The 272,457-nt window shown below is 34.2% G+C and overlaps 2 protein-coding genes and 2 pseudogenes across 3 annotated transcripts; 2 read left to right on the plus strand and 2 right to left on the minus strand.

Annotated features, from left to right (window-relative positions):
• The first annotated feature begins 51,804 nt into the window (after positions 1–51,804).
• LOC101974497 (small ribosomal subunit protein eS7 pseudogene) lies at positions 51,805–57,881 on the plus strand (annotated as a pseudogene).
• Positions 57,882–77,676: 19,795 nt separating this feature from the next.
• LOC101970183 (14-3-3 protein beta/alpha pseudogene) lies at positions 77,677–78,390 on the plus strand (annotated as a pseudogene).
• A 23,935-nt stretch (positions 78,391–102,325) lies between these two features.
• Zbbx (zinc finger B-box domain containing) lies at positions 102,326–233,898 on the minus strand. Of its 2 annotated transcripts, XM_005332523.3 has the most exons (20): positions 233,791–233,898; positions 225,330–225,433; positions 222,235–222,348; positions 219,865–219,955; positions 209,850–209,898; positions 208,789–208,898; positions 200,237–200,332; positions 175,704–175,862; positions 170,696–170,867; positions 162,969–163,089; positions 156,798–156,907; positions 156,332–156,432; positions 154,869–154,948; positions 152,913–153,055; positions 141,472–141,779; positions 133,285–133,438; positions 128,567–128,683; positions 122,167–122,424; positions 105,014–105,155; positions 102,326–103,278 (listed from the first exon to the last, which is right to left on the minus strand). In XM_005332523.3, exons 2-20 carry the CDS (start codon positions 225,395–225,397, stop codon positions 103,155–103,157), a joined length of 2,517 nt encoding a protein of 838 aa, XP_005332580.2. In that variant the 5' UTR covers positions 225,398–225,433; positions 233,791–233,898; the 3' UTR covers positions 102,326–103,154. The 2 variants fall into 2 exon arrangements, with proteins under 2 accessions (XP_005332580.2, XP_040125970.2); XM_040270036.2 differs by lacking the exons at positions 133,285–133,438; positions 141,472–141,779.
• Positions 233,899–236,038: 2,140 nt separating this feature from the next.
• LOC101973580 (pantothenate kinase 3) lies at positions 236,039–243,381 on the minus strand. Its single transcript, XM_078043602.1, has one exon. It carries the CDS (start codon positions 243,322–243,324, stop codon positions 242,212–242,214), a length of 1,113 nt encoding a protein of 370 aa, XP_077899728.1. The 5' UTR covers positions 243,325–243,381; the 3' UTR covers positions 236,039–242,211.
• Positions 243,382–272,457: the final 29,076 nt, after the last annotated feature.

A 272,457-nucleotide genomic window follows, 5' to 3' on the forward strand; every position in this document is an offset into this window, starting at 1 on the left:
ACTTAAATGAAAGAACCTAGAGTTGTCTCATAAGGATCCCTGACTCTTTCTCTATACCTCTCATTAGCAGCAACTAAAGTTTAACCACACTTAACTATAACAATGTGTTAAAAAGTCAATTTAAATTTAATTAAATTAATTTATTTTTAAGTTAAACATAGCCAAATAATTGAATTCACAACTGAATTAAATTTTCTGGAAGAATAGCCAATTTTATTCACCCATGGTATTAAAGACATTCTCACAATGTCTACCCAGAGCATCATTTTACAATTTACAAAAGCACCTTGAATTGGTTTCATTTTCAAATGCAAACAGAGGAAGTTTTCTTATTCCCCAAACTCTTTTTAACTTCAGCACACCAAATAGAAAATTAGTCTCACCTGTAGGAAAGACAAAATGAGCAGTAGAAAGTTCATTAAATTTTTCCTTTTGAAGTTCTTCTTGGTAAAGATTATATAAGGCTGCCTGAAAATGGAATGGCTTAGCTTAAGGTTGAAAATGCATTTAATATAATGAACAATTATAAAAATCCCTCTGCCATCTACTTAGAGTTTATATTAGATATTGTTACTTCTTTTCGTTCTCTCTGAAAAAAAAAAAACAGGCTTTCAGTATGCCAATCTCTGATGCGTTTCAGAGTTTCCTGTCGTAAGTAAACATTATATTAGTGGATGGTCACTTAACCCTCTGCTCTCTCTCCTTCAGGGTCTTCTCAGACTAATAAATAACTAATCTAAACAACACTAATATTCACCCCCTTAGGTCCCTAATCAAATACATCTTAGCATTTCCCTACTTTTAACAGAGGGCTTTATTTTTAAATAATTCTAATATATTACCTATTACCTAATGCCATCGAAACAACAATTATGCTATTATCAATCTAGCCTGGGAGGGTATATATTAATGAGGGCAGAATATACTTTCCAAATAGAGCTGAAGTCTTGAGATTGTTGAAAATATTGGGATTAACAACCAGGAGTTCAATCTTTTATTTTAATCTCAAGTTTGCCATTATTGTTTCTCTAAGCTTCTATAATTCATTCATCTCTGTAGGACTCAGTTTTCCTGACATATAAAATAAGGATGCTGAACTGAAATTTCTTTCATATCTGAAAAACTAGCAGTTAAGAAACAATGAAATAGAAATAAATGATCTGTCTAAGGAGTAAACTTAACCAAAGAATTCTACTTAATATGACAGTCGAATGTGAGCACCACCTATTCACATTCAACAATGTGTCCTTCAGAAAAATCTTCCTATGGATATTTTTCATTCACTTACCAACAGTCACCCTCACATTTAGTGGAAAGGCTCAATTGTCAAAGAAATCACACACACCACAGGAAAATGTTGCATATATTAATCAGCCATCTTCATCATAATCTAAATAGGATGAACAAATAAAAGTACCTGGATATTTAAAGAAAATCAGTAACATGTTAGAAAAAGACCAAGATAAATAAGCAGCAAAATTTATGACACTAATGGAAGAAATGCTTATTTAGGAAGCATAAGAAAATTTTATAAATTTGAATTTAATGATCTCAATGATACTAGAGATAATAGTCTATTCATAAAACAAAGAAGATTAAAATAATATCATATAAAAGAAGCAATTAGTTAAAGATAGTTTTTCCCTCCCCTCTACCTCCCTAACCATAAAAATAATTATGTTTAATAATTGGTAAATATATCGCTGTCTCAAATGGAGTAGAAATTTTATGTTGGTATGGCTTTTTAAGCATCTTTTTGCTTCATTTACTATCTATAATCCTAGAACTTCACAAAATTTTAATTTATAGTAGGAAACAAATGAATATTTAATGAACAGTAATTAAATAATTTAGGAAAAGATTGTAGAGCCAAAAATTAAGACAAAAGTGTTTAGATTGATTTAGCACACCCCGCACTAAGCAAAATAGGGGCTAAAACAACAAAAGCACAAAATTATACCAGTAATATTCTGCTAAGTTTTATAAATCATAATTTAAAGTATGAAAAATTAAAATTATCAACTTAAATAACTCATCACTAATATCCAAAATAATAAATAAAATTAATTTGTCACTAGAACTTGTGCTAGGAGAACTGTCAGACATATGTGAAGGCATTTTCTGACATGCAAAATAATTCTAAAATGCACTATAACAGCAAAATAATCATGTATATGTTGTAGAACAAAGAACAAATAGTCCAAGTATAGAAATGACATGAAACACAAGAACTGTGAAAGTTTCATTGTTTTGGAGCTTTCTTCTGATGAATAGGTTCTGTTATGAACATACATAACATAGTAGTTTAATGAAAAATAATTAGTAGCATAGAAATTAATTTTAATCTATGTGCAATTGCTCAAATAGAGTAAATGATACTTACATATTCATGGCAATTAGTGGTATATAGAATCTACTTAGAAGGACAGAATAATATATCAAAATTACAGAACAGAATGTAATGACTTCAACTTTGACAAACTAAAAATAATATTATAACAACAATCAAAACAAGAAATAGAGGAAATGAAAACAAAGGTAGATTGCTAATTTCCTGTTTCACAATTGGAGTCAACATGAACTATCTAAATAAGAATTAGAAAATGTTAATTAAACAAAGAAAAACTAAAACTATAAATATCAAGGATCATGTTTTGAAGAAGAGTACAAGATTAATAGAAAGATGTTAAAATTCTTTTATTTCATGGTGAAAAGCCTTAGATATTATCAAAGCTGATCAAAGTATAGGTATAATTTATTAGCAGTGGTTGCCTTTGGGGTAATAATTGGGTCCCCACTTATTTTGAAAGAACAACTTTGAAAAATTGGGAGTAAGATCATTATAGTTTACCATTTTTTTAATTCCATTTTATGTTTTTTTGAATATGTCTTATTTCATAGTGTTTTTAGAGTAGTTTTACAGTAAATGAATCTAGAATGTTGCTAATAATATTATAGCTTCTCTTTGTGACTTATAGTCAATGAATTGAATTATTAATGCCTAACCACCCTAAGAAAGATTTTATTATCTTTATTTACAATTAAAGAAAAAAATGAATAGGAGAAAAAAAATAAAAAAGATTTGCCCAAAGTGAGACATCTATTAAATAACGATGCTAAGGCATAAACTTCAGTTTATCCCATTATCATTTTTTTTTCTTATTTTGCCATAGATCGATGCAAAAATTCTCTCAAGACCTTCATGGTCTGTAGTAAACTAGCATCTGGGTATCAATGACATACACAACATTTTTTTTCACTAGGTGACAGAATACATACAAAACTTTCTCTTTTGATAAAAAAAAAAAGTTTTTTGTTTTGTTTTTTTGTTTGTTTTTTTTGTTTGTTTGCTTTTATCAAAACTGTATGTTTAACCAGTCATGGATTTTGAATGCTTGGTTATTCACAATTTTGTGAATTATGATGTATCTATTTAATGCCAGCCCCATATAAGATGGTAGAAACAAATACTAAAATATGAATTCTGTTCACAGGAGTGAATGTTTACATAAGGGTTTGTAGCCAATTCTGTCCCACCTATGTTCTTGGCACTACCTTTTCTGAACAGACAATCTCAATTTCTAGCTGAAACCACCAAAGCCTGCCTTGTCAACCAGGCCTGATAAAAATGCCAAGAAATGAATATACTGAACCCAACCTACTCCACCAATAGCAGCAAACCAAAGAATGATGGGATTTCATGGATAAATACAACAAATTCTTTGCTCCTTAGGTGGAAACACGTTCACATGAGCATTTTCACTCTTTCTGGAACTCCTAAGGTATCCACTCCAGTTTTCTACAGGAATAACTCATTTGATAGCATACCTTCTACTTTCTTACTTTATTTCCCTGTCTTGTTTCTGCTGTTTTCAGGAGTCTCCTCCCCAAGAAAGAACTGACCCTGGAATGCTTGTTTGTCAGTATTTGATTTTGAGGAAACTCAAATAAGACAGTTGCTGTGAATTACATTGTAAATTTGAAACTAAAACAACTAAAATAAAACAACTCATTTGATATTACTTAGTCTGGTAACTTCCATACCATGAAACATTTCTCTCTCTCTCTCTCTCTCTGATTTATACAGTAAACATAGTAAACAGACATTCTTCTGAGCCAAAATAATCTTTGTTATATAGTCTTATTTAAAATTCTAGCATTCTAGTGCTTTTAAGATTAAAATTAAAATCACCATATTCAATGTGCATGAATATGTTTCTGAGATCATGTCTTCTGACTTCTTCATATGCTAAACTTTATGGCCAAAAACATAGTTTTGGCCACATTTATCAGTCTTCTGTATGTAGTTGAATGCCTTTCTACTTAGTTTTATTCATGGAATAATGTATAAGATTTAAATAATTTTGTTGAAGTGTTTTTTAAAATAATTTACAATATCTGCTGGATGTTCGAGAATCTAGCAGATTCCTCAGAGCCAACTCTAAGGTGTAACACCAGTGACATCCACAGATAAAGTTAGATCACACTGTGAGGATGTAGCCAAACACATGTAGGTTGAATCAGATTAAGAGTAAGAAAGAAACAAAGAAAACTTTCAACTATCAAGAAAGTTGCCTTTGAGTAATGCTTTGGAAATATCTTTAAAAAAAAAAAGTAAGTAAAAGGTAGCTCAGTTTTGTAAAGGACATACTCAGATTTTCCTTTCTATGTCTGGTTGATATTCTTGATTCACTTCTTACAGAGTTCATGTTTTCTCATCTTTTAGCAGTTGTGTTTTGGAACTTTCAGATATACCTTTATTCAACACTTCTTCAATAACTTAACTGACTCACGTGGTGGTAAATAAAAATGTTTATCAGGTAAAGTTTTAAGGGAATATGACTTGGCATCACCTCTGTTTGTGTTTCCCTGATATCTGGCATTTCTGTAATTTACAGCTAGTTATTTTATAGAATCTCACAATAAAACATCAATTAACTGTGTCTGTAAGTGTCCATTTAATAATGTGAACATATAAATTCATGTATGGCCTTGTACAGGGGATATAGAAACTTCTATTATTAGTGCTCCTACATTAATAGGTAAAGCCATCAAAAAATTTAATTATCTTCCTAATGCATAGCTTATTGTAAATATTAAGAATTTAGAGTCCATTTGGTTGTAAAATAATAGATTTTTAAATCCACAAAAAGGTACTTGAATAGATATTTCTTATGAATATTTTAATAAGAAATTATGCTAATAGCAATTGCTAAAGTTAAAAATGGTTGAGGAGATTAATTACTTATAATATGCTATGAGCAACATGAGACAAAAATAAATGATTCCTCAATCTTTAATGCTCAACTATTTTATTGATATATTCTTGATGAGAAAGAAAATAAAAAATTAACCTTCTGAGGTTTAGAAGATTATTTTGAAAAGAAGCAATTAAAGAATTTTTTTAGTATGCATGTAAATATTCTGGTTTATTTTTAACAAGTGCTATATGATCTATGAGGGGCTTTCCTAGAAAATAGTAATTTGATTTAAGCCATTAACAATAAGAAGAAACAGAAGGATTATTCTACCAGACACCAAGATTTATTATAAAGCTGAAGTAGTATTTATGGTATCATTGCAAAGGTAGGTAAATAGATCAATATAATAAAAAAAAGAGGGTCCAGAATCGATTCACACATATATGGACACATGATGGATGACAAAGGTAATGCTTGTTTGAAAAGGCAATAGCAAAGAATAATTTTGTCTAAATGTTTGGGCCAAATTTATGTATACATGTATATACAAGTTAAAAAACTTGAGTCTTTCTGTTAAATATGCATGAAAATTAATTCCAGGTGGATTGTCATTCTAAATGTAACGTATAAATGTTCTGAGATGTATCATATAAAAACATTATCATGAACTTGTGGTAGGCAAGATTCTCTTTTGTCACTATACTAAACATTAAATTGATAATTTCATGACGTTACACTTTTTTTCATCTAAAAACCCCACTTAGAAACTGAAAAATGTAAGCCATGGAGTGGAAAAAAATATTAGCCTCATCTCTGTTAAAGGATTTGCAGCTAGTGCATATATACACACACATATACACACAGATTTATATATAAGTTCTATTAGTCAATAAGAAAACGCAGATATTCTGATAAAATGGGCTAGAGAACAGAATAGGCATTTCACAAAAGAAGACATGCAAATGGCCAATAAGCATATAAAATGTGATCAACATTACCTCTTATCAAGAACATGCAAATCAAAATCACAACTAAATACCACTATGTGTATACCAGAATGACTAAATTTAAAACTAACCATAACATTTAATGGTTGAAGTTTTCATACACAGCTTATGAAAGTACAAAGATGAAAGAGAATTCTTCAAACCACTACATAAAATTACTCAGTAACATCAACTAAAATTTAATGTATATAAAATCAGGAAGAAACAATTCTATTTCATACTAAATATCCAAAATTTGTATGTGTGTACTCATATGTGTGAGTGTGCTTGTGTAGACAAGATCACATATCAAAATATTCGAAGCATCATTATTTGTAATGGCCAAAAACTGAAAACAATCCAAATGTCATATGATTAAAATTAAATTATTGAATATTCAGAGAGTAAAATATGGCAGTGAAAATACATAAACAGCTATGTATAATCACATGGGTGAATATTGTAGATATAATGCTTAACAAAGAAGGCTGACTCACAAAAATACATATGTGTATATACATTATTTATTTCATAATTATATTCTATTATATTTTAGTTTATGGTTACAAGTTTGAGTATTTTTGTTGTTTTTTCTTGTTTAGAGAGGAGTATGAAGGAGGTCTGTTAGGTACTGGTAATGCGCTTTGTTTTAACCTCAATTGTGATTATGCAATAACTCATTGAGCTTTACATTTAGCATTATGCATTTTCCTGAATATATTCAATATTCTAACACCATTTCTTAAAACAAACTTTTGGCTCTTGTCTCAAAATACAGCAACATGAATGATATTTACTCTTCCACATGAAATGAACAAAGAGAGACAAAATACAAGAAGCCACACATTTCAAGACACTCCACATTAGCAATAAAGGAGAGTGATTCCCAAAAGATAGAAAACAAATGAAGTGGGCTTTAACATTTCCTTAGCTTTCTGACTAAAGAGAGCTCCCCAGAGGTGGATATAGTAGATGCTCTGAGTTAAAGAGACAAAGCTGAAAGTATGGGGAAATCAAGATGACTAGAGCTTACATCCAGGAGTACCAGAGAGTAGAGAACAATTTTGAAACACAATAGAAATGAGTCAAGGATTCCACTAGCATATTCAAGAGAGTATGATGCAGTATGTTTTTATGAGGAAACAAGCCTAGACCAGGAAAAGAATCACTTGTAAGTCTAAGAGTTAACAGTGCCTGGTGATTGCTACGTTATGGGAATAATGCCATTACCACCAAACAGAAGGGAAAATCCCATAACTCATGAGATTTTGTAGAAAATTCAAAAGGTTCTTGCATAAGTATTCTTAAAGTAAATGATATTTGCTCCTGTATAAAAAATATTCAAAATAACATCCAAAATAATCAAACTGTTTCTAAGTAACAATTACTTCAAAGAACAAATCCCAAGAGCATTTATAGGAGTTTGATAACATCCAATAACCACCAAGGTAAAATTCAGAAAGTATAACATCCAATTAAAGATTAGCAAAAATACTGAGAAACAGTAATGCAACACATAATGGAGACTAGTGTTAGAATTAGCAGACAAAGACCTTAAAGCAGTATTGTATTCCATATGTTTAAACAGAAAACTTCATATTATGTGATTAAGACATACTAGACATGGGAGAAGAAAGTGTTAGTGAACTTGAAAACATATGAAAGAAATTATACAAAACAGAGATAATATATGAATATAATATTAATATATATACTATGATAAAAGTAAGGAACATCAGGGCCCTACAGGACAACCTTATAACTCCTTAGATATGTGTAATTGGAGTAGCCAAAAGAAGCAAGGGTACAAAAACAAAATATGTACAGTAATGAAGATCACTGTTTTTCAAATTTTATGAAATCTATAAAATCCCAGATGCAAACAGTTTATTGATTCTCTAGAACAAGAAATAGGGAAAAAAATTGAAAAGTCATGTCATATTCCAATTGTTCAAAACCAGGGATAAAGATCATTTTTCAAAAACGGTTATAAAACTATCTTAGTTCAATTATAAAACTAAAACTCTATTTTTTATCTTAATTAATTTATTTATTTTAATCAGGTATATTTGACAGCATGATGCATTTTGATTAATTGTACACAATTGCAGCACAACTTTTCATTTCTTTAATTATACACAATGTAGCATTGCCCCATATGTGCAGTCATACATGCATCCAGGGTAACGATATCCATCTCTTTCCACCATCATTCCGGCCCCATTCCCTTCCTCTCTCCTCCCCTCTCCTCCCTCCCCTTTGCCCAATCAAAGTTCCTCCATTTTTTCTCATGCCCCCCCGACCCCATTATGAATCAGCAACCACTTATCAGGGAGAAAATTTGGCCTTTGGTTTTGGGGATTGGCTTACTTAGCATGATATTCTCAAACTCCATCCATTTACCTGCAAATGTCATAATTTTATTGTCTTTTAATGCTGAGTAATATCCCATTGTGTTTATATACTACATTTCCTTCTTCCATTTATTTATTGAAGGACATCTAGGTTAGTTCCACAGTTTAGATATTGTGTACTGAGCTGCTATTAACATTGATGAGGCTGTGTTACTATGGTATGTTGATTTTAAGTCTTTGGGGTATAGATTGAGGAGTGGGATAGTTGGTCAAATAGTGGTTCCATTCTAAGTTTTTGGAGGAATCTTCATACTGCTTTCCAGATTGGTTGCACCAACATACAGTCCCCACCAGCAATGTATGAATGTGCCTTTTCCTCCACATCCTCATCAACACTTATTATTGTTTGTATTCTTGATACCAGCCATTCTGACTGGCATAAAATGAAATCTTAGAATCATTTTGATTTGCATTTCTCTAGTTGCTAAAAATGTTGAACATTTTTTTTTCATATATTTGTTGATCAATTGTATATCTTCTTCTGAGAAGTGACTGTTGAGCTCCTTAACCCACTTATGGATTGGGTTATTTGTTTATTTTGGTGATAAGTTTTTTGAGTTCTTTATATATCCTGGAAATTAGTGCTCTATCTAGTGTGCATGTGGCAAAAATTTGCTCCCAAAATGTAAGCTCTCTCTTGATGGTTTCTTTCATAGAGAAGAAGCTTTTTAGTTGGAACCCATCCCATTTATTAATTCTTGATTTTATTTCTTGTGCTTTAGGAATCTTGTTAAGGAAATTGAGGCCTAATCCGATGTGATGAAATTGGGTCTACTTTTTTCTCTGTTAGGCACAGGGTCTCTGGTCTAATTCCTAGGTCCTTGGTCCACTTTGAGTTTTGTGCATGGTGAGAGACAGAGGTTTAATTTCATTTTGTTACATGTGGATTTCCTTCCCCAGAACCATTTATTGAGGTAAAACTCCATTTTTGAGTATGTATTCAAAGGATTTAAAGTAAGTATGTCCAAAAAAGGTCTGTATGCCCATGTTAATTGCAACATGAGCACAGAAGCCAAGTTATATAATCAAACTATGTCTCCATTGTGGATGAATTAATGTGGCATATACGCACAATGGGATAGTATTCTGCCTTATAAATAAATAAAATAAAATGAGTGAAATTGGAGAATATAATGCAGGCACAGAAATATAAATTGTGTATGTTCTCATTTATGTATATATGGAATCTAAAACAACCAAACTAACAGCAGCAAAGGGAAGAAAAGTTTTTATAGTCTAATGGTGGGGGAAATGGGAAGATGATAGTCAAAGTGAACAAAATTTTAATTAGGTAGAAAAAGTTTTTTCTTTGACTATATTATACAACATAGCATATTTAGTAAATAATAATGTATTTTACAATTCAAAATTGCAAAAAGAGCAGATTTAAAATGTTCTCACCATAAAATATTTTAACTGACAGATACACTAATTAGTTTAATTGTTTATTCCACATTGTATTCATGTGGTAACCTCACATTGTACCTCATGAATATGAACAACTTTAACCTGTCATTTAACAATAGGATACAGTTTTAAAGACAGAAATAAGAATAGCAGTTTAATTATTTTTAGGTGAAATGCAAGCAAAAAGGTAATGAAGCAGCATTTTTATAATACCAAAAGAAAACAAGTATAGAACAAATTATATAACAATAAAAATAGTTTTCAAAAAAATAGGGCAAAATTGACAAATGGTTTCTTCCTGGGTGATTAAAATGTTTTAAGTTAGCTATTGTTAATATTTGTACAATTGTGTGCCTGTAACTATGCTAAAATCCACTGAATTATACACTTTAAAAGGATGAATTTTATGGCATCTGAGTTATGTCTAGTACTCTTACATGAGAAAATAGAGGAAGATATGAGAAGGAAAGTTTCTTAATTTAATAAAGAGCACGCATGATACAGTGTCTGCTTACATTATCCTTGTTAATGATGGAAAGCATTTCCTCTAAAACCAGAGTCAAAAATCACTTCTAAAAATCACTGCTAAAATCTCTTCTTTTCAACATTGTACTAGAGAATTTTTCCAGTGCAATAGGTCATGAAAACGAAATAAAAGACCATATTTTTGATAAAGAAAGAATTTTAAAGTCTTTACTCATAGATATTATAATATATGTAGAAAAAATAATATAAACTATAATCAAAATCTACTAAAACTAAAACATGAGTTTAACCATACTTATTTAGCAAAGTTGACTGAGCTTCTGGCTTGCAGATGAAAAATGAAGATTAAAAGATTAAATGCATTTCTATATGCTAAAAGTGAACAATTGGAAACTAAATTTAAAGAAACCAATAACCATTTGAAACAGCACTAAAAATATAAAATAGAGAGAAATCTGATAAAATATGCAAAAGATCTGTACTTAAAACTACAAATGATTGCTGAGAAAATTTTTTTTAAATACACCTCTTGAGGGGTATATTTCAATATTAACTTCATAAATATATTCAATAAAAAAACAATTATTTCCACATTGACTAGCATATATCATTACTATCATTATAATAACAATTGAAACCACAACAGACTTTTAATAGAAACTGATAACCTAATAATAAAGTTCATGTAAAAATTAAAGACTGAGAATTAGCCAAAGCAACTTTGATTTTAAAAAAGTAAAGAAGAAGAAAAAACATGCAGGGTGATAATTGTCTGATTTGGGGGGTTATCAAAAACTATAGGCATTGAGAAGTGTCACATATAAGCATTACATAAAACAGCATGGAGTTTCCTCAAGATATTAAAATATTTCTATCATGATTCAGAAATCCTACTCCTGGATATATACCCAAAGGAAATGAAATCAGTATCTTGAAGAAATAGCTGTATCTCTACATTCACTGCAGCATTATTCAATTTAAGGTATAAAAATAACCTAAACATCTGTTTATAAATGAATAGATAAATCAAAGGTGATGTAAATATGTGTCTCTGTTGTGTCTGTGTAATAACACATACATATACACATAATGGAATTTTTTCAGCCAGAAAAGAAGAAGATCTTGCCACTGCTACAGTATAGATGAATCTGAGCACCATTATGTTAAGTAAAATAAGTGGGCAGAAAGACAAATACTGTAGGATCTCACTTACATATGAAAACTGAAAAAAAAAAAAATCAAACACATAGAAGCAGACAATAGACTAGTGTTTTCCAGGGCCTGGAGACATGTTGATTCAAAGGTACAAAGCATCTAGAGAGACAGTGTATATAGTAAGATGATTATAGTTAACATCGTATTATATATTTCACATTTGCTGAGAGTACATATTAATTGTTCTCATCACACACACACACACACACACGTACACACACAAAAAAAATGGTAGTTATGTGAACAGATAGATGTGTTGATGAACTTGATTTTGGTAGTCATCTCACAATGTCTATTTAGATCACAGAATCTTGTAGACCTTAAATATATTTGATTTTTTTGGTTTTCACTTGTCACCTGTGCTCAAAAAACATTGGGGATGGTGAGGAAATTTTTAAAAATAGAAGAGCTGTATTGATATCAGTCTAGATGTTTGGTATCAAATTGGTCAAAGGAACAATATTGAATGTTATAAAAACAGGCCCACATAATTGGGAAGATGGCAGAATAGAGGCACCCAGCACTTGTCTGATTTTGAGAAACAAAGAAATCAACATTTCACTCTTTGAGGATGTGAGGGGCAGTGGGGGTCCACTGGAAACTGACAACAAAGAAAACAAATCTTGGTGAAATCCAGAGACTAGGGAGAAAAATAAGACAAGAGAAGCAGAATATCCCAGCACCTTCCACTAAGCACGTCAGTTGAAAGAAGAGGGATCTCCTCTCCAAGGAATAAATTTGAAAGAGAAAGAATCTGTTATAGTTTGGATGTGAGTTGTCCCCAAAAAATTTATGTGTGAGATAATGCAAGAAGGTTAAGAAGAGGGCTGGGGATGTGGCTCAAGCAGTAATGCGCTCGCCTGGCAGGCACAGGGTGCTGAGTTCCATCCTCAGCACCACATAAAAAATAAAATAAAGATGTTGTGTCCACTGAAAACTGAAAAAAAAATATTTAAAAATTCTAATTCTCTTTCTCTCTCTCTCGCTCTCTCTCTCTCTCTCTCTCACCTCTCTCTTCTCTCTCTTCTCTCTCTATTTAAAAAAAAAAAAAAAGAAGGTTAAGAGGAGAAATAATTGAGTTGTAAGAATCTTAATACGATTAGTGAATTAATCCCCTGACAGGGATTCATTGAGTTGAATTGAAGTGGTAAGGTGTGGCTGGAAGATGGAAATTAGGACATGGTTTGGGGGGTATATATTGTATCTGGCCAGTGGAGATTTTCTCTCTCTGCCTCCTGATCACCATGTGAGCTGCTTTCTTTATCCTGCCTTATATCCTGCCTTACCTTGAGCCCCAAGGAATGAATCTGGCTGTCCATGGACTGAGACCTCTGAAACCGTGAGCCCACAAATAAACTTTTCCTCTCTATACAATTGTACTGGTTGGGTCTTATAGTCACAGCAGCAAAAAGAAAAGTTGACTAAAACAGTGTCACAGCATGGTACAAAAGGCTATGAACCTGCAGGAAAACTGCTTAAATAAGTAAGTGACCTGGAGTCTGCAATGCAAGCTACTTTTGGAGAAGAAACTTTACTGCGTCTCTCAAAGAACTAGAGTGCTACAGCCAGGAGCCATCATGATAAGGGTTTTATCAGATTATACTGTTTTAGGGGTCATAAAATCAGGCAAAAACATATCCCAAGGTCCCTGTTCATTCTCCACTGTCTTGACTGGGCAGGGTTAAGGTTAGGGTTACAGTTATGGTTAGAAACACAGAGACACGTTGCATTCTTGGCATGAAACATTGTCTTTCACTCAATCTCACTGAGGATTTTATGCTGCAGAAAGCACAGATTGGGAAGTAGAGGGGCAATACCCTCTGAAATCAGTGGCTTCAGTGAACCTACCCTATGTGATTGGCAAGAACATCAATTGTATGCAGTTTCTCTGGGGAACCAGATTCAAAGTCACTAAAGTTTAGGGTAGCAAATCAGATAGTTTCCACAACTCCCCTTCCAGCACAGAACTTGGTGGTTCAAATGTTCTTGTGTCTCCAGAGGGTTTGGCATTTGCTATTCCTCAACTCCACAGATTAAAAACCTCCAGAGCAAATACAGGCCTGGAGCCAGTTGCATTCCACCCAAACTTAAAAAATATCACATACTGTGACCTACACATTTACCATGTCTCCAGGTGTGCAGACTAAAAATTTCCAGAAAGAATATGCCACTGGGGAGCTGGGGTTGTGACAAACTGCTTGCTTAGGATGCAAGAGGCACTGGGTTCAATTCCCAGCACCACATAAAAATAAACAAATAAAATAAAGGTATTGTGTCCATCTATAATTAAAAAAAAATTAAAATAGAATATACCTCTGGTGCAGACACTGTCCCACCTTAACCTACCGCGCAAGAAATGACTGGCACAACCTCCATTCTACCCCAAACAGTTTCACTAGAATGGAGAGAAATATCAACAAGCTGTAGCTGTGATCTACTACCCAACAGACAGCTTTTCCTGACCTCAGAAAATATGGGGAGAATATGAGATTCTCACAGCCCACAACCAGCCACCCTCACTTGCATTTCTGAGTATCTTAGCTAAGAAGAATTTTGTACTCATTCTTTTCTTCCAACTTTCAATATTTTAAAAAATTGTATATGTTTCTCTTTCTTATTTTTATTTTATTATATTTTATATATTCTAATTTGATTTCTTCTCTTATTTGTTCCTTTTCTTTTCTACCTTTACTATTTTCATGTTTATTCTTCTTACTTCTAAAATTATTTTTAATGTTGTAATATAGTATCTTTAATTTTTTCCAGTGCTTGGGATCAAGCCTAGAGCATTATTCACACTGACAGGGTGCTCAGCCTCCAGGTTACAGTCCTACCTTAGCTAATAAATATTAAGCCCAACTCTGGTCACAATCCAATCCTGCTTAAAACCTGGTGAACACTTCCACTTAAAGAAAAAGGAGACATAAACCACCAGATCTTTACCCATCCCTATGCAGGCACATAGAGGGTTATGCTGAAGCCAAGCTCCTATTACTACACACTATAAAAATTGAAGACAGATAAAACACAATGGGTTTTGACAGCACATCTGCACGTATCCTCTGCATCAGTTTAGCTGCACCTGATCTAATTGCACAGACCTCATAAGACTGAAGTTGACGTTCAGAAAGGAGGAGCTGTGATTCTAGACCCTGGCCCTCTCAATGAAGTATCCAGATATTCACTAATCTCCAATTAGAGCACAAGAGCAGAGGACCTTTCAAAACAACTAGGGCAATCAGCATCAGAATGACTTTCAAGTGAAAGAGCCACCATCATCAGTGTCTGTGGAAATCCCTTATTCCTGATAAAGGCTACCACTTGCATAATTAGAGTGACCACAGAAGACATCCTCCATATATTCTGCTGCCAACATCATATCTGCCTGAAGTACCAGAGTATCCTCAGTCTTATAAAACTTGCAGAGAGAGTGATTTCTGATTCTAATATAGTACACTCTGTACTCAAACCCATGAATAACAAAAAGAAGTTTCAGGGAGGTTACAGAGTCCAGTTGGACATAAATTCAACATTACACAAGAAACCAGTACTCAAAGTCATATTGTCATAAGATAGCCATGCACTGACAAGGATACCACAAAAATGTGGAAAAGATATCCCTCCCTACATATCAGTCAATCTCAATACAGGAAGATATATTAAAAACCAAAGTAATGTCCCCTCCAAAAGTTTATAACTTCATAGTAACAGATTCCAAAGTGATAGAAATGAATAACTTTCTGAACAAAGAACTAAAAAAAGAAAGCTCAATGAAATTCAAGAGAATATACATAAACAGTTTAATGAATTAAGAAAGACAAGCAGGATGTAAATGAGCAATTAGAGATTTTAAAAAAGAAGACAATACAACAGATGCCACTGAAATCCAAGAATCATTAGGGAATATTTTGAAAAATAATGCTAGTCATTTGGAAACTATAGAAGAAATGAACAAATTTCTAGACGCAGAAGACCTACCAAATTGAACCAAGAGAATATTCTTTTAAAGTCTAAATATGTCAATAAAGAAAAATGAAAATGAAGCAGAACAAAATGCCATCCAAAAAAGAAGAACCTCAGGATCAGATGAATCTATTGCTGAATTTTAAGGAATAATTAACACCAATGCATCTCACTCTACTCCATTAAATTCAAAGGGAAGGTACACTCCCAAATTCAGTCTAGAAAACCAGTGTTACACTGGTTCCAAAATCTGATAATGACAAAGGATTAAACAAAAAAGGAAAGAAGAAAAAAATTGTAGAACAATATCCCTGATATGCAAAAATTCTCAACAAAATGCTTGCAAATTGAGCTCATTAACACACTAAAACTATCATACATCATGATAAATGGGTTTCATTCCAGGGATGGAAGAATGGTTCCACATACACATATCAATAAATTTTTAAAAAGCCATAAATAGAATCAAGGATTTAAAAATTACATTTTAACATAGATACAAAAAAGCATTTGATAATTTCCACATCCTTTCATGATAAAAGCCCTGAATAAATTAGTTGCAGAAGGATCATACTTCAACATTATAAAGGTTACATATTACAGACAAACTCACAGCCAACATCATAATGAATGGGGAAAAAAACTGAAGATTATTTCCTTTAAGATCAAGAACAAAGCATATATATCCACTTTCATCACTCGTATTCAATATAGTGCTAGAGAATTTTAGCCAGAGCAACCACATAGGAGAAATAAATAAAAGGCTTACAAATAGGAAAAGAAAAAGTAAAATTATCTGTTTATTGGACTCCACACATAGAAAATTCAAAAGACTCCACCAAAGACTTTCAGAACTGATAAATTTGGTAGAGGATACAAAATCAACATACAAAAACAGTAACCTATCCATACATAAATAATAATCTTGACAAGAAACCAGAAAAATAATCCCATTTATAATAGCCACAAAATATGATACATAGGAATAAAATTAAGAATGTGAAAACCCTATAAATAAAAACTACATATCACTGAAGAAAATAATTAAAGACACTACACGGTGAAAAGACCTCCCACATTAATAAATTGAACCAACCACCCAAGACTATCTACAGAGTTAATGCAATGCCCATCTAAATAACAATGACATTTGTCACAGACCTAGAGAAAAATAATATTAAAATTCAAATGACAACACAAATGACCCTGAATATCGAAATAATTCTGAACAATAAGAGAAATGCTGGAATCATCACAGTACCTGACTTCAAAACATACTTCAGAGCTATAAGAAGCATATGGAATTGGCATTAAAAGACACAAAGAACAATGAAACAGAATAGAGGATCCAAAAATAAATCCACATGTCTAGTCAAGCAATTTTTGACAAAAGTGTCAAAATCACACTTTGGAGGAAAAACAGTCTTATTTATGCCCCCCAATAAATGATGTGGGGAACACTGGATGTTCCTAGAAAATGAATAGAACTCCAATAGCCCATGAAAGAAAAGCAATAATTCACAAATGGAATTACATCAAATTAAAAAGCTTCTGCACAGCAAAGGAAAGAATCAAAATAATGAAGATACAACCTACATAATGATAGAAAATCAATGCCAATTATTTATCTGAAGGAGAATTAAAACCAGGAATATATGAAGAAAAAAATTCTAATTAATAAGTGAGCAAATTTTCTGAATAGACTCTTCACAAAAGAGGAAGGACAGACAATAAATATATGAAAAAAAATTCTTTGTATCTGTAGCCATCAGGAAAATATAAATCAACACTATGGCATGTTTCCATTTTACCCTATTTAGAATGGCTATTACCAAAAAAAAAAAAAAAAACCGTGGTGGTGATATGGTGGAGAAAAATGAACACATATACACTGTTGGTAGATATGTAAAAGAGCATAGCCATTATGCTATAGATCTGAATAAATGATCCCAACACTGACTACTCCTGAACGTTTATCAAAAGAAATGAAGTCAGCATGTAACAATGCACACCCGTTGTTACTGGGGCAACTATTCACAATAGGCAAGATCTGGTATCAGCCTATGTGGCCAACAACATGTAAATGGATACATTATTCAGTCATAAGGAAGAATGATATTCTGTTACTTGCTGGAAAATATATGGTACTGGAAGACATGCTAACCAATATATGCCAAACACCTAAAGACAGATATAACATTTTTCCTCTTATGTGAAAAAACTAACTAAATAAACAAACAAAAATAAAAACCTGAAAGTAAGGCTTTTAATAGACTGGGAAGGGAGGAAAGAGAAGGAAGTCAGAGGAAAGAATGGGAAAGAGATAGGAGAGTGGGCATGAATGAACTCTGCATATGCATCAATGTAATGTCCCATAAATACGTTAATTTGTGAAATTAATATGTGTTAATAAGTATAATAATAATAAGAAAGAGACCTATATATATACATACCAATTGATTTTTTAAAAAGAGACAATTCAATGGAGAAAAGATAATTTTATTCCAACAAATAATTCTAGAGAAATTTTATGTATAAATGCATGTACCTTACATCAAATAAACATTAGCTTAATATGATCCTAACTCTAAGTGTGAAAATAAAATCTAGAAATTTTAATAGAAAACCATGAACTTGGGTTAGATTCCATAAGTCTTAATAGCCATTCTAAATAGGGTAAAAAGGAAATATAATGTAATGTTGATTTATATTTCCCTGATGGCTAAAGATCCTAAGGATTTTTTCATATATTTATTGTCTGTCCTTCCTCTTTTGTGAAGTGTCTATTCAGAAAATTTTCCCATTTATTTTTTCCCTAAAAAAAATAATAATTTTGATGAAATGTGAAACATCTCTTAGAAAGACACTTTAATTGTCTAAAATGACAAGCCATAAGGGAAACAATCTTCAAAGCATACATTTAGCAAATGACTTGTTTCTAGACATATATAGGACTTTTAAAATTTCAATCTGAAGAAAAGTCATTTTTTTTTAAATTAAAGATACTTAGGAAAGAAAATATAATATTTGCAAATGTGCACATGAAAAAATGTTGAAAATCATAAGTGATTAGGGTAATGCAAATTCAAACTATGAGCTGCCACTACATACCTCCTAGAATGACTAACATTAAAAGCATTGGTGTGTGTGTGTGTGTGTGTGTGTGTGTGTGTGTGTGTATGTGTGTGTGTAACTACTGGAACTCTCATACATTGCTCAGAGAATGGACATTGCTACAACTGCTTTGGAAGAATTCAACACTTTCTCAGAAAGTTAAAAATATACTTACCTCATGAGTCAATCATTCCTCTCCCAGGCATTTACTTGCCAAAGGAAAACAAAACCATATATATGAAACTTATATGCAAATGTTCACAGCAGTTTTACTTGTAGAAACATGAAACTACAAACCAAATATCCATAAACAGGAGAAGAATTAAACTATTACATCCAATTCACAACATGGAATGTAACTCACTGATTAAAAAATGAACTATAAATATATACAACATAAATGATCTCAAATAGTTATGCTCTGTAAAAATTAAAGACAAAAAGATAACCTATTCCAATATACAATTTATGATATTCTAGGAAATAGAAACATGACAAAAAAGCAGATAAGCCTTTGCCTATTTGCAGAGAGAATGAAGAAGGAAAAACTTTGGTGATGAACAATCTTTTTATTGTCCTTGTGATGGTAATGGTTTTATGGATGTATGCACATGCCAAACATTAAATTGTATAATTTGAACATGCACAGTTTTGCATATACCAATTATGCCTCAATTAAAACAGATTTTGCAACTGAGTTATATTTATGTAACATATGCATCTACATTCTCTAGGGTTGATTTGTTTATCTGGGAAAAATGTCTACTTCTTTATACATATCTGCTAAGACTATATGTTCAGTTACCAAAAAAAAAATAATGTTCCTATTTTTTAGTTGTACTCTTCTTCAAATAGTTTTGAGTAGCTTCCCTTCTCATTTAGAGCTATACTAAGTCAAAATATTGTCTTACTACCCACTGTCTGTACATTAAATATTTGGACTGAGAATATCATTACTGGTCCCTTCAGTCTCTTTTCTCAACATTTATACCAACCGTCTACTCTTTCTTATAGTGGGAATTAATTATTCTCTCTGAGAAACAGGTCGGGTTAACAGAATGAACACACCGTATCAGGCAACCAGGAGTCTTTGTTTCCTCACCTCTGTTTATTAAATAAGCAAACATGGACAGCCCTTTAACCTCTTCTGAGCATCAGTTGCATACTAGACAATAAGGACATTAATTCTTGTCAGAAGGATTGCTAAAGCAAATGATTTGTTAGGGATATTTTCAAGCAGCTGCAACACTATGTATGTTACTAAAATTCGAAATTGTGTTTTTAATATTCGAGATCATAAAAATCAAACAGCCATGATGCTAGACATATTACTAAAATTTAAAATCGTACATTTCATCAGTCAAGATTATACATTGATTTTTATAATAACTTAGAACAATCCTCATAATTACTTAGGGTCCATAGGAAATTCTATTTAGGAAAACACTTTCATCTAAAAACTACATGTTCTCTTATTGTTTATTTCTATGATTTCTTCAGAAGCATATGACATATGAGCATTTTTTAAATACTTAGAAATTCTTTCTGGCAACATTTCTAAGAATGATTGTGCTAACCAGAAAACACACACTTTCATATACATACCTATTTGGCAAATCTTGCTTTTGGTGTCTATAGATTACCTAAAAATTTGGACAACTATGTTCCTTAAGGAGTATGATGTTTAAACTTTCTCATCTTAAAGTAAAAAAAAAAAAACTGAATCCCAGAGAAGTTAAATGAAAAGTCAGAGACATTCTGCTAAACGAAAGAATTCAGTGTGATGTTCTAATCTAGTGAGAATTCACACAGCAATGAAAAACCCTATCTGTCCTGAGGAAATGTTCAGATAAAGATGTTCAATTCTCACTGCCTCAAAATAAAGAATTGTCTTCCTGAAATGATCAAAATAGACTTACTCCTGTGGCTAAATTTCAACCATTCAATAGAAACTCACAATTAAAATGCATGATTCAGTATTATATCTGACTAAACAAAGCAGTTATGGTCCTAATGGTATCTTTTTGCTTTTGTCATTGTAAATAGTTTGTTATCTATGAGAACAGAGAGATATTACCTATATTGATCCTAAGCAGGCGGATAATTTTTTAAATGAATATCCTACCTTTATTTCCAAAACTGTTTCATCTGTTTCCTGGAAGCTATTAGTAATTATAGTATTTTATTCTGTCACATGGGAAAAGCTTTTAATACAAACACTAAATATGTTAATGTGCAGTAAACCACTAGAATTGATAGTAAGTTTGATTTTTCAAAGAACATACTCATATTTCTGATTAATGACTCTAAGCTGATTAGTATTTAATGCCTTAGTGGGATGAGCAGAGATAAAATAATCATGTATAATTATTAATTACTCTTGTTTCTAAAGAAGTAGAAAATTCAGGTTACTTGAATCACTTCTCTAAATATAGTTCTAGTACAAATTCAGTACATAATTTAAGGTCGATTTTTAATGTTACTTATTTTCTAATACTTCAGATATATTGTTACCTATAAAATATAGGATAATCCAGAAGAGATTGACTTTTTATTGTCATGTGCAAATATAATTCCTATAAATATCTCAATATGTGCCTGAAAAGCGGAGTTCTGTTTCTTTCTGCCCAAGTTCCACAACAGGAAAATTTCTGATTTAGTGAGAAGAAAAAAGTCTGCTCAAGAGCTTTAAAGATCATCTTCCCCTTGAGATATGTTGTAATTTCATTTGTTGATCATAGTCCATTGCAATGAAGCAAGGTGCACTAACCCTTCTTGCATTAGTAGGTAAAGGTGTCACATGATCACTATAATCTGAGTCTAAAGAAAGCATGGGTGGTAAAATCAAATCAAACTCAAATATAATTAACATATATTGACATTTTGAAAAAGAGTAAATAGATTTTATATTGACATAGTTTTACCAGTGTACAAAAGGAAATTCTTGTACATGTGGGCAGATTTATTTATTCCATTATTATTTTCTGAAAATACTCTCTCTCATTCTGAATTAGCATAAAAGCGAAACTCAAATTATAATTTTTTATCATTTCTTAGATTATTCTCTAATATTGTTACACTGCATCAAGATCAACAGATTTCACTAAGGCAAGGTTATATTTAATCCTCCATTCTTTACAAAGATACATGAACAAATTCATAGGTGTAAAAAATTAGTGTGCTGTTATTCCTAAGGACTTTGATTGCCTATCACGATCAGTTTCCTCAGACTTTCATCACATTTTTCTTTCTGTTTTTTGTTGGTTCATAATTATAATGTCTTTGGTAAATATATTCATCTCTTTCCTGCTCCCCTATTTCTTTGTGAACAAACCAATCAGTTTCCTTGGAATCTGTCTATGGTTGGGTAACTATGGAGGGGTGGGAAGGAAAGAGATAATTTGGAGGAAGGAAAAAATAACTACCCAAAGACATTGGTTTGAAAGGCAAAAGAACATCCTACCATTTAGGGAAAGATAAGCATGTATCCACTAAGAAGACTTTTGCTTCCTTATGTTTCATCTACTGGGACCTTGAATCAGTGATTCCCCACATGACTTCTCACTAGAAAACCTCCATCCTTTCAGACAAGAATACATAATCTTGCCAGAAAATCATAGATTGTATGAGAGAAACAAGGATAAAAAGTAAAAAATAGATTACCAGGATAACAAGTAAAAAATACTGTTTTTAGATTTAGTGATATCATGAGTTTCTTAACCAAGACCATAAATATTCAAAGTAGTCCATTTAATGGAATAGAAGTTTCTATTAAATTAAATAGAACTTCACAAGGTGCCATTTTTAATGTGTTCTATTTAAATCTTTCATGGTTCAATTACTAATTTTTAATAAAATATGCATCCCGTGGATTTGGTCATGTTCAAATTCTTTTGTTTTGTATATTCCCTAAATCCATGACATTATTGCTATGAGTAAATAACAGGACTGACTGCATGCTACTTCAAAATGTAGGATCTGCCATTCAAAGGAAGCAAAGAGAAGAAAATAGTATCCTGCATATACCCCCAAAGAAGCAAGCAAACAAAAAATCTGCAAATTATATTTAAAGGAATTTTTATTATTTCCATTCTTGTGCTGGGATAGAACCCAGGGCCTGGAACATGATAAGCAAGCCATCTATCACTGAACTACATGCCTATCCCCAAAGGACTTTTTTAATTTGTGAATTCTGCAAAAATAATTTCTGAAAAGTCACCAACTAATTGTACCAAAAACTACCTTAATTATTCAAAGGGTCACTGACTTGTAGAATGGTACAAGAAATGTCAATAAGAAAATTTATGTTTACAAGCAAGTGAACCACTTGCATGAAAATCTCTCAATGTGCAGAGTCTGAGACCTCATCCCCAGAAAGTTAGTTTACCCAGGGTTGGGAATGTAGTTTAGTGACAGAGCCCTTGCCTATCATGTGCAAGGCCCTGAATCCAATTCCCAGCACTGAAAAAATAAAATAAGGTTTACCAAGGAAGAAACCTAGGAGCCTGCTATGTTAACCAGACTATCAGATGATTTTTTGTTACCTTTTAGCTAATAAATTAGTATTTACCCAGTCCATGGATCTACCTATGAAAATAGAGAAACTACACTCTGTTTTAGGACAGTACAATTTTAATAGCACCTCTTTTTAATGAACTATGTAAACTAAACACCCAACTTGATCTCCACACCTGGCTCTCTAACCCAGTATTCTGTTTTTCTTCCGGTATAGCAGTTATTCTTAACAAGTCTTTTTTTTTTTTTTTTTTTTTAATCCTGGGGATTAAAATCAGAGTTGCTTATATCATTGCACTACATGACCAGCACTTTTTATTTTATTCTATTTTTTTGAAACAGGGCCTTACTAAGTTGCTGGGGCTGGCTTCAGATTTGCAGAAGTTACAATCCTCCTGCTTCACATCATCCCAAAACACTGAGATTACAGGCAAGAACCATAGCACCCAGCATCAAGTCTTTTCTAACTAAAAGCTAGAGGTTTATAGAATCTTTCCATAGAGTCTCAGCACTGCATGAAACGCCATTACACTTGCTTTCTATTGTACCAAGATGACAATCACTTCCTTCCTGCCACATATTGTTAATTAACATACACGATGTTCTCCACAAGTAAACTGTAAGCTGCTTCAGGGAGAAGCAGTGAATTTTTCTTACTGAAGTGTTCCTTTCTCAACCCACCAGAGAAAAAAACAATGGTAAGTTAGCTTTCAAGAAATATTTGAACATATAAATTAATAAAGTATACTTTAGTGGATTAGGTTTGGCCAGAAGAAGAACTTTTTAAAATGGTATAAATTTGTATTTGCTTGATATTAAGTTATTCAAATAAATCAAGCAAGTTAATTTTAATAAGACAAAAAAAAACCCTCCATCTATTACGAACAATATTTTACCCTGTGTTATAGTTTTTCTGTGTCAACACTATGTCACTAAAACTCCTACTTCTGGACTGCAGCAAATTTATAGTGAAAACATGTAACATGCCTCGTATTCAAGGACCTTGATCATGGTGATAATGAATGCTCTTCTCATTTCTGAAATTCATAATTGTGCCATATTCACAGAAATCACATTTATACAAATTATCTTAAGAGCTAAACTGGTTTGTCTTAAGTAAAAAACCCTAAAGTTTTAGGCACAAACTCAACTCTATTTTCTGTAAAAGAACAAGACATGTTGATATCTGTACATTTTAGCACATTAGGATAATTTCATACATTAAAATCCAAGTGCATATGAGACCAGTGAATATTTCTTCACCAAACCCTCTGAATTACTGAATTTTACTGAAAAGCACTGGGTCTCAATTTTTTGTAGTCATAAGCGCCTTTAAGAATCTACAAAGAGCTGAGTGTGACAGTGCTCACCTGTATTCCCAGCTACCTAGGAGGCTGAGGTGGGAGAATCACTTGAATCCAGCATTTTGACACCAGTCTGAACAACATAACTAGACCCCATCTCAAAAGAAAAATCTTAAAAATTATAGACTGACTCCATAGCAAAATACGCCTATAAACACAAGTTTTGATGTAATTCAGAGGCATTTTCTGATCTCTCGGACACTCAGGTTAAGATCCCTCATTCATCCTTAGCAAAGCCATTCACTTATAATAGCTGAATAACCATGGTTCTAACATGTTCCTGCCTGTAGTCCTTTTCTGGAGATTTTCTTTGTTTCCCTGTTCTTATTGAACTGCCCTACTTTACCTTTGCTTCAAGGTTGCCTTCTCATCTTTGAACTACACCTCATTCGTTATATTTATCTGAATGTCTCAGTTCTCACTCACCAAAATCATTTCTTCCTTCCAACATCACTCATGATACCACACTGACCCAGGGGCAGAAATATTTGTATTCTCTATGACAAATTAATTGTCTCTCTTAGAAATGCCCATCTCTTAACCTTCATGTTTTATAACTAAGACTATGTGACATTTACTGGTGAATGCACAAATGCCAACAAACAAGTTTCCTTGAGTGTGAAGTACTATCAATTCCATGTAGTATAGCCAGAGGACATTTCTACTTCAATTGATGAAATTATCCCCACTGAGCAGCCAAAATATTCTAAAGGGATGCACATTGAGTAACAAGGGAGTTAGCAGGCCTTTGCCTAACCACATGCACACACAAAAACAAAACAAAACATTAGAAAACCTAGAGCTTGGGCAATGAATCAGTCAACAGGAAATTATTTTCAGCTCAAGAACTTTTCACTTTTAAAATGGCAACTTTCCTTTAAGACACTGAGAACAATATTCATGTTTTTAAATTGCTAGTTTTTCCCTGCCAGCAAAATGAATCATCAAGGAAAATTAATTTCTGCACCATCAGTGTCTAATCCCATCTGTTTTATTATATGTATGTTATTTGCCACTACAAAGCTCATTTTTTAAAAAACATACTCGCATTTAAATATAACAATGAACTTTTGGTATTAAAATATTCCTGCCTTTGCTATCAAATAGTTTGTGATTACTCTGAGATTAATTTGTGCATTTTTCATAAACCTCCCTGAGATAAAGGAAAACTATAGACTTGAATTTCAAAATCATTGTATTTCAATTTTCTTCAATGTCAATTTTATTGATGAATAATTGATGGAAAGTTTTATGATGAGGAAAGAATCTTAATCCACTCACTTACACAGAGAATGGTAAATTCAAGAAGCAGAAAACCTGCACCATCCATCCCTTCATAGACCTGCAGAGGAAAACAAATATTCTTTCTTGTTTTGGAACACTGAGATTCTAGATAATGTAATAAACCAATAAAAAATATTTGGTATGCTCATTCAGCACTCTAGAATTCAAATTTTTCACCTGCAAAACAGAAATGTTCTTCAGCTTGCCACAGAAAGTACAATCTCCAGATAAGCACCAGGGATAACATCTTACAGCTGGTAGAAATAGGGTATTTGAGGCCCCACTGCCTCACTGAACTACAGAATCAGAAAATACCCTGAAATGGGATCCACAAGATGTGATTTGTATCTACATTCAAGTTTTTTTTAAAATTGGTTCTTTTTAATTGTACATAACAGGAGAATCTATTTTGACATAATTATATGAACATGGAATATATCTTGCTCTAATTCAGACCCCAGTACCTCTCCTTCCCCTTCCCTCTCCTTAACCCCTCTCCATTCCCTCAATTGATCTTTTTTGCCATTTACCCATAGTTATTTTTTCAAATTAATTTCTTGTGAATGTCCATGATGGTGAGATTCTTTGTGGTATATTCACATATGTATAAAAGAAAGTTATGTCAGATATTTCACTGTCTTCTCTTTTCCCATCCTTCCTTCCTTCCCTGACAAGTACTGTTCAAAATGATTTCACCAGAACCTCAGGAAAATAGATCCCTTAGGTACTAAAGGAAATAATTGAAAAACAAACAAAGCAAAATAAAAAGGAAGAAATTCTTGCATTTGCAAATCTCCCGACTATTTTTCCAAAACAATTACATATCGAATTTTCTGTTTACAGGAGAGCACATCCTGCTCACTTGTGAGTTGAATTAAAAAAAAAAATTGAAGGCTTGGTTTTACAGAGAAAGTTTTTCTATGAAATATTAAAAGAAAATATAAAGGCAAGACAGACTAACATTCTTTGAAAATTTGTCCATTTGTTTCCTATGACAAGGGAAGATGAAAATAGATTGACTTCTCTGGAAAGATAATAGAGAAAATTTGCCTAAGAGAATGCTGTTGAAAATAAGATACAGAAGCGATGAAGTAGAGCATCGACAGGTAACAAGAAAACAAGTACAGTGTAGGAAAGATGTTTACTGTGATGCTGAGGAATAGGTAGCAATGTCGTGAATCTCAAAACTGATTTTCCTTCCTTCTGAAACAATGGTGACCTGAAAATAAATAAATAAATAAATAAAATAAAAAGGAAAAAAATACTCATAAACTAAAGTACTAGAGTGGTACTAAAGCCCAGAAGCAATACCACTTGGAATTATGTTGCAAGCATAATATTAGGACAATGGCATTTGAAGCAAAAAGTATTTGCCTTTCACTTGCTGAGGTGCCTATAGGGATAGAAGAGATGTTGATTTTAATGCAGATGCATCTGAATAAGTTAGAGAAAATAGCCTGGAAAATTATAACTACTTTTTATACACTACTGCAAACAGGAAAATGCAGTTGAATTTAGTAATTCTTAGTAATTCTTCAACATGCCTTCCCCGTCCCCCCCACCCCCATTCTTTGGCTATGTTTAGCGTATAGTGGACCTCTGTAAAATAAACAAGTAAATAAACTTCTAGATACAACCAAAGTGAGAGGGAAAAGTGTCCTTGGGAAAACAAAGGAAAAGGGGGCACAAGCCGCTTACATTAAGTGGAAGATTCCAAGCACTTTGTCTAATAGCTTTCTGTGGGCAGTGATTTTTTTCCATTGACAATTATATCTATGGGGGATGGATATAAAATATTTTGTCCCAGGACTGTACATAGATTATTGTTTCTTTTGCCTAAATTGAGAAGTTTGTTACATTGTATAGAATCAGCAGTCTGAGCAAATCATATTTTTCATATCATCAGGAAAAAGCATGAAGAAAATTTGAATAAATAGAGGGGAAAATACCAAAAAGCTCTGTTACATTCGGGTCAGAGATACATCAGCAGCACCTCAAAAATAGCAATAGGAATGTTAAAACTATGCAAGGATATTTGGGGAATATGGACTGTGAATGTCTAACAAGTCTCTTACATCCCTAGGGCAATAGCATAAAAAATAAATGCTTTCTTTTCTGATATGTTCAGTAACTTTTTAGGAACTGGCACAAGCTGCTTACATTAAGTAGAAGATTCCAAGTACTTTGTCTAATAGAATGAGCACAGGGTCTGTAAGGAGGTCATTTTGAAGAGTGTTTAAAGGGCAGAGCAGTGAGAGCTACATATGTTAGCCTCTTTGATGAGTAAAATTGGAACAACTCTATGCAAATCATTGGTATAGACCTTGGAAACCAATTATTGAAAATATATAAACATAAAACAACAATGCTTCCTTGTAAGCAGCAAATCTTCATTAAGTCTTTTGGCATTGATTATATTCACATGATTCATTTTGAACTCTTCTTAGTAATGTGAATTTAATGCATAATTTCTGCATAATGACTTTTTTTAATTACCACATAATCATGGGTGGAAAAAAAGTGTCTTCCATTTGGTCCATTTTACGAGGCTAAGCAAATAAATCTATAAAATAATTTATTCTGCTAGTTGCTTGGAAACCTTATTGTTGATATGACAACCCTGGCATAATAAATCAACCCACCACCTTCTTTCATCTGCATATAGAAGTCATATATTTCCAGAGGAAAAGAAGTCTTCTTTCTTTTCCCTATGCTACAGTGACATCTACAGAAAGGAGAGAAGAAAAATTGAGAGGAAAAAAAAATCATTTTCTTCATTTTAAAACAACTCTCAAATATAAAGTGCACTCAAACTCCTGGCTTTACAAAATAGTTGAAAATACTTTTCCTACAGAATTTTTTTAAAATAAATATCCTAAAAATCTCCGAGGACCTAATTTATAGGATCTTCTACCTTGTGCTTCCTGAAATCTAGTAATTTTCCAAGCAAGTTAGTCATGATAGTGAAGCAGAATTAGGCAGTCAGAATAGATAGGTAAATCAAGTCAGGTCAGAATGGAGTCAGGCCAATTTTGAGTGAGCCCCAAGAAGTTGGAGACTGTCCCCTGAGGGAATGAAATGTAAATTCCTTCAGAGCCCTTCTGCCACACTTATCAAATCTGTTGCTAAGGTAACCTGTCCCAGGAATTGCCCCTCTCTACAGAGAGCTATAAAGTTGTTAATTAATGTGTCCTGGGCTGCACCATCCTGCCCTTCCCCCTTCAGCCCACCTGTTTCCCATCTTTTGCCATCCCACTGAGTATTCCTGGGCCTAGTCACATTCACAGGATGGAGAAAGATAAGGGTAGGAAGGCAGGAAAACAAAGGAAGCCTAAAATATAGGAAAAGGCACAACACCTTGCTTCTAGGGATACCAGGCTTCCAGCTATGGCCCCCTTCTTCCTCCTGGGAGAAGACTATGTTACCCCTTTTAAATAAACCCTCCTTTATATGCTTGCCTCAGCGTGCTTCTCTAATGTTCAAACTTCAGCATTTGAGGGAGCAGAACTCACCGGTAACTGGAGGTGTCAATAGTTCCAAAAAGAAGTCATTATTTCCTTCATGATGATTAGTATATACTTGTATTTTTAAAGAATCAGTACTTGTGCTTAAGTATGAATAATTACATATCTTCATAGCTTCTTTTATTTTAAAGGGTTTAATAAGACATTTTGCAACTCATTCCTATAAATTTCTATAGAGTTTTTTTTTTTTTTAAACTAGGCTATGTTGTATTGCATTAGGGAAACAATACAAATTTCAAAATACATCTGCCAATCTTTGTATCAAATAAATTAAAACTGAAAACTTTCATTTCTAATTCATCAATTAATATCTTCTCTCTGATTATAAAGATTGATCAAGGGAAAAGATATTAACTCCTATGTTGTAGCATCCTTAAGCTATTCCATTTCTACCCCATTAAAAAAAAAACCAAGAACTGTGCTGCACAACTGTAATTCCAGCAACTTGAAGCGGAAGGGTCTCAGTGTGACACCAAACTCAGCAATTTAGCAAGACCCTAAAGATTTAGCAATGAGAGAGAGAGAGAGAGAGAGAGAGAGAAAGAGAGAGAGAGAGAGAGAAAGGACTGGCGATATGGCTCAGTGGTTAAATAACCCCTGGGTTCCATCTGGTTCCAAAAAGAAAAGAACAAAAATGAAAATAATCCTCTTTTTTTCTATCAAGGTCGCTACTACTATGGAGACTTTTAAGAGAAAAATGAGACGTTGAATAAAACTTATTGAAGCATTTCACTTTCCTTCCTCTTCCTACAAGCCTTCAACCTGTACCACACTGACAGATCTCCACAGGACTTCTAAGTTATGCAAAGTTATGCAAAGCAGTATGACAGAGTCTTTGTATTAGTGGAAAGGAATCTTTCTCAGAGAATTCACTGCATGGGTAAATTCCCATTGACAGTGTTTTATTTACAAACCAAATGGAAAGGGAAGAGGATAATGCCAGGAAAGCAGCAGCAGCAGCATTATGGTATTCCCTATGGTCAGGAATATAACCACAGTTAAGGTAGTGATTTATTCCTCTAAAAGTAGAATAGGGTAGTAAGGAAACTGGTAAGTGTTCAGAGAACTAGTTGAGAAAGGAATTTCGGTTCAAAAAACAAATTAAATTAATTCAACAGACATTAATGAAACACCTGTTATGTGCTAAGCACTATGTACACTGGCAAAAGTACAAACTAAAGCGGAAATGTGATATTTGGAAGCATGAAATGTGTCCTAGGACACGGTGATGTACTTCAGGACTCAATACAGATTGTCTTACAGATAGATGATAGATGGGCAGATAGATAGATGATAGAGCATTTTTTCCTCCGCCAAAATGTGATTTATATTTTGTGTTTAGCATTCAGGAATGGATTTAACTCTTAGAAACAGGAATGTTTCATATTGTTTTATTTTAAATGCACAGAACTGGTATTTCTTGGAGAAGATATTGTTTTACCAAAGCAATCCTTGCTTTTTTGCCCCTGGCATCACACATTTCAAAAGGACACGATTCCAAATGTCAGAGCCTTTTTTCTTTTGAAGAAAATCCCTTAATCCTGCCTTCATCTAAGAGGCTATGTGCTCATTCCTATAAACCCCTCTGGAAAATTCTGCACAACACAGAAAGAAGTTCCACATTCAGAGCGCTTCTCCACTGCACATTTAGCATTGGTCATAGCAAAGAACCCAGTGTGCAAAGAAAAATACTAATAAAAATAGGAAATGAGGCAAGAATGGCAAGATAAGTACTAAAATATATACATATTATTACATTATACTATTAAATTTTTAAAGGAATATTAACTTCACAAAAAAATTCCAGCTACTTGACAGTTGACCCACTTCACTATCTATTAGCAAATTATAAATCTGCCTATTGGGCACCCCAGTTGTTCAATTTTTCTTAATCTTGAACCTCCTATTTTATGTCGAATATGTTGGTCTGACCCTGCATCTTTGCCTAAAACTTAGATTTGTACTTCTTCAGGGATCCCTGGGGCCTCCTTTTCTGAATATCCTCCTTTGGCATTTCTCTGGTACAGAGCCTTATATTCTGATTGGCTCCCAATCTCAGCTCAAGATACAGTGGTAAGGTTGTGACAAATGATCTCCCTGATGAAGGTTGCATAAATCACAAATGAGAACTGGGAGGTCTTCACAAAGTGTGCATTTATCTGTAGCTCGAAAACCCCTCTGAATATCAGCTCTTCACTTGCAACCCCACAAACCCATTACATACATATTTAAAGTATAAGAGAAGAGCTTTGAAAGACACAGAAAGAAAACACAAATTACCAAGTATTGTGTAGAAAGCCACAATTGAACTCCTAGAGAGTTTCTGATTTGATTTGTGGAACAATTATGGCCTCTGTCTTCACTTGTTATTGCTCAGTTTGAGATTTAAAATGCTTGATATAATGTGGCAGTGTAGTTATAACACTAGCATATTAAGATATGCAGAAATCATTGTAGTGTGTATTCTGGAACTCATTCATATAGTTATATAACAGATACTTATTTAACACCAACGATCTGCCAGACCCCATGTCAGGAGTCCTGGATAACCAAGTGAGCAGGACAGACTTGAACCCTGCCCCACGCAGTTTTCCATCTCACACTGAGGAATGCAAAATAGATTCTGATAAAATAATCATCAGACAGATAATTTAAGAAAGGATAATCATTATGAAGGAAGATTATATGGAGCCCTATACCCAGCATAAGGGGACCTGACCTTGTCTGAGGTCATCTGAAAAGGCTATTGAGGGAAAGTGACATTTTTTGCTGAGATTGAAAAGGTAGGATTCTCTTAGGTAGGATTTAATTAGGTAGGGAAAATAATTGTAGGCAGGAGATTTTTTCCTGGCAGGGGAGATTAGTCTGTGTAAAGACAAAGGCATTGACGGAAAATAGGCTTTGAGAAACTGAAAGACCACTGTGAATGGAACAGCAAAGGCAGAGAGAATGTTTCATGATGGCTACAAAGTCCCAGTCAGAACATCTACAAAAATGATTAAGTGATCAAAAAAAAAAAAAAAAAAACCCATTTGTGAATCACTGGTGACCATCTGAATGGTTACTGTATCTCTTATCACTTCTTTTCTAAAACTTAGCTATTCACCAGATCAGACAGATTGTATCACCTAATTTAACTTGTTTGTAAGCAAAATAAATTTCTTTTCTCATTCTATTACTGATTTTCAAAATCACCTTGAAGAGATTGTAGAATAATTCATCTGTTTAGTACTTGATAATACAATCCACATAAGTCCACTTATTCCCCATGGACTCTTTGGTTTATTGGCAAGACTTTCAGCATTTTAATCACTGAAGCAAAGTCTGTCGTTTTACAGTCACATAAAGTGACCCAATTATAATGGGCCAGAGATTATCCATTGCTTAACTTGGTGTCAGGACTGTGATTAGTATATTATCTTAGTGTCTGTCCCAAATCCACAATAGAAATCCAAGTTTTGTACAGTTTATCCAGTAATTTTTTTGGTACACTTTGCTCCTCTCTCTGCCAATAACCACTGTGAGATACGCACATGTATGTTGTAGAGCAGGAACATGTACTAGACCTAGCAATTTCTTTAGTACCTTCTGAGGGAATGTCAGATATAAAGCAGAGTGTCACAAAAACAAGACTTCCTGATAAGGAAGATTCCCTGGGATAGGGCTACTGGTCATTGGATGCTATGGTTAGGACTAGTGAAGATACTCTAGGACAAAAAATAAGGAAGGCATCCTTTGAAAAATAAAATTGAACTGTTCAATTTCTCTCAGAATCCCAAGCCTTTCAAACAATATATATTCCTTTTGGAAAGGGAAGAAAAAAAAATCTTTATTCAGGACTAAATATTTATTCAATAAACCTAACAATGTACACATGCTTCAGAGTAAGTTGTTTTAAGAGTTTAGGAGAACTTCAGCTAAGGTGGTTGATTCCTCCAAATAATTCTTCTCTCTTCAAGGACACCAGAATTCTGTTACTACTGGCTATTTTTTAAAACTTTTATTAAATTTTTATTGTGAATTCACAAATAATATTTATATATATTTATGGGGTAGAATGTGACATTTTGATATATGACTATACTGAAAAAAAATGAAGTCAAGCTAAATAACACACATATTTTGCGGTGACTTTCTTTGTTTGTTTGCTTGCTTGTAATCTAAGATGGATATAGAAAGGATATCAGTGTCATCTGATCTCTAACCAAGGTAAGTCACATTGCATTTGATGACCTAGCAAGAAAACATATCTTCTGTTGAATAAAAATATTTCAAATGTATTACACAATTAAGCACTTCAATTGTCATGTGCATTTGAGATATATTCAGCAATAGAGTTCCACACACTGCAGAGAAGAACAACTTGGGCTATAATCTTGTCATGACACCTACATGAAACACTGGAAGAAAAGAAGGTTTTGCTTTTTAAAATAAATAAATAAGAAAAAAATTTTTTAAAAGGCAGGTAATGTTCCCTGCCACTATCTGTAGATTTTAGCTGATAAGTAAACAATTTAGCTTCCTCTTATGGGCCAGCTAATTAGCCACACAGAAAGTAAAAAATAGCTTTTTTTTTTTTTTTTTAAAGAGAGAGTGAGAGACAGAGAGAGAGAACTTTTTTAATATTTATTTTTTAGTTTTCGGCAGGCACAACATCTCTGTTTTGTATGTGGTGCTGAGGATCGAACCTGGGCCGCACGCATGCCAGGCGAGCGTGCTACCCCTTGAGCCACATCCCCAGCCCTGAAAATAGCTATTTTTAAAGAGGTTCTTCCCAAATCTTATGCTCACTGAATCACTTCTATAATTACTATTCTATGATCCCGTTAGCATTTTGCAAACATGCCTTACGACATTTGGTTCTATCTATTCATTTGTTTTCCAGCTAATATATTTGAGTAACATCGAGTAGACAACAGACAGTTGTTATAGAGCTTAGAATCTAGAGGAGGATTAGAGATGATAAGTTAACGGAGTAATTATGCAAGTAGATATCAAACCACAAACATGACGAGCATTTCCAAGCATTAGGATAAGGAATTTTGAGAGAGGGGATTGTCTTTCTTGAGAAGGACAGGGAAGGGTGGTTGCAGTTCCTGCTGGGCAAGGGCAGAGGAGAAAATGCTTTTGGTGGAGGAAATGGCCAGTCTGAACACCCTGCAGAAGAAAAGCAAAGGGAGATTATCAAAGACGAAAGAAATCAGAGTGGTTGGAAAAGAAAAGGAAAAAGAAAGAGGAAGAGGTGGGATGGCCTTGTGACAGATGAGCACGTGGGAGGATACTAGGTAGAGCTGTAATTTAGGTTAACAGAATTAAACCTGGCCTGTCGGAAACACAGGAATGACCAGCAGATCTTCATTTTTCCAAATTTAATGTACTGCATGTGGAATATAAATTAGATGCAGGACAGAACATATGTAAGAAGAACAGAAATAGCAGATATGATTCTTCCTGAGGTGAAAGAATGAAATTAACAGTATTAGATTTTGGTAATTTAAGAATTTCTCTATCATGTTACTGTCAACTAGTAAATTGTGTGATCTCTCAGGAACTCTTGAGTGTTTTCCTCAGCCACCCCACCTTCCCATGTCCACAGCAGCATGCTTTGGAACTTTCAGTCCAAAAAAGGTAGCTGCTCTGATGACAAATTTTCTCCAGCTGTTCCCCTTAGACAATCTCAGCTGGAATTGTGCATTTCAAACTGTGGGCACAATTACTATTTCAGTCTACTCTGTGATTTCACTATCAAAGCTCCTCAGCCTTTGCCCATTAAGCAGTCATAATTCTTCAAGTAAACTGAAATTAATTCCATGTCACATACAACAAAACGGGAAGGTGCTTTTTAAAATAATCACTAAATCTGCTTATTACTAATGTACAAAATCTGCTGTGCATACTAATATGCATTACTGGGAAAGTTCCAGCCAACACAAAGAAAAATGTGAAAAATAAAGATAATAAAAAATGTCATAAAAATAAGATGCTAAAAGCAGTGGTTGGTTTGTTGTGGGATATTATAAAGGATTCCTTTATGACAAAATAAAATACAGTCAACTTTTTGACAGCCCCCTATTATTTTAATATGTGTTTTCCTCTGAAGTTCAAATGCATAAGAATTTCTGTTCTAGCCCAATTAGTTGTCTCCTGACTTAAACTATATGCTTAAAAATACTCAAGCCTCAATGATATTTCCCAATCCTAATTTTCTTTTTAAATTGTTAGTGGTATAAAAAAATGAAAAGAGAAGAGAATAGTATTATTTACTGAAATCAGTCAGGGTTTCTTTGCAGAGCTTCTTGGCCCTGGAACATCTATAACAGTCCATCCCACGTTCTCAGCCTTTGCTTCTCTCTTAGGCTTTGTGGCTTTAGGAAGGCACAGATCACTTGTGTCACCACGGGGAATGCTGATCACTGTGTAGCCAAGGAACAATCATACAAAATAAAGAGTCTCCAATGTGCCACCCAGAAAACCAGCATGTTTCTTGAATCAGGCAAAAAATCATCTTGAAATGCATGAGATTTGAATTTCTAATACCATCAATAATTTTCCTCTAATTCCATTTACTAGACATTTTAGTATTTCCAAAAATAGATATTGAAAAAAAAAATGAGAGTAGCTAATTTTTGGTGCTACATGCTAAGACTTTTCCACAAATTGTGTTTATTCTTGTCATCTCTGTGATATGAAGTTTCAAAAATCTCCTACATACAGTTTTGTCTAAGTTTTACTTGCTTCTTCTTTTTTTAATCTCATCAGGAAATATATTTCCATTTAACCATTTATATTACATAATTCATTTTTAAGTGTTAAATTTTTATTTTATTTATAGATATATATTAACACATGCCAAACATCTCCCTTAGGCAATTTCTAGTAGCTCAAACTATGCCCCTTCACAAAAAGTAAATGATAAAATCGGAAGCTATGGTGTACATCTCAATTCCAGAAACTCAGGATGTTGTGGGGAAAGGATCTCAAAGTTTCAAGGCCAACCTCCACAATTTTGTGATACTCTATCTAAAAATAAAAAATAAAAAGAACTGGGGATGTAACTCAGTGGTAAATTGCCCCTGGGTTCAATTTCTAGTACAAAAGGTGTGTGTATGGGGGAATGATAACATTATTTGTGTTACCAGGGAGTTCAACAAACAAAATAATTTCATTTTTATGTGTTCAATTGACATTAAGGTAAACCATTGCCACATAGAATTGACAATCTCCATTTCTGTTTTTTTTTTTCTTTTTAAATGTGGGACAAGAATCTGTCTTGCCAAGGTATTTCAAATGAATACATTCTTGAACAATGTTTTGTAATTCATTTACTTAGGAAATCACAGCTCAGATGCAGCATCTGGTTTTCAGTGAGTTCTGGCTTTTTCCCCATTTTTCCATCTGGATTGACTGAGGTACAAGTCAATCAAGTGTGGAGCCAAAGGTCTCACAGCAAGATGGAGTTTGGTCCAGGAATAAAATCCAAGAGTTGTCCTTCTAAGCACCTTACTATAAGCCATCTTTATATATCTATATTATTTTATTGATTCCACTTTAAGGCATGGATTATTTCAGCACTGCCATTGTTAAAATTGTACATTTGACTAAAGATTGTGGTCATAATAGCCATCATTTTAGAGCATCTGTCACATCATGTATCCAAGTTAGCAGTTTTAATATTCAGCAGCATGTTTTTCTTTGTTAAGCATACATCCTGCTTGGAAGACCTCACTATGTAATCTACCACTGAAAAAATTGGCAGAATGTTCCCTTCACAAAGCAGAAAGCACAGGATTTTGAGGAAGAAGGCCTAAATTAAAACCCATCTCTGCCATTACCTGGCTCTATTATCTGATCAGGATCTTGAACCCCTACAGGGTTGTTCAACATCTATAAAACTAGCAAAAATAGTACTATGTAATTTGAAGTAGTGTTGCCAGAGAAGAAAATTTAAATGATAATGTGTTAATTGATATGAAAATACTTTGCCATATGCTGATGATAAGTTCTTAAACTAGATTAACTTTTTGGTGTTGCTAAAAATAGAGAAGCTAAAAAATAATAATAATTGGCTAAGGATTATATCAGTTCCTATTTAGATGGTTGCATGTGGAGTTGGTTTTGGTCCCAGAATGTACTCATTGACGAAGTTGTCTTATAGGTCATGCCATAGAAAGCCTCAGTTCCTAGCTGGTCCTTAGCTAGAGACCTACATCAGTCCCTTGCTACATGGATCTCAACATGGCTTCATCAAAGTCCAAAACAGTGACCCCTGAGACAAAAGTCACAACTTTGAGAACCCAATAACAAATGCAGCTTGCTTTCAGTGTTGTGTAGATTGCTTAGAGTCAAGTTAATCAAGGGGAAAGAATTATACAAGGCTGTAAATACCAGATAACAGGACCCCTATTGGACAAGCTGTCTGCCACACCTACCGAAAAGTTTTGTCTACAAAACAAAACAGCCACTGTCAGCTCAGCTCTTGAAGACTCCTGGAGGCTATGTGGAGCACAGCCTCGGCTAAGGAGTGCTAGTTGTGGACATGTAACCCTGAGATTTCAGGTTTATCTTCTGATTTCTGACTATGACCTCAGTTTGATCCTTATAGCAAGAATCTTGAAATTAGGCAAGAAATAATTATAAAATATATTGAGAGAATAGACTCATAGACATTAATTTGATTTAGATAGCAGGTATTAACTATTATTTCTTACAAAGTAATGAAACAAATTACATCAAAGCCTTATGTACATTTTAGATATTTGATCCCAAATGGATGTTTTTTTCCTTTTCTCTACTAATGTGTTTGCTAGAATCCCTCGCTCATCACCATACTATTATGGTTAATGTAAATTTTTTTTTTAAATGGCAAAAACTCTCCTGGCTCTGCTCACCTAATGAAAGAAGCAGAAATTCATAGAATGGCACAAATTTAATTGTTTTATAGTTCTGTTTCTATCTGTCCAAGCAAAGTTACTTGGTGTGTTCACTGCATGTTTCCAAAGTCTTTTGTTCATAATTCTGTTTTAGTACTTGGTATACTGAAGTGGATTTTTATTTAATCTGTCTCTCATCAAGAGCATAAGACCCTTTTCAGAGAACCTGACTGTTTGCATTCTTAGAGAAAAACAGGTGATCAATTTGGAAAACAGCATTTATCTAATCAATATAAGGTAAGAAATACAATAACTTATGTATTGGGGAAATTATCTATGAAATTCAAATATCAGAATGAAGCTTTTTCAAAATTTGAAAAAAAGCAACATGTACTATTAGGTCATCCATGGAGGATGAAGGAACTGACTGAGAAATGAATAGGGATCAAAATAACTTTTTCACACTGAAAGATCCCATTGAAATGTCCAGATACTAAGTATATTTCACATTGTTGAAGAGTTTAGAGATTTTATTTTTTTAAATTATTATTTTTTTTGTATGTGTGTGTGGTACTGGGGATTGAACTCATAGCCTTTTGCATGTGAGGCAAGCACTCTACCAACTGAGCTGTATCCTCAGCCCCAGATTTCTTTTCTAGACAGATAATCCCCTAGTAAATCCTTATCACAGATAATAATAATGACAATCTAACATTTGTTCATTACTTACAACATGCTGTATATTGTTTTAAATATGTAAAATATATTATCTCACTTAATCCCTACTAAAATTATGAAGTGCTATTATTTGCTGTACTTTATGTCTGTAGCTTAGAAAAATGAATAAAATTTCCCAAGGTCAGACTTGTAGTAAGAGGCTCAGCAGCACCCAAGTCCAGGGAGTATGACACTAAGCACAAGGTTCTTAACTCTAATCTGTATGTTCATCACAGCCACATACTGACCCATACACCTTACCCCATGAATGCTCTTTCCTCATGACTCAGCTCCTGCACTGAATCAGCAACTCTACTTAGCTGCACTGAACTTTCCAGGTTGAAATCACATGTGGTGGAATATGAAATTATGATTCCTTAGGATAATCCAAGGCAGAAGTTTTTAAGTCATAAAGCCTTTAACCTAAGCAAGCTCTGTGTCTTTGTCCATTTGTGCTATGATAACAGAATTCCATAAGCCTGGCAATTTTCAAAGAACAAAATGTCACTTCTCTCAGTCCTTAAGGCCAGAAGTTCAAGATCAAGGCACCAGTATCTGCGTAGACTTCTCTTTGCTTCAAGGTGGCACTTTGAATACTGCAATTTATTGAGGTAAGGAAAGCTTTGCCCTCTCATGGAAAAAGCCAGAGGACATAAAAGGCCAACCTCCTACTACCAGTATATTTTATAAGGGCATTAATTCATGAGACATCACATCCCAATAATCTCTTAAAAGGCCCCCTCCTTCCAACACTATTTCATTGAGGATTAAGTTTCCAACACATAAATTATGAGGGATGCTTTTAAATCAAAACACTCTATAAGAAGAAAAATGGTCTCTAGCTTTTCTCCTAGGTCTTACTTTTATCCCTTTGTACATTAGTAAACTTTCAAACTTAGTCTCAAAAGAAAATACAGTCATAGTTCTCCAAATGAGGATCCCACAAATCGCTGTTCTCAATCAAAAGAGCTCAGAAGAACTCAAGAAAATAATTCTAAAATTAAAAATTAAAAAATGCTTGGTTTTCTCTGGTAACTTACTTCTGAATACATGTACTTTTTGCTAGTAGCATGCACTAAATCTAAGGAGCACTGCTTATCCTCCTTGTACTACAAGAAAAACATTGCTTCTATGCCTTCTATCAGTTTATAGATTGGAATAACAATAATGTCGTCAAGTTTTCTGGATGGTTCAAGACTTTTAAAATTTTTGCATGAGTTAATCAGATAGACATATTTCTAACTATTATCTTGCTTAGAAAACAGAATTGAATCTAAATCTTATTTCTCCCAAATATTATCAGGCTGATAGGGATCCTAAACTCTCATATGTTAAAGCCATTGCTATGGTCTGAAAGTGTGTTTTCCCTGAAACTTCTTATGTTGGAATATCAGATCCTGATATTAAGAATTGATATCTTGGAAGATCAATTTGGAAGATCATGAGATCACAGGACAATGTTCTCATTAATTAAATGAGTGCACTTATAAAAGAAGCCTAAAAGAGACCCCTTCTTCTTCCACCACTCAAGGACACATTTAGAAGGCTCCTTCTGTAAACAAGAGAGTAGGCCCTTTCTGTCTGCATCTGTCAGTGTTGATCTCGGTTTGTCCAGCCTCCAGGACTATGAGAAATTTACATTCTGTATTTGTAAGTTACCCCAGTTTTTGCTATGCTCTTATAGCAGCCCAAATGAACAAAGACAACCATGTTAATAAATATAAAAACATTTCCCACCTAACCCTGAGTTTAATTATCCATATTATGGCCAGGCAAAGTGCCAAATGAATAGAAGTGATCGACAGTGGCAATGGATTCAGATTCTCACCCATTTCTCAGTGAGAAGTAAAACTGCTTTGCAAAGTTAATCTTTTATAGTGGTCTGTTTTCAAGAAGAATGAGAGCATTAAGAATGTTAAAGGGCTACCACCTGACAGGTCAGAATCTATTCTGCTTTTAAAACTTCCAGCCAAAGGGATTCCTTTGTGTCTCATTTATACCCTCTGATACAAAAATGCAGTCCTTATATAACTGGTTAAAATTAAGGTCTGTGATTTCAATAATCAGCAATTTATAAAAGATGTAATATGCTTGTAATGCCAAAATAACATTGTATCATAAATTATTATATAAAAAAGTAATAATAAAGGTACCTAACAATGAAAAATAGCCAACATTTAAAGAGTGCTTGTTGTTTGTCAGGCTCTACACAAAGAACTTTGCATGCTTCATCTCATTTAATTGTCATATTGTATACTGGAGTTAGATTGCTGCTTACTCAGTTTTTCAGATAGAAGAATCCAGAATGAGGAAATTTAGGTAACTTGCCCAAGATCAAATATATGGGTCCTAGGTGAAATTATGATTCAAGCGCTGGCTCTCACATTGTATATCCCAAGCAGTAAGTTGCTATTCTGTATCCCCTTTTCAAATAAAATGCACATTTAAATTTTGTGACATTTACAAAAATATTAGAATGAAACTAATTTCTCAACTTCAGATCCCACTAGAGAGAGAGAATAGAAATTCTCCTAGGTGTTCCCCTTAATTTCTCAATTGCAAACCTATAGATATTTTCAACTCAACTACCAGATGCAAGTTTGATCATGTCATTCCTCTGGCTCAAATACTTCCAATGTCATCTTTAGAAAAAAAGCTTTACAATATCCTAAAGTGCTCTGTGCAGACTACTCCCTGCCTCCTATCACTCTCCTTGATCTCATTCTCAACATGCTTCCTTCACTCCACTCAGACACACTGGCCTCCTTGTTGTCCTTGAACACATTCTCCTTCCTCATTGTCTCTGAATTTGTTTGATCTTTCAAATCCTTGATGTTTTGATCACAAATTATTTTTTTTCCCAATGAGAGCATCTCCGGCTTCCTGTTTAAATTACAACATACCTCTGACTCTTTTGATGATTGTTTGTTTTTGGTACTGGGGATTGAATTCAGGGGTGCTTTACCACTGAATTACATCTCTACCTTTTTTATTGTTTTTTGAGACAGGGTCTTGGAGGTTGTTGAGGGTCTCAGTAACTTGCTGAGGCTGGCCTCCAATTTGTAATTCTCCTCCCTCAGCCTCTTGAGTCACTGGGATTACAGGCGTGTGCCACCATACCTAGAACTCACTCTGACTTGTCTTGGTCTTCTTCCATAACCCCTACAAACATCTAAGATTATATTCCATTTACTATTTGTCTCCATTTAGAACTGAGATCTATGAGAGAGTTTATTGTTGAATCCCTAGTGCCTAGAATAGTATATAGCCTTATGGTAGGTGCTAAATGAATACTTAAATAGGAGAGACTAATAGCAGACTGGTGCTCAAAAGACCAAAATACACATTGTAATACCAATACTGAGTATATTCTATCAATAAACTGAAATATATATGTATATTTATTTATTTATTTATTTATTTATTTATATGCTTTAAATTGGAAGTGTGATCTACAGATCTGTGCAAAAATGAAGACCAGCTTCAAGGCAATTTTGAATAAAAAGCACAGGAAGAACTCACAAGCACATGTTTTGTTTTTTTTTTTAAATATTTATTTTTAGTTTTCGATGGACACAAGATGTTTTATTTTTATTTTATTTTTATGTGGTGCTGAGGATCCAACCCGTGTCCCGCCCGTGCTAGGCGAGCGCTCTACTGCTAAGCCACAATCCCAACTCCAAGAAGCACATTTTTAAAATTATTAACAAAAAGGCTCATTGAAAGTTTACAAAAAAGCAGATATTAGATCAACCAACCAGACACCTGAAATACAAAGTGCTGCAAATAAAGTAATTAATAAAGTTACCAACACAAAATTATATATACTGGTTATAAAATAAAAATGTCATATTCAGAAAAATCAAGGTTACTGTTCCATGGTTTCATGGGTCCTGTTGACTAAGAAGTGTAGGAACTGAAGTAAAACGTAACCAGTGACACCCCTGAACAGAGTGACAAGAAGACAGGGGAACAATAGCTTCACAGGAGTGAGTCATACACATTTTAATCCATGCTTGCTCTTCACCCATTTCACACGAAAATCTGATAGAGAAAGATAAGAGTGAAATTAAGTCACACAGACCTGTATGATCTTTCAATATGAACATCAGAGAAATCAGAAGTCAGAAAGAAGAATGACACATAATTCTGAATGGTCATTAATTCTTCCCACTGCCATAAATGGAAAAAAAAAAAAAAGGCAAACAAAAAGTGAACTGGGGTGAAAAAAGGCTTTTGAATAAGCTTTATATTCCCAAGTACTCATATGCTTGTTTTTAACCACCTTTCCTTGGCATCCAAATCAGCCCAACTTTGTGAACTTGGCTCTCTCACCTGATGGAGTGTTCTCAAGTTCCTCTCTACTATCTTCTCCAAGTATGGTTTTAAAAGAAAAAAAAAAAAAGAGAGAGAGAGAGAGAGATAAAAAAAAAAAATTCCAAATGCTGGGCACAGAGAACTATTCTTTTATTTTGGCAGTGATGCACAGCTCCTTGGCAGGCAGCACTGTTAGTTAACATTGTTAGCACTTTGGAATTGTCTATGACTTTTGTCATGTGTTTAAGCTGATTAGCCCCTTGGGTGACTTTGGCTTTGAAAGCAGCATTTCTTTTGACAGCTTGCTGAGGGTACAGATGTCTGGACAACAGATAAAGTTCTTAACCCTTATTTCTCATTTGGTTACTGCTGAACTATTTTAATAGTGCCTTGCAGACGTATAAACAGAAGGCAATGGCTTATATGTTTAAAGATGTTCGCTTATAGCTGCCCGTACTTGGTGGGCTACATCAGCAGCTGCACGTGTGCCGATCCTCCTTTGCTCCCACTCCTTTTCCAAGCTAAACTTTGTAGATTCCATCTCTGAGATCTTAAGTCAGCTCCAGCCTCTTCATTGCCATTGCTACTATCCTTTCTCCAGCCTGAAAATGAAAGTAGCCTTCCTCATCCTTCATGATATGAGTTCATCTTCAGCTTGATATTGTGTATTTCCCTTTTCAGGGTCAATGTTCCATTCAATCTGACATGCTTTTTGCTTCCTGGTTATTCTCATTGAATTCCAGGCTCTGTGCCACTTTGCTCATGATCTCTGCATCCTTCATATCTTCACATGATTCTTTGTCCAAAATCAATATTTGCACTATTCACCTTTGTGGTAAGTGTGATTTACCCTCATAATTTCACTAATTTTAACATATCAACTCCTCGTTCTGTTTTTCAAACACCTTGAATTATTTCCCATTTATATTCTCCATCAAATAAACTCAGTACTCTGCTAAAATATAATTATCATCCTGACTGGCTATAAAATAAAAATACCAGCTTACATTCACATAGGCTTTAATCACTATAATAAGTTTTTTCTTTCCATAATGTTTGAGGTAGCTTTGTTTTTCCAGGACTGATAAGACATTCACAGTTTAAAAACACATATCATTTAACTAAATTATTTCCTTTTTATTTATCTACTTTAAAAAATGCATCCAAGAAAATAAATGCCATTGCTCAATATTACAATATTGTAATTACAAAAATCAGAAAACACCGAACATCAATCAATAACGCAGTGACGAATATATTTTAAAATATTCTTATACCATGGGATACTATGTAGTAATCAAAAGTATGTCTAACGCTGTCAAAGGTAGTCATTGATATTGAAATTTTGTCAATATATGTTGTAAATGAAATATAGCAAGTTGCAAAAATACACAAAATGTAATATGAGATTTTTTAAATATTTATTTTTTAGTTTTAGGTGGACACAATATCTTTATTTTATATTTATGTGGTGCTAAGAATTGAACCCAGTGCCTTGTGCATGCTAGAAAAGCACTCTTCCACTGAGCCACAACCCCAATCCCTAATATGAGATTTAATAGAAACAAATACATTGAAAATTTTTGCCATAGCGTATTATTTCTTGTTTGCACAAAGGGGATAATAAATTCTCCTTTTTTTGTACTCATTTTATCTTTGTGTTGTTTGAATTCCTTCATAAAGAATGGTCACATGCTATCTACTTATTTAAAACAACCTCAGCCTCACAGTGTGGATTGTATAATTGGAGACCTGATGTGTCCTGGTTTATGTTTGTTTATTCTTTTTATTTCACAAATACATTGGAGTAAATAACTTGAAAACCCTTGCTAGAATGCTGTTGTAATTTTATAGCACTGACAAGAATCCTATCAGACGGTGCTGGTCAGGATTTTGTATAGGGAAAATGTTCGATTTCAGGGTGTTATATTTCATGAGGGAAATTAATCAGTCTGACTCAAGAGTAAGATAATCAAGAGTAAACACTTCAAAGACAGAAAATTCGCAATGAATGCGAAAAGGCTATATCATTTAGGAGGATGTTAGCTTGAAAACAGCAGACCCACTTGCTTAAACAAACTTCTGATATAACAAATAGCAATAGCAGGCACTTTCGGGATAGGGGAATTCAGCTGGCTTTGTATGATTATTTTGTTTTTCACCCATAATTGCAAAATGACCCCAAGAATCCTACACTTTCATGGAATTGTTAAAGGCCAGGATGAAGAGAAGGAGGGGTCATTTTCAGGCATCACTGGTTGCGCTTCATCAAGAATAACTTCCACCTGTTTGCTGTCAGCCAATGTGTAAGGGAGACAGCCACAAGTGACACTATAGGAACTAAACACATGTAAAAGCCATTTCAAGGGTAAGATACTGTATTCACCAAGTACCTGCACAAATAACTCTAATTTACTCAGGAGAAGCAATCACTCAGTATTATCAGAGAAGCAAAATACAGCCTTATGTTTCAGTAACCAGATTTCAAAATGTGAAGTCAGTTTATCCATCTAGAAAAAAAATAAAATAAAACAGGTTATGTGTCATCATCGAACCAAAATACTATATCTGTCTACCAATCCGACTATATTAGTTAGTGGTGTTAAACTCAAGATAAAGAAAAATTATTTTGAGGGCTGGGGATGTGGCTCAAGCGGTAGCGGCGCTCACCTGGCATGCATGCGGCCTGGGTTCGATCCTCAGCACCACATACAAACAAAGATGTTGTGTCCGCCGAGAACTAAAAAATAAATATTAAAAATTCTCTCTCTCTCTCTCTCTCTCTCTCTCTTTGAAAAAAAAAAAGAAAAATTATTTTGAATACTTACAAAGTCGTTTGGAAATTTAAAAAAATCACTACAGACTTCCTATGTAATTTTTTAAATACTCACTTAAATATGCTGTTATTATACTCTGAGCAATAAAACATAATCTCATCGAAAGAAATTACTGTGATAAGAACACTTGACATGAGATCTACCCTTTTACCAAAATTTTAAGTGCAAAATACAGTATTGTTAACTAGAGGTACAACATTGTACAACAGATCTCTAGAACTTTTTTGTCTTGCTATTATTTTAGATTTTCATCTTTACAATTCAGTACAATATTCCCAGACTCTGCTGTTTCTCTATGTGCTCTGAAAATTCCTTTTTGTCACCATTATCTACTAAGGCTTCTAAGAATAAGGAGCTCATTATTATGTCCAATTTATGTCTACTGAGAAGAAGGATTTAGGAGCTAGTGATTATACCACTGCAATTTATAAAGGCCTTCTTAGAATTGGTCCATTTTACCTGTGCTAATGATCGGCCCACTGACTTTTACATTACCTACTATTACCAAACCTGTAGAGATGGTTTCCAGAGCTTCAATATTGATGACAAAGCAGAAGCAGATTGAAACACCTATTTATAAAACCTCAATATCCAATTTATTTACAAAGCAGTAAATACCAACTATTATGTTGTCTCACTGCCCTTCACTTTTCTAAGCTACAAAAGCTATTGAACAGTTTCTTCATTATTGGCTTATTAATTTAAAATCCAACCATTAGATTTATTCTGTACTATGGCCATCTTTCAAATCTAAAATGCTATGTTTGTTTCTTTTTATTCTCCCTGTTGATGTATTCATTATATATCAGCTATAAATTGTCATGCAAATCCGAATATATTCCTTATGAAGTTTGACCAGCTTTCTGCTAAAAAAAAAAAAAAAAGGAAGAGAAAAGAAAAAACAAATGAAAGCTATGTTTGTTCCTCAGACATTAACAGTAATCAACAGCTAGATTAGGATAGTGGACTTGACTTCAATCAAGGGTCTAAATGGTAAGTAGATGAGAATATGTCAGGAAGACAACCATTTATTTCATACGTAATTTAAAGTCCTGCTGACAAATTATGACTTGTGTCACAATTCAATTTTATTTTTAAAAATAAAAAGAAACTTATTCAATTTTACAGACTTTTTCCAAAACTGTTCAATGGTGAATGTATCTTTGCTTTAGAGTCTTATCAATTATGTTCAGGGCATACAATGACTTCTGATATCCATCACCCAAAATTAAGCTAAACTTCACAGGTTAAAGGTCAAATCCTACATAGGATTGCCATTATTTCACACACCAGATGCAAGTTTGTGGTTCCCCAGGACTTCCTCACTTTTGACCTTCTAACTACAAATTTCTGGGTTTCCACTGCTACCTCAGTTTCCAAATTTACTAGAATAACTCACAGAACTTAGCAAAACACTGTGTTTAATGATTGCACTTTTATTATTGAAAAAGAATAGAAATCAGAAGCAACTATTAGGAGAGATGTACAGAATAAGGGCTAAGGAGCTTTTAACCATGAATCTTTCATTGTCTCCAGAGACACATTACCTTCCTGGTACATGGATACATGACAATATGCAAAATATTGCGAGCTACAAAGGTTTACCTGCATTTGTTATCCACACTTTTTATCAGGTTTTCATTATGCAGGAATAATTGATTGAACCACTAACCACTTGGTTGAACTCAATCATCTGTTCCACAGAGATGTTGCGCTGACAGAGCCTCAAAGTCTATGCTGATAGAACATAATTTAAACTATCGATTCTCTAATCACATGATTGGTCCTTTTGGCTTAGACAGATCTGTTCTCTTGAGCCATCTCACTAGCGTAAACTTTCAAAGGGGGGTCACCATGAATCACTTCATTTAGACCAAGCTTTTAAATATGGTTCAAAAAGCCGACCAGGACCTACGCTCTGAGGTGCATACCTATAATTCCAGCAACTTGAGAGGCTGAGGCAAGAGGATGATAAGTTCAAGGCCAGCTTCAGAAACTTAGGGAGACCCTATCTCAAAAAGTAAAAAGGGCTGGGTTGTAATAGTGGTAAAGCCTTTTCATTCAAGACGGAGAAGGAAAAGAAGAGGAGGAGGAGGAGGAAGAAGAGAAGGAGGAGGAGGAGGAGGAAGAAGAGAAGGAGGAGGAGGAGGAGGAGGAGGAGGAAGAGGAGGAGGAGGAGGAGGAGGAAGAGGAGGAGGGAGGGAGGGAGAAGAAAAGAAAGAAGAAGAACAGGGAGAAAGGGTGTGTGTGGGAGAGAGAGAGAGAGAGAGAGAGAGAGAGAGAGAGAGAGAATGAATGAGAATCCTATCAGTAATCTGTGATAACAAAGATATTCCTACCGGTCAGGCTACTCCAAGGTTGTAGTTCTCATGAGGACAAAGTCTAGAAAAACTTTTTATTCCAAGGAATTATAAGTGACTTCTCAGAAACTAGAAACAAAAGTCAGACAAGTTCCAAGTACAGAATTTTTTTAAAAGAAAGATTTTGTCATGCACATATTTCTCTATTTCATACCAAAATTAAAAGAGGAAACTGTTAACATAGTGTGCTGAAATTACTAAAACAGACTGGCAATTCAACACTGATCACTTTTTTTTTTAATCACCAATTTCCTAATAGCGAATAACTCAGTTGGAAAAGAAGCATAAAAATAAAGAAAGCTGCATCCAGTTGTCATCCATTAGTAGGAAGACCAGCAGGGAAAAGTATCATTCCAACATTTGCACCCTCCATGGAGTTTCTCTATTACTCACCTAGTTAATCCTAGTTTATGCTTTGATAAACTATGTAGGTTTTTCTTCCCGCAGTGATAGGCCTCTTTCCTTATTTTTGGCTTCTACTTAGTATATTTTTCTTTTTGATTTTGTGAACGTTTGAAGCATGCCTATCATCATAACAGTCCCTTTCTCCTGACAAATAGTCCCAAGAAAATACCATGATATTAAATAGAACAAGATACCTGTCAATAGAATATATACAGTTTTATGAAAATATACTTACCTCCATTGTTTTAAGAAATGTTATGGAGCTGTGTTTTTTTGCATGTGGAGTGTTGTTCTCTAAGAGTGTACCCTACATTATAGAGAGAGTTTTCATAGGGCTGTGACCTAGATACTGAAAACCCTAGAGGTTAACTTATTTTGACAAGTGTTCTTGAAAGCTAAACTAAGTAAATTAACAAGCATGGTATTCTATATAATTTCAGAGATAGGGAAGACAAGGAGTCAACAACTAATTTATTTGCTTTTCATTGGAATATAAATATTTTTCAAATCAACCAAAGAACTCAAAGGATTTATATATCTTCCATGCTAACCTGCCTATAAAAAGCATTGCGTGAAATAAAGTATGTTAAACTGACATTTCTACTGAAATTCAGCCAAATTGAAGGAAGTAAATTTCAAATTTACATTTTGTTCTAAAAATCATGGAACCCACTTCTTAGAAGAGTCAGCAAAACAAAGATTCCTATGTGAGTTACTCTGAAACACACACCCCGGCTCCATCAGGCAAATGGAAATATGGTCCATAAGTTGTTGTCTTAAAATTTTTAGTAATTACCATTTATAATGATACTTTTATCTATAAAGTAATCTTCTTAATTTAATTATTTGAATAATGTTAATTTTAAATAAGGTCTTTATGTACTAAAATATCTGAAGCAGGATCAGTCTCCCACCCACTTTTTTTTTTTTATAAAGAGAGAGAGAGAGAGAGAATTTTAATAATTTTTTTTTTTCAGTTTTTGGCGGACACAACATCTTTGTTTGTATGTGGTGCTGAGGATCGAACCCGGGCCACACACATGCCAGGCGAGCGCGCTACCACTTGAGCCTCATCCCCAGCCCTCCCACCCACTTTTGAGGGTGACTATTTTTATCTATTACAGACAAACCTATCAGAGGCCTATAATAAGAGTAGTAATATATGTTTAAATTCAGGAATGTTTTTGCTTCATGGAATATCTATTTCACTTTTTTGCTATTTAGTCTCAAAGTCTAGTGACTGTTGCAACGATTTATACATAAAAATGCACAGAATAATATAGTTGTTTAATAAATCATATGATTTGATCAAAGGAAGAATAATACTCTAAATATTATCAAAATCTTTGATGTTAAAGAATGAAATATGTTCCAGGTGGAGAAGATCATCTATCAAACTACATAGCAACTCAGTGATTCTGACTTCCAGACAGATACATGCCATTAAGCACATGAAATTTAAGTTGGTAATTCTAACACAGTTAAAAGAATTTTTTAATTTACATTCAAAAATGAATTGCAACTTTCAAATAATTGTATATTCAAGTCTTGTAAATCATAACTGTCTTTTTTTAAAAAGAATTTCTTTTTAGTTGCAGATGAACACAATACCTTTATTTTATTTATTTATTTTTATGTGGTGCTAAGGATCAAACCGAGTGCTTCCCACATGCTAGGCAAGTGCTCTACCACTGAGCCACAACCCCAGCCCATAACTGCCTTATAAATGGTCAGAAAAGTCCTTCTTGGCAATTACCTATAGTAATGAGCAACAATTACTGTTATATCAGTTTTTGATCAATAGTACAGCATATTTTCCCATGATAATCAGTTGTAAAGAAAAATTTTGAGCAAACATGAAACTTAAAAATAGTCTACTGCATTCACATTTAGTCAGAGATATGCAAAGTAGCTCATTCCACAATATACAAATTGTTTTCTTGACTTTATTTCTATGTTGTCACTAAAACAATACACTTGAATGTTTCTTGATGGTTTATGTAATTTCAGCAGCACAAATTTTCAATAGTAAGTAAAAATAGGTAATTAAAAGATACGTTTTCATTTGTTTGCCCAAAGTCATCTTTTAGAAATACTTTGTGGTTGCAAATGAGTCTTTTGAAATACTATTTTCTTTTGATTTTATGATAAGCATAAGTAAAATAAAACTGTATCTCAAATTTTTCTTAGTCAAACTGTTAGCAAAATATCTAAAACATTTAAAGAATAAAAATAGTGATTAGGACAAAGAAAGTAATAATGTGCAGCCTAAAATTTATCTAATTTAGGGAGATGAAGCTTTCATGACATTGCAAATACAATATTAGGCAAAAACAGGAGTCAGTGAAGGACCCTGAAGTTTAATATGCTTTAGCTTTATGGTAAATTCACTCTCAATGTCCAAGCATATTTGTGTATTTGTTTTAGAGAAGATAAAATGACCAAATCATAAAAAATGTTCTACCTCGACAGCTTGAAAACAGAGAATTAAAGTCAGTTCCAAGATGGAATAGGCTAAGTACTACCAAGGTGGTGCTGAAAACATAAAGTTTTATCATAAGTAAAAAATTAAGTATTAATTTAAACCTGAGTGAGAGTCACGAACATTAAGATAAACCTGATTACCATACAACCATCACCTCCTCCCTTCATAATCATTAGGTAAGTGCAGACCAAGTGCGACATTTTCTTCATTTTTATTTTATTTTATTTTTTAAATTTTGCTTTAAATTCAGCTGAGGAAATTTTAATTCCACTGCCATTCTGAGTGTCAATAAATCCACAACCAGCTCTTTCTAAGGGGGCTTTCCTCAAAAGACTGTACCATGTTCAGCTTGAGTACCAAGATGGTGAAGCCCAGTGGCCAGAAGCCGGACGAGTTTGTGTCAAACATATCACAGGTGCTTTTGAAGCTGGAGATGAACTTGTACCTCAATGCCCAGCTGCGGGAGCTCAACATCACAGAGACAAGAAAATTGAAGTTGGTGGTGGTCAGAAAGCTCCAGTTCCTCAGCTGAAATCTCTCCAGAAAATCCAACTCTGACTTGTGCATGAGTTGGAGAAGTTCAGTGGGAAACGTGTTTTTTATTGTTTAGAGGAGAATTCTGCCTAAACCAACTCAAAAAAGCCAAGCCACCACAAAAACCTAAGCAAAAACTTTCCAGAAGCTGCAGTCTGACAGCTCTGCATGATGTGATCCTGAGGACTTGTTCTTCCCTAGTGAAATTGTGGGCAAGATGATTCCTGCAAAGCTGGATGGCAATGGACTCATAAAAGTTCACTTGGACAAAGCACAGCAGAACAACGTGGAACACAAGGTTCCTTTTCTGGTGTCTATAAGAAGCTCAGGGCTGGGGATGTGGCTCAAGCGGTAGCGTGCTCGCCTGGCATGCGTGCAGCCCGGGTTCGATCCTCAGCACCACATACCAACAAAGATGTTGTGTCCACCGAGAACTAAAAAATAAATATTAAAAATTCTCTCTTTGTCCTCTCTCACTCTCTCTTTAAAAAAAAAAAAAAAAAAAGAAGCTTAAAGGGCAAGGATGTTAATTTTGAATTCCCAGAGTTTCACTTGTAAACAAAATGACTAAAGTATCATTTACAGTAAAAAATAAATTAATTGGGGCTCAGTGGTAGAGCACTTGCTTAACATGTGTGAGGCACTGGGTTCAATTCTTAGTACCATATATATAAATAAATACAATAAAGGTCCATTGACAACTAAAAAATTTAAAAATTAATTAATTAATTAAAAATAAATCTATAACCATACAGTATTATGGTTATAGATTAAAATTGTACAGAAAATAAAGAAATTGTTTTTATACTAATTAAGCTTAAACATTTAAATCACGATTCTGCCTTATACTGCCTTCCTTACCTGGAGATACAATTTTGTCTTTGTAGGATTAAGTTTGTTCATCAATAGAAGGTGGATCTACTTGAAAGTAGTGTTGTAAAAAATGAGAGATGATGTGTGTAAGATTTTTGCCATGTGGGAGATTAAGTAAACCTTAGTTTCTGAATTCTAGCAGTCAATAGAAGTGATGCTAACTATAGCCTGTGGATAGTTTGACTTCAACTGCATATTTGTGACCAAAGCTTCCGAAAACACTAGATAGGACTCAAGTTACCTTGAGTATTATACAAATATAGTGTGAGTGTTTATGACTTTATCCATGATTCAAATCAGTTTGGTCTAGACAGGTTAAACCAAAACTCAATTCTAGTGAAAGTTACCTCACATTACCCTCACATTTTGCCATATTGTAGAAGAAACCAGAGAAACTTGCGATTTCTGCTTAAAGAAACAGAAAGCTTGAAAATGCATTACTCTGTTATAACAGCAACAAATCACAAATTTTCTTGAACCCATTAGAGAGCTGAGGACTCTGAGAAAGCAATCTAAAATCTGAGAAAAGTCACCTCTAAGAGGAAAAAGGATATGATTACCTGCATACCTTGAGGGTAATCTTATTATAGACAAAAATGGTATGAACAATTCAGGTACAATTTTTAACTCAGGTGTGAGCAGGAATGAGAATATAGAGTCCCTGAGAACCACTGATACAAGGTGAATTCACACCTACTATCGGACTTTTCTCCAAAGACTCAAATGATATTTACAAGAAAGACTGGGTAAGGACCATTTGTTCTGAGTAAGCCTCCCTGGTTGTATAAGTGTGGAAGGGAGAAAAACAACAATGCTATCAAAAGTTCACAAAGTACTACTCCAACTTTTGTTACTTCTCTCCCCTGTGAAAGAGTTAGGGAAGATAAACATCTGAGTTGGGGCAGCAAAAATCATATTCTCTTTAGGGTTTTGGTGAATAATGACTGTAATTAGGGAGAGGGAATGGAAAAATAATTTCTTGGGACTCTGTCCTTGTGTGATCTCATTTGGTATCTCAGCAAATTGTTTACTTTTTTTGTGAAAACTAACAAGGTATTTTAAAATTTATATATAAAGACAAACTAAATTAGCCTAATTTGAAAAAAGAAAAATAAAGTCTGAAACATCATGCTAATTGATTCCTAGATTTATCATTAGTCTTCAGTAATTAAGACAGTTCTGTGTTGGAAAAAGAATTTTGCCTGTAGACCATTAGAACTAATTGATGAGCTCAGAACTATGTTTTCAATTGATTATCAATAGACATATGAGAAAATTCACTGGAGAAGCAATAATCTCTTCAGCATAAGATACCAAAAAATTGCATAGTCATAGAAAAAGCAATAAAGAATTTTTATTCATGCATTTTATCATATATAAAAATCAAACTAATTTGACTTCATCAATATTTAAAGCATATATAAGCAAAATGTATTCAGAACTCCTGAAGTAAAAAAATAATTGAACAAAATGGATCAAATACTAAAAAAAATTCACTGAAGAAGAAATAAGGAAGATAAATGCACAATTTACATGATACTTAAAACAATTATTAAGTAGAAAAATGCAAATTTTACCAGAAGTGAGATAGCATGACAATATTACTATAACAACTAAATTTAAATGTATACAAAGTGCTGGTGAAGATGTAGAACCACTGGACTCTCAGATATTTCTGATAAAAATGAAAAACTGTACATCTGCTATGGTTTTGATGTTCCTCCAAAAGCCGTGCATTAAAGGCTTGATTCTCAGCACATGCCACTATTGGGTGATGGTAGAACCTTTAAGGGGTGGGGGCTAATGGAAGTCTTCCAGCCCTAGAAGGAAACCTCAGGTATCTTGTTACAGTAACGAAAAGTTGACTAACCCAACATGACTTTGGAAAACATTTTGGTAGTTTCTTATAAAATTAAACATACTTTGCCATATGACTAAGCAATCTATCCCTTGATATTTACTCAAAAAGAATGAGAAACATTTTTTATCCACATGAAAACCAGTACACAATGGGGTGGGAGGGAAGAATAATCAAGAGACAAGAATGTGCAGGAGGCCTTGTAATCTCTCTCTTTAATCCAGAGACACCTGGTGACATAGGGTGGGAAAACCTCTTTCACTTCAAGAACCAGCACTATCAGGAACTCCTGGGAACCCCACTGGGCAGACCCACAGAAAAGACTCTAAAAATTAAATGTTACAGCCCACAAAACTAGGCCAGAACATCCTGCTAAACATAAACAGAATGACTGCCTACTAAATTAAAAGATTTAAACAGCACCCAGAATCACTGTCAGTATTACTGGTTGCAGTGTCATACTATGTTTTTTTTAAATGCTACCCTTGGGGAAGCTAGGTAAATGCTGTACATGAATTGTATACATGATCTCTCTGTGTTGTTTCTTACAAATGGATGTGAATTGAAAATTAATCCAATGTCCACTAAAAGGCAAAAATACTTCTATACATAAACATTTATGTAGAAACTTTAGTAGTTAATGCCCCAAAATAGAACAAACCAAATATTCTGTCACTGCAGAATGGATAAATAAATTGTGGTACCTTTTTTATAATGGGAAATCAATCAAAAGTAAAAAGGAAAACTCTGATACATGGAGTAGCATTTTTAAATCTCACATGTATAATTTTAAGTGAAAGTAGTCAGGCCCCAAAAGCAATGCTATATTACATTTTTTATATTATACTCTTTTAATTATATTATATTGAGCAATGCCATATTACATATTTTCAAAGGCAAAACTGTGGCAAAAGAAAAAAACAAGGCTGGAAGGAGGGCATTAATTAATTGACTATTAGAGCCACCACAGAATTTGGGTTAGGGAATTTTTACTATATTTTGTTCTACATTTTGGTTGGTTGTGATTGTATAGCCTTGTGTTCTTTTCAAAGATTTCATAACTATACAATAAAACGTGTGGATTTCATTATATGTAAAATTTACCTTAACTAAAGAAAGTAGAAAAAAGAAAATAAATCATATTGGTTTTCTCCCTGAATACGTAAGATGCTTATGATCATAAAAAGTAGATTATATCTCTCCTTTTCTACAGCCCATAAAAACATTAAAACTGCAATTGTAAGCATTCTTTAATATCACCTACAACCCTACCATCCCCTAATTCTATGTTCTTTCACATTCCCATGTTCTACCTATATAAAAACTATATATACTATAGTTATATATATATATATATACTATAATTATATAACTTATGTCTACATACACTAATAAATATTTTAATAGCAAAATATTTATGATTACTATCTTCCATATGGATTTTTTATATCTAGTTAAGATATAATTTGCTTAACCTTTACTCATTAGTGGATATTTAGTCTATAATATATTATTATTGTTGACAAAACTCTATTGATAATCTTGATGGCATGAAGCCAATATTTTGATTTTTTCCCTTTGGGGTAATGCCAATACATCGAACTATGGAAAAGGGATAAGCATTAATCTTCCTTTATAAATATTTCTCATGTTTTCCCTGAAAGACTTTTGTTTGTGTCTGTCCACAGTGGAACTTTTAATAATTCCAGGATCTCATATATTCACTGGTATAAGTAAATATTACATGGCACATGGTATTTTAATTTAATATTTGAGAAATAGAGTATTTAGCTTTAATTCCATTTTTTTGTGTATCACTAATCATATTATTTCAAAATTTGTTTGCCCATTTCATTTGTACTTGAAGTGTGATCTATCCATGTCCTTTTCCCCAATTTTAATGTATAATGCAACAAAAGTTTCATGCATAATTATTCTTTTACTAAATGTTCCCCACTAGATTTATGACAAATTAGGCTGGGAAATATTGTTAAGTAAAATACAGGTAGGACCTGTGTATCATTCATCAGAACCAGCATCATGGCCACCACATAGCAGTAACTGGTGCTCAAAAAAATATTTGTTGGAGAAAGAAAATATAGAAGAAAGAAAGGGAGGGAAAGGAGAGATAGGTAGAGGAGAAAGGGATAGAAGCAGTCTCCATGGGAAAGGCAGTTATAGACAAAGAGTTACAATTTTAATAGGCATCCCAACATTCATAGTGGTTTTGTTTGTTTCTTTCTTTCTTTGTTGGGTACCAGGAGTTGAACTCAGGGGCACTCGACCACTGAACCACATTCCCAGTCCTATTTTGTATTTTATTTAGAGACAGGGTCTAACTGAGTTGCTAAGCACTTCACCAATGATGAGGCTTTGAACTCATGATCCTCCTGTCCCAGCCTCCTGAGCCACTGGTATTATAGGTGTGTGCCACCATGCCCAACACATTCATAATTCTGTGGTCTTAATTCTCTCTTGGGTCTCATTGGTTTGAACCAGATAATGCAGCTGCAACTACATCCTCCCTCCTTTTGCCTCAGAAGGACAGTTTAAAAATGAACAGGGATTCAAAATAAATTTGCATTCTAACAGTCAAGTACTGTTGAACAGTATCAATTTCAGTGAACAGTATCAATTAGATGAAACAGATAATTTTGAGCTGGAGAATCAAAAACAAGCACCCATCTTCAAATATATTGCTGAGAAGATAGAGGAGTGAAGTCATATTTAATAAGTTGCCACTATCACAAAATATCCTCTAGCATGTCATATTCTGTTGAGTTTTGGTACAAGTATTAGGATGCTTACCATATTTCGTCTTTAAAATTTTTCCAACTTAACTTTGAAAGGTACTTTTATTTCTAATGTGAAGATGAATTGAGCAAAAAGTGACATGTCTGAAGGTATTTGGTGTGGGGGATTGTGATTGTTTATTTTGCAGAGAGAAAAAAGTACAAAGGAAAGTTTTGCTATTAAAGACTCAAACTTCTCAGCTTTGTTTTATTTAGTTTTTTACTCCCCCTCTCCTGTCATACCGCATCAGACACCAACCTTATTCAGATGAGAAGTTTTTGTTTGTCAAGTTAAATGGCAAAAGTAGCAAGTACATTTCTGGCAGCATTAGTGAGAAATCCATCTCTGACAAGGAGTAGCAAAAATCACAGATTGGTGATTTTATGTGAAAATTTTACTACACAAAATCTTCCCTACCTGACCCCGGAAATAATAGCTCATGGGATGTTGGTGGCCCATCTGGAGTGCTCAGAGCCAATTTTGCTCATGCCAGATGATGGTGTGTGCACCAGTGCAGAGCTGGAATAATTCTAACAAGTTGGGAAGTGGTAAGCTGGTTACTGATATTGAAGGTTTTCAGAGAGACCAGAATCAAACAACATTTTTCTTTTTACTGTGAATGACAGAGCTCAGCATTCCATTGTCACACTAAATTTCCTTGTGCAGTGGCTTAGTAAAATGAAAGCAAACATCATTTGGAACATTAGCCATAAGTCATGCAAAATTCAGCAGCAGCAATTAACATTTCAATACTAAATTGAAAGGAGCCCAATAAATATCATGTCTGAAGCAGGCAACTAGTGAAAATATATACTTAAGGATATTACTATCCATGGTGGAAGGGATACAAATGCATGATGAAGTTGAACCTAAAACTGTTTAGTATTTGATTCATCAAAATTTATGAAAATTTACAAATGATTTATGATTTGCATTTCCTGAATTGAGTAACACAACAGGAATTTAACAGAAAAAGCTTATTTAATATTGTCAATACATTCTCTGGTTATAATATTGGGTATAATGGCTCAAAAGGCAAAACTTGAAATACTTGGAATCCCCAGAAAAACATATTTTTCAAAGTCTACATCAAAGACAAGACAATTTGGGATTGTAGGAAATAAGTCATAATGGAGGAAAATATCTGGCTAAGAATAAAAGCAAAGTATTTGAACTCTGTGGGAATGGTCATTAAAACAATTATTTGGAGGGAAAATATAGGGAGGAGACTAAGAATTTTTTGATATAAGAAAGTAGCAGATGTTGAAAGGAGATTTCGTTTATTCATGCATTAACAAATTCAATTATCAAACCCTCATTCAGTAACTACTGCTTCTTCTATCTCTTGCTTCTGAGCCCTTTGGAAAGATACTGAGATTAAAAATAAACATAAAACAAGCACTTTTAAAGGATCTCACAGGTCTGGGCTGGAGATATAGCTCAGTTGGTAGAGTGCTTGCCTTGCATACACAAGGCCCTAGGTTCAATCCCCAGCACCACAAAAAATACAAAAAGGATCTCATAAATCTGTGGGGAAGGCAACATGTAGTGAGATTGGGAAGGTATAAAACAATGTGAAGGTCCAGTAACAGAATTATACACAGAGGAACATTTAGAACACTCTAAGAGCATCACTAAACTTTTCTGGTATACTGTGAGGTCTCAACTAAATCATAAAGGAAGAACCAATGTTATGACTGTGATGAGTTTGTGATCAGCATAAGAAAAAATTCATCAATGCAATTTGAAGACTTCATTCTTGTGATGGAGAGAGTCAGAAACACAACTAATATTGATGATAGGAGGCTTTAGCATATAAACACTTTCACTTCCTCATTGTTTGGGGACTCTGAACTGCTGATGGCATTAACTAACTTTTCATTTGCTTATAATTGCCGCAGTCTGGCTGGGCTGAGTGATGAGCAACTTGTGAAGGCTGATACAGCGGGAGCCGTTTATTGTAGGACAGCAGAGGTATATATACTTAAGTAATTACACACAGTTTATTTTAATTAACATAAACTAGATACAGCAGTCAACCAATAAGGAATCCTCATCATCTTAATGCTTACACACAGCTTAACTTAATTGACATAATCTAGACACAGCAGTCATTAAGGAATTTCTATCATCTTACTGGCTCGCTGGCTTTACTTCACAAACCACTCCCTCTGGCAAAATGCCAGACGCCATCTTAACTTGTTTACGGACCCTAACATATAATGGCTTTCTTTTGTTCATTTACAGACAGTTACTAATGTTAGAATGGCCCAATAAATAAGTCTGATTCTAGACCCAGGTCTATGTTAAAGCACCCAGGAACACAGGACCAGAAGGAAAAGGTGAAAATATAGCCTTTACCTGTGTCTTCATGGTCTAGCCCAGAATGTAAAGGCTGTTGAGTTGTGACAAAAGACTTCAAAGGATATTATTGAGGAACCCTTAAGATCTTCAAAATCAAAATAAAAAATCTACCAGACCAAGGCTATAGGTCATTTTCACACTTTCCCAATCTAATGAGGGTAATTTGGTTACTTTTGCTGACTGACAGATATATCAAATAAGTGTGAGTGAATTTGGAAAGTTAACACAATTTGGGAAACAATAAAATATGTGGGAATGACTCTTTCCCAGAGTTTTTTTGTCCAAGAAATCATCTGATTTGGAAGTCATATTGTCAGCCCAATTAAATTGCCAAAAATTCTGTCAGAACAAAGTCTCTGCCTCTTATAATTTCAAAGTATCATGTTCCAGTAACTGAAAGACATATAAAGTCCTCAGGTTTTAAAAAGGAAAATAGATTTTTGTTACTCAAGCACTAAAACCACTTTAGAATATTTCTTTCTCCATTTCAGCATCTAGAGTGTCTTATACTTGCCCTAGTTAATATGAAAATATATAACGATCAGGGATGTTAACAAGCCCAGGAGGAAAGTCACCCATTACCCCAAAGTTTGAAGTTTGAAGTATGCTAATAAGTGAATGCCAGGCACACACACACACACACACACACACACACGTGTGCGTGAGCACGCGCATGCGCGCGCGCACAGACACACACATATTCACCAGATCAGCCTGAATTCCAGACTACAAAATAATAACTATCAATACAATGTTCTTTGACTTACAATGGAGTTACATACCAACAAATTCATCCTAAGTTGAAAAAATGTCAAAAATATATTTAGTATACCTAATCTACTAAATGTCACAGATTTGCCACATAATATGGTAGTCTCCCTTTATTTGTGGATTTTACATTACAGTATTCCCAGCATATGCCTGAAACTTCAAATAGTATCAAACCCTATACATACTGTTTTTTTTCCTATACAGTCCAAAAGCATTGCCACAAAGTACCAGCATTAACTGGTCTTTTCTTGTTTTATGCCCTGTAGTATCACTTTTGCATAACAACTCTTGTTTTTGGGAGAATCCTAAAGTAAAATAAGGTTTACTTGAACATTAGCATTCTGATGCTGTGATAGTCAATATGATAACTGAGAAGGAGAAATAAATGACTCAGATTGGGCAGTTTATTCAGTGTGGGTACACTAGACAAAGATTTGGGTCTTGGGTGGGATGGAGTGGGATGGTAGAAGATTTTATCACTACTCAGAATGGCACTCAATTTAAAATGTATTAATTTTTTTTATTTCTGGAATTTTCCATTTAATATTTTTGGAGCATGGTTGACCAAGGGTAATTGAAACCACAGAAAGTGAAATTGAGATAAGATGAGACTACTATACATCACAAAATATGGGTTGTTCACCCTCATGATCACATGGCCAATTGGGAACCGTGGTTCACTGCTACTGCCCAGGATCAAAATAGAGTATTTTACTGCACAGAGGTAGTTTGAGAAAACAAAATTCAAAGTAAGGTTTCTACTGAATGCATATTGCTTTTTGATGATTGAAAGGTTGAAAACTTGCAAGTAAAACCATTCTAAGTCAAGGATTTATAGTTAAGTGCAAATCATTTCAAAATATTGTCCACTTCATACATGCAAACATGTTTTCAAAAATAGACTTTACGTTTTAGAGAAGTTTTATGCTTACAACAAAATGGAAAGGAAAATACAGAATTTTCCATTTATCCCTTACTCCTACATATGAATAGACAACCACATCAACAACATTCTGCACAGGAACTATACATTTGTTACAATTGATGAACCTCATTGACATCTTATCACTCCAAGTCTAGAGTTTGCAATAGTTTTAATCTCAATGTTGTGAATTCCATGGATTTCAGACAAGTGTAAGTTGACATATATCCATCAGAATAGAAAGCACACACTTCAATAAATATTTACATTTTTCACTAAATATCTTATGGTTCAGATCTTATGGATCTGAACCAACTTTAATTTTTTTAAATTTATTTTTTAGTTACAGATGGACACAATATCTTCGTTTATTTTTATGTGGTGCTGAGGATCGAACCCAGATCCTCACACTTATAAGGCAAGCACTATACCGCTGAGCTATAGCCCCAACCCTGCCAACTTCAATTTTGATAATGTAATAGGGTTTCACAAACATATGCTTATTTTCATTCATTTATTTATTTTTGAGACAGGGTCTATGTTTCCAGGCTGTTCTCAAATTTGTGGGCTTAAGTGATCCTCCTACTTCAGCCTTCCAAGTAGCTAGGTCTACATGAATACACCGAACTTAATTAATTTAGAAACACATCATTGATAAACATTTAGCTATCTGTTTTACTTTTTAAATCATTGTAAACAAGGATCCAGTAAACATTTTTGTTCATATATCTTGTAGATATATATTGTAGATATATTTTATAGATCACATCTATAAAATCTGAACAATATAGGAGAAAGTTTTTGGAATCATAAAAAAAATATTCAATTATAATTACATTGTACGCGATTTAAGCAGCTTTGGGAAAGTGGAACCATAGTTTCATCATCAATAAGTCAATTCCTTCACATAATTGCAAAGACGTAATAAAACAAAACATATACAATTATTTTGAAAAACCTAAAATTTGTGTCAATGTTTTTATTGCTAGAGATTTTGAGCAATCGACAGATTATCCTTTTGGTCAGCAGTTATCACTACTCTGAATCAGGACCATTCATTGATATTCACATCAAAAAGGATTGCTGTGGAGGCACAGAGCATGGAAAGGAGATTGCTAGAATGAGGGACAGCCTTCAAAGTGAGCTTCAGAACATGCTAGTACAAAGGCCATTGGGGTTGTTAAATTGGATACATGACTTAGGGTTTGTGCCTCTCTTCATGAAGGAATTACATGATCCTAGCCTGAAAGCACAGTAAGCCACAGGAAGCATTTGGACAGCTGCCAGCATTTTCCCGGAAGCAATATCTATCAAGGTGGACATAGACTACTTTGGCTCCATGATGAAAGGGCAGGAGACTAGTAGAAACTTTCATTTCTTTTCAATTTCAAGCAATTTATTAAAGCAGAAAAACTCATTCTGGGAATCTAGCAGGGTATCTCCTTAAAACAAGTCTCATCCATCCAGTCTGTGAAAAATCAAGAGAAACGGAATACTTCTGCTGACAGGAGCACACACAAACTAATTCAGGAAATGTGTACATCATTGCCAAAGAGACAGAGTTCGTAAATTAAGACCCTCCCTAGGCTTCACCCTCTCCATTGCCACTGTTTGGCATCTTCCTTCATCTCTGGAGAATTAGCAAAAGATCTTATGATCCTATTGTGAAGTAGTACCTCATTTACCTCTCTCTAAGACAGAAGGGTGTTGATGATGTTGTTGATTGGTGGAACTGGTGCATGGAGCAGGGAGACATCAGAAGGACACCTAAGCTTCCCCTGGGATTCTGGTTCTTCACATGAAAAGTAGACTGTGCCAGGGTGGGAAGGGAGACCTGCCTGGGAACTTTCTGCCTGTAACTGGGGAAGTGAATCAACTCATGCAGAAGGAAAAAGAACACATTTTGATCTCAAGTCCAAAGTTCATTCCCCGAACCATTTGGCTGGCTCTAAGTGTTTTTTTGGTCTTGGACTCTTACGTACATTTTGAAAGTGAAATGTATGTGAAACTGAGCAGATATAAAGTAGGTGGCAATGACCAACTAAAGAGCTGTCAATGACTAAACAGTTTAAGGCTAAAACTGAAAAATGACTTAATCAGATTTGCCTGGTTTCCACTCTAGCTGCTAGCTTAGGCTCCTTAGAAAAATGCTAGTCATTTTTTTTTTTTTTTTTTTTTTTTATGATTCCAACTTCTACCTTGGGCTTCTTAGAGCCACCAGATCTCCTCTCAGGTAGGAAGACTTCAAAGGAACCTGAGTCTAACACACAGCGCCAGAGGACAGTTCATCAAGGAGCTAATGAAGCTCAAACTTCATTTCACTGGAATTGTGGTAGAGTATTATTTATTTACCTTTTAAAAATTATAGAATCAAATGTTGAGGGATGTGGCTAGAAATGTAATTTGGAAAAGGTAAAATAAAGATTTTATAGCTTATTAAAAATAAAATCTTAACAAATAAAAATTGTAGTTTGCTTTGATTTCTTATCTTATTCTAATACATTTTCATTTTCCAACCAAACTTTATATTCACAAATTTTCATTTTTGAAAAGCTACTCCAAGAAGTTAGTAAAACCTTTGACTCTAAAATCTGCTTCCCAAGAATTCTCCATTATGGTCTCAGATAGTACTTGTTATATAAAGTCACTAGTATTTGATTTACTGTTTTTTAGCTTTCATACATTTGTCTGAGTTCTGCCTGAAACTGCATGATCTATCTTGAGATGGATTAACTCATAGCATATTTCCTTGTTTGTATTTTTTTAGTACTGGGGATTGAACCCTGAAGCACTTTACCACCAAGTCATGTCCATAGCCCTTTTAAATTTTTTATTTTGAGATAGCTTTAAGTTGCTTGGGGCCTTGCTTAATTGCTGAGACTTATTTTAAACTTATGATCCTCCTGATTCAGCCTGAGTCATTGGGATTATAGGGGAGTGCCACCACATCCAGCCAGATTTCCTTGTTCTAAAGAACAACTTGATGAATGGTTAATTTCCTAACATTCATGTCGACTGTGCAATTCTGCATTTTTCCCTAATAAGAAATAGCTTCAAAATAAAGACAATCACATCATCGAGCATCAATTCATTATTAACTCTTAGGTTAACCATTCAAATTAGTCTTCAACTCTGGCAATGAGAAGTTGATATAATTTTTGTGTAATTATGAATTGAGAGGCTTTCTTCCTATCTAGAATAAAATAAGAAAAAAGTCAGAAAAAAGCAACATATAATATTCTTAATAACCAGGGAAAAAAAACATATGCCAAACTAACACTATTCAAAAAATTTTTACATAGAAATTTAAGATTTGTGGCTCTGTTGAAAGCAGACTTTAATCAGCATCAGCCCTCATCACACTAAAATTTAATAAAACAATTTTTCTTCCTGGTAGATGTGGTAATTCTTATATTGCAGAGTCACACCATCTGTTGCCACATAAACATTTTCGGAATTTCTTAGAGAACATATTTACAAAATTGTATATTCTGTTAAAACTGAAGCCAATGGTAGACTTTAAATGCATCAAATCTGATGTCTGTAATGGCCTAAAGAAAGCCCCAAGCTATCTCCACATGCCAAAGAGTCTAAAGCAGTAGTTCCTAATATAAACTAATCAAGAACTGTCACGGGAGGTATACCATCTGGCATCACATAAACCCAAGTTTCCACTGAGTATTGGAGTTCAGGAGTTTCATGCACTCTGCATTCAATCATCCGGGGATTCCACAGCATATCCAATAGTAAAATATAAATCATACACACTGCAACACTTGATTATGCCTGGAATCAGTGAAGTTGTTCGCAAATATTTTCTCACGTCAGTATTTACTAACATTGCTATAACTACTATACATTCTTCTGCATGATAGTGGTCTTTACAGTGTCACTGAAAATTCTAATGATAAGTGCTACATTCCCACACCATTAAAAATGCCCCCTTTGAAAATGGTTCCTGAAAGTCTATGGTATAATAAACACAACAGTCCATTAGAATAAACTGAGGACTGGTTCACCAACATTCTAGACAAGAATCTGGAAACTCTATTTTATTCCACCAAGATTCAGACACCATGATGAATAGAAAAGTCATAAATCTAACTTGTGGAGCAAGAAAGAAAATTTAAAATTAGTCTAATCATCTTACCGACAAACCCTTTATTACTTAAATGGTAAAATTTACCAGTTTTCTGTTATTAGACACTCTCCTTTGATATGATTTCATCTGAACTGTATTCAAAATCATATATAAAGCTTTCAGAAATATAGATGATTATGATTTCTATCTCCCATGTTTTTTTAAAAAAAATTTTTTAGTTGTCGATGGACTTTTATTTTATTTATTATATGTGGTGCTGAGAATTGAACGCAGTGCCTCACATATGCTAGGCAAGTGCTCTTCCACTGAGCTGCAACTCCAGCCCATCACGTTTTTTATTTAAGCAAGACATTCCAAAGAAATTTACAACTTAAGTGGACTGTTAGCAGACCAGGCATATCAACAATTGATATTTACTAGGATGGCAATAACATAGAGGGGAAAATGACACTTAACTCATTCAGTAATACATCATACTCGGCAACATCTATTTGCTAATTCTTTTCACAACAACAAAAATATCCTAGTGTATCAGGATTTCACATGTATGTTATGATATCTTCATTTCTTGCTTAAGAGAGGGCATTTAAAAATATAATTATGTTTGGTTGTTTGAAATTTTTAAAAAATTGGTACATATATCTTTCATTGTTTCTCTCTAACGCTAACACAGAGATGTTATTGGATTCACCCAACAAAAGAATCTCTGATTAAATAGCTTCTAAGCTCTATATCATAATATAGATATTATGACAAAAATGCCAAAACAACAAACAGGCACTGACATACAGGATCTGACCACAGACTACAGGTATGTTCAAATTAATGCAATATAGCAGTCTATATGTTTTCCTTTTGGTGTAAGAGGGAAAGTCTACCAAAGATTGTCTTGATTATATAAGGGGTATGCCACTCAAGAAAAATGAAATCTACAGATGAGAATTATGCCAAAATTGACAAGAGTTCTCTTTCTTCAGGAACAAAGAATTTTCAGGCAGATCCATAAAAGACTTTGCAATCACTCTGGGAAGCAAACTTCTCTGTGATTTAGTTCTGATCTCTTAATTATGTCACCACCTGTGTATCAGCTGCTCACATGCTTTTCCCTGTACTTGGAAGAACAATCTCAAATGTTGAATCATGATTTTTCTATCATGACTGTTTCCAGGTTATGTTGTTACAGCCTTCTTAGAAGTTTTCATTAACCACCTCTGCCTATTACAGATTAGAGAGTTCACTGCCTGGAACCCAAGATTGAAAGGTATCATTGAGAATATGTTTCATTCAGCTATTTCACTGCTGTGACTAAAAGACCCTGCCAGAGCAATTGTAGAGGAGGAAAAGTTTATTTGAGAGCTCATGGTTTCAGAGTTCTTAGTCCATAGAAGGTCAGCTCCATTCCTCAGGGCTCAAGGTGAGGTAAAACATCATGGCAAAAGAGTGTGGCAGAGGAAGCGGTTCACATCATGATCAGAGAGCAGAGAGAGAGAGAGAGAGAGAGAGAGAGAGAGAGAGAGACATCTTCATTTGCCAGACACAAATATATACCCAAAAGCCATGCCCCCAATGCCCCTCCTCCTTGAGCCTCATCCTACCTGCCTTCAATTATCACTCAATTAATCCCATCAGGTGATTAATTCACTGATGGGTTTAAGGCTCTCACAACCTAATCATTTCCCCTCTGAACCCTCCAACATTATCTCACATGTGAGCTTCTGGGGGACACCTTACAGCCAAATCATAACAGAATACATTCAGTAAGAAAAAGAAATTAAATGTGTTATGGGCAAACTTTCAAAATGGACCATATTTCAAAAGTTGCTTCTTTTTTTTTTGAAAAAGTATTTAAAATAATCCATTAAATTTCACCATACTTGTTTTAATATATGTAAAATTATATACATTCTAATATTGTCTGCACAAAAATTTTACGAAGTAATACTGATATTTAATTGATTTTTAAATTACTGCTTTTCCTACAATTAAAATAAGAACTTTTATACCATAAAACATAAAAATATCTTACCTGGACCGTTACTATCAAGTCTCATTTGCCTAAAGCAGTCTACAAGGGAAAGACAGGTTGTTGGATGAGTAAGTAGTCAAGAATTATCATTTTCCCATCTTTCACCATTTCTTTATTCAATTACCCTAATTAGTTATACTGAATTACTCATTGGGTAATACCTCAATATTTGCTCTCATAATCTTTATCCAGTATGAGCTGCCTCTCAAAGACACACACACCCACACCCACATACACACACACACACACACAGAGTTTCTGGTTTTACCTGCTGTTCATAATCACTTTTACCATAGAGCAACTTTTTTCCAGATCTCTAGGACTGATGGAGCTGGACAGAGGTAAATGCCTGTATCCATAACACAAGGTTTGCTGTATCAATGTACCAGTGTGGAATTTTTTTTCCAGATTCTTTCCTTTTGAGTTTTTTAAAATTGAAAGATAAAATTATATTCATTTACCACATACAACTGGATGCTTTGAAATATATATATATATATATATACACACACACACACTTTGAAGTAAATATACATGACTAAATATAGCTACTTAACATAAGGAGTTCCTTAGATAGCTATCATCCACTTTACATCCACCCTTAGCATTTTTTAAGAGTAATGTATATTATTATCTATAATCCTCACATGTTGTACAATAGATCTGTTAAATTTATTCCTCCTATTGAACAAAAATTCTATATCCTTGACCAATACATCTCCAACCTTTCCCCCATTCACACTAGACCCTGGTAACCACCATTCTCTCTCTGCTTCAATGAGATCAACTGCTTTAGATTCCACATATAAATGAAACCACATCATTTATTCCTTGTTACGCTCAGGATTCAGTCCTTAACAAAAACAGAGGCATTTGAAAGATCTCTTAAAGAATTTAACATTGATTTTTTAATAATGTCATTTGAGAATTAGCTGAAACCCCAAAGTAAAGGAAACATAATAACACTTTTCCAGGCATCTAACATGAAGAAGTACATACATCCTGGCAATAAACTATCAGGTATGACAGAAAAAAACTCTCAGACTCATACCTGTGCTTTCTCTTCCCCCTTTTGACTTGCTATCATTTTTATATGCTTAATTGAATTTGGATAGAGTTGTTAGAAGTACTTTATTAAACTTAAAATCACCTATTTTTTCCTCTTTTTATTGTCACAGACATATAGATATTCTTATATGGCAATGCAAAAACATTTGCAGTATTCTTGAAACATATTTAGAGGAAGACGCAAGAAAACCAACAGAACTTTCACCTATTAGACGTAAAGATGTTTTAGCTCTTTTATAAGTCAGTTAAGCATTTGTTAGTTATAATAGGTCCTGTGGCTATTTTAAAGGGTAATGTTAAAAAAAAATGGAAGTCATATATTAAACTGGTTATGTTTAGGGAATTGAAAGATTAAATGGAAAGAGTCTTCCCTAAATGATCCCAGTTACAATTGTGCCTGGTTTCCAGAAAGATAAAAGAGATGAAAATACTTATCAGATCTAAATGGAAATACTAATCTTTTAAAAAAACCACTGTGTGAAAGCATAACTGGTTTTTGAGTTAGACATTTTGAGAATTTCATTAAAACTTCAGTCACTGCATTTGTTAATGACAATATGTAGCTTCAAAAGTGGCCTGCTCCTATCAGGCCTCTGAGGGTTATCTTTGTCACACAGGATTCAGAATTTGGGGGCAACTTTTTAATTCGTTTTTAAAAAATGAAAACAGCAGTCATTTTGTAAGAGTGCATGTAGATCTAACCTTTCTGGAAAGCTATTTAATGATATTTATTTTAAAAGGTAAAGCCTTTGAAATGTGTATTCACTTTTTTTTTTTTTTTTTGGTTTGGGTTCTCCCAAAAGAAGAAAGAGAGAAGAGAGGCAGAGACATTAAGAGAGAGAAGGGAGGAAAGGAGGACGAAAAGAAAGGAGGGAAGTCTTATTTGGTAGGTGATTTCAGGAAGCACATAAAGGAATGAGGAAGGGAGCCAGGAAAGCAGGGAGAGCCAATAAAGGATGAACTGATGAGCAAGTCACTTGTCTGAGAAACTGGGGCTCAATCCTGTTGAGGACATCCAAGAGAATGTGAAATGGGCCTCACAACTGTATAACAGAGAGCTGATGGAAAGGCTGGGGACGTGGCTCAGTGGTAAAGGGCTTTCCTGGCAAGTGTGAGGCGCTGAGTAAGATCTCTAGCACTATGTTGGCGGGTGGGGGTTATAGAGTTAGCAAATGTATCTATCTCATCCGTTCTTGTTTGAGGATCACAACAAGATGTGGAGTTATGTTTCCTCTGGCCCTACAATGGAACAAGTATGCCAAACTACAGCATCCCAGAGCATACTGTCAGACAAGCATTCAGGCACGGAAACATCTGACTGCATGGAGATGACAGGTGACCTCTGTTATGGTTTTGATGTAAGATGTCCCTAAAAAGCTCAAGTGTGAGACAATGCAAGAAGGTTCCGAGGTGAAATGATTGGGCTGTGACAGTCTTAACCTAATCAGTGCCTTTATCCACTGATAGGGATTAACTGGATGATAACTGAGTGTGGCAGGAGGATGTGGGTCCCTGGGGAAGTGCCCTGGGGGTTTAAATTTTGTCTGTAGTAAGGGGAGCTTTTCCTCTCCTTGCTGGTGCCTTGTTCCCAGCTGCTTTCCTCCATCACATCCTTCCACCATGATGTGCTGCCTCACCTTGGGCACAGAGTAATGTAGTTGGCTGTCTAAAGACAGAGACCTCTGAAACAAGGAGCGAAAAATAAACTTCTCCTCCTCTAAAATTGCTCTTGTCGGGTCTTTGGATCACAACAACAACCCTCCTGGAAATGACACGCTGGTGCATACATGCAATTGTGTGCATATGACCCAGGACAGCGTATATATGAACTTATTCTTTCATCACATTTCTCTCAGAGAGTAGAGGAAAGCTGGCAGTGTTCTAAAAATGCTCCTTTGTTACATACATATAGATATGTAAAATTGCATTGGGTTTTTGTTTGATGTTGGATTCTATCAGAAAGCTCTCTCTTCCCACAGTCAAATCAAAAGTCTATGAAATCATAGTCTTTAAATTATTTGCTTTAAAGAGTTGCAGATGCTTAATAATCTGGCTAGATGAATATTCTTAGGAGAGTGAAGTAATCTTCCATAGAGCTGCCAAATCTGGAAAATAAAAATATATGCTACCAAATATATAAGTTCCCACATATTACTATTAAAAATTACCACAAACTGGGTGACGTGGAATAAGAGAAATATATTTTCTCATAGCTCCAGAGGCTAAAACTTGGGATCCACATGTCAGCAGGGTCATGCTTTCTCTGAAGCATCTAGAATAGATCCTTCCTTAATTTTTCCAGCTTCTATGACTACTAGCAATCCCCATGCTTCTTGGTTTACTAGATTTATCATTCCAATCTCTGCCTCTGTTTTTTTTTTTTTTTTTTTGTGTGTGTGTGTGTGTGTGGTGCTGGGGATTGAACCCAGGGCCTTGTGCATGCAAGGCAAGCACGCTACCAACTGAGCTATATCCCCAGCCCTGCCTTTGTTCTTAAAACGAACTATTCCCTGTGTGTCTCTGACTATTCTAAGGACATTCTGGTTTGGATTTATTGCCTATGATTACCCACTTTGACTTTATTTTAACTTGATTACATCTGTTTCATTAAATTTGGAAAGCTCTAATTTCCAAATAAGGCTTACATGTACAAGTTCAGAGTAGCAAAAATTTAGCATGGGGTGGCTAGGAACACAATTCAACTCAGAACACCGGTTAATTTTGAATATCAGATTAAAAATGAGTATTGCGCCAAATGCTGCATGGGACATACTAAATATTTTTACTTGAAATTAATATTTGAGTGTCTTGAGAAAACTTACTCCTAGAGGCTGTTCAAAGTTCAGCACAATCTCACTTTTGCATGCCTTTTGAAGATGTGTAAGTACTGAAATTGGAGACTGAAATTAAAGAAAAGCGTCAAAGACTATCAGATCATCCAGGGACTTAAATTTGGATCCACATTCTCTAAATAATTTCATAAGTATCTGGAATAAACCTTCCTCTTTGCCCCATTTCTTCTTTGAGTCTGAAGTTGTGATTTGAATTCTATTTGATAAATATTTATTGAATTATTCACAATATGAGAATATGTGAGAGTAGTGAGTACTCAGTCTGATGGTAGAAAAAGAGAATTAAATATGGTCCCTATCCAGAGAGAGACCACAAGTCAATTGTAGTAATGAGGAAGCTATCTCCCAAATTAATTGTTCAGAGAAAGAATGTATGCCACCAAAGTGTGATGTGAGAGTGGAAGGAGCCTCAGCTAGTTGCCATCCCACCCATTCCAAGAAGATTCGAATCAGTGCTCATGGAGAGGCTGCTTTGAATTGGACCTAAGAAGCTGAAGAGGATGAAAATTTGAAAATGGGTTTGCCAACAGGTAGGCAATAATTTGACCTGCCTCAGTTTAGGCACCTCCATTGGTTTTTATAAAATTTTATTGCCTTTAGTATCCCTGTATGTTGAATTCCTGTAGTTCATCCCAAAGGGTATTGGTTCAGTAGGTCTAGGATCATTGGCTTTCAGAAAAGCTCCCCAGGTATTGCAAAATTAAATATAAACCTAAATGTACAATGGCTCGAACACAACTTAAGTTTTTATGTTGTTCATGTAACAGAACAAGATCTATGTGTTATCCTATCTATGTGTTATCCTAGGTAGGAGTAGGTTGACAGGTAATCTGTCTTGTATTCCCATAATGAAAATTATTTTCAGATCAATTGAATATCTGAAAATTTTATCTTCAAGCTTTTCCATTAACCCAAGTTTTTCTATCCTTCCTTTTACTAATATTAAAATGTCTGCCTTGTTAATTATTCTTCATTAAAGAGTTAAAAAGTCAAGGAATAATTCCTTTGTCCAAACTAATTTGTACATGCCCCATTACTGATAGTTTCCAATTAGTAAACTAAAATGAAGAAGACTAAATGTTCTCTGTTCTAAGAAATGACCAAAGCTACACTAATTGGTTATTTATTTTAGGTTACTAAGATAAACGAATGAGGAGCACATGAGGTAAATTGCATTAAGATAGAGGAACTTTTCATGTAAATTGCCAAAAAATAAAGTGTCTAAAAATAACAGTTTAAATATCTAAAAATAAAAGTGTGAGTCAAACTCCAGGAAATGTAGATTGCTGCTTGTTGTGTCTCTGCATTTCAAATAATGTTTAAAAAAATGCCAAAACAGACAAAGTAGGGATGTGAACTTTTAGAGAGATATTCCTTGATGCAATGGAAAATACTCAAGGTCTTTAGCTAGAAATTTCTTGTCATCTTTATTTTAGGAAAAGCTCACAACCTTTCCATGCCAAGCCCTCTGTTCATGTAAACAGAGTACCAATGTATGCTTTATCTTCTTGAAAAGGTTAATGTAGCTCTCACCTATACAAGAAGTAAGATATAACTGCCACTTCAGGTTCTATGAGCACAGGGGATTACTCTGTCTCATTTGGCCCCTAAGAGTTCTGGTGGGTGGGGTGAGGAGAGGCTGCAATTAATAATACCTACAGGTAGTCGATCTGAGGTATTATGATGTCATTGAAGATACCCAGGATCACAGAGTCTCCTAGACTGGATAAACAGGGTATGAGCCCCCCAGTTCCTAATAAACAATCCAGTGGTCTTCCTACCACAGCACAAAGTTCTTTTGTATCACGAAAAGCTTATTCTCAAACAAATTAGTATATCAAAGCAAAGTGCTATGCAATTGTTCTCTTTGCCTCAGATCTCTGAGAAACATTATTGTGATGTGGGTTAAACAGCTGAAAAAAAATGGGCATTGGAGATATGCAACCTTTATTAGGATTTAATATCTTCATAGGTTTGTTTTGAAATAACTTAGAAGGCCGAGTTAATCGATATGATCAAGCAATGGGCTATGAAATTCTATTTTAAAGTAAAGCTGTTCTATTTAAAGAATCCAAACACAAAATCAGAAACTAGTAAGCTCCTGTTAGTAATCCCCTTTACCATTTTAATGAAATTCAAACCAAGTCACAATGAAAGTTCAGAAATGAAAGGTTTAAAGAAGAAAATGTGAAAATTGGTTCTGCAGAGTTTCATTTCAAATCAAGTCTTAATGGCTGTGTTTTAAAACTCTGATAATGGAAGTTCATAATGGACATGCTGAAAGGCCTTTAACTGTGGTAGCAATAACGACTTAACATTGCCATGAAGGAGTGTTGATTGCAGTAGAAAATATGATGCCTATATTGCCATCTTGGTCGAAATAAAGCATCAGCATGATGATATCCCAGATAATCATCACCCTAAGAGTTTCCTATTCAGACAATCTTAAGGGACCCATGGTTCCATTAATTCTCAATTTTGATGGTTCTTTCAGTGAACAAGAACAAAAGCTGAATGTCATAAAATAGGGATGTTTCCCCATAGCTGCATATTGTTTCATGAAGGATTTTTATTGACATTGAAAAATATTCATGATCTAGGAGGAAATGTGGGAAAAGCATAACACCAATTGTATTATTTTACTAGGGCTGCCATAATAGACTAATGCAGACAGAGTGGCTCAATTTTTTTTCCTCAAAATTTTATAGGATAGAAGCCCAAGAACAAGGTATCGGTCCATCTGGTTGCTCCTGAGGATTTGCTCTCTGGCTTGCAGAGAGCCACCTTTCTGCAATGTCCTCAAATAACCTGTGTGGGCTCACTCCTGCTGTCACTTTTTTTTTTTTTTTTCAATAAGGATACTGGTCACATTGAATTAGGGCCTCAACAGACCCATTTTACTTTACTTACCTCTTTAAAAACCTTATCTCCACTGGTTAAGTGGTACACACTTTTAATCCCCCAGTGGCTCAGAAGGCTGAGGCAGGAGGATCGAAAGTTCATACCAGCCTCAGCAACTGCTACTTGCTAAGCAACTCAGTGAGACCCTGAATCTAAACAAAATACAAAATAGGGCTGGGGATGTGGCTCAGTGGTTGAGTGCCCCTAGTTCAAGTCCAGTACCAAAAAACAAAACAAAACAAACAAACAAAAAAACCTTATCTCCAAATATGCTTTCATTTAAGGTACTGGGGATTGAGATTTTAACACATGAATTTTGAGGATGGACTTAGAACCAATTATAAGAAGAAAGATTTTTCTCTGGCTGAGTGTGTATATGTGTTTTGACAAACTGAAAGAAAATATGACAAAAGTTAACATAAATAAATGAACAGGGTGAGTGAGCATAATTTTGTTTAAGTAAGAATAAATAAAATTATTAGTCATAACATCTCAGGGAAATATTAAGAAAATGTATAATGATGAATCAAAGGAATTCTACAGTAATCTATCCATATCAAATAATATCTTCCCTTTCTTTCCTTTCATCTCTTTTGCTTTTTAAACTATAAACCATTTCTTCAACAAAAATCTTACACCATATCCTGAACTATAACATTGGCAAGAAAAGAACTGCTCTAGTTGATGAAAAGTCATTTTCCTTGCAACCTATAAAACATTAAGGTATATGGGAGTTTTTAAGTACTTTGGGGGCATGGACTCCGTAAGTCTTAAACATCTTTAAAACTTTTAATTTCTAGCACAGTGCCTTCAATTGAAATGTATTCAATAAATATGTCAAAAAGACAAGATGGTAAAATATCTCATAATTATTCCTTAAATAAGAGGACAAAGGATTGGAGTCCAAGCAATTTTATATAAGTCCTTTTACTCCTGAATATCACATGGGTAACTTTCAACAATCCACATAAATTCTCTGTACTTTGATTTAATCGTGTGTTTATAATGCAGAGAAAATATCAATTTTCTTAACAGTTGGCCCATGTCCAAGGAAAGAATTATCTTTGTTTAAGAAAGTCTGTGATAAGATACTTGGGATTAAAGAAAAGATACTGAGAACAGGAGCCAAGGGAAGGAGGTGCAGGAGGAGGAGGAGGAAGAGAAGAAGGTGGAAGCTGAGTTTCTTTGCATATATGAGTGAGGGAAAGATATAAATGTGATTATTATTATTACTTGGAAAGGTAGGAAGAGAAAGACAAAACAAAGCAAGAGAAAAGATAGCAAAATAGTGGGCGTACAGAGGACAGCAAGATGATATAGGCATTAGAAATTTCTGTGGCAGGGTAGCAGAAAGCCTTCATATTAAATTTCAAGTTGTTTACTAGAAAGGGTACAATTTGATCACTCAGCAAGTCTCTCAAGTGTTTCATAGAAGTACTATTCTACTGAAGAGCTTTATATTGTAAAAATATGTTCCTATCAATGGTTGATGGTAATTAGGGATGATGTGAAAGGAGGGGGGGATGACTTAATGGGAAACAGTAAGTCCTTCTCAGAATTGGTGAAGGAGCTGAGATTGTAATCCATGAAGACTTTGGAAAATCTATGAAGGCCCTTCTGTAATCCATGATCGATCTTGTAAAGATCAGAAGTGATTTTGAGAAATCAGGGTATATCTGAGTAAGATGTTAGATGGAATATTTACTTTTTTGCTGCCAATTTTATAGAGTTACTGTATCCTTCAAATGAGATAAGAACAGCTAAAATTCCTACAGTACTTACTATATGCAAAGCACTATTGGAAACACTTTAGATCTTCTTATTCTTCTAGCCTTTACAAGAATGTCATAAGGTTCCTACTGTATGTTTTGGCTGCATTTTATAGGAGAGGAAAAACATAGAGCAGAAACTTTCCCTTGTTCACATAGCTGACAGGTAGTTGGTGGAAGCAGGATTTCAAAACCGATAATAACTACACTATTATATTGCAGAATGAAATAGTAATTTGTGAAAATTAAAGCATATTGTAAAGTAATGTAAGGTTTCACAGATTGAGCAGTAAGAGTTTGAAAGAGAGAGTGGGAGACGTAGGTAGAAATAGTTCAGTCTCTTTCTCGTATGTATTAAGGCACATGATATGCTGTTTTAATGTACATATACATAGTAAAATGATTACTTAACCTATCATCACCTGTGTGTGTGTGTGTGTGTGTGTGTGTGTGTGTGTGTGTTAAGAGCCGAGAATCTACTCTAAGCAAATTTCCAGTGTACAGTACAGTGTCTTTAACTATAGAACCTCATGCTGTTAATCAGGTCCTCAGACTCCGCACTGAAACTGCAATTTTGTACCTTTTGACCTACTTCTTCCCATACCTCCCCACCACTGGCCTCTGTCAACCAGTTTTACTCAGTTTCTGTATGGTTTTTTTGTTTTGTTTTGTTTACACCCTGCATATAAGTGAGATCGTGCAGTATATTTCCTTCTATGTCTGGTTTATTTCACTTACCGTAACAGCCTCTACTTTTATCACTGGCAATGTCACAACTTGGTTCTTATCTTCTTCAAAGAAATTTTTCAGTCAAGAGACTTAGAAAGTATAAACACTTTTATGAAATTACACTTTAAAGTAGGTTGGAGTGGAGATGGAAATGGAGTGGTGTTTTCCTCGTGGTGAGTTTTTCTATTTGGTCTGGAAAACTCTCTTCTATTTCATGTACTCCAGATGCTCACCACTGTTTCCTGACATGGCTTAGTGCCTCGCTGCTCTGCACATGGGAAGTCCCTTAAGTTGGCTACTCCTTTCTTTTCAGTTTAAGAAGGCAGTGCCTGGGGGTGAAGGAGGCAAATGCATGAGCAAGGTATCTTGTCACTTGAGTTTGGATGATTTTTTTGCCACTTAAGATGGATTGAGCCCTATTCCCCACCACCACCACCTTCATGTCTATCTATCTACTCTAATAGTTTCTTCTATGTTGTCACAAATGGCAGCTTCTGGGCAGGAGCAGAAGTTCAACTGCCACAACCCCCCTTTCCATTAATGCCCCCACAGCCACGTGGCCACCTGCGGAGTGGTGTGGGAGGAAGTGAGTCTTCCAGAGCTTCCTTGAAAGAACTTTTTCCTTCTGCAGCTGTCTCACAGTAATAACCATGGACAAAAGCCAGCAGGTACAGAAAGCCAAACTCACTGAACAGGCGGGTACTATGGTGATGTCTGCAGCCATGTAGGCAGGCACAGGACGAGGTCACCAACCCTCCAGTGATGCCAGAAATCTGCTCTGTTGCCTCCAAAAATGTGGTAGGTGCTCGCAGTTCTTCCTGGCATTCCTCAACAGGGAACCCAAAACAGAGAGCAATGAGAAGCAGCAGATGAGCAAAGAGGACCTTGAGAAGATAGAGGAGGGTCTGCAGGATGTTTGCAGTGATGTTCCAGAGCTGTGGACAAATACCTTATTCCCAATGCTGCGCAACCAGGAAGTACCATGATCTTGAAAATGAAAGATTATTTTGGTGTTTTTCTGAGGTGACATCTGGAGATGATAAACAAACTCCAGCCGTGCACTCCCAGCAGGCTTACTAGGAACCAAATAAAATTACAGAGAAAGAAACGCAGCCTTCGCACCCCGTTGGACTTGGACTGCCATTGTATTTCTCAGTCTTTGACTATGAGATTTTCAACCCTCCTGAAAAGGCCTGCAGCCTGGCAAAACAGCATTTGATAAAATTTTTGCTGAATTGGATAGAGCAAATGAAGAGTCTTACAAAGACAGCACCCTTATCTTGTAGTTACTTAGGGACGATCTCACTGTGTGGACACTAGAAAGCCAGGGAGATGAAGGAAATGCTGGGGAGGGGGAGGACTAATGTCTATCATGCTTTGTGATCTATTCACTGTCACTCTGCATCCACCATATTTATCCATGTGCAATTAAAAAGAAAGGTAGTATTCCCTGCTTTTTGAAAGCTGGATACTATCTATTTCATTTAATAAAATGGTGTTAATGTGTTATGTATTTATTTATATAATGGAATATTATGAAATAGAATATCATTCAGCCCTTAAAAAGGCAGGGATAGTGCCATTTACATGCAAATCATCCATATTAATATTAATTTATTCATATGGGATAATGAGTAAAGTTGCAATGAACATGGGAACATATGAAGTAATGACTTAATTACACAAGAAAAGCGAAAAAGACACAAATATATAGAAAGTTTGACTTTGTGAGTTGAAAGAATTAATACTGTTAAAATGTTCACACTACCTATGGCAGTGTATAAATTCAATGGAATCCCTATCAAAATTCCAATGGCACTTTTCACAGAAATAGAAAAGAGCAATTCTAAAAGTCAAATGAAACTATAAAAGTTCCTGAATAGCAAAAACAATCTTGAGGGGGGGAAAAAAAAAGAAAAACAAAGTTAGAAGCATCACACTTATGGATTTCAAACTACATAGTAATCAAAACAGCATGGAACTAGCCTAAAATCAAACACAGAGCAATGAAACACAAGAGCCCAGAAATAAATCCCAGCAAACACAGTCAACTAACTTTCAACAAGACCACCAAGACAGCACTATGGGGGAAAGACAGACTCTTCATTATAAATGTTTTTCACAAAACAGGATATCTATATACAAAGGAATGAAATTGAAACTTATAAATTACACCATCAACAAAAATTAACTCAAAACCGTTTAAAGACCCAAATATAAGATCTGAAACCATAAGACACTTAAAAGAAAACATAGGAGTCAAGCTCTTTGACATCACACTAAAAATTCAGGCAACACCATGAAAATGAATAATAGAAACTACAAACAGTCAAAACATTTCTTCACAGCAAAGGAAAATGAACAAGCATCCCATGAGTTGAGAGAAAATATTTACAAATTGTATATCTGATAAGGGTTAATATCCAAAATGTATAAGGAATTCACCCAACTCAACAGGGAAACAAAGACAAAACTCAATTTAAAAATGAACAAAAGACCTGAATAATCATTTCTCCATGTTTCTTAAATTAATAATGAGCTCACAGAGTGAAGGCCATGTGTTTATTTCAAGTGTGGTCCTTCAGCTTGCAACACTCTTCTACTGAGTTTATAGAGCGTATACCTGGCACAAGAAATAAAGGTCAGGGAATGATTCAGACTGAAACCTAACTCTGTCTTCATTATCAAAGCAATGGATCCATGTGGCTACATCTACGCAAAGGAACACCTATTTAAAACTTCCATTTTAAAATCTTACAGCTCAGTAAAAGGTCCTGATTCTATCCTTGTTCACCTGGCAATCATCTACTTACCATTAAAAATTCCTTGGTTCTCCTGCCCATCCACCAACCTGGCCTTGTCCTCAGGCTCCTCACCCTGTACCCATCCTGGCTTTCTGCTTGAGTTAACTATCATATTATGTCTTACCCAAGCCTCTTTAATGTAAGCCCTTGAAGTCAAGGGCCCATTTGCTCTTTTTTTTTCTCCCAAAGACTTTTTATTATTTTATTATTTTATGCTTTTATCAGTGCATTACAATTTGTATATAATTATGTATATAATTATTATTAGGTCTTCTTGACATAATCATATATGCATGGAATTCATTTCAGCCCTCCTATTCCCCCCTATACTTTCTCCCCCTATTCTCCTTCCTATATTCTATTGGTCTTCTTTCCACTCATTTATTTTCTTTACTTGGTGCTTTATAGATAAACATAAATGTAGGTATATTCTTGCCTGTGGCCCGCGCAGGTGACGGAAGCTGGATTCCCCTGTGAGGAGTAGGCTGGCTGAGAAATATACAGCGAAAAATCACCTGACACAGAAAACAGTTTTAAAGAGTGGGGGCAGGACAGCTCTTTGACCTTAAGGGTGGAGCTTCCACGTTGGAAAGAGAGAGCAAAAACCCACCTGAACTTCAAAGGCTTTCTACAGACTGTTCTTAGCCAATTAAGGTAGGAGGAGGGCTGTCCAGTTCCCAATGGGTCATGCCTACCTCCAGAGCTGGGAGATCAGTCTTCCTAGCCCAGCAGAGACAGAGGTCATGTGCATTGTACAATCCATTAAGTGGGAGGAGGCACAAAATAGCTTGAAATGCCAAACCAAAATCTCCTTGGCTCCAAGGCCCAGGGAAAATGCTCACATAGCTCAGGGGTGGCTCCCCACAGTATATTTATGCATGCATATAGCATAATTTTATTAAATTCATATGGTATCTAGTCTTCTTTTCTGTCTGTTCCTCATCCCAGTCCCTGAATTTCCTTCTCTACTCTCTGAAAACTACTCCATTGATCTTCCCACTATCTTTATGTAATCTGACTGCCCACCTTTTCCCCTTTACTTTGCTGTTGCTTCCACATGTGAGAGAAAACATTTGACTGTTGAATTTCGATGTCTGGCTTATTTCACTTAGCATGATGTTCTCCATTTCCTTGCAAATATCATAATTTCATTCTTCTCTATGACTGAGTAAAGCTCCATTGTGTTTATATACTACGTTTTCTTAATCTATTCACTATTGACGGACAATTGGCTGATTTCATAACTTCATTATGAGATGTGCTGCTTTAAACATTGGTGTGGCCATATCACTATAGCATGTTGATTTTAGTTCTTTGAATAAATACCAAAAAAAAAATGGGAAAGTGGGACATATGTTAGGTTCATTCCTAGATTTTAAGGGATCTTCATACTTCCAGAGTGATTGTGCTAGTTTGCAGTCACATCAACAATGTCGAAGTGTACCATTTCACCTGCACTTCCTAAATCTATTGAGATAATGATCTGATTCTTGTCCTTAATTCTATTTATATGGTCAATTACATTTATTGATTTGCTTATGTTAAAACAAACTTTTATCCTTAGAAGGAAATCTATTGATCATGTCGTGCTATCTTCTTATATTTTTTAATGCAGTTTGTTAAGATTTTATTAAGGATTTTTGCATCAGTGTTCATTAGGTATATCAGTCTTTATTTTCCTTTCTTTGATGTTTTTGTATGGTTTATGTATCAGAGTTATGCTAGTTTCATATAATGTATTGGGGTGTGTTCTCTTTCTCTCAATTTCATGTAGTAATTTGAAGAAAACTAGGGGTAGGTCTTCTTGAAAGGTCTGGTAGAAGTCAGCTGAGAATCCATTCAATCCTGGGCTTAATTTTGTTACAAGACTTTTAATTGCTGTTTCAATTTCATTGTTTAATATTGGTCTGTTTGGATTCTTTATATCGTCATGGTTCCATTTGGGTAAGTCGTACGTGTCTAGAAATTTGTCAGTGTCTTTTGCTTTTCCATTTTACTGGAGCATGAATTTTCAAAAAGTTTCCAATGATCGTCTGAATTTCAGTAGTGTCGGGTGATATCATCTTTTTCATCACTAATTGCATTAATTTGAGTCTTCTCTCTTCTTGTTTTTGTTAGTTTATCCAAGGATTCACTAATGTTGTTTATCTTTTCAAAGGACTAAGTCTTTAATTGCTCTCTTTTCATTTTTTATTCTAAATTTTATTAATTTCAGCTCTAATCATAATTATTTCCTATCTTCTACTTATTTTGGTATTAGTTTGTTCTTCATTTTTTAAGGCCTTGAGATGTAGCATTAGATTATATATTTGAGATCTTTCTAATTTTTTTAAAATATACACACTCAAGGCTACAGACTTCTCTTTGAATTGTCTTTATGCTGTCCCAGAGATTTTGATGTTATTTCTCTTTTCTCATTTGTTTCTAAGAATTTCTTCTCTCAACTCTTTTATGATCCACTCTTCATTTAAAAGGATATTATTTATTCTCTATGTGCTTATGTGGTTTCTATAATTTCTAGTTTCATTCCATTATAATCTTATAGGATGCATAGAACTATATCTTTTTTTTTTTTTTTTTGTATTTGCGATGACTTACTTTGTGAACTATAATTTGGTCTCTTTTGGAAAAGGTTCCAAGAACCATTGAGAAAAAAGTGAATTCGCTATTTTGGGTGGAATGTTCTGTAGATGTCTGTTAGGTCTATTTGATTTGTAGTATTATAGATGTCAGAAATATTTTTATTACTTTTATGTTTGGATGAATTGTCTATGGGTAAAAAAGGTGTGTTGAAATTGCTCCATATTATTGTGTTGTGTTTTATCTGGGATTAAACGTCAAGAAGTATTTTTATTGATTCTTTCTATTTATATATAAAACTAGGATTCTTTGGACATATTTTAAGATTGTGGAATATAATTTAATCTAATTTCTTATCATCTTTCCTTCTCTTCCTCCCTCCCCTTTTTCCCTTCCCTCTATTCTACTGATCTCTCTGAGGATTGAACTCAAAGGTACTTGATCACTGAGCTACACCCCTAGCCCTATTTTTGTATTTATTTAAAGGGTCTTACTGAGTTGCTTAGCACCTTGCTTTTGCTGCCTTTGAACTGTCAATCCTCTTGCTTCAGCCTATTGAGCCACTGGGATTACAGATGTGTGCCACGGCACCTGGCTGTTGTCTTGTTGATTTCATTTATATTTAAGATTAAATTTTAAGTTTTGAATCAAAAAAAAAGAAAGTTAGGTGAGACTCATGCCACTGTTCTTCCCTTTCCCTCTCCCCCTCCCTCCTTTCATTCCCTGTCATCTATTCCACTGATCTATTTTGATGGAATCTCCTCTCCCTCCTCCCCCCACACACCCCTTTATTCTGGATAGCTTATGAATATCAAAGAAAACATTTAATCTTTTATTTTGGGGGCTTGGATTTTTTTTTTTTTTTTTTACTTAGCATGATAGGGTCTATTTTCATTCATTTACCAGTATTTTTAAAATATAGTTACGTGCACTGACATTTGGGTCATAGATATTATTGTTATATCTTCTTAGTAGACTATTCCCTTTACCAGTATTTAATTATCTTCTTTGTTTCCTTTGATTAATTTTTGATTGAAATATGCTTTTTCGGATAGAAAATATTAACTCCTGCTTGTTTTCAAATCCTATAGGAGAAACTCTGTTTTGATCTTGTCTATTTGGGGTCCAATATGTATGCTGTATGTTGATGTCTATTCTCATTTCCAAGGAGGAGAATTTTATATATAATATATGTGAGATATACTTATTTATTTATTTACTTATTTATTTCTCCTCCTTGTGGGGGAATATATACAGTTGTAAGTGGAAAATATACCTTTATTTTATTTTTATGTGGTGCTGAGGATCAAACCCAGTACCCTACACATGCTAGGCAAGCGCTCCACCACTGAGCAACAATCCAGCCCTGTATTTGCTTTCTTAATAAAGTCCTTAGATTTTCTTTTAGTCCACTGAACATTTTAATAATCAGTTTTTTATTCTTTGGCTAGAATTTCATCTAATTCCATATTTGTGGGTTCATTGGGGAATTGTGAACACAAGGTGTACCTAATTATTTATGTTTCATAAATAAATATGCATAGATGGTTGTATCTTGTTTTTTAGTCTATTCAAAAAGGGACTACCTTTTTGCTATATGTAGATGACCAGGCATGAGACCTGAGCTCCTCCTCTAATTGTTACTACTTTGGGCCTGGTCATTGGTTTGGGGGTTTTATCTCCCCTATTCTATGCGTTGAAGTATTATTGGGGCTTGAGTGTGGCTAGTTCATAGGTGGAGTGAGGTTTGCTGTTGCTTTGCCAAATTGTGAGTATTGTTAGACAGCAGGATTTCTACTCTGTAAAGTACTGATCACTTCCCAGCCCCTTTTAGAGAAATGGGAAGCAATAATAGCAATAAGAATATCAACTGATGTACAGCCTTAAAATAAATGTCTGGTGTCTACTTTGATATCTGTAACACTAATGACCACCTGTAACTGAAAGGCCAGATCAACAGTTAAATAACTATGAATTAGATCAGGCATTAAACAACAGGTAGGTGTCTACTATTTCATACACTGTGTTGATAATCAAAACAGGAAATGATATAGGAATTTCATAAACCATAAATTCTACCAGATAGTGGAATTACCATTTCTTAAGTGAAGATAAAAATAGGATAGGAAGGCAAAATAAATTTTGAAATATTTAAAAAGTAAACAGAAGAGAAGGAAAAGATAGCAGATGATGACTATAAAGAAGGAGGAGTAAAAAAATAGCTAAAAGGAATAAAATAAAGAGAGAGGGAACAGAAAAAAATTGGTTATTAGTTGGGAAAGAGACTGAAAAAGGGAGCACACACCAAAAAACAACTCAATCTTGTGTAAAACTTTACAACACCAAACTTGAACCAAGGCTAAATAATAAATAAAGATAGAAATTAAAATGAAAGAACAATTATTTGAATTTACCTGCACAATGAGAACACACACACACACACACACACACATACACAAAATCATACAGAATGGAAAAAAAAAGCAAAAAAAAAAGCAAAATTTAAAAATTAAATTAAAATATTTTAAATAGAAAAAAAGGCAGGGGGGGCAATAGGAAAAAAAATCCTTAATGAGAAATAAATAAAGAGATCTTTTCACTGAGTGTTCAAAACTGTTGGCACATATGGATTTTCATTAATTATCCTGTTGTGCCATTCTTCATATTTATTTTTGGACTCTGTGACACTTGGTTCAAGAGTTCAAAGTTGTTAAGGCCCACTTCTTTGTGTTTCCCACCAAGCTGCCAGCTGTTGTGGCCAGAAGCCAAAGCTGGTTGTAGTAGCTTTTACTTCCCAATATGGGATGGAATAGACTTAGAAGTGCTAACAGATGATATTCTCCTCTGTGGGGATGGTGCAGAGTTCTAAATTGGAAGTTCCAGCAGTTGGAATTTAGTCTTGGGTGAACTTTGGAACTCTGTTGGTGACTATCTGAGATTTGATCCAAACCTATTTCTGGGTAATGCCAGCCTTTGCGGAGTATCTGGGTATAAAGGCCCTCCCCAAAATTCTACTTTTAGGGTGAGAAATCTAGTCCTCCACAGGCTTCACATACACCACCACCATGGATGTGAATTATCTAGGATCAGACCTGAAGGGCAGACACTCCTGTCTGACAAGTTACTGATGTCTTCATAGTTGCTTGCATAAAACTCCACAGGGAGTCAAAAGGGACTCTCTTTCCCTGGTTTTCTAAGCCGGGATGACCCTAGCCACAGTACTTTCTGTTCCTATTTCAATTAGTATAGATCAGACACCCTCTGAACCCTGGGATTTAAACAACGGCTAGGTCAGCTGACAACTTCTTTGTGAGTTCCCAGTCTCATGCCTCTGCTCACTGCCATGTGGCCATTTAAGAATGGACCCTACCATGCTAACTCTGATTCCCATGGGACTCTTTGCCCCTCAGTTGAGTGATTTTGGATCTCTTTTCACTCAACAACTTCCCCCTCTGATCTCTGATCTCTGCATCAGCTAAGACCCGTCTCCCTCTCTATTCCATAGGTTCCCCCCAAGCCAATTTTAGTCACTGTGCTTTCCTTTGTCCTTGTCTGTGTTCTTCCAACCCTCAACTGAAATCACCTCCAGTCAAGCTGGCACATCTCTAATTTATTATTTCTTACATTATGTTCAACATTTCTGACTTCCTGTGTCCCTATGATTGTTTTATTGTTGAATTTCAGTGAATTCCTTAGTCCTCTACCTGACTGAGAAGCAGTCTTCCCACTTTTTAAATCTTGAACTGAAGAGCTATTGGAGAGTGTGTCCTTCCTCTAATCCATCATCTTCCCTCCTCATGTGCTCTTAAGTATAAAATCATTAGGACGGGGTTAGAAACACAGCTTTCCACATGAAAAAAAAAATCAGTAGAGGAATAAAGAGGTAAATATATTTTTCTTCAAAGAGACATTCTAGAAAACCATAAACCAAACATGCCCAGGTAAGATTTTGTGTGAAAATTCCATGAGTTGAAAATTAGTTTTAGCTCCGACGCCAGATCCATGACTTGGGCCAGTCACTTAACCTTCCTGGCCCTGTAGTTTCCTTTATAAAAATCATTGAGTTGGGTTAAATTGATCTTTCAAGAAAACTACCTCTTAACTTTCTATTAACTGTGTTTTCTCCTCTGTCAGAAGTATGATTAATGAACAAACAGCCCTTATGACCCATTAGTTAACTTGAAAATTCAAGCAAAATTTCTGGCTTAAAACCATTATTTTGTTTTTTCTTGGTCCAAGTTCAAATATTTGCAGTCCTTGGGAATTCATAATTTCTTAGCTGTGTTCTTGCTACTTGTGTTCTTACCCAGCCCCCAAATCCAACTTGTATGTCCTTATTGCTTCAAATATAACTTGTGTGGTATCAAAAAAGAATGATTTCTCCATCATAGCTAGCTATTCCAACTTTTCCTTTTTGAAATATTTTTTTTTAAAATTAGCAATATATGAGAATGGAATGACTGGAGACTTCACTGCCTCAAGCACTTTAACCTTATCCAATAGCTCAGGTTGATCTGCTTGGCAGACATGCCAAGAGGAGAGAACATAGCGGGTGGGAAACAAGATATTAGTAGGCTCAAATGAATGGCAATTAGCAGTCCATTATCCCCACATCAGGGCTAGATTGGTTTCTGAATAAGCTTCTGAATTAACCAGCCATCCCATTCCAATGCATATCAATTAAAGACATTTTACTGTTTGATTTTCAGAGCTCTCACAAGTAAATTGATTTATATTTGCTTAATTCCATGTATTTTTGATAAATTGACATGCTAAAGACTTTGTTGTTCTCCAGACATGATAGAAAGTCTTTCTGGATCACTCTAAGCCACAAAAGAAAGCAGTATGAATTTCATATTAATCTAATTTCATAGTTAATAATAACAAGTTAAAAATCATCATTCAAATGATGAGAGTAGGCAGATTTAACTCTGGCAAAAATATATTTTGGAAATATTGTGGCATAAATTAAAACATGGAATCATATGAAATATTTCTTTTCATGTTTGTCCCTTATTCCAGTCCTTAAATGGCTGCATCATCTCCCAGTTTGTCTTAAACCTTGAGTATCATCTTCCATATCCAAGTTGTTGTCAGCCTAACCTAATATCTTTTTCTACCCACCACCAGAGATATGATGTCCTCCACAAACTTGTCTCCCATTACTACACACTCCCCAAACAATCTTCCTCCAAATGACAGCCTTCACGATGTGTCTGGTTTCAAGAAGACTCCTTGTGGAAAACAGCATGGTTCTTCCATAATTGCAAGTGAGTAAGAAAAATAGAAGGAGTATATATTGATATGAAATAGACACAAAGAAACACAAGAGGCAATAAACCCCAGGAAATTTGGAAAACTCTGGAATCTCATAAAAATAAGGGACTAAGGCTTAAGCCAAGTTTAACCAGATATAAAAAGAAAAGGGGGTCCCAGTTTAAAGATAAGTTTTATGTTGGGATGTGATTACTGCTGCTCCCATTATTGCTTGCTTTCCTCTCTACTGCTTCTACCATAACTTCTTGATTTTTTTTAATGTCTGATGCATTTTAAGTGATTTGCAAAGTGATAGGGAAATAGTTTATCTTGTTCGCATCATCCTCACAAATGTTAGCAATAAATATTCCTATTTTGACATTAAAGAATATGAGAGAAGAAAATGGCTCTAAAACATCCCTATGGCTAGTTCATACCCAGACCTTGAAGGCACTTGCTGATAGGCTCTTATTTGTTTTGCAGTTGATGAAATGCACAGACTAAGCCCTTCATAAATGGTGCACAGAACAGATGTTAATCTGATTAGGACCAAAATCATTCCACTGGCCAGTAAGACTGTTGTACTAATGTAAGGTGGTACAGAATATATGCCATGCATTTTCCTACTCAAACTACTGCCTCAGTTGAAAACCAGAGTCATCAAGGCCACTGGTACCTTGAAAAGACTTAAAACCTATGCTAATTTAGTCATTCTTTTATGCTACCATGGCGTTCCTTCTGCTGGGATGTTCCTCAGGTGGATTGAGGATGTAAAAAGCTATTGGAGATTACACGAGTCACCAGTTTTTTAAGGTTTTTTATTACCAGTACTAGGTATTCTTCTTGTAACCTGAATTCAGTGAACAAGATCCCAGTTGTCTGTAGGACATCGTTAAATTATAAATAATAAAAGGCAGATATAGAGCCTTCAAGAGGACATGTCAGTATACATGATGGATTTTGTCTCATATTTTTTTCCTCAGTCCAGGAAAAACTACCTGACCATAAATTGAGGATGTACTGGTAAACATAATGAAAAACCAGCTGGAGGGGCTGAGCCCTATTATTATGTCAATAATGGTAATGGTAATAGTCACAATGATATCATGGCTTTTTAATTCAGTCTCTCATTTACCTTTTAGGTTCCAAATGCCTAGGATGTCCCAGGTACCATGCTAGACACAGATAATCAATAATTAAGAAAATACTTTCCTGTTCTCAGAGATTTTGTAGTCCAGTGTGTGTGAGAGAGGGAAAGAGTGACAATAAAACTGTAATGATAACTATTTCAAGTTTAGTTTTATTGTCCTCGGCAGATTTTTCTAATAATTTGTAGAGGGATTACAGTGGTACATGCTAGATCTGCCAAATTGTCTTTACTGGTAAAGTATAAGAGCATTCCTCTCCAGCTGTCCTTGGATCTTATGGGTCTCAGAAGATGATCTTTAGCACAACTCTCCAGATTAACTACTCCTTACCTAATAATGGGGAAATGAGCATGATGTTATCATTTGATTATTCCCAAGAATCCATGATAATTCCATTATCATCTGTAAGTTTATATGTATGCTGTATGTCCAGAACTAACCTGGTTCAGATACTGGACTTGCAGAAAGACATCTTACACTGAAAATCCAACGGCATTTTCAGCAATATGACTCCAACACTTACATCATCATTATTATTGTCTAAATGTGTTTTTTTATAATTCAAATACCAGGCTACCTTTTCAGCCTCATTTTCAACCACTCTCCTTACTACCATTTTGAGTGACATCATTCTTACATTCCTAAAGACTTCCAAGTGTATTACTGATGACATATGCTGTTCTTCATAAATTATTTTCCTCTTCACCTCATCCCCCTATTCAAATGACTAGTATTTTCTCATTTTCAGATTTCTGCTTAAATATCGCCTCTTCATGAAAGACTTTCTTGACTACCTGATTTAAAATATTCCCAGCAACCATACTTTATCTTTCTTTAAACAAAGAAATAAAAATGAAAGTGACATGTCATTTGTCAGAAGTTTATGGACATAGCGTGTGAATGGCCTTATTCTCATTCTGTGCTTTGTTAACCAATAATGTTAGAAATGGGAGAGACTTAAGCAGTCTACATCTTTGAGTGGTGATCTTGTGGAGCCAAGCACACCCCAAAACCAGCCATGGAATATTCTACCAATTCTTTTGTCCACTAATTTCAGAGAAGCATTTACTTCTGCCATGTAAACCAGTCCATCCCAATATAATCTCAGAATCCTGCTTATTTCTTTTATATCTCTAACTATAATTACTATATTTTCCATAGTCTATTCAACTAGAATGTAAGTTTCATGAGACGGACCTTGTATATGCCTGCATAGGGTCCAGTGATATTTTATATGATAAATAACATTTGATCAATGTAGGAATAAATGCAAGTCCTATACTAATATCGATTCTATTCAGTGGGAATGAATCCCGAAAATCCCCACTGATGAGGCTGGTTATGAAATATTTGTTAATTGCTCTACCTCTGGCTATAGAGGGAACCCCCTCCCTGCCCCCAGAAAGGACAGAGAGCTACTTTTTTGCCTGATGTTCTCTACCTTTCCCAAAGAAGAGACCACCTAACCCTATGGGTAGGCTGACTTATATACATATTCTGGGTCTCTCTTTGTCCTTCTTTAAGACATATACAATTCAGATATTCCTGAATCAAGTTCATCTTGGCCTTAATTCAGTATCATCTTAGGTCTCATACAATAATTTTGAGATTTTATCATGTGTAGATTCCTTTAAAAGTCTGAACAAAGTCTTTCCACAAGTTTAGATTATCATGGGATTTATGAACTTCTTGATATTTATTCAGGGACTCATTTCTCCATTTGTAAAATTCCTGGAGTTGAAAAATAGACATCATCCTAATTCTCTGTCAAAGCCTCCAGGTATCTCCTTATTTCTGAGCCCTGTTTTGATACTCTGTTTAGTACCTGATCTTATCTTGATGTGGTCTTGCCTTGATCTTACCCTATTTACTGTCCTGATTAACTGGTGTCCTGATTAACTGCTAAGTCATCCTCACCATCTCTACTACACTGTGGCCACAGCACTTTCCTAGCCCATGAATGATAACAACTCTGTCCCTGAGCCTTAGTGACTGATCCACTCAAGGGAATATGTTTTAGGTCTAGGTCCTAGGTACACTCACTCTGTACAGTTCCCCCCCGAAAATATCTTCAAACATGTACTCTAAAAATAGAAAAATTCTCTAGTATTTATAATTCTTAAAATAAAGACTTTGAAATCTCACTTGTTCAGCTTCTTATAGCTATGAGGGAATGAAAATAGGTTGCAGAATCACTTCAAACCTCTATGTGCTTCCTCTTGAATTTCTTTTCATCAGAAATCGAATAGTTAAGTGCTTTTTAAATTGGTAAAAATACAGCATCAGAACAATGACTCAGCTCTGAGTCAAGCAGAGTGTTCCCAGCACAAAGTGCTGTGCAGTCTCTATTAGGTGTTTGTCATGCTGCTACTCTGAGCATGTGCACAGTTCTATTCCACTCAATTAAAACAGCAATCACAAGAAGGGCCTGTCTCATATTATAGTGGACTGGGGACAGTGCTGTTCAAAAAATTTAAATGACAAATCTTTACTGGAGAAAAATATGACACCAAGAGATGAAAATGACATTTCTGACTGCAACTTGGGTAGAAGTTGAGAACCCTGCTCCTTGACTCCTTCCACCCTAAAGGACCTTCTTGAAACCAGAGCCCTGTGGAGCATATAGTTTGAAAAGCTTTGACAAAACGTTTTTCTCTGTATTGAATTCTAAACAGCATATGACAATGCAGTAGATAAATGTCTCAGATACTGTTCAGATAATGCCTCCTATCTTCTATAACATCAGAAAGTAGGACAGCACATGACCCCATCATTCATTTTGCTAGAGGTTCCTGGTGATGTTTTTTTCCCCAGGAATTGCAGAAAGCAAATAAGCTCATTGCTGTTGCTTTGAATGACGTCCCCCTGCCATGTGTAGCTGAATTCAGCTTGTCCCTGTATATCAATGGAAGTCCCCTTTGCTCTTTTTACATCCTGTCATCACTACCTGAAATATAACTTGAAAAATGGACCTTTTTTTCTTTCCTGCCCCATTTAAGACAGAATATCAAATCTCTAGAGCTTAGAAGGATATACTGATCCCTGATGGCAAATCTTAAGATAACCTTAGCACATGGAAATTCAGAATCTTTTCTCTTTGGGCTAAAAACCGCCTGAATAACAACCAAATAATCATTAGTGAACTTGCAGATGAGAAAGAACCAAAAGACAAATGTCCCTGAACATTTGAGCTATTTCTGCCATGTAAGTTTTGACAGGAATGCTTTCATCCCCACCCTACTATCTCAGTTGAGAAAACAAAATCGCATTCATTTTTAAGACCCACTTTGAACACTACTTCTCTGGTAAAGCTTTTCTTAACGCAAGTATCACAGAGATGAGGTCAATCTATATTCATTAGTGCATTTATTTATGTGGCTACCCTCCCTATCAGACCACAAAGTCCTTGAGTCAGGATTCATATTTTATTCATGTATGCCCCAAAGCCTTCTTCAGGGCCTAGCACATAATGGATTGTCAAAAATGTTTATTAGGCAGCTAACAATGACTATTAGTATAAATGAAGTGTCTCATAAAATTATTGTGTGGGTAAGCATACTCAGGAAATCTGATAATCAAATATTACCTGAGCCAACTGGAAGGACCCAAAGGCTGCAAGCTAGATTTAACCTTCTTACCAGCCACCTCTCAGCTGTCAACAAAACTATACTTTCTACCTTTGGGATGAAATGACCACCCCAATGCTAACAGTATAAAAATTATCACAAATCTAGATTCTGCTTTTGATAATTTAGGAAAACAAAATTTATTGGATACATACAAGGCTCAAGGCAATGTAAAAATTATTATTTTTTATTTTTAATGAAATACATTTTAAAGAATAAGACTATGAATAACATCTAATATAGCTCTATTCGGATATTTTATTAAGAAAACCCTAAGTTCATTCCTAGCACCTAAATTGAGATCTACTCTTTAAATCAGTAGTAAATTTTTTGTTTTGAAAGCTCATTGCAGTGGGAAATAAACATCACACATGGACAAGTATAGAATCTGGAACCAGACTTCCTATATTTGTAATCTACCATTTCTGCTTACTGACTTGGTAACATTGGGACATTATTTAACAATTTTCAGCCTTAATTTCTTCATATGTAATATGGGAACTAATAGTTGTATCTTTCTTATGGAGTTGTTGTGAGGTTCATGAGAAATGCTAACATGTTGTAGCTGCTTAGTATAGGTTATGAAGTTATCGAGGAAAGCTTGTCTGTCAACTTTTCTCTCTACAGATCTTTGCAAAGAAAAAAATTTTCTTTATTAAGTGAATAGTTACTAAACATCTTCTCTGTGCCAGACACACACTGCTGGTACATACTCATGAACAAGAAAGTCTGACCCATCAAGAACTTAATATTCACTGAGAATGTAGCTCAGGGGTCATGGACTTGCCTTGCATGCATGAGGTCTGGGATTCCATCCCCAGTACCGTAAAAGAAAAAGATTATATTCTAGTAGAGGACACTCATCCTACAGGAAATGTTTTCTGAAGTAATGTGGTTAAAAAAATAACACATAATACAGAGAAAAATGATTCCTTAATACATGGTAGCGTGTGAAGAACTCTGAAAAATATTTAAGATCTGAACAATGTAAAGGAGAATCCATGCAAGGATCTAGGGGGACAATATTAAAGAAAAAAGAGTGAATATGAAGTTCCTGAAAATTAGAAACATCATAAATTTAAGCAACATAAACTAGACCTTGAGTTCAGAGAAGGGTGAGTTTAGATTAAAGAGGATGAAACCCCAGAGCTGGTAGGGACTTGATCATGTAGGACCTTGGTGGCCACTGGGAAAAAGTTAGCTTCAATTCTAAGAATAATGCAATGTTATTTCCCACTGCAATGAGCTTTCAAAACAAAAAATTTACTACTGATTTAAAGAGTAGATCTCAATTTAGGTGCTAGGAATGAACTTAGGGTTTTCTTAATAAAATATCTGAATAGAGCTTTATTAGATGTTATTCATAGTCTTATTTTTAAAAATGTATTTCATTAAAAAATAAATAATTTTTACATTGCCTTGAGCCTTGTTAGCAGTAGGGAGGAATGTGAGCTAATGTTTAGTTGATAATTTGGGGTGTTTTGTAAAGATGTTAGGTCAGGAATGAAATGATTTACATGGGAGTGATGGAGGCATATTTTAAGACTGAGTTAAAGACTCACTAATGCATGTGAGAAAATGAGATAATTCCTAGATTTCTTGGCCTGAACAATTATATGAATAACATTGTTATTTATCAAATGGGAACTCAAAGAGAAGCCAATTCAAGAATGAAAATCTCAATTGTTTTGAAAATCCAAAGTTCAGTAGTGATGTTTAAGGTAAAATTATGCATTTGGGGTTGGGTAGGAGTACCTAGAGAGAACTTAGATATATATAAAGGGCAAAGACTCTGCTGTAAGCATACCAAAATTCCAGGGCTGGTGAAAGAAGAACTTTTAGACAATACTGTAAGGGAGCAATAAAGTGAGTGAAAAGGAAATCATGAGAACATAGTGCCCTAATGAAATATGAAGCACAGTTTCAAAGATAACAGGTCAATGAAATCAAATGATGCTGAAAGCCTTTGATGATGTCATAGAAATTTGGAGGTCATTGTTGACAGGAATGTTACAATCAAGTGGTTGGAACAAGATCCTAATTTGAATGGATCCAAGAGAACTCAGAAGATGAGAGAACAAAAGCATGCAGACATATTTACTGAGGAATTTTACTAGTTAAGGAGAAAAAAAAAAAGATTGTGAGAAGAACATAAAGAGGATGTGGACTCAGAAAAGCTACTTTGCACCGGAAGTTATGGCTGCATGCCGTCCCTTCTCTAAGAAGGATATTTTAGACTGAACATTAGTAGGAATTATGTTTGCTTTATAAATGAATCACCCCAAATCTGTGAGGCATATTCTAAAGAATATTCTATTCATATTCATAGTCCTTCCAAGAAAGGATGTTTAATCTGAATTTAAACTTTGTACAGTTGAGATTCTTTAACAAAAAACTGTAAAACACTTTTCTTCTTCTGAGATAGCATTTGTGACTGGTGTTGTAGAATAAAGTAAAATAACATCTCCTGATTTAATTTTAATAAAGGCATTTTCTACATTACAGATAAATACCATATAATGAAAAATTTGCCATGAGGTATAATTATAGTCTCTCTTTCTTCTTCATACAAGAAAATAAAATTTCATTCATTCAAAGTTGTTTCAGTGAATCAAATACTTTAAAGCATAAAATGATAGAATATATTTTAGAAATATTGACAATTAAATTGAAGACTGCCTTTTTACTAGTTTTATGTCAAAACTGTCTTTTATATAACAGTGCAATGAACTGTGTTTTACTAATACCAACTAAATGTGTTTTTAATGATGTTATAATAAACCTAAAATCTTGAAAGGAGTGATGCTGTCAAAGCATAATTGTTTCAAACTTGGAAAATAAAGCATTTATCCCCAGCACAATGTTTATTTGCAGATAAATGGCTTGTTTTCACCTTGGCATTTATCTGATAGCAGGAGGAGACACATCCTTGGTAAAAGTTCTACTATCATTATCTCTGACTTTAATCACAAGCATCTGCTTGGGGTTTAGTTCTTCCTCTATAAAGAAGAAAATTGGGCTATTTCAAGAATCAATAAAAGGGAATCGTGTGAGACAGGCTTGAGCTCCCCCCAGAATCATCTGGCCCTGCATACCAGACTAGCTGAGGGAAGGCACCTGCTACATTTGTAATGTCACCCGGGAAAGTCTGCTGGGACCTCCACAGAGTACTGCCCAGAGGGCAATTCAGTGTGAAATTTCACTTCATAGCTTGTCAAGTAGATCAGTCCTGGAAATGAAGAAATGTCTATGATGAGGACACAGAGAACAAAATTAAAATGAAGCTTTAGGTTACTCATTTGCAGCAATGGCTCTTTGAGAATGGAGTGAAATTGACACCTGAATCCTGTGTGAGAGGGTGGCCTTGACCAGATCTATTAACACTGCCCTCGTCTTAGGTTGATGAGATTACATTGAGACAAGAGGTACTATCTACACAATTACGACACAGACAGAATAAGCCTGACTCGTTGCCATCATGTAATACCTGATTCCCCATGATCCTCCTCCTTACATCCTCATGTCACTCAGAAATCTCTCCTGAAAACCTCCACCTTTGATATTGACTGACTTCCCAGAAAATACTTTAAGAGACACTTATGGCTTATCAAAACCACTTCACTTTTTCAAGACTGTCTTAATTCATAATTCTCGGCTTGTTATGTTGTAGAGGCCATGTTTCTCCCCTCCCTCTACCAAATTATTCGCCATGGTGTGGCAACAATTTGGATTTAACCAGCTTTGGGTTCTTAGACTACCATATTGTCTTATTAGTTTGAAAACACCCAAGCCTCACCAATATAATTTCTCCCTTTGGATTAAGAACTGAAAAACTGATTCAGCGGATTAAGTAGCTATCTTAGAGGAGCTATAAAGTAGAGTGAGAGATCTGAATGTACCCAGATAAGTTAAATCCTTGAGCATGAGCAAGAGTAAGTATAAGAAGCCTGTCAGTTGAGAAAAATACAGCTACCTGACCAAGAAAAGTGCTGGTGAGCATCCATGACCACCCCAAGGGAGAACTGACTCAGGTTCCAGCTCAAAACCAACTTTTTAATAGTTCTTGTTCTCACATTTTCAGAGACTTTTATTTATTGCTAAAATAAATTGACTTTACTCTCAATATCTTGAGTAATACACACGCACACACACATACACACACACACACACACACACACACACACATATTTGAAGAAACAAACCTAACTTGAAGTCAGTGAAGTGATATAGGCACTTGGGTAATATTTGGATGGATTTCAGTGAAGAACTATCTTCTACCCATGGTCCTCTAGAGTCTGGTTTTACAGCAGAAGGATATAAATTCAGCCCCATATCTTAAAACTTGTGACAACATAAATCCCAGATGATAACCATAAGTTTGGGGCCCAGAGATCTTCAAAAACTCTAACCATAGATCTCAAAATTTGGGATTCGTAGTCTTTTTTTAAATCTTACTTATAATTCCTTATATAAAATATATCCCAGCAAACATATATTTGTTGAACATTTTGGTTGCTCTTGATTATCCTTTCCAAATCAAGATAGCCAGAACTCAGTTTAACCACATTCTTATTGTACATATATGTTGAATATAAAGGATTTAAATCTTGCTTCATTGGAACAAAATAGTGAGACCACCTCAAATCTTTGGCTCTAGTATACTAAATTCCAACATTTCTTTAGGATATTCTTTTACATATTATTTTAAATTTGTGAAATTTATAATATCATAGTTTTCGGAACTCCTAATATTAGAACATTCATTTGAAACAATATTTCATATCATAGCATTTTAGCACAGTGCATTGCAAATCTTTGCCAAAGCAGATTGGATTTGGGCATTAGCCCAAAGTCTGAACTTTAAAGAGATGTGGAATGTGTTTCAAGAAGTCCTAAGGTGAAAACTTGAAGCTGAATAATGATGAGCTCTCTGTTTGTGTATAGTATGCCTTTGTGGAGGCATAAAAACATGAACTAGAGGTATGGATTATGTAAGAAATTGAATTATTTAAGTATTGTAGTGCCTCCAAATGTGACTTATTTAAATCTCCAAATATTGGTTTCTACCACTTATTACAAACATTAGCTGCAAAATCCATATATGAAGAAAACAATCAACTGTAGGTCAGTAATGAGGATAATATTAGAGAATTTTTTAAAATTAAAAAATACAGAGTTGCCTTCTGTGTTCTCTCTTCTCATCTTCCCTCTGAACACAACCCTAATTTTATCAGGGCAGCAATGTACCCACATATTCAACCACATTTCTGATTCTCTTGCATCTAAATATGGCTATGTTCTGGCTGAAATACTCAAGCAGAAATGTTATGTACGACTTGCAGGAAGAGAAGCCTCAGTGAGGAAGATGCCTAATTGGTTCTTTCATTTCTCCCTTCTAAAAGCTGGATCTCAGATTATGATGACTAGACACCTCTAAACAACTGGGCTGGTGAGGTGACCTTGAGGGTGAAACAGAATAGTTCCAGGTAGTTGCCTTAGTAGCCCCAGACTGCCTACCAGACTCCATTTCCATAAAAGGGAAATAAACTTATTTTATTACACTTTTACTGGGTGTTTTAAAATAAAATTAAACCAAATCCTACCTGATTCAATAGCCTAACCTAAAAGACATTCTTCTAGGGCTATGACATAGATAGAGTAGAAAATAAATGCCCTGAATACTTCTAAAAAATAAAACCTGTATCTTCATCTTCTGCCTGTGTTTCCAGGTCTTCTTTTTAAAGTACAGATCTATTTGGGAACACCATCATCATTTGAGTGAACAACAAAATAACATCTTATAAAAACAGACAAGTAAGTGAAAAAGGTGAAATTATATAAAAATTTATCGTAAAACATTTCTTTCACATTTATGTTGACTATATAAGGTTTAATTAATTGTAAAATAGGGATGAAGACTAATTCCTCCTTTGGAAATCATTATAAACATTTGTATCTGGAATAAAGTGTATTTTTTTTTCTGGATAGAAAACAATATACATATTGCTTCCTTGTAGCAGAAGAGCAAAAAGACTCCTTTCAGAACTATGTCTCTATTACTGTTACTGTGTTCTATATGCATTTGAAGAAGAAACGTTATCAATCAATTAATTCTTCACATTTTAAACATAACTGTCACCTTATGGAGAATTCTGAGAATATCCTCTCTTTTGCCTTAAATATGGAAGGCACTTGTGTTAAAAGAGGAGGATCTTTATTTCCTGAGAGTTCATCTATGCCTGCTGGTTATTCCCCAGCTCAAGTCATAATCTTGTTTGCAACATCATAATCATTTACCCAGTGAACAATCAGGGTGTCACTAACAAAGAATTATGACTTTAGGTAGGGGATAAACTACAGGCACAGATGAACTCAAAGGAAATAAACATTGTTTTCATGCAAATGTGGCTAGTAATAAATAACTAGAGATAAAAATTATGATGAAACAGAATATCCAATAAAAACAGATTTGGGAATGTATAAATAGTATGTTTTGACTTTTCTCTGGAAGTATGATGTAAAGAATGTTTATAAAGTGTTAGTAAAATTTTAAAAGCTTATAATATATACTGTAGAAGAAAGTTATGGGTGTATGTATCAATGTTTCAGAAATAATTTTAATAGAACAATTTTAAGTATCTAGCTTTTAATGTAAACACTGGCATTATGCATCATTCAGTCTAATTATTCAGTTCACTGAGAGAGAACTTCCCATTTTTGATGTTCAGTGGGCTTTGTCCATTATTTATGTCTATGTGACCCTAAATTCACATACCAATCCTCCCTTAATTCATCCATATACTCAAAAATTATGACATGAACTCATGAAAATTGATAATAATTAGCATGGCACAGCCTTTTCTGGCTCCAACGTGTTTTTGCATTCCTAACTTTATCGTATTCTCACAACATGAATAGCAATCTGAGATAGATCCCATATTTCTCTCATTATATATATAATATTGTCTCCCTTGGCAAAGTTGGGGACTGAAAAGGCTTATCACTTGAATCCTGCAAATTCATTCACCTTCTAATATGAGTTAGGCATTGGGTGGGGCTATGCACAGTGGTGAACTAAATGGACACAGTAATCCTCTATTGAAATTTTTAATGTAGTCGTAATATCTTGAAAAGCACACAACTGTATTGATAAGTGATAAAGAAAGAATAAAAGGACAAGGGAAATCAGTTTGCATAGAGATTAGAGAAAGTTCTTTTACAAGGTATATTTTGAAACCTAAAAGATCAGAAATAGCAAGTGTCAAAACCTCGATGACATGAGCATTGTTTAAAATCTTTCCAAAAACTGAATCAGAGACAGAAGGAACTGCTTTTTCTGAATCGGTGCAGTGTTTAAAATATCTGAGTGTCTTATTACAGAGGTTAAGTCATTTTTAAACACTTATTCATTGAAGAACGCTGTCTGTGAACCTCACATATTGGGTACATTGTGAAACAATCTAAAGGGCATCAGGAAAAAACTGACCTGTGTTGTGTCCCCTAGAGTACGGTAGACGTGAATGGCTTCAGTGGATACCAAACACTATACTCAAACCACCAAATACAACATAATAACATTTGTCTCCATTGTATGGATATACATAGCTGTAAAATTATGGAATTTAATATGGCTAATAGAAAATTAGGAGAATCTGGGTTCAAACTTCCAAATATCAACATATTTATAAATTCATGTAGTTATATAATAGTTTTTACAGATCCACTGTATTAATTAGAGTATTAGAAATATGGTTAGTGTTCTTCTGGAATATCGATCTCTCTTTCAGTTCCATAGTCAGAGTTAGGTGTAGGCCTTTAACAGCAATTTTAAGCTCAAACTCCAAAATGAGAGAACACATTGAAGCTGCTTCAGGCAAAGGCTCTAATCTTATTTAGTTTTTATTTCCTCATTAGACTAATAGCAATGGAATTAAGGAACTTTCCTAAATGTGTGGTTATGGGATTCAAATAAAAGGAGAGAAAGTCTGCTCTCTTCTCTGCCATAGAGGACCCTCATGTATAATTTCAATATTGTATTGGAAGTCAAATTAGAAAGTGCGTATGGCACTTTTCTTACCTCAGATTTTGGCCAGAGATGCATTAATGCTGATTAATCGTCAGCTTAATATTCATTTCCACATTCTTATATTGTAAAAGATAATGACATCATATAAAATCTTCTGAGCCAGTTCATAAAAGATGGAAGCTGTGGCTGAATACATAGAAGGAATCATAGTGGTCCAATTGTTCTCTAACAAAAATAAGACAACATGTCCTTCACATTGAGAAAAGCACTTGAGTTTTATAAATGGCATTTCAAGGAACAATTTGCTCCTTCTTGTCTCAGAGCAACCGAGAAGTCAAGAAATTTAAAACCTGAGCAGATACAGTAAAAGGGGAAAAAAAAAACACTTTTCCTATATTAAAAGATGAACATTCAACCCCCTTTAACCACAGATACTGAAACTCAGAGAGCCAGCAGCCTCGGGATGAGATGCCAGGAGGGCTTTTCATACAGGTGGTGTGAAGACTCAAGAGTGACTCACTGTTGTGTCTATGGGATTGCGATAGAGGAAGTGTCATGAGGAAAGTAAAAGTTACTTTAGGAGTCACAGTCTTTCTGAAGACACTTATTTTTTTGCAGCATTTTATTCTAACAATATGACTAGCTTGCTTTTGCTTATTATCCACTTATATCATGTTCAATAAAGGGGATTGTTATAGTAAAAGACACAGAAACAGCTGTAAGTCTCATCATTTTCTAACCTGTCAGTACTAAGTGATAGGTTCAGGTTCCAGTGCAATTTATTGATGCCATGACAAAAGTATCAAAGATAAATTTTCACTAACGGTCATCTGTCTTGTATAATGGGTTACTGCTCAGAAACACACAGATGACAAAAGAGTTTGAACCCTGAGACATGGCTGGTTTTGGTGAAAGTACACAGCCAGCCTTCAGAATATTTTTTCTGATGTCAACAAATTTCACAAGGGAAAACTATCTTAAAATGGCCCAAGGTTACAACCACAAAATTATCCCACATGAGTTCTCTTGTGCTTTTTTGCTCTTCCTTAAGTGAAACCTGAACCCCACCCTCTGCTACTCAGCATCACCAACAAAACGCTTCCGATGGGTTAATTTCCTTTGACTATGTTATGCTGCTTTGCATAGGTGGTATACCCCCAAACTCCTACATTAATGCAGTTATATTCAGAAGTGAAATGATTGGATTGGGAGTGCTGTAACCTAATCAGGTTGTTCCAGTATGAACTGACTGACTGGTAGGTAACTGTAGGCACATGAGGTCTGGCTGGAGGAGGTGGGTCACTAAGGACATGCCCTAGAAGACTGCATCTGCCCTGTACCGGCTTCTCCCTCCCCTCTCTGCTTCTTGAACCTGCCATGAACTGAGCTGCCTTCCTCTGCTGGACCCTTCTGCAGTGATGTGCTGCCTCAGCTTGGGCCCAGAGCAATGAAGCTGGCCATGAATGAACTGAGACTTCGGAAACCATGAGTCCTAAATAAACTTTTCCTCCTCTAAATTTTTCTGGTTGGATATTTTGCTTACAGTTATATAAAACCAGACTTCTGGAGGTCCTTCAAACTGCCTAGATTAGCATTCTCCACACAAAGAACCTGCAGTGAATTTTTGTGGGTAAGGGGTACTGTGGAGAAAGAGAGATCCATTCTAAGAAATTGGCTCACACAGTTATGGCACTAGCAAGTCCAGAATTTGTAAGGCAGGATGTCAGGCTAAAGATCCAGAGGAGAACTGTTGTTGCATCTCTTTGCCCAAAGGCAAAGTGAAGGCAGAATTCCCTAAACTTCAGAGTATCTCAGTCGTTTCACATATTCATACAATGTTTGAATAAAGCCCATCCACATTGTGGAGAATAATCAGTTTTAATCAATGTCTACTTATATGTTAATCTCATCCAAAAAAATCTTTACAGAAACATCTACAATAATGTTTGAACAAAAAAAAAATTGAGTACCATAAACTAGCCCAGTTAATATATGAAACTAACCATAACATTGGCCTTACCCAAATAAGATGCTTTAGGTGTTTTCAGTGATTTACTAGGAAAAAAAGTATGACAAATATGTCAGCTTTATTTTGTGTCTTTTTTCCTCTTTTTTTAAACTTTTTTTTCCCTCCTAGCATCAATTTTTGAAGCTACCAGACTTCTATAAATGTCAAAAATACTCAAGGGGGAAACAATGCACTGCAATTACAGGCTCAATTGATGACCTTGACTACTATGACATGGTCATCAAATGTACTCTATTTTTAATGACAATTACTTAAAATTTAACTGAATATTTAAATATTACTTTAAATATAATCAAAATATTTAAATATTACCTTAAATATAAACCTACCTGTGCTATGGTAAATTTTATAGACATAGTTATCACTCTTATTTCTTAAAATTTACCAAATTTTACTAATATAATCTGCAATAGAGATTGGTATTTGACATATAGCATTTGGGAGTAAAAGACCTTAAAGTTAAAATTTCACTAACTTTTATTAGTTTACAATCCTTGAAACATCAAAGATATTAATAATCAAAATCTTCAGCACCTGGTCAGGTAATCAGGTAATCAGTTGCTTTTTTTTTTTTTTTTTTTTTTTTTTTTTTTTTTTTTTTTTTTTAGTTGTGTGCTTTATTCTGGGTAACAAATGGAAAAGTAATGAACAAATGACCATTAAATACTCTTTGACCACGGTAGTGTGATGACATGTTGCTTGTCAAGGAAATCTTCCTCCTCATCTGTACTGCTCTCAGAAAGTGACAGCAAAGATTGCATTTCAGTATCTTTTCCATAAGAGCTGGAAATACATTAAAAGATCAATACACAATATACAGAGCCTAGTTTCAACTTTCATTTATCTTCTGATCAATACTACATGTGTTGAAGTCATTGAAAGCAAGCAGATATGAGGGGACTGTATCAGATTTGGGCCATAATTTTCAATGTGCCCAATTTAGCAAGCCTTGCTTTAATGAGAAATTCTCATCAGTCTCCCTCTCCCAAGAAATAAAACCGCAATGGAACCAAGGAGAGATAATTTTATGGTCTCTGGTTGTCTTTCATTGATGATTCAGAAAGCACCTCAGAAACTTGCAGAGCCTCAGGGTCATCATTAAGAACATTCATCATTACATTGGCTGCTTAATAGAATTCCAATGAATAGACTGCCAGATAAATCACCTCTTTTGTGTACAGTAAATTAGGACTATGTGGATAGCCAGTCAAGACATGCCGAAACCAAAATTAATGAAAGCAATTATATGTTATTTTATTTGGTTGCATTTTATTGTGGGAGGGGCAGAGACTGACAGAAGCTTGAGCACATAGATGTATTAGGATTAGGATCAGCATATTGCATGGATTTTGTTCCAAAGTTATCTAGATTTTCTCCTTATATATGCCTCCAAATAGGAAATACTTCCCCCTGTGATGGATACAACGGTTTTTATTATCATTATTATTATTTTCATGTCCAACACAGGCTAAACAGATCATAAACTCTGGCCAGTGAACCAGTACAGGAGCAACTGTGACAAAATGTTCACTTATCAAAGAAGAGAGAATATAAAGAAAAGGTAAAGACTTTTTCATAACATTCTTGATTTCAAAGAACTGCGTTTTAATGGTCCCCTTGTATTGTTAGTATTAAATGCCGTTTCTTTTATGAAATGATGGTGGGTGTACACATAGGTTTACTTTTCTTTAACGATCTTTTTAATGAAAAATAGTAACCTCAAATTGATCCTTTTATTTTAATGCAAGAGTGTAAAAAAATGCAAAAATCCAAAAACCAAGGTTCTTGATTTCCTCCTTGAGGAAGAGTAAACAACTTCGATAACCTTTTACTGCAATTTTGAACTTCAAACCAATCAAAGGAGTTTCCAATTCAAAGGGACATTTATTTTGTACTTATCTTAGTCTTTCTAAATGGAACAATGCTCCATTTCCAAAAATTCCAATATATCAATTATAGATTGATAAGATAAACTTCTTTTATGAAGAATTTGTTAGTGTAAACTATAGTCCTTATAAACTGATCACCATCACTTTTATTTCCTTATATGAGGAAATAAGGAAATGATACAAATAAAAACATCATATCATTAATAATTTAGAATACATTTCAAGAAAGAAACTTAACAATGTTCTATTCTAAAAACTTTACTTCCATTAGGTAAGATTCTACTGATGCAAAATATTGAAATTTATGGAGTTAATTAACTTGGGTAGAACAATTTTTTTTTCAATATAAGAAATTGAAATGCTGAAGGATTACTAAATTCCAGATGTCTCTCCATTTTTATGATACACATTGTTCAGCAGAAAACTATTTTTTGACATGAAAGTAACAACTTTATAAGCCTTTTACTAAATCCTGCTAAGAGCTCAGCAAAGGAAGCAAATATTTTACTAAGAATGGTCATATAAATTACACACATGAAGGCACTTTTTATTTATGAAGATAATAAGTTGGGGCTTGTCCAGATTTCACTACTTACTATATTTATATACAAATTGCAGTATTAACTTACCTTAATTCTTCAACTCCACAGGGATCCCACATCTGTGAGCTCTTTCCAAGGGATTCTGTGGAAGTCTGACTTATACTCAGAGAATGGTTGTTGAAGGCTGGTAACTCTTCTGAGGTTAGGCTGTAAAGCTTTTCTGAAGGATCTGAAATATTTTATTTCATGCATTGTCAACACATAAATTCAAGAAACAAATGTTCAGCATATGGTGCTGGAAGTTTACCCAGAATAAACTACAAGCAGAACAAAGAGGATCAGCACAGACTTTTAATCATCCCTCAGTTTTCTAATGTTTGTTAGCTGATGGAGTGTGAGGTAAGTTTAATCTGAGATTCCAAATCAGAGGATGTGGTTTTTGGGGGTGCGGCTCAGTGGCAGACCTTATTCTTAGAATGTGCCAGGCCTGGGTTCAATCCCTAGCACAAGTAACAAAGAGAAAAAAGAAAGGAAAAACAAATAAATTAGAGCAGGAGTATCAAGTCATCTTAATCCTATTGATTTTTTAAATGTATATTATGCTCATGAAATGTGTCAAATGTCCTATGAATTCACAAAATTTCAAAAAATATTATCTATAAAGTTGGAATACCGTGCAGCTCCTTGACTTGCCTGTGTGTTAGACACTTCATTATGAATTCTTTTCTTCTAAGAAATAAAAGCTTCACTCCACCTTCTAAATAAAAGGTGAGCCTTGGCAAAGTTGCTCTTTTCTTTTTTTGCTTTTGTGCTTTGTTTGGGTAAATAACTGTTTATATTTGAAGGAGACACAGCCTTTTTATCAAGCTGGCTTATGATTCAGCTGAAGTATGGACAAATAGTACAAATTAAATAAATAAAATGTTTAAGCAAATATACCTTATAAAAACTATCATAAATTCAAACACAGACATAAATACAACTGCAATAAAAAGGCTTTAATACCTTTTTCAACATTGATTAAGTTGTAAAAGCCATCTAACTTGTACATAAAGTTTTACTAAGTTGGCTTTTTAAAGCTATCAAAATTGCTAGGTGTGATTTTTTTTTCCTTCACTCTTACCAGAGAGCCAAGCGTTCACCCCTGATCAGAAGCCCTAACACCAAGCTACACACTTTCCACACTGAACTCAACAGATTTTTTTCCTTCCTTCCTTCTTCTCTATCTTTTCTTCATTCTTTTGTTTTGTTTTTTTTTTGTTTGTTTGTTTTTCTTTCTTTGTGGTAGGTAGTAACTCACAATTTTGAGCAAGCAGAGATTCTCCAAACTGAATGTAAGTAAATTACATTGCTCTTGTTGAAAGACAAATTTCCCTACATTTACAAATGGAAGGGTCCTTAAAATTATTCAACCCTGTGACTTTCAAATTATGATACATGTTTAAATTCAGTAGGTTTAGGATGATGAAGTTCCTATCTCAACCATTATAGAAATAATCAGGACCAATTTATTTGATCTAGTTAAAATTCTATATCATAATAATATTTGGGAAAAAAATCCAAAAGATTCTTGTACTAAATATTTTGAAACAACCTAACTACTCACATCCTTACTTAGAGATTAGGAAAATGGGGGCCCACAGAAAAGTAATAACCTATTGAAAGTCATACATGCATAGAGGAAGAGTTGGAACTAGATCTGAGTTCTTTTAGGTCACCAACATTGTAAATCACTGTGTTCTAGAATCTAAGCTTTCAGTTTCAAGGTATTGTTTTTCTCTCCTGTTTCCCACAAGGTGAAACAAGATAGTGCCCCAATGCATGTTTTTATGCTCCAATGAAGAGCAATCAGTTCAGGTTTGGGAATAGGTAAAATTCGAATTCTAAATCCCACAGTGAGGCTTGGTTCTAAGGAATTCCAGCAGGACAGGTATTCAAACTCTATTAGATGTCTGAGTTCTAATTGAATGAGTACAGAGCTAATTCATATTGTGCAAATAGAAAGAGTCTGCCTTGTTGAATTATTAATTTTCAAAGTTATGTTTTAGAATACCTTGGGAAGTTAACAGGAGCAAAGTTGACATCACTTGATTTTAAGAAATGGAAAAATCAAGACAGAGAAAATCAAAACTGTTTACAAAAACCCTATTACAAGTTGGTGTTAAACATATAAGTCGACTATACAAAAATCTCAGTATCCTGATTGTTCTAATAGAGGGCCAACTAAGGTTGGATTGACATCTATACTGAAAAACCTACTGTAAACTTAGAATTCAGTTGATGGGGAATGGATTGACAGTAAACCTTTCCTATCTCTGGTTCTTAGAAATCGCTTAATCACAATAATAAGCAACTAAACAAAAGAGGGAAATATCAGTAAAGAGAGTTCCAGGGTGCATTTCTGAAACTCATTTAAAACACATAAAACTATGTTCCATAGGTAAGCACACATTCATCTGAATTTTAAAAAGGGAACAAATAAGGACAAAAGGATCAAAAAAACTAAAAATTTTGAAGAATGGAAAACAATCAGGCTATTTCTTATCAAGGAATAGAAAAAGAAGAAAATAACTCTCTTAAAATACTACACATCCCCACACCAATATTTACTATGAGACAAGAACATGCGCCCTGTAACCTGTGAGCCCCATTCCTAGTGTTGACTAGGAATTCCTAGCCCCCATCTCTCGCCTTCCCTGACTACGTCTTGCCTTTATCTCTCCTTTTCTTATGCTTTCCGTATTTTCACCCCTTCACTTTCACTCTGTCCACACCATTTCCCTCTAATGTGGTTACAACCTTAATTTGAAGAGAGGATTTCACATTATTTTGGATCACTGTCCTGTGACATGGGGACAGATTGGCTGGGTTTGTACCTTGCCTCTGCTGCAAATGCACGGGAGACAATGTAAAGCTACCACATTGCCCTGAGCATCAGGTACTGAACCTGAAAGAGACAAATTAAGCACCTGCCTCAACTGCTTCATGGAGCAGCTATTAAAGAACAGGTGACACGTGTAACATATAAAATTCACTAGTGGTTATTATCACTCATCCACTGCTTCATATTCCCTTTACCAATTTTTTAATATGCTGATTTTCACTTGTGTGTGCACTCAATTTCTTTTCTGTAATTTAAAAATCACCCTAAAGCAATAAGACTGCCATTGTAGCTCATTATAATCTAGCTGTCTTCACAAGGGTTATCTGGCTTATTTGCTAACTAAAAATCTATTGGGTTTTACAGCTTAATATATTACTTGATTTTCGACCTATGAACAGAGACCCCAGTGACTCAAAAAGCCATTGCTACCTTGCTTTATTTCACGGACAGAATGGCTACATCTGCTGGTATCAGGTAGATTCTTATTATATCTTCTGTAGGAATAAGTACTTTCCTCTCTTTAATTACTTGGTTCAGTTAACTACCTGCAACTTAGACAAACATAAAATTGCTGTGGGAATATAAGGTCCACAAATACTTAAACCATAACTCAGAATGAGTTTGAAACAAATGAATCATTTTTAACTATTAAAGAAGTAAATGTTATGAAGTATATCATTACTGATCCTTTTTCATAATGCACATTTTCTTATATTTTCCAAATTTCTTCAGTCCATCGGGTCCAAAATTTAACAAGATGCCTTAGTAAATAAATTATATCGATAAGTTGAGCTCATTAAGGAAGTGACCATAGTGTTATTTATACACTTGTGGAAGGGATAATAAATGGCATGAACTATACATTAACCATAATCCTCAAAGTAGCCCATAAGAAATCATAGTTTTTAAATGGAACAGCTCTAAGAGTTGATTAAAATTTGTTGTATTGAGCAAGTACTACCTACTGGTTTCTTACGTAAGTCACAGCTTTTTGAGAACTTACTATGTATTAGGCACTGTGGAGATGGAGATACATTTTCCTAAATGTAATATTTCATATGTAATGTTGTTTGATCATCAATTTTTATTAAACACGACTTTTACACATATTTCATTCACTGAATCTGAGGTAAAGAGATAGTAAGAAAGCAATTTGCCCAGTATCATGAAGCTAGCAAGTAATGGGATCAAGTCTGAAAACCAGATTTCCTGATCCTGAGAGCTGGGCTTTCAATCACCCTGGTTTACTGTCTCCAGTGTCCCGATTCATCACGAAGTTGATCGGCAATGTGTAAATACACACACACACACACACACACACACACACACACACACACACTCCTCTGCTTACCCTAGCTACTTCTGAAATGGCTCTCTGAGAGCCATAACAATCTGAATCAAAAGAAATAGAAACAGATTATTAAATGTAGTCATTTTCTGTCTTTTATTCTCCTAGCTCCTTGGCACAATTGTTATTTCATAGAGCTTAGAAAAGGAAGAGGATGTGTCCAAGAGCTGACAGAAAACAAGTTAGAAGGGCTGCTGCTCACAATAATGCAGCATTCACAGGGATGGAAACATATTCACATTTGCAGAAGGGTCAAAATGCGTAGCTGGGTATGTGTGAAGCCAGAGGTCCTGAGGAGTTCTCCTAGACTGCTTCCTGGGTAGCGAAATGAGGATGGAATTTTTCTGCACATTGATGCTAAGCAGAATACAAAGACCTTGTGCAGAATCAGTGAATTTTCTAGAGTGAGGTTTCGTCACACAGTAGCATCTGTCACCTCACTGAATATTGGGTTGACTCAGCTGATGTGTCATCATTTCTTCCTCAGAGCTTCAGGTGAACCTCTTCAAAAACTGTGTGTTCATCCAGAGTCAACTCCCCAATGCAAAGAAGGCCAGTCCTGGGTTTAGTGTGTGAGTGTGCTTGTGTAATACTGCTGGACATTCAGAAAAGCCCCGGTGTGGGGGGGGAACCCAGGCTGCTCTGGGTGTGTTTGCTTTCATATATAAATAGTTTTGGGTTTCAGTAAAAATACTACTGTTATTAGTATAAGTGAGGGCCACAGGGAAAATAGTGTCACACATCAGAACCAAAGTGATAAGGAAAAAGGAAAATCTGGAATGGTAAAAAAGAAGAATGCTGTGTGTCAACTAATATATTTTATAAAGGAATTGGTAAGCTTATGAAAACAAAAAGCCCTTTAATTTCTGATTAAAACTATATGGTTATCTTTTTATATTCAGTCCAGATTTGACAAGCTCCAATTCAAAATTGGCATTTAATGTGAGATTTACCTACCAGAAGATTTATATTTTTTCTTTAGTAACTTAGAGAAAGGCAAATAAATGAAGGTAAAGAAGGATCATGAATATTTTTTCCCTAAACCACTAGTGAAAGCAATACAGAAAGCACAAAATTCAAAATAAATTCATAAAATCAATCAAACAACAACAGAAACATGGATACAAGTTCACATAATAAAGTCTGAAAAGCGATAGCCAAGAAAATAAACAAGATTTACTGAGGTGTGGCTCGGTACCATTCCTGTCCACTCTGTCTTTGCACCCAGGACAGAGACACCAGATTACATAGGAAAGCACAAGTCATCGAGAACTGAAAAGTCTCACCAATAATACCCAATTCAGAGAAAAGTGAAGAGAAGTGAGGAGAAAATGCTTTAAATAGTTTTAAAGTCTCTGTAACACCCACCACAAGATCTTAGGAAAAGCAAGAAAAATTATAAACCTGCAAACATCCCCTTAGGGACAGGATATACTTGAAGCCAGGTCAAATGATATTTGACATTTAATAAAATTGAAGAAAAGCAAAGCCCAGATGCTCCAACAAAGCAGACTGAGCTTCCTGATCCTATCTTCTTCCCCATGCTTTGAGCTGGCTGGATACAGAGAATAAAGCAATATTCAACCCCAAACAGTAGCTCCAAGAAAGACCGACTGATATCAGTACAGGCACAGAGGATTTCAAGGGGAGATTTGTCTCATTGTTAACAGAAAAGATAGAAGACGTGAGCAAAGTCATTGACGATAAGCATGGACAAGTAAGATACAAAGAATTGGCACAGCAACTACCTATGCCAATAAACTGAATCAAGAACCCATAGCATGCAAAAGATGGTAGAAAATGGAGATTAGGACCATAAGAAAACCCCTCCCAAGTCTTTTTGCTACAGAATAAGGACTGAAAATCAACCATCAATCTTTGAAAAAGAACAAAGCTAATCCCAAATATCAAGCAATGAATGGTACATCAAGCATCAAAAGGGAAATAATTAAATGGCTTTTATTCCTGGATTAAATCCTGTGCCAGAAAAAAATTAAGCTGTAATAAACATCATCATTTTAAAAAAACTATATATGCCACTGTGGAATAAAAAATCATGTTTTGTTAACTTTCCTTATTTTGATCATTGTACTACAGTAAGTGGTTTCCTTGTTTGGGGTAAATATACACTGAAATCTTTTCTGATAGAGTCACACTGTTTATAGTTCCTCTCAAATGGTTTGGAAAAATAAATGTGTGTGTGTGTGTGTGTGTGTGTGTTTTGAAGTGGGTAAAGTATATACATATATAAGAATTTCTTGTATTATTCTTGTGTTTTTGCAAATTTTCTATAAGCTTGAAATTATATCAGAATTAAAAGTTACCAAAACTATCAAAAGAAAAAGTTAAAGCAATACCTTGAGAATATTTTTTTTAAAAAAATCAAATGGTAAAGAATGAATTACAGCCAGGTGAAAAGTAAAGCCATAACACAGAAGACAAGCTTGAGATAAATCATAGTAAATAAAAAAAGAAAAATACAAACTAGCTGAAACAAATATATATATTTGTTTCAGCTAGTTTGTATTATATATTGTTTAAAGAGGATCCAACATTAAAAAAAAGAAAACAGGTTTCTCAGCAGGAAAAAGCCAAATGGAACAGAAAAGCACTTCAAAGATACAAAAGCAGAAAATGTATCTGAAAATAAAAAGAAATTTATTCTGAAGATAGAAAGAGAAGGCTGCCATTTTAAGAAATGCTGAATTATTGACACTGAATCAGTCCTTCTCCAGTTACTGAAGAAAATTCTGCAAACACTGAGGCAGGAAAGACATCTGTCACATTCAGGACAGAGGGTAGATTAAAAAAGGGGGAAAAAAGTAAATTGTCTGTAGATTACTTCACAGAAGAATTCAGAGTCAGAAAATGGTAAATGAGTATGCACAAGGTTTAAAATGGCCCTAGGCCACTACCCTTATCTGGTTCGAAATTCAAATATAAAGGTAGCAGGTGTTTTCAAACAGGAAAATTTTAGGTAATAGAGCTACCAGGAACCCTACCTACAGAGAAAAAACAGAGTTATATTTGCCCAAACAAACTTTAAAGGAGAAATACCTTGATTGAGGACTAATTAGAGCTGGGTGGGGTGGTACACATCTGTAGTCCTAGATGCTCAGGCAGTTGAGGCAGGAGGATTGTGAGTTGAAAGCCAGCCTCAGCAACTGCGAGGCACTAAACAACTCAGCGAGACCCTGTCTCTAAATAAAAATTCAGCTGGGGATGTGGCTCAGTGGTTAAGTGTCCCTGAGGTCAATCCCCATACCAAAAAAAAAAAAAAAAAAACTAATTAGCACCACACCCAGGGTCAGAAGATAGGGAAGAACTGTCTCCAAGTTCGAAGGAAAAGAAATTGTGAGTCACTAAATAAATCTAGCTAACATGCCAATCAGCCATAAAGATAAAAGACAGACCTTATCAAGGATGCCAAATCAAGCCTTCCAGAGATGAATCAAAATAAAAGGCTCAAGATAGAGATGCCATGGAGAAAAAACTGCTGGTACTAAGGATTTAATTCATATAAATTTTCCCTAAAAAAAAGAAAGTGAAAAGAAACCTTGATAACATAATAAACTATCACAAAGGTACATTCAATACCATCTAGATTAGAATGTGCTTTTAAAATAAAGGAACAAACTAAAGACTCTTCATCTTTTATTTTAGAGACTTAATAGTAACTATCAAAACTAAAACATAGTTAGGAAGTGGCCTTGGTGCTTACTGCTTCTTTTCACATTTTTTCTTAATTTTAAAGAAATATTGGCAAAAATTAAACTGAACTATAGAAAACTGTCAATATCCCAGTCTTTTTGTCTACAAAAGGGTAATTTTTATACAGCTCAAATAATTTTCTTGTGATGAAAAATACTTGTCTGAAGTTGAGGTAGGAGTTTAAGGACATCAAGATGGCAAAGACTAGGTGCAAGAAAAATGCCAGCCAGAGTACAAGACAGGGAGATGAGTCATCATGACTCTGTTTATGGTAAGTTTCATTACCATGGCAACTCCCACAATGGAGAGCTTATCACCATGCTACCTCTTGCCACAAGGTCTGTATAGTTCCATTGACATGCCAACTCCTAAATAGTTCCATTGACATGCCAACTCCTACCAAAAGTTCTATATTCCAATTAGGTGAAAATAACCTTTGGAAACAAATAGGGAAATGTCTTCAATCAGTTCTGTAAGGAGGAAACAGAGGCACAGCTCAGACTATAAGACAAGACTGCCCAAACATGGGCCCTGATATTCTCTCTCACTGGGTCCCCTCTGCTCTACTTTACTATTACTTTCACTTTCAACAAATCAATGCTCTGTCTGTTACTTTTTTGTGTCTTGTTCAATTCTTTGTTTGGGATGCCTAGAACCTGGACTCCAACTGGCCACTCCACCCATATCAAAATATTCAATTCCCTTTCCTTTTTTTTTTTTTCTATTCAATGACACATTTCATGGATTTAAAAAATCATGTAGAGAAGCGTCTTTTTTTATAAAATTATCACTTTTTCCCTTCAATCTATATTCATCCTTCTAAACATTTAATCTTTTTGTAGTTATAATGTGCACATATTTAATAGCTAATAATGGTTGCTTTTTTTTTTAAAGAGAGAGTGAGAGAGGGAGAGAGAGAGAGAATTTTAATATTTATTTTTTAGTTCTCGGCAGACACAACATCTTTGTTGGTATGTGGTGCTGAGGATCGAACCCCGGCCGCACGCATGCCAGGCGAGCGCGCAACCACTTGAGCCACATCCAAGATGGAGAGAAGCACAAAATGGCAGAATAGAGGCACCCAGCACTCTCTGACTTCTCCATGGGATAGAACCAATGCAGTGTGTGTATAGTGGCATGTGTACAGAGGTGAGTAGCTGTGGGTGAGCCTGTAACTCAACAGCCAGAGGAGACCTGAAATTTTAGAGGCTGGGCATATAAGCATAGAAAAGAAACAGAATAGCCAGCACTTGTCACCCAGAACCAGGGTTGGTATGTGGATGGGGTGTGGAGGATTCTCCTTCTGAGAGGATAAAGGTGAAGAGAGAGGTTCCAATTTGGCTCAGAAACCTACACATTACAGACATACATCCTAAATAAATAAGAGACCTAGAGTCTGCACAGACTGCAATCTTTAGAGGAATTCACTGCATTTCCAAGTAAATTCTCAGGCTCCTATTGCCAGGAGTCATCTTAAAAAAGCTTGCATTGCTTGAGTCTACTACTCTGAGGGTTATAAATCCCAGTCTACTTCCATCTCTAGGAACCCATAGACAATCTGCTGCACTGCCAAATGGGTATTAGCTTCAGAGACAGTCTTGGCTTAGGGAAGAGTTCAGTGATGCAGGGAGTTGGGGTGAGATATGGAGGAGATGGGAAGAGACAGCCCTCTGGAAGAAGCTAACTGGTGAATTTGCCTTCTGAGATCAGGATGAATACCAGTTACGTGGTTTATCTGTGGCTGAGTGCCCTGATGTAAAGGGGCCAAGGTCAAGGCCGAGTCATACCATTCTCACCACTATCCTTCCAGCTCAGATCTTTGTGCTTTAATTGCATCCTCTATCAGAGTCATCCACCACCAGCTTATGCCCTTCAATAAACCAGGGGCACACAATTTAAGAAACTCCAGAGAGAATACACGTCTGGAGGAGCCTGTGTTCAACACTATCTTAATCATGCAGGCAACCTAGGGAGGAGTAATTTCAACCAATTACAGATAGAACTCACTCCAGCACAACACTTAGCAGGTACTGAAATAAATGGCACTGAAAAAATCCCTAGATGACTTCTGGCCTTAGGGGCACACAGTCTAAGAAGACAGGGTGAAAAAGTTAGATTGGCAAAGCATGTGATAGTCCATCCTCCATTTGGATTCTGAGTACCTTGAATAGGAAGAATTATTTATTTGTTTTTTATTATATTTTATATAATTTTTTCTTTCTCCTTTATTTTTTACCTCCTATATTTTTATTCTGTAACTTTTTTCCTTTATATATTTTTAATTTTTTTAGGTTTCAGTTTTTTTCATTTTTTGTCATTCTTTTTTACATCACTTTTTATTTTTATTTTTTAAACTTTTTTTTTTTATGTTGAGGATGAAACCCAGAGATTTGCACACATTGGGACAATGCTCTCTGCCATAGATCTACAGTCCCAGCCCTATTGAAAGGAATTGTGCATAGCCCCAGTCATGACCCAGTTCTGCTTGAATCCTGTAAGACACTTCTACGTGAAGAACAGGGGAGAAAACCTCCAGCCATTGACTCATTCCAGTTGGGCAAAGCTAGTAGGGATCTGACTTCCTACTCCTGAGAGATATCTTGGCAGTAGCAGAAGACAGGAGAAACACAAGAATTACTGACTCAGGACACACCTGGGTCCTCTACAGCTATTGCAGCCTTATTTTCCAAACTATATCAGATAACAGGGGTAGTGATTTTGGTCCTACTTCTTGAGAAGCACTTAGAGCTATACCAATGCATAATTAGAAAACAAGAGCTTCATGCCCATCACTACAAGTAGGGCATCTATTATCAGAATTGCTTTCAAGTGGGTTGAGGATAAGATTCAGAGATAGAGCACTTGCTTTAGCATGTGTAAGGCCCTGCGTTTAATCATTAGTACTGCAAAACGAAAAAATACAATGATTTTTAAAAATTAACTTTCAAGTAACAAAATCTGTATTAATAGTTGCCTGGGGAAACCTCCAACATATGATATAGCCACACCTCTCCTGTTTTTGGAGCAACTATTGAGAATGCAACCCATAATTACTTTTTCATACATAATACTTCCCTGAATTACCAGTTTCCTTACTCTTGCAAGGCCTGTAAAGAAAGTATGTCTCTCCAACTCTGACAAGAAAAATACTTGGTCAAAACACATGAGTCGCAATTGAAGAAGTTACAGGGAGATTAACTAAGGTGTTTAGTTGAAAATAAATTCAATGAGTCAAACCCTAAGACATATCATCAATAGAAAGCTGCATACCAAGAAAGCTATTACATAAAAATTAAAGAGAAATATATCCAAACAGTTGAACAAAAATCAACATAGAAGCACATGAAGTATAAAAAGCAAGGTAATATGAAACTCATAATTCTCTAGGAAAAGATTCCAGAGATATCAAAGTGGATAAAGTGTCAGATAACAAATTCAAAAGATGATTTTAAAACACTCCAAGAAAAACCCAAGAGAATGCAAATACAGAATTGGATGATACAAGAAAGACAATGTGGGGGATGACTGTGAACTTCAGTAAAGAGAAAGAGATTTTGTAATCAAAAAGAAATCTTGGAATGAAAATTTCAATAAGTCAGATAAAAATCTCAATTAAAATCCTCAAAAACAGAATAAATCAAGGGAAGTTTGAAGAAAAGTCTTTTAAAATATTTTAATTAGATAGTAATAAAGAAAAAATAACAAAGAATGAAAAGAGCCTGTGCGATCTCAGGACACCATTAAAAGATCAAAATTCTAGCTCATGGGCATATCTGTAGAAGAATAATAACAGAGGCATAGAATGTCAATCCAATAAAGAGAAAATTTCCCACAATTTGGGAAAGAAAAGAACATATAGGTTGGAATTCTAAATAGATAAGACTAGAAAAAGAACCTCTCCAAAACATATCATAATTAAATTGCCAATTGTACAGGACAAAGAAAAGCTAAAAGATAGAAACATCAAGTAAAAATAAAATAAACCCATTAAATTAACAGAAGTTTTCTTAGTAGGAACCTTAAAGGCCAGTAGAACAAGGAATAATGTATTTCATGTCCTGAAAGAAAATAATTGTAAACCAAAATTACTGTTATACCCAGCAAGGTTATCCTTCAGAATTGAAGATGAAATAAAAGACTTTCTGTGATAAGCATAAACAAGTTGAATTCAAGACCACTAGACAAGAATGGCAAAAGATGCTTAAGGAAATCCTAAACCTATAGAGATAAGAGAGATAATCACCAAGATAAGAACATGTTAAAAAATCAATCCCACTAAAGGGAATATATAGGAGAGTGAGGACTGGGAAAAGGGAAGTACTAGGGACTAAACTAGAGCAAACTATATATCATGTTTTTCTTATTATGTCCAAATGATTATATATAAAATACATGTATATATATATATATATATAAACTAAAACTATATATAATATATAACTAAATAAATTAATAAAAATTAATTAATAAATTAATAAAATGAATAAGTAAAAATGAATTGTAAAATGATATTTCTGATAAACATAAATGCAATTGATCAAGGGATCAATTAATCAAGAAGATATAATAATTATAAATTTATTTATGCCAAAGTTTGGAGCACCAAATTTTGTAAATTATAAATGCTACCAAGAAGAGATAGGCCTCAATATAATAATAATGTGTGAATTCAATAACTTACTATGAGCAATGGATAGATCATCCAAACAAAAATCAACAAAGTAACAAGAGTTAATTATACTATAAATAAAATGGACTTAACAGACATTTATAGAATATATCACCCAATGACTAGAAAATACATTTTCTTTTCATAGGAACACAGAAATTTTTCTGGAATAGGCCATATATTAAGGAACAAAGCAAGTTTTAACAACCTCCAAAAATATTGAGAAAAATATCCTGTGTTTTCTCTGATCACAATGAAATTAAAGTAGAAATCAAGAGCAAATTATACAAACATATTAAAATTGGACAACACACTTTTGAACAATGGGTCACTGAGGAAGTCAGAGGGGAAATTTAAAAATTCTTTGAATCAACTGACAATGAAAACAACATACAAATATCTGTGGGATACAATATAAGCAGCTGCACTAAGTGGAAAGTTTATGACAATGAGTGTTTACATTAAAAAAAAATATTTTGAGTACATAACCCAATGATGACTCTCAAGGTTTTAGGAAAACAAGAAAAAATGAAACCCCCATATCAGTAGAAGAAAAAAAATTATAAAAATCAGAGCACAAATAAATGAAATGGAGACTAAGAGAGCAATAAAAATGAAACTGTGTTAAATCTTTGAAAAAATAAAATTTACAGACTTTTAGCTAAACAAACAAAAAGAAAAAAGTAGCCAAATAAATAAAATTAGAGGTGAAAAAAGAGACATTACTATGGATATCAATGAAATTCAAAGGATAAACAAGAAATATTTTGAAAAACTATATACTAATAAATTGTAAAATAAAAAAATAGACAAATTTCTGGACATACATAACCCACCAAAATTGAGTAAAAGAATGTTTAAATGGCTAAACAAATAGACCACTAACAAGTAATGAGATAGAATCAGTAATAAAAGTCCCCTGACCAAGATTGAATTTCCTCTTTGCTGAATATTACCAAACTTTTAAATAAGAACAAATATCAATGTCTCTCAAACTAATACATTAAATAGGAAGGTAAGAAACCAAATTCAATGTTATAAAAGTGTGACTCAAACCTGACAAGGCAAACAAAAGAAAAGAAGAAAGTAAGGGAAAAAGAATTTTTTTAAAAAAAGGAATTAATTGTAAAATGATATTTCTAATAAACAAATGCAAAAATCTTCAACAAAATATTTGTAAGTTGAATTCATAGCACATTAAAAGACCATACACCGTGATCAATTGTTTTTTATTCCAGGACTTCAAGGATGGTTTAACGCAAATCAATAAACTTAATGCAGCACATGAATTGAATTAATGATATAATCACCTCATTTTCCCAATAGATACAGAAAAAGCATTTGATAAAATTCAACATTTCTTCATGACAAAAGTCCTGAATGAATTAGATATAGAAGGAAAATACCTCTGCATAATAAATGCTATGCACGGCAAACACATAGTCAATATCATACTCAACAGGGAAAAACTGAAACCATTTCCACTAAAACCAAGAATGAGATAATGGTGTCCATTTTCAGCACTCTTATTCAATAGAGTACTAGAAATTTTAGCCAAAATAATCACTTAAAAGAAAGAAAAGAAGGCATACATACAGAGGAAGTTAAATTATCCCTGTTTGAGATAATGTGACTTTATATTAGGTTTTAGGAAAACCTAAATACTCTATACCAAATACTCTCAGAAATGAGAAACAAATTGGTAAACTATCAGGATACAATATCAACATACACAACCAATATCTTACCTATATACCAATAATGAACTCACTGAGAAAGAAGTCAGAAAAGCATCATCTTCAAAATAACCACAAATAAATAAATAAGCCAGGCATAGTGGGGCACACCTATAATCCTAGTGATTCATAAGGCTAACATCTATTATTAACATTATTTAGCTGGAGGCCAGTTTCAGCAATTTAGTAAGACCTGGTCTCAAAATAAAAAATAAAAAGTGCTGATGGTGTAGCTCAATACTAGAGCGCTCTCCTGGGTTCAATCTCTGCAAAATACATACATACATACATACATACATACATATATGTATGTATATGTTTACACACACACACACACACACACACACACACACACACACACACACATACTTATTTCAGAATTAACCTAAGGATGTGAAAGACCTCTACAGTGAAAATTTTAAAATACTGAAGAAATTGAAGATATTAAAAGACTGAAAGATCTCCCATGTTCATGGGTTGAGAGAATCAATACTGTTAAAACATCCACACCACCCAAAGTGCTCTACAAATTCAATGCAAACCCTATAAAAATTTCAAAGGGAATTTTTGCCGAACTAGAAAAACACAATCATAAGTTCATATGGAAGCAGAAATAAATGAATAGCCAAAGCAATCTTTAGTAAAAATTGTAATACTGGAAGCATCACAACACCTGATTCACAAACCACAGTAACAAAAACAACATGATACTGGCCCCAAAAGCAGATACATGGACCAATGAAACTCAGCAGAGAACTCAGAAATAAACTCACATATCCACAACCAACTAACTTAATCTTGACAAAGCTAATAATGGTATGGGGAAAACTGGATACCCACATGCAGAAGATTGAAAATTGACCTATGGGGTGTATCTCTCACCCTGTACAAAGATCAATCAAAATGTAAGATCTGAGTTCTGAAACTTCTAGAGGAACATACTAGTGAATAAATTTCTAGATACTGGTTCAGGCTATTGTTTCCTGGCTAGAACTCCAAAAGCACAGTAAACAAGGCAAAGGTTGACAAATGGTATTACATCAAATTTTAAAACTACTGTATAGCAAAGGAAATAATCCACAGATTGAAGAGACAACCTACAGAATATGAGTAAATCTTTGCCAACTCTTTGTCTGGCAGAAGATTAATATCTATAATATATTAAGAACTCAAAATACTTAATATCAAAATCAAAAAAACAAGACAATCCCAAATGATACAGATACATCTCAAAAGAAGAGATACCAATGACAAACACATGAAAGGATGGCTCAATATCTTTAGCCATCAGGGAAATGCAAATGGAACTACAATGAGATTCCATCTTACCCCAGTTAAAATGATTATTATATAAAAAAGTAACAAATAACAAATACTGGCCAGGATGTGAGGAAAAAGAATGCTTATACACAATGTTGGGACTGTAATTCAGTACAGCCATTACTAAAAACATATGAAGGTTTCTCAAAAAACTAAAAACAGAGCTACCATATATGATCCAGCTATTCCATTTCTGGATGGATATCCAAAGAAAATGAAATCACCACAAACAAAACTTCCTGAACAACCATGTTTACTATAGCACCATTTACAACAGCACCTAGGAATTACTCCATCATATGAAGAATGATATCTGGACATTTAAGTGGAAGAGGAAAATATCATGTGAAGCAAAAGAAGCCAGACACTGAAAAGACAAATATTGCATGTTTTCTTTCATACACAGAAACAAACAAACAAAAAGTCCTAAAAGCAGAAGAGGTACTACAAGGTAATGGGAAGAGGGCTAAGGAAGTGGGGAAAGATGATAAAATAGGAGTATAGGGAGGATAGAGGAACCCCAGATGGGGTTCAATCAATGGGTACAATCAATGGGTGATATAGGCATGTAAGGAAATATTATGACAGCAAATCCTATCAATTTTCACAACTAGTATGTATTAATTATAATAAAGAGTAGTGAGTTTTGTGGGTGTTTTAGCTTTCTTTTTGTATTTTTTTATTGCTTACAGTTTTCAAATGCTGATATATCTTTTTCAGAAAAACAGTAAGGTTGTTTTTCAAAGGTAAGTAAGGAAAGAGATCATTAAATAGGATAAAACAAAAACAGAAACAAATAGAAGAGCAAATGTAGAACACACAGGACTACAGAATATTTTAGCCTACCTTGTGGACCTGCATTGACTTCCTTCAAATTGTGTGAATGACCTTCTGATGAAAATAAGAGGATTACTTCCTTTGATATTTTGTTATTCAACCAGACTTTTGTACATTCAAGAATGTGGTCACCATTGGCCAGACTAATCCCATTGAGGTTGCAAACAGAGAGCACAAGTATAATTTCTCCTCAAACTGTGGTTTGCTAAAGAGCAAAACTAGCATCATCTGGGTACTTGTTAGATGTGCAAAATCTCAGGTCCCATCCCAGAAATGAGGACTCAATCAGAATCTGCATTTTAACAAGATCCCCTGGGGCATCTATGAATACTTTAAAGCTACAGAAGCACTGCTTTAAAAGTTCTAACAGGCTCAATTTTTCAACAAGGGTATTGGACAAGTTTTACTTAAAGCTAGAGTGATTAAACCTTCACTGGGTTTGTAGAAAGAGAAATATGTCTAGTATTGGTTTTGATTTTTCTGAATACACAGAGATCCTTATGCCACAATTTGGCTGTGCACTTGGTTTGCTAGGGGACCATCTCTGTTGTGACTGGACAGCAATGCATTTTAGAACTTTTTCAGGGTGTTAGCAAGTTGTATCCAAAGTTGATAGCTGAAGAAAGAAAGGAAAGACCTGTTTTGCTTGCTTGTTTTTAAGAATAAGGTGAAGAATGTGACAGAGGACAAAGTTAACGTTATCTAGAGTGAAGGAAAAAAAAAAAAAAGCATTACCTTCATGATTTCTCAGCACATCTAATTCTTTTTCCAAACTTTCTAAAGTTTGTTGATCAGCTGTGTTATCTAAGAAAGGTTCATTCTGGCCAGTAATATCAATATATTCAATTTCTGAAATTTCCGAAGCAGCTCTAGATAATGATCGAACAGCTGCACTTCTTGGTCGAGGCTGAGAGGATGAAAGGCAGTTGGAGCTGTTTTTAACAGAGTTGGAAAGTGGTAAATTTGCTGTTGAAGGTCTCTGTGACTTCTGGCCTAGAACAAAAAGAAAAAGAATCCAATCAACTGTTTTTAAAATTCTGAGTATTTCATAATATAAAATACCAGCTTCCTGAAGATAGAACAGTGAATATAATGCAACAAATTTTATGAGAAAATCAGGCTCAGGATATAGCTCAATGGTAGAACACTTGCCTGGCATGAAGCAAGGCCCTGGGCTCAAAACCAAGACCAAAACAAAATGAACAAACAAAAAATGGATTTCAAAGATTATGAGAAAACTGACTTTTGATTTTCATCTCCTGTCACAAAGACAAAAAAAAAAAAACCTTCTGAGTATTTCCCCTATTTTTTAATATTTAGAAGCAAATTGATTTCAATATCACTAAAGCAAAATATTTATAAAACAAAGTCAACTTCAGACCAGCACTACACACAATCTTCTAGTCCATCCCAAATTCAAGTATGTATATCACAAGAGAAAACAATCTCTACGATGAACATGCGGCCACTTCCTAATGAATCAATTTTATTGACAGTGTGTAATCTATTATTTTATTTAAAAATATGGAGATTGAACAGTCTAATATACAAGATCTGTGTGAAATTTTAGAAAAACAGTTTTTAAACTAAGTGAGATCACATCTATAATTTTCCTATAAGAAATCTCATCTGTTTGTTGTGTACTAAGTCTGACCTATATCTCCTGTGTGTTTTTTTCTCTGTATTCTGACAGTTCACTTTCCATTGCCTTACAGGATACTTTAGTTTATAAATTCCAGAAGCACAGACCTAAGTCAGGTTACTACTTTATTCAACTAAGATGGCTACTCTTTTATCTGTTTAAAAGTTTGGTTTAGTTGGTTACTTCAACACTAAGGATTTTTTGTTGATGTTGTTTTGCTTTTGTTTTTAATAGTAAGGAAAAAGAATCATTTCAAATCCTATGCAACATAACTAATTTATAATTTTGTATTTCTCACAAAATACTCTTTAATAAAGGCCAAAGGAATTTTCAAGAACAGATTTAAAAATTCACAACATCAGTAAATTTTTAAATGTACTAAATTATTTTTCTGATTTAGAAATATATTCATAATAAACATAAATACATTTATTTATTAACATATTTATGGTAATCATTTTGCATTCTCTTAACACAAACTGGCTTTGTGTAAAATATTAGATTTTTTAAAGAAGTGCAATTGTCATTCTCATGAAAAACATGATTTGACTGAACATATGCTATGTAACATTACGCCCACTCTTGTTGATTCAAAGGAAAATGCAAAATTCAAAAAAATGGCTACATTCAGTCCTCCCATATAAAACATTTAATGACTATTGAGTTCATCTTCTTTTTCCTTAGCTAGAAAAACTTAATTTGAATGTAGCTAACCTTAAGAAACATTTGATTGCAGTATGTAATTGTTTAAGCAATTAAAGTTGAGTGAGGTTAAGTTCCAAAGGGCACCAATTTTAATGAACATTGAAGAAATTAATTTTTAAAATATTTTTTGTGGGAATAAAATTAGGAATAAATTAAAATAAGCTTCTGGCCCTTTTGTGTCTATTTGTGCTCAGAAACAATCCTGAAGAAAACTAACTAATAAAAAATGTGTGTATATGTTTAAAATATATGTATGTATATAAATATTATAAAGAATTATTTTAATGACTTGAATTTAGAAGTGGTTTCCCTTTTATGTGCTATATTGCAAAGAATGGATATTTCATTCACAGCCATCAAGCAAGCTTGTCACTCTTATATAACGAAGCCACCATAGAAGAGCAGCAGAAGTATTGGAAGCCAGTGGGTACCACAGGAAATTTATACAGAACTCAGAGGACCTGGTTGTATGGGTAAACCACACTCTTCTCCTGTATTATAATATTTCTCAGTCAAGGTGAAACTTGAAGAAATTTAGTATTCTTATTAAAATAAAACAAACAAAAAGATGATACTATTAGTAAGAATTGGACTTTGGCCAACCCAGAAAAATATGAAGTTAGAATAATTTAAAATAATGTAGATGCCCTTCAGAAAACTCAGGAGAGCACAACACTTGCTGAATTCTTACAACAACATCTGGTTGCCACAGTATTTGAAGCTAATTGTTCCCAAAAGAGAGAAAAGGTACACAGGGGATGGGTCAGACTTATGCTTAACACACAGCAAATAGACAGACCATCTTTCTTACTGGAAATATGTTCAAGGGTAATTTAAAGTAACCAAATCACAGGATGAGATAGAAGAAGTCCCAATTTGGTTGTTGATTTTGCTTACTTATTGTTCATTTAGGAGAACATGTTATTCTTTCTAGTATTTAATTTGCAAGCTTATTAATATTATTGCTATGGTTAAGGATTGACACATTGACTGGCACTAATGAAAAATGCCACTGGTGAGGCAATCACTCCATAATAAAAAATAGCCTACTTTGTAGATTATAAACATAAGAAATTACTTTTAGAGAAACTTCTGCCATCATGGGCAATATAATCTTAAAAAATGATTCATGCCGATCTCAGCTAGACTATAAATAAAACAAAATTAATTCTAGTTGTTAGCTAAAGAATATATCTCCCATAATTACCAATTAAACTATGCTGAATATTGATGAGATGAAATACAGTGGTATTAGTTAATGGGCATAAAAATACAGATAGGATATAAAAATATGAATCACTCCTTGAATAGTATTTAATATGGCACTTTATTATTGCTCTTCTAAATATAACATTAGAACTTGATAAAACACATAGCAACAGGCTTTTGGGGTAGCATTTTAGTAACAAATAATTATATGTTACTAAATATGCTACTAAAATATGTTACTAAATATGTCAAAGGACACATTATTTTAATCTTGAATAAAGTTGGCAAAACATTATTGTCCACTGACATTCTTGTTCCATTATGTAAACTGCTGAGCATTCATACATTAAAAAACAAACAAATAGAAATACAATTTCTAAGAGTTCTACAAAATATAAGGAAATTTTATTGAGTAGTATTGGCTTAGTTGAAAAAAAAAATGCTAAGCTGGGGAGCTAAGAACATCATTGTCACATCTCACTGAATTAGAAGTCAGCTTATGACCTAGACACAGATAGTAATCCATACCACACCTGTAAAATTAAGGAATAAAAGAGTATAATGTCTTAAATGTCCTTAAACTCTGAGAACTTGTGAATTAATGCTCAGCCTGAGTCAATTATAAAATCGTTAATTAATTCTTTGAGTTAATTAATTCAGGGTATTCAAAGTGAATGAGACATTACCCTTACCCTCAAATTTCATTCCAAATGAAGACTCAAGCTTTCTATCCTATTTCCCTCTTTCAGAAACACACACTGAGGACTTACAAGGTTCTAGCCCCCATTCTACATTGAAGGCACACTAACAAGAAGACTAGCTAGTCCTTGCTTTTTTTCTAAGCAAGGTGGGGTTAGCAGAAAACCCTACAAATAAGATAATGTCTGTGATATGTTCTATGAGAAAGAATAGAAGGACTCAAGAGACTAGAGTTAAATAGCATACTGAAAGCTCTATCTAAGGAGGTAAAATCAGGACTAAGACTAAGAACCAGTCATATGAAGAAAGGTCCAAGGATGGAGTGAAAGGTTGCAGCAGAGCATCCTGGACAAGCATATTTTAGAATATACTAAGAAAGGCATGACCTACCTAAGAACAGAGAGGATCCACTTGGCTACAGGGTAGAAAATATGCAGTTAGGAGAGATGGTAACCAACTCATATATTGCTGTGTGATGCGTAGAACAAATATAATTTTTTTCTACCTTTCTTGGGAAGTTTTGGAATACTTTTAGGCAGGAAAATCATGCAATGCTACTTAAGTTTTAAATTTATTGAAAGTATGTTTCACTTCCTACAAACTATAAATATAAATAATTTTATGACTGTAAGGATAAACAATTTACTCACTGACTACAAATAGTAGAATTTGATGAGAAGTAATCATAGTAACATGGTTTGGGGAGGGGTAAAAATGAAACTGGGATACAAGTGAGAGATGACAGGCAACTGGCTTGGGCTTATCTTGAGCAGTGAAGATGGAAGTGTTTAGGTTTGGGCTGGCTTTTGGAGCTGAAATCAGCAGGATTTGCCTATGAATAAGCTGCAGCCAGTCAAGGTGACTCCTAGGTTTCAGGCCTGATAAAGTTTGGGTGCCCTTGCTATATACAGAGACAGGAAGAAGGCGTGGAAGAGGAATAACTTTTAGCAGGGGGTGGAGAGTATCAATGTACTTGTTGCTAATCACTTAAGTATTACAATGTATATATAGTCACAAATTTTAAAATCTTAGAAAAATTGGAATCCCTTTCTATGCTGGCATCAGTTCAGAATATGAGATTTCTATAACTTGCAATATTTCCGGAACATTTTATTTCAGGCTACTACCTCTGTCCAGAAAGACATTTTGCAACTCCCCTCACTGATAAATGTTATTACTTTTTAAAGACTTAAGTAAAATGTCACATACTCTCTAACATCTTGCATATCTATATTTTCAGTGACAGTCATTATTCATCATCTCTATTCCTAAATAAAATGCAAATATATATTATTACTGACAGTATGTGCTATCATTAATTACCTATCAATTTCCAAAAATTACATTATTCATACTTTTTATAAATTTATTACTTATGCATTTACATATTTATACAACTATTTCTCAAAATATAAATTTTGAAGTATCTACATCAGCATTACAATTAATTGTTGATAAATTCAAATTTGAGGGCCTTACCTCAGCCTAAATGAACCAGAATCTCTAAGAGTGAGATACAGAAATCAGCATTACATCTGTTTCCCAGTTGATTATGCTCACTTTGAGGTTGAGAGTCTCAGACAAGGGTATCACCAGGATTTTCATAGCAAATTATTGACACACACTGATCTGCCCAAATTGATACTTAAATACTTTTAAATACTTAAAAGTATTTGGCTATTTATTAAAAAGTTGTCTTAGTTAACAAATTTTTCATAGCATCCATTATGAATTTATTTTTATCAATATATAGTGACTTAAAACAGTTCCTTCTGATTGCCTCAGATAGAAGTTACCAGAATTTTTGAAGCTTCTTTGGAATTTAATGTGAGAATAGGTACCTAATTATAGAGTCAAATTTTTTTATCATAACTGGATGGTTTTTCTTCTAAAAAACATTTATAACTGACAGATTCTCAACATAAATGCATATTGAAGGAATCTCAGCTAGCCAAGAGATTTAATCATAGGGCTTCCAGCAAGAGAGCCATATAAATCTTATATACGTGAACAAATCATATGTAATTAAATTTCAGGTTTTAAGAGAGTCTTTAAACCAAGGCAATTAGCTCACTGTGTCAAGGATTCCTCCTCAATTGTGAGCTCCCTAAGGTCTAGCAGGAGGACTTAGGTATCCCTTAATTCCCAGGGCCTAGCATAGTGTTCATATACTCAACACCAGTGCATTGAATTGCCTTGATTCATGAGTTATCTACTGCAACTTTATGCCAAGTACAGAGTAAAGCAAACATACTTTAAGCAGGTGTAATGAAAAAATGATATAGTGATGCTAGTGATGCACACATTAGGAAAATATTACAACCGATATGTCAAAATTATCTTATGTAAAATCCATGAAATCGTTTTGAAATCAAAATCCCATGGATAACACATACAGCAATTATTAGAACCAAACAACTTGCAAAAACAGTTCTAAGGAATAATCTTAATCTAGGACATTTGTTTTACATATGGCTAAATCCAATCAAGAGTACAAGAAATCTGGTATGAATATACTGCTTCCTGAGTGCATAATGAAATTCAGTGTGTATTTTATAAGGATCACTCAGGATAGACTATCTTAAGCTGCAAGTTGCAAATAGTGTTATCTAACACATTGTTGCAGAAAACAGCTAAGACTCTAGAATTCATGATTTTGAGAGAAATAATATGTATACTTACTTACTCAGTGTTTTAGTTTGGTTTGGTTTGGTCTGGTTTGTTTTTTTTTTTTTTTTTGGAAGAAAAATTCTAGGACATTTAGTTAAAATAATTGTAATTGCACAATCTAATATTCAGGTGCCTAGTAAACTGCTGAGAAAAAAATACTAAATAAAATGACCCACAAAGATGGCATCGCTACATTGTATCCAGCCTTACCCTTTTTTTGCTTGTATACACTTGATGAATGAGACTGGAAACTCTGCACAAGACCACAGGCAACTGCATTATCAGCATGTACACTTAAGCTACTTTCTGGGATCCATTCTCTGTCTCCTGAAATGGAAAAATGGTTGAAATAATATAAAGTATAGAATTAGGCAAATCAATGTAATTAGTTTATTATATTATCTTACTGAATGATATTCATCTGAATTAAGGAATATATATTTAAAAAGATGTATTATGAAATAAAGACTTATAAAAACCATTAAATTCATAAATCTTGATTAAAAAGAAAAGCAAACTGAAATTGCAAATATAATCATGCATATTGAAGAGAAACAAATATTTTTGAAAGATAAAAAATACAACATAAGGTATAATACTTTACACATGAATACACATGTTTAAACACATAGAAAACGAAATAATATAAAAAACACCAAGACCCAGCTTTATAAACAAAATTACAAAATCAAGAAGTAAGGCCTGATGATAGACATCTGTAATTCCAGAAACTCAGGAAGCTGAGGCAGGAGAATTGCACAACTTGAGAAAAGCCTGGGCAATTTAGCAAGACCATATCTCAAAAAAAATTAAAAAGGCTGGGTGTGTGGGCTGAAGCTATAGCTCAGTGGTAAAGTGCTTGCCTTGCATGTGTGAGATACTGGATTCCATGCTTAGCACCACATAAAAATAAATAAAGATACTGTGTACTGTGTGTTCATTTTCAACCAAATAAATATATTTTTAAAAAATGGCTGGAAAAAAATAAAAAATGGCTGAGTGTGTAGCTTAGTGACAGAGCACTCATGTGTGAGGCCCTGAGTTCAATCCCTAGTACCAAAAAAAAAAAGAAAGAAAGAAATGAGAAATTTGAATATATACATGCATATTGAGTCAGTAATTAAAAAAAAAAAGTTTCTCACACACAAAAAAATCCCAGACCTATTGGCTTTATGGTGAGGTCAGACAAACATTTAAAGAAGAACAAATAACAATCCTTCTTAAATTTTTTCAAAGATCTTAGGAGGGAATACTTCTTTTTTTTTTTTTTTTATTGGTTGTTCACAACATTACAAAGCTCTTGACATATGGGAAATACTTCTTAACTCATTCTATAATGCCAGCATTACCCTGATACCAAAGCCACACAAAGATACTACAAAAAAAGAAAGATTTTGACCAATATCTCTTACAAGCAGTGATGAAAGAAATTGTCCACAAAATACTAGCAAACAAAACTCAGCAGCACACTAAAAGGAATATACTACACGACCGGGATTTGTTCCTAGAATATAAGGAATGTTTAACATATGAACATCGATCACATTGATCAGTGTAATACACCAAACCTTAACTGAATAATTGATGTGTAAAACATACTTCACAAAATTCAACACCATCTTTCAATAAAAGCTCTCAGCAAAACAGCATAATCCATTCCATATGAAAACCCAAAGAAAGCATGATGTGTAATAGTGAAATACTGAAAGCTTTTTTTTTCAAGCTCTGGAACAAGAAAAGGACAGCTGCTTTCATCACTTCTATTCAATATAGTAAAATATATCCAGTGAAATTAGGCAAGAAAAAGAAAAAGGCGGGGGGGGGGGCACCCACATCAGAAACTAAGACATAAAATCTTCTCTGTTCAAAAATATGATCTTATTTGTTAGAAAACCCTAGAATTTCCACACACACACACACACACACACACACACACACACACACACAAATTTAAATAGAGATAATAAAGGAACTCAGCAAAATAGGCTAAAAAGTCAACAGGCAAAAGTCAACTACATTTCTTTATACTAGCAATGAACACCCTAAAATAGAAATTAAGAAAATAATTTTGTTTCTACTACCATAACAAGTAATAAAATATCCAGGAGTCTACCAAGGAGATAAAACCTTTACACAATGAAAAATGAAAACATTGATGAAGGAAATAAAATAAAACATAAATACATAGTCATGGACATGACCTAGTAGTGCTAAGATGTCAAAAGTACCAAAAGATATTTATAGACTAAATATTATCCCTATCAAAAGCTCAATGATATTTTTTGCAGAAGTAGAAAAACCTATCCTACAATTCATATAGAATCACAAATGACCCTGAATAGTCAAAACAATCTTGAAACACAAGAACAAAGCTGAAAGATACCTCCTGATCTTATAATGTACTATAATGACACAGTAATCAAAACAGTGTTGTACTGACGAATGGAAAAGAATATAGAATCCAGAAATAAACCCTCATGGCAAAATGATTGTTGTTAGTTGACAAAAATTGAATACATTCAGGGTACAAAATATGATTCTTTGAAGTTGAATAAATTATGAAATAGATAAAATTAAGCTAATTAACATATGCCTTACTTCACAATACATACTTTTTTTTCCTAAACTGGGAATTGAACCCAGGGTCTCAAACATGCCAGGCAAGCACTTCATCAGTAAGCAGCTAACAACCCTAACACAACTTGTACTTTTATGTCTGGTAAAAACACTTAAAATCTATTCTTTTAATCAAATAATTTTTGACACCAATGCTTAGATCATTAAATGGAGAAAAAAGCAGTCTATTCAACAAAGGGTGCTAAAAAACCTTAAATACATGTACAAATGAGTGAATGTGGACTTTTATCTAATATCAACTACGAAAATTAACTAAAAATGGATGAAGATATAAATCTAAGAAATAAAACTATAGAACTCTTAGGAGAAAACAAGGACCAAAGTTTCAAAATATTGGATCTGGAAATGATTTCATGGACTTGGTATAAAAAGACACATGAAACAAAAGAAAAATATAGACAAAAAGAACATTAAGAAAAAAAAAATCTTCACCAAAAAATACACTACCAGCTGGGCATGATGAAGCATATCCATAGTCCTAGGAACTCAAGAGACTGAGGCAGGAGTGTACAAGTTTGAAGCTACCCTCAGCAACTTAGCAAGGCCCTAAGGAACTTGGTGAGAACATGTCACAAATTAAAAACTAAAAAGGCTGGGGATGTAGCTCAGTGGATTAACACCCTGGATTCAATCCCCAGTAATCCCCACCTCCTCAAAAAAATCAAGTCAGAATGATAGAGAAAATAACTTGCAAATAATATTACTATCCAGAATTCAAAAAAGAATTACTCAAAAAAAAAAAAAAGAAAGAAACACCACCCAACCTGACCAAAAATATGAGCAAGGGACTTGAATAGATATCACCTCATAGATGCCATCCAAATGACTAATATGCATGTGGAAAGATGCTTAGTATCATGAATCATTTGGGAAATTTAAATCTAAACTATAAGTAACTACAAAGACACACCATCTAAGACTCAGGAAGATTACTATCATCCATAAAACCAAAAATAATACTAGTTGTCAAGGATATGGAACAATTAGAACTCTTGAATGCTGTTGATGGAAATGTAAATAACTAAGAATCAATAAAATCAACAACATTAAGCTTATTTTCTACATAATTAAAATAGTATAGCCACTGTGGCAAATAGTATAGTAATTCCTCAAAAATCTAAAAATCAAATTACCATATGATCCAGCCATTCTACTTTTGGGTTTATCCCCCAAAGAAATGACAGCAGTATCTTAAGGAGATACTTGTACACATACATGTTCACAGCAGCATTACTTACCACAGTGGAAGGCAGGAACAGCACAAAGTACATTGATGGATGAATGAGTAGAAAAAAGTGGTAAACTATACAATGGGATATTATCCAGCCATAAAACAGAATTTTTAAAAGCCTTTTTCTCTACCTTAATAGTGACTTTCAAACTATGTCCCATAGAGTCTTGGAGGCTTGGAGGAATGAATTAAAAAGCTGGAATTAGAGAGCTTAATTCAGACCTTCTATCCTCACTTTTGTATATTTTATTTTATTTAAAGAAAGAAAACTCAGATACATGCAACAACATGCATGAAACTAGAGGATGTTATGCGAGGTGAAATAAGCCAATCACACACGCACACACACAAAAAATACTGCATGATTCCACTTATGTGAATGAGGGATGTAGAATAATCAAAACAATAAAAACAGTAGAAGAATGATTGTCAAGGATTGAGGGAAGGAGAAGATGGGGAGTTATTGTTTAATGAGTGTAGAGTTTCAGCTTTACAAGAAGAAAAGGGTTCTGGAGATGGATGGTGATGAAGGTTGTAAAACATTATGGATGCATTTAGAACCAATGATCTGTAGCTAAAAGATGATTAAGATGCTAAATTTTAAGTGATGTGTATTTTACCGAGATATAGAAGATTAAAGAAAAAAGGAAATTATAGCTATGTCTCAGTAATTTCACAGATCCTAAGATTTTAAGACTTGTTTTTAAGATTAAATTTAAGGATCTTCCTATAATACTTAGCTGATGAAGTAATTCAGAGGATTTACATTATTTCATAATATAGTGAAGGCCACACTCTAAACTCTGAAAAGAATATTTCCCCAATTTCATGATAGTCATGTGGTTTTTTTTTTTTTTCAAATTTTGATAGCAGTATTAGGTGTAAACATACAGTAACTCACACTGAACTAATTATTTTAGGGAGACAAAAAGGAATTTATTTTATTCATTGCATAGAATTGTCCAGTATTTCCATCAATGACAAGAGACTGTTTTTAAAAAGTGTGTTAGAGATTTGTTAGGTTGGTCCATACGTCATCTGATTTCATGTCCAAATTTACCTGCAAGTGTAATCCTAGTACTGGAATGGTTGCATTCTAAGCTATAAGAAGGAATTAAGTTGAGTTTTTCATTTTTATCAAAAGTAAAGAATCTCTCAAGTCCTTGATATGGTTCAGTTATAGGTTTACTTCTGAGAGCTATTTCTTGTAACAACTAGGAAACAAAATATTCAACAAAATTAAGTTTATTTTCTTCTTTATTATAACAAAGAACTGCATTCATTCATCAAACATCTTACCATGTACTATGTGGCATAAATTATGCTCTCATTAAATTCTAACAGTGGAGACATAAATAACACAATACTAATAGATAATAAGTTCTGAAGAGTGTATAAACCACAATCATAATAATTATCTGAATGCTGTCATCAATGCAAGGAGAATGAATATCATAAAATAAAATTAAAATTTCCTTTCTCCCTTCTTTACTTTCTTCTCTCCATGTCTTCATACCTAAATTGTCTGGAATACAGAGTTCCTTTCATATGTGGTGCCATTGACCTAGTGTATTTTTTTATACATACAATAATTTCAAAGATGCAAGTAAAATACCAGGGAAAATAAGTCTGATCTGACAATGGTCAGGGATAAAATCCAAGTTAACAAAACACTCATCTTGAGGCAAATATATAAGCAAGAAAATGAGAAGTAATTAACAAAGTTTATGTAGCTATAAACTAGCAGAATTAGGCTTTAAACATGGGCCTTGCTAATATGAAACCAAGGCTTATTCCATCACCATATTATTCTGTTTTTGTATATGTTCTTATTCTTGGATAGGATACAACTGTGATGGAATTCAACACATGAATATAGTAGGAAGCATATTAGCAAATCAGAAGTGAGAGCTATAGATGGCTTAAGATAATCACAGTGACTTTCCATATTTAAAAATTCCCTGATGAATCTAGTTAATGCCCATATATAGCCTATTTCAAGGGATTAAAGAATACAAAGCAAACGCTATAACTCTTTCCAAATTTACAAATCATATAAATGAGAAAATATAAAAGGAAGGTAGTGACCAATAAAACATAACATTCAAAGACAAATCTAAATCCATTCTTTTCAGAACATCTTTGTGACTCTCAGATATTGATCAGAACAGAATTCCTTCAGATCTATGCAATTGAAAATCTGGAAGATTTAAAACGTCTTGCTTTACATATAGGGAAAGTTATACAAGGTTATGTTTTGTTTTGTCCAAACTCACAAAGCTAACTATTAATAGCCATGAATCCAGAACCAAGGACCTCTGACCGGTTCATGTTTTTCCCAAAGCTACCAGTTAGTCCTTCATTCCTCAGGAAAATTCTACCTCATGAAAATTGAAGAGGGAAATTAAGATCCTTACAACTCAATTTGGGTGTCAGGAAATGCTAAGCAAGAACATGAATTTTCTTCTGGACACAATAGATACCTATGTAATTTCTGCCTAGGGAATGGCCTCTCCTAGGATAAAAGGAGATTTTAAAAAAACACTCCAGGTCTCATCATTAGGGTTGAAAAGAAAGGAAATATATTCAAGGGCAAGAATTGGGTCTGCAAACTATAAAGTACCAATTTTTCTGATGTCAACTTTAGAAAGTTCTCCTTACTTTACAGCTCCCCTCTTGTTCGCTTTCTGTTTTGTATGTCTACAGCTTTGAGCTCTCTGTTGCTGTCACCCAACACTTTAACTCATTGTAGAAATCAGCCATCTCCTGGAAGATGCTCAGACAGAATCTGGGCCATTCAGACTGAATCCTATTTAAGTGGAAGACAATTTCTATGAAACTATTTACATTTTTTTAATTCCTCACTTAAAATTATGTTGGAGTGCATTAAAATATTTATTTTATTTATAGAAGAGCAATTATCAAGTTGCAGACCCTTAAATCTGTTGAAGACTCCTTTACAATTCTTTGACAGATTCTTCCAACAAAGTATAAGTCTTTCAATCCAATATCCCCTATCAGAAAAAGCCAGGCTTTACATACAACTACTTTGCTACAGTCCAGAACTACGTTCAGACTGACCTAATTGAAATAAACAAGCACCACATAAGCCATTTTACCACAGTCACTGTGCTTGATAATTTCAGCAGGTTCAAGCTGGTAAGAACTTTATGTATTCCAGATGTTTAAATGCTTTTCTAGATTGTTAAGTGATCTAGGTTTTGTCAGAATATATTATATTCTGAGCAATTTAAAATGTTAAATGGAATAAAACTAGAATGTACACAAACAATATATACCTTTTACTAAATATCTAAACTTAGTGATAAACCTTATAAACTGATGTTGTGGTTTAGATATGAGATATCCCCCAAAAGCTCATGTGTGAGACAATACAAGAACACTCAGAGATGAAATGATTAGATTGTTAGAGTTGTGACCTAATTGGTGGATTAATCCACTGATAGGAATTAACTGGATGGTAACTGTAAGCAGGTAGGGTGTGGATGGAGGGGGAAGCTTACAGGGAAGTGGCTTTCAGGTTATATATTTTATCACTGGTGAGTGGAGTTCTTTCTCTCTCTGCTTTCTAGTTGCCAGGTCCTGAGCTGCTGTCCTCCAACATGCCCTCCCACCATGATGTTCTGCCTCATCTTGGGCCCAGAGCAATGGATTGGCTGACCATGGACTGAGACCTCTGAAACCATGAGTCCCAAATAAACTTTTCCTCCTCTACATTGATCTTCTCAGGTCTTTTTGATCACAGTAATAAAAAAAACTAACTAAATCAATCAAGTAGGATGGTATGCTCATATAAAAGAAGTAAAAGAACACTGCTGGGAATTGGGGATGCAATATAAGTTGTAGCCTTTCTTGACAGACCATGATTAATTGCAGGAAGTTAAGATGAGATACAAGTTACTGGATTAACTACCTACTGGATTAATAACCCACTTCCCTTGGAAACTGGATTGGAAAATGGGCAGGGCCTAATAGGTATGCATGTTTCCTTATTCCTGTTCTATTGAATAGACAGGAATGACTGGGAAAGCTTTTTACAGTGAATTTATCCAGGAAGACTTGGATAACAGAAGCAGGGAAGGATGAGACACCATTGAGAACCTACTGGTAAAGAAGAGGTCAAAACAGATGCAAATACCTACACAAAAGGAGACTGATATACATGTAACAGAGAGAAGGAAATCCCTTAGCAGAATAATGAGTTAAATTATTTTAAGGCAATATCCCTGTCCTGATGATATCAAACTCTAGTATCCATAAACAGTAAAGTTATTCGTTTTTCCATGGAGAGAACTGACTACAAGACTGGAGAAACTCACTGGAATGGTTCATTGGAAAACTGCAGTCTCCTGCAGGTGAAGCTTATTCTCTCCCCTTGGAAATATGAAGGCAAAGAAATATGTAATCCTCTCCAAAACATCACCTGACTATTAATGACATGGACTTGGGACTGTCCTCACCTAAAATTGTGGGTAACCACTGTCTTCCTGAAAAATAGCTAAGGAACAAACATGTTGTACTAAGCAAAATCAAGATAGTTAGGCTACACTGAATCATTTTAACAACCAGATGGATAATATTAAAAAATTCTCTTTAGGCTCTCAAATAAATCTGTTGAGGATGTTTTCATAAATTTCAATAATGACTTCCTGAACACTTACTCTGTGTAAATCACTGTACTCAATTATGTAATCACTCACCACCTTAACAAAAAGCACATTTTTATATTAGTAATTTCAGAAATCAAACGGCAGTTAGCAACATTGTAAAATTTTTGTTTTAATTGTGAAGTACTTTTAAAATGTAAATATGACACATAATTTTGTCAAATTAATATGCTCCAGATATTTGTACCACAAAAACCTTTTAGATTTGTAGATATTTATGTTGACATTAACATATCCTATTCCAAGGCATGTTTCTGATTACTATCATTTCTGAGTGTGTTCATAAAGGTTACAATTATCTTAAATGTTTGCAAAAACTGAGCTAGGTTCTCTGGCACTCCTACAATCCTAGCTACTCAGGAGGCTGAGGCAAGAGGATCGCTACATCAAGGCCAGGTCAGCAATTTATTGAGACCCAGTCTAAACATAGAAAATTTTAAAAAGGGTTGAGGATGTAGCTTAGTGTTAGTGTCCCTGGGTTCAACCCAAGTACAGAAAGAAAAAAAAAATGTCACACTTACATTCTATGTATTTTTTCACAGTTAAATGTTTACATTATATTTTTGATCTGTATCCATGTGTATGATAGAAGTTCCCTTTCTTTCATTTTAACTGGTACATTGGTTTGCATTTTATATAGACTACCAATGATTATATTACCTGTGGTATTTTGTAAAATGTCTTTTATTAGCATTATGGGAGATATACTTTACTAATGATTTGAATTTTTTTCATTTATCAAAAGTTTTATCACATCCATTGAGCTACTGAATTTTTGAGAAAAAGCTAATTGGGTTCCTTTTTCACATAAGTTACTGAATTTGGTTTGCTATTATTTTATGACATCTAAATTTGTATTTTGGAAAATAGTCTTTTCCCAGTTTCTCTATTAATGTTATACTAGTCTCAGAAAATAATTGGGGAATTTTCTCTTCTTGTCTATTCTTTATAAGAGGTTGAATAATTTAAATTGTCAATTCTTTAATGGCTTATTAAAATTTACCTCTAAAACTTGACTGTGTCTTCCTTTTTTTTTTAATTGTTTTTTTTTTATGAAAGGAAAGGAGCTAAGAAGACAACAGATGCATGTCTGCCAGTTGAAATGCTTTTATGGTATCTAGTCCATTTTATGTTACAACAATAGAATATCATAAAACATGCAAGATTTAAAGAAAATAATTTTATTTCTTAAAATTGTGGAGGCTAGAAAGTCATCTAGTGAGAAATTTCACGTTGTTTGATTACCTAACCACTTCAAATGTCCTACTTCCCCACTCCAGTCCTCTGAATATTGAGCTCCAAACTTGAGCACTTAAGTCATATTTATAAAATATCTAGTTTTTTTTCAAAATTTTTGAAAGTACTGTTTTAATGCTATAAGTAACTAACAATTTGAACATTATATCATTCACTGTTCTGACTTAACATATACTGTTTATTTGTAATTTCTTTATTTTATTTTATTTTTTTTTGGTCAACATGTCCAAACTTAATACGTAGTCTTAATATGGTAGGCTTTAGCCTTTTAAAAATCAGCTTCTAATTGCATTGATCTATTTATCACTTTTTGTCTTAGTAATTTCTGTACTTAACATCATTATTTTTTTCTATATCTTTGAGTTTGGTTAATTATCATTGTTTTATTATTTATGAGTCAGGTTCATAACTCATTGATTTTCACTCTATATTTTCTTGCATTTATGGTTACATGTACTTCATAAACTATAATAGTTACATCCCAAGAAACCCACCATTAAAATGAAAATATTGTAAAGTTGAAAATGCATTTAATACATGTAACCTGACAAACATCATAGCTTAGCAACACATCACAATGTAAAGTAACTAACTTTGAGCTACAGCTCAAGGTCACTACCCAGTATTGTGAGCAAATATCATATCAAATATCCAGAAAAAGGACAAATGCAAAAATTGAAGTATGGTTTCTGCTAATTGCGTATAGTTTGGGGTCACATTTAATGTCAAATATTTAAAATTTATTTTATTATTTATTTCTTAATCCAAACTTATTTGAATTGTGTTTAATTTTCTTACCATTTTGTTATCAATTTATAATTTATTTTACTGTGGTTGGAAAACACAGTGTCTGATATAATTTCTTTAGGATTTGTTGAGACTTTCTTTGTATCTTTGTTTTGGCAATGAGTTATAAAACTGTATTTTGTAAATATCCCATGTGTTTCTGCAAAGAATACACATTTTCTAATTATTACAGGGTTAATACTTTGTCCTGTAAGCTGATTTACATTGTTCAAATATTCTCTATTTTCACAAGTTAAAAAATCCTTTTGGTTTGATGGGTCTGTCAGTAATATCATGTAATTTTGTCCATTTTTGCTATAATATATCTGAGGTTATATTAATAGATACTTACAAGTTCAGATTTCATTTAATTTTCCTGATAAATAATTCATTTTATATACATTGTAATCCCCTTTGCCTGGTAATGCTTTATTATCTTAAAGTCCTCATTATTTTTTTAAGTTAGTAATTGTCTTTACTTTCAAACTTTTCCTCATGTTTAATTTTAAATAAGTTTATAGTTTAAAAAACCATCTAGATTGTTTTTATATCCAAACTTAGAATCTGTATCTAACTACAGATTATACAATTTAATCTTTTCACACTTTAATCTGTTCACAGCTATTCTAATTGCTTATATGCTTAGACTTATTTCTGTCAACTTATTCTTTCTATTTGTCTTCAAGAACCGTGAAAGGTCTGAAATTTATCCTCTTTGCAAATCTTTACCCTATCTTCTGGCAAACGATACAAGACTTCTTGGTCAGAGACGATGGAGATTATTATTCAGAGCTAAAGCAGTTGTCTAAGTATCACTAATTTGAAATTGGTATTCCAAGGACCCAATTTCCAGAACATTGTAACAACAACTTGGTAAGGTTAGGCAGACTTACTACTCAGAACTAAAGATTAGGCTCTGTATGCTAGGATGCTTTTCCTATAACCCAGTCCCGTACGAGCAGGTTTTACCAAGTCACCTTCATAATACCCTGTGGTAATTGGGAAATTGGTTTTGCTGAAATTCATGCTGTGATCATTTGTTTTCACTTGGAAATTGGGAACATAAGCTCTTCTAAGGTGGAACTTTGTTTGGGGAATTCTAATGTTGGATAAACTATAGGAAGGTCTTTCTAGAAGAGATTGGGATTTACTTCTATCAGATACATAAGGCTATTATTAATAGAAATGGTTTGACAATGATATTAATCTCTTAACTTGGAGATTTCAAATAAGAAATGCTTATTCAAATATATTGAATAGGTATATAAAGACCTACACTATGTGATTCTGCAACCTGTACACTCAGAAAAAAGAGAAATTATACCCCATCTGATTCAAATGTAAAAAAAAAAAAAAAGAATGGGATCCTAATTAGAATAAGTTATACTCCATGTATGTATAAAATGGGAGAATACAATCTACTGTTATGTATATCTAAAAAGAACAAATAAAATTTTAAAAATATATTTTAAAAAGACCTACACTAAATGAATGCCTGAGATTTTCATTTTTCATGATAGAAGTTGTATTGATTGAACTACCCCAAAATCCTATATAAATCAGTTTCCTTTCATCTTGTTTTACATGTGATTATTTCTTCTAATGCATTCTTTTAGGAATCTAAGCATTTTTTTTTGTTAGAGCATTATAGTTATACATAAGTAGTTGGGTCCATTTGACAAAATCATACACTTGAGGAATTTTATTTCAATGGGATCTAAGTTTTTTCAGAAGACTCAATTTCTCATTTTACAAAGATACAACATAAGTTACAAAGTGGGCAGAGAAAGCCAATCCCCCAAGAAAAGTAACAGCAACCCAAACAGTCATTCTTCTGTACTTAGGGTTATTATTTCAGTTTAGGTTTCTGGAGATACATCTTAAATAATTATTAAAAGATTATGAAAATGTTTGACAACTCAACTTCCAAAGAATTTACTATTAATAATCACAATTACTGAAAACCTCTACTATATATCATTAAGGAATAAATTTTAATCTTAAAATCTGGCAACAATACAATAGTGAGCTACATTATGTTTATCTCCTCTGAAAAGAAACAGACCAAAAAAAAAATCCACCACCATTTCCTTATTAGTCCTAATTCTGAAAGAATTAATTTCTTTCCCTTATATTATACCACAGAAATTAGTTCTATCTATGTATCTACATTATTTCATTTTGACCAAGATATAACAAAAACCTGTAGGATTTATTATATAAATTGTAAGAATGAATTTCATTTGTAAAAGCAATTGCACTCTTACTATGGTGTAGGAGGTGGGCCTTAAAGTATTATTTGTTACAGAAAACAATTTGTTAAAATGGCATTCACCATATATTTTTGAGTTTTATTCTTCAAATGAGTTACTCTTCAGCTACCACATGATAATAAAAGGCAGCACATTTTAACTTCAATAGAAAATAACATTTGAAAACATGTTATGTCAAAGTGACATTTTCCTATGAAAATTCCTTATACTAATGTTAATATAATAAACATAATAAAAATTTACCAGTGGTGATTCTGTAGTTTTAGAAGCTTCAGAGTTTGGTCTTTCATGAAGATTGCTAGATTCCAAGGATTCTTTGGTGTATTGAGATAATTTCTCCTCAACAGAAGGCTTATCTAAATCTATATTTAGCAAGGAATCCTTCCTCTCAAGAGATGTACAGGAATCATCAGACTTTTGGTTACTTTCTGTATCTATCTGTTTGTCTTTGAAATTTCCTTTAAAAGAGCTGTTTTCCCCTATTTTTCCGATGTTGAGATAATAAACATCAGGATCCATAATGTTGTCAAAATCTACATATGAAGTTCCTGCTGTTGAAAACACATATTTACAAAAGGTAAAGAGATTCAAATAAATTAATTAATTTAAATGTTAATAAGATAGAAATTTTGTGATAAAAATTTTACCAATTAAGCCTTATTTTATCCAAATTTCTTTCCTGATTGGTTCAGCATCAAAATACTTTTACTATACTTATGTTCATAAATGGCAATCATAATTTACTTATACAGGCAAACATTAATAATGGGACTAATAGAAGGAGGCAAGATGTTATTTTGCAATGAAATCTTGAAATTAATGCAAAGTTTTATTTTGGTCTGCAGTTCAGTTCCCATTTCCCCATTCTCTTCTCAGATTTTCCAACTGCAATTCATAAGAAGTAATGCAAATGAAACCATTGTCCACTGTTGCTTTGTCCCATCGACCTAAACAATCAGACCTTTTGCCCACCCAGGGATGCCATTTGATGGGTTGCACTTGACTAAAACACTCAGGGGTCACTCCAGGGAAAGTGGGCTAATTGGGCTGTGCAAAATAACCACACAAGAGACAGAAATACCTTTTTTTTGAGGGGGTGCTGTGACTGCTCCTCTGACCTTAAGGATCCACAGAGAGAAACAGAGAGCACACACGCTGACCCCCTTTATTGAGGAGAAGCTATTCAAATGAGGCAAGGGGTCAGGTTTCAAGGGGCTGAGTCTAGCTTCATGATGTCTGCTGTCAGCAAGTTGACTGACCACCCAAGGGCACAGTAAGAGAAGCGGACACACATAGTGTGTTTCCATGGAACATTCTATCCCAAACAGGGCAAGGGGTAATATTATAAAGGAACAGGTGAGCATAGCTCCACCCATGGGGCTGTAGGAAGGCATGCCCATGCATGAAGACACAGTCGCTCACACCCTAAAAGATCCAGACAATTGTCTGGGTTACCTAGGCAATCAGATCACAGAGTGACCTATGACGATGATGACACACCAATTAGAAGGGGAGACAGATGAAGTCACGTGCTAGTCGGCCTCCCACAGTCCACAATTTACCTCCTTTCCCTAGCATGCTTAGTGATAAGGAGAGGGCAAAGGGAAATCTACCCAGTGAAAGAACAGCAGCAGCTGGAGGCACAGAAAATGTGTAGTTGGGACACCTGCCTCTAGAAAGCTACAAAATGAGCGAGATCATATTAGTCACCCACCTCATTAAGTCTGCTTTAAATAAATCACTTGGTGTAGATAATTGGTTTTCAATCTACTGCACAATGGAATCATGTGAAGGTGCTCTTTAAAATTGACTGTGTATGGGCCTGACCCCAAACCAATTAAATCAGACACTGGAGGTGAAACTCAAGCGCTGGCCTTTTTTACCCCCTTCCCCTACCAAATTCTTCTAGTGATTATAAAGCACAGCCAGAGTGGTGGAATACTGGTTAAGACTTTCTGAAGAAAGACAATTCTTTAATGATTTTTGCATTCCTTTGTTTTTATTATAAATAAAAGTACATATGCTATTTTGGTATTGAATAGAGCTTTATCTGATTATCCTTTACTCTCTTTACAAAACAAGTATCTCTATAAATAGACTACCTAAAATAGTAGAGGCTTTGACTAGACTTATCTCTCCAATAATGTGTATTCTGCTTTACATCCCAAAAGATTTCCTTGTTATGCTCAAATGTTTACATTCATGGTAATTACACATGGTATGTAGAAGTTTAACTTCTGACTACCGCAGTTCTTAAATATTATGAGAAATAAATAATCTGTACATCAGAAAAATACTTTTATAAAAACATTCTTAAGGCTTCTACGGTAGTACTATACTTCTCTGTTAAAATTATCTGATTTTTATAGAAATTATCTGATTTTCTCATTAGAAAAATAAGCCATTTCTTATGTTGAATTTTGTAGAACTACCTTCAATAATATTTTAAGGTTGTAATATTCTACTACAGTCATTGTCATTGAAAAATTAAAAAAATAGTCTTTTAATAATGTTTAAAATGCAATGTAAGAAGTCTTTTAAATATTTAACTTAGTCTATTCATGGAAAGCCTGGTGCAGTGGTGCATGCCTACAATTCCAGCAGCTCTGGAATCTGAGGCAGCAGGATCATGAGTTCTAAGCCAGCCTCAGCAAAAGTGAGGGGCTAAGCAACTCAGTGAGACCCTGTCTCTAAATAAAGTATAAAAAAAATAGGACTGGGATGTGGCTCAGCGATCAAGTGCCCTGAGTTCAATTCTTGGTATCCCCTCCCCTAAAAAAAAGCCCTATTGTATTATAAATATTATGTGTCTTAATTCAATACTCAACAACCAATTATTCTTATGAATCACTTGGGTTGAAGAAGAAAAATCATATGATCATAGTGAAGCATTCTGTTAAAAGCATTTGACAAAATCTAACACCTATTCATGATAAAAACTCTCAGCCATCTGAAAAGAGAAGAAAACTTCCTTAATTTGATAAAGAACATCTCCAAATGTCTTAACCACTAACCTTATGCTTAATAGTAAGAAATAAGAGCTTTTCTGCTAAGATCAGGAATAAGAAAATAAAATCCCTTCCTTCCATTCCTTTTCAACATTGTACTAGAAGTCCTAGTTAATCCAATGAAATGAAGGTACTAAATGATAAGGATATCTGTCTTTATTCCCTGATGACTTGATTTGTCCATGTAGAAAATTCTGAACACATCACCCAAAATCAGGCTTGAATTTATAACCAATTATAGCAATGCTACAGAATATGAGATTAAAGTATAAAAGTCTATCTCTTTCCTATAAACTAGTAATGAATAACTGGATTTAAAACTGAAAACTCAAGACCATTTATATTAGCAACCACCCCCCAAAATAAAATACCTAGGTATAAATCTAATAAAATATATATAAGGTCTATATGAAAAAAATTATAAGGTTCTGATGAAAGATATCAAATAACTAATTAGGCAAATATGTCATGTTTCTGGATAAGAAGATTCAATATTTAAAGATGTCAATTCTTCCCAATTTGATCTGTATATTTCATGTCATCTCAACAAAACTCCTAGTTTAATTTGGTGATCTGTTAATATTGTTCTGCCCCTTAATGGAGATATATTGGAATCTTGCAAGAACATTGTAAGCCTAGAGAGTAAAAACTGTAATGCCTTGGATCTGCAGTGCTAGAAGGGAAAACACATGAACAACATGAAAAAAACAAGGGAAGAAAGTGCCTCATATAAACAAAGATACTACATTATTAGAATTCATGGCCAGCATAACAAAAGAAAGTACAGAGAAGGAGTTCAAGGATACACATAATTAAAATGTTCTGTGAATTAAAGGATGATATGAGAGAGCAAATATAGCAGCGAAAGACCATTTTGACAATGAGCTACATAAACAAATACAGGAAGCAAAAGATTTCTTCAGTAAGGAGATAGAGGTCCTGAAAACACACACACACACACACACACACACACACACACACATTCTTGAAATGAAACAATAAACCAAGTTAAAAACTCAACAGAAAGCACCACCAACAGATGAGATCACTTGAAAAACAGAACTTCAGACAATGAAGACAAAATATATAATCTTGAAAATAATGTTGACCACTGCCGCAGTCTGGCTGGGCACAAATAAACGAGCCGCCACAAAGCCTTGTAGATTCAAACAGCAACTCTTTATTCCCCAACTCTCACCGGCACTGCACACACCACATGGGAACACACTCCCTCCACCGGGCTCCATCCAATCTCTCCGAACCCCCGTGAGAACTCACGGGAACTCCAAAGTAGTGGGTGCCCCGAGGCAGCAAGAGCTGCTGGACAGTGAAGGTCAAATATACAATACACTCAATCCAGCATTACAGCAATTATATGTAGCTTAACTCAAATCATCATTTCAATGGTTCGCTGGTGTCACCTTTCAACCATTCCCTCTGGCAAGTGCCAGGCATCATTCTGACTGGGCTGTGGCTCTCAACAGACCATACAGTGAAAATAGTAAGAAATCCTGAGCAGAACATTCAAGAATTATAGGATAACATAAAAAGACCAAATTTAAGAATTATTGGGATAGAGGAAGGCATGGAGTTCCAAACCAAAGAAATGAACACTCTCTTCAATGAAATAATATCTGAAAATTTTCCAAACATAAAGAATGAATTGGAAAATCAAATACAAGAGGCTTATAGGACACCAAATGCACAAAATCACAACAGATCCACACTAAGACACATAATAATAAAAATGTCTAGCATACAGAATAAGGAGAGAATTTTAAAAGCCAAGAGAGAAATCAGATTACATATAGGGGAAAACCAGCGAGAGACCAAGTCAAGTTAAATACCAAAAATAAACAAAATATGACCAGGAAATGTCTCAATAATAACCCTGAACATTAATGGCCTAAACTCACCAATAAAAGGCACAGACTGGAAGACTGGATTAAAAAATACTCAACAACATGCTGAAGTAACTTATCTCATAGGAAAAGACATCCACAAGTCTGTGGTTGAAAGGTGAAAGATTGGGTAAAACATACCACTGACATGGTCTACAGCAAAAAGCAGGGGTTTTTCCATCCTTATATCAAATAAAGTAAAGATCAAGCCAAAGTTATTCAAAAGGGATAAAGAGCGATATTTCATACTGTTTAAGGGAACCATACATCAACAAGACATAACAATTATAAATATATATGCCCCAAACAATGGAGCATCTACATAAATCAAATAAACTTCTCAAGTTCAAGAGTCAAATAGACCACAACACAATAATTCTGGGTGACTTCAGAACACCTCTTACACCACTGGATATATCTTATAAAAAAAAAGCTAAACAAAGAAACTATAGAACTAAAAAATACAATCAATAACTTAGACTTAACAGACATATAGAGAATAGTTCATTGATCAACAAGTAAATACACTTTCTTCTCAGCAATACATGGATCCTTCTCTAAAACAGACCATATGTTATGTCACAAAGCAATGCTTATCATATACAAAAAAAGTAGAAATACTATCCTGCATTCTATCAGATCATAATGGAATAAAATTAGAAATCAATGATAAAATTAAAAAATAGAAGCTATTCTAATAACTGGAGACTAACTAATATGCTATTGAATGAATAATGGGTTCCAAAAGACATCAAAGAGAAGATTAAAAAAATTCTTAGAGGTAAGAGAATATTTATACAACATATCAAAATGTCTGGGATACTATGAAGGCAGAACTAAGAGGAAAGTTCATTGCATGAAGTTTATGAAGAAAGAAGAAAAAGTCAAGAAATAAATGACTTAACACTACATCTCAAAAATCCTAGAAAAAGAAGAACAAATCAACACCAAAAGCTGTGGTAGACAGGAAATAGTTAAAATAAGAGCTAAAATCAATGAAATTGAAAGAAAAGAAACAATTGAAAAATTTACAAAACAAAAAGATGATTCTTTGAAAAAATAAATAAAATTGACAGATCTTTAGAGATGCTAACAAATAGGAGAAAGAAAACTCTAATTACTGATATCTGTGTTGAAAAAGGAAATATCACAACAGATACTACAGAAATACAGAAGATAACTAGAAATTATTTTCAAAATTTGTACTCCAATAAAATAGAAAATACTGATGGCAGTGACAAATTTTCTAAAGTCTTATTATTTGCCCAGAGTCAGGATAATATACATAAGTTAAACAGATAATTTCAAGCAATGAAATAGAAGATGCCACCAGAAGCCTACCAACAAAGAAAAGCTCAGGACTGGATGGATAAACAACTGAGTTCTATAAGACCTTCTGTTGAGAGCCACAGCTGAAGGGGCCCCAGCAAACTTCAAGCTGCCAGCTGATGATTGGCTCACAGTGGCCCCAGCAAACTTCTAGCTGCCAACTGATTGGCTCCTCTGTGGTGATGCTCATTGGGCTGTTTCCCCCTGATGGCTTTTTCTGCTCTATACTTTCTTTCTCTGTCTGACTAGCTTGAGAGACCTTTTTTACTTGAATTTTTTTCCTCTGTCTGACTAGTTCGAGAGACCTTCTCTTTTACTTGAATTTTTTCCTCTGACTGACTAGAAACCTTCTCTTTTACTTGAATGTTTCTACTATAACTATAATACAACCCAACAAGATAAGTATTTTTGCTGATGGTGTCATGGGTGGTACAATTTTTCCAAAAGGAGCCATCACTAAACTGCTTGCAGAACTTGCCTGGACTATGTATCACTTGTATGCATTGTGAACTCACTTAATATGAATTGTGAACTATCCGTTGGTGCAGCGACTTGTGGTAGTGTTGGGGTATTTTTGCTGATGGTGTCATCGGTGGTACAATTTTTCCAAAAGGAGCCGTCAATTGGCTTGGTGTATCTTCCTCCCTTCTGCTTGTCATGGTCGTTCGGCTAAAATTTGGGGGCCAACAGAGGTGAGACAAAGAACCTCACCCCCGCTGCTGGTACAAAACCTATCCACAGGTGTGACTGTATACTGGACTGGTAGTCAATGGCGGGTAAGATCCAATTGCAATGGTACCAACCTAAGACATGAGGCTGACGCCTTGAGGTCAGCTCATCCAATGAATGGTAAGGACCATATGTACTATTGGACAACCTAAGGCAGGCATGGTCCCTAAGCCACACGCTTGTTGTTTAAACAGAGAGGGGGAGATGTTGAGAGCCACACCCGCCCTTTCAGACCATGGAGCTGCTCATTGGGGGACTTTTTTTGGCTCTGCCCACTCGACCCAGCCAATGGGCCTCAAGAGCAGGAGGAGTGGGGGAGGTTGAGAGGTTTGTGGGAAGCCAGTGGTGGCAGTTGGGCTCTGAAGGTTTTCCTGAAGAGCTGTGTGGTTTGGCATGTGTGTTCTAAAAATAAAGTTCGTTTCTTTTGACAAGTGGCTCCTGAATTGTGCCCAGCTAGACTGCGGCAACCTTCAAAGAAGAATTAATATCAATATTTCTCAGATTATTTAATGAAATAAAAAAAGAGGGAACACTTCTAAATTCATTCTTTGAGGCCAATATCATCCTGATTCCAAAACCAGACAAAGACACATCAAAAAAAAAAAAAAAAAGAAAAGAAAATTTCAGACCAATATCTCTAATGAACATACATTCTCAATAAAATTCTTGCAAATTGAGTACAAAAACATCAAAAAGATAGTACACCATAATCAAGAGGGGTTCATTGCAGGGATGTAAGGTTGATTCAATATATGGAAATCAATAAGTATAATTCATCACATCATAAACTTAAAGATAAAAATTATATGATCATCTCATAGATGCAGCAAAAGCATTCGACAAAATACAGCACCCCTTCATGTTCAAAACACTAGAAAAATAGGGATAATATGAACATATCGCAACATCATAAAAGCCATCTATATGCTAAGCCCAGGCCAACATCATTCTAAATGGAGAAAAATTGAAGGCATTCCATCTAAAAACTGGAATAAGACAGGGATGCCCTCTTTCACCACTTCTATTTAACATAGACCTTGAAACACTGGCTAGAGCAATTAGACAGAAGAAAGAATTTAAAGGCATATGCATAGACAAAGAATAACTCAAATTGGCACTATTTGCCGATGATATGATTCTATACCTCAAAGACCCAAGAAATTCCACCAGAAAACTTCTAGAACTAGTAAATGCATTCAACAAAGTAGCAGGATACAAAATCAACATCCATAAATCAGAGGCAGTTCTGTATATAAGTGACAAATCCTGGGAAAGGGAACAAGGAAAACTTCCCCATTTACAACAGCATCAAATAAAATAAAATACTTGGGAATCAACTTAATGAAAAAGGTGAAAGTCTTCTACAATGAAAACTACAGAACGCTAAAGAAAGAAATTAGAGAACTCCTTAGAAGATGAAAAGATCTACCTTGTTCTTGGATAGGCAGAATTAATATTGTCAAAATGACCATACTACCAAAAGCACTATACAGATTTAATGCAATTCTGATCAAAATCCCAATGATATTCCTCAAAGAAAAAGAAAAAGCACTCATGGAATTCATCAGGAAAAATAAGAGACCCAGAATAGCTAAAGCAATCATTAGCAGGAAGAGTGAAGCAGGTGGCATCACTATACCAGACCTTAAACTATACTACAGAGCAATAGTAACAAAAAACAGCATGGTATTGGCACCAAAACAGACTGGTAGACCAATGGTACAGAATAGAGCATACAGAGACTAACCCACATAATTACGTTTATCTTATATTTGACAAAGGCACCAAAAATACACATTGGAGAAAAGATAGCCTCTTCAATAAATGGTGCTGTGAAAATTGGAAATCCCAATGGAACAAAATGAAATTAAACCCCTATCTCTCACCATGCACAAAACTCAACTCAAAGTAGATCAAGGACCTAAAAATTAAACCAGAGACCCTGTGTCTAATAGAAGAAAAAGAGGCCCAAATTCCCATTATGTCATATCAGGCCCCAACTTTCTTAATAAGATTCCTATATCCAAAGTACATCTATGAAGACACAAATTAGTGTGAAACTACTTTATATACAAACAGAGATATGAAAAATGTGCTCTATATGTGTAATATGAATTGTAATGCATTCCTTTGTCACATATAATGTTTTAAAAATTAATTTTAAAAAATATATCCATCAAAAGATTGTAAAACAACCTAAGTGTACATTAGTTGCAAGCTAGGTAAGCCAGTGAGGTACTTCCATAATGGAATACTACAGGCTACTGAAAAGAATAAATAGCTCTACATATATTAATATGGAAATATCTACGAAATACACTGCCAAGTGACAAGATGTAGAGCTTTATGCACAGTATGCAGGGGTGGGGAGGTATATACAGTAATTGCATATATGTTTATTTATATGAAGAGTATTTCCAGAAAGATACTTTCGAAATTAGAAACAATGACTGCCTCTGAAGAAGAAAACTTACTTTCACTATATTTCAATGATTTAACTTATAAATTTTGTACCATGTGCATGGACTTTCAACAAACTATTTTAAAAATTAAAAGAAAAAGACTGTTATAGCACAAGAATTAATATCAAGAATCAATAAATGGGATGGATTCAAACTAAAAAGCTTCTTCTCAGCAAAAGAAACAATCAGTGAGGTGAATAGACAGCCTACTAATTGGAAACAAATACTTACCACATGCATGTCAGATAGAGCACTAGTCTCTAGAATATATAAAGAATTCAAAATCTTAACATCAAAAAGTCAAATAACCCAATCAATAAATGAGGCAAGGAACTGAATAGACACTTCTCAGAACAAGATATACAATCAATCAACAAATATATGAAAAACTGTTCAACATCTCTAGCAATTACAGAAATGCAAATCAAAACTACTCTAAGATTTCATCTCACTACAGTCAGAATGGTAGTTATTAAGAATACAAGCAACAATAAATGTTGGCAAGGATGTGGGTGAAAAAGCACACTCATACATTGCTGGTGGGGCTGCAAATTGGTGCAGCCAATATGAAAAGCAGTATGGAGAATCTTGGAAAGCTGGGAATGGAACCACCATTTGACCCAGATATCCCACTCCTCAGTCTATACTCAAAGGACTTACAAACAGCATATTACAGCGACACAGCCACATCAATGTTTATAGCAGCACAATTCACAATAGCTAAACTGTGAACCAACCTAGATGTCCTTCGGTAGATGAATGAATAAAGAAAATGTGGTATATATACACAATGGAATATTATTCAGCATTAGAAGAGAATAAAATTATGGCATTTGCAGGTAAATGGATGGAGTTGGAGAATATTATGCTAAATGAAATAAGCCAATCAAAAAACCCAAAGGCCAAATGTTTTCTCTGATATGTAGATGCTAACCCATAATTACATAATAATAACAGGGAGGATGGGAGGACTAGAGGAACTTTAGATAGGTCAAGGGGTGGGAGGAGAAGTGAGTGGGGGCATGGGGGTAGGAAAGATGGTGTAATGAGATCGATATCATACCCTAAGTACATGTATGAAGACACAAATAGTGTGACTCTACACTTTGTGTTCAACCAGAGACATGAAAAATTGTGCTCTATATGTGTACTATGAGTTGAAATGCATTCTGCTGTCATGTATAACAAATTAGAATAAATAAATACATAAATTTTTTAAAACTCTTCAAAGTAACACTTATTCCAACTTTTATCTTCACTTTTTTCACAAAGGCAATTGAAACATCATGTGCTATTCTCAGTCAAATAACATTTATTTTCTGGACCAAATTCGGAGCCCTATAAATTTTAAGTTCCAAAGTAGATACTGTTTATACTCAGCCATAACGATTCAGAGGCTTGGTAGTTGAAATAGTAAGACCAGTGAGATGGACACAAGTCTACTTCTATTCTGTACTCTCTCCTGCCAATTGGAAAGTAATCATTAGTTTTACAACAGTTACTTTAAATAATATCCTTCAGTATCTCTCAAAGATTTCATGTAAGATATATTCATTGTTTTTTATGAAAATTCTAGGTAGATAAAATATAATGTTGAAAAGGAAACCTCAAAATTATCCGATTCTTACGTTAACTTAGAAAAGTGAAATCTAAGAATGTAAATGATGGTTTCAAGGTGAAACCCTGATTTCCTATCTGGAAAGAAGATAGGAAAGCAAATTCTGACTCACAGGCTAGGATACTTTCCTGTGATCCTCTAAATGATGATCTCACAATCAAAAAAGTGAATGCAGACACTTGCACACAGCATTCTAGAATCCAAAGGAACTACTAGTAATAATAACACTGAAATATAAATAAGACGATTTGTTTAGGTTTATCTCTTACATAAAGTTTAACACTAAATGAAAATATTGTGAGGATATACTTAATATGAGAACCACAGGGTGTCAATCAAGCTGTTGTCACTAAAGCGTTTTTCATGTAATTTCTGAAATGTTAGTTCAGTCCAGAATAACTTTTAGAGAATCCTAAATTGGCTTATTTTTCTTAATGAACACAAACACTGCTGTCCATTGTCTAAGAAGACTTATATTAGCTAGAAAATTATATGTTCTCAACCAATTATCTTCTAAGTGCTAAATTTTATGGTTTTAAAATGAACAGAATAATCAGCAAAACTTTTATATACTACAGTATCTTTGGTTTTATTAACATTCATTGTTAATAATATTAAGCAACAATAAAAAAATTACCTTTTAGGTTATCTTCACAATACATGGAGTTGTTTTTCTGACCAAGATTTAAGAGGTCTGTTTTCTCCTCGTTGAAAACATGATTTTGATGAATGTCATTTTCATGTGGAAACCTATTCTGCTGATAATCATGAAACGTACAACTTTCATGTTTAGGGAGAAACACAAAAATAAAGGAAAAGAAAAGATATTTAAGAGCCCCAGTTTACAACAGTTACTTTAACAGTAAATATAGTAAATCCTTAATGATACGGGATATTTATGTAAAGTTAATATTTGTTTTAGCCTTTTTTGGGATATATTCTATACTACCAGTTAACTACTGTTAAGTAGTTAACTGGATCAAATTCAATTTAATTACAAATTTTTAATTAAAATTTCCTGTTTCAAAACATTTTGAAATAATTTGATTTCTTACATTCTGTCTTCTAAAGATAAAAAGTTATCTTTCAACTCATTGAAATCTGATGAAATCCAGGTTTTATTACTAGCTAACCATATTTTGGTATTTATAAGAGTTAAAAGGTAGTAAATGGTATTTAGGTTTTTAATTTTTTATAATGGTTACTATCTATAAACCTAATTATAATTTAAATAGCATTACCTATGACTTGAATAATATACTTAATAATACCTGATGTTTATATAAGCTCTACATGTACCATCATAAAATTCGAAGATTGCAAAAGATCCCCCCCCTTTTTTTTGATCCCGTTTTATCACTTAGGATCCCTAGGAGGGAGATAAAGTTAAGGTAATTTTATGAGCACCTTTCAAACCAAAGCTGTAAAACTACCAAACCATGACCAGGAATCTTCCCCCCCCCCCACCTCTAATACTACACACAGGGATCAAAGCAAAGACATGTGATAACATATACAAAATAATCAAATTAGAAAGCAGAAATACTATTCGTTTCCTTAGCAACAAAGTAATGGATAGAAACCTCTTATCTAGTGACCAGAAAAGATTTCTCCTGATAAACGCATATTTATTCTTAGACATCTGGGTCTATACAGCTGAATAAGGAGCTTTCTGGGGCAATGCCGGGCAGGGGGGAAATCCCTTAGCTATCTAACTGTTGTGAAACACTCTCAGGAGTCTTTAAGTTGATCTGAACAAAGAATAGCTACAGAAACTGCTAAGTAATAACATCATACTAAAGATAATACTTCATAGTAAAAATATGTGAAATCCTAAAGCTTCAACAGCAAAGGGGTAATTCTTTTGAATCTTTTTTTTTTTAGTTATACATGACAGTGGAATGTATTTTAACATATCATACCTAAATAGAGTATAACTTCCAATTCTTGTAGTTGTACATGATGTGGAATTACACTGGTCATATATTCACATATGAACATAGGAAAGTTATGTCTGATTCATTCTACTATCAACAGCAAAGGGAATTAAGGGTTATTTTTAACATTATTAATGAACAAAAGAAGATATTACTTTTCATTTGGAAGTGATAAAATTCTACAAAACAATTACTAAACCATTATACGTTATTAATTTATCATATTTTAAAGGCTTGTAGGAAATAGTCTACAGTATGGGAATTCTTTTAGACTCAATATAATACTTTACCTAACTTTTATTTAGTTTTCATAACACAATATAATAAAGAAATCCAAAGAGTATCTTTGGAGAAAAGACTGTCTTACTTGAATTATATCAGGCTTGGTCTGATTTTGAATGATAACAATTCCTGAATTCAGAAAAATCTATTAAATAGTCCACATGTTAGGCAAGAGTGCACACTCAACCCTTCAGACCTTTTTCTACTGCTGAATGTTGATAAATATTAGCATTATTGTATACAAATTTAAACATGGCTTAGGAAAATTAACATTTATGTAATGTTTTATCACCACGCATTTCTCATCTAAAAGATAGATTATTGTGGGTGTTTGGTTTTTAATAAATATCCAAAGCAAATTATAGAGATCTTACCTTGGTTGACTGTCTGAATTAGCTAACTCAACTTTGTAAGGCACAATGTCTCCTGGTTCTTCAAGTTCCTCTTCATAAGTCTTATTAAATAATAATATTAATACAATATTAGTAAGTTCAGTAATTTTATTTACACATTAGTCAGCTAAGTACAGGTTATATTTGGAGTATTGTTACTCTACAAATTATATACTTAGCCCTCTAATTATATCCTGTATCTTGTGAATTTTAGGACTAAACAAATTTAAATGTTTTTGTTTTGTTGTTGTTATTTTGGGTACCAGGGATTGAACTTGGGAGCACTCGACCACTGAGCCACATCTCCAGCCCTTTTTAATATTTTATTTAGAAACAGGGTCTTACTGAGTTGCTTAGCACCTTGCTTTTTGCTGAGGCTGACTTTGAACTCATGATCCTCCTGCCTCAGACTCCCAAGCCTCTGATATTATAGTCATGCACCAACAAGCTGCCTCAACTGTTTTTTATTAAGCTCATTTGAAGTGTCATTCACTTCAACCAACAATAACAACTATTTTTTTTATTATGCAACTAGCAACTTCTAAGTAGATTAGTGGCTAAGAGGTTTTTAGTTTTCTGACTGGCATGGCATAGCTTATTGTGTACAGCAACAATTTAGTAAATAGTATGTGTGTGTATATCTGTGTGTGTGTGTGTGTGTGTGTGTGTGTGTGTGTCCAATATCTTAAACTTAGTCTGAGCAGAAATTAAAATATTGTTAGGCAGGAAAGAAAATAATTTAAAAAATAAAACACAAAACTCTCATCCCACTGCCTAAAGAAGAAAGCAGTATTTAAAGAGGTAATGTTTCTTCATTCTATTCATTCATTTTCTGTGCCAACCATAGCAAGAAAATATGAAGAACAAGTGGTATACCCAGCTTCTGGATAACTAGAGTCAGAAATACAGAGATGTCATCACGTTCTAAACCTTCGGTCTAGAGCTATAGCTTTGACTAGCACTGGCTGTATTTAATTCTACTGGTGCATTCCAGAGGTTGTATGCAAGTTATTATTATAAGCCCCTTAAAATTGAAAATTATTTTAAAGGACTCTTTAGAAACTACATTTGAACTTAAATTTGGTTAAATACATGCCATAGAACAAAACTGATCTTTGTTTAAATGTCTAATAAACATAAAGAATTAAGCTAACCAAACACCAAACTCCATTATGTAAATTAACATAGTGAAATATTTTCTCACTTCCCATTCTGCAGGCTTAAAAAAAAAAAAAAGAAATGGCAATGCCAATTTAGCTCACAAACTTACTTTCTGCATTTAAAACTATACTGTTTCATTTTTATCAGCAAGATTAAATTCAAACTCATGTAAACTTCTTTATAAACTGTGCTATAAAAGAAATTTTTTAAAATAATAATGTCATTGTAACTTTATGCTGTGGATTTTGTTTGTTAAGGAATGTGAATGATCATTATGCACTTACATCATCCAACTCTATTATCTTTAGAGAGGATTCAGCTCTCTCTAGGTTTTCTTCTTCCACTGGCAAAAAAAAAGTTGAGTGTTGTACTTCATTCTCTTCAACTAGAAAATAAGATTCGTAAATAATATTATCAAAGAATATATCTCATATGATAATCTCTTTTTTTTTGAAATAATATTATCAACAATAAAAATACTAGACACACAAAGGCATAAATACTGTCAATTTTCCCAGCTTATGTGAAACAATATTTTCTCAGCATTCAATTTTTAAACGTAGCTATTTAAATGACAGCTAAGTAAATCTAAAGAATGGGAAGAAGACAGTGTGTGATTTTGATCTGGAGAGCAAAGGTTACATATAAATGACACCTCAAAGAGAACCAAAAGCAGATGCTATAATTAATGCTCACTGTAAGTATAGTTAAATAATAACTTTAAAAAGATCTCGTTGAGGCTGAACTGACCATCATCACTATCTTCATCATTTTCATTCCGAGAGCACTCTGCTTCACTAGAGGTTCCACATGGATGTAGGATTGTATCCGGAAGTGTGTTTTGCTGGTCTTGTGGAGTTCTACAAAACAAAAAAGATGCCACTGAAAGATTAAAATGCATCAGTGAAAACATCCCCAGACAAGATGATGACTTTTTTTGTCACATGAGTATACAACCATAATGACAAAACCAGAATGGTAATAACCTTTAGTTCATAACCTTTAATTCACAGAAGAAAATTAAGACTGTGTAGCAAAATCTTAACTTTGTAAGTTGAAAGGACACCACACAGGATTTTTATATTGCATATCCCACTGTTTTTTTGTTGTTGTTGTTGTTGTTGTTCATGATGAAAATTAAAGTTATGATGGAAGTCAGTATTTTCTCAAGAGCCACATGGAGTCCATGAAACATATCATGCTCTTTACAAAGTTAATTTACAAGTATATGTTTTATCTCACAACCTTGGCATTATGTTGATGAGTTCTGAGCAAACAAGAGGGCATTTGTCTAAATTCCCACCACACCTGTAAGGCTCCTGTGATACAAATGTGAGGTGCTCTGGCTGTGGCATCTATTACCTAATTAACAACAAGGATTGACGCAGCCCATACCAAATGAATGGAAATGGAAGCACAGAAGTCATACCTCTGAAGGTCAGGAGTATGGATTCTTTTCTGGAGGATATCCCTAGGTTATTGAGTGAGAGGTCATTTTTTTAGGCAAGAATATAAATAGCCAAATAGCACTTTCAGATGATGCAAGTTCATGAGGACCCCATGGAAAAGGCAGGACCAAGCCAATGATAATTAGTACCAATACCAAACTTAAAATATACCAGTCTCTGTTCTGATTTTGACACATTAAATTTTGGTTGGTATTATATTAAATAAACACTTGTATTATTTTTATTTTACAGATGATGAAATCAAGAAAAATATGGTGATCCCACTGTTCATAGTTACCCAGGGAGTACATATACAGGAGGAATTTGATTGTAAGCAACCAGCTTCCTCATGCCCAAGTTCCTAGCCATGCTCAGAGCTTTATTGCCTCTTTTTCAACTTGCAGAGGCACTAAAATTTTTATAATCTTTTGGTAGTGTATGTTTACATGCATTTTCTAATATATGTAATATACCTATCAGATAAATACAAAATATTTATGTTAACTCAGCTTTGTGTTTTAACAGATTCTGTGAGGGAGACGTCTCTTACATCCGTAATAGTAAAGTTAAAGTGGCATTTGATTCCCAGAAACTGCTCTCTAGTTTGATATTAGTCTACTGCACTAATAACTCATTATACATACACAAATATATACTGTTATCCTGGTACTTTCTCATGAAGTGAAAACTTCTCTAATTCTGAATAATGACCTAAATCAAGTATTTATAGAAACTTATGATGTATTAGAGCTGAATGGGTCGTATAAATTTATTCTGAACTCAATATTTAAAAATGAGAAAACTTGGATCATGGAAATTTAAGTGATTTGTTGCTGAACAAACAACTAGACAGCCAGAGATGTAAGTCTGAATTCTCAATATTCAGATCATACCAATAATGAATTTTTAAGAAAGTTGGGCCATATAAAGTATGAAATATCCTTCAGAATAGAACTCACTTCACCATATTTTCCAATTTTAAAATTTAGTAAATATTTACTGAGCATGGACCAATTCAGTTAGGTAAACATTTGTGAATCCATTAAGGCTGTTTATATCAGAGGTCAGGAGTATGGATTCTTTTCTGGAGGATATTCCTAGGTTACTGAGTGAGAGGTCATTTTTTAGCCAAGAATATAAATAGCCAAATAGCACTTTCAGATGATGCAGCCAAGGGACCTTTTTTTGGTAATGCTGAGTCTCATACCCTCTCTTAAAGACACTGCTTTTTTAGATTCTAGGGCTGGGTCCTAGAATCAGTAGTAAAAACCAAAAATCCTGCACTCTTTCATGAAGGTTTTACAGATTTGAAAATCTATTAGAAACACAAATGGTTATCCTGTTATCACAAATGGTTGTGCTTCTTTCTGTTTTAAAGTCTGTGTAATATTCCTGTGTGTGTGTGTGTGTGTGTGTGTGTGTGTGTGCTATTTTCCATGATGGACACTTGAGTTTTATCCATAACTTGGAGGATAGTAGGATAAGTGAATAAGCCCAGAATTGGAAAGACTAATACTATAACCTCACTTATATTTTGTTAAAAGAAAAACTGGGATCAATTAAATTTAACAAAGTTAACTTAAGCAAGAAAAATGTTTATATAACCAGGAAGCATTCTCGATCAAAGATGGTTCAGAATATACCTTCTACCACATTCTGGTAGAAGTATAACCCTGTTATACTTAAAGCCAGAGAAGAAGAAGTGACCTTCAGAAACACCCTGATTAGCTATAGTTATCATTTACCTGGTATGGTAATATTTGGGCAGCTTTCATTCTCTGATTGACTGGAGGTTCAATTGCTATGATTGGCTGAGGCAGTCACTTTTGTATAAGAGTACATTTTTAGGGTACTGTTAGTTTACTCATCAAGCTAGTGTACAGTTCACTATGTACAATAGCTGGTTTAAGACGAATTTATTTCAGTTCAGCAATGTGGAATCTCAAAAAGTGTAATCATAAAAGCAGAGGGTGCAATGATGGTTACCAGGGGTGGAGATTTGGGAGACCTGGGGAGATCTCCATCAAAGCATACAAAGTTTCCATTGCACAGGATAAGAAAGTTCTGAAGATCTAATACAGACTATAATGAGTATAGTTAATAGTAGATTTTAGGTATTCTCAGCACACACACAAAAATGATAACTATGTTGAGTGACAAGTATGCTAATTAGCTTGATTGTACAGTGTGTACATATGCCAAAATATCATGGTGTACACTTTAAATATTAACTTTTACTTGCTAATTATACTTCACTAAAACTGAGAAGGGGGATATCTATCATCATGCATGTATTATTTGGATATAAAATTCAAAACCATGCTATTATCCAGGTCAGAAAAGAAATATGAAAACAAAATGCAACAGAACATGTATTTACAAGCCTATTATAAAACATGACAATAGGTAAAAGTAAAGTTGAAACCATGGTTATCGCTATAAAAATGGGAAACTTCTGAAACACATCATCAAAAATGCCTTGTAAACTTGTGAATTCCACATGGACCGCTTACACTGACATCCATAACTAACACCTAAGGCATTTGCTCAAGAATCAATTGGTGTGGTGACATGCACTTATAATCAGTCCCAGCTACTCAGAAGGTTGAGGCTGGAGATGCTCTTGAGCTCAGGCATTTGAGACCAGTCTGAACACCATGGTAATAACCCAGATCAAAACAACAACAACAAGTAAATAACTAAGACCCTAATGGATAGGCTGAATAGGTTCACTAAATGTGCTTTTTTGCTAAGGAAAATGGCCAACATTTAATATTCAGTATATGATATGCCTAAGATTAAGGATTCCCATGTGTCTTAAGAAAAAAATAATTGGTCATTCAATAATAAAATTTTGCTTTATTTATTTCATAAAAAATTCAATATGACCTGATATTACAAGAAAACTACAAAAAAAAAGGCCACTTTGAAATTATTTCTTAGTATTATACTAATTGCTAATCCGGACTATTGAGTATCACATCTGAATAGCTGCTGTGAATATCACACTTGAAAATGGTAAAGACAGCCTGAACATTATACATTATACATTATAACATAACAGGAAAAACTAGAATAATAAATAAATAGATTTAAAAATCTAGCATACAAATCATAACAAGATCAACTACATATCTTAAAATGGTAACCAAAAGAAAACTGAAAATATCAGATGCTGTTAAAAATTGGGGGCAACTGCAACTTTTATAAGAAATGTATATTACCATTCATATTAGAAAAGTTTAGTAGTTTCTCACAAAGATAAACAGGTACTTAACATAGAATCCAGTCATTCCCTGTCTCAGATGTTTATCCAGGGAATTAAAAATATATACCCACAAAAATGTATACACATATTTATTTAAAATCTAGTCATAATTACCCCAAACTGGAAGCCAGCAAGGTGTTGTTTAACACATGAATAGATAAATTCTGCTAAATCACAATGATGCACAACTACTCCACAATGGAAAGGAGGAACATTGATTTACACAAGAACATGGATGAATTTCAAATGCATTTTGCTAAATGAGGGACACAAAGGTGACATAGTATATGATTTCATTTATATGACCTTTGGAAAAATATAAATTTGTAAGAATGGAAAACAGACCAATGATTGGCAAAGATTGAATATGAAGGAACTTTGACTCAAAGGAAGAGCATATTGTAATTTAGGAGACGAAGGTCTTGCTCAGTTCATTGTTTTAGTAGGCACCTGACTCTATGCATTGATTTTAAAAAAAAATAGTACTATACACTCTAAATTTAATCTATCCAAATTTTAAAAGTCAATCAGAATATTGGCAGACCCAAAGAAAGGCATAAACACCCAAAAGGTGGTAAGAAAGAAATGAGCTTAAGTACTGCTGGGAAACAGTATCCTAATGGACAATGCAGGCTAAAGATGAAAAGACTGCATTCAGTAAATTTCTCACAGTGATATCAACAATTTTTAGTAATAAATTAATTTACATTATACATAATTAAAGCCAGGTTTCTCATTATAGGTAAAAGGAATTTCAAGTAAGCGGAGGAAAAATGATAAATGAACTATGCAACACTGATTTGAAGTCAGTGGTAGAAGAGTGTGAAGTCAGTCTAGTTTAATAGACATCCAAATAGACAGGTACAGAGATTAATTTAGATGTGTGTGTATATTGTATTAGTGTGTCCTAGCTTGGAAAGGCCTTTCTCAGAGAAGGTCTAGAATTTGTGACACCTGAGCAGTAATGAGCCCAGAGTCCAGATCTTGGTTTCTAAACCCATTCTCCAATAAAAGGAATGACAGCTCTTTGGATAAGTGGCTCCTGGGCTATGACAGGAAAATCAGGTGCCAGAAAAAGAAAGAGATTCTCAAAGCAAATTAACCAAGAACAAACAAGGAAGGATGAGGTCATGTCTAAAGGATAGAGGAGTAGACTTGAGAGAGCCCTTAATGTCCAAAGTAGAAATAATTGGAATCACAAAATAAATAATAACTGTATTAGATATAAATCTAAAAAACAAGTACCATGACTAGAACTCCTATGGAGAACATTCTGTGAAACAAATGACAAGTACTCTTCAAATGAATCAAGATCACAAAAGACAGGGAAAACTGGAAAAGACGGTGAAGCATGGAGTTGATCAGCACACCTCTGCTGCATTCTAGAGAGCTCCTCCATCACCTTGCTCCTCAAAATGTGGCCTAAATACCCACGTCATCCAAATCAGCATCATTTGGGAGCAAGCAGAAATTCAGAATTGCAGAATCTCAGGCCCCACCTTCAGACCTACTAAAGAAGAATTTCTATTTTCTTATCATGTCTAGGCAATTCGTATGAACAATGAAGTGTGAATAGCTCTGTTCTAGGGAAAATGACCTTACAACCTTTAAATGAACCTCCAAAATCTGACGATCTTTATATGATGGCAAATTACAAGTGACTATAACATGCACTCATTCATCATTTTGGTTTAACATTTTAATAGTTTAATTTTTAAACAATTTATGAAATGGTATATTTGAAAATAGTCTTTGAATTAAATGCCTTTGGTTAATATTAATAAAATTATAGAATTATAGTCCAAATAACTTAATAGCATACTCTGAAAAGAGCTTCAGATATTTATGCTAATGTTAAAAAAAAAACCTAACAGCAACATCTTTTCAAAGCAATCTTGTACTTACTGCGCTACTTATTATTATTGCTATTATTCTTAAACTCTATGCTGTATTTGTGACTTTTTCACAAATATGCATTTCCATTTCTCAAGGCAAATTCTAAATAAAAAATTCATTATATACATACATATAATTAGAATTTTTATTGGAACAGTAGAAACTTCATTGTGATCTAATATTATTTTAAAATTATTTATGCAAATATAAAACATACATATAAAATTGCTACAGAAAGACATGTAACAAGCAAGAAACATAAATAACCTTTGTATATCCTAATAGCAATATTAAAAATTTAGAAAATACCTCCTGTGCTTTTTGAGCCATAATTTTTCCATATAGGATAGACTATCTTCTTTAAATTCAATATTAAGTGGTTCTCTCCAAATTTTTAGAGTAGTTTGTACTTCACATTCTTCCAATGAATCTAAAAATAAAAGCAATGTGCATAATTAATTCAACCAAATTTATAAATCACTATATCTTTCCCTCTCTTAGGATGCAAAATTCATCATTTTTTAGGCTAATCTGCTTTGATATTTATCAATATAGTCAATAGTTTAAGGCATATGGTGTGAAAGTGTTAAACATTGTTATTTAAAAAAATTACTGTACAGACTATTTTCTTCAATAATCCCTTAAAAAGAAAGAATCTTGATCACAAGACTTTTAAAAGAAACTAACTCTTTAAAATGAGGAAGATAAACACAGATACATTGTACATTCTACACACACTAAATATATTATAGTCACTGTCAATAATATTTACATATTATGAGAAATAGGAAATAAATAATTCACAACGACACCTGGAGGAGATAACCGTCCTCGTGAATTTATACTACACAGTAATTTACTTTCAGATGCTTAAATTATTTCTGAAGTAGTACTAAACCAAAAATTACTATTCAGAGCTTTTGAAAACTGAAGAAGATTTCTGGGAATGAAAATGGTGTAGAAGTCCAAGATTACTAGTCTCTCCATCCTCCTAGCGATCGCCTCTCTCCAGGCTTGAATATTATATGGGGTAAAACGTAGGAAGAGAAGAAAGGGAAATAGTAAAGTGGAAGAAAATATATTTCTAAATATATTTCTTCTAAAACTAGAGGGTAGTCCCAATCTCATACTATAGATTATAATCATTAGTTTCCAGAAATAGCCAAATGCCAGCAATAGAAATAGACAAAAAGAATGTAAGCTACCCAAATTCTACTTTTTTTTTCCCCAAGGAGTACAGCAGTGTTAAAGAAACCCATGAAGGAAATTCTGAAAAACACCAATCAGAATCCACCAAACTTAAAGAGCAAGAGTTAAGAAGAATATGAGCCAGTCAGGGGAAAGGAGATGCCTCACTGTGAGGCCCCGTTTCCATGGTAAAGCAAAAGGATTTTTGGCCTGAGAGCCCAAAGAAAAAGAAAGCAAGACAGAGAGAGGGGGAGTGAAAGAAGAAAGGGAGGGAATAAGCTTTTGAAATGAAATCAAGCTAGAAATCAATAACACGAAAACTTGGATATTTAAAGCTCACTACTAAGTTGAATAGCGAAGGAACACATAAAAAGATGCACAGTGTCATCTATAGTGAGAGCTACACCAAATGAAGCATACGATATTGTCTCTATCAGATTGGCAAAAATGTTTTAACCCAGCAACTTCCCATGTTGTTGATAATGGAAAGTGATCAAAACATTTCAGGTGGGAGCAAAATACTTTGCAAAATAATTCAGCTTTAGCTGTAGCAAAGTGGCGGGCATGCACAGCGATGGCCCCATTATTTTCCTCCCAGGGATGGACATCCCTAGATGTCTGTGCAGAGAAGAACTGTGCAAGAAAATTCATAACAGCACCATTTGTCCTGGAAAAAAAAAAAAACAGGAAAAGTCCCAAATAATCATCAACATTCAAACAGGAAAGAGCACTGTATATTCATGTCATGGTACACACTAAAGCAGTGAAAATAAAAGAAATACAACTATGCACATCGTCATGGTTGATAATCTCAGTAGCACAAGATTGAGTGAAATAAGAAAATCAAAAGAACACTTACACCATAATTCCTTTTACCTAATGTTCAAAGATCGGCAAGATTAACATATTTGTAATTAACTTCTGGGGAGTGAAAGCAATCAGAAATCACAAAACTCATGTTAGTGATGACATTAGAAAAGAAGGAAGAGGATGAAGAGGATGGGGAAAGAAAAAGGTAGTCCAGGGGAATGATCATGGTTTTTTAACCTTGTGGAAGATTCACAGACAGTTAACAATTTTTTGCTCATCAACTATAAATTTTATGTAGGCTCTTTTTTATCTATTTGATATATAAAACCTATCAAGAGAAGAAAAACATCTACATATACACACAACACATACACTCTTATCATCAATCACATATACATAATATTCTGGGGCCAAAAAAAATTATGTTGTATCAAAACAAGCCCTCATCTTGATTTCTCCACAGAAACTATACTGCTGATTTCATTTTCTTAGTGAAGGCATTATCCTTCACTGGTTTTTCTAACACATACCAGTCTTTCTCCTATACGTGCACCTTGCTTCATCTTCTTCACGGGCTTGTCTTTCTCTCCCAGGCCCCTGATGCAATTCCTCTCTGAGTCTTGTGCTACAATACTCTCCCTTCCTCTGTAAGGTCAGCTGTGCACACTTTCCTTCAGCTCCATGAGCACCAGATACTCCATCCCATATCCCTTGTCCAAGCTATTTTCTGTCCCCATTTTTTCAGCCCATTTTCTAGGTCATAACTCAATTTCTTGCTCTCTTAGAAAGCATTTTTATATCTATTTGTACCAGGACTGGAGCATGGCTAGAAAAAGAATACTTAAAAGGGTCATTTAGAGGATCAAATGAAGGGACCAACTTACAATTAAGTGGTAAAGTTAAGGGAATAAGTGATGTTGAAAGACTCAGATACTAAAAATATAGTGGAGATCTGGTATCAACTCTATGTTTGAAGGGAAAAAGAAAGAGAACCATTAGGAAACAAACAAACATTGAGAGCAATGCCTATGTAAAAGACCATCTGAGAAGTGTTTATAAGGACAGGATGTAACCGCTATAACGCCACAGCACACCCACAAGCGGGTGAACCAATACTTCCCCCTCTCTGTTCCCACCCTCCAATATCCTCTTAGTGTCTTCAATTGGCCAAACCCAACGAAAGCCAGAGAGCAAGGCCAGCTTCTGGAGCACAGAGTAAAGCAGGAAAAGCCAAGAATGGATTTTGAGGGAATTTCTCAGAATGGCCACATAGTCTACCTCTTTTCCATTTAAGCATACATTAGTTTCTCCACACTTTTTTTTAAAGAAAAATATCCATTGAAACCTAGAGAAAACAAGTTCTATAACTATTGGGCATCATAAGGAGATCTCAATTTAGTTAATGCTCCTAACTAAATCCTACATTATGTTTGGCACCACTAATATACTTATATATAAGTAGCAAGAAAAGGGGTGATGAAAAAGACAATTATTCAACACAATACTGAGCTGCTATGGTCGCCATTTTTGTAGGTGATTTTAAAGACCAAATTGATTTAATTATAATAGCTTCTTTCCTCCATCACCTTTTCCAAGTTCATCTTACTATTTTAAAGCTTGGTATAGTAACCCAAATATTTATTCTCAAAGGACACAAGGCCATATAAGCCCTCTCTTCACTGGGTTTACAGTTTCCCATTGAACCTTTTTATTGTACATAGAACCCTAATCCATGCCACAGCGAACTCCTGGGTTCCAGGTACAGTCCATTTTCTCTTGGTTGTGTAGCAGCAGCACAGTGATTTTAAATTCAGTGATGACTAGCCCCAAAGACCAGGAGTAGTCTCAGCTTCTGATTTAATAGAAGCATGATGAGATTTATGGAATATACACCCCCTATAGGAAAACCTACCCGACCTCATGAGATGTGGTCTCCCAGCCGGAACTATAATGAACCTTCAATAGGCCATTCCATGAAACTATCAAGCCAGCTGCTTCTGAATAATGTGACACTTGGCAAGTTCATGGGTATTAACTAGAACTCTTATAATAGAATCAGTCCCATGGTCTGAGGCAATGTTGTATGGGGATACCATGGTCATAAAGAAGCCTCCTGCTGATAGACACATTGTAATCAGAGAAAGCAAATCCATATCTAAAATATGCAGTTTTCACATGAGGACAAATCACTGACCTGTCATGACTGATCCTCCTATAACAGACACTTCCTACTCAATAGCTCCTCTTAGCACCATGCCACGAATCTAACATGCAAGCATCATCTGTGTGCACTATCAAGGTCTTTTCAGACTACATAATGCTAGAAAGCAGGAGAGTTATGTGGGTGGGAGTGAGATTCAAAGGACATACTGTTACCTCTGCCACATGGGAAAAAATTTTATTTCTGATTATCTATTTAGTTATAAATAGAAAACAATACATTTACTAGGTCAGGAATCAGCAAACGAGACCCTACTGTTTTCTTGTAGCAAAACGTCTGTGTTCATAAATAGAGTTTGACTGGAACACAGCCACACTTGTTCATTCATGCGTTACTTAGCTACTCAATGGCAAGGTTGAGTAGCTAAGTAACTGACTGCCCTGCTCACAGGAAGAGTTTATGCTCTGAGGAAGTTCAGTAGCTGTTTCTCAGTCAGAGAATATGCTGTTTTTCTCCAGTAAAGGCACAGAATCCAAAAAGCAATTGTGATTGGTATTCTCATCATCTGACCAAGTTGGCATTTACCCAAACCTTTGGCTTTTGCACCAAGTAAGCAAGTTACATGTGAAAAATTGCTATAAAGCAGAATTTATGCATCTTCCAAATATCTGATGATGACATTAAACTCTGCAATTCCCAGAAACCTAGTATTGCTTCAGGAATTTAGTATGGAATATTAGGGTGGGGAAGAGATTCTAGGATTTTCTGCTTATATACTACTATAGCAATCTTCAAGCCACAGGTCAATGTAGGGATTCTTTCCATTACTATCCACCCCCAATATATATTCAGTTCTAGAAAAAATGGCTATATAATAGGTTCACACTCCTAACATATCCTCTATGAGATAGAATCAGGATAAAACTCCTCTACCACCTCATCTTCTTAAGCCTTCAACACCAATAGGTGGACTATGGTAGCACTTAGGTCCTCAGGAGAAAGTGTCAATTCAAAACGATCCCTTTGATTTTCTGTGCATTACCTTTCTTTACTGCACACTAATCCTGGTAAGTAGCCATAAGTTCAACTAATGGGGTCTTAGAGTAAGTTATAGAGCATACATTATGGCTACATTTCAGGCTACCTTAGGGACCCAGCTTCTTCCTCAGTTAAGGGGTTCCAGATCTGTGGACTGGTTTAGGTCTGGTGGCATCATAAAACTGAACTAATATGGTGACCCAAGTTAGATCTCTGCATATCAGAAAGAAATTTTCTTCTTTACAGGTAAAACTGTATGCTATATGACTTTTCCATTTTAATATGCCCCAATTGGCAACTGAAATATCTTTGAATTGAAATATTCTAATAATTACTGTTTGCTGCCCAATGTTTTGATAATTTCCAGCAGAATTTCCATAACTTTATGACAACACCTGGTCTCTACCATTTTCCATGTTTCCATTATGTCTTTGCAACCAGGCAACACAATTCCATAGAAGCATATCCCTCCCCACTCATCTTCAGTCTAAGGAGGCAAGCCACAGCAAACTTTCCTAGGGGATCATGGTGCTTACTGACCTGTTAATTGAAAGATGGTTCTCTCATTTTCATAGGGTTTAGTTAAGGGACACCTGAGAAGGTTGCACATTATCAACTGCAACATTCCATCTCCCAGAGCCAAAAGTCTTCCTTCCCCTACCCAAATCTCTATTGTAAAATCAAGTCCAGACTTCAACTGACCAACCTGGTAGATTATCAATGTCACTCCTAAGTGCCAACATATTAAACTCAAATTCTGTGTAAGCACATCTATTATTTGATAAATCCAACCTGATAAAATCATACTTTTTATCATCTACAGAAGTTGTGCTTCTTTAACTCATTGAAGGCAATGGCAGAGCACTTCTTCCAAGTTATGCTGATCATTTGATGAATTCTTTGACTTCCATGTATGCCATATGTTCCAGAATAGGAAGTGACTGAGTGTGGATACTACTTTTCCCCCAGTATATGGTATGTACTCAATATTTGCTCTAAAATTTAAAACATTACTGTACTCAAAATAATAAAAAACAAAGAATACTCAAAAGCAATAAAAACACAAAAAATACTCAAAAGTAATTTAAAAACAAAGAATAAAAAAATAGTTATTGACAAAAAAATGACTAATAATTATTTCACAAATGATAATGGGAGCCAGAGAAAGGATGACCTATTGTCTATCAAACTGAATAAAGTTAAAGAATTCAAAAATACAGAGAAAGAGATAGCCATACACTCTCAGTGAGACTATAACTAACAGTAATCTTTTAGAGGAGAATATGACAAGAATTGTCAAAATTTAATAAAACAGGTCACCATTGAAATGACATTTGTACATTTAGAAATTTATTTTAAGTAATTTTGTAAGTGCACAAATAGCTAAGATGACCATCATGACTTCTTTTATAATACTGAGAGAAACAAAATATTTATCAGCAAAGATCTGGATAAATCATGACATATAAAGTATTATGCAATAGTTATGAATGATGATGAGTATCTCTATGAAGTTACCCATGACATAATCACTAATTGTGTTATAACTTCATGGCAAGCTAACTAATAGTATATATAGTTAACCCATATTTTTTCTCCTGAGTGTGTGCTTATGTATGAGTGCACAACTGTGTCTATTAAAAAATCATGTGCCCAAAGTTATTTTTGATTCTCTGTAGGTGGAGGAGGATTGAGCTAATTTCATTTAGTTTTGGTAAATTTTTGTTACAATCAAATTTTTGAAATTAATTATTGTTTTATTGTAATCATGCAGTTATTTTCATTATGGAAATCAACATTTGTTCATGGTGTTGCTTCTGATCTGGAAATTTTTCAACTCCATCCTGATGTTATTTTAAACTCTATGTCTTTCAATAAATAAAAAGGTATTTCTATTTACAAAAATAAAGCACAAAATTAACATGCTCAAGGGAATCAAGGTACATACTACTAAGAAGAAAGCATACAAATGAAGTCTTAAAATAGTAATTAAATTGAGGAAATGAAGAAAAACTGTTTGAAGGGGAAAGCATTAGTGAAAACTCCAATCATGAGTGAGAAGATGGTGTGTGACGCATGGGAATTAGGAATTACATTACAGAATAAAGGGGAATAATCAGGAAAAGAATGAAATACAAACAGTAAACTGAATGTCTCTATCAAGAAAGATATAGGAGTGAAATTTATTGCCTAACATTTTACATTCAATGGAAAAAATCAGCTATCAGATACCACAAAATTCTGAGTAATAAAATTAATCAATTGAATATTTAAGCATATGATTTTTATTAAGTGACATTGAAAAACACAAAGCAGAGATACTATATGCTTCATTTATATAAATCTTTAATGTCTAGAATATGGAATTGGAGATCATTAAGAAAACATAAAAACAATATAGTTTTTTAAAAAGAAAAAAAATCAAACTTTTCCCCTTAAGTTTACAATCAATCTAGTACTCATATTTTTTGATATACATATAAAAATTATTCTCTATTTTACAGATTCTTTCATTTTACATGTTGCAATTGTAGTTGAAAAATGGAATAGTTGTCCTAAAACAATATCCTGCTAGGAGATAAAAAGCTGAAAGAATCCAATACTCCATTCATTTGACAGTCTGAATTTACACAGAAAACACATGCAAATCACCCCCAGTGCCTAATTCAGAGTCTATAAATAGCTAAGCACTCACCAATGATCACACAATGCCTCTTCCCTTGAAGAATTATAGCAAACTCCTTTGTTTATAGACTTTAAACATTGCTTTTTTATTCACAAAGAATGGAGATGAAGTCATCTTTATTTTTAAATATGCACGTCATAATAATAGCCGTACCTGGTTTTGCTGCATTTAAGTTCTGTTTCGTCTTATCATCAGGATCTCCAGTTCTCCATTGACTTAACACTTCCTGAAAGGACTGGGCAGAAGCTTCTTCATCGAATGACCCTTCACATAAGAGCCTATCTCTCGGATTTGTGCACTCAGCTCTTTTTGTTGTAATTTCTACCTAAACCAATTAAAAATGAATCCAAGGTTGCTTTATTAAATTTCCTTAATCTTAAAAGACAGATAATACTAATTATTACTCAATAAGACATTTTAACTGGGGACAAAATGGCTTTAAGTCATGCTTATTTATAAGTCTTATTGGTATTTTTAAGCTCTATTAACAATTATAAAAGTTCTCTTCTGAAATTATTAAAACAAAAACCTGCAGACTCTATGACTTGTCATTATTATGCCCCATTTGCCGTTGCCCTCCCTCCCAATCTGCAACAGCCTTGTATGACTTCTCCAATCTCCAGCTCCCTGCAACCTTCCCACATCAGAAAGAGCAGGCTTGTTTGCAAATTTGTTTGCTTGGGTGTATATTGGATCACATTGCTCCTTCTGTTGACTTTCTATGCATAAGGCCCTACATGACCTTGGACTTCCCTGCTTTGCATTTCACTTCCTTGTGTTCTTTTTTCATACTGCTCCAGCTAACCTCTTCTTGCAGTCCTGGGAAAGTAGGAATGAGACTCCTCACCTCTCCACACAGGCTTTCCCCTCATTTCCTTTCAGTTTGCTCAAATATCACCCTCAGAGAGTTCTTCCCTGATGATTCCCAAATAATGACTATCTTCCCCCCTCACTTCATAATGCTTAACTGTTTTAATTTTCTCCTCACAACTTATCTGTGTGTGAATTCATTCTACATATTTAGTGCTTATCTCTCTCCATTAGAATACAATCAGACTGAGGATTTTGTCTTTTCCTCGGTGTCAAGGGTATGGTACCTGGAAATAAATAGGTGCTCATTAAAAGTTAATGAAATGAATAAATAAGTTCATCACTGTATATGAAACACGGTGTGCTTCTCAGCTTAATGATGGTAGGGAGATTAATTCAGTATAAAACACAGATCTACTCTGAACTCAGAAGAAATGAAAGTAGAAATTTGCAGTTATCTAGTGAGCTGAAAAAAATTAAATTTCTTAATAGCCAAATTAGGAAATTTAAGCAAAATAAAATCCACAAAACAGCTGAATTACCAAATATGGATTGCCCATGCTAATATCAAATTGTTAAATCTCCATTGTTCATCTTTTAGACACAAAAGTGGAAATCTCTATGTTCAACCCTTAATTGAAAAACAAGCACACAAACTATTGGAATACAACTGAAAGTATATTATTAAAGATGTTCACAAGAACTTTTAAATGTAAGCAAAAACCATCTGAAAATCCATCAGACACTAGATGCTAGACCACAAAAACACAAGTTAATAAGTCCACAATAGAAATAAGTGCAAGGGTAAAGAATAACTTAGAGGAAGTGACGTCTGAACTGGGTTTCCAAAAATAAAATAAGAATTATGTTATCAAAGACTCAAGGGCAGTATTTCAGAAAGAGAGAAAGGTATATATGCAAAGAAATGGATTCAAACAGCATTGTGGCATAGAACTAGAAGTAGTTTGTGTTGATATGGCAAAAATGGAGGATGAGAAAAAATGTCAAGGGTAGAAATATGAGCAGGAGCAGATCATGAAAATCCTTCCTACAGTACAAACTTGGAGGTAAATGTGTTACACATGTAAAAACCACAGAAAAGCTCCACCCAGTAGTGTAGGAAAGAGAATTGGGGAATAGTAAGTTTGGATGCAGGGAAACCACTTAAAATGTTACAGCCATGGGGTCATATCAATGAACATTATAACTGCAGAAACCTCTTTACCAAGGAATATAAGGACTTTATTATATTGATATATGCATACAAGCAAAAAAAATTTTCAAAATTGTATTTTATATTTTAGGTTATACTGGAAAAAACTGAAATACAATAAATGTTGATCAGTGGAAGATAGATTTTAGAATGCCATTTAAGCATTTTATGGCTACTACATAAAATGAGAAAGCAACAGAATATTTATATGCATACAAAAGCTATACTGTTAAATGAATAAAAACACGTTTGCAGAGCAATATGCAAATATATTAACATTGGTATAAAGGAACACACACACACCAAAAAAACATAAAAATATTGATTGACTCTAGAAAGGAAGAAAATAAAATGTATTTTCTAATCTATAAAACTTTTGTTCCTTTTAGAAAAAGTTAATTTCAGTATCTGTAATGACAACAAATAGTTTTTAGAGGGTAGACATCTGCAAGCCAGGAAGAAAGTCCTTACCAGGACTACCAGAACTGTGAGAAAACAAATTTTGTTGCATAAGTCATTCAGCCTGTGATATTTTTATAGCATCCTGAATAGACTACAATAGTAACTGATTGGATATATAAGGAAAAAGAGAAAGGACTGCTGAATATCATTTCTTTTTTATCTTAGAAATCTAGATATGGTACCATCAATTAGTAACATCTATAGATTTGCCAATAAAGGGTATGAGTTTAGCCTGGAGATACTGAGTTTCAGGAATCTGTGGGAAGGTGCTTATAGGTACCCAATAAACAATATATTAGTCTGCTGCTCTAATAAAGAGGCCCTGAAGACTCAGTGGCATGATATGAAATGGTTTGAGTATGTAGTGATTCTTGTGGCTCTCCAGAACAGCTCCCTCCCAAGCAATGAATAAGATACGTAAGATATCAGAGATGTAAGACAATGAATCAATAAATTAATTGCATTTCTGAGCTATGTCACTGGAATACCTGTCTTCCACATAGCAGGAGCTTTGTACATTGGCTCTTCAATGCTTCAGCTTAGAACTGTCCTACATCACTTCCAGTGAGACCCTGCCCAATTCTAAAAGGCTAGGAAATTTGAAGGAACAAATGGATATCTAATGCTATACATTCATTACATCAATGTATTTCTGTAATATATTTTAATATTCCCATATTTCAGAAGAGAAAACAAAGGATCAAAATAAACTAAGTAAATTGCCCAATATTTAAAATCTAAAAGAAAACAAGCATCGGTATCTTGAACTCAGGTTTCAGCCTCTAAAATGTATTTCATGAGGTCATCCCTTTCCAAATATACACCATTGACTTGAATCCATTTAGAAAGCTATGAAACAGCAGACCTTGGCAATAGTTTGATTCTTCCAGCCATTAGAATTGCTTAGGAGTGCTAATTAAAAATCAGATTACTGATCCCTAACCCATAAGTAATAAGTTAATAAAAACTGGGGCAGCAGATCAAAAAAATGCACATTTTTTTAAACAAACTCATGCAATGCTCCTGATGCTTACTACAATTTGAAAACACTGCTCTTCAGCAAAAAGAAATGTCAAGCCTCAGAGAGGGTTACATTTCAGTGTAAGTGTTGTACACAGGTGCACACCTGAATGTCTTTAGCAGCAGCTTCCAATGAATCATGCTCACCAGATAACTGAGGAGCTACTAAGACAACACATACTACTCTCCCACAAAAATGCTGAACTCAGCCATGTGTATTTCTTTAATGTTTTTCCAGTTGATTTTATTATACACCCCTTGGGGAGGGGGTGCAGGAAAACACTGAGTTGATGGTTTGTAAGCTAAGACAAGAGGCAGAGAGTCTGTAGGGCATATATAATTACCTATGGAGACATGAAGCAACATTTACCATAATGATTATGAACACAAAGCAGTCCACTTCCCAGCTTTCTTATAGACCTAGTTACTTAACCTGTCTCTAAAATTTATCCTCTGATGAACAGAGGTAATATTATCACAGAAGAGATATGGTGATTCTGATGATTACATAAAGCATTAAGTAGCATGCCTAACACAAAGTGATCAAAAAATGTTAGCCACTGACTTAACTGTCACTATTGTGCTTGATAGGAGAAATGAAATAAAATGGCAAGAACAAAGGAGAAACTCTTTAAACTATAGCCTCTATGGAGTGGTTGAAAACAGGTAATTTGGAGTCAGAAGCTCTGAGCTGAACCTGAGTTCCCCTTATCAGTGATACCTGGGGCAAGTTATAAAACTTCTTTGACACTATCTTTCTATTTGAAAAGGGGAATAATTAAAAAAGGCAAAAAAAAATATATATATATATGGTATTTAGGTCAGCATCTAGTCTACAATACAATATTGTTATTAAGTTGTAACTCATTCAGCAATTTTCTAACAAGTATCCTTGGTATTTCTATCAGAAAGCAAAATCTATGGAAACACCCCAATTTTCTCGGAAAATTCAAGAATAGTTCCCCTGATAGAAATGGTCCTACCAGCACAGAGTGCATTTCCTCTTATATTCTATGAACATGCATTTGAAATTTCACAGACTTAAGTTCAACACAGACCTGGTTACCAGATCACAAACTGTGTGACTGGCCAAGTTACAGTTTCTGCACTATAGGAAAGGAGTGAGTGACATCTAAAAGAAGAAGTCTTATATAACACAGATCAAAATTTGAAGTGTGTTTCTTGCTAAAGAGTCAATATAATCTATTATAAAAATGTAGACAGGAGTTGATAAAAGCTTGCCTAGTATATCATAGGATCCATAGTCTTTCTGAGTAACTGTGAGAATTGGCATAAATCTAGTTTTCAATAACTAAAATTGCCTGACACCTAAAGTGCTTGGCAAGGTTTTATGTTGTTAGCCTCTCTGAAATCCTGACTAATATAAAATTGTTATACTGTGGTTTTTGTTTTCTCCAAATATATATTCAATTCCTAATATGGTAGAAATGTTTGGATCAATTTTCAAAACGAATCCAAGAAATCTCCTTGATTATGTTTTTATTGTCAAGATGCATTTAATTAATTAAAAGCAAAACCATATTAAATAACAATGTGATATAATCTCCAAAACTCCACAACTCTAGTTTATATATGAGTGGCAGTCTCCATGGTTATGCGGGACAAAAATGTCCTATTATCTTTTCTTTGGCTTACCTCAGAGTTGCTCCCCTGCAGGACTAGAGACTTGGATTTCTGATGACTTTTACTCGTGTCTTTTATAGAATTATTTCCCACTTTGGGTTCATCTGGATTAACTTCCTTAATAAATCGATGAGCAACATCCAATACACTGGATAATATCTGAGATTTTGCCTATTTAAAAAGGAAAAAAATATGACTTAAAGAGACTAATATGTCAGCATAAGTAACTTTTTAACACTAAATCAAAATTTCTGCATTATGATTCATAATACCCAGTAAGTTTTAATTAATATTTTAAAAGACAAACTGACATTTTTAGCAATCATTATAATAGTGATAGCTGCCATATACTGAGAACACGGATGTGGACTCATCCTATTCTAAGCATTTTTAAAACTGTATTATTTAATCCTTGAGGCAACTCTAAACCATAACTATTTCTATCTATTTTAGGGACAAAGAAACTAGAGCTCAGAGAGTTTTAATAACCAGCCCTTGGTCACACGGTGAGTGGGTGGCAGAGCTGGGAAATGACCCCAGGTGTCTATAATTCTAATGACTCACAGCCTTTCCACTATGCCAATCCCAAATAGATAAGGTGTGTTATTTTGTGCATATCGCAGCTAGAGAACTAAATATATCTTATCTAGTAGGAGCCTGAATAAGCAGTAATGAGTTTTCCTTGGTGATAAAATATCTTTAGAAATTATACACTATTCAAAAGTGCACATCAGGAAGTGCCTCTATCTGCAGTTTCCTAGTTAACTCCAAATTGTTCCTCATTTCGTGCCTCTGCTCATGAGGTTCACTTACAGGAAAGCTTTCTCTCCTCCATCCTCATCTTTGCCTGGAAGACTCTTACTTCTCCTTCTGGAATCATTTCAAGTTCCTCCCACAGGTCTAGAAACCCTTCCCTGAATGTTCCTCCTCCCCAGTTTTACGTTTCCACCCTCATTATAGCTGTAAATCTCTGAACAGCTCTGTACCAACCCTCATGATGTGCCTTTCCATCATCTTTTGGCATGTCACACCATATAAGTTCATATATAAGTTCACAAAAAGGAAAGCAATGTTTTTTAAAACTTTATATGTGTATCACAAAATAGTAAAAAGTATGGTGTGGACAGAGGGAGAAGAACTATAGAATTAAAAACAAATAATTGAGAAAAGAAATTTTAAAAAAGACTTTGGGCATGCTTCCAGAGAAGCTGACCAGGAAAAGGAAATTCTTGGAAAGGTCTTTTTCTCTGAAAGGTCTCCTCTCGGCAATTATGCTAGTCTGCTCGAGGACTCTGTAGACCTCCAGACCCCTTCTGATCTCAAACTAAATTCCCAGGGGAAGATTGAGGCTGTTCAGAGGCTCTAAGAGAACCTGGCATTAGGAAGACAAGAAATACATCTTACTTCTTAGCAAATGTCTGCAAGGCAGAGGAAAAATTCATCAGGATTCAGAAATAATTATTTTGTACTCTCCCATAGAAATACTCTCAAAATTTTCATCTAGTTACCAATTTAAATAGCTACAATTACACTGAAACTATCCAGTTATAACCTTCTGTAACTCTATTAGGATTCATGCCATCTAATTCTGGAATAAATTTGGTGAACATCAAATTAACTGGTGTTATTTCACACTGAATTAATGAATTACCTATGAAAATCTGACAAATTTGACCTATTCACATATACTGCTCTCAGTATTATGGTATTTGCTCAAAAATGTTCCAGTGATTATCAAAAAAAATATATAGATATATATAGTCCTCATTTTTAACAGAATTTCAATCTAGTGCTAATGCTCCAGGCTTCCAGAAATATCTACATATTAAGCAATATTTTTAAAACACAGTAATCCATATAAGCTTAATTTTAAATCGCCTAAAATAAAGATCTGTCGATTTCAAAAATATTTAAGATGTCTAAATTTCATTTTATTTATAAAACCAAAAGCAATAGTATTAATGTTACATAAAATTACCAAGATAAAATTATCAAATATATATTTTTAAATAGCACAAACCCAAAGATTGGTCCTGTCTTAAAGTGAATCCTGCTCTCAATACTCTAATAATTTTTAGGTAACATGTTAAAAAACTCAGAAATAGCAAAAGCTTTTAAGTCAGTTCTCCTGCTAAAAAGAGGATAAACATATGGGTAATTGGTAAAATTTAATTTTGTATCTGAATATCTGAAAGTCTTATAATTTGGCAAATAACTAAAAAAGATAAAATCCAGTAAATGGGAATATTCTTTCCTAGAACATCATATACATTTAAATGTAATTTTCTCCTTTGAAGACTGTGTATGCATACTTTTTTCTCTTAATTTTAAAATATTCATACAAGGAGAGGGGGCTGACACTTATGATCCCTATTAAATACACAAGGACTGGGAAGTTCAGAAGACCTAGGTCAATGTCAAATGGCTGCAGAATCTTGGGGCTTGAATTAGAATAAATCTTTTTCTAACCTAACTTTTTCTTTAGCATTCTCATTAACCTTCATGACACAGAAAAATGTAGTTTACCTTTGGTTTCCTGAAACCAGACATGTTACATTTTTTGTCTAACAGATTTAAACATTGTTCAGTACTTAAAAAAAAAAAAACTTCATAAAATTGTTATTCTGAATGTGATAGCCTATGCAAAAATTAGACAGTTTAGGTTCTTCTTCTTAATTTATTTTCACCTGTCCATTTTTATATTTGACCAGATATGAAAAAATAAATTATAGTCCCCCATATTAAAATGTAGGAAATAGATGTTTCTCCCAATTTATAAAAGGTAATTCCCATGGAGAATTACTGTCAGCCATTGGGGACACTGTCCCAAAAGTTTTTGTCTCTATTTAAAAGGACACATACAAATTTACAATACAAAACACAATACCTTTCACTCAGTAATATAACTATCATTTTAAGTAATAAGTAACCAATGAATAAGAATGTAAAGCTATTATTGCAATATTTAAAATAGATAAAAGACTCTATTTAAGTATAACACAATGCCATATATTAACAAAATGCTTTTGAATTTTAAAACTCAACTCAAAGACATTTTTCTTCTCATCTTCTAAATGTGAAAATTTAAATATAGCAATACTACTAGGCAGCAATAGGAGGAGACTGAAAGTATATAAAATTAACTGTGCAACTGCTCTACATATTAAAAAAAAGTGTTTTAAAATCAAACCAAAACAGGTTTCAGGGCATATAGTAAATCATGTATTTCACTGTAGGATAGAAACTTAAACTAGAGCCAAAGAATATGATTTACTGCAAGTATTTCCAGATTTCCCCACATCCTTCACTACACTGTGTGATGGTAGGATTTCATCTGGTAACTGTTCTAAAATTCTTACCTGAACTTTTTTTTCCCTAGAATGATATTATCTTTCAAATTACACTCTAGAAGAATTCATCACTCTGACAATGTATCATTAATCAAAGTAAAGAGTATAGCATTTTGGAATGGATGGCACCTTGTAAAAGTTAAGGTCCAAGAGCAAAAGTTTCAGTTTGGTTAGAAAAATGATGTACTTTATGGTAGTGTCAGTGTTTCAGAACTGTAACTACCATCATCATCCAAATTGCTAGCTATTCAGCAATAAATATTAATGATCCTGTTGACATAGCCATACCTTCTTATGTGATCCAGAAGTTTCAGCTCAAAGAAGTTCACACATAGTTTACATCTATGTTACTTTGCAAGTTTGAAGAAAAGTGAGAATCTCTCCTTTTATATTGCTAACTTTCACCTACTTTCTAGTTGTAAAATTTTAGGAAAGATTTATTGCAAACACAGTCTTGCATTAAAAACTAAAGATTCTAGAGTCTGAGGAAGAACTGTTATATCATTTGACTTTTCTTGGCAAATAACTATAAAGATACACCCATACACACACACACACACACACACACACACACACACACACAGAGAGAGAGAGAGAGAGAGAGAGAGAGAGAGAGAGAGAGAGAGAGAAACAAATTGTCACAGAAGAACTTGAAAAACATTATAAACCTATTGGTAGCAGTGACTGTTGAATATGGTTGGGACTTTAATAGATGAAATCATTTGAAGAAGATCAAGTTACATATTAAATTTACCTATTAATAAGTAAAACTTAAAAAAATAAGTACAACTTTTATATGTTATGTATAGGTGAAAATAAATTTAAAATTTAAAACTTGACTTTAAAAAATTAACTTGATTTAAATTTTTTTCTTGTTTTTTTTAAATAAATGTCAGCAGGATGCATTACAATTCTTGTTACACATATACAGCACAATTTTTCATATCTCTGGTTATTTATAAAATATGTTCACACCAATTCATGTCTTCACACATGTACTTTGGATAATGATGTCCATCACATTCCACCATCCTTGCTAAACCGCTGCCCCCTCCCCTGCCCCCCCACCCCCAGCCCTATCTAGAGTTCATCTATTCCTCCCATGCTCCCCACCTCCCTACCCCACTATGAGTCAGTCATCTTATATCAGAGAAAACATTTGGTGCCGCAGTCTGGCTGGGCACAAAATCACAAGCCACTCACACCTTGTAGCTTCAAACAGCAACTCTTTATTCTCGAACTGTCACCAGCACTCTACACACAGGTTCTGTGCAAAATCCACGTTCTGTGCAAAATCCACGTACTCCACCAGGCTCCGAATCACAAATACTTTTTGAATCCCACAAGAACTCAACTCAAGGAGCGGGCGTGCCTGAGGCAGCAGGATACGCCCTATTCCCAGCAGGGTACACTTTAAACCTAGAACCACCCTAAACCCAAGGAGCGGGATACTCCCTAATCCCAGCAGGATACACCCTAAACCTGGATCCCCCCTGGTCCTTGAGCAAGGTCACCTTACTCAAGCATACATGCAATGTCACTGCAAATGACCTGGGTCCAAAGGCAAGCCCATTCATTCCTACTTGGCAATGACCGTCAGCAATTTGGCATCTGTTTTTTGGGGGACTGGGTAACTTCACTTAGCATTATCTTCTCCAATGCCATCCATTTACCTGCAAATGCCATGATTTTATTCTCTTTTATTGCTGAGTAATATTCCATTGTGTATATATGCCACATTTTTTATCCATTCCTGACTTAAATTTTTAAAAATTATGTACACATAATTCTTAAACAACAAAAACAAAAAATAAAACAAGACTTTTGAGAAAATCTTCCTTCTTGTTGGGAATATTTTCGCAACCACAGTTTGTTCTGGTTTCTTTGAGGGGCATTACTTCACACGCAAGTGGGGAATAGGGGGATGATAACTATGAAACTCTGGAGTCCTTATTGGTTCTTAAGTTTTTCCTTTCCAGCAATTCACTATTTTGAAATAATCAGGAACAAGCTTTCTTACAATTAAACCAAAACCTTAGCAACATATGGAGACAGTTTTAAAAAGATGAAAATGGAAAAGTCTACTCTTAATACAAGTTCTGATTATTTTAATGGCTTCCATGAAGTTGAAATATCTAGCAAAGATGAGTGCAGATAAGAAATTGCAGACACTTCACCCCATTCAAAATAATGGATTAATAAAAGAGACTAAATCTTAATACATGTTTTCTTTTAAAATTTAGGTTGTTATAATCTGTTAGAAGGCAAGTCCTACAGTATCTACATCACAGAGAAGGAAGTCCTGAGGGTGTATGCTAGTGTTTTAACTAGTATTGCCAACCTGTTTTATTGGGGTTTCAGGAACAAAGTACCACAGGATTTGAGTGACCTTCCCTGAACCTTAATTTTCTTTCAAATCTTGTTAATTAGGTGGGGAATGAAAAGATGTTTCCAGAATGAAAAGATGTTTAGGAATCAGTGTTGTGTTAATCAACTACATACATGTAATGAAGAATTATATTTTAGTTTTTAGTAAAATAAACTTTTTAAAAAATTAAAACTCACCAAAACAGTGTTCAAGATTTATTTATCTTAAAAAAAACTCTAGAGATAATCTTAGCATAAATTTATTCTCTAAAAATAGATTTCCCATAATCAACTCTGAATATTCTATGAAGCTTAAAAAGAGAGATATCCATAAAAGGTTTCATCTACTATTAGAAACAGAAGAAAAAAAAAGAAAAAGTTAACTTTGGTCCAGGAAGAGAAGTAAAAAGTTGAAAAGCAAAAAGAGGGGATTTCCATAAAGCAGAAAGCTGAAAAAGAAAGACAGAAGTTGAGGAAATTTTTCTATATAAATTCACAAAGAAACAAGAGAAAACTAAATATTTATATGGTGAAAGAAAATTGTGATGGGGGGACTCACAGCAAAATCATGTTTTTAAATCTAGTTCTGCTCATCATATTTCTAAAAACAGATATGGTATTTGCATGAATAGTACAACAAATCAATGGTATAGAAATAACTACGTATTGCACTTATGGCAAGCTAGACAGGAATAATATCCTGGAAGTGTAAAAATTCATGTGGCTGAAGTTTATTGCTTATTCCAGAAACATAGTTATGTTGAAGCAGAACTTAAGATCCTTAGATTTACCTTTCCTGTAAAGGTCTGATTTTTTATCAGGTTTTATTAATCAATGATTTACATATTATTATGCATCCTTGACACAAAAAGAGATAATGAAAATGAGCAAGGATTTGGATGTATACATTTTACTACAAATGTAATTTATTATTCAATAAATGATGCCAAATATAACTAATCTGAACTATTAAGTATAATCATTATTACAATTTACTACAATCATAAAATAATACCGGAAAATAATGAAATAAAACACATACAATCCAGTTAAAACATTTTAAATTAAGACAAGTTAACAATATGTAATAGTTTGTAAAGTAATGTATTGTCAAATTTTTTAATTACCTCGTATCAAGGAAAATAGCATGATTTAGAGATAAATAATTGTGCCTTTTAAATTTGATTATAATAATAAAAAAATCTACTTATCGATCTTAAAATCGAGTCAGTATAGCAAAAAAAAGCCACGCAGGAAATTCACACCTGCAATCTTGCTTTTATTTGCAGTTTTGATGCCATGTAATTATGCACTATATTAATTATCTTACCAAAGTACTTACTGTTGTTTTCAACTAATATTACATGTATAATTCATCCAGATGAGTTAGCTGTTCTCAGCAATTACTCATATTTGAGCTACATGAGGAACAAATGATTTTGTATGCAATGATTTGAATAACAGATTTTTCAACATAGATGGGAAAACTCACTAACAAATAGCAATCAAAAATTTGCCATATTTGGTTTTTAAATATAGTATTGCTCATGCATCACAATTGGACAATTTTTACTCCATAAAGACCAATGAACATAAAATTTAGCAAACAAAACTCCTGTAAAACTTCCCAAACTCCATGGAAAAATATCAAGTGCCAAAATAGGTAGCACCTGCAAATTATAAAGGATCCTCAAATGTCCAGCATCAATATGATTGAGTAAAGTTCAGACATTTGGTTAGACTAATGACCTTTACAGTCTCCTCCAAATTTGATATTCTACTATCCTCTATTTGGATTAGGAGGAAGTCACTATTTCCAAACATGCTCTGATAAATTGAGCTCTAAAACTTTAATTCACTGTTTTATATCAAAAGTCTTCCAATGTGTATATTACTATACCATTATTGAAAATAGCCCTAAGTTGTTTTCAACAATGCTATATTGTTAATTACATGCACTGTGTTGACCAACAGATCCCTAGGACTTATTCATCTTGTTAACTTTAATTTCATTCCCATTGAACAACATCTTCCCATTTCTTCTCCCTCCTATCCATTAGTAACACTATTTTATTCTGTTTCTATAAGGTTTTATTTAGATATATCACCCTAAGGTATCTATTTTAGATACCTCACTTAAGTGGAATTACACAACATTTGTTCTTTTGTTCCTTACTTATTCCACTTAGCACACTTTCTAGGTTCACATTAAGTGTTCTTACCACATGCACAAATGTGCACACACACAACAAGGGGACACAGAGAACATGTAGAGGTAATAGATATGTTTAATTTCATAATTGTGATGATGATATCATGGGTGTATGCATATGTAAAAATATTATGAAATTAATGAAATTTTTTATTTAAATTAAATGAAATTTTTTATTTCAATTATACCCAATAAGACTGTGGGGGGGAAATCCTTGAACTAGTAATTCTTTGGATTCATGGTCACTAATGTAATTTAGTTTTCTAGGCATTTAATGTAAATAGTGTAGGTGAAGGGTTGAATTTCTACTATTACTTCATCCTGATTAATAAAGCTTAATATAAGTAGCACCTGCTATGAGCAGAATCCTTGTATGTCTGTTGCTGTTTAATCTGTTCCTTATAGTAGCCCTTCAGAGCTCTGAGATAGATATATGAATTCTATCTACTAAGATTCCCCTTAACACAAACATCACAGGGACACCCTCCTTTCCTTTTGAGATTAAGTTAGGTCATTTCTGACTGATTCAGGCCTTACACTTTAGCTACACTCTGGTTTATCAGTTAGTCTGTCTGTCACTTGCTTCTATAATATACTCCTTAAACCATTTAAGTTCTCCCAACTCTTTACCAATGTTGTAGTCACTTTGGAAAATAGTCTGACAATTCCTCAGTCAAAAAATGAGCAATATAATATAATATGGAATATAATACCATATAATTCAGTATTTCTACTACCAGTGATATTGTCAAGAAAAATTTGAAATACAAGTACATGCAAAACGTTGTATACACATATTCATAACAGCAAATTCCTAGTAGTTCAAAGGTAGAAACAACCTAAATATCTATTATATGATGAATCAATGAATTATGGTTATATCCATACAATGGAATGTCATTTGACACAAAAATAAATGTAAAACTGAAACATGCTACAACATGAATAAACCTAGAAAATATTATGCAAGTAAAATAAAACAATCATAAAAGACTACATATATATTATTCCTTTCTTATAAAATGTTCAATATATATAGCTAGGGGTGGTGGCATACACCTGTAATCCCAGCAGTATGGGAGCTTGAGACAGGAGGATCTTGAGTTCAAAACCAGCCTCAGCAAAGGCGAGATGCTAAGCAACTCAGTGAGACCCTGTCTCTAAATAAAGTACAATAGGGCTAGGGATGTATATTGTGGTCGAGTGCCCCTGAGTTCAATCCTCAGTACTCATCCACCCACCCCCAAAAATGTTCAATATAGGTTAATCTATAGAGACAGAAACTAGATAAGTGGGATGTCAGAAGGGTCAGATAATGGGAGGATGAGAATAGTAGCAAAAGGATATGAAGTGTTTTTTTTTTTTGAGGTGACAATGTTCAAAAATGATTTGTGCTCATAGTTCACATATCTGTGAATATGCTAAAACCTACTTTACTTTGAATAAATTTATGGCATATAAATTATATCTTACCAAAGCATTTTTTAAAAGAAATCTTGTAGTGAATCCTGGACAATTGTTTTTCATTGATCTTTTGAGTGTCCCAATCTATCTTTTGAAATTCTAATGAATCAAAAACTTGAAGGCACTGCTGCCCCAGTTAACTAAACTTTCAAATTCTCAAAGCTACCATCAAACCTCTATTGGCATCTATCTACTCTGAAGAATAGGGGCAGGAGTATCAGTTGGCCAGCAGAAAAGTAGCCCTTGTTCATTTCTAGTGGGAGTCTTGCAGGAGATAAAGAAGAGGAAATGCTCATACAGTGAGAGGTATATATGAGGTATATATGAGAGGCATATATGAGGCTTATGATTCTCATTTCCCACTAGAGTTCATCTCAATCTCATGGCTTCCAGAATCCCACAGTGGATGTGCCAGTTACAAAGCTAATCACACTCAGGGAGCTCTCATTTCTCTGGATGTATGCATAGTTTTTCTGTTCAGACAAAATTTTTCAATCGGAAGTTTTATTCACATTAAGTATATTACCTAGGAACCTTTTTCTGCTTCCCAGAAAAAGAACAAGAAAGTCAACTAAAGATCAAATTCTGAAGCTTAAGAGAATGTATTTTGTTTTAAACCCTTCATCAACATGGCACTTTAGCATAAATTATTTTAATTAATATTTGGTCAATGAATTCTAAAGATTTCAAAATTCAGAGAAAACCAAACTTTGCAACCTAAAATATAATTTTAAGTTTTTTCAGGAGGTTGATCATATCATTAGAGATTCAATCATATTTCAATTCACTTAAAAACTGATTTATGTAGATCAGGTACAGACACTGAGAATACAGTGGTGAACAAGACAGAAATAATCCTTCTAACATGATTTAAAATTTATCAGAAGTACAAAAGAATGAAATTGGTAGGAATATACTTTCAAAAAATCCTTGGATAGAGGAAGTACAAAGTGATAGCAATCATACTGAAGGACAGTGCACACAGACTAAAGTGAAATGAATAAGCGTCATTCATATTAAAGAAACCAGTTTGAAAATGAGAAGCCTCAGTAGTTCGTATACATGTTAACTTGCTCTTATTACAGTATTATCTAGTATTTATAAATAGCAGCTTTACAGTTTTTCAGAAATTTTTTGTAACCTGGACTCTTAAATCATGTGAATTATAACAATTCAATTGGAGAGGAATATTTGCATATTTCTATTTTATTGATGACTTTAAGAGAAGAAATGAGCATTCTCAGCTCCGCCCCTTCTGGGTTCTCTTAAGTGCTGCATGCCAAGGATATTATCATCTGGATTAGCCATGACATTTGGGGTAGGCTCTTTCTATAGAAAATGTCTACAGCTTGGAGAAAACACATTCAATACAAGAAAACATCAGGAAGTTAAATTTTTAATATCCATGTGTCAAACACCAATTCTGATTGTGTCAATAATAATAAAGTAAATATTTTCATTTCTACCTTCTGACTCCAATATTTATTTCTCAATTGGTTCATGATTTGGAAAGCAAAAGAAAATATACTATGTACTAAACCTTCAAAAATCCCAGTGAACTCTAAAATTATCCTAACAATTACCTGTAATTTCACTCTGAACTCTGTATTATCATGTGTCCAGTTTTCACAGAAAATAACTGCTGAGATTTGTCTCCCTGAGTTTTACTAGACAGTGCTCTGAGAACAACACTTGTAAGCAAGTAAAGGAAGGGGTATTGGACAAAGAGAAAGATGAACTCCAAAGCCAATCACAAAAGAGGAATTGTAAAGGCCCATCAGAGTTGTGCCAAACGGAGGCAAGGGAGCTGTTGGGATTCTACTGGGCTGAACTATGATTTGGGTGTTCCTACTGAAACTTAAGTTGCAACTTAATCCCCATTGTGAAATATTAATAGGTGGGACCCTGTGAGATCTTTAAGAGGTGATTGGGTCCTGAGGACAGAGATTTTATGGGTGAAATAATCTATTCATTGATTAAAAGATTAATGCACTAACAGGTGTATCTTGTGTCTGGATTTAGTATAAAAACAGGTGAGGCTCTCTTCCATGCACCACTCTTACTACACGATGCCCTGTATGACCTCAGGACTCTAGAGAGAGTTCATGTCAGCAAGAAAGCCCCCATCAGATGCAGCCCCTTCAAGTATCCAGCCTCCAAAACCATGAGCTGAGTAATTTTTTTTTTTAAAGAAAGAGTGAGAGAGAGGGAGAGAGTGGGAGAGAGAGAGAGAATTTTAATATTTATTTATTTATTTTTTTAGTATTTGGCGGACACAACATCTTAGTTTTGTATGTGGTGCTGAGGATCGAACCCGGGCCGCACGCATACTAGGCAAGCGCGCTACCACTTGAGCCACATCCCCAGCCCCAAGTAAATTTTTATTCTTTACAAATTATCCAGTCAATGGAATTAAGTTATAGTAAAAGAAAATAAAGACCAGACTGCCTCTAGGAGGGATATGATGTAAGAAGCAGCAGGCAGTTCCCTCTGGGAAAGGGAGATTCCTGGGAAGGTCTTCAATGGTAGCCCATCAGCAGACAATGCTCTGGCAGCAGAGGAGTGAGGACTCATGTACTTGAGGCCCTGGGGTCTGCTGTCAATTCTACAGATGCATATACATAGCATTTATTTATTTATTTATTTATTTATTTATTTATTTATTTGTTACTATATATATTTTTTTTAAAACCGGTCCTGGTAAGATCATCCAGGTAATTATGATATTATCCCAAATGACTAGTGATGATCTGAAAATCCTGGGTTGTTCTTAATATTAACAAGATACTAATAATGTGATACCTAAAAGCTAACATTGGTCATTGCCAATTTAAAAAAATCTATAAAGTTACCATGTGTAAACTGTATTCTGACATTAACTGAGGCTGAGTCCAGTAATTACATTCCTACAAGTTTGCTCAATATACATTCCCAATTATAATCATATTTATACAGCAATTCCTTTGAGAAAAAAAGGCTGATACCCGAAAACATGGGAATTTGACCTTGATTTTCTCTCTCATTACTAATCATCCCCCTTTTCAAGGTTTCTTTATCCAGTTAAGAACATCTTCATTTCAATTAAGAAAAGATTCCACAATCTACTAATGATTTACCAACCTAACCTCCCTTGTGCATACCACACTTTTCACAATAGAATGCCTTTTGTTTGTTTTCCCCAATCTTCTTTTCCCTCTGATTAACTTTGTCTCTTCTGTATGATTATATGTTGTTAGAAGGAAATAGGATTGCTTCACATATTAAGAACTTATTTATCATCTGGGAAAAAAAATCTTCATCTCAACCCTCAGTGTTGACGATTTTCTAAATACAGAAGTTAATTTTTTTACTAAGTAATTCCTCTCATGCATCTATGCTTTGTTTTGCAGATAATTAACTATTTAACAGAGGTTGGAGAAGGCAAATAAACTTGAAATGCTCTGAATCACTGCCAAGTACAAATCAATCATAAGTCAAAAGAAACACCCTTTGAAATTATAGTGTGAGTCAACATGGATATAGTAACTGTTTGCTTTCAATTTTTCAGGGATTTATCTCTTAAGTAAAACAAGATATGCTGGTACCAAAAAAAAAAAAAAGGTCCGTAGTGACTGAATTGCAAGACTAACTGGGACATAGAATAGTAGCTGAAATGGTTTGCAGGTTTGCAACTATCAAATTTAGCTACATTTTATAATAACTAGAAGTGGCATCATAGGTTAAAGAAGTATAACAGCCGTTGGCCTAGAAAACTTGCTTTTTATTCAGTAATACTTACTATACACCCATAAGATAGCTGCCTTGACTTCTTAAATTATGTAAGATTTCAGAAGTCAACAAAGCCTTGTGACTTTAATAGTTACCAAAATGGTGAAAACCACAAATACAGTATCACTGGCCAAAAGAGAGCTAGGCTGAAATAGATGGCCCCTTGTTGACTAGCCAAGTGGCTCTCAAGGCCAAGGCAGGTAGTGGGTAGGGAGATAACAGAAACAAGGGGATAATAAAGGCAAGGTGACTGAAAAAAACTACAAGGCTAAATGACAAACAGTAACAGGAGGAGAAGGACAGAAAGCCAAAGGGACAACGGAAACCAAGATGTGATGGCAGGGACCAAGCAAGGCCACGACATTAAACAACAGGGAAGCACTAACCAGAACAGTGACCTTTTTAGGGGGGATGTTGGGTTATACAATTGATATCAGCTAGTTGAGACCTCTTCTTATTAACTGTTATAATCACAGGAAGTCAAAATCATGGGCATGGCTAACTAATAAAGAGTAGAACTGTATTTACGGTACTTTGTCTACTAAGATGAGAGTATGTCAAACATTTTGAAATAATTTTTTCAAAAAACAAATTTCATTCATTCAACATTACCTGTATTTGAGGAATACATGATTTAATATATAAACGTGTACATATAATAGATATATTTATAGTGCAATGAATACTGTTGCAAATCGTGTCAACATGCTCATTACCTCATATAGTTAACACTCTTATGTTTTCTTGTAGTAACAGCAACAATATACATATAGTGGAATATCATTCAGCGTAAAAAGGAGATAATGTAATTCTCAACAACAGGGATAAACCTAGAGGACATTATGCAAGTGAAATAAGCCAGGCACAGACAGAAAAATACTGCCTGATTTCACTAACATGTGGAATCTTAAAAAAATAACTTATTGATTTGTATCTTTGTTTCTTGAATAGACAAACTTACTTAAATTATCTGGAAAATATTGTCTCCTTCAAAGTCCTTCATTCCCTAGCTATCTTAGTGGGTGAAATATGGTTATATAAAAACAGAGTAAGAGCAACGTAGGTTTAGTTTCTGGTACAAGTGGTCTGTGCATGTTTTGCCAAGTACCAATAACACCATTCCACTTTCCTAGTAGAAAATGTACTTCCCATGACTTGCCCAAAGAGAGTATTGTCCACTAAGAGGAGGGCAATATAAAAAAGCAACACAAACATCAAAGAGACATATTTTAAAATTCTTACTTAATGTTTATATATATATATGCATTATGTATATATATGTATATATGTCTGTATGATTTATATAATGTTATGTACATATATATAACATTAAGTAAGAGAAGAACCCCTATATTTGGAGAAACCTGTCCAGAATCCACGTAGGCTATATGCTCATTGAGTTGTATACTTATGTAATTCATTCATACTAACTTTTAGAGATGAATGTTTGTTCTATAATCTGAGATTCACTGGGAACTTAAAGATCATCTTACTATTTGTGGCTTGCCAACCTTTCCTCTTCTGCAATCAAAATGAGGAAATGTGATGCTGACAGAATCACAAGTGTTCTTACCACAAAATTTTAAAAAAAGAAAGAAAAAGAAATTGGTGGTGTGAAGTGATTGATATGCTCATTAGCTTGCCTTTGAAGATTGTTTCACAAAGTATATGTATATCAAAACATGATACTGCATACCTGCACACCAATTGTATATAATTGGTATCTGTCAATTATTGCTCAATAAAGAGAGCAAAAATAGTCTACAGGTTGCTACAAACATTCTGCAAAGACACTACCTAACCCAAAGAAACTTTATGGAGGAAAGAATATTTTTAATTACATATTTTAATTACATAGCAAATGACACTTAAACACATTTAGGAAACATTTTCTCACTTTTCCAGTCAATTTTATGTTTAGAATTGTATAAGATTGTAATATACAACATCCCATTTTAGTGATGCTAATATAAAAGAGAAAAATGTTCAAAAATATTTAGAAAGCATCCTCTATGCCATGTTGCTTTTAGTAAGTGTTGTATGACTCATACTATATCTACATCTGGATAACAGTAAGCAATATCACAGCAAAGTCCAGTTGTATGTGTGACCAGGTGAGCAAAGAGAAAGGAAAGGGAGGAAGAAGACAAGGGAAAGGAGAATCAAACTCAGATATATTCTGAAGCTCAAATCCTGAAGTTAAGGGAATGAGCCAGTTCTCATTATTTCTTTTTTTTTTTTTTCATTTTTTTAGTGATTGTTCAAAACATTACCGAGCTCATGATATATCATCTTTCATACATTTGACTCAGTTGGGTTTTGAACTCCCCAAATACAAATTGCAGACTCACTTCTGTTACATACTCACATATTTACATAATGGCATATTAGTGACTGTTGTATTCTGCTACCTTTCCTATCCCCTACTATCCCCCCTCCCCTCCCCTCCCCTCCCATCGTCCCTCTCTACCTCCTCTGCTGTTGTTCAATTATTTCTTAATCTTCCATACAAGCAAGCACAATACTTCAATTTACTAGTGGTAACTCAGAAAATGTGCTGAATAAATATATTGTTAAATGAAAAATTCCCAGTAAAATCATACAGTGGAGTACTCATACTATTTACCTTCAAAGCTGAGGGCATTTAGTTAAATTATATATTATTTATATATTAGACTCGCTTTTTTAATTAGTAAGTTGCATTTGTGTTTTAATTTTAAGGTTTTAATTTTTCTCTACTGAACTTTTATGAAATTAACACATATAAATTGTGCAAATTAACAGATTTCATTGTGAAGTTTCCATATATGTATATATCATGCATCAGTCATGTTCACCATGGCTTCTACCCTCCCATGTCTTCCCATCTCCCCCACCTTCTCCCAGTCCTCTTCCTGTTTACTAATAGTCCCTCTTCTACTTTCAGGTCTCATTTTTAATTTTTATGGTTTTAGTTGTCACATATGAGAGAAAACATATGTGATATTTGTTTTTTTTCCCAGGTCTGGTTTATTTTGCTTAGTTCTCTCCATCCTGCAAATGACATGATTTGGTTCTTTGATTCTTATATGTATTAAAATTTCTAATACATATAAATGATGAGAGTAGGCACCCTGGCTTTCAGTATTAGATATGGGTTTGTCTCATATAGTCTTTTTGTTGTTGTTGTTGTTGAGGTATGATCCTTCTGTAACTAATTTTATCACAATTTTTATCATGAAGGGATGTGGAATATCACCCAAAGCTTGTTCTGTATCCACTGCAGTGTTCACAAGTTTTTTATTCTTGATATTATTTGTGTGCTATATTTATTGATTTTTTTGTAGGTTGAACCATCTTTACTTGCCTGGAGTGAAACCAATTTGATCATGGCATATGCTCCTTAATGTGCTATTGAATTTGATTTCCAAGTATTTTATTGAGGTTGGTTTGTTTTTCAGTACTGATAAATGCAAGGATTCATGCATGTAAAGCAAGCACTATATTCATAGAGTGATGTAGCCCTTTTCATTAATTTTTAACTTTGAGACACAGTCTGATTAAGTAGCCCATGCTGGCCTCAATTTTGTAATCCTTCTACTTCAGTTTCCCAAGTATTTTGGATTATAGGTATGTACCAATAGCCAAGATATTGAGGAATTTTGTATCTAAGTTTACCAGGGATATTGATCTGTAGTTGTGATTTTGGTTGCAGGCTAATACTAGTTTCATAGGAATGGCTTTAAAAGGCTTTCTTCCCTTTCTGTTTCATAGGATAGACTGGTGAGCTTGCTGTTAGTTCTTTGGAAGTCCAGGGAAATCCTGGCATTTTCTTTGCTGAGAGATTTTCATTATTAATTCTGTCTCATTTCTGGCTATTGGTGGATTTGTTGTTGTTGTTGTTGTTGTTGTTTTTTTAATTCTCTTGGTTCAGTTTTGGTAGGTCATACATGTCCAGAAATTTGCCCATTTCTTTTAGATTTTCCAATCTATTGGAAATATAGTTTTTCAAAATATTATCTAATGATTTTTTGAATTTCAATGGCATCTATCTATTGCAATATCTCATTCTTCAGCTTTGATTTAAACTTTTATTTTCCCTCTTTCTTTTGGTTATGTAAGCTGAAAGTTTGTCAATTTTGTTTATCTTTTCAAAGAACCAACTCTTTCATTGATTCTCTTGCATTGTTCTTTTAGTCCCCATTTGATTTTATGCTCTGATCTTTGTTATCTCTTTCCATCTACTACTTTGGGTTTAATTTGTTCTTCTTTTGCTAAGACCTTGAGATGCATTATTAAGCTGTTTATTTAAAATCATTCTGCCTTGTAATGCAAAAAACAACAAAGTACATGTATAAAGACATGAATTGGTGTGAACATACTTTATATACAAAGATATGAAAAATCATGCTCTATATGTGTAATAAGAATTGTAATGCATTCTGCTGTCATGTATTTAAAATAATAAAATCAATCAAATGTTTAAAAGAAGAAGAAGAAACCATGCCTGTCCACCATCCTCCCGAGTGCCTGGCACAGGATGCCATACCTGAGGCACAGGTTGAACTCAGTGTGTATTTTCTGATGAATAAATGATATATCTGGCAGATGATCCTAAAAAAAATAAAATAAAATCATCTGCCTTTATTTACTTATTGTTTGGTTTTGGGTTTTTGTTTTTGTTTTAATGTGAGCATTCATTTCGAGAAACCTCCCTCTCATAACTGCTTTTGCTCTAAACCACAGGTTTCATTCAGTATGTTGAGATTCCATTTTCATTTGATTTTAGAAATTTCTGAATTTCCTCTCTGGTTTCTTCAATGACACACTGTTTGCTCAAAATGCATGTTGTTCAATCTCTATATGATTGCAGAATTTCTGTACTTTTCTCTTGCTGTTGACTTCTCACTTCATTCTCTTTTGATATGATTAAATAAGACATTATTTATATTTTTTGAATTTGTTAAAAACTTGTTATACAGCCTAATATATAATATCATTTGGAAGAAGTTCCATATGTTGATTTTTTAAAAAAGGATTATTCTGGATCATTTGAATTAAATAATCTGTAGATTTCTATTAAGTCCATTTGATCTATAGTACAAATTAATTCTGATGTTTGTTTGTTGACTTTTTTTTTTTTTTGGCCTGGATGACCTATCTATTGACAAAAGAGGCATACGGAGGGCTGGGGCTGGGGCTCAGCAGTAGCACACTTGCCTGGCATATGTAAGGCATTGGGTTCAATTCTCAGCACCATATATAAAAAAATAAAATAAAGGTTTATCAACAACTGAAAAATATATTTTAAAAAGTGGTGTATTGAAGTCATTCAAAATTACTATATATACAGTTCTATCTCTCTTTATGTCAAGTAGTACTCATTACAGAAAATTGGGTGCTCTGACATTCATTGTATATAGATAGTCATTAAATATCTCTTGACCAATTGTTCTCACAATTGGTATGTAGTCACCTTTGCCTCCTGATTTTTTCATAAAGTCTATTTTGCCAGTGCATTTGTTTTATTTTCTTGAAATATCATTTACATCATTTCACTTTCAATCTGCATTTGTCTTTGCAGTTGAGGTGAACTTGCATGCTTCATGTTATGCTTTAGATATGAGATGTCCACCAAAAACTTACATGTGAGACAATGGAAGAATGTTCAGAGATGAAATTATTAGATTATGAACATTTTAACCTAATTAGTGGATCAACCAACGGATATCAACTGATATAATAAATATGGACTATACTAGGTGGTAAACACAGGGAGGTAAAATGTGGCTGGGGGGAATAGGTCACTGGGGGATGCCTTTGGGGTTTATATTTTGTCCCTGCTGAGTGGAGCTCTCTGTTTCCCAGTTGCCATGTTCTGAGCTGATTGCTTCCCTTTTTTCCCCACCTTGTTCTCTATTTATTTTTACTTCTTACATACATGACAATAGTGGAATGCATTACAATCATAATTATCCATTCACATCACAATTTTTCGAAACTCTATATATAAAGTATGTTCACGCCAAATTATGCCATTATACATGAGCTCTCTTTTTTTGAATTACAATTCTTAATACACCTTTATATTACAATTCATCATATATCTGTTTGTATATAAGGTATGTTGACACCAAATTCACATCTTCATACATGTATTTTGTATAATGATGAGGATCTCCTTCCACCATCCATGCTATTCCCCTTCTCCCTGCCTTTCTCTCCCACCCCTATCCCCTATCTAGAGGTAATCTTCCAATACTCCCACCATGAGGTTCTGCCTCATCTCAGACCCAGTGGGGTCAGTTAATCATGGACTCAACCTCCAAAACCTTGAGCCAAAATAAACTTTTCCTTCTCTGAGTTGCTCTTGTTGGGTATTTTAATCACAATGATGAAAAAAGTAACTAAGACACAGCATATTGTTGGTTCTTGTTTTTTTAAACCCATTGTGGCTGTTTTATCCAATCAACCTCTTTTAATTGGTAAATTAAGATGATTTACATTCAGGAGTATTATGGAAAGGTGTGGACTTCTGAGCACTTGACCAATTTTTTTTCTGATTATTTTGAATATTCTATATATGTTTCTCTCTTATTCATCTTTTATATTTGATGACTGACTATATTAGTAATGTTTGCTTCTCTCCTATATTCCATTTGCATGTCCATTGTTTTAGTGAGATTTATTCGTTCTCATGCTGTCATGATTATGTACATTATTTTTCCCCCCTTATCAGTGTGTAGAGTTCACTATGGTATCTTCTGAAATACTGAGTTAGTGGTCATGAATTCCCTTAATTTATGCTTACCTTGGAAGGTCCTTATTTCTGAAGGGTAATATTGCTGGATATATTACTCTTGGTTTGCAACTATTTTCTTTTAAGACATGAAATACATTTTCTATGTCCTTCCTGCCTTTAGGGTTTCTTCTAAGAAATCTGTTTTTAATCTAATGGTCTTGCTTTTAAATGTGATTTGGTCCTCTTGTACCTTTTAATATTTTTTCTTTGTCCTATACTTTTAGCAATTTAGCTATAATATGTCATGGGCAGGTTATTTTCTGGTCATCTCTTTCAGAGTTCTTGATGCCCAGATCTTTCTTAAAATTTGGGAAGTATTCTACTATTATTTCACTGCAGGTTATCTCTTCCTCAGCCTGTGGCTCTTCTCCCTCCAGTATGCTAATAGAGCAGATCTTTGGCTTTAGTGGTGCTCAGATATCTTGAGTGCTCTCTTTATTCTTGTTTTTATTCTTTATTGCTATCTGAATGCAAATTTAGTGTCCAGTAGTTTTCAAGCTCCACTATTCCTTTGATTGATTTAGTCCATTGTTGGGGCTTTCAACTGAGTTTGTTTGTTTTTTAAATCTGACTTGAGTTTTTCATTTCCAAGACTTCCAATTTCTTTTTTCAAAATTTCTATTGAAATGCTCATTCACATTCTACACTGTCTTTCTTAGTTCATTCAGCTGTTGGTTTTTCTTCTCTTGGATTTCATTGAGCTTTTCCAAAATCATTATTTGAATTCTTTATCCAGCATTTCATCCACTTTAGTACCTCTGAAATCTGTTACTATGGTGTTATTTAACTTTAGGACATGTCATTTTAATGCTGTTTTTTTCATATTTTTTAGATCTTATGTTGAAATTTGTGTATCTGTTGGTATGGCTATCTCTTCCACCTTTATGCGAGGATCCTCTTGGTAAGCAATGTTCTCTTGATAAAGTGTCTTTGGGAATCAGTTTTCTGTGGTGTAGTTTTGAGTTTTATTCCAATTGGACTTCATAATACAGTCTCCATATGGTTTCTGAGGCTGTATTTAGAATCTTTTGGCATAATATATACAATGTCAGGGTATGAGGAGCCTCCTTTTTCTGTCAGTCTCACAAGAGAGAGTCCTTCTGCTAATTCAGGCAGGTGTGGTATAGGCAGTGGAATAAGTGGGGGTGAACTTGTTTTTGATACTCTGGTCGATGGGAGTGGAAGCACCTAGCAGGTGATAGGGGTTTCTCAGATACATTCGATACTGATTGAGTTACTTGAAACAGTTCTGGTACTGGCTTTTCCAGTCATGATGAAGGTCCTGGATCTTTTATTCTCTGTACAGACACTAGTGCCCTGGTGTTTCATGGGGAGATGCAGAGTCCAGGGTCACAGCTCCCCTCTGTGGCACTTATCTCTAGTCTTTTAAAAAATGTGCAATCTAATAGGGTGAAACAGTTACCAATGCTGAGGATCTTCATAAGTTCAGTGTCCAGACAGTTTTTGTGTTACATTTCTGTTATTGCTATGGGGATGAGTGTCCAGGAGCAAGCCATAAGATTCCACTTGTTATGCCTGGTTGGGGATAGGTCATTGGCTGGGAATGTCCCCCTCCCCAACACACACACATCTTTTCTTTGAGTTGAAGTATCACCAAGTTTTGAGCAGGACTAGGTTGTGCCTGCAACAAAGTGCACTTCCTCTCAGTTGAGCCAGGATTGTAGTTCAGTGGCAGACTGAACTACAATGGGTCCAAAGTCCCAGACTCAATTCCCAGCACCACAAAGAAGAAAATAAATAAAAAGCAACAGAAAAACAAATAGAAAAGACAAGGGAAAATGTGATGTAGAATAAAATAAATTTAAAATGATAATAGAAACAATTTGTTAAAAGGAAAAAAGAAAAAATAATAATTAAAATTTTCCAAGAAAAAAAAAGAGAGAAATGGAAAACAGATGAGAAACTGAAATAGGAATAAAGAATAAAAGGGGAAGAAAAATAATGAAGGAGTAAAAAATTTTTTAAAAAGCTATAGAGATAGAAAAAGAGACACAACAAGCAAACTAACAACAACAACTTCAACAACAAGAATAAAAATATTAATAGAAAACAAAAACTTCCTCTCCATCCAGGTACTTGAAAGGACCCTCAGCACCTATGCAGATCAAAGCTTCTCTCTCAGTCTTCTTGGGCTGTGCATTCATTCCATTCATTCCATAGACAGAGCGAAATTTGGGAGTTATTCATCCCCCTTTTCTTTCTTGCCTGTTGACTAGCAGAAGTGATTTGTAGCTGAACCAGTTGCAATTCCTCTCAGCTGCTCTGCTTCCTGGAATGAGCTAACTTAGAGGGTGAAACTCCCCCAATAAAGATTCCTTCTGGAACTTTTTGAGCTGCACACTCCTGGGGTGGGAAAAATGCCAATATCACAGTATGTCAGTGGTCCAGTGGAAGGCTGAACTCACCTAGCAAAAACTCTGGGGGTTTTAGAGCTGCAGTCTTCAAGGGCAAGTTTAACATCAGTGCTGCAGCTTTTGTCAACTGTCTTGGAATGAGGAATCCCCCTAGGATTCTCTCCAGAACTTTGTGGGCTGCTTTCTCTGAAAGTGAGGCCAGCACTGGCTCTGCAGCAAATCTCTCACCAACCCCAACAGCCAAGGAAATGGCAAAAGAACTGCACTGGGAGAAGGAAAGGTGGGACCTGCAAGATTCACTTTGCATGACTGGTGCTACCAGACTTGGTTCCCTCAGAAAAATCACACAAGACTGTTCACACCCCCAGGCTCTTGACAGCAGGATGCCCAAACTGCTGATTTTAAAAGAAAGTGCCTTCCATTCCCCCTCATTTTTCATCACATAGGATTCTCAGTTGGTCTAAGTTACAGTCCCTCCTCCAGGGCAAACTGACTCTTAGAGTGGCCACCTGCTGAGCCACATATTGCCACAAGTTGCTGGGGAGGGGGCAGATGGCGGGAGATAGGAAAATTCAGGGAACTCTTGAACCTCAGGGCTATAACTCACACAATAAGACCCTTCTCCAGATGACTGCCAGTTATAGCATTGTGAGAATATATCAGGAAGTACTGAAACTCTCTCCAGAGCCAGCTCACCATGCAAACTCTGTTTATTCTTCTGTAGGATGGCAAATTCTGTGCTAGAGGGAGAACCTCACTTACACACCCCACCCCCACAGATGACGGGTGCCTTCCCTCCAGCTGGATGCTTGGTTTCTCCCACGCTTCCACTATCCAAAAACTCTGGTTGTCTCCAAGTCTCTGTCTCTTGACTATTACATTCCAGCACTCTCCCATGGACATCCACCCTTTCAAGCAGTTATACTTCTATTGCTTTGATTTTAACTTGTGAAGACATGTTGCCTCTAATCCTCCACTTTGAATCTTAATGACTCACTTTTATAGAGAATAATATGATATAATTATAATATACTGAGGGAGAGAAGAATCAGGTTAGTTTTTGTTCTCCCTCGATTACTTTTGTTTGAGAATTCTAAACACTGGTTATTCAAAAATAACTGACTTTGATAAATGTAAGTTAGGTCTACTTGATAATTTGTGATAATCATAACTTGGGTCACAGCATTTTGAGAGTTACCAATATTTATATTGACGTAACATGTAAAAATTGAAACCTTAACAGTAATGTTTTAAAATATAGATCTGATCACCTCCTTCCCTTTGTCTACAAGATGTTAAAATTCTTAAACCATTACATGAGGTCTTTGGTTCTCATTTTTATGTTCAGGTCCTTCGGAACAAAATGCTATCAATGTTAACCATATAATGTAACTGCCTAGCACATATCTTATTTTCTAGAGGGCATTTATTAATATGCATTAAATAAGTTACTGTAAATTGAATTAAATCGATAACAAATTCATGCATTATTATATACAACTAGTATGATGTCATGTATGTATCTGACCATATTTATTGTTTAAGTAATTTGAATTTTAAAGCCATTTGACAGGGCTTCTGTTGAGGCATTTTAAACAGTAAAGATTAAAAATAAGGGACAATGATTATACACATATACATTCATTTAGCTTTCATATATTCATATAAATAAACATGAATATAATATTAATAAATATACTAACATATTAATAAAAATTTATTTACATATAAATGTTTATATAAATTAAAATTTCCAATATGTTGAAGGAAATGTAGAAACCTGAGAGCTGAATTTATCTAAATAATTATAAGCGAGAACAAATAAAAATTTTTAAATAAATATGAAAAGAAAACGTAAGAGATTTCTACTCATAAACTAGCTACAATTAGTACTTAAAATAAACTATGTGTTCATTTAAAACTACAATAGGTAAAAATATTGTCTAATTTAAAATGTCAAGTTCATGGACTGAATGCATAATCTAAAGATTCCAATCAAGCTAAGTGTTTCAGGAACTATATTAAAACACAGTTTAAATAGCAAAATAGAATCTAGATTAGTGTTCAGTAAAATAATTTTAAGATATATGTCAAGATTGCCTGTACATAATACAATTTTAGAAATTAAGGTAAATCATTCTGAGTTCTAATTTAAACATGTTTTAAATGTCTTTACATTGAAACATTTTATAAATACATTGCAAGTAAAGCATTAGAAAAAGTCATACCTGCAAAAGTGTTGTTCTGTGGAGCTTCAGTGCCCCCTTCTGGTGGATTTTAGCAAAGCATCCTGAACAATAATCTTCACCACATTCAAGGCATACCTTAAAATATATACATGTATTAAAAACCCATACAATCTTATTATAGTAGGATTTGAGAAAATGCTTGAATAAAGAAATCACTGTTCTCACACTATTCCTCAAATTACATACTTACATGTCATCTGAATTGAGAAGCCCGCTCCCCCACCAAAAAGATAAATCTTAATATTTAACCATTTAAAGAAAACTAGCTGTAAATGCTAATAATTTTCATGCCAAAATTAATTTTAATAGTTTTAATTTAGGTTTTAAGTCTATATGTTAAGGTGTATGTGCGTGTAGGCTTTTTTCTGAATAAATCACAAAAGAGCTAGTAGTCTAAGATAAAACTTCTTGACATGATTAAAAAATATCGCCACATCAAATCTTTTTCATTTTTTGACTTTTTCTTCTGTGTTTATATAAGCATGGCATAATTAGTTTCAAACAATCTGTATACTATTCCCCTCAAAAATCCCCATATTCTCCATGAAAGGTAGTAGTGATTCTCAAAATAAATATTTGAAAATGTTCTTAGAAGATTCCCCAAAGCAAAGAATAATAAGGGGAAAAGAACATGAATGAAACAGCACCATAATGTTAAAAATTTTTTGATATTTAAAATGTAATGTGTAGTATGTATAGATACATCCAACAATGTAATATACCTGTAGCTATGGTGGCCCCAAACAAGACTGAAAGTAATGAGAAAAGCAAACAGATTTTTTTTTTCCATAAATGCAATTACTATGGTGCAGTTGTAGTGCTGCTTGGACATAAGTAACAACATGATAAACAGAAGTGCACATGGCTAAGGTCCCTCATAAACTAATAGCACAAAAGATAGCATGAAAGCTTGGGAGAGGGGTTCAGGAAGTCTATGTGAAGGAGCTAGTGCTTCTTTGAGCCCTAAGAATGTCCAGTACCCTCCACCCTACTTCTCTCTCAAGGAACAGTAAGTATTAAAGCATCTGGATTAGGCTAGCAAGTCAGTATCTTTCCCTGGTCAATAGCAGACTGAAGGGTGCAATTATACATCTCCAACTGTAATGTGCACAAAAAAACACCTGGGATTTTGTGACAGTACAGGCTCTGGTTCCATAGGTTTAGAGTAAGACCTGAGATTCTGTGTTCTAGCAAGTTCCAGATGCTCCTGCTGCTGCTGGGAGCCCACACATTGAGTAACAAAGTACTAGGAGATGCATATGACAAAGAAAAGTAAGCTAAACCCTATGATAATCCCAACAGGAGATTTCTAAGTCCCCTTATGATGACATGCTTATATGTAATAATATAGCCAGGTTTATTTAATATAAAATTATTAGGACAACCCCTCTCCAAACAAAAGGTTAAAGGTAGAAAAAATTCTATATAACTAAAATGAAACTTTCAAGGGTTGAAAGGGGAAGCTACAGTTAAATAACAATAATTATCCATAACTTTTAATGGGCACTTACTGTTCTAGGAGCTTCAGATGTTCAAAAACAATTAATTCTCACAACAACTCTAATGAATCTCCATTATGAAGAAAAGGTGACAGAGGAACAGTGATTGGAACTTTCCCTCAGTCATGTAAACTAACATAGGTAGAGCCAGAATTTCACCCTCAATATCCAGCTTAAAGCTCAAGTTCTTAAATATGATACTCATTAATAACAGTTTAGCCAATCACTGACCATTAATTTCAGTACTATCTTACTGAAAAAACTTGATAAAATCTGCAATCAAATAAATCTGTATTTCAAATGACTGTATGGTCTGGTATTTATCAAAGTCCTTAATGCATTTTTTTCAAATGTGATTAGCTGTACAGACTGAATTATTATTATTCATTTTCATTGTTTTTTATTAGTGCATCAGAACTAGAGATTTTACTTAATGAAGGAGAAACATAAACACTGTCTCTAGCATGGGGACCAGTCCTACCTTTCTTCTCTTTCTTCAAGAACTACAATCTCTTAGGAAAATGAGGATAAAAAACATGATTATGGGCTGGGGTTGTGGCTCAGCGGTAGAGCGCTCGCCTCACAAGTGCAAGACCCTGGGTTCGATCCTCAACACCACATAAAAATAAATAAGTGAAATAAAGGTATTGTGTCCAAATACAAATAAAAAAATAAATATTTTTTAAAAAACATTATCATAATTCTATCTTTTTAAATACAAAATAAAGTTTAAACTATAATTTCCTTTAAATATATGATAGTATTATGATGTTTCTAAATGTATCCTGCATAATTTTTATTTAATATACCTGTTAATATTTTAATACATTTATCACAAGTAGTTGTAAGTTTCTACAACATAATAATATAGGAATTAAAAATCAGTTTCAGCACATAATTGATTCTAAACTAAGTATTTGTTAACAGACTTTTAATGAAAGTAACCAAACAGATATTTGTAGACTAGAAATCAAATCTAGAATTGCAGAGTAAGCTTATATATATTTTGTTATACAAGCATATTTGGATTTAAATTGGATTAAAATGACCGCCAACTGGAAAATCTTTTCAGGCAGTTTGTGTATCTAGCAGTAACATACTAAAAATATAGATAAGAACTCCATTCCACCACAGATGCTTCTTCGGTGATGGAATACCCAAGTGTGATTTTAACAAATCTCTTGTTGATTTGATGAACAACAGATCTGTTGGGCAAAGCCTTCAGAATCCATTTGAGTTTAATTAAGTGACTCACATTTGCCAAACAAATATATAATTGTAAAACTGTCCACTTTACTCTTGGTGTATAGAAATAGCCTAAAACCATTGGAATTTCTTGTACAGCAAGCAATTTGGAAGTTTGGGATTTTTTTTTTCATTGTCAGTATTTGTGAATAAATCAAATCATAAGAAAATGGGCCAATAATAAAAACACACAATTCATTTTCTCTTCCCTGTGTTTCAGACATAACACTAAACGCTGAACATGCTAACTCATAATCATCAGTAGCTATGTAAAGTGCTGTTATCCCTATCTGGGGGCTTTTACAAACGAGAATACAGAGCTAGAGAGATGAAGTCATTTGCTAAAGAGCCCATAGCTAATGACAGGATTGAGATTTGAACTTCCAAAATGCAAAACCTTATTTAACTCCTATCTCTCATACACGATTTTGCCTGTGTGTATGTGTGTATGCATTTGTGTGTGTGTATTCAGTCATAATGATATGCATAATTATATATGATGATAGAAGCTAATAACATAAGACAACCTCAGAATTTAACACTACTATTCATTATACCAACCTCATATGAATGTGTAGATGGGTTTTTAGCATGGAATATTGTTTTCATTTCAAATTAGAGGAAATTCTTCTTAAAATCTTAAAACATAAAGAGATCCATAAAAAATAATGGGCGCAGCATTACCCTGATACCAAAACTAGACAAGGACACAACAAAAAAAGTAAACTATAGGCCAGTCCTTGATGAATACAGATGTAAACAACATCAACAAAATACTAGCAAGACAATTATAACAACATATTTTAATGAACTAAAAAAAAAAAAAAACCTTAATGAACTCTTTCAAGAATGTTTAGGTCCTAGATCCTGTCTACTATATAAAGCAGTTTTCAGGCCAATCCACTCTTGACAGGGCACACACTGCCACACCCATTTACTCTCTAGTCAAGGCCCCACACCATGTATCCTGTGTGAGATTTCCTTCTTATTACTTTTTCTTTTCTCTAAAAAATATAGATCCTTTATTTTCAGGTCAAGTCTTATATACTTAAGCCATTGCATTCAAGTTTCATAGCCTTTAAGACATTCTCAGCTAGACTAAGAAAAATAGAGAAAAGACTAAAATAAATTAAACCAGAGATGAAAAGGGAGATGTTACAAATAATAATAGCCACACAAAGGATCATCGGAGGTTACTGTCAAAAACCACACATGAAAAGACTGGATAAAAAGAAATAGACAAATTCATGGGTGCATATACTTTACCAAGATTGAATCATGAAGGCATCTAAGACATAAAGAGACCCATAAAAAGTAATGATATTCAATCAGTAGTAAAGAAAAGCCTAGGACCAAGCAGCTGAACTCCTGAGTTTTACCAAACATTTAAAGAACCAATTCTTTTTAAATGAAAAAACAAAGTGAGGAGAAGGAAATTCTTCCAAACTCATTCTATGGGCGCAGCATTACCCTGATACCAAAACTAGACAAGGACACAACAAAAAAAGTAAACTATAGGCCAGTCCTTGATGAATACAGATGTACAATGTCAACAAAATACTAGCAAGACAATTATAACAGCACATTTTAAAAAGTTTGCTCTCCATAGTCAAATGGAATTTGTCTTAGTGATGCAAATATGGTTCAACATATGTAAATAAAAGGCATAATACAACACATCAGAAGGATAACGATCTTCTCAATAGAGGCATAAGATATATTTGATAAAATTCAACATCCCTCCTCCGTGACAAAAAAAATTCTGAACAAATTATGTATAGAAGGAATGTACCTGCATATAATAAAAGCCACATATAATAAGCCAACAGCTAACATCATATCAAATGAGGAGAAGTTGCCATCAAATGAAGAACACATTTTAAAAATGTCATACATATACATAACAGAATACTAGTCAGTCATAAAAAAAGAAATACTGTCCTTTGAAATATCATAGATGGAACTAAGGATCATTATTCTAAGTGGAATAAGCCAGGCAAAGAAGGACTAGTACCACACTATAACATTCATATGTGGAACCTAAAATACTTGATCTTATCAAAGAAGAGAATGTTTGAGAATAGCATAGAGACTAGGAAGAATAGGAGAGAGGTATATATGTGGAGAAGTTCACCAATGAGTACTAAAACATAGTTAGGTAGACTAAGTTTTGGTGTGACATTGCACAGTAAGAGGACTCCAGCTAATGACAATGTACTGGATATTTCAAAAAGCTAAAAGAAAGTACTTGGTATGTTTTTGCTTTAAAAAAAATGAGAAATGCTTGTAAAAATATATATATTTTTACCCTAATTTAAACACTGTAAATATTTACATGTGTAAAAATATCACATCATATCCCATAAATATCTATGATTTTTTGTTTTATATTTTAAATGTTTTGATGTACTTTAATCTATCTTAAAATAAATTTAAGTTTTTAAAAAAGTGCTGGCCATGCACAATGGTGCATGCCTATGATCTCAGTGACTTGGGAGGCAAGGATCACAAGTTCTAGACCAGCCTGGGCAACTTAGCAAAAATCCTCTCAAGATACAAAAGGATGTAATTCCAAGGCACAACACCTGTGGGTTCAATCCCCAGTACAGAAAGAATAGGGGAGGAGGGGAAAAGGAAGGAGATGGAGGAAGAAGAAAAGGAGGAGGGAAATAAAAGAAATGCTCAACAGTGTATCATATTCTCATGAGATACTGACTCACAGCTCCTACATAAATCTTTTTTTAAAATCAACAGCAGACCCCAACATCAACAAGTAAGTCTCCTTTAGCTCTCATGTTTCCAATTGAGAAATACTAGCATTTGTTTATATTTTTACACATTTCTACATAGTTATCTAACTCCTTAAATTATTGCCTAACATCATTATCAAATGAGAAAACACAATGTAATAGTAAGAACATTATAACAGGAGCCAGGACTTTCAGCTTAAGGTTGTTATTAGCTTTTTATTAGATGTAAAGCATTCTAAAACTTTAAACGCAGTTAAAACCGCCATTAAATAAACCTAAGAATAAAACTTTAAATCAGAAATAATTATGTGTAAGTTCTCTGAAACCAAAACATAGTGTAAAAGTACATTATAATACAGCTATAGTCATTGAATTGGTGAAGGGGGAAAGTGCTTCTAATAGTATATAATATTATAAATTGCAAAGGATCCCTATAGTATCCTCAATGTTAACCAAAAGGAAAATACATCCAAATGAAGGGCAAGTCTATATGAGGGGATAGTTGTAAAGAACTGGTCATTTCACAAGTATTTGTTGAGTTCCTATCACACTGCAAGTGTAGTTCCAGGTGGCTGATATCCAGCAGTGAACATAACTAAACCCCTACCATAATAAAATTCATGTAGATGAATTAAGTAGACTTGCAAAACTAGAGACTGAAACTCAGCTTTTGCTCTTATAAAAGGCTGCAGAATAGATAACATGAGTTGATATTTGTGGATTTGAGGAGACTGGGAGAAGAATATTTGTTGGAGAGAAGTCAGGGGTTCAATTTTGAGCCTATTAAAAATCCAAGCATAAATGTTCAGAAAGTAGTTTGAGTCACACATTCAGGAACAAGGTATGGAATAAATGTGTAAATTTGGGAATCGTCAATGTAGAAATGGTCTTTAAAGTCAAGACTTTGGAACAAATTACCTAAAGAATATGAATAGATCAAGGAGAAGTTTGAGAACTGAATCCTATGGCATGTCAACACTAAGACGTCAAGAAGGACACAAAACCTCAGAAAAGATGGAGAATATAAACACCTATAAAATGAAATAAAACCAAGAAAGCCTGGAGTCTCGGGAAGCCATGGGAAGAAAGTCACAGATGAGGAGAATAATACCATGTCAAATATTCCTAGTAAAGTAAGAGCTAAGAATTGAACACAAGAATGTGGAAGTCACTGGAGCACTTGATAGGTACAGTTGGTGGATATGAGCAGACAGTCAAAACTGAATGAAGAGAGTTCCAGAGACAATGGGAATCCAGCAATTATACTTCTAGGTACAGAACCAAAATAAATGAAAGCATTATTTTGAAGAGATATTTGTACACCCATGTTCTTAGTGGCATTACTCATGATTGCCAAAAGCTAGATGCAACCCAAGTACCCATCAGTGAATTAATAAATCAAATATGGTACACACAGAGAGGGGAATGGCTTTCAACCTTAAAAAGAAAGGAAATTCTGAGCCATGCTGCAAAATGGTTGAATCTTCAGGACAATATGCTAAGTTAACAAATGACAGATACTATTTGATTCCGTTACATGAGGAACCCAGAATAGTCAAATTCATACAAACAGAAAGCAAAATGGTATTTATTGGACTGGGGGGATAGGAAAGTGGTGAGCTATTATTGACTAGGAATGGAATTTCAGTTTTGCAAGATGGACATGAACTCTGGGGATAGATGGTGGTGACGACAGCACAACAACAGGCATGTACTTAACAGCACTGAACCTGACACTTATCACAGAGGGGAAATTTTATGATTTATTATCATATATTTTAAATGTTCAAGAAATTGACATTAATGAAGAGCTAGAGAACTATCAAAAAGCACTATTATCTGTACTTTTTTCATTTCATGTCACAAATTTTAAGAGATATTATGTTATTTGAAAGAGAAATAAAAAAACTAATTATATTAGAAATAAAAAAACTATTTATATTTAGCACATAAATATCCATAGCAGCCCTAAACATAAAAGAAAAAAAAAGAAAAAGAAAATAAAACCCCTAAAACCCAAAGGTTATTCAAGATGACAATGGATATATCCATAGCAGCCCTAAACATAAAAGAAAAAGAAAAGAAAAAGAAAATAAAACCCCTAAAACCCAAAGGTTATTCAAGATGACAATGGATGAACAAATACAATGAAAGACTACTTAGCAATATAAATTGAACAAACTACTAATTGGTTTAACAGCATGCATTCATCTCCATGTGGAGCTAAAGAAACCAAGAAATATATATATACATTATATAATTTTATTTACCTAAATTCAGGAACTAACTCTGGGATTAAAAAGCAGAATACTGATTGTCTAGGAATGTATTAGAAAAGGAACGTGGGCACTTTCAGAGGGTTAAGGAAATGTTCTGTAATAAGTTGCCAACAGGCATACATTGGTCTGTCTACATGATAAAAATAAATTATGCCTCATAAAAATAATGAAGAATATAAGGGGAGATATAATGAGAGCAAGAATGGAAAACTTGTTTTTGGCAGGGCGGGTGGGCACCAGGGATTGAACCCAGGGCACTAAACTCTTAGCCACATCCCCAGCCCTTTTCTGTATTTTATTTAGAGATGGGTTTTGCTGAGTTGCTTAGGATCTCACTAAGCTGCTAAGGCTGGCTTTGAACTTTGAATCCTCCTGCCTCCACCTCTCAAACTGTGGGTATTACAGGCATGCACCACCATGCCTGGCAAGAATGGATGATTTTTTAGAAGAGTTTTATTCTAATAGGACACAAAGAAAGATTTGGAGGTCAAAAAAGAATTTTTGTTGTAGGTTTGATGTCAGTTTTGATTTTAGATGGGAGCTACTATAGCATGCTTATGTGTTGCTTAGGCAAAATTTAAGGTGTCCTTAAATAAGAATGAGAGTATACAATTCAGGAAAAAGGAGAACTATTGACCTTATCTGCCAGCATGCACGCTAATGGGAAGAAGGTCCATGGCTACCACAGCAGGTGAAGTTGGGAGGTGTAGAAGGACTCAAGAAAGTTCTATTCCAACTCTTTATAATAATGTACGTACTAGTAGAGCAGATTTGTTCTCACACTGTCCACAAATCTTCCCTTTTATCTTGGGTTTTTCACTTCCAGAGGAATCTTCCATTATATACTTAGCTGGTTGTTTCACTGGTTCTTGAGAAAAAGAAATATCAGGCCAATCACTTTAAAATACATTGTTTAGTTTTCTGATTAATAAAGTAATTAACTGTGCACATTTCTAAATTCTCAAAAAGTACTTAGATATTATCTGTAAGAATAACATGTAGTCAAATATAATGTTAGTTGACTGTAGAGCTCACAGGAGCCCCTGCCTACACCTGTGAGCTCCAGGCTTTATAGATCCACCCATGTCCACTCTGCTTAAAATTCATTGAACTAAACACTCAGAATCGCAGAATACTAAAAAAAAGTGTCCTTAACAGAATTCCTATGACATTTCCCCATTCCTGTGGGTCAAACCAAAGCCCACATGAACAAGTTTCTAAACATGCATAATATTGTACATTTATAATAAATGTTATATTTATATAAACATATTTATAAATAATGTAATATATATACATATATATATATAAATTTAGAATTTATTCTACCAAATTATGTTAACTACTAAAAATTAGTTTATCCTCTAGAAAACATCTTATTTCCTTTGAAATCATTATAAATGCATTTTGGTTTTTTACTATTTTTAAAGAAGTTATTAAAATATAAAGCAATTTAAAAATGTTCTTGTAATGTCTTAGAGTGATATTTTAATTTATAATTTTATACTGCTAAATTATCTTTCCTGTTAAAAGATCACCTCATTAAAGTTTAAGGAACAGAGCTATGAAAGTCCTCACTTTTGAAAAGTATTATTATTATAATCATATTCAAACTTGACATTTTTTGACATAAAATAAAGCCCCATGAAAAAATCTGAATAAAATTTATTTTGAAATCAAAATGTCATCATTTTGGGGATGTGAAATTTTATACTGAATGAACAATTTTAGAATTTATTTAGTATTTATATGTAATTCAAATGTGAAGGAAAATGGAAACTATCTTTAGCATCTAATAATACAGTGGTAAACTGTTTACCTTGAATCTGCTGCTTCAGTAATTTTAATTTCACGTTTCCTGTAGAAAGCTGTAATAATAAAATAAATATTAATTGTCAGGTATATGTTCTCTTTAAATTTTCAAAGAAAATTTAAATTACAAATATTTGAAAGCTGTAACAGTTTGGTACATTTGTACAAAAATTAATAGTGAAAGGATAAATAAAAAAACAGAAAATCATCATCAAAGCATATATTGATCTTTTAACTAATTTCAGAGAAAATGCATAAACAAGCAAAGAAATTTTACAAATACTGTACATATAAATCAGTTTTTAGAAAACATACCAGAAATTATTTTTAAACAAAAACCATTATATTTCATCATGAAATAATTTTAAGAAAGTGCTAGTATTCAAATATCATAAAGGTGCAGTAAGTCTTTTCTATTTCTGTGCTTTCTGAAGCACACACAGTCTAATATTTGTATAGTCTGAATCTAAACTGAATTCTGACTGAGCTATTCTGCTTACAAAACTGTAGAAGCGGATACTACTATCTTATTTGCCCAACATTAAGGAACCACATGTTTTAGTAAAATAATCTTAACCTTAAAATATATTATCTATCATCTATCACATTTTAGCTCAAAAATGGAGTAAATAAGATTCACTATTGATTATTTCAAGTAAGTAATCACTTGAAATCCTTGGTTTTTAACATTTTATGAAACAACACAGACTTGCCAATTGAGTGTATTTGCCTTGGTCTTACTAAAACCAACATTTAAAGTACACAAATGAGCATAGAGGATGTTTTGCATTTATACAGACACTGTCAATTCATGCCCAGTTTTCAATTTGCAATTTGCATGCTCAATTGCCCAATTTGTACATGAGAATATGAGAACAATGGCTGCCTCCATATCTATGGCTGTACAAACTGCAGTCATTTTTGAAAATTTAAGCCTAATTATTCTCTGTGGTTTTGCTTCGAAGAGGCATTTATTGTTCATATTCTTTGAAGTAGCTACTCAGATGTTTTCTGTACCAAACACAGCAGAAAAGAAAATAGGATTGAAATAATCAATTTTTATATGAATCACACTTTTATTTTTAAGTTGGTAATGTTATACAAGTTACAGATAATTTAATCTCATTTTCATAACTAAATTATCCAATATGATTGCCTTAATGATACATCTGAATTACAATATGAACAGCATGGTCTTAGGCAACTTGGACAGAATGAAAGGATGTGTCAAAGCAAAATGAAACAATTATTAGAAGAAGATTTTAAATTTCTTTTTATTACTATGTTTAATATTTTCTGTTCTATGAATGTAGCCATATATACTTTAAATTATTAAAGTTGCATAAAAATATTTCAGTAAACTAGCTGCTAGCTGCTATTTTTAGGTAAATACAATCCCTTCAAGTCTGATTTTTTATTTGTTTGGGAACCAGTTGGGTGGTGGAGTAGGGTTAGACTAAGGATACATATGTACATGCTCACATGCATACTTATACACACACATATATATATAAAACACTTACAATTATGTGCATACATATATGTACATACTCAGCATTAAGAATTTAATGATCTAGTCCTATGTCTTGTTAACCCACTTGTGCCTCTACTATTGGGTGCTGAAGGAGTGCTTTTAGGAGCCAGGGCAGCACAACTGGACATTTTGTTTGAGCCAGTAGAGTCAAGCCATGCTGTTGTCCTCATTCTCCTAGTGTCACAAATGTCCCCAACTAGACGCAAACTCCAAGCCACATTTTCAGATAGTCTCACGGTAAGGTCCTTGCTTAGCATCTGGACAGCCATCATAAGTGTCAGCTGCCATTTTAAGAAAAATTTTGCTTTCCCACCCAAGGGCCTTTCTGAGAAAGGCTCCCCACTCCCTCATACCAACCCTACCATTCACCACCCACATGAGGACCTCCTGGCACTAATCCCTGAGCCTGCCCAATAAAAGTCCAGAGCCCCAAGCCTGTTTTGCCTCTCTCTTTCTATGGAGAGATGTGCTTTGATTTGTCTACTCTGACAAATAACTCCTATGTGTATCTCTGCCTGGTCTCCATTTTTAATTTCTCCCTTGCCCGTTTCCCGGTTCCTCACCTTCCTTTCACTTATTCCCAGCTCAATTTGCTACTGAAGGTTTATCACTGTCTACTGATAATTTTTCCATCCAGGCTCCCCTACTGTTATGGTTTGGATGTGAGGTTTCTCCCAAAAGCTCATGTGTGAGACAATGCAAGAAGGTTCAGAGGAGAAATGATTGGGTTGTGAGTGTTAAACCAATTGGTGATTTAATCCCCTAATAGGGATTAACTGAGTGGTAATTTAAGTGGTAGGGTGTGGCTGGAAGAAGTGGGCATTGGGGCACGGCATTGGGTATATATTTTTATCTGCTCAGTGGATTTTCTCTCTGCTCTCTGATCAACATGTGAGCTGTGTCCCCGTGCCACACTCTTCTGCCAAGATACTCTGCCTCACCTAGAGCCCCAAGGAATGGAGCTGGTCTTCTATGGACTAAGACCTGTGAAACTGTGAGCCCTCTAATAAACTTTTCCTCTCCTGCAATTGTGATAATCAGGTCCTTGAATCACAGCAGCAAGAAAGCTGACTAAAACACTTACTAATCCACCGAACCCCTATTAATAGTCATTTAACTATCTTGTGCTTTAATCCTTCCTGAAAAATATTTCCCTCCAAGTGTCACATTGACTGAAACCCACCTTTTGTTCAATACCAGTTTCTCCAAAGCACTTCCACAGGAACTAGCTCCTTTTTCACTTTATTTCGCTCACCGGACAAGGAGAAAAATTTCTCCGGAGTGCTATTTCCAGAATATTGTTCCATCATCATTCAGCAAAGTCACCTCTACTGAAGGTCCCATCGTCCACTTGTCGACTTTACCAATACCTAGCATTACTTTCCACCTAAACTTCAGCAACCTGCTCAGTGTTTCTATTCATCATATTTCTGGATGATAATGTTGGGCACTTTGGTGTCCATGTTTACTTGACATCTTGGTACTGAAGACCTCCCACCAGCATGCTGACTACTGTGTACATCTGAATGCCTTTTCAGCTGCCCCACCATTATGACCAAATCCTGCACCCAGCAGCATTCTGAATGGCCACGCCTTCAAAATCTCAAACTCAAGAGTTTCTCAGTGCTCACCTTAACTCCTCATCACCTCTGTTAGACTTCCTGGGTCTACCAACTATAGTGATGAAACACTATCATGGGGTTTCCTACAAATCCATGCTGAATAACTCCAGTAGACCCTTATGGTTTGTCAGCAACCATTTATTCATTTGCTGCTAAACTCTAATCACAATTCCTACAGTGGCTACTCCAAACTTTCTCTAATCCTAAAACCTCAAAGTTATCCTATTTCCTTTCCTTCATCTGAGAAAACAATACTGCCTTCAACATTCGAGAATGGTAGCTTCCAATTGTAATCCTCCACAGTATTCTTTCTTATCACCTGCCAAACCCAAACTCTAAATTTTATTTCTATTTCCATTTATTTTTTTTCTTCTTTCTTTCAACAGAGAAAAATGTGTTCTCTTTCCTTAGTGAAGGCTTCTTAAATGAATCCCCTTTTCAAAGACTATCCCCCCAGGAACAGACACTTCTCATCTGCGTCTTCAGTCTTTCCTCCAGTGGCACATAACTCAGCCTCTAAACTGGACTACATCATTTCCCCAATCCTAAAAAGCAATATATTAAAGCATTTCCTTGAACTTGTTGAACCCTTAAAATTTGTTCTCTGCTCTCATGTTCAGCATAACAAGTTTTTATTCACTGCCTCCCACACTTTTTCAAACTACTTGAAGTCTACTTTCACATCTAGTAATGACTTAATCATTAAATTCACATTTTGAAAATTTTCATTTTCCATAAATAGACATTTAGTTTGATTTTTAAGTAATATTACAAAATGATTTCACATACATCACCTCACAAACTGCTCTAAGCTCTGTGAAGTAGTTACAAATGTGGCATGTTTATGAATGTGGTAACAGAGGTATATAAGATTAAATGACCTGCCTGAGATCACAGAGCCAATGATCCGAATCAGAATTTTAATCCATAGAGTTTAATACAAGATTTCTCAACCTCAGCAACACTGACATTTTAGGACAAACGATTTTTTTTTTTTGCTCTGGGGACTGGGCAGTTCATTAGTTCATTGTAGGATGTTCTGAAACACCCCTGGCTTGTATTAACTACATAGATTAGCAAAAACAACAACAACAACAAAACAAACAAAAAAAAACTTTTCAGTGGCAACACCTGAAAATGTCTTCAGTCATTGCCAAGTCTCTCCAGGAAGGCAAAATTGCCCCCTTGAGAAACATTGGTCAAAGTTGGTACTCTGCAGTGTTTTTTGGTTTTCACTACACAGTAGACAATATTGGTATCTACATATTTTCTAAAAATGCGCTCTTTCACTTTCATCTTCTGTGAAATTGGACTACTAAGATTCTGCTCCTGCCTTTCTTTTTCTTCTCTGGCCTTCTTCACCAGGATGCTGGTAAATTATTTTAGAACAAGCCTAAGGACTGGCAATCCAAATCTTAACATTGACGCTTGACACTGAGCAAGTTATTTCACTTCTTTGAAGTTAAGTTACTTCCTCTGTGGCATGAGAATAATAAACTGCTATTATATAGGCACTGAATGAGGCTCTAAAAAGGAAAAACAGCTTAACTATTGACTTATAAACATATTTAGTACAACATTAAGGTCTTTGCCACCATACGCCACATACCCGTTTTCTTTGAACCTTATTCATCCCACCTCTTTGGTTTATACAATTTCTTTGGGACACAATCACTCCCCCAGCTTCAACTATCACATGAAAATTCAAACAAGCTTCTAAAATTTTAGTCCAGACTTTTTCTTCCCCTCTTTATGCTATCTCCTACTAGACCCTGATTGTGACATTAATTATGTTTGACTTCTTACTGATTTTTGGTTCAATATTTCCCTTTATAGTTCTTCTGCTTCCATTCTAATTCATACACCTTTCATCTGATTTCCAGATTCTTTGAATAAACTTCCAGATAGTGTTTAGTCAGCTTTTTCACTGCTGTCACTAAAAGACCTGACAGCAACAATTTTAGGAGGAAAGTTTATTTGGGAGCTCGTAGTTTCAGAGTTCATAGTCCATAGACAGCTGGCTCCATTCCTTACAGCTTGAGGTGAGGCAGAACATCACGGTGGAAGAAGGTGGTGGAGGAAAGAAGCTCCAGTCATTACACTAGGAGGAACAAGGGGTGGCAGGGAAGGGAGCACTCTCCTTACCAGGACAAAATTAAACCCCACAGCCCCACTCCCAGGGACCCAGCTCTTCCAGCCACAAACTACCTGCATATAGTTACCACTCAATTAATCCCTGTCAGGGGATGAATTCACTGATTATGTTAATAATCTCATAACCCAATAATTTCATCTCTAAACCTTCTTGCATTGTTTTACACATGAGTTTTTGGAGGACACCTCACATTTAAATTTTTTTTAATTTTGTTAATTTTTATTTCTTCTTTTTAATTATATATAACAGTAGAATCTATTTGAATATATTTATAGAAGCATGGAATATATCTTATTCTAATTAGGATCACATTCTTCTATATGTACATGATGTTGAGATTCATTGTGATACACACACACACACACACACACACACACACACATACAGACATATACCCAGTAAAGTTATATCAAATTTATTCTACTGTCTTTCCCATTCCTGCCTCCCTTCCCTTCATTCTTCTTGGTCTAATCCAATGAACTTCTGTTCTTCTCCTAGCTCTTGTTGGGGGTTTAGCATCCACATGTCAGAGAAAACATTCAACCTTTAATTTTTTGGAATTGGCTTATTTACCTTAGCATGATAGTTTCCAGATCCATCCATTGACCTGCAAATGTTATAAAGTCATTCTTCTTTGAGTAATGGCTGAGTAATATTCCATTGTGTATATATAGCACAATTTTTTCATCCATTCATCTGTTGATGGGCTTCTAGGTTGGCTCCATAGCTTAACTATTGCAAATTGCACTGCCACAAACATTGATGTGGCTGCATCACTATAGTATGCTGACTTTAACTTCTTTAGATATATGCCAATGGATGGTATATAACTGGGTCAAATGATGGTTTCGTTCCTAGTTTTTGAGGAATCTGCATATTGTTTTACAGAGTAGTTGTATCAATTTGTAGTTCTGCCAGCAATGTATAAGTGTACATTTTCCCCACATACTCACCAACATTTATTGTTACTTATATTCTTGATTAATTACAATTCTGATTTGAGCAAGGTAAAATCTCAGAGTAATTTTAATCTGAATTTCTCCAGTTACTAGAGATTTTTAACATTTTTTTCATATATATGTTGACCATTAATATTTCTTCTTTTTAGAAGTGTGGTTCCTTTGCCCATTTATTGATTGGCTTACTTGTTGTTGTTTTTTTTTTTTTTCAGTATTAAGCTTTTTGATTTCTTTCTGTCCTGGAAATTAACACCTTATTGAAGGTGTGAGTGACAGATATTTTCCCCCATTCTGTAGGCTCTCTCTTTATGTTTTTGATTGTTTCCTTTGCTGTAAAGAATCTTTTTAGTTTGATACTATCCCATTTATTGATTTTTCATTATACTCTTACACGTTAGGAGTCTTACTAAGGAAGTCAGCTCCTAAGCCAACATGTTGGAGTGTTAGGCCTACATTTTCCTCTAACAGGGATTCTGGTCTAATACTTAGGTCTTTAATCTTCTTTGAGTTGAGTTTTTTGCAGGGTGAGAGGGGTTAAATTTCATTCTACTACATGTGGATTTCCAGTTTTCCCAGCACCATTTGTCGAAGAGCCTATCTTTTTTTCTCCAACGTATGTTTGTGATGCTTTGTCTATATAAGATAACAGTATTTATGTGGGTTTGTCTCTGTGTCTTCTATGTTATTCCATTGGTCTTCATGTCTGTTTTGGTGCCAATACCATCCTGTTTTTGTTACTATAGCTCTTTAGTAAAATTAAATGTCTGGTAGGTGATGCCCCTGATTCATTTTTTTCTCATTAAGGATTGCTTTGGCTATTCTGGGACTCTTAGTTTTACAAATTAATTTCATGACTACTTTTTCTACTGCTATGTAACAGGAATATGTAATAGGAATTTTAGTAGGAATTGCATTAAATCCGAATAGCACTTTTGGTAGTATGGCCATTTTGACAATATTAATTCTATCTATTAAAAAAGGAGGGAAGAAAGGCAAAAGAAAAGAAAGAAGAAAGGAAAGAAGGAAAGTTTGCCATAGTCATCAAAAGTGTTCCTTAAGCTGTATAGAATACTATATTGTGTTAGCCTCTGTTCTGCTGTTATAACAAATACCTAAGATAATAAACTCATGAAGAAAAAAAAACATGGGAAACCTTCTCATCTTTTAAAGTCTTATTCAGTTACTTTCTTTAGTGTTCTGTAGTTTTCATTGTAGAAAAGTAACACCTCTTTTGTTAGATTGCTTCCCAAGTGTTTTTTGTTTGTTGTTTGTTTAAGTGTATTGTGAATAAAATAGTATTCCTAATTTCTGAACACAATTGATTTACAGGTGTAATTTTCATATCCTGATACTTTGCTGAATACATTTATAAGTTCTAGAAGTTTTTTGGTGGAGTATTTTTGGGTTTTTTTGGGTTTTTTTTGAGTCTTCTATATATAAGAGCATATCCTTGGCAAACAGAGATAGTTTGAGCTCCTCTTTTCCTACTTGTATCCCTTTAATTTCTTTTGTCTAATTGCTCTGGATAGAATTTCAAGGACTATGTTGAATAGAAACAGTAACAGAGGGCTTGTTACTTGTTCCGGTTTTTAAAGGAAATGCTTTCAGTTTTCTCCATTTAGAATAATGTTGGCCTTGGGTTTAACATATATATAGCTTTTACAATATTGAGGTATTTTCCCACTATCCCTAGTTTTTCTAGTGTTTTGAACATGAATGAGTGCTGTATTTTGTAAAGTAAATTTCTGCTTCTATTGAGATAATCATGTGATTATTGTCTTCAAATCTATTTATGTGATGAATTACATTTATCAATTTCCATATGTTGAATCCACCTTGCATCCCTGGGATGAACTCCACTTGATTATGGTGTGGTATCTTTTTAATGTGTTTTTGTATGCAATTTGCCAGTATTTTACTGAGAATTTTTTGCATCTATGTTCACCAGGGATATTAATATGAAGTTTTCTTGATGTGTCTTTATCTGGTTTGTTATCAGGGTAATCCTAGCCTCATAGAATAAGTTTGAAAGGGTTCCCTCCTTTTCTATTTCATGGAATAGTTTAAGGATGATTAGTAGCAGAGCCAAGTGATCTTGCATGACCAAGAGATCTCAGAAAAAATAGGAAGTATAAAAGATGCATCTATTTATATTTATCTCACCCTTGACTAATTTCCATATTTTATTTTATAATTAACATGATGTTGGTAAGTTTTTATGTATGTGAATCAATAGAAGTACATGTGTAAGACATTTGTGCTTGAAATATATTCTTATCTCATGTGCTACATGCTAAAACACTTAAGAGTCTAGTTGCTGTATGCACTATTAACTCCAAACACAATGGATACTTGAACATGATAAACCATCATAAATCATTGCCTTAATCTTGTTATCCTTCTATTCAAAAACTGTCAAAAAATAGGAAATTCCATTCACCAAGTAAAACACCAACAATTCTCAACAATTCTCAAGGCTTCCCATCTCCTGCCCAGTCTTGTTCTAAGCTCTCCTTCCACAAAACCCAGCCCTCTATGCTCTCACCCTCCTTAATTATAATGTTTTTGAGAACAGAAATTATAAATTATCCATAATTTTCCTTACAAATATAGTAAACCTTCAAATATTTCTAGCACTAAGCTATTATTTTTCATGCATACAGTGTTCATATACTAAATGATTATACAAAAGTTACATATTGAGTTTTACTATAAATATTTTTAACACACTTCATCTTTTACATTACATAAGGACATCCTTGAGAACAAAGATGAACTATAAGACCAAAAAAGCATTTCATAAATGCTAATAAATAACTAAGTCAATAATCACATTCAGTTAGCATAGTAAGCATTTTTAAATATTATATTTACAATATCATCTGAAATAAAAACACCACGTCAGAAAGATAATGAAACATTACAAGTATATTATACACCTTTGACTGTCCCCCCCAAAAATAAAGAAACATATCTCACTAAGATAGTGACATTACAGAATCAAATGCTTTTTTGAAGTCAAAAGTTTAGAGGTACTGAGTAAGATGTTTGTAGATGCCAAGTGACCCAATGAAAGTTTAATGATTGGTACATAAAAAAATAAAAAATTGAAGAAGTTAAAACTTACAGAGTCATGAGCCTTGTACTAAAGAATCCACAAACAAAGCTATTTTCTTTATATAAGCACACTTGCCTGGTTTTAATCTGCAACATAGTGCAATGATATATTTTACAACACACAGTAAAGATAAAGCAGATCTGTAGCTATGAAACTGAAACACATTTTTTCTTGGGTATCTTCATGCATGGCATTAATGATATAAGAATAATTATTATTGAAGTATAAATCAGTAAACTAATATGAAATGATCTAATGGCAGGAATAAAGTTCATCATTCATTATATCAAATAACATTAACCTTCACCTTGATATAGAACTACATGACTATATTCCACATACTTTAAGCTGAACCTGAACAGAATGAAAAAAATTTTGTTTGGAATTTAGAGAAATTTGGAATGGAAATATACACTTTAAGGTAAATTTTTGAAAAACAATGTCTACATTAAAAACAAAATATATCTAAATGTTGAAAGTTGCATACTTTCCATGAATCAAAATCTAATATTAGAAAAATTGATAAAACAAGAATACTGGATGCCTGAGTAAAGAATAGAATGCAAAAACTAAAATAATAACTTATTTCTTCTTGCCTAGCAAATTGCCTGAGAATCCAATAGTATCGTCTTACCTTAATGGCATTTCCCTTATTTTGTGACATCACAGGTGATTGATAACCCAATTTGCTCACTTTTCCAGATTTCCAATGATATCCACTTGACCTTCAATATATATAAACAAGACAAAATGTAATTACTGAAAACATTTCTCCTTTTAATGAAAACAAATATATATTTACTGTTTCAGGAAATAGAAATTCATCTGTTAACATGTAACAAACCACTACAAAATAAAAATAAAATATCAATAATGGCCCAATATTCTTACTAATTTTAAAATATAGCTCTGTCATACTGTGACTTTTGTGGAGATGTGAAATGTCCAAACAGAGCTGAAGAATTTCATTTTTTGACATTTACAATGACAAAAGATAATTTTACTTGTTTATAGGAAGTTTTACAGATTGTCATACAGTTTTAAAAACTAAGCATCCACAAATGCAAATACGAAAAGGAGGCAAAACAAGACACATATATTCAGCAGATCTAATAAATTGTGAATTTCTTATTAAGACTTCAAATGAACTCCCACATTGTAAGGTGACAGAGATTTCTAAGACAAATTTTAGTTTTACAATTTTTCAAAGTATTATTAGTTGTGCCTCGTCAAAATTTATCAAAATTACCAGGACAGGGAGTCTAATTATTATTTAAAATATAATGATATAACACTTTGCCTAACTTCACACAGGTAACAAATAATAAAGAGAAACAGAAGAACAGTAGTTTGAATCTTCCTGACCAGAGGGTGACATGTTCTCACTCTAGCTATGATATTTATTATCTGTGTAACCTTAGAAAAGAGTGTAAGCAGGCTGGGGTTGTGGCTCAGTGGTAGAGCACTCGCTTAGCACAGGTGGGACCCAGGTTCGATTCTCAGAACCACATAAAAAATAAAGGCATTGTGTTGTGTCCATCTACAAAAAAAAAAAAAAAAAAGAAGAAGAAGAAGATTTTCTCTCTCTCTCTCTCTCTCTCTCTCTCTCTCTCTCTCTCTCTCTCTCTCTAAAAGAAAAAGAAAAGAGTGTAAGCATTCCAAAATCTGAGTCAAGCCTTAGAACCTTTTAAAAAAAATCATCCAAAAAAGATTCCACAGCTAAGAAAAACTCGTTCTTGGAGACTGATTCCAGGGATTCCAATTCCCAGATGAATACCATGATCCATTAAGAAGTCCAAATTAAGTACAAATTGATGGAGGTTAAAAATGATCATAAAGAGGAAATAGTAAAACACATAATAAACGCTGTCATCTGGATGACAGAAAGTATGTGATGCCTGGATTTGACCAATGCTTTGATTTTTATAGCATGTATGTGTGTCATGAGTGCAGCTCAGAGGTGGACTCTAAAAACAGTACTTTCAGAAGGTACACTGTAGGCATTCAATGGTCATCATTTTGATGACCAAGCAAAAGTAAATTTAATGTAAAAATTTTTGATAATATTTCATATCAGCAAAAGCACAGGAAATATAAACTCTCACATTCTTTAGAAGATGGTTATAAATTGCTGAAGACTATTTTGAAAACAGTCTCTCAGCACCTGTCTACACATTGAGCTCAAATGACAGGGATAGAAATTTATCCCATAGACGCCCTTACATGTAAGAAAAATACACATTGAAATATATCCATGACATCACTTATGATCACATAATACTGGAAAGTTAATCCACTTGTGTAAGTACAAAGAAAATAATTTGGGGGAAATTTTTTTAATCATTAAAGTGGTATGAGAAAAATGCATTGGGATTCAGCCTCAAGCTAAGAAAATTATTTCCATCACACAGCTATCAGCTCTGACCCTTATCATCTTTATTTATTATTTTTACAATGAAATAATAGTATCAGTTAAAGTAAAACATACATATAAACACTATATTAGAGAGTTCTTATTAATAAACTATCAGCTTACTAGTATTAGCTGAAGACATTTTAGACATACCTGTGGGTTTAAATGATTCTAACAGATGCTCATGCAAACTCCTCCCCCCCCATTTTTTTCATAAATAAGCATGGCCTTAAAAATAAACTGATCTTCATGAACTCTTAATACCAATCTTCTGAGAGCAAAGGTCAAAGTTTCCATTGCTGCCCTAACCATTTCAGACCAAAAGTTACTGAGGAATATGATATCCAAAGAGAAATATGAAAGGATAAAACCAAATGAAGTTCAGAAGAAACAAAATCATGGTAATTCAAAAAGCGATGTTCCTCATATAACTTGCACAGAAACAAAAAGTAGAGGGAATTTAATATTCCTTATTAGGAAAAATCAGAAAATATCCAACCACTACACATTTTTATTGGAGCATAACACTGTAAAATAGTTCTTTACATAACTGAGTTTAATCCTCTAAAATTCTCTAAAATTTTCACCCACTTTGTCTCTTCCTTTTCTTTTTTCCTTGTTGATTGGAATTCTTGTAATTTCTTTTCCATTTCTTGGTTCTCCAATTCTAACTGTACTTTCTCCATTCGAAGTTCTTGAACATTTCTGGAAATATGAGATTTATATATAGAATATTCAATTGAAGTAAATAAGTAAAACTCCAGACAAAATAATTTCATATGATCTTTTGCTCTTAAATTAAGAGGTTTAATAATTAAAGGATGAAATATTTTAACTAATTCCTTTAGACTTCTTGAAACATGATCTTTATAAAGTTAGCATTTGACATTCATTAATATTCTCCTTAAACAAGGTATCTCTTTAACTCTTTGCTTTTTCTATTACATTGCTAGAAATTTGAAATCATGATTCATTTTACGGTTGAACCATGGCTTTATATATTCAAATATCTATTGCACATGAACAGAAAAGTATTTTCTAATTTCCATGCTCACTTTCTTCTAGTTGAATTCAAGTAGTTTAAAACTGTTATTTATTCCATCTAGGGAAAATATACACTTGTGCTGAACTGACAGATTGGAAACCTTAAATAATTTTCTACCTTTACATCATGTTTAGGAGAATAACAGCAGAGTAGATTTGGGACTTCTTAGGAAGAAGCCTCTATTGAGGTTTTGAACAGAATATTGTTGTGCAAGAAATTTTGATAACACTACCTGAAGCTCATCAAGCTTTCAACATAAGACATTTTCCTCACTTCCCAATTTTGGATTCCTATCAGCATTGGTCATTGAGTCTCTTTTACAGATAGAAGCCAACCTAATTCTCTAGCTTTTATTATCTATCATGATAAATCCCTTCATAATTACATTTGTGTTCTCAATTCAAGTGGTAAGGAAAAACATGCACACTATAGCATGGAACCAAAGCAAAAAAATAATGGAAATCAGAGAAAGGAACTCATTTAAAGAGGTGGTAAGCCATCACCAAAGAACAAGTGTGTCAACTGCATTTCCCCAAGTTGACACAATCCAGGGAGATATCTCAAAAATAATGAGAGGAACAGTCTGTCCAGAGAGTTAAGATAAGCTGGCCAATATAGAGGTAAAGTCTTTGTTTTCATTATATCTATTTCAGAAGGAGACATTCAGCTTCTACTAAACACAAGCACTGAGATAAGTGAAAGGAGATAAGACATAATGGAGTTTCCTGAATGGAAGGGAATTCAGCCAAGTATGAGTTATTGTGATATAGTGTGATGGTGCTCTCATCAAGGAAAAGCAGGGGGCTGCCTAAGCCCAGCCCTGGACAGCAGAAACACTTCCTGGTGTAAGCTGAGACATAAAGGAAGAAAGAACTGAGCCAGTTAAAGGGAGGGAGTGAGAGCAGTGGTCCAGGAAGAAGGTAGAGTTCGAATATAGGTAGGAAAACGTAATATGTAAGTCAAGGAAATAAAAGTTCCTTCTGACCAGGAATTAAGTATAGGTTTAGAAAAGTGGCAAGAAATGGACCTGCTGAATGGAAAGTGTTCAGATCGTGAAGAACCTTGTAAGCAAAGAGGAACTGGGATTTGTATTATAGATACAATGAGGATCATTAAGGGATCTTAATAGAGCTGATCAGACTTGCATTTATTTAGAAAGATCATTCTGACTGTATCATGGACTGTCAATTAGAAGGTGCCGAACTGGTGTGAATATACTATGTATACAACCAGAGATATGAAAAATTGTGATTATATACGTAACAAGAATTGTAATGCATTCTGCTGTCATATATAAATTTTTTAAATTTTTACATTAAAAAAAAGAAATATAAGAATTTTGAATTAAAGTTTTTTAAAAAAGAAGGTGCAAGGCCAGAAGCAAAATAGCTAGTTAAGAGGCTTTTCCAATAATCCAGAGAGTAGACAGGTTATGCTAATCTGATGGAGTAGGGGAAGGGCTGAGAAAAATCTCCTCACTATAGCCTACAAGTTAGTCATTATCTAGACCTTGACCTTCGCAGCCACATCTCTCAGACAAAAGTTTGATATCTCCTTGCCCCAGAATCTAGGGCCATATTCTCCCAGTGTTTATTTATCATACCATGCTTCATACTACATTGTCAATGTAATTTTACTTCTTTGTATCCTCAGCACTCTATTTGAGGGCAAAGACTGACTTCTTTTTATATTAACTACTCAATACAGTGTGTATAACATGTACTTAATAAATATCAGTTTTATGAATATTTACAGATATGGACACATAGAATTGAAACATATCACTAAAATATTTTTTAAATGTATAAAGGACATTTCTCTTTTACTAGAAAAAAAAGGAGAACTAGTAATTAGATGGCCCCCGTTACCACCAACATGGAAGGTAATATATAATAATGATAATGCCATATATTTGTGTATCACTTTCCACAATGCTTTTACAACCAGTATCTTAAATATGGAGAGAACATTATGAAAACTCTAAAGACATGGAATAACCACAGGAAATTAATCTGAATCAGAGGACTCAGAAATCCAGATTAAAATTGGCATTCTGTCTCCAGGTCGGGCTAATTGGCTCTTAGTGATATTTGAGAGAAGCCCCTAAGGGTTTCCAGTAACTCTAGGGACCTCAAAGGGAACCAATGTGTTGACCCTTCCTATACCCCTAAAATGTCCTGAAATTCCCAAGATACCTAGAATTGTGTGGCTCTTGCTATAGGCATATGCATGTCAATCTTGGACAGACAGTACTCTTTCTGGGAAGATGCAGTCAACAAAAAGTCATTTAGAGGGCTAGGATAGGTGCTTTCTATTCTCTGTTTAAAGTCTCCAATATTAATAGTCTCCTATTTGAAGTTTCTTCTTCTATTTCATAATGGTTGTTTTTAACTTTTAAATAAGGGTTACAAATTTTTTTAATTTTCTGTTATAATGCTTCAATGGCTAATGAGCCCCAACTTTATTTATACCTTTCACTTTGGTTCTTGTGGAATACACAGTCTGCGTTTTCAAAACTATAATGGATTTATAATAGTTAAAACCTATTCTCTTGTAGATAAAACAAAATTTGAGTTTAAATTAAAATATACAAAAAACTAACAACTATTTCTATCTAAGAAATAAATATATATGTACTTACTTATATTTTAGCTTTACAGAATTTCCAGGCTTTCCCCACGGAATAACTACAAAATCTTTGGTGTTCATGATTATTATTTTTTATTATTCTAGTTGTGAAAACTTCTGAAAAAAAAAGACAAAAGAATTATGCCAGAGATAAAGCAGTATAAACTGCAAATTCAAAACTACATATAATTAAGGAAAACTTTAAAAACAGAAATCATCTTGGGAAAAAGGCTAAAAAGAGTTAATAGCAAAAATTATCATAGGTTAAATATATTACGCATTATATAAGTATATTGCACATCTAATGAAACTGATATTTCATTAATATTTATATATAACAAAAGATGGGACATATTCAACTAAAAATGAAGCTAAAGCACATATACTGGATCCTTCTATGAATAAAGGGTGAAAGTATCTACTATCATGTGCCCCATAACATTTCAGTCAATCATAGACCACATATATAACATAGTCCCTTAATTTTATATTACCTATTTGCATCAGGATCATCTTACTCTAAGTACACCCTATTATGTTTCCACATGACAAAATCACCTAATGTGATATTACTCAAGACATATCCCCACTGTTACACAATACATGACTGTATAGGAGGTATTTGTTCCCATTCAAAAATAATATGCAAAGAACTTCAATATAATGTAAAATGAAAAGAATTTTTAAGATACAATCCAAAGCAAAAAAAAAACCCTGTTTTTTACTTATATAGCAATGTAAAATGAAAAATTAAGGTATGTAATAATTACCCAAAGGCATTCTAGTATCCTCATTTATCAAAGAAAATTTTAATGATGCTCTTTAGCTAAGATCTGAAATTAGCATATTTTAAAAAGAATTTTTCAAGAAGAAATGAAATAAAAAGGATTTTCTGCTTAACTCTGAGCTAACCAGAAAATTAAATTATTCAGAACACCCTGTTTCCTGAGTATCCCAATTATTCATGCTTCTATAGTAATTTACTCTGTATTGCAAATTACGGTATCACATGCACAACTATTACATTTTATATAAATAAATTTCTACATTCCAAAAGCTTTTAAAGAAATATCACAGTGGTCATAATCTTAAGTGCTCAAATCCTGTTGTCAGTTTATATATAAGTTCCTATGTGTTCAGAACCCTAAAAAACAATGTTTATTAAGGCTGTTATAATGCAAGGCTCCATTCTAAAAGGCACGGAGAAGTTAAGAACCAAGGAGATTTGTTTTCTGGGCTTAAACGGCTTAGGGTCAAATAGGACATATGATACTTGTGTATAAAACACGATAGAAATTATAAAGGCCTTAAAATTTATAGATGTAATGATGTAATAAGTAAGAGGAGGAGAATTCAAGCTGGTTAGCATCTCAACAAAACTTGAAAGAAAAGGTTCTTATAGGTGATAATATTGATTAGATAAATATTCCATATTGAAGGGAAAAACAGCTAGTAACAGGGGACTAATGACTAGTTTAATTTAGTTGATGTACAAGGTACATGGAGGACAAAAGTAAATATAGGCTTACGAAGAGGCTGAGGCTCAGTAATTGGTGACTTTAAAAATGTCAAGTTCAATCATTTGGAATTTATATTGAAACTAATAAGAATCAGTGACTTTTTTAGAGGAAAAACCAGAAGATATGTCTAGAAACTGCTGCAGGACTTATGAAAGACAAAACCAAAATTTGAACAACCAATGGAAGTCTACACAATAAAATGATTAGTTTTTCAATTTTTTTTCTTTTGGAAGCTTACCTCACAATTTCAATGGTACAACAACTGATCAAAACACTTTTGGAATGCCTCCTAAAACTCTCTGCAGAATCTATTATACACAGAGCAAACATGAAATCCATTCTGTTGTCTTCATTGAAACAAAAAAACTTGATAAAATACTTGTGAAATTTGCCTCCAAGAAGGGACTAATATTCATAATTTGAAATTAACAACTCAACCACAAAAAAATAAACAATCTGATTGGGCAAATGATTTTAACATGCATTTTTTTCACAGGAAGTCATACAAATTGCCAACATGTATATGAAAAAATACTCATTTTGGAGTCAAGTGGTTATCAGTGGCTGGGGAGGCCGACAGAAGAATGAAGAAAAGTTAATCAATGAGTACCAAGTTGTAGTTAGGAGAAATAAGTTCCATTGCTCTATTGAAATATCCAGTGATTCTAGATAATAGTAATGTACTGTATATTTTGAAAAAAGCTAGAGAACTTTGAATGTTTACAACACAAAGAAATTGTAAGTGGCCAGGAGCCATGGAACACAGACTGTATTCCAGTGGCTCAGGAGGCTGAGGAGGAGGATCAAGAATTCAAAGCCAGCCTCAGCAAAAGCAAGGCTCTAAGCAACTCAGTGAGTCCCTATCTCTAGGTAAAATACAAAACAGGGCTGAGGATATGGCTCTGTGGTTGAGTACCTCTCAGTTCAATCTCCAGTACCACCCCCATAGAAAAAAGAAATTGTAAATGTTGAGTAGATAGATACTCTGATTAGAACATTATATAATATATAAATGTATCAAAATATTACATGATATTCCTTAGAAATGTAGAAATATACATGTTAACATAAATAATATTAAGTATAACTAATCCTCAGGGAAATACAAATCAAAGCCACAATGTGATATCCTCTCACTCCATTTAGAATGGCTATAATCAACAATCCAAAATATAACTAATACTGGCAAAGATGCAGAGAAAGAGGAACTTCTCTATATAGTTGGTAGGATAACAGTACAAAGGTTCCTCAAAAGCTTAATAATAGAACTATCATAGGATCCAGAAAGTCCACTACTGGGTATATAATCAAAAGAAATAAAATTATCACACTATTTATCATATTAAAAAGATACCTGCACTTCCATATTTTTTCAGTGCAATTCACAATAGCCACGACAAGGAATCAACCAGGTTATCCATTAATTGATGAATGTATAATTAAAAATTATGCATATATGGAATGTACGATAGAATATTAGTCATAAGAATAATAAATTATAGCATTTTGGGGAATGTGGATAGAACTGGACAATACTATGGTAAGTGAAACAAGACAGGCACAGAAAGGCAAATCCCACACGTTCTCACTCATTGGTAATAGCTAAAAATTTTGATCTCATAGAAGAAATGAGTAGAATAGTGGCCACTAGAGACTAAGAAGGGGAAAAGGGAGAAGGAAGGAAAAAGATACCAAAACAGATAGATAGGAGGAATTAGATTTAGTATTCTCTAGCACCGTAGGATAATCATAGTCTACAACAATTAAATTTCAAAATAACTAGAAGAGTCTGAAGGTTTGCAACATATAGAAATGATAAGCATTTGAGGAGGCAGAAATGCTAATTACCCTGCATTGTATACATGTATCAAGTGATCATATTGTACCCTCTAAATATGTACAAATATTACATATCAATTTAAATATAATGCTGACAAGGAAAATTAAGTAAAAATAAAAGTGATTGTGTAGCAGAAGTAAGTACTTTTTTCATTTAAATACAGCTACAAATTATTTGGACTACAAAAATCAAATCTAAACTAAACAGATTTTTGCCTCCTTGGAGAAATTTCTTAAAAAAATTATTCTATAAAGACAATTCCACAATTAAATTATACAAAATGATTTCATATTTTAAACAATAGTGATTGTATTATAGCATCAATCATATTTGATCATTGGGTCACCAATTATTTATTTAGCTCTTCCTTCATGACTCCCTTAAGGTGGTGAATTTAAATTGGCAAGTAAGACATGGTGTCTTCCCTCAAGGAACTCACAATCAAGGGGAAAGCCCAACACACAATTTTAACATTGTGGTACCTCTAGGAAACTCGCCTGAATCAGACTCACTTTTCAGCTACCCTGTCTTGTCTCTCAAAGCTAAAATAAATGGCAAAAAGAACCAAAGACACTACAGGAAAATTATGATTTGTATTTCTTTTGGTAGCAGGGTGGCAACATTTTCAAATGGAACTCTCTCACGTTTAGTAATCATGTTTATAGGAAATACCTTTGTATATTTTCACTGAACAAAGGCTATAAAAGGTATCATTTAAAAAAAAAAGTCTATAGGAATGATCCTGCCCAATAACATGAATCTCTATCCCTTTCTGATCCTAATCAGGAAATCCAGCACTGGACTCTTGTCTAACATTGACAACTTCACATACACACAAACACTCACACACAAATCTCATATTATCATTAGCATCAAAAAGATGAAACATAAGAATACTCAAAGTTAACCTGTCACACTAAAGTAACTTAAATTGCCCTAACTTTATTGACACATTGAGAAACACAATTCAATTTTATATGTGTATATCTAAGCATCAAGCCAAACTGATACCCAATGATTGAGTTTACCCATACAGAGAATGAAAGAATGTCTGTAAATCTCATTAGAATGAGATGATTCAGATTCAAAACTCTGCTGATACGTTGGGCCTATGAGATAGAAAGCAGCTTATATTGCATTTGTGAGGGGCTCACCGAGTCTGGATATTTGTGGTTTGGCACACTGACTATGACCAGCCCCATCACCATGGTAATCTGGCCACCCTCAGGTGCACAGCATGTTCCCTTCCTTCTGCTTTTTGTGGCTGACCTTTTAGTCCATTGGTTGCCAGTCTTAAAGGTGTTGCTAGTTCCTTGGATTATTAAGACCCTCAGCTAAATTGGCCCAGTAACAGACTATGCATAAAAGGCTTGCCTATGCAGTAATCAAGTGGATCAAGTTCTACGAAACTGGTCTCCAGAGGTCTCTTTTCCACTTTGTCGCCACAACCTCCTCAGCTGTTCTGTGGGCTTCGGCTGGACTGAGTGAGCCCACACTGATAATGTAATTTAACCAATAAATGATCTTCTTCAGGGGGCATTTTCACTCCACTGAATGCAATTAGTAAGGCTTCTTCTCAATTAAATGTTTTATCAATTCACTTGAATAAGCCAATTTTCTTGTATGAAGAAAAGAAGGACGGTTATAATTTGTGAGTCATGCTGTTCTTCCTGTTTCCTTTGGTAAAATCAACAGAGAATCAATCCCCTTTCTTGGGACAGCAAGGCTCTAACAATGTCAGCAGCATGAAGAGCAAACCACAAAACTTTGATCATCCATTGAAGCCAGGGAAATAGGTGAACTCTGTTATGCAAACCTCACCGCGTCTCACTCCCTCTCCCCACCCCTCTCTCCTTTTCTAACAATTGAATAGCAAAGGTTAGTAGGATTTGGAGATTTTTCTGGTTAACTAATTTATTAGATGGCATCATTTTTCTGTCCCCAATTCCATTTCTGCCCACATATATAGATCCAATATGACCCGAAATTGTCCATGATGGTTTGATGATCCTTCTACACATGTTCCCATTTGGGGAGCAACCCAAGCATCAAGGCCTGCTCCACAGAAAAAAGGCATTTCTGGTGATCTGTACAACTCGCGAAGCTCAGAGCAATCAACAAGAGATGCTGCAGGTCCCAGAGGATTTACCATCACACCACTGGAAGAATAGAAAGTTTAGAAATAGCTGTTTCCACCGTGAGCCACTTTTTACAACCAAAAACTTACCTTATATTGGTAGATTGTTCTAACTCAGATCATTTTAGGCCACAAAACTTAATAACCATAAGTATTTCAGGGCAAAATTTTAAAGCATCTAATCAACAAACACCTTTGGATGGATTAACATGTTTAGGCCACTTACTACCACAGTATTTGGAAATCAGAGATATAAGCAAGAAATATTAAATGAAAATTAATTTAATTTAAAAAGCTTGATTTAAGCTATTAAAATAATGTTACTTTCTGACACTTAATCCATCCAATAGTAACCTCTTTCTAACTATACATGTATATATTTCTAAACTCTTTTAATAATTTAAAGAAAATATTGATAATACATGATCTCTAGCATAACATCTTGTGCTTTAGTGGCATGCTAAATAAATATATGCCATGTTCTCCAAGCACAGGCACTGAAGTAAGTCGGGTAATATTGACTTAAAACTTCTTTCAATCTTTCAGCCAACCAAGATACCTGATAATGAAACACTATTTCAGGGCACTAATCATGCCAGACTAGCTCAATTTACCCTCTATATGCTAGTTCCTTCTAGAACAACTGAGAAAGAATGACTTTAGATTTCAAGAGGTGAGATGCTATTTTAAAATACTTTCAAATTAAAAATGATGTGATAATTCAAAGATTGGGTGTTTAAGGTCAGAAGACCTTAAATGATGCCCAAAGTCCACCAGATTTAAGAACACCTTTGTATAAGAATGATCTCTGCTCACACATATTCAGGCAATAGTCTCCATGTCATAGTTAGACTAGCAAGACTTGTCAATAGTTATCTTAAAAATGTGTGAATGGCAAAATAGTTTTTAAAAAGTACAATTTTACTAATTCCACACCGACTAAAAATTTCATATTATTATAAACAACAATGAAAGTAACGTATTTCCAATTCACACCTCTCAGAAACCTGTTTAGGTTAATATGTTATCTATACTACTCATTCTCATACAATCCACTATTACCCTGGGTATCTCTTCATAAAATTTTAGGCATCTGAAAATGAAAGCATCTAAGATGGGGGAAAAACCAAAATTTGCTATATTCTTCCCAATCCTCTTGGCTCCTCTAAAGGCTTAAATCTAAATATGGTTTTACACACTCAAAATGATTAATCTATATCATTTAGGAGATTTGTTGGCAAACATCCTTCCCTCTTTTACACTTTCCACCTGTCATACATAAATAGGAAATTTAGAAAAAGAAACCATTTTATATTAAGTATTTTCCAAATTTTATAGCAATATCTCTAAACACCATTTAAAACCTTTTGAATATCAAATTGTTCCCAAGTAATATGAAATGGCTAAGTTTTTTTGTCTCTAAATCATTGCCTAAACACATAGAAAAAATAATTGCCAGATACTCTGCTTAGCACTTAAGCTATTTTATAGGCATCCCAATATTCCAAAGTCTTCTGATTTATGTTCCACTTCTCTGCTCACCAAATTTTATTCTATACAACACACAGTTCAAAGGTCACCTTTCTAAGGAAGATTTCCTCCAAAAAAAGAGCTTCCCTTTCTGTAATGACATCATGTGTGTATTAAGTTAATTTGCTATTATATGCTGCCTGGTTTTATTTTTCTACATCATTGCTCATATAAATGTTGTTTCCCTAAGTAGCCCAAATATTTGAGAGCAGTCCTTCATTGATCTTTGAATCCCCAGCAATTAGTACAGTGTCTCCACACAGTGAAATGTTAACAGTGTGCTAAGTTTTAAGTATTTCAATTTTTCTTTTTGAAAAATTACACAGTCTACCTAATGAGAAAAAAAATAAACAAACATACCTTTCTTCCCACAATAATGGGTTTATTTTCCCCATGTCTCCTACCAGACCTCAATGAGCAACTGATAAATATAAATTGAAAACTGTGCCTTGTATCAAGTTAAGTACCAATGAACATGGTGAACCAGTTCTCACTGAATTTATACTCTGGTGAGAGAAATGGGAAAAAAATGAAAAAGCAAGTAAATTAATTGCATGAAGTATTATGTGTCCTGAAGGAAGTAAACAAAGCAGTTACTTTCAGATAATTTATTTGCAATACAGCTGGCAATGTAATAGGAGGTCAGTACAAGCCTCTAAGTATTCAAAGAGGTGGAGGGAGTTGTTAGATTACCCTAGGCATATATCTTGTACAGTTTTTTCAGCTTTAAGAATTTTTTAAATGAGATCTACTAAATTTAAAAGGCAAGCCACATGTATACACACACATATATTCTACATATTTCTATGTATGTTGAAGGCAAGCCATGCATATATACACACACTTACATATATGTATGTGCATATTGAGAATATGCCATACACATACACACAACCTATATACTTCAGTGCTTTTAATGCTTATTGCGGGGGGTGGGGGGGACTTCCAGAGTGTCCAGTTTCTCAGGATCATTTACACCTTACCATAAACTTTACTTGAGAGGAGTGGACTTCAAGGGTAAAGTGGGTGCATGTGGCCAGGAAGGCAGAAAGAAAGCTACAAAAGAGAAAGTGATGTTTTCTCTCCAGACTAAATTTTTCACAGTGCACAAATTACTTCAAAGGAGGGCTAGCACTTTAAAAAAAAAAATAGTAGATAGTACAATTGATAAAGGATCTGATTCCTCCGTCTAGGGTTCCCCTTCATACATTAGCATTATGGGCTAAGTCTTTTGTTTACTAAAGCACAAAATGTTCAACTCCTGGGCCAGCGCTCTGTCTTGCTGCTCACAGGCTTGATTCTGTGTGGGCACACGGCAGGGTTTAACAAACACCTGCTAGGACGACGCCCCCCAGCTCCACCCCGCAAAGAATCTCCTTTCCAGTCTTGCCGCCCCACTCTTAGCATCACCCAGACCCACTCACAACCCAAGAATCCAGTCTCCCACCTCCATCCGCAGCCTGCCAACTTTCTGGGAGACCCCAGCCGCTTCCTCCTCAGCGGGCCAAGGCTGTCCAGAGTTTCCGCCTTGGTCTCCTTGGTTACCGCGTACCTCGGTACCCATAGCAACCAGAACGCTTGGTCCTGCAGCTGTCCGCCGGCAGAGGGAGCAAAAGAGCCCCCCGGATTTTGAGACAAGAGGCGGTCACTGGAAGAAAAGGGTAAGGAAATGTAACAGATCCAGGAGGCTTTCCAGCAGAAGAGGTCTTAGAAATGAGGGATGTAACATTCAGCCCTCATCATTGCAAGCTAGTCTAAGAGCTTTAGATGTAATATTTGCTTCATCATCACAACAACCTAATGGATATTTAAGAAAACTGAGGCGCTGCGTGAGGTGTGGTGACGCACTCCTGTAATCCTAGAGGCTCTGGAGGCTGAGGTAGGAGAATCGCGAGTTCAAAGCCAGCCTCAGCAACTTAGCGACGTTCTAAAGTAACTCATTGAGACCCTATCTCTAAATAAAATATTAAAAAGGGATGGAAGTGTGGCTAAGTGGTTAAGCCCCTCTGGGTCCAATCCCTGGTATCAAAAAACAGAAAACTGCGGCACCGAAAATGTTACTAAACCCCAAATTGCAAAAGCTAGCAAATAGCAAACCCAAGAATCTACCCAAGCAGTTCTGCCTCAGATCTTACACATATATCCTTTGTTTTCTTGCACACCAAAACGTACAAAAGACAAACTTAAGATACGAATCTAGGACTTTTGGCAAGTCCAGAACTTTCTTTTTCTTTATATATGACCCATGAAGATGTGTGAATATAAAATGTATGTGTATATGAAACAAAACAACAACCACCAAAAACAAATACTTATGCAGCTGCACACACATAATCAACCCATGAATAGAGCCTCTGTGGGGAACTTAATTTCATTTTTCAGCTTCTTAATATGCTGTTGAGTTTTTTTATATTTCTGTTTTTATATAGAGCAGGCATAGGTGGTTGGTTCTGCAGTCACTCCCGAAATTATAATAACCATATTGCATCCATATCAGTACTAAACTAATAAACTTAACTATTATAGTTAACACACTAAGCTTTGCACCCTTACTTCCCACATTAGTGTGCCTGCAGATGTCCGTTTAAGAAAGCATTCAATGTCTTCTTTTGGCAGACTCAAATATGTAAGAGTATATCCACCATGAATAAGAGAAGACAATGGGTTTGGGGGGATATTCAGGTTTTGATGTCAGGCAGATTTGAATAACAGTCCTAGTCATGCTACACTTGCCTCCTGCATGGTCGTGAACTGTAAAGCCCAGTCTCATGGTTGAAAGTTTACTCCACACACAGTAATGAGCAAAATGGTGAATAACACAAGGGCACTGTCTTTAGCTATAAGCCATGCCCCTAAACTGTAAGAAATGGTGGTGGTGGTGTACCATAAGGGTTACTCTCATGTGCTCATGATATGACTTCACCAGATCCTTCCCTTAATGCCACTACAGTGATAAATTTCAAGGGGATGTCTAATAATGTTACTTTTCTTGTGCTGGCTATGTTTCTTAGACAGGTATAATCATCAAATTACCAGGAAAGATGTTCTCAGTATTCATTTATTTACCAATAAGTATTTATTGAAAGTTCATTGTTCTAGGTCTGAAAAGTGATGCAGTAAAGAAAATAAAGTCCTTCAAGGCAATAAACAAATACAAGTATGTATTGAGTATTATAAAGAAAAAGCATAATAAAGAAATAGAAAATAACTGAGAGTTCTATTTTAAATTAGATGGTCAGAGAAGTCTCCGAAAGAAGACAAGGGCAGTCACGACAAAGAACATTCCAGAGAAAGGGAACAATAAATTAACTTCAATTCTGGCCCAATGTAAAGCTGTATTCTGCATCAAGCTTCTTATCACATCTATATAGGACTCAGTTTTACTTCAACAACAACAACAAAAAAAATCCTTACAATGCATTTACTGGCATAATAGTATAAAAATGTGTGAGATATTCTGATATTTTTTTTTTTTTTTTTTTTTTTTTTTTTTTTTATTTGTTCAATAGGTGTTTATTTATTGAATGCTTCTCTGCACCATGTACTGGACATACAGAGGCGAACAAGTCTTTACAAAGTCCTTGCTCTCAGTTTACATTCTAATATGGTTAATTTCAGTGAAAACCACAACCTTACATTTAATCACAGAGGAAATGTGGGAGTACATATAATAAGACAAATAATAAAGAAATACATATAGTAAACAACTAAAGAGAATTTATTTGGAAAGTAGGACATAAGAGGTACAATTTAGAATTTAACAAAATTAGAAAAAGAAACTACAGAAAAGGGAGAAACATTTAAGTTGGTTTAATGGCTATTATCAAATAAATAAGCAAAATTCAATATTTCATGCAAAGAAGCATTAAGGAAAGGAAGAGTATGGGAATGTTTACAGAACAGGCCACAACAAATATTTTTTTAAATTTACATAAGAAACTGTACATAAATGGAAAAATAAGTTACATAATTTACAAGAAATGTTTTACAGGTTACAGCAGGTTATAACTTAGTTTATTATGCATAAAATTTGTAGCACATCATACATTTTTTACATCACAGATTCAATGTTAAAAGAATTTAGACATGAAAAAGCTTAGATGTGACAAGAAAAATGCAAGAGACAGAATAAGGCAACTCAAGTTGAAATGGTATGCTTAAGTACAATTAATCCCCAAACTAAAGATTTCCTAACTGGAATATAAAAGCATCTGCTTTTTATTTTTGGTACCAGGGATTGAATCTGGGTCCTTTTGAATGCTACACAAGTGCTCTACAACTGAGCTACATTTCCAGTCCCCAAAACGTCTTCTAGATACAATGTGGTCATTAACTGAGCAGAATTAAGACAAATGCCATTCAACTTCAGTTAAAATGTCAGAGTTCACTGTAGTTCAAATAAAAAAAGTAAACGCACACAATGTATAAAAACGATAAAACCATTTTAACATTACTTACAGCTTAATGGCATTAATCATATTTGGAACAAGGAGATTAGAACATTGGTGTTAGGTCTGTAAAGTTAGCTTTCCCTTCTAAATGTTGTAAACTATAAGGGGCCACTCAGGAAAAAAGTGGCAAACTTCAAAATGGCTTAATATCTGTGGTAACTACTGAGCTGCTAGGCTATCTAGACGAAATTCTGACATGATGTAAAGCTAAAATAACCTCAATCTATTTTACATTTCTTGGATATACCTTACAAATCATGTAAGAGCTAAAATGTTTCCTTTGAAAGCTACTGGAACTTTTTGTACTGCAATATATGAAAGATGCTTAGAAATAGCAAAAAGAAAAAAAAAGCAATATCCTAGAATTGAATTATTTGCATAAACAATTTTTAAAAATTTATTTTTAATCTTACTTTGTTGAAATATACATTCCTCATTACTTCTTTTAAACACAAAATTAATGACAGTTGCTACTGTAAGATCTGTAAGAAAAAATAACCTTTGACTACAAAAGGAGCTAGAAAGTAAATCAAGATATCTTAAATTCTCTTATGAGAAAAAATAAATCAACTTTTAACTAAACTTCAGAACTAACAGAAGTACCTGAAACTCTAGTGTCAGCTCACTGCCACTTTTATTCTAAAATAGAAAAGTAGGAATGTCACAGTCATGTCTATCTAGTCATTCTCAAGACAATTCTACAGACAAAGTATTTTAGGTCTCCAACATATTTGCTGTAGAGAAGATTGTAATCCATTTCAACTTACTTGTCAACAATCAAACCTGATTTATAATTTTTGCTCTGAATTGTGTTGGACAAAAGTGATGAATCCAGAAGGGTTCATATTCATCCACATTTGTTCCCACTAAAGAAAACAACCAAAACCAAAATCCACCAACCAACTACAAAAAGCTCAAGAGGATCATTAAACAAATCTTCCCAATTATACCTAATATTTCAACATCTATGAGTTTAATGGCATGGAAGCCTCCTCCCAATTCAGTACTGGGGACTGAATCCAACGTCTCACACATGCCAGGCATGTGTACTATGGGTCTACATCCTCTGTCCTATGAATATTAATGGTATGTTTTTCTTTTCATATAGTGAATAATAATGCCCATATAATTTTGAAGTTAACAGTAAAAATTCCAGATACCTTTGCATATTAATGTGTATACACATACTTTAACATATATAACCCTTTCGTATACTTTAAGGTAATATCTACCTAGCCATTATAGGCAGTAACATAACATTATGAGAGTATCATTTCATTGGTTTGGGATTCTCGCCAAACCTAATACCTGTCAACACGTACCAATAAAAATTATGTACCAATTACAAAAATATTATGTAAGCACTAAAAATTAACTCAAAAACATAATACCAAATATCTGAAAATATTGTTTTAGTCATCCCCAATACTGCCATGAAGGAAGCAAGGATCTTCTCAGGATCCTGATAATGAGGCATTTCCCATTGTCAACAACCCAATTCTCCAATTTTACAAATTTCAAGAGGTTAGACCAGTGACTAGAACAGTTTTTTGAAATCATACCAAATTTTGATTCTACATCCACTAAATACATAATGCAAATGCTGCAAGCAACAGGACCACTTTAAGAAGATAGCTGAACTTTTTAGAAGTAGAAATCATCCTAGCAGAAAAGCTTTTCACTTTTTACCCCCTCAGTATTTTGAATGGGCTATTAAAATACTTAAAAGAAAAAAAATTATTTAGGCTCTTTACTGATTATTATTAGGCTCAGTAGAGAATTTATGATAATTATTCTCTTAAATACTGAACACTGGCAGTTAATACAGACTAAGATTATCTGATGACAGAAAGTTGGCTAACTTCTTCAGTGACAGAATAAAACATGCCAGAATAAACAAACTTAGCTGGAAATAAGACACCACTGACATTTCATGGCAATCATGTTAAAAAGGTCAAAAAGTATGATTACAAAAAGGCAATGTATTTCTAATATTTTGTTTACATATACCATAAGACAATAGTTAAATGCAAAATAATACACTCATTTTCATTGTCCTTTAACCAGGTTTTACAATGGCTTAAAAATTTTCTACATTAGGTTCTCAAAAGCAATACACCAAAAAAGCATAAAATGCTCAACAGAATTACGATCAATAACACCAAATATGAAAACATTTGTTTCTAAAAGAGTGGTTGTAAAGGACATTTAGGAAATCTGGCCACCCAAGAATGCAGTCTTTTAAGTAATGGACTACTGGAAAAGAGGAAAAGCTTCCCATGAACTTCCAGCATTCCACCCACGGGACTGGTCTTCCAGGAACTGGCACTTAAAATACAGCAATTACATATGCACTTTTCAAAGATAAAAATTTATAACTCAGGATTTTTTAGAGTCTCTTTAGCAAATAACTGGAACCTCTCTTGACAGGTCTTCAATAATCATGTGTATCATTGGCAAGGTCACTGACTTTACCGAAACCAAGAGCCTACCTATTTTCCTATTTAAATTAGAAAGGCGGAGCGAAGAACTGCCAAGTTAACTTACCTGTGGCAAGTCTACTAATACTTTGTCTTTAGAGATGTCTAGGTATAGAACTGAAAGCCATTAATTCTAACTAATAAAAGTTTCTAGAGAAAAGGAAATGCTTTCTGGGGGACTGGTAGAGGACAAAATTTCTAGCCTAGATCTGCTATTCTTTACCAAGGCCCCAAACAAATTGAAAATTATCAGCTTTTTGTTTTTTCGAGATAGGAAGTTGCTGAATTGCCTAGGCTAACCTTAACTCACAATCTTCCTCATCAGTTTTCAGAGTAGCTGGGATTATAGGCACAAGCAACCATACCTGGATCTAGAGATTTTAAAGATGAAATTTAAACTCAAAAAGATATACCTTCTGTATGTAGCAAGGTCAACCATGAAACAGTTTATTAAATCATCTAATCATAAATTTTGCTTTATCAGTACCATTAGGAAAATCATACTAAACTGAGATAACAGGATATCAAATGTAAGATATTTCTGGGGTGGTCAGAAACAGCTCATCTGTGTAAAACAATCTAGCCCAAACAAGTTATTTTTAATCTCTCTCTATTTAAAAAATTTTCCTCCTCAAACATTCTTAAAATGCCCACATACAAAGACATATAATAGTTTTCAGTTTTAAGAGGTAGTTCTATAAATGCACATCCATTAAAGTGGCCACTACCCATGTGTGGCTACTAAACATTTGGAATGTGGTCAGTCTGAACTGAGCTTTGCTTAAGTGTAAAATACACACAGACTTTGAACACTGAAGATTAAAAAAAAACCAAAAAACAAATATATTTTTAATTGAGTACATGTTGAAATAACATACTGGGTATACTGTTAAATAAAAACACAAAATTATTTTCATTTGCTTCTTACCTTTTAAAATCCCTAGAAAATGTGGTTTAAGTCAGGCATGGTGTTATAATGCCTACAGTCCCAGTGATTGGAGGCTGAAGTGGTAGGATTACAAGTTTGAGGTCAGCTTCAGCAACTTTTGTGCATTCCCCCTTATCAATCCAGTTATTCTATATTACATATGGAGAAAGCCAAAGATCAATAGTGGTGAGATGGTAGCTCACTTCACATGCATTTTAGCAGGTAATTACAGTTTCAAAGAATAAAATGTTATCAATCATGGTCCTATACTAACCAAAGTACAGTGATCAAATTAACTTAAACACTATGACCATCCCATTTTTTCTTAAAGGCTGCACTAAACCTACAGGTATAAAATGTAGTAACTTCATTTGGGAATATTCTTATCTGTACAAACACCCAAATTAGAAACATTTAAAATGAACTCACTGGCATTTCAGCTGAAAAAGCCAGTCACGCAAATGGAAACATTAAAGCAAGAAATATGGTCAGAACATCTTTAGAATGGCTACTGAGCAATCTGAATTTAAAGTTCTGAAAAGTCAAAATTACAACAAGACCTTTCCCATGCCCACCCCACAAACACTATTATTATTCATATGTTTGTATCTTTAGGTAAACTGAATTTTAAATGTTTGAGTACAAAATGTGAAAAGCACATGGAAAAATATCCTCATGAAGTATCTCTTGACAGTCTACTGAACAACTCTGAGATCTGTAAAAACACACGGTTAACAAACACCCTGAAATTTAACATCTAAAGTCTTCTAAGTACATCCAGATTTGCTGGTAATGTAGAGGTGAATCATCCCCCTAGGTCTTTCCACTTTCCAAACTGATAGCAACAGACTTGAACAACATCACTGAACTACTGAGCCACCAAAATGTTACTGCCAATGTAAAAGCTGATAATTTTTGTAACATTAAAAAAATGAATTCAAAATAGAGAATAAGTTCCAGGCAAAATAATTTTAAAAAATTTAAACTACAATTGCTTTTATTACCAAATGTAGGAAACACTGATTATTTTATAATTCTGCAATACTGCCTCAGACTCTCAACATTTGAAAACACCCATTTAGAATAAATATGATTCTGTTGTTGTTTGTAATAGAATAGAATCTTTAGCTTTCATTGTTCATATTGAATAAGCAATGTGTTAACTTTGGGCATGATAATTTAGTGGTAAAAACAGCACAGAATTATTGATTCACTCAAATCATATTCCATTTGAATAGTCTAAGGACTTCAGATTACAAAATAAGTAAACTTTCAATTTAAAGATACAAACATTTCAATGTGTTGATTAAATTAAAAATACAGAAAGTGTGATGTCACCAGACAGGTACATTTTCCTAGATTCATTCTGAAATTCAGGGTAACATATAATAATAGTATTTTAGTTAAAAAAATGGCATTTGAGGAAAGTTATACTTCTGGGCAAAGATCACATAGAACATGCTTTTTTGAGGAGGATGTGTTAGAAAAACTACAATAATTAATATTGCCTTAAAATTTCTAAAATCACATAAAATCATCATCTCTGATTGCCATTACAATAAATTTTCATACTGGGTATATTACTGTGTGCTCACTAGTAATCAAAATGCATGAAACGGATTCAAAACAAATATTCAAAATCAATTATTTTTCATAAGTGAAACATTTCTGAGACTTTAAGATTCGTGTCTTGAGCATATAGTACTACAATGCTGGCTACATAAAATAAATAGAAAATCTTTCTGAGAGGAAGCTCAATAATCAGCTATATTGCATTTAAAGAACACTGGCTATATACAGAAGGGAAAACACTTCGACAATACTTCATGTTACAGAGCTCTCTCTTTTAATATGGCATTCGTGAGCTTTCCATTCTGACATTTTAAAAATTAACAGGAATAGTGAAACTCTTTTATCCTTTGGTTCCCAAGGACAAATAATGCAGTTACAATGCCTCTGGTTTTAGTTCCTCTTGGATGACATTCATTAGCAGAGAAATTTCTGATGTTTCAGCTGAAGTTTGGCAGACCGAGAAGTGCACCAACTGCTCCAAAGTATCCCTCATGTTCTAGAAACAATGCTTTCAATTGACCTTTGGACCAATAATCCAGTGCATATGCCAAAAGTTTCATTGACAGAGTATTGACACGTAAAAAGTTTCCAACAAAGACAACTCTGTTTATTTTCTCATTAACAGCACACATTCGTGCCACAGAGCCAATATTATTGGTGATAGTAACTAAAGTAGCTCTTGCCAGATCTTCTTTACTAACAGATTCTCGCTTCTCCTTATAAATCATATTTCCAAAACTAGACGCAACAGTCCAACCTGGTAGACCAAATCTTTCATAATCTCCTCCATAAATATCACGGACCAGTTTGTCAGCTTGGGTGCTGTCGCCTTTGGATGCCATTTCAAGGGCCTCTTCAAAACTTTCACAGCCAGTCAGTAAACTGCATAAACCCAGAAAGGTACCCCCTCCAAGGCTTGTCCCAGTCACTCGTTTGTAGTTATCTTTGGAGTGGACTGCTAAAATACTGACTCCCGAACCAATGTTCACCACCAGCAATGGATAGGGATCATCCAGGTTAAAAGGCATCTTTTGGCATCGTTCAGGTTCTGAGGCATTAGCAAAATAATAGCACTCTGCTTGTCCATTGAAACTGACAGAATCTATATACAACAAGCCCTTTACAAGGCAGTCAAGTTCATCCAGTTTGTGCAGGTGGAGGTTTCCAATCGTGCGAAAATCTTCTTCAAACTTGTAAGCACCACCTCCTGTAGCACATAGCACCGTTTGTAATGTTGAGAAGTTTTTGTCTCTTCCCATTTGGATAAAAGTAGGCAGGTCATGGGTTGGAAATCTGATAAAGTGCAAGTTCCCTCTTCGGCCAAAAAGTGTTAAATTCTTCAGTTCAAGGTGTACATCCCGAATGCCAGTGGATCCATATGCTACATTAGAAGTCAAATATTTCCGAATACTTTTTAAGCTCTCAACTTCCTCTTGTTCTTCCTCTGCTGTGATATCAATAGGTTCAAAATATGAGAGCTTTACTAGAGTTCCCCCAATGTCCATACCAAACCATGGGAAAGAGGGTTTCTTGGCATCCTTGATCTTCATGGCGTCGGCCTGAGGGGCGAGGGGAAGCCTCGGGTCCGGAGCACGGGGAAGAGCGGCGGCGACGTATTCTGATATTTTTGAAAGCATCAAAATAACATTATCTTGCTTATGTTTAGAAAAATAGCTTATGTACAAGTAAGAAAGACAAAAGCAAAGCCAAAATATAATCCATGCCAAGTCACACAGTAAAATACAAAATATAAAGTACTTGTCTTTCAGAACTATGATTAGTGACAAAATGAAATGAAACATGTAAAAACAATGACACCTCTAGAGAGATGATATTCTTTCCACTGAAGCAGAATGCATTTAACTGACACATCAGCAATTCTGCAAATAGTTTACCACATCTATATCAGGAGAACAGTATTCCTGAGGGTTTTTGCAAAAAAAAAAAAAAAAAAAAAAAAAAAGCATGCTTCTTTGTGCCACTGTGAAGACAAGATTTGAACACAAGTTTTCTGAGCTAGGAATATTCAATTTAAAGAGAAAAAATTACCCATAATGCAGAAATTAAAGCACAGACTTATTGAGTTTAAAAGATAGCTTCAAGGTCTGCTTAAAAACATTCTCATTCTCTCTCTCTCTCTCTCTCTCTCTCTCTCTCTCTCTCACACACACACACACACACACACACACACACACACACACAATTCCTGAATAAGCCCAATTCATTAAGTATTTTTTTTTGTACTTGGTAGAAGTGCAGCCTGGAGGAAAATTATGGCAGAACCTAGGATTTTTCTGGTCAGTCACAGGTAATAAAAGCTTTTATGTGAATAATAAAAATCGTCCTCCCACATAATTGTCAAAACTCTGTATGATTTAGCATTAAGATTTTTGCCTTTTTCAGTGGTGGGACTACAGAATTCAAGGAAGCCTCAAACCAGTAACCTGTTAAGAAAGGTTTGTGTTTCTGTTTTTCATTATCCATTGGTGCTTCAGTTTTATTAATTGCCTACATTATAATCACAGAACAGGACAAGGAATAAGTCATAAAAGTCCTATTCTAACTGGCACTGAGGCTGGCAGGTGCTCATAGCAGTTCATTCTCCAAACACCAGTCCTCCCCTACTCACTGAAACCTTCTCCCCTGCCTTCCGTTAGATGCAGATAATACTTTCTCCTCTGACCTTTACCTACTGAGGTCCCAGGCATCACCTGATGGTTCTCGCTCCTCTGAATGAAGTCTCAGTGGTTCCCCTAGGCAGAATTTATAATGACCCACTTTCTCACATTCTTACATGTTCTATGTCTGACCTTCAAATATCCTCTTGCATGCTTTGCCTTTCTATGCTGTGGGATTGTAGGACAGCCAACATGGTCATTTCTATTTGGCTCATACCCTATCAGCCAGCCAGCCAGCCTGACACACACTTGTGACCACTCACACTTCTGACCACTCAAACAACAGCTCCCTTGGGCCAGAGCTGCAGGGACACATTGATGCACATATTACCAGATTTGAAAAGAGGGTCAAGAATTGCCAACAAACATTATCAAAAGCTTGCAAATAAGATTAATGAACAACTGTTTGTCTTTTCAATACTATACTGGATCACTGTAAGGTAACTCTTAGTCTCTAACAAAATGTTACTTTGTTTTATTATCATTTAAAGCTTTGATTTTATAAAATTATATGTTTATTTTAGATTTTAAGTTGCCTTTCATATACTTTGTACCTAGGCATAAAAATATGTCTTTTAAATAAAACAATTAAAAAGTGATAGTTTTATTACCCTATTCAACATTAACCAATTTTGCATTTCATCTAGGTATCTTATGCCAATATTTTTTCTCAAAGCCTAGATATAGCCAACTAACCAAAATTTCCTTGAACTAGCTTTCCATCAGACAACAGATCATTCCTTAATGAATGAAATAAATTGTAGCACATTTATATTCCATATTTATAGAACATCACATTTTTTTACTACTGAAATAATTTTAATAGCACCAACCCTTCCTTCTTTGGAGGAAAAGGGGACTCAGCATGTCAGTGGCTTCAAAAGTATCCTTTCAATTTTCTTCTACTCCCTGGCCTCTAGAACTCTGCAAAAGTCAGAAATTGGCAGTCAGTTCAGAATTTAAAAACTAGTATTCTACAATCTACTTTTTTTTGTAAGTCCTGCAATGTGGTCTAACTTGTACATGGAGCATCTGTATTCTCTGTTGTTTAGAAGTATTACATCCTATTTCATATGTATGGGTTTTTAAACTTGTCAAGGATAGCTGAGCTTTAGGGACAACATAAAATTATAAATAATTATTGAGAGCCACAGCCAAAGGGGCCCCAGCAAACTTCCAGCTGCCAGCAAGCTTCAGACTGCCAGCTGATGATTGGCTCACAGTGGCCCCAGCAACATCTAGCTGATTGGCTCCTCTGCGGTGATGTTCATTGGGCTGTTTCCCTGCCCTTCAGACTGCCAGCTGATGATTGGCTCACAGCGGCCCCAGCAACATCTAGCTGATTGGCTCCTCTACGGAGCTGCTCATTGGGGGACTTCTTTGGCTCCGCCCACACGACCCAGCCAATCGGCCTCAAGAGCAGGAGGATTGTGGGAGGTTGAGAGGTGGTGGGGTTTGTGTGGGTGAGAGGCTTGTGGAGGCGGGTGGTGGCAGTTGGGCTCTGGGGGTTTTTTCCTGGGGAGCTGTTTTGCTTGGCATTTGTGGTTCTGGAAGTGGAGTTGGTTTCTTTTGACAAGTGGCTCCTGAGTTGTGCCCAGCTAGACTGTGGCAAATAATAGTTCTCAAAAACCTAAATTAGTATGATAAAAACATCTAAACACATATCAGTGGCTAAACTTGAGAAGAAAAAAAGAAGGAACTTACTATAAGGAAGTAACATTGCCCTTCTGTAATTTTTCTTAGCATTATAATTTCTAGCTGTCATCCATGACACAGAATTCTTCAGCAAATACATTTCCATAACACAAGGCAATTATTACAGATGCTTCACAAGTGAAGGAGAATCATCAGGGCATATGATAAATTTTCAATTCTTGTGATGTGCTTGCTATGTTTTCCTATGAAAAATAGATGCATAGACTTCCTGAATGGGCATAGCTTTATTCAATCAACATTTAGTCTACATCTGCTCTGTTCCAGGCACTGATCTAAGATGTATATAAAGATAAACAAAAATGCCATCTCTGTCCTTGAGGAACTCAAACAAAAGTCTACAAGCAATTAATATGTAATATACTGTGTTCAAAATACATGGGAGTATCATTTGTTTGTGGCCTGGCCAAAACTGGCAGATCGTTCAAAGATAGTATACAGTATACGTAGCAGAGAAATAAGGATAAAAAGCTGTGTTGAAGTCAGATTTAGAAACAAGTCAGATGTTATCCTGGTCATCTGTGGGTGGACTCCCAAATTATTTTTAAAGAGGAATCAGTTTATTTATAATAGCATATTCCAAATGGCATTCTGTTGACAAGATGGATGCAAAGGCAGAAGATGAAGACAAATTTAAAATATGCTTATATTGATGAGTCTGCAAGTCTTCAACAAATCAATCTAGAGGACACAGGCCAAGCATAAGAGACTCAATGTGATTTTGTAAACTCCCATCAGTACTTGGAGATCGGAGAAACGTGATTGGCCAGGAGCAGAGAGTAAATCTTCTGATCTCTGGATTTCATAGCTTGGTTGACTGAGGAGATGGTGCTGATGCCCAACTCTGGAACAGCAGGAAAAGAAACAAGTTCACAGAGAGGGGGCCAAGAAAGAAGCTGTGCATCTTGGCAGCCATGCTGTACTGCATGATCCAGTCCACCCCTATAATGACCAGTCCAATTCTGTCTTCTGAAAATGTGGAATTGAGGTGGAGAGAGAGATTCTCAGGATATCAGTATTCTGCCATATGAACCACAGAAAGAAAAACAAAAGGGAACTAGGAAGAAAAAAGGAGGAGTAAAGCAAAGAAATGGGGGAGTAAAGCAAAGATGAGAGATGGCTTTTCTGAGGACTAACTACATTCTATATAATACATATTTTTAAAAATCCACTTTATTAATTAAAATAGCTTGGGCTAGCTTGGGTTGTGCAGTACAAAGAACCTTGAGTAAAATGCCTCCAAGAAAAATTGTAAAGTAAAAATAGAGTAACTTTCTTTATACAGCAAGTCCAAACAGATTCCCAGAATTTTTCCCTAACAACAAAAGAGCATTAATCTATGACTCCCATAATATTAATATTCTTACTCAGACATGGAAAACTCATTTTGGCATGCTATTGAAGTCATCAACTTAAAAAAAAAAAAAACTAAAACCTCTTGTTTATTTTTTAATCAGTTTAATTTCTTAGTTTATTCGCTTTAAGTTTAACTGTGCCAGTTTTGCTAGCAGACAATTATTTATAATTGATGTAGCTTTAGGGAAAACCTAATCTTAAAAAGAAAAAACTGGCATTTCAAAGAAAAAAAGTCATTCAATTTTGATCCTTGCCAAGTTTTAATAAGTGTATCCTACTGTCTTCTTGAGATTTATGCACTGCTAGCTGTACTTCATTTGGAAAATTTGCATTTTTCTCTTGCGCACTCAAGCTGGGAGGCACAAAACAAGAGTTACAAGGTTTATTTGACATAAGATGTCTAACAGCAATTTCCTTTCATCAACTTTATTCTCCTACAGTTCTGATCCCCAGGGGCAGATATTTCATTAGATTTTATGAAACGTTGTATAATAATAGCCTTACCTTTGCAGAAGTTACTCCCAAAACAAAGAGGCTTCCACAACTCTTACCACTAGAGAGCACACCAGAGTTACCCTTCTCAGGTCCGCCGCAAGTTAATGTTATCATGTACCTATCTTCACATTAATTCCAAATATTATAAAGCAGCTAATACAGCTAGCTTTGGTGAAGATGATGCTCATGCAGACATTCAATTCATGCTTATTGAGGACATACTGTGTTCCAAGTATTCTGACCAATAATATCTATAAGAATGAAGAAGACAGATTTATATTCCATTTCTGGGGGAAAATATGGTCTAGATAGGGGATATAGGACAGGATTCAGAATAACAACTGCTAAAATTTTGAGAACATGATCAGAGGAAAGATGGTATCACAAAGTTGGGGCTCTAGAGAGGCTTCTTGGCCTAAGTGATGCATGTCTAAGTATGGCACAGGTGGTTGAGTAGAAACACCAGACTAGTTTTTTTTAATATTTATTTTTTTTTAGGTGTAGATGGACACAACACTATGCCTTTATTTATTTATTTATTTATTTATTTATTTATTTATTTATTTATTTATTTATTTATTTATTTATGCCAAATGCATACCAAGTGTGGTTTTAGGAGGCTGAGTATCAAATAAAACCAACGAACTTTTTGTTTTCATTGAGTTTACATTTCATTGGAAAGAAAACTGTGATATACTTACACACTAATTCTGGTTCATTTCAAGAAGAGAATGAGACAGGTCCACAGGAGAGACACTCTCCTGGAATGGGATCCTATTTTGGATAATGTAGTCAGAGAAAAACCTTCCTGTGGAAGTGACTTGTACAGTGAGCCTACATTAGAAATAGAGCCTGCCCTGGGTTGGGAAGAATGAGGATGTGGTTTCAATGTGGTAAATAAAAAAGAGAGGTGATAGGCAAGAAAATAGAAACAAGGCCAAAAGAAGGGATTCACCTCCTTTTCTAATAATATTGGAAGTCATGAGCAAGTTTTAGATAGAGGAGGTATAAAAGATTGATATGATCTTTGCCATTACATTAATGACCAGGGTAGATTAGATATAGGGGGTGTGGCTGGGGATACAGCTCAGTTGGTAGAATGCTTGCCTCAAATGCACAAGGCCATGGGTTCAATCCCCAGCACCCCCCAAAAAATATATTTAAAAAAAATAAAGATATAGGGGGCCAGTGGGCAAATGGAAGTCAAGAGAGAAGGGTAATGCCACGGCTAGATCAGATACTCACAAATTGACTGTGTTAAGGATTGAATCACTGTATTCAGATACAGGATAGCTACTAGGAGAAGACCCCGCTCAACAGTAGAACAAACACGGGAAACACTGAATTTCTCAATGTAAGCAATCCAGAATGAAACTGCCTTTTGAGTACTTGGCATTCATTCTGGGTCTAAGATTCACCTAGCTCTTATCATCAAGCTGACAGTCAAGCCCATGAGACTTCAAGGAGAAAGAAGGGAAAGAAAAATGAAGGCACTCCCTTGGTTCTTTGTTTTTTAAACGATTGATATGTGAAAATTATACCTTAAACTTTCTTTAGAGATAATTAGCTTACACAGTTCTAATGTCCATTTGTATTTCTGCTTTTGAGAATTATCTGTTTTCAAAATGATTGATTTCTTATTTATTACTCTTTGGTCTGTTCCGGTAAGTTTCAATGAATCTTTTAAAGTACCACTAATATTAAGGTGTGTCTGTGGGGTGTATGTGTGTGTATGTCATCCCCCCCAAAATTCTCTGCTTACCTCTTTGAGGTCACTACTCCTACCCTTTGGAAACTCCAGGTAATCACTAATCTGCTTTCTGCCACTGTGGAATAACATTGCCTGTTGTAGCATTTATACTAAGTGGAATGAAATGGTTTGCACATTTCTATGTACTCCTTTCTTCATTCGGAACAATGGTTTAGGGACTGTCTTAGTCATTGTGTGAGCAGTTTGTTCCCTTTTGTTACTGAAGATATTCCATTGGACAGTTATACCACATCTTCATTTATATATTCACTTTTTAATGGGCAGTTAATTGTTTCCAGTTTTTACCTATTATGAAGATAGCAGCTATAAATATTTTTGTGCCAGTCTTTGTGTGAAGAAATATTTCTATATGGGTAAATATTTTCATTGCTTTTGATAAACATCTAAAATTAGAATTGCTGGGTCCTATGGTGAATTCATATTTAACTTTATAAGAAATTGCCAGACTGTTTTCCATGCCATCCCCACCAGCAATGTATACGAGTGGAAATTACTGACCCATTTCTTTCATGTACATGACTTGGAATGTCATGCTTGCCTGACTTGGTCTATGTCCCATAAGGCAAACCTTAGTCATCGGACAATACCTGATCACAAGGAACGCTGAAAATATAGTCTGCAGCTGGGATGACAGGTGCCATCTATTATACAAGGAAGAAATACTAAAAGGAATTATCAAGGACTGTCTTCGTTTGAGTGGAGTAATTAAATCCAGATTTGGGGTGAATACTGGGGCCATTAACTAATTTGACATTCTAAATTTGAGATATTTGACATTCATTGGATGGGTAAGTAATTCCTCACTATACCAATCTGGATAGAGTTTAAGGTAGAGATCAAAGCTGTTAATAAAAATTTGGGAACCATAAGCTTATGAATGGAATTTAAAACCATGGGATAAGATAAGAGCAAAGAGGGAGGAAAAAAATTGGATACACTTTCCATTGCATATTGATGCAATGATTTCACAGACCGATTTCTGAGAACAAGTTATCCATATAACTAAAAGAATGCTAGCTTGCCTACATCAAAACAAAGCCACCTTTACTAATTTTTTTCTGTTGATACAGTGAACCACTTAGGGTTTATATTTCCCAACTTCCCTTAAGCAAATTACAGTAATTTTACAATATTTAATTCTTAACATTGCCATGAGACATTGCCTCTCTGCCTTGTATGAATGCCCTCTCTGAACAGACCCTTGTATAAAAGAAAAAAATTAACTTCATCTTATTTAAGCCATATATTTGCAATCTATTTATCATAGCTTACAGCTTACTTTAAATGATTACAAAGCATATACAATTATTTCTTATACTCAACCAAACAAATCTCCAGTTACACTTATTTTACTCATTTTTATTGACTTTATCATAATCTTGTTTATTTTTTATCATTGCTTATTTGGGTTTATTTTTCAAAAGAGTTAGATTGCTAATATTTCTAAACTGCTTCAGGAAATAAAGTACTGATATTATCTTTGCAGAATATTAATGAATATATTCTTCAAGTATTTGCCATTCTTCCCAGCTAGTTATTGCCTCAATTAATTTTTGATGCTAGAGTTTAAAAAAAAATGGCTGTCTGCATTTCACTAAAGAGGAAACTGAAGTAGATATATTAAATTACTTACCCATAATAGCAAACCAAGTTAATGGAAAAGGTGGAAGTAAAATGCAATTATCTCACTTCTGGTCCTATTGAACTATTGGATTACAAGTCACAACCAATTATAAACATGATACAAGAGCTAAAGCAGCATAACCTTTTTAACATGTACATAGCCCCCAAACTGTCCTTCAGCATTTCATGAATGTTTCCTATAAAATAAAGTTTATTGACCATTTCCATTAATCTTGCATAGTTATAAATAGAGAGATATGTGATAGATGATAAAAAGTTAGATACGGAAAATATGTTCAAAACAGAAAATATATTCACTCCACATTTTCCACACACATCAAAATCTGTTTATATCTGAATATATTTTCTTCCATTCCTTTCTCTGTCTATAGCACTGATTATTTACTCTTCCCATAACTGTGATCAGTTAAATATAAGTTCAGATTGTATTTAGTATATACAGAATAGTGTTTTTTAACAAAAGTGAAATTCAACAAAAATCCATTGGGTGGAGTTGTCCTATAACTTAACATTTTAAAATGTTTCTCAACTTTTTTTTGTACTTTTGTCCAATCTTTACATAGCAAATGGCTAAGAACCATTTCTACTTCAAGACTTTGAAAGAATTATCATTCCCAGTGAACATTGTTTAGAGATTTGGGACTTAGTTGTTATTTCTGATTGCATCAATTGCAAGACTCATGCACATACATAATAATCCTGTCAAACATTTAGCTGCCTGTTTTCCTCAAAAATGTGCAAATTAAAGAGATTAAGTAGAAAAATGACAATTAGGTTGATAAAAAATCGCTGTTCTGTCCTTTCATCTCTCAACTCATGTTTGCCTGTTTGTTTATTTCTGCCATCAGGAAGCAAGGTAAGTATCTGATCACATTCCAGCCCCATAAGTCAAAATACTATATGCCTAAAGAAAGAAAGTCTTCATTATCATTGATCCATTCTAATAGGTGCTTTAGAAACCTGTCAAAGTTTGACATATACTTAGCCCCTCACAGAAAGTTTTGTCCTACATACACAATCAGGTTAATCTCTCTCTGGTAGTATTTCTGAATACCAGAAACATTAAGGACCCAATCCTGAAAATTCTAACTTAGTGGATTAGAGGTGGATCTCAAGAAACTATACATTTTGCAAGCATATGTGATGGGCCAAGGATCATGTAGAAGCATCACCCTGATGAAAGGACAAAGAGAGGGGAATTTTGCCATGAATAAGTTCCCAATATCAAACCATAGAAGGATATAGAGGCTTATTAAAATTATCCCTCTAATTCTAATACATTCATTCCTTCAGAGAAGCCTAAAATTATTTCTTCCTCTCTACTGCTCATTCCCCAGTCTCCATAGTAATGGACAAGTTATTATGCTTTGTACAAAATGAAGATCAAAATCATGGTGAGAAAATAAGGAGATACGGAGTCTATACAGTGGACTAAATGGGTATTTTCTTTCATTTTGGCAACTTCACATTTGATCTACTTGGGATATTTTGTAGTAAATTTTCTTCATACTGGGTTTGTTTATTTATCCATTTGTGGTTAGAACATTATAATCAAACATAATCGTGGGATTCATTATGCCCGATTCATATATGTGCGCATAGCATAATTTGATCAATCTCATTCCCCAGCACCTTCCCTTTCCTTTCCTCTCTCTCTCAGGTCCATATGCTCTACATTATTAATCTCCCATTATTATTACAATGTCAGTTAGTGCATTATAATTATATATGCAAGTGGGATTCATTGTCTATACATGAACATAGCATCATTTGGTAAATTTTGTTCCCCAGTACTTCACCGAACCTTCTCTTCTTCCCTCTCTCAATCCCCTTTCTCTACTCTATTGGTCTCCCTTCTATTTTCCTAAGATCACCCTTTTTTCTCTCTCTCTTACTCAGTTTCCACATATTAGAAGAAATAATCAACCTTTGACTTTCTGAGTCTGGCTTATTTCACTTTACACGATGTCCTCCAAATCCATCTACATACCAGCAAATGACATAAATTCACTCTTCTTTATGGCTGAGTAGAACTCCATTGTAGATTCACACCACATTTTGTTTATCCATTTGTGTCTTGAAACACATTTTGGCTATTGTGAATTGCACTACTATAAACATTGGTTATATATATTTCAAATATGTATCACTATCGTGTACTGATTTTGGTTCTTTTGGATAATTACTGGGGAGGGGGATAGCTGGGTAGTCTGGTAGCTCCATTCCTAATATTTTGAGGAATTTCCATATCACTTCCCAAAGTGGTTGTGCTAATTTGCAGACCTTCCAACAAAGTACAAATGTAACTTTTTGATTGCCAGCAATTATTATATATGTATTTTTAATTATTGTCATTCTATCTGGAATGAGATGAAATTTAAGTGTAGTTTTGATTTGCATTTCCCCAACAGATAAGGTTGTTGAACAGTTTTTCACATATTTGTTGTCCATTTGAATTTCTTCTTTTGAGAAATGTCTCTTCAGTACACTGGCTCATTTATTGGTTGGGTTATTTGTTAACTCTGGTGTCAAGTTTTTTTTGAATTCTTTATGTAATTCTGGATATTAGTCACCTGTTAGAGGAGTAGCTGGCAAAGATTTTCTCCCATTCTGTACATTTCTCTATGTTCTTAATCATTTCCTTTGCTGTGCAGAAGCTTTTTCATTTGATTCCATCCCACTTATTGATTCTTGGTTTTATTTCTTGAGCTTTAGGAGTTTTATTAAGAAAGTCAATGCCTATGTCAGTGTATTAGAGTGCTGATCCTGTTTTCTTCTAGAGGTTTCAGTGTTTCTGGTCCAAATCCTAGGTCTTTGATTCACTTTAAGTTAATTTTTGTTCAGGGTAAGATAGGGATTTAGTTCCATTCTTCTATGAATGGATATCCTATTTCTCTGGCACCATTTGTTTAAAAGGTTATCTTTTCTCCAATGTGTGTTTTTGGAACCATCGTCAAGGATCAGATGACTGTGTTTTTGTGAGGTTGTCTCTGTGTCTTCTATTCCATTGGTCTTCAACCTTGTTTGTAAGCCAATACTATAGGGTTTTTTTGTTATTGGAGCTTTGAAACATAATTTGAGATCAGGTGTTATGATAACACCATCATTCCTCTTATTTCTCAGTATAGTTTTGGCTATTCTGGGTCTTTTATTCTTTCATATGCATTTTAGGTCGTTCTTCTAATTTAGTTCAGGTATTTTGATGAGGACTACATTAAATCTGTAAATTGTTTTTGATAATACACCCATTTTAACAATATTAATTCTTTCTACTTAATAATAAGGAAGAATTTTCCAACTTCTAAGTTCCTTAATTTCTTTCTTTACTTTTTTAAAATTTTTATTGTAGAGGTTTTTAATTTTCTTGAGAGTTAAATTTAATCCCAATGGGGCTGGGGATGTGGCTCAAGCGGTAGCGCGCTCGCCTGGCACGCGTGCGGCCCGGGTTTGATCCTCAGCACCACATACAAACAAAGATGTTGTGTCCGTCAAATACTGAAAAATAAATATTAAAGTTCTCTCTCTCTCTCTCCCTCTTTCTCACTCTCTCTCTTTCTTTAAAAAAAAATTTAATCCCAATTACTTTTTTAGGGTATTGTGAATGAAATTGCTTTCATAATTTTTTCTTGACAGATTTATTATTGCAGTATAGGAAAACTATTGATCTTTGTATGGTGATCTTTTATCCTGCTACTTCACTGAATTTGTTTATTATCTCTAGAAATCTTCTGATATAGTTTTCTGAGACTTAGTACAAGATCATGTTATCAGCAGAGACTATTTGAACTCTTCTTTTTCTATTTGCATTCCTTTAGTTTATTTCTCTTTCCTGATTGCTTTGGCTAGAATTTCAAAGAATATATTGAATAGAGGTGAGATTGAATGTCATATTTTGTTCTTGGTTTTGGAGGAAAGGTTCTCAGTTTTCTTTTATTTGTTATAATGTCTATTTGGGGTTTGTCATATATAACCACTATGATGTTGCAAGTTCCTTCTATCCCTAGTTTCTTCAATGTATTTAACATGAATGGATACCAAATTTTGTTGAAGGCTTTTTCTCCATCTACTGAGATGATAATGTAATATTTGTTCTTAATTCCACTTTTTGTGAAGAATCTCATTTATTGATTTGTGTATGTTGAGCCTACCTTGCATTTCTAGGATAAAACCCATTTTGTCATGGTATAAAATCTTCTCATGTTATAAAGTGTAAATTGGTAATATGTAATAAAGGATTTTTTCATCTTTGTTCATCAGGGCTATTGATCTGTAGTTTTCTTTCCTTGATATGTCTTTGTTCAGTGTTGGTATCAGGGTGATACTGGCTTCATAGAATGAATTTAGAAATGTTTTCTTTCTCACTATTTCATGGAATCATTTGAGAAGGATTAACATTAGTCCTTCCTTAAAAATCTGGTACAACTGAGCTGAGAATCCATCTTGTCTTGGGTTTTTCTTTGTTGGAAGGTTTATTACTGCGTCAATCTTGTTGCTTGATATTGTCCTGTTAAAGTATTCTGTATCTTCTTGTTTTATTTTGGGTAAGTCATATGAGTCTAGAAATTTGTCAATATCTTACAGAGTTTCCTATTTATTAAAATATGTTTTCAAAATAGTCCCTAATGATCCTCTAAATTTCAGAAGTATCTGTGATGATATCTCATTTTTACCCCCAATTTGTTGATTTGGGCTCTTTCTCTTTTTATTTTGTTTAGTTCCACTAAGGGCTTATCAATTTTGTTAATGTCTTCACAAAACCAACTTTTTTGTTACATCAGTGCTTTATTTCTTTAGTCTTCATTTCATTAATTTCAGCTCTGATCTTAATTTTTCTACCCTTTCACTGGTTTGGGAATTAGTTTGTTTCTACTTTTTTAGGGTCTTCAGATGTAACATTATATTGCTTATTTGGAATCTCTCTCTCCTCTCTCTCTCTCTCTCTCTCTCTCTCTCTCTCTCTCTCTCTCTCTCTCTCTCTGTTTAATATAAGCACTTAATACTATAAACTTTTCTTCTAAGATTTTGTTAATCGTATCCCAGATATTTTGTTCATTGTTTCACTATTCATGTTTGATTAGAGTAATATTTTATTTCTCCTGTCATTTGTTCTGATTCATTCCTCATTTAAAAGAAAATTTCACATGTATTTATGTGGATTCTATTATTTTTTGTTCTTGACTTCTAATTTCATTGTTACATGATCTGATGAGATGCAAGTGATTGCATCATTTTTTTTTTTAATTTGCCAAGACTTGTTTTGTGACTTAAAATATACTCTATTTTGTAAAAGGATCCATGAGCTGCTGAGAAGAGAGTGAATTCATGTGTTGTTAGATGAAATATTCTACAGATGTCTATTTCATCCATTGGTTTTTTAGTAGTTTAGATCAGAAATACCTATATTGTATTGTCTGAAAACCCCATCTACAGTGAGAAGAATATGTTGAAATTGCCCAGTATTATTGTATTGGGGTTTATCTGACAAAGTCAAGAAACATTTGGGGCATAAATATTTATTATCATCATATCTTCTTGTTGAATTATTCCCTCTACCAGTATGGAGGGACCTTCCTTGTCTTTCAGATAAGTTTGTGCTGAAAATCTTCATTCTTAACTATGAGAATACATACTTCTGATTGTTTTTGTACTTCATTTCCATGGAATATCTTTTTCCATTCTTTTACTTCCTGCCTGTGATGTCTTTGTCTCTGGTGAACATCACAGTCTATCTTGTTTTGTAATCCATTCTGCTAGTCTTTTATTTGGAGCCTAATCCTAATGAGTTTATTATTGGTTCCAATTGTGGATATGTTCCAATATGTGGATATGTTTCCCACCTAAGTTTGGTGGGAAAGTATCTTTCTTCTTGATAGAAACATGTTCCCCCTCACCTGTGCACTGAATCACAGCATTTCTGACACTGCCATCATCTGTTGCCTTTTAAAATTATTTTTCTATTCTACAAACCAATATTTTTGGTTTTCTCCTGGATACTAACTTGCTTAGTCCCCTTTCTCCTTTTTCCTGATTTCCCTACCTCAGTTTGCTGCTGTGAAACTAATTATTTTATTTACTCTTGGAGAGCTGCTGTAACATTGTGGATTCACCTGACCACCATCTTAGAACCTTTACTCTAAATGGGTATTTTATTTGACTCTTTAAGAATTACTAAAATTCTTTCTTAGAAAGACATAGTCATCCTTAATATTCTATATTTTAGTCTCAAATTTTCTAAATAACAGTAATCAGTTTTAGTACCAGTTGGTTTCACCCATAATATAGGCTTTTTTTAAATGTAGAAATGAGGTAATAAATTTTCTTCTGCTAGGTGTAAAATAAAAACAAGGAGAAGGCCCAATGTTAGAAAAGCAGCTTGATACTAGAATTATACAATATTAGAGATTAAGGATTCTTTACAGGTGTTTTCTTATCACCAGATTCACTTGAGGTAATTTTTAACAAATCCAATTTCTTGGCCTCCAAGCATATTTTCTGAGTTAGAATCTCTGAGAGCTTTGAGAATCACCATTTTTAAATATATTCCCAGGGCTTTGTTATGCACAAGAAAAAAAAAAAACCTAAAAGACTGTTTCTCCATGACTTTATTCTAAATTTCTGCACTGTGTAAGTATTAAAGTATTAATCAAAAAATATCTTTTTATAGTAGTAATGATCATGTGTTCAGGGGCAATATAGTTTGGTATTGGTATAACAGTCAACAAAGAGGAAAATAGATTACTCACGTGAAATAGTAGCAAGCATTATGATTGATGATTTTTAATATAATACACACGAATGCTATGTACAGACACCTTTATTCAAAGAAATATTTAAAAAAAAATACTCAAAAATAAGTTTCAGTTAGCTTTTTGCCATAATGACCAAAACACCAGACAAGAACAATATAGAGGAGAAAAAGTTTTCCAGGAGGCTCAGTTTCAGAGGTCTCAGTCCACAGTGGACCATTTCCATTCCTAGGAGCCTCAGGTGAAGTATACATCATGGTGGACACATGTGGCAATGGAAAGCAGCTCAGAATTTAGCACCAAGAAGCAGAAAGAGAGCTGTGCTCACCAGGAACAAAATAAATACCCCAAAGGCATTTCCCCCAATGACTTACCTCCTCCAGTCACATACCCTACCTGCCTATAGTTACCACCCAGCTAATTCCTATAAGGGATTAATGCACTAATTAGGTTAAAGCTCTCATAACCCAATCATTTCACCTCTAAGCTTTCTTGCATTGTCACACATGAGCTTTGGGGGATACCTTATATCTAAACCATAATAATATCCATTTCCAGGTTAATGATGACACATATCAATATGCTTCCATAATCACAAACATCAAGAAGTAGACAACTTCTTAATTAAATGCCTTTATGACAATTAACCCACCCATGGCATTTTTAAAGTACCAACCACATCCATGTCAGACACTCCATCAGTAAGAAGGAAGAGGAAACATCAAGTTGGCTTCCTCCTTTCACATATGAGGCTGACCAAGGAGGTTGCTCAAGCCAGGCTTACCATACTAGAGCAAACAGTAGCTCTCTCTTTCTCTGTGGGCTCTACTTTCTCTCTCTCTCCTTCTGAGATTTTGGCCCATTTAGCCTTTATTGTCATACATATAATAATCTACAAATTTGAAAGAGATAATACAAGAGTATGGAATTGAGAGAGAGAGACACATGGCCTGGTTTGGTTTGAGGGTTTGGCTTACCAGGTAAATAAGAAAACTTCTGTGTAGTTTACCCTAGTTTAGTTGATGCCAATCTCAGCTATTAAAAAATATTATTTTCTCTTGTTTCATCTCCTTTGTCTGTTACGTAGGGATTACCTGAGAAAGAAGATAGTTATCATGTCATGATTTCAGAATTCACTGTTCTCCTGACAAATTTTTCCTTTAATAGGACCAATCTGATTCATGTAGAAACACAGTTCCTGCATGGATTAAAGTTACGTGGAGAGTTTGTCTGCACTCAGATCCACCCTTATTTTTCATCTACTCTACACTCTCTGGCAACGGGGCTGACTGCTGTGGGAGGCATTTTCCTGGTTTCATATCAGCAGTCAGCCCCCATTACACATTCTGTTGCTGAATGTGTAAATGAATGATGATGGAATCAAAGTTTGTGTCTTTGTAAGCCCAGAATCACGATCTGATTCTGCTGGGGTGCAAAACTTTGTCCCCAACATTAGCACTAAAGTATGCCTGGTGGCGCATAGCGTACACGTACAGAATGTGATTTGTGAGTCACTTTCAATGCATGAAGTGGAAGGCGATCTGCACTGATGTAGACGGGAATGAGAGGAAGAAAGTGTTTTAAGGACAGTAGTCTTTTAGGAGGAGCAATGGGATGAATGCTGGATTAGAACTGGAAAATCTGGAGTTGTTATTATAGAGGTGCTAGAGGAAGGCCATCACAATGGATAAAGTCACCGAGGGAGAAAGTCTGAATCTAAATACAGAACAGAGATGAGTTGGAATTTAAAGCCAGACTAACAGCAGGAAAAAATATATACAAGTAAAATAAATGTAGATGGATCACCCTGTGCATTGCTTAGAAAGTTAAGGAGAAAAATAAATGATCAAATGCACCTAATGTGTAAAGAGAATAGGGAACTTTGGTGATGCAGCATGAAAACAATGGCTAAAAGTGACTAATAGAGAGGAAAAGTGACAGGGGCAATGGTGGGGGCACAATATACTTGGCTGTGGAGCATATGCTTGTATACATCACTTTGTTTTACGAAGTATTGTAATTGCTCTTGTGTTCAATGAGTTTGTGATTGCTAACATTAGCAATATTTAGATTTATCTGGAGGCATTGGTTCTTATACTGTAGGGTGTATAAATACCACCTGAAGGAATTGTTAAAAATGCCACTCTTAAACCATCTTACAAAATTCTGATTGAAGGCTTTCACAAGCCTCCTGATTCAGTGGTACTCCAAGTGTGCACTGAGGACCAGTGTGAGCTTGTGAATTATTTCTTATCATTCCTGGAAAAAAGAAGTGCAGATATTAAGAATACAGGACAGAAATATTTTTAGTAATCTGAAATGACTGCAACATCCAGTGAACAGAGTGTAGAACATAAATTTTTGGTACTCCACAGATTAAGAAAAAAAAAATCTCCATCACACCAAGTTTAGGAAGCCCAATCTAGATAATTCTGAAGCAGGTGGTTCATGAACTAAATTTATTGTACTGGGGATTGAATTCCGGGGCACTCAACCACTGAGCCACATCCCCAGCCCTATTTTGTATTTTTATTTAGAGAAAGGGCCTCTGAGAAGTGTCTGTTCAGGTCTTTGGCCCATTTGTTGATCAACAAATACATGAAAAAATGCTCACCATCTCTAGCAATCAGAGAAATGCAAATTAAAACTATTCTAAGATACCATCTCACTCTAGTAAGAATGGCAGCTATCAAGAATACAAACAACAATAAGTGTTGGCGAGGATATGGGGGAAAAGGTACACTCATACATTGCTGGTGGGACTGCAAATTGGTGCAATCAATTTGGAAAGCAGTATGGAGATTCCTTGGAAAGCTGGGAATGGAACCACCATTTGACCAGCTATTCCCTTTCTCGGACTATACCCAAAAGACATAAAAAGAGCATACTACAGGGACACAGCCACATCAATGTTTATAGAAGCACAATTCTTAATAGCTACACTGTGGAACCAACCTAGATGCCCTTCAATAGATGAATGGATAAAAAAATGTGGCATTTATACACAATGGAATATTACGCAGCATAAAAAGTAACAAGATCATGGCATTTTCCAGGAAATGGATGACATTAGAACAGATTATGCTAAGTGAAGTTAGCCAATCCCTAAAAACAAATGCCAAATGCCTTCTTTGATATAAGGGAGGTGACTCAAAAAGGGGTAAGGGGGAAGAGCATGAGAAGATTACCACTAAATAGGGAACAGAGGTGGGAGGGAATGGGAGGGAGAAGAGGAATTGCATGGAAGATGGAAGGAGACCCTCATCGTTATACAAAATACATATATGATGATGTGCAGGGGGGAAAAAAAGAAGTGTGTCACCTTAGATTAGGTAGAGAGAAGTAATGGGAGGGGAGGGCAGGAGGTGGGGTAAAAGGAAGGGCAGCAGAATAAAATAGACACTAGTATTGCTGTATGTATATACATGTCTATATAACCAATATGATTCTGCAACCTGTACACTAAGAAAAATGAGAAATTATACCCCCATTTGATCCAAATGCATGATATGTCAAGATCATTGTATTGTGCAACTAATAAATAAATAAATAAGAGAAAGGGCCTCACTGAGTTGCTTAGCACCTCACTTTTGCTGAGGCTGACTTTGCACTTGCCATCCTCCTGAGCCTCAGCCTCCTTAGCCACTGGTTGGATTATAAACTTGCTGTTTGAACCCAGCCATGAACCGCATTTTTAAAAGTCATGCTATTAAGGTTCATGAAAATCTTACTTTGGTCATATTGGAAACACCCTATATTTACATAGCAACAAACATGTATAATATAATATTTAAATGGGCTCTTGTATACTTTAAAATCAGTGGACAAAGCTGGAGTTTACAAAGAGAGAATTTTTGTTAATTGATATGCCCAGATTTGGCCTATTTCTTAAAAGGAGCAACTCATTTTGTTTTGTGAAAACTAAGCATGAAAGTTTGAGCGTGTAATAGTTATAGAACATGAATGTGAGTGTACAAATGACAAAGCCCTTTCACATTAAACATAATGAAGTTGATACAGTTTGAAGTTTTGTCTAAGACCATTTCAATGGGAAAAAAATTCCATTAGCAATTTTTCTTGCCCTTTTCTTTCAAAAAGCAAAGGGTGATGAAGACAGACTGGGATATTGCAAAATTACTTCAGGGACATTTTATTTAATTTAAGTTCTGCAAAAGCAAAGGCCATTTGTGATACCTTTTTCAAAAAGAAAATGCTTACCCTTTTTCTGTTTTTCATAGTACTTAAATAAAACATCACCACAATGTCAGACCCGGTTATTGCTATGAGAGAATAAAGACCAGGGAGAAAGTCCCTGTGCTTTTGTCTGACATGGTAAGCATGACACTGCTTACCTTTCCTAATCATCAAGTTCCTGAGTGTTTCATTCATACATATTAAGAATTTGATTACCCAGCTGAGGAATTGATGAGATATTAATTACCAATTATAGATTCTTATGGGTAGACAGATATTGGGCAGCTTTTTACAAATGCCTTCTCTCACATCTCACTTGTCTTCCAAGGCTACAATTTCTTTGCATTTGGGTCACGGGGGTTAATCTGTATTCCCCAAATGAATTGCTAAATTTCATTTGAATGAGATAGCACCACTTTGGGTCAGCAAAGGTACACATGTCTCCATGCACATAGAGTATGGTTGGCCCACAGAGCTATTTTAATAATAAATAAATCACTCCCATTTCACCCTATGTACATGCCCATACACACACTTTTTCTTTTTCAATATTATGAGAAAATTCTTGGATGTTATTTCCTTACTTTATCTTTCTTGAAACATTGCCTGGTCTCGCGTATTAATATTTCATTCCCCAATGTAATATGTCAGAGTAGAGAGTTGTGTTGACCAGCAAGAAGTCAGAGGGTAAGAAATTTCTCTGCTTCCAGGAAAACTATTGTTAGTACAAAAGCCAATAAATAAAAGGGAAAGGCAGAAGGGAGCCTTTTAGGCTGAGAGAAACGCAGAGGGTGACAAAACTTATAAGACTAAGAAAAAACAAATCATCTTTAGGAGAACTTTCATTTGAAATAGCTTTGCCTTTCAAAAGGAAAAATGTCCTGCTGAATCAGCAGCATTTGGAGAGGGGAAAAAAAAAAAAAGCTTAAGTGATTTTTGAAATACTAAACAAACTCACAAGCAAAAAAAAAAAATAGATTACATGTTTTTGCTTGTAAAATGAGTTTAAGCTTAGCAAATTGCAGAAGAGAAAAATCAGGCAGAGGAGATGGGGAAAGCAACAAAGAACATTTGGGCTGACGGCATCCTGACACCAAACAGAAAAATGGTCAGAGTGGGAGGGTGCCCATTTCTCCCTGGCACTAGTTTCATGAATGTGCTACAAGGAAAAAGAAAAAAAAATGAATGAGCTCTAATTCTTGTTCAGTCATAGGACTATTCAGTCAAGCAAGATAACAGATAATGAATCTCTACAATGGAGAATTGATTTGTGGGCTCTCAAATTCTTCGCTTTGTTTATGTTTCAGAAATATGTAGATGTGTCAGGATATCCTACTGAGTTTTCTTTTTCCCACTTTCAATATTTTATCACAGAAAAAAAGAGAGGATGATTATAACTGAAATGCAAATTTTTATCTTGAAGTGTCAAATATATTATTGTCAGCCTGCAAAAAAAAAAAAACACAAAAAGGAATAAGATTTTCTAAAGGACTAGATAACACCATCATAATAATATGTTTTTCCTAGGGAAAATACAAAATCCTCAATCCTTCAGAAAAATATCCAGTCTAAATTTTTATGAACTTTAGAATCCCAGCCCATAAATTGTGATATGCATGTACTATTAGCTAGAAAATATTTTCTGTACCTAGTGAATTTTATTATGTAATATAATCTACTACAAATTATGTATTATGTACAAATCTACTACAAAAAGATTTAATATGTATTAGTATCAGTTTTATCAGTATTTATTTATTATTATCAGTATATCAGTATTTATTAATTTTGTTTAAGGAATTATGATGGCAAATGAAAGAAAATCTTAAGAGTCCTGAAATTCTTAAACTCTTATCAAAATTTGAATGCATATAGGACACTAGAAATAAATTGTTCTTATAGAGGCAGGGTATTATCACAGATCAACATACCTCATTTAAACTTTGTACAGGAGTAGTTAAAAGAGCAGTTATTAAACTGATGATAATGAAAAAAATATCAGATACAAAAAAAGTAGTTTATAGAGATTATACAGGTAAAACTAAAGCTTCCAGGAGCTTATTCGGCTCACTACAGCTATTGAAAAATAGAGAAGCTGGCTAAAGATTTTAGAGCTATGAAGTACAAACACTCCATTTAAAACTGACACATATGGGCTGGGAGCAGAGGTACATGCTTGTAATCCCAGTGGCTTGGGAGGCTGAGGCAGGAGAATCACAGGTTCAAAGCCTACCTCAGCAATTTAGCAAGGCCCTACGCAAGTTATTGAGACCCTGGCACCAAAACAAACAAACAAACAAACACAAAAAAAGAAATTAAACACATCATATTTCAAATCACTCTAAGCTGCTTCCCTTCATCAGTTTCCCATACCTTGTACTCTGGTCATGCTTAAAATTACTACATAAGTTGGTAAGGTTATGTAAACTTTTAGAATTATGTAGTTTTGCCAAGGTTATATAATTTTGAAAGAGGATTATGAAAGTGTGACTAAAAAGAGATTGAACTAGATGCTGGAGTATGAGTTGCAGTTTCCCAGGTAAAGGAATAAAAGAGAATTTCATGCAGTAGGTGTGGAGGGCGGTAGGGGGCCGATTCTAGCATGTGTGAGGTCTTAGAGGCACAAGAATAAACTGGGCGCTCAATAATGTTCACTATATATCTCTTGTGAGGGGGAATCTACACTTCATTGGAACTAATTGGGCAAATAAAATGCAGCCCCTGCACTCAAATATCTTATTACCTTGCAAAAAGATAAATCCTATTCAACTATGTACTCCAAAGTGGCATGGCTGATATTTTAAGATTGTGTAAGATTGTACACAAGGACCACAACAGAATTAGTTTCAAAGGGAAAGTTCTATGAAGAATTTTATGATTCTCCCAACATTGTTTATAAGTTCACTAGGAACATTCTGTTTCCAATTAGGACATAGAATACCTGAGCTCCCATAGAAACACCAATCAAAAAAAAAAAAAAAAAGGCCAAAGAAACTGAACAAACACTTCACAGAAGAAGAAATACAGTCAATCAACAAATATATGAAAAAATGTTCAACATCACTAGCAATTAGAGAAATGCAAATCAGAACTACCTTGAGATTCCATCTCATTCCAGTCAGAATAGCAATTACCAAGAATACAAGCAACAATAAATGTTGGCAAGGATGTGGGAGGAAAGCAACATTCACACATTGCTGGTGGGACTGCAAATTAGTGCAACCACTATGGAAAGCAGTATGGATATTCCTCAGAAAATTTGGGATGGAACCATCACTTGACCCAGCTATCCCACTACTTGGTTTATACCCAAAGGACGTAAAAATCAGCTTACTACAGGGACACAGCCACATCAATGTTTATAGCAGCACAATTCAGATAGCTAAACTATGGAACCTACCTAAGTGCTCTTCAACAGATGAATGGATAAAGAAATTGTGATATATGTATGTAAAAGTGGTCCCTTTACCTTCTGAATGTAATCCTCTTTGCTCTAAGGCTTATTTTTTTCCAAAATTTTTTTTTCTGACTTCTCCCATCTCCCCCTCCATAACAAGATTAGGAAGACAGTGTTATCTTTTCTTCCTCTAGTTAACTGCCCTTGAACACACCCACTACAGGAAGGAGATGCCTGCTGAGGATCCAGGAAGTGAATATCTCCCAAATTAACAAGCGAATCCTTAACACACAGGCAATAGGGTGCCCTGGGACTTTCTACCAGAGTACAAACTTGGAATGCAGCCTTTGAAAGGTTCCTTAAAACTCCCCCTATCCCTCCTGTTCAGGAGAGTCACAGCCTTTGAGACAGGAGTCCCCTGTGTTTCTCCTTTGCTAGCAAAACAATAAACCTTCTTTTTCCTTTGCCTCAAAATCATGTCCTCATTATGAAATTGGCATTGATTGGCACTGGGGACAGGGACCAAGTTTTCAGTTACATGTACACAATGGAATATTACTCAGCCTTAAAAAAAGAATGGAATTATGGCATTTGCTGGTAAATAGATGGAGCGGGAGAATATCGTGTAAGTGAAATAAGCCAATCTCAAAGAACCAAAAGCCCAATATTTTCTCCTATATGCAGATATTAATTCACAATGTGTGTGGGGGGGTACTTTGTACTAGAGAAGGGAGTGAAGAGAGGGGAGAGAGTATGAGGGCAGGAATGATGGTAGAATGAACCAGACATTATTACCATATGTATATATATATATGATTACACCACCAGTGTAATTCTACATTATGTACAACCAGAAGAATGAGAAGTTATACTCCATCTATGTATAATGTCTCAAAATGCATTCTAGTGTCATGTATAACTAGAACAAATAAATATATGTATATATAAAATAAAAAATTTTAAAAGTAGGTATACAAAATCATTCTTGTATGGAACAATCAAAGAATAATGAACACAAGAAAGTCATGATGGACTGCTTTCTAGGCAGAGGAGACCTTTACAGGTGAACAGTGAGATTGGCAGGTATGGATGCAGGGAAGGCAGAAGGCTGCTCAAGCCCCAAACTTTCCTGAGTAGAGATGACACCAGCTGAGCTATCAGCAAAGGGTGGAGATGGGTGAGATGCCCTGGAGTCTGAAAGCACAATAATAATAAGCTCAGCACAGCAATCGACTCTATTCCACCTAAATTTGCTGAGAAAAAATGAAAGTGAAAGCTGACTGATAAGAAGAAATAAATCATTCAGTCTGCCCCATCTCCCGTCTTCTCCTTGTGCCTGAAATTGAGGAACCCAAAGGACTGAGGAACACGTGAAATTCTCAGTCCTGATAAGAGCAATGAGACAAGCCCTTCTTCAGCAAACTAGATATTGGGAAGTCTAGGCTAATCAGATATGAGCATCAGCTGATCCCAGCTTAGGTAAACCCATAGTGAACTCTGAACAATCACCTCCTCGGTGAAGGAATTGGAAATTTCTTGAGGGGGGGGAAGTATTATTCTTTAATCCCCACTTTTCTTCCATATGTAATTTCCAAGATGCAATAAAGAATCTACAAGACCTAAAAAGAGTCAGGAATCAGAGTTACAAGGAAGGAAAAACACCTGAAACAAACCACAAATGGTCCAGGCACTGAAATTATCAGAAAAGAATTAAAAAAGGGGCTGGGGTTGTGGCTCAGAAGTAGCAATTAGCATGTGTGAGGCTCTGGGTTCGATCCTCAGCACCACATAAAAATAAATAAAATAAAGGTATGGTATCCAATTACAACTAAGAATTTTTTAAAATTAAAAATATTATCTCAAATAGAAAAAAAATGGGAAGAATAAATAAGTAGATGAGTCATTTCAGAAAAGAAATGATAAATATTAGGAAAAAATATATAGATATTATGTGTTTGAAAAATACAGTATATAAAAAATTCAATGGGATGTGCAGGAAAGTTAACAAAGCAATTAAATTATTGGTGACCTTGAAGACAAGTTAAGGGAATTTATCCAAATAAGGCATGAAGCAAAAAGAATAGACACCCTCTTCAAAAAAAAAAAAAATCAAACAGAGCATTAGCTGACCTAAGCACTCAAATATTCAAGTAAATCCCCAGAACAATAAGAGAGAACTAGGCACTGGGAGGAAAACTGAACTTGGGGAAACAGTAAATGCAAATTTTATCTTTATGATTAAAAATACATAAATCTACAAATCTATGAAGCCCAGTAAAACTCAAGTGGAATACATTCATAGAAAATGCACTTGGCATATCATTGTCAAAACAACTGAAATCCAAAGGAAAAATGAAAAGCACTATAAGCAGCCAGAATAAAAAGTACTTCACACATGAAGAAGTACCAGTCTTATCAAAAGGAATGGAAGCCAACCAGATGTGGTGGCATAAGCCTAGATAGTCCCAGCTACTCCAGAGGCTGAAGCCAGAGAATCACTTGAGCTCCTAAGTTCAAGACTTAGGAAATGAAGGGAGACCCTCATTGCTGTACAAAATTACATATAAGAGGTTGTGAGGGGAATGGGAAAATAAACAAGGAGAGAAATGAATTACAGTAGATGGGGTAGAGAGAGAAGATGGGAGGGGAGGGGAGGGGGGATAGTAGGGGATAGGAAAGGTAGCAGAATACAACAGTTACCAATAGGGCATTATGTAATATTGTGGATGTGTAACCGACGTGATTCTGCAATCTGCATTTGGGGTAAAAATTGGGAGTTCATAACCCACTTCAATCTAATATATGAAATATGATATGTCAAGAGCTTTATAATGTTGTGAACAACCAATAAAAAATAAACAAGGAGAGAAATGAATTACAGTAGATGGGTTAGAGAGAGAAGATGGGAGGGGAGGGGAGGGGGATAGTAGGGGATAGGAAAGGTAGCAGAATACAACAGTCACTAATAGGGCATTATGTAAAAATGTGGATGTGTAACCGATGTGATTCTGCAATCTGTATTTGGGGTAAAAATGGGAGTTCATAACCCACTTGAATCTAATGTATGAAATATGATATGTCAAGAACTTTGTAATGTTGTGAACAACCAATAAAAAAAATAAAAAATAAATGAAGTCAGCCAATTCAAAAAAAAAAGACTAGTCAGAGCAACACAGTAAGACTCCATCTCAAATAGATTGATAGATGGATGGATAGATAGATAGATAGATAGATAGATAGATAGATAGATAGATAGATAGATAGATAAGAAATGCAAACCAGAACACAATGGATCGACATTTTAAAGTAATAAAAGAAAACCATAAAAAATAATGCCATCAAAGATATATCCAGCAAAAATATCCTTCCTAATTGAAGCCAAAGACAAAATATTATCTTTTTAGATAAGTGAATGAATAATAAATGAAAGTTGAGAGAATTTCTCACCCTCAGATCTGCACCTTAACAAATACTTAAAAGAAGTTTTTTATTCTGAAGAGAAATGATAGCACTTGAAAATGTAAATCTACAAGGAGAACCAAACAATGGGGAAAAAAAGGTAAATAAGGAGGTAAATATGAAAGACTTCCTCCCAGTTTCTTGGAAACCATTTTTCTGCTAAAGTAAAAACATCTGTATTATAGAGTTAACATATGTAATTAATTCAATGATCAAAATTAGAAAATTACAATGTGATGGGTTAATGTGCATGCTTTAGACCCTAGGGCAATTAGAGTTGACCTTTAAACAATATGGAATTTTGGGGAACTGATAATTACCCCTGTTATAAATCTGTTTTTGACTTTTGACTCTGTGAAAACTTAACTACTATTAGCTTGATTTTGACCAGAAGCCTTACCAACAACAGTCTATAAATGCAATATTTTGTGTCTTATATGTATTATGAATCATAAAAATTATAGAAAATGATAACTTTTTACCCTAATGTGTAATTTACTGGGAAACTTAACTACTTACTCAAAGTATTATACAGTGCTGTAAGTGGGTACTTGATCTCACCACAACAACAAAAGGTTGCTATAAAATTATTAACATTATTATATCTATAGTACAGCTAATTTTATACACTTATGCTTGTATACTGCCTGTTTATGTTAATTTACGTTTCTCCTGACTAAAAAAGGCACTATGCACATCCTATGTGTGTGCCTTATTTAAGATTATATTTAACTTTTAAAATAGATTTCTACATATTTTATGATAGTAAATGATAAGATAGACTATTATGTAAGTAATGTTTCTTGCATTCATGCTATACCTTTTTTCAGTTTTTTAATATTTCTAGACTACATGGTTCATTTGTGAGTTTTTTCAATTTTTTGCAAATCTTAAATAGAAGGAGGAGGGGAAGAAGGAGAAGGAGAAGGAGAAGGAGGAAATGGAGGAGAAGAAAGAAAAGGAGAGGAGAAGAAGGAGAAGAGAAGGAGGAGGAGGAGGAAATAATATAAATAAATTCATGCATAAATGGGCCTACACAATTCAAAGTGATGTAATTCAAGGGTCAACTCCACTTTAAAAATTAAATAAAAAGGTAAAATATATATTCAAATACTTATGTAAAATAGAGTATAAAAATTTTAGATTAATTTAAATTAAAGCAGTAAAAAAAGGTCAAGGGAACAAACAGAGGAAACAATTGAAAGATAAAAATAAGATGTCAATGGATAAAAAATGTGGCAAATATACACAATGGAATATTACTCAGCACTAAAAAATAATAAGGTCATGGCATTTGCAGGGAAATGGATGGTATTAGAGCAGATTATGCTAAGTGAAGTTAGCCAATCCCTAAAAAACAAATGCCAAATGCCTTCTTTGATATAAGGGAGGTGACTCAAAATGGGGAAGAGAGAAAGAGCATGGGAAGACGATTACCTCTACATAGGGAAGAGGGGTAGGAGAGAAAGGGAGGGAGAAAAAGAATTGCATGGATGGTGGAAGGAGACTCTCATTTTTATACAAAATAGATGTATGAAAATGTGAGGAAAAAAAGAATAGCATTACCCTAGATTAGATCACATAGAGAGAAGTGATGGGAGGGGAGGGGAGAGGACAGGGAGATAGGAAGGATAGTAGAATGAAGCAGACATTATTATTACTGTGTGTATATATGTGAATGCATGACCAATGTGATTCTGCAACTTGTATACTCAGAAAAATGAGAAATTATATCCCATCTGATTCAAATGTATGATATTTCAAGTCATTGTACTGTCATGTGTAACTAATTAAAAAATTAAAAAAATAAATTAATTAAAAAAAATAAGATGTCAAACATTAAGCAAACCATATCAATAATCAAATGCAAATTGACCAAGCATTCCAAAGAAAAAAGAATATTATCAGAAAGAATTAAAAACAAATTAAACCTAATAATCTCTTTACCACATAAATTTATTTTAAATATAGAATCAATAGGTTAAAAATAAAAGGATGAGGGGTTGGGGTTGTGGCTCGGTGGTAGAGCGCTTGTCTCACATTTGTGAGACACTGGGTTTGATCCTCAGCACCACATAAAAAATAAATAAATAAAATAAAGGTATTATATTCATCTAAAACTAAAAGAATACATTTTAAACTATTAAAAAAATAAAAGGCATACCATGCAAACCCCACCACAGGAGACCTGGTATGGCTAATTAATATAAAACAAAGTGTCCTTCAAATAAAGCAGTGTTACCAGAAGTAAAGAGGGGTACTTTATAATGATAAGTAGGTTATTTCATTCATAATATTTCCAAAAACACATGCTCCTAAAAGAGTTTAAATGTAAGTACAGTAAATTTTTATTTAAAAAAATATATATATATATGTGCACATAGTCAAATCCCTAGGAGACTTTAAACATTCCTTGAAGTAGAAATCAACAAATTTATGATTGTAGTAGATAATTTCAATACTCTTCAGTCAATAATTAATTGAATAATCTCTTACTATGGAAATAATGTGATCAGGCTTCCATTTTTTTCATTCTGCTGGAATTGTCAAGAAGTCTTGAAAGAAAAGGATGGAATAAAGGTGTGGGTATAGAGAGAAAAAGACTGCCAAACAGCAGTCATTATGAAAAGATGAGGGGATTAATTAATTGATGTGGAAACCCTGGGGACAGAGAAATGGCAAGGAGATATATTTAGTATCTAAAACTGACAGTAACTCCTCACTTATTAGATGTTTGGCGCAGGCAAGATGATGCAATAAGAAGCAACCCAAAATCTGCAAGTTTTCTAGCTAGAGTCTGGATGGATGATTTTCATCAAAACAATGTGAAGGAAGAAAATCATCTCTGAGAAGAAAGGTAATGAGTTTCCTTTGCAGTACTTCTGCAGGGCATTGTTGGGCAATTGAGTATGAGAGTGTGGAGTCAGGAAAAGATCCAAATAAAAATAGTTGCAATGGTTGAAGTCATTGGAATGGTTGAAATACACCAGTGAGAACAGATAGAAAGTCAAAAACAGAACCAACCCGTCAGCTCTGACATAAACAGTGCAGAGGAAGAGGAAACTACCATGGAGACTAAGAGGCAAATGAGAAAAAGACAGTGTAAGCAGAAAAGGTATATAATAAAAATCAAAGAGAAACAGGAACTCAAGAACAGGATCAATGATCAAACATGCAAGTGCTGCAGAGAAAGCCAAGTCTAAAAGAATTTCATTGCATTTGGTAAGTGA

The sequence above is a fragment of the Ictidomys tridecemlineatus genome, chromosome 3 (genome assembly GCF_052094955.1).
Source record: "Ictidomys tridecemlineatus isolate mIctTri1 chromosome 3, mIctTri1.hap1, whole genome shotgun sequence".
Classification (NCBI taxonomy): Eukaryota; Metazoa; Chordata; class Mammalia; order Rodentia; family Sciuridae; genus Ictidomys; species Ictidomys tridecemlineatus.

Bases quoted from the DNA above. Each gene is read 5' to 3' on its own strand.
- LOC101973580 (XM_078043602.1), bottom strand. From the start codon at position 243,324: ATGAAGATCAAGGATGCCAAGAAACCCTCTTTCCCATGGTTTGGTATG.
- Zbbx (XM_005332523.3), bottom strand. From the start codon at position 225,397: ATGAACACCAAAGATTTTGTAGTTATTCCGTGGGGAAAGCCTGGAAAT. The intron at 154,949-156,331 runs GTAAGTGCATAA...TTATTTAATAAG, and splicing joins AGATAATAGAGTTGGATGAT to ACTTATGAAGAGGAACTTGA. The intron at 103,279-105,013 runs GTAAGTTAATAC...ATGTATTTCCAG, and splicing joins TGTGGAGTTGAAGAATTAAG to CTCTTATGGAAAAGATACTG.